The sequence below is a fragment of the Bos indicus genome, chromosome 22, assembly GCF_029378745.1.
Source record: "Bos indicus isolate NIAB-ARS_2022 breed Sahiwal x Tharparkar chromosome 22, NIAB-ARS_B.indTharparkar_mat_pri_1.0, whole genome shotgun sequence".
NCBI classification, from domain to species: Eukaryota; Metazoa; Chordata; class Mammalia; order Artiodactyla; family Bovidae; genus Bos; species Bos indicus.
In genome coordinates, this window is record NC_091781.1 from 32473978 (window position 1) to 32746562 (window position 272585).

A 272585-nucleotide genomic window follows, 5' to 3' on the forward strand; every position below is an offset into this window, starting at 1 on the left:
CCTTGTCTTCATGGCCCTTGTGTTCTGATGGAGGAGACAGATATTAACATAAATAAAGAAAATATACTGTGTGTTGGATGTTGATACAAGCATGGTATGGACAAAACTAAAACAGGAATGAGGGCTCTGGAGCTCTGGGGGGAGGTAGAGTCCAGCACGCTTAGGTAGAGGGTCAGGGAAGTCCTTGTTGAGGTCACCTTTGAGTCAGGACTTAGAGTACTTAAAGGAGGAAGCAATGTAGATAGCTGGCAAAGAGTATTCCAGGATGATGGAATAGCATGTGCAAAGGTCCTGAGGCAGGAGGGTACCCAGTATGTTTGAGGAACAGCCAGGAAGCCAGTGTGGGGGCAGAGGAGTAAGAGATAAGGTCAAAGAGGTAATGGGCCTGGTGTGTAAATGGCAAGGCTCTTGTCCTTTGAAAGTGATGAGATGGAAGTCATTGAAGGGATCTCAACAGGAGGAATGGCCTGACTTTGAAGAGGAGAACTGTAGCTATTATGCTGGAAAGAGACTCTGGAGAAATGTTTCAGGTCGTGTACCCTGGGGAACAGACTATGGGGTGTAAATTTGTATGCAGGTGGTTTGTTGGGGAAGATGCTCCTTGATGGACACCTGGAAGGAAGTAAAGGGACCAGACTGGGGTGGAGGGAGCCGTCTAGCTGCAACACAATTGCAAGTGAGGCCACAGGAGGGCACTGTAGAGCTGATTGTAAGCATTGGGGATCCTCATAGCAATGAATCCCTGAATACCGGCATTTCTCCAGAGGGTTGTATTCTGCAGCAGGGCAGCTCTCTTCAGCTGAAGGCAGTTCCTGGAGAGGAGCTTGGTGTGATCCATCAGTGGTCAGTATTCCCATTGCAGTGGTGGTGGGTGGATCTCCCAGGCCCTTTACAGCGTCCATAGAGCGATGTTCCCATTCAGCGTGTTCCATGCTCTCTTCTACTGCCTGCCAATAGAAAGTTATAGCTAAGGCTTCATTTGATTCAGATTTTATTTGTCTTAAAGACTCCTTGAAGACAGTTCTGTGTACTTCATATGGTAGAAGGTGAGAGTGGCTTTGTGGGCCATATGAGTTCTCTGTCCCATTTTATATTTTGTTGGTCCCACCTCTAATCTTTTAACAAACGTAAAAGACATTCTTTGGGATATTTAAACAGGTTAAGAAACTTTCCCAAAGCCACGCAGCTAATAAGTAATAGGTGGATTGGATATAGGGCTTTCTTTGTGAAGGAATTTAAACAGAGGTAATGTAGGAAGTAAAGGATGAAAGGAAGGAAAGGAAAGAGGGAAGGAGAGAGGGAAAGAAGGAAAGAGAAGAGAGAAGTTGGGTGGAAAAGAAAATAGAGAAAGTAGTCCTGGTGTTAGGCTATTCCTTGTAGTTACAATATAGTTTTCTCTGATACACACTCAATGGAGAGAGAATTTGAAAAACACTTGCTTTTTGAAACTAAGAGCAATAATCAGATCAGGTATGGTTGCCTTGGAGAAACCAGTCTTTCAGAATACTATATTCACAACCAAGGGCTATTGCCAGACACTTTAATATCGTCTTCCTCTGTTAGCTTATTGGGGCATGGCATAAGATGTCATAAGCACGCTTGTCATGGAAGAAGTGGCTTAGAGCTTGGCTGCGATTATGTGGGCCCTCTTTTTGGACGGTAATGCACATTTTAACCATGAGGTGGCAGTCAAGCCCTTCCAAATGGCCTCTCTGCACTCTGAAACCCTGGGTATAATAATCTCATTGTAGATTCCAGACACCTGAGTGCCAGGAGTAAGGCCATGCTTCTGTGTGTGATGTATTTTTTCCATCCCTGATTTGAGGTAAAGTGGGAAAAATTATCCTGGACAGTTTTCAGATTTAAGTGTGGAATTTCTTAGCTGCAGCCAATTCCTGAACCCTTTGTACCATCTCCTGATCGTCCCGTGGAAAGAGCATTTGGTCTTGTGAAGATGATTTCTAGTGACAGAAGCTGTTCAGTGGAATGCAGTCTCATTGACGCGAAGGAATTTTCTTGGGTAGAGAGCTCTATTGTAGGATCTCTAGATAGCCCATTAGTTCCTCAGTCCTTTTTAGGACCTAAATTCTTTGTTATGTTGGGCTTGACAGGTTACTGTATATGTAAGTGCTGTTACCATTGAGCAGAACCAGACTGTAAGTGGAAGAGTTCTCGTGCTTGTGTCTCCTTGCCCAGTCATGTCTGACTGTTGGCGACCCTTTGGGCTGTAACCCACCAGGCTCCTCTCTCCGTGGGATTTTTCAGGCAAGAATACTGGAGTGGGTGGCCATTTCCTTCTCCAGGGGATATTCCCACCCCAGCGTCTCTTATGTCTCCTGCATTGGCAGGCAGCTGCTTTACCCACTGAGCCAACGGGGAAGCCCAGTGTAAACGAAGGAGTTCATTGAGGTCTAAATGTCAAGAGTGGTACCGTGTTAATTAAAGAGGAATTTTTAGCACAAACAAAGGGGTATTAATATCGAGTCTTGATGTGAATCTGACCCATGCAGTTCTCCAGGTGTTTGCTATTATTTGTTTTTACAACCGTGCATTGCAGTATTTGGGGATGTCTTTGCTGAAAAGGACCTTGAGATCCTTTGTGGCTTTTGTTCATTTCACTGTGGTTTGTTGACTGCCCACCAGTAACAGAACTTTCAGACCAAGAGAGAAAGTTCCTGGGAGAAGCATGTTTTGTAGACTCAGGAATTCAGCTCTAGGAATCAGAGGGCTCTGACTCCTCAGCCTTGCACATCCCTTGCACCTGTGTGACCAGGGGTTTGTTGCTTAGCCTTATGAAGCTTCAATTTTCTCATAAATTGATGGCAATATCTGTTAGGCAGGGTAGATTCAAGGGTAAAAAAAATAAAGTCACACTCATTTAGGGCTTGGTGTATACTATCTGTTCAATAAATGCTATTATACTGTGGAACACATAGAATTGTTATTATTTAAAGCTCTAGTACCTGGAAAGCGGTTAAATTTTCAATCTCCAGACTTCTCCCCACACGAAATTATTTAGATTCTCAGGGGTACCATCAGCTGACTCTCTTTGGTCAAATGTCCCCAGGTGTCCCATTGCACAGGGATTGGGAGCTGCTGGTCTAGGACAGAGTGGCAGCTCTTGGCAGTAGATAGGTCAGGAGGTCTAAACCAGTATTTGTCGAAGTCTCTTCCACTGGGTATCCTTAAGATGTTGCATAATAAACAGTTTACCAGGGAAATACTGCCTCAAGTCGAGTTGTTTCTTGTAGGGTTTATCCCCACCTTTGACACACCAGTGCCCACTGTGAGTTTCTAAATAGGAAGAGGTCATATGCGCTGTTTCCAGATTCATTTGACCACTGGGTCTCTTTCTCAGGGAGCTTGACGATTGCTGTTACAAGAATCCCCCTCCAGGCAGGCTTCTCTCAGTACTGGCCACGGCTCTCTCCCCTCCTGGGGAATGGGTAACAGGCAGTGCTTTCAGCATGAAGCCGGTCCCGGTTTGTGAGTTCTGTCAGTAGTGCTACCCGATCACAACTGACTGGACCAGGCGTCAGTAGTTGAGCCGATTCTATCCAGTCGGGAGGTTGTAGGATAAAGGGTAAAGAAACGACCTTCGGCAGGGCCATTTGGATGGAAGACGTGAGGAGGATGCCAAGGTTTCTGGAACCAAGACACCAGATCTGAGCTATTGGTGCTTTTTTTGTATCAAGTACAATTATGAGCTGCTCTTCAGTTCTTCGTGAGGCCACTTGTACATTCAGGTCATGCATTGGGTGCCCTCTTCCAGCCTGAAAGAACCTAACCCACACAGCCATGCCTGACTCCAGGAGTGACTGTCCCACCCAACACCACGGTGATGGGAGGACATGGACCCAGACATTCTTATTCCAAATTTAATGCCACACTGCAGCCCCATCACACCATCGCCTCTCTAGCTGAGACTGATCAGCAGGACAAGCAGAGGTAAAAAATAATGGTAGTTTCCAGAAAAATCTGAGAAGTAAATGTGAAGGACGCACATGTAGAAGTCCTTAATGGTCTTAGGTAGAAATTGGAGCTGGGCAGAGGGTTAAATAATGGTGCTTGAGAAATCAGGCCAGTTTGCCATGAGGCAGCTGGATGAGGACTCAGCAAAGCGGAGATGAAGTTAAAGGTGAAGTTCCTAAGTCTCAGAAGAAAACCTTAAAGTGGATAGGCAGTAAATAAAGCCGAGGACAAGAGTGAAAGGAGGGAATTACTAGACACACGTTGTACAGGTCAAAGAAAAGGCAGGAAGAGGCCAAGATAACATTGAAAAGCTTGCGGAAGAGGGAGACTGAGGAGGACGATGCAAACACTGAGGAAGCCGGTATGTCTCTTACTGCAGCAACCCCTCCAGGCCCTGAGGGCGGCAGCAAATGGGGAGAAAAGCACGAAAGCGCCAATTCACAGTGAAAGCCATTCTGCACTGATAGAAAAATGTAAATCCTCCAGAGAAATATCTTTATCTACGCATCGTTTTTCAAAACGCAGGGAATATTCAGCAACCTTCTCAGGGAGAGAATTTACACAAGATGCTTTTAGAAGTGTTTATGGTTCACTTGGTGGAAACGGGCCCGGGAGTTTTTCCTCCTGCAGTTCACAAGGATGTCAATGCATCCTCTTGCCTGTGAAATTAAAAGTAAGATGTGATGGTGGCGCGTCCTTACTGCCATCACCACACTGAGACATGGAGCCCAGATGGGATTTCCATTCTGCCTGGCAGGTGTCTATGCAAATAAGCTGCTTTTCAGAAATTGCTGGGTAATACTATCATATTGACTTTGTACTAGATTATATGCTCTTGGATAGTCATACTTTTGCAATTCAAATAGCAGTCTGTTGAAAAGAGTTTTATGATGGCTGCTACTTGGTGCAGGCAATAAATCTGGGGGACCAGGAATAAAAGTAACAGGCAGAGAAAGGCGCCCATTCTTTTCCAGCTATGCTTGAGACTGGTGAGAAGGGCCAATAGCTGGGAAGCATCTTACAGTCTCCTTTTATCATTTTGCTGCTGCTTTTTTAGTTCTTTTTTCTTCTTCCTCATCTTTTTCCCCCTCTACCCCCCCTCCCACCCCAAATATTAGCATTTGTAAGTCTGCTTTTGGGGGTCTTCCCTGGTGGTCCAGTGGTTAAGAATCCGCCTTGCAATGCAGGGGACGCAGGTTCGCTCCCTGCTCCGGGAGCTGAGATCCCACCTGTCATAGAGCAACTACGTCTGCGTGCCCCACAATTATTGAGCCTGCGCAGTACAGCCCTAGCGCTGCAACTACTGAGCTTGCGCCCTGGAGCGAGGACCCACAACTGCTGAGCCTGCGCTCTGGAGCCGCAAACCACAACTACGGAGACTGCATGTGCAACTGCTTAAGAACACATGCCCTAGAGCCCGTGCTCCACCAGCAGGAGAAGCCACGCCAGAAGGCCGAGCACCACAACTAAGGACTAGCCCCTTTCGCCATAACTAGAGCAAAAGCCCACACACAGCAATGAAGAGCCTGTAGGTGCCAGGACCCAGTGCAGCCCCTGCTCCCCCACGAACGTCTGCGCTCTTGGTGAAAGTAAAGACCGCCGGTCCGGAACCCTACAGAAAGGTTTGGACTTGTTGGTTCCTAGTGACTGGCATGGTGATATGCATGGTCACCCTTGGTGCTAAGACATTGTAGCAGACTCAGTGCTGACTCTTCTGGGCTGTCCATTGGAAGTGGCCGCATAGGACCCGGGGATAACATCTACTTCCCCTACTCAGTTCAGACTTCCTGAGATTGCCACCCCCACCCCCCAACCCCCATCCTCTGCAGGGAAATGATGTCAGGCAAGTGCAAACACATGAAGTCTTAGGACATAAAGTAGCTTTGCAGAGCCATGATGAGGAGCAGGCTGGCAGAGCAGTGGAAGGGACGGACTCTGGCCTACCATTGACTACCCCAGAGACCTAGGGCAAGCCACTGACACTCAGGGAGCCTCAGTTTTCTCATCTGTGAATGGACACTACTCAGGGGACCAACCTGAAGGTTGTTGTGAGGCTGTATTTGGTCCTTGTATCTGCATGGCACCTCGTGGCACAAACAACTGTGAGGATAGAGGAGCCTGATCTCAATCAGGTAATCACGCAGGTGAGGGTGTGTAAGGATAAACAGTGGGGCTGCCTGGAAGGGGAGGATCTTGTAACCAAGAGATGCCGTGCCCTGGGGTGAGAGGGAAGGTTCCTCGCAGGCAAAAATAAGGTAGCACACCTGGGGTCTGGCAGCCAGGGAGGATTCCTAAGCTGTGAGAGGAGCTGGGAGGTGGAAGGAGGAGGATAGGAGGCAGATGACGAGGAGGAAGAAGACGCAGACCCACAGGAAGCCTGGGTCCTCGGCCCGTGAGCACCGGAGAAACCTCCAGGAGTTGACAACTTGAGCCTGAAAGACCCTGAGGACAGTGGCCGCTGGGGTCTGCTTGATTCAGTGATGGACTGACAGTCCTGTGAGGTGGAAAAACTCCTGGAGACCAAGCGGCCCCCAGACAGAAGTTGCAGAGGTTCCAGGGCTATCAGACTTGAACTTTGCTTCCCACTGAGTGGTTTCGTCAGCATCACCTGAGAACCTCACCAACGGCAAAGGCCTGCCAGCCAGCCTGCCTTCTCCTGGCCTCAGAATTCTCAGCTACCTACATCCGAACTTCGCTTCTGCCCCTTCAGTCTGAGATTAAAGGGCAGAAGGTATGTGATCTATGCAAATACATGCACATATTAATATGTAAGCCCAAGGATCAATTATGTAAGGTGGCCAAGGGGTCGCTCTGCCAGGAGAGAGGTTCTTCTGGGGAGGTGGAGAGGGGAAATCAAATGTTGTGGTCTGTGGGTGGGTTGGAAAAGAATTTCCAGACGTGAGGCGGAATGAGAGGAGACTAGAGTTTGTTAGAGTGGGAGATGGTGTTAGAGCAGTGGGCCAGCTCGTGGGAGAGCCGACCCCTTTTGTGGGCCAGTAGCCAATTTTTATAGCCTCAAGACAGAAGAAATTCCTACTGGAAGGGTGGCATTAGGTGATTGGTTAGGATGCTAGAGGGTGGTAATAGCGTGGATATTTGACCTAATATGGGTTCAGTGAAGTGACTGGTTTAAACCCAGAGGCTCATGGCAACAGTTGCTACGGGGCTCGCTCAGTTCTGAAGATTTTTGTCCTTTGACCTTGGTACAGGGCCCACACCAAAGCTGTGTTTATTTTATTTTTTTTAAAGAATTAAAGTGAATTGCTGTCTGTTGGAGGGAGAGGGGAACTTGAGGCAGGTGTTATCTATGATGTTATCGCTCAGGGGCACATGGTTGAGAAGGGCTCTGCCTGGACTAGGGTTTGTCTCAGTGATGCCCCAAGCCTGCTCCTCCCCCCACTGCTTTTTAAATTAAAGTACAGTTGCTGTATAATAATGTTTTCAGGTGTACAGCATAGGGATTCACAGTTTAAAAGTTATATTCCAAAAAAGGAGTTATATTCCGTTTACAGTTGTTACAAAATATTGACTATATTCCCCATGTTGTACAGAATATCCTGGCAGCTTGTTTATTTTATACATAGTAGTTTGTGCCTCTGAAATCCCTCCCCCTAGCTTACCCCTCCCCACCTCCTTCCCCCCACTGGTAATGGCTCTTTTGGTGCCTCATATCTGTGCGTCTATTTTGTTTTTGTTACATACATTAGCTTGTTCTTTTCTCTAGATGTCACATATAAGGGATATGATACAGTGTTTGTCTTTCTGTGTCTGACTTATTTCAGTAACTGTAATACCCTCCAGGTCCATCCATGTTGCTGCACATGGAAAACTTTCTTTTTTATGGTTGAGTGGTATTCTGCCTCTGCTTTAAACGTTCATCTGTCATTGGACAGTTAGGTGGCTTCCATGTCTTGGCTCTTCTAACTAATGCTGCTGTGAACATTGCAGTGTGTAGATCTTTTTGAATTAATGCTTTTATTTACTTTGGAGATATACTCAGGAGTGGAATTGCTGGGTCATATGGTAGTTCAAGTTTTAGTTTTATGGAAAAATCTCCATACTGTTTTGCACTGTGGCTGTATCAGTTGGCATTTGCACCAGTAATTGATGAGGGTTCCCTTTTCACCATGTTCTTGCCAACATTTGTTATTTTTGTTATTTTTAGTGACAGTCTTCGTGAGATGATAGCTCATTGTGGTTTTGATTTGCATTTCCCTGATGATGAGTGATGTGGAACATTTTCTCACGTGCTTGTTGGCCATCTGTATGTCATCTTTGGGAAAATGACTGTTCAGATCTCCTGCCCATCTTTTAATTGAGTTGTTTGTTTTTTTTGATGTCCAGTTGTATGAGCTCTTGATAAATTTTGGACGCATGTGTGTGTGCTAAGTCGCTTCAGTTGTGTCTGACTCTTGGCGACCCCATAGGCTGTAGCCCGCCAGGCTCCTCTGTCCATGGGATTCTCCCAGAAAGAATACTGGAGTGGGTTACCATGCCCTGCTCCAGGGAATCTTCCTGACCCATGGATTGAACCCATATCTCTTACATCTCCTGCATGGGCAGGCAGGTTCTTTACCACTAACTCATATCATTTGCAAATGATAGAGAAACTAGAGATTTGTCTCAGTGAAGATCCAAGCCTATCTTTTATACATAGAAAAAAGTTCTTGACGTGAATGAGAAGTACCTAGTGCATTACTGCCTATGTGGCTGGTGACTTTTGTCAATATTCAGCATTTTGTCCACCTGCCCCTTAACATCACCAGGAGCTCCCGTCAAGTCTGCTCAGTGGGTCTGCAGGCCTTCAGAAGGTGCTTCTTTGGCCAGGAAGTGGCAGTCTGAACATGGGTTGGAAAAGGTTCGATGCACTATACTGGGTGCTTGGGGCTGGTGCACTGGGACGACCCAGAGGGATGGTATGGGGAGGGAGTAGGGTTCAGGATGGGGAACACATGTATACCTGTGGCAGATTCATTTTGATATATGGCAAAACCAATACAATATTGTAAAGTTAAATAAAATAAAAAAAAGAGAATTTCCAAACACAGAATTGCAAAAAAGAATGAGATTATTAAGAACAAAGGGCAGAGATAATGTGGAAGCTGCAAGCACACCGGGCCGACCCCCTGACAGCCTTGGGAGAGCCAACAGTTTTCCTGGGTTAGTAGCCAATTTTTATAGCCTCGAGACAAAGAAGGTTCTTGCTGGAAGGGTAGGTGATTGATTGGGGCACTGTAGGTTGAGTAACGGGGTGCGCATTTTTGCCTAATTTGGGATTAGGAAGCTGACTGGTATGAATCAGGGGGGCTTTTGGCAATGGTTACAATGGGGCCCCATCAGTTCTGGAGCTGACCTTGGCTGTGGGCTCTGCTTCCGTGCCCTTGGGGCAGGACTTCACAGCAGGGTTTAGATTTGGCCCACCCCAGTGATACAGGGGTGTGTGATGATACTGCAGGAGCAGAGAGTAGCTTGGGAACATGCACTGAGCCTGTGCTGAGGACAGCACCCACATGCTTTTGATCTGGTTGCCTTCTGGTGGCCTTGCTTGTCTCTGAGTTAGAGAAATTGAGTTTCTGAGTTGCATGCAGTAGCAGAAAATAGTGATGAGGTCAGAAAAAAGAGAAAAAGAGAAAAAACAAAACCCTTTCCAAGCAAGAAAGCAAAATACTATTCAGAAGGGGCTGTTTTGCTGCAATCGTGTAAAATGTGGACTCATGTATGTTTTTAATTGAGAAATGTAAAACATGCCCCACCATCCTGACTGACAGGCTGACATTTCCCATGTCCTTGGTCCTCATCCCACCCTTCCCTCCACCCCTAAACCCTCATCCCCCTCTTCAGCCAGTCCCCACACCTGACCTTACCTTCCTAGTTTGAACCACCATGGAAAGAGTGGCAGTGTTATTCATCACCTTGAAAAATGCTACATGGAGCCCAAGGGTTGTGTGTGATGGTCATGTCAGTGGGAACAATTCATTATTCCATCAACCACTTGGCATGTCAGTCAATGAAAAAATATGTGCTTTAGAACTGACAGCTCAAAATAGTCTCTTCAGCAATTGGCATGCCAAGATCTTGATAGTATAATGAATTGTTCTTTAAACCTATCATTTCATGCCATCAATTTGGCCATGTAGACTTTACCTTTTTTGGCGGGGGAGGGGGGAGGCCAGGACTGAATTATAGAAGTTATCTAAAATAACAAGCTAAATAACTTTGTAACCTGGGAAGGAAAGATTGGAGTTTTGAGAAGTAGAATTAGAAAGAATGTTCCTTGGGGAAGATAGGTAAACACAATTACTACTAATAAACGTGTAAGAAAAGTTCCCTGAGGTTCTCTGAGTCTTGGGCATGAAAAAATAGTTCATTCTCATTGACCGCTGAAATTTTATCCTCGTTTTCCATAGTAAGGAACCGAGAAACTGAGATTATTTATTATTCTGTGTGCAGCTTGATATATGTCTGCTGAGCAGTGTATTTAGTTCCTGCTTATTTAGGCGATGTGACTGTCTTGGATTGAATTTTGAGTTCCGTTGGAAGGTCAGTTTTTCCCAGTTAATCTCCATACATAGATTTCTTTTCCCACACTTGATGTATGATTTTTCTTATACTCCTGGGGCTAATTAATTCCATTCCCATTCGCAAGTCTGAGCTCTTCAAAGATCCACACCCATCTCGTCCTCTGAGTATTTTGAAACCAGGACTGAGAACTTGCACAGCTTGCTGGCTTTTTGGAGAATGTTTAGGACCTTGGCATGTATTTTGGGTGACTTCTGAACGTGGCACACAGCATGTCGAGGTTTCAGCTGGTCAAATTGCTTTCATCCTAAAATGTCAGCTTTATTTCTAGGAGCAGCAGCTGCCACAGACCTTTTTTTTCCCCCCTCAGATATCTCCACTGAATTGCTTGGTGTGTCAATGCTTATTTTCCGTCCTGTTAAATAATGCCAGTTGCTCCAGTGATGGTCATTTTAATACCGTCACAAAATAACAAGCAGTGTCAATTTGTTTTCAAGATTGAGTCTTAATTGTTCACCATTGTTTGAAAATAGAGAACAGCCTCATTAATCCACTGCTGAATATTAAGCATTTCATTAAAATATTGCCTGGAAAGGAGAGTTACTTCAAATCCCCTTCACGTGTCCTTCACGGCCAGCAAAATGATCTATTCTGCATTTTTAACTCTCAACCCAGAGAAAAATTGGGGCATCTGTGACCTTTTAATTTGTGCTTCAAAGAAAACATTTCTTAACGTTATGTAATAAATCAATCATTACTTGCTTAATAATCTTAATGCATGTCTTTGAAGTCAGCAACCCACAAGAGAGGCTGGGATTTTTAAAAATTGACAACTCTCTGGTCATTTGATGTAAACCGTGTTTTATTGATCAGCTGTTATCAACTTCATGTAAAAAGCATGTGATCATGAGGGACAATGAAAAATGAAGACTATTTTATTTATGTGTATGTGTATATGTATACGCATATTTATAGTCTCTAAGTACATAGGAAATATAATTTGAAATTATACTAACTCCCTTTAAACCTTTCTTATCTTTGTACAAGTGCATCCTAACATAAACATGATCTGTATGTTTCTTGGTTTCTCTAATATTGAAATGAAAGTTTTTGCAACCATATTTTCTATGTATTCTAGAAAGCAGTTGTTTAAAATGCAAATTTACCCACGTTCCTTCAATCCTCTTTCGTCTATTTGCCTTGATTTCCCTTGTTATCTAAAGAATTTTTCAGTTCAGGCATTCCTATACTTTGAAATCATGTCCTTGTTACTTGTTATTAATGCTCTGTTTATCATACCAAAAAAGGAATCCCAACCTTGGATTTTTGTTTCATTTTGTAGATGAGCTTCAGATAACGCAGTTGTAGATCTGCCGCTTCTTTAATGACTAACTGCTGAATTATAGGTTTTCTGATTTGAAGTGTATTTAGAAAAAGCAACAAAATGCAATTAATCTGATAGTAATAGGAACAGAAGTTAATATTGGCCTGAAGCTAGACTGCTCATTGTAAACATCTAGCCTGCATAATTGACAGTCACAGAGGCTCACTTCTGGCTCCTAAAAACGGTCCTCTCATTACTGCCTGCACAGCCCAGCTTGACCCCATTCTTCTGCAGAGTTCTGCCCAGACATTTCCAAGCTCCTGCGTTGGTCACTGACACAACAGCAGCTGTGCCTCTCTCTGAGCTTTCATGGCTCTCTCATTGCTCTGGCCTGGTGAGCCCCTGAAGGGGAGTGGCAGAGGGCACACCTGGGTTCATGACCTTAACTCAAGGCTCCCAGCTTTGAACTTGGGTAAGACTTTGACCCCAGGGACCACCCTTGAGGCATGCTTACCTTGAGAGGTGGCTGTAAGGATGAGCAGATATTGTCTACTTATTATAGGAGCTCCGAAGAGCTCTGACACCCCCCACGGGGAGGGAAGATGCCCTGCAGTATTCACTGTTTTTTTTTTGGATGGGGCGGCACTTCCCACCCACAGCTCCCAGCCTTGAGTTGGGATGTTGTTACCAGTCACAGGGTACCTCTTCCCTGTTCTCTCTGCTCCTTTCCACATTACCTTTTCCATCATTTCTATTCAATAATTAATACTGCAAGGCTTTTCTTTATTGAAACAGTGCTCCCAAAGGTTTTTTAATCTTCTTTTATCTGAACTCTTGAAAGATGTTTAGACAGAATTTTTTTTTTTAATGTATTAACTGCTATTTTTGTTTCTTTTTTGTTTCTTATAAGGTTACTAAGATTGATTGCAGAAATCTGTGATATACAGATAGGGAAAAGTCACTAAAAGGAAACCATAGTATTTATCAATCCAGACCTAGGCTGTGCACATACCACCAAGGGGCACACACAATTCAGACACAGACACAAATTGTACACACACAGGTTTGCAGATAAAACTTTATTTGTGCTAAGCTACAAATATATACATATTCATGGTATGTATATTTTTGGATAACTTATTATTTGCTAACAATAGGAGTTAAAGGCCACCTCCTCAGTACCATAAAAATATTTACATCACCATTTTTAATGTCTGAAGGTAATTTCATTAAGCCAATCTCATGTCATTGAGCATGAGGTTTCTTTCTAGTAGCTTTCTAGCTACTGAATATTATCAAAGAAAAAAATTGCTGTGCCTTGAATATCCTTACACATACATCTTTATACATATATCCAACTGTTTTCGTAGGATAATTTCCAAGATATAGCACTGCTTAATGTCAGGACATGCACATTTTTAGAGATTTCATTTAGGCTGCCATTTCCTCCTCCCGGGGATCTTGCTGACCCAGGAATCGAACCAGAGTTTCCTGTGCCTCCTGCATTGGCAGGCAGGTTCTTGTACCACTGAGCCACCTGGGAAGCCCCCAGAGATTTGATTACATTCTGATACATTTTCATCCAGAAATGTGGCATTTTTCATAGACCCCTCAGCAGATATTTGAGTATGCCACTAGCCTACATATTCCCAACACTGGATATTATAAGTTGGCAGAAGGGTCTGTAGGTGGAGTTGCAGAAGAGCTTTTACAGGAAAATACTGAAAGAAGAAAACATATTGTATCAATCTGTGTTTAATATATTGAGACAATTCTGGGCACTGTGGTTAGGAAGATGAGTTGCAGTCCTGAGGCTGTGAGAAGGATCATGGCTGCAGAGACAGTTTCTCCAGCTCTGGAGAGCTGGACCACACACCAGGAACTATTCTTTTGATTGAATAGGCCCAACAAGGAGCAGTGACGAACATTATTTAGACAGCCCAAGAGGCTGTCACTTCTCAAACTAGGTTAACTTAAAAAAACAGGCTACACAGGTTAATTAAAAGATAACACTGTGCAGTTGGACGTAGCACCTGGGTAATTGTTTCTTCCACTGAGACAAGTATGTAATGAATATTACAGAGGTCTAGGGGAAAAAAACTAAACTTGTGTGACAAAGATGAGACTCTCTACCTAAAGCTCGAGTGCTTTCCCTGTATCCCCAGATTAGGTATTTATAAGCCTGGATGCATAATGGAGCAGTTTTAAATGACCTACAAATGCTGAATAGCTATCCTGGTCAGTAGGTTTGGGTTGTGTTTAATTGTATGAAATAGATGACAATTACAAAACCCTTTTTATTTGATAAGTTTCAAATACACACAGAAGTAGAGTTGAGCGATGAGCGCCCACATACTCGTGACCCACTTACAGTGATCATCAATTCATGGGCACTCTTGTATCATGTACACCCTACCTCCTTTGGCACTGAATTATTTTGAAGTAAATTGTGACATCATATCATTTTAGTCGTAAATATTTCAGCGTATAAAAAGGTGATCTGGGTGATGGGTCCTAATCAATTAAGTTTTCCGAGTTAGCATTATGAGAATATCTTTTTAAAATACTGATTAATTGTACAGCCTCCACAAAATGACTTCTCTGAACCTCAGATTCCTGTTCTGTAAAAGGGATACCAATAATACTCAGATATGGTGGTGGTATTGTGGGGATCATGGAAGATACTCAAGATAACATAACATCAAAGTGATGGAAAACTGTTAACTCATCATGATTGCCATTGTCATCACTGGAATTCAGATTTTATAGGTGGGTGACATATGGGAGCTTTGAAAAGCTGAGTGATGTAAGAGGCTGCCAGGAAAGGAGATGGTGGAAAATGTGGCAAGTATATCAGAAAAAAGTAAGGAAACCAGGAGATATATGAAGGAGATAAGCAGGAGGAGCCAGTAGCCCAGGCATGTGGGACAGTGAGGGTATGGGTCTTCTGACCTCTGTGGCCACAGGTTCCGTTTCTTGGAACCAGGATACAAACTTGGAAAAGTGAAATGTCAGTGGAAGTTGAGGAGGAGACAGAGAACTTGGGGTTTTAAAATGTTAAATTCTATTAAAGGTCATACCATATTATTAATAATAAATACTATTACAGTGTAGAAGTTGAGCTATACATATGGAAATAATTTTTTTAAGCCTTGCATAATGGGTCCCTACTTTCCAGAAATGATTGATATTGCAAATTTCTAAGTGAACAATGCATGCAAATCATCTCATGGAATTTATGTTGGGGGGATTTGATTGACTCTCTAGCAATGGAAGATACCCTGGAGGAGGGCATGGCAACTCACTCCAGTATTCTTGCCTGGAGAATTCCAGGCACAGAGGAGCCTGATTGGCTACAGTCCATAGGGTCGCAAAGAGTAGGACACGACTAAGCAACTAACACACATTTTCGCTAGCGATGGCTGTCTTATCAAATGAAGATGGTGGAATGATTCCCCAGATAATTTTGAAATTTTGGATCAAAGGTGACTGTCTCCATTCTTCTATTCCTTGAACATTTATTTTTTTGACTAATACTGATCACAATCTAATTTCTTCATCTGAAAAATAGCATACAGGATAATTTCACAATACGGTATCTCCAGATGATAGAATTTTTAAATGTATATTTGTAAGTTATTTTAATTGTTATGCTTTAGAAATGAATCCAGGCAAACTTTGACAACCCTTGCTTTTTTTTCAGAACTTACCTATCCTGTCTCTCATTCTCAAAGAACTGAATAGCCACAGAGATACATTGATGAATGAACCCCAATAAAGGAGTTAATGGCTGATATGGTGTTAACTGGGGCTACTCCTCTTAGAGACTATGTGCAATTGACAGTCTCCAGATGCCTTGACTGGAAGGAAGGGATAATGGAACCCTTTGTGGTTGCAGTGCCAGTGAGAGAAATATTTGGGGGCAGGATGACATTTGGTGTCTTCACATTGAATCACACAAGAGTAAAATTTGTAAATCACGTTAAAGAGTTTGGATTTTATCCTTAACCAGATGCCTCCCAATGAAAATGGAAAATGACATAATAGTAGTTGGATTTTAGAAAGGTCAGTCTGGGTTGTTCAGAAGCAAGCAGTGGGGGGCAGGGGAGGGGGGAAGTGGGGAGAGGGCAGGGAAAGTAGGAGAGAAGTATAGCTAGGATACTGCTTATACTGGCAGTGAGGGTGGAGGAAAGCGAGCATGAACTGGGAGAGTGGCAGTGAGGGTGGAGGCTACTGGGCTCTTAGTAAGTGTGAGAATCCGTAGACCTTGATTGTCAACTGAACGAAGAAAATGTGGGTGAAGAGGTCAAGGATGATACTCAGATTTGGAAAACAGGGTAGATGAGTGTATCCCTTGCTGCATCAGCTCTGGCAGGGAGAGAGGCAGGTTTTGGAGTAAAGGTGTGAGTTTCATTTTGGATGTGTGGAGTTTGAGGTGCCTGTGAGCTGGAGGTACCCTGTGGGTATTAGGATTTTGGTTTCTGGCAGGACAGATGCCTCTGGGGTAGACATAGTGGTTGAAGCCTTGGGAATGGATAGGATCAAATGGACAGCAGTCAGTCACAGAGAATATAGATACACAGATGCTGAGCCTGGCTTGTGTCAGCCCCCTCCGGGTGGTGAGTAAAGCAGCTGTGGATCCTCCATCCCCAGCCAATAGCTGAATTATTACAGAGTGAGCCCTGGGAGCCCATTGAGTGCCACGTGGAGTGGAATCACTTAGCCACGCTCCCCCCACCTCAGTCCTGTCCCACTAAATTTAAGGTGCTATGTGATGTTTGGGAGAAGGCAATGGCACCCCACTCCAGTACTCTTGCCTGGAGAATCCCATGGATGGAGGAGCCCGGTAGGCTGCAGTCCATGGGGTCGCTAAGAGTCAGACTGAGCGACTTCACTTTCACTTTTCACTTACATGCATTGGAGAAGGAAATGGCAACCCACTCCAGTGTTCTTGCCTGGAGAACCCCAGGGACGGGGGAGCCTGGTGGGCTGCCGTCTATGGGGTTGCACACAGTCGGACACGACTGAAGCGAATTAGCAGCAGCATTAAGCCACCGTGTGTTGGGGTTGTTTATTTGGCATTAGAAAACTAGAAGAGTTGTCTGTGCCACACTCCCTTGTAATCCAACTTTGAAACATGATATGCTCAACTGAGTGTTCTCTTAAGCCAAAGGGACCTACACACTGGATGAAAACCTGTGTTTTCATCTGTGTATGAAGGATGATAATACCTGCCATCCCTTCTTTTCAGAATTATTTTATGGCCCAAGTAAGATAATATATTTGAATACACTTCATACATTATAAAGCCCTCTACAAATATAGATGAATTTAAATAGAATTGGAAAGCACTCTATCAATATAGCTGATTTTTATTATGGAAAGAAAGTTTTAAACTGATATCACAAATGTTAAAAACAGTATTAAATATTCAATGCTACTGCCTGTACTTATAATTTGAAGTTACATAAGGATCATCAGAATGACTTTGACTTTTCCATAAATTGATCTAGAAGCTTTTTATCTAGTTCTCTTTGTCTGTTTAGTATTTTGGTTCTTTGTCAAAGGATGGGAGTTGATTTTCAGCTCTTCTTTCATCTAGTGTTGGTCTAAAAGGCCTTATTTACTTAAGGAAATTGAGCAGATCCATCTTGGTGGAGAACAGGGAATAGGATTGGATCCAAATTGATACCCAGGAGTAAGAGGCTTCCTTGGATGGCTTGCTACTAGCTACTGCCAACTTGCTTTTAAACTTTGTCACGTTACCTCTTCAGTAAATTGAATTACCGAATTATCATCAGTTGCTCAGCAATCTGGTGATCTGGTACCAGTTTTCTTCAGGGTAATTGAAACTATTTGTGTAATTTAAATTAACACCCATCTTGAAAATTTTCCATCACGATGACTTTGAGAAAGAGGGTGGACAGAGGGTTCTAATTGAATTGTGATCCTTAATAGATACAGAGGGAAGAATGCTTTCCCAGGTTTATTTTTTGTTCTTTGACACATGCCTGTAATAGCCAATTCAAAGTAAAAGCAAAAAAAAGTCAGATGTGAGGTGGGATCATCTGGGTCATTCCTGTAGACTACAGTGTCTTAATATTGGCACTACTGACCATCTGGGGCTGGATAATTATTTCCAGGATCGGGGGCGGGGGGAAGCTATGCTGTTTCTTGTAGGATGTTCAACAGCATCCCTGGCCACTGCCCATTTTGATGCTTTGGTCATTTCAACCCTCAACTCAGTCGTGAAAACCAAGAATGTATACAGATATTGCCAAAGTCTCCTAGGGGCCCAGTTACCCCCCTTTCTTTGAGAGCCATTGCTGTAGAGGATAGAGTGTGTTTCTGCTAGTAGGAAGCAAAAATATTTTGCCCCAAACTCTTCTCTACCACTCATCCCATCTCCCTAGCCCCAGCCCACAGCTTTGTGCATCACATACATTTCTTGTTGAATCAGCTCATCTCCAGGGGTGCTTTCCCTGGGCAGTGATCTCATGTTTATCTCCTTGATGTTTGACAGTGGACTGCTCTTCATCAGACCCACTTGGAGACTGACATCCACATTTGAAGGTGCTTTTTTTTTTTTAAAGAAATCCTTTAAAAGGTCATAAAACACTTGGCATTAGTTTCTTAGAGTGTGTGATGAATATTTCAATAGTTAAAAATGTAGTCAGGCAGCAAGGAGATGATTTAATGTTGTAAATAAATCTCTTTGTGGGATTTAATGTGCAAAAATGGACAGCAATGGCTTTAAAAAATCATTCCCCAAATGATGGGATCTATACAGTGGTGCTCTCTGTATGTTGAATCCATATCTGGAGACAGTGTTCATTGTATCTTTCTTAGATATTGGAGGAAGACACTAAGATTACTTTCTCTCTTGGGACCTCTATATCTTTTTCTCAAAAGGAGAAGCCTATAAGGTCAACTTTCTGGGAAACAGTACTGATATCAGATCCTTGCAGAATGTACTGTCCATTGCACTAATTGAATTCCAATAGATAATAGTCACAAATGATAACATAGAAGTAGTGATAATGATCAAAGAGTTGTGTATGTGTTAATATTCTAATAACCCTGTGAGTTGATTGTGGAGTTGATCAACTATGGTCCTCTTGGCCACATTTGTAATGAGAACTAAGAACATTATTTCTATTTTTTTAAGTGACTGAAACAAACAAAATCAAAGGATGAAGAATATTTCTTGACTCCTTAAAATTATGAAATTCATATTTCAGGGTCCATGAATAAAGTTTTATTGAGATGTAGCCATGCCCACTCATTTACATATTGTCTGGGGCTGCTTTGACAGAGCTGAGCAATTGCGATAGAGACCACACCGCCCACAAAGCCTGAAGGACTTAGTATCCAGCCCTGGATGGATAAAGCTGGCTGACCCTTGATGTAATTATGGCTTACTGCCCTCATTTTATAGAGGTGGAGGTAAAAGTACAGAAAATAAGTCATTTGTTTAAAGTCATGTGTCAATAATGTGACAGAGCCAGAAATCTGAAGTTAAATACTCTGGTCATGTGTGGTGACAGTAAAATTTGCCAGGACAGAACTCCTCTTTTTTTTTTTTTTCCTTTCTTTTTTAAATATTTATTTTATATTGGACTATAGTTGATTTACAATGTTGTATAGTTTCAGGTATACAGCGAAGTGATTCAGGTATACATATATCTATTCTTTTTCAAATTCTTTTCCCATTTAGGATATTACAGAATACTGAGCAGAGTTCCTGTGCTATACAGTCGGTCCTTATTGATTATCTATTTTAAATATAACAGAGTGTATATGAGCTTCTCTGGTGGCTCAGACAGTAAAGAATCTGCCTGCAGTACAGGAAACCTGGGTTCGATCCCTGGGTTGGGAAGACCCCCTGTAGGAGGGCATGGCAACCCACTCCAGCATTCTTGCCTGGAGAATCCCCATGGACAGAAGAGCCTGGTGGGCTGTAGTCCATGGGGTCACAAAGAGTTGGACCTGACTGAAGCGACTTGGCACACACAAAGTGCATACGTCAATCCCCAATTCCCAATCCCTCCCCCCACCAACCTTTCCCCTTTGGTAACCCAGAACTCATCATTTTAAACAAACTAGAAGAAACAACTTCCCATAATTCAGCTCTTTCTTATTATACTTTGCAGTCCATTCATACTTGATTTTTGTATGTAGGTCCCCAAGCAGCAATTCCTGAATGAAGTGAAGAACGTTTTGTACTCCTTAGGCTGTACTTGTACAATATTCTCTTCAGCCTTTCTAAGAACGGGTGTTTGTACATTTCCTTTCATGCAGCAGGATTCCTGCCATACAAGGAAGCATCCCTGAGGGGCAGAGTCCTGAGGTCTGGAAATCTAGGTGGGTAACTGATTTTCTGTTACACAGAAACTCTTGTGGAGGGAGGAAATGTCAAGGGCAGAAGGACGGTTTCTAGGTCTGCGGTAATTGAAGTTTAAATATCTATGTAGAATAGTTAGGAACTTAAAAAAAAAAAAAAAAAAGAATCTCATCTGTCTGGCCCAGAATTGGCCTTGCTTCATTCAATTTCTCCATTTCAAAAGATGAATGGCTGCATCGTCTGCCAGGATTTAGCTTCCAGTCCCAGGGCATCATTGTGTTTCTAATCTGATGTTTGGGCCATGACGCCATCCCCTCTGCTTGCCGGTCAAGATCCGTTCCTTTTTTTTTTTTTTTTGTTAGATTGTTAAAAGGCCCTAGACATGGATCAATTTCAGACAGCTTTTGGCTCTATAGGGAACCAGCTCACGGGTCTTTGGTTTTATTTTATTCCTTTCAGATTTTAGAGCAGAGTTCATTCGTAGTAGCAGAGGGCTATAATCATTCTCATTTTAAAAATACAGCCACACACTCACAAATTAAGAGTGGGGGATGTTCTAGATCTTGACTGAAGTGATGGTTCTGTGACTGAATATACTTATCAAAGTTCATCCAAATGTATACTAAAGATCTGAGCATCTTAACTTCAACTAAAAGGGCATTAGGAGTTCCCTGATGGCTCAGATGGTAAAAGAACCTGCCTACAATGCAGGAGACCCCGGTTTGATCCCAGGGTGGGAAAGATTATCTGGAGTAGTAAATGGCAACCCACTCCAGTATTCTTGCCTGGAGAATTCCATGGGCAGAGGAGCCTAGAGGGCTACACAGTCCTTGGGGTTGCAAAGAGTAGGATACAACTGAGCGACTAACACTTTGAAAAGGGCATTAGAGGGAAAATATAATACGGAAATCAGGTTTTTTTTTTTTTTTTAAGTGAGAATAGTTAATTAGAGCACCTGTGTGAGGCTGGGTAAACCCAGAATTACTCTTTAGTAATCACTTCTAATTCTTCAGATTTCTTGAATCCCAGATCAAGGTATGTCCTTGTGGGAGGCTTAAATTCATTCCCTCTAATTTGTGTTCTGCATTCCTTTGAAGGTAGTCATTCTAAGGCTACATAAGGATAACTAATATTTATCCCTATAAATAGTCAGTGTCAGAAAGGTAATCTTTATTTTTGAATCTCTTTATTATGCCACATTGGATTTACAATTAAATAAAGATACAAAATCTACCTGGGATGAAGGGCGGTGAGGGTATTTAGTGCTTATTTCCTCAAGCTTGCGAGAAAAGTGAAGTGTAAAGATAAGAAATATGACTTTAAAATAAAAAGTCTTTGGGTGGAATCATTTATCATGCCTCCGATACAGATATCCAGCCTTAGATATAAATATTTCAGGATCAAGATGCTTTCATCTCTCTCTGCCTTGCAAGAAGGGAAGATTGGAAACAATCTTCTTTAAAGTAAGCAGCTTTAATGATTGTTTCTAAATCAACTGAACTGTGTTGGAAAAAAAAAAAAAAAGAAGCTGTACGAATCCTATAATCCCTAGTTTAGTTGTAATGAAATTGTCCAGGCTAAGAAGGGAACAGATGGATTCTGATTAATTTCTACTAAAACCAGCAAGTATCAGCCTCAATATTCTTTATAAACTTATCAGGGTAAATGTTATATAGTCATAAGAGGATGGAGGAAAAAGAGATATATAAATGAACTTATAACTGGGTTATGAATAGTTAAGGGGGATATGCTTAAAAACACTATCTTTAGCAACATATCAAAGTGGAGATTCATTGAATCAGGGTTTTCAGAGACCTTTTCAGATTTAATTCCTTAAAAAATCGTTTTGTTGTTGTTGTTTGTTTTTCCCAAGAGAGGATTCATGGCTCTGAGTATCCAGCAAAGTGGCCCATTGCATATTATGGGCTTAACAGTAAGAAGAATGCAAAACAGGATTCAGAGAGCAGAGAAGTTGTGCCTCAGATTCGCCATTCATGATTCCAGGATGATAATTGAAAACAAAGATGAACTTTACCAAGACATAATTTGGAATGAACTTAGACAGTTCGGTTGCCACAGTTCATTAGTTTTATGGTTGATATTTAGGATACTGAGGGGTAGAATCTTAGCTTCCCCTGTCCTTTTTGGGACCTCCTCACTCCTCCAGTCTGTCAAAGGGGATACAGAGAGATCCAGAGGCTTAAGCTTTAAGTCTGGCATCCACTTGAAACTAGAACTGAAAATTAAAAAAAGGCAAAGCAAATCTGAGGGGGCATTGGTCCCACATTCCCATAAAGTATGAAGTATTTACCTCCAGCAGAAAAATCAATCACTTGGTCTTAGATTTAAAAATCCTTCTGCTGTCTAGCTTTGTCTCCTACCTGGCATCATTTTACATTGTCCACTTCTCTCCCTGCTGGGCTGTGAGGTGGCCATAGGCTGTGAGGCTTCTAAGGAAGTAGAATCCTAACTATAACTTTCAACATTATCAATACCTAACTAATGACCGATGATCAACAAAAGACAATACATATCATCCCCCAAACTTGGAGTTCTCATTTAAAGACAACACAAAACCAGCTCTAACTTTGCTCTGTAGTATTAGGAGCAGAATGGGATCTTTCTGAGAACATACAGAAAAAAAATCTCTCCTTCACAGCTACTGAGTGATATATTTACATACAGAAACATGAGGTTTGTTAATAAAGTCTCTGGTGGTTTTGTCATCGGCTGCTGGGATGTGGTGAGTAGTAAATGAATTTGGAATTAATTCAACACTAGATACTCCATTTGTTTCTGTTATTATCTTGTCATCATAGCTGTGACTTGGAAATAGGATCTGCTTAGGGACAAAGACGCTGGTTTACTGTAATAAAAGCAGGCTGTTTGGGAAATTTGACCCTAGAATCGTGATTTTAACTTGATAGTAGCCTATCTACCTGGGAGCTTCTGTCCATCTTCTGCCTGCTAGGTCTGTAAGTAGAAGAGACTCCGCCTTCAGAGTCCTGGCAGAAAATGACAGTGACCAACTTCCCAGTGAAATACGGCAAGCTCCACGCATGGGGCCTATGAAAATGGAGCCCATGAAAATGCTTTAATTTCTTTTAAAACCAAGAGGGAAAAAGTGGCTATAATCCAGCCAGATTATATTCATCTTTATATCAGTGCTGTCATAAACTAAAAAAATAACTGTAATAGTAATTGTAATAGTTTTTTTATGGAGGAAGGATTCACAAAGGTAGAAATGCCAGGGGCCCATAAATGTCATCGTGTGGACCTGGAAACTGATGACTCGCAAAGATTTTTCACTGAAGAGAACAAGATGAAGGGGGCTGCTTGCAAAGGTGTGGTTCGGATCAAGAAACTGGCCAGCGGGAGTGGAGCATTCAAGAACTAGTAACCTTGAGTTATTAGTAGCCATGAAAACCATCAAGGACAAGTAACCATCATCACCCTTGGGCCTGAATTGACACATTGGCAGGTGGTGACTATTGGCCAAACCCAGCTAGAAGCCAAGGGAAAAAGTAACCCAGAGGTCATTCCACATAGGTCAGCATCATTGGACACAGAGCAGGACAGGAAGAGCAGAAAATAGACCAGAGCTGGGGAGCTGGGGTTGTCAACCAAGAAGAACCAATACTAGGACTCGTATTCCAACCACTTTCTGTCTCAAGAATTTTTAAGTGGGTGTAACCTCTGCCTTTGTATAACATTGATAGGATCCATGTGTGAATTACAGAAAAAAGGAACTTATTTTCTGCTGCAGAAAGAAACAGATTTGAAAGGCTACTACCCCATCAAGTGACCCCAACCTTTCTTGCTCACTTGCTGTAACTGGAAGCACCTGTCTCTAGGGTTCTCCTCCCTTTGCAGTCAGGGCTCAATCTCCTTTTCCAGTCCAGCAAGGGGGCAGTTTGGAGAATTGGTCAAGGACAGACTTTTGAATCAGACTGTGCCTGGCCTAGTTTGGTGACTGAATAGCTATCTGACCTCCCTGTGCCTCAGTTTCTTTATCCGTAAAAATAGAACACTAGTGATACAGGCTTCATGGGGTGGTAGGGAAAACTAAATGAAGTGATAGTAGTATTATGAGCCAAACTCTATTCTGAGTGCTTTATGTATGTTAATTCATTCAACCACACAAAGAAAAGCAGAGATTAAACCACAAAGAGAGGCATTTGTGATGCTATTCTTTGGGTTTCAGGACATAGCTGTGCTTGAAACTCAGCTGCCACTGGACTTTTCATGTATGTGAATCAACAAATATTCTCTAAATTTGGGGGGGAGTTCTAAGTCGCTGAAATGAAATTTTTGTCAACTGCAACCAAAGCAGTTCCAACAAAGTAGATACTGTATACATATGTATGTGTATCCATAGGGGCTTCTCCCATGGCTCAGCAGGTAAAGGGTATGCCTGCACTGCAAGAGACATGGGAGACACGGGTTTGATCCCTCAGTTGGGAAGATCCCCTGGAGGAGGAAATGGCAACCCACTCCAGTATTCTTGCCTGGAAAATCCCATGGACAGAGGAGCCTGGCGGGTTACAGTCCAAAGTGTCACAAAGAGTCAAACATGACTGAGTGACTAAGCACACACACACACAAATCTATGTAATAGTGTGTTTATATATACATAAATATATATTTGTTAGCTGGATAAATCAAGGAAGAGAAATGATAGAGTTCATGTGCGTTGTCTCTGAACTTTGGCAGATGTTGCTCTCAATAATCTATAAGATAACTGATGAAAATGACCTCCTGCTTATTCAGTACCTATGGTGCCGGGCCATGGTGTGTACCTTATTTGAAATAGTTCTCATAGGTACTCTTTGAGGGCATTATTAAAACCATACCCATTTTATAGAGGAAAATACAAAGCACCAGAGAGCTGAAATAACTTCCTCAAAGTCAATTAGCTGATGGGTTGATTGAGCTAGGATTCAAACCTAGCCCTTGCTCTTTTCTCATAAAAGACTGCCTCCCCGATTTGCATTCAGCATGCAGGGAGGGATGGGTTTGAGCCAGGGTGGTTTTTGCCCATCTTCTCTTGTTGCATCAGAGAAGGCGGGGATAACCACAGCACAGGGTAAAGGATGATGGGGTGAGAATTGCGGTGAAGAACGGAGTTCATAATGATAAATGAACACTGTGCATCCGCTCTGAAAAGGCAGCTCTCTCTCCTACAGAATAACTGAACCAGTAGAGGCTTTCCCCTACCTGTTGCCCACCCTGTGTGTGCATTAACAGCAGAGCTCTCCGTTGTTTATTTCTGCGGCAAACCATCTTGCTGTGTTATGTGTTTTGGCAACAGTAGGAGAGTCTGAAGCGATACTCACTGGCCCAGATCCAGAAGCTAATTCCTTCCTAATGATTTCTATTTGTTAGCAATCTTCTGCTCTTACTGAAACAAAAAGCCCGTCCTAATGGTGGATGGAGATGAGTGGGTGGCAGGGGGGTGGTGGTGGACGGTAGTTCCCAGGCCTGTGGCCCCTTGGTTCCCCCAGAAGGGGCCCTGGGGTAGGGATTGGGGGGCTGATGAATCTTGAAGTCCACTCTGGCAGGCTTCAGCCTCTGAAGGATTCAGTCCTTCTCATGTCCTGCTAATCAGGAATGAAGAATGGAGAAACATCCTCAGATTCCTCCAAGCCCAAGAGATGAGAATCTTGGATTACAAAGGATTGCCTGTCAGACTTGCTCTGATTTTCCTCAGCATCAAATATTTTCTCCTCCTCCTGTACTTCATCACTTTAAGAGGGCACTCATTATATTTTTCTGTATTATTTTCTCCTAATAATTATTTCCCTCTCTATTCTAGAGCACTAAAAAAAGAAAATACTCCTAATTCCATCATCTGAAGAGAATGAATTTTAACATTGGTACTCTCTTCCTTTATTAAAAAATTTGTTTATTTTCTAGTTAAAAGCTTGTTAACTAAGAGGACAGTGTCCTTTAAGAGGACTCTTTATATTTGGGGTGGCTAGTGTATAGTAGATGCTGTGAAATGTTTGCTGAACCTAGCTGGTTGAGATGAACACAGGTCCAGCATTGATTTTATCTTGTTAAAATTTTTTTTCCAATTAATCACCTCAAAGTTGCCTGGAAAGCTCATCAGTCAACGTAGACCGATGAGGAAAGAAGTTTCTTTAGCAACTGAGGTTTCTGCATATCTCAGCCCCCTGGGTCTTTTCTTCTAACTCCTTTCTGTCTGCCTGCTTTTTTTTGTTGTTGTTTTTAGAACTTTATTGAGATAGAATTAATATACCATAAAATTCAACTATTTAAAGTGCTTTCAGCTTATTGACAAGAGTTATGCACATCACCACTACTTATTTGTAGAACATTTTCATTCCCTAAAAGGAAACTATCCATTTAGCAGTCACTTGCGATTTCCCATTCCCTCAGCCCCTGGCTACTGACCTACTTTTTCTTTCTATGATTTACCTGTTCTGAACACTTCAGACAAACAGAGTCATACAGTATGTAGACTTTTGTAACTGGCTGGTTTCATTTGATAATAAACTCAAGCAGTGTTCTAAAGATTCATCTGTGTTATAGCAGGTATCAGTATTTCATTCCTTTTTTGCTCTGCTTGCATTTTCCTGTCTACTGACTGCTCACTTTCTTTGAGAACTCTCTCCCTAATGGTATGTGTGTGTATACCATATGTGTATAGATGGTCTCTGCTACTTGATACTTGCTTTCTTTACCCAGGCAGTGTCGCATGTAATGTATCCCTTTGCTCCAGACTCCAAGGATCAAGTAACAACCATCTTAGAGTTTGCTAGACTGTAAGAAAGTCTGTTTATTCCAAGTTTATGTAACATACATTTACACACTTCCATGTTTAACTATTGCTGCTGTTGTTGAGTTGCTAAGTCTTGTCTGACTCTTTGTGACCTCATGGATTGCAGCATACCAGGCTTCCTATCCTCCACTATCTCCCACAGTTTGCTCAAGTTCATGGCCATTGAGTCAGTGATATCAATCTAGTCAGTGCTAGCTGGGCTATTAGAAAGCAAGTATGTTTGAAGGTAGCAGTCTGAGAAAGAGAGAGAGAGACTGGCACATACAGAACAGTTCCCTAGGACTAGATAGGCAATCAGGAAATGTAAAATAAAATTTATAGATGAATCCGTTGAATTTTGTTTTAAAAAAATTATGAACTTGCAAGAGTTTAATTAGCTGGAGGAAGGATTGGCATCAACCAAATTTTAGAAAATAGAAAAGTTATATGATGTTCTAAATTGTGCTCATTTTCTAGGTATTACTAGAACCAGAGAAATTGGTTCAAGGTTTACCTGAAGCTTTAAAGTCTAGCTGTCAAATCAGTGAGTGTCAATTACCTCAACAGATGCCACCAATTGGTATCACTTAATATTAATGGTATAGAATGGAAATAGCATTCTATACAGTCCATGGAATTCTCCAGGCCAGAATACTGGAGTGGTAGCCTTTCCCTTCTCCAGGGGATCTTCCCAACCCAGGAGTCGAACCCACGTTTCCCACATTGCAGGCAGATTCTTTACCAGTTGAGCCACCAGGGAAGCCCAAGAATACTGGAGTGGGTAGCCTATCCCTTCCCCAGTGGATCTTCCCAACCCAGGAATCGAACTGGGGTTTCCTACATTGCAGGCGGATTCTTTACCAACTGAGCTACTAGGGAAGCCCAATATTAATGGTAGTGAAGTGCATCTCTGTGATGGTGGGATAATTCTTCCTTAGGAGTTCTGTCTCTGAGTACAGTTGAGTTGTTTTCGTTTTGTATTTCAGAGGTCTCAGATATTTCTGTTATCTAATCAGCTCATCGCCTTTTTTCCTCTGCATATTATTAAGGCATTCATTAGCCTTCAGTGGCACTGCAGAAGTTGGCTTTGGTTTAAAATTGTGCCCATGGTAGAAGGAATGTTTCTACAAACCACTTAAAACATTATTAAGCTGTACTCTTTTCCCCCTCAGAATTTGTTTAATCTCATTAGACCTAAAAAATGGCTAAGCAGTAGGTAGCATTTTCATTTTTTTTGTGAATCAAAACATGAAAAAGAATGCAAGCATTAAGAAGTAATGAACATTGGATGCACTCTGTATTCTAACTGTTTCGAGTTATAGCAATATAAAATACTTAGATGTCATTATCTCAGATACTTATGATGGGGTTGTTTTTCCTCGATAAGAAATTAATCGGTCATAAATCTGTGTTAGAGTATAACAGAAAGTAAAAACAGACTGTACCAGCATAATTTGGCTTCAGGGATAAAAAGGAAGCAGATGTTGGAATTAGCATCTTTAAATATTATCCCTCTAAGTCGACACTGTGAGATGAGATTGGTTGTGAGATTTTGCGTGGAAAGTGGTAGATTCAGTCATCCGCAGTCTCATGGCCTTGACTATGTTTTGGGACCTCTGGAATCCACTGTACTCAGAGACAGAACTCATGATCAAGAATTATCCTAACGTCCTCGTGCTCACAAAATTGCACTTCATCCAGGAATGCGGGACATACTGATCTTCTCTGGATTATTTCAGTTTTGGCTGTATATGTGTTGCCACTGTGAGCAGTAATAAAATCCCAGGGCTCAGGTGATACAGTGTTGCTCAGTATTGCCTTGGGCAAGTCATTTAGCTTCCATGAATATTAGTTTTCATGTCAGTAAAAAGGAACAGTTGGAAGCTGCCTTGCATACTTGGCAAAGTGGAAAGCACTGTAGAAAGGTAACAGCACCAGTGGAATAAGGTGTATTTGACATCAGCAAATTATGACTTGAACCAGTGCAGAAGAACGTATTATAGATGTGGCCCTCCAATATCATTTTCCCTGTCCAGAACATTCCTTAGGAATTTATCCTAAGAAAACAAAGGAATATATGAAGATGTCCATCAGAGCGTTACCAGTGATGGTGAAATAGGGGTGATCTAAATGTCCAGAAATAGGGGGTGGCTAATTAGATTATATTATGAGCATATTAAGGATGCTATACCTCTAAGAAAATCCATGTTAAAAAAAGTGCCAATTCCAAAACATATGGTAATATGGCCTTACCTTTGGGGTATGTGAATATACATATACATGTATGAAACATTGTGTGTAGACAGAACATGAACAATAATGATTTCTGAGTGCATAGAGTATAGATAATTTTAGGGATTGGTGATTTTTTGTATTCTTACAATTTTCTGTATAAAGAACAAATGGCTTTTTTAATTAGAAAGATATGTATGTGTGTGTATGTGGAATCTCTGTCTCTTTCCCTCTTTCATTGGTTCTCAACCAGGAGCGATTTCTCTCCTCTTCCCTAGTAGAGTTTTGGCAATGTCTGGACTTATTTTTGGCAGTCAAAACTTGGAGGTACTACCTGCATCTAGTAGGTGGAGGCCAAGATTCCTGCTCAACATCCTGCAGTGGAGTAGCCCCCACAACAAAGAATTTTCCAGCCAAAATGACAACAGCAACAAGAGTGAGGAGCCCCGTGAATTTCTGTTCTAGGTCAGACGTCTGGTCAACCTCACACAACTCAGGGGCAGCTGTCCACAGTGGTCTCTCTCGGTAACACTCACCCTCATCTGACTTTCTTTTTAAACTATCTTCTCTTCCATCCAGCCTATGGAATCTGTACCTTATCTGAAAACCAGAGGGAAGGCTATTTTTTCCCCAGTCTATTGTTCAGAGTATGCTGTGGCTTTTTGATATTCAAAACCCTGGCTTTGGAGGCTCAGAAACCCTTTCAAAGCTATTATGTCTGGCATGGGTTTCAGTGGCATGTTTTGAAACTCATAAGCTATGGTTTTGTCTCTTTGTTCTCCAAGTTTTGCTTTGGTATGTTTTCCCCTAGGGTTGTAAGCATATTGTCTAGCTGCTTGAATTTGTTATGGGTGAGGATGGAGAGTCATAGAGTAAAAGGAAGCAAAGGGAATATTTTAAAAATCATCTCAGCACATTTATTTATTCCTCAAAATTTATGTCACAGTGTGCTAACAACCTTACAAAATAAAGCGCTGACATGACGAATCATAATTTATTTTGTGTCTCTTAAAAAAAACTTATTAAAATGCTAGAATAGCCCAAATTTACCAGGGGCAAAATCAACTTGGTGTGCAACCTTGTTTATCAAGATAGGGTGGAAGAATGGCCTTGGATGCCTCCATATGCAACCTGACACCCAGTCCTTGATATTCTGCGTCATTCTCTGCCATTCTGGCCCTTTAGGCCTGTGCTAATTTGCAAGGTTTCTTTAGAAATTCATGTGTAAAAGCGAGATTGTCTTGAATTTTTCAGACTGGACAAAATGTGAGGATGAAGCCACTTAAGCATGGCAGAAAAATGACCAAATCCTTAAAAACAAACTATTTGAAGTCCCTTTCATCTTATGGTGCCTAAAAGCAAGATCACTGCTATCTCCCCTAAATCTGCCTCAGTTTCTCTTTTTCTGATAAAGTATAGAACATGCAGAATGTTGAACACAAGGAGTACCCACAAGGTGAGCTGATGACTTACTCTCTACCTGTGAGCCTTCACTTGGTGGCCTCAATCCCTTCCATGGCTTTTATGAAATTGTAATTATCATTTTGGCTGTGCTGGGTCTTAGTTGCGGTGCATAGGCTTGTCATTGCAGCGGCTTCTCATTGTGGAGCATGGATCCTAGGGCACATGGGCTCAGTAGTTGTAGCTCCCAGGCTCTAGAGTACAGACTCAATCATTGTGACACTCGGGCTTAGTTGCCTCATGGCATGTGGGATCTTCCTGGACCAGGGATCAAAGCCATGTCCTCGCATTGGCAGGTGGATTCTTTACCACTGGACCCCTGGGGAAGTCCCCTTCTGTGGCTTTCATGAGTATCACTTGGAGTCCAAGTAGATGACCGCCAAATCCAGGTCTCCAGGCCAACTCTTTCCCTGCTGCTCAAGGTTCTGAAGCAGCTTGGAGCAGGGGTAAACATTCTCCACTCAGACTCTTTCTAGATTGACAAATCACATTTAAAAAAATCCAATAGTTTCTATGAACTTCAGGTTTTCATCTTTACAATGGAGAGAATAGAGACTTTCTAATGGAGTTGCTATAATGAGGAAATGAGATCGAGTGAGTAAAAGCACTCAGTGTGTTAGCCAGTTCTTATTTCATACCACAAAATTTTCAGGCACTGGCATTCACAGTAAACTGAGAAATGCAGCTCCCTGAACATCCTTTCTGAGGTGATGTGGTCTCAGAGTCAGTGTTTCTCCCTGATCTCCAGTTGCTGTAGGCTGGCTTCTTTATAACTTCAACTGCACGTTGCCTATAATTGTCTGTCACATCATTTAGTTCAACTGCCCCAGCTAAAGGCTCAGTCTGTTGGGCTTCCATTTTCAAATTTCAGGGAAACAGCCTGTAGGCCCATGCTCCTTTTCTAGCCAAGCCACACAAGTCAGATGGATGGCTAGTTCTTGGTTTAGGAGTCCAGACTAATCTATAACAATTAACTGTTGTTATATGGGTCAGTCCACCAAGGCATTGGATAGGGCAGATTCCTGTTTGGACGTTAGTTTATATTATCCTCTATTGGAGGAATTTATAATATGATTAAGGTGGGAGTGCTATCTTCTCTGCCCAAACCGGGCATATAGATGAGCTTATGAAACGAGTGGGACAAGATTTCTTTAATTAGAAGCCGAAAAAGAATTCTTGTTGCGTTTGGAGTCATTTGGCTGGAAAAATATGGTGAGAACTGTTGAAGGACTTTGTCCCTGCCTTTGGAAAGAAGCCTCCTTTTGGTTGGAAAAAATGATGTCAATTCATGCAAAAACAAACAAAGAACAAAGTGAAGAAATGGGGAAGACATAGGAACAAATGCATGCACTCTGTGAGCATGTGTGTGCTCAGTCCTGTTCCATCTGTTGTGACCACATGGACTGTAGCCCTCCATGTCCTCTGTCTGTGAATTTTATAGGCAAGAACACTGGAGTAGGTAGCCATGTCCTCCTGCAGGGAATCTTCCTGGCCCAGAGATTGAACCCCTGTCTCCTGTGTCTCCTGCACTGGCAGGGGGATTGGTTATCACTGTGCCCTTCCTTGAGTGCTAGTATCCAGTAACGCTTCTGCAGTGTCTTAGTTATGTAAAGAGGTAGTTCCCCCTTTCAGCTTATTGTCAGTTTGTGTTGAATTTCTGTCACTTACAATTAAGGGTTCTGGCTAGTATGGTTTCTCTGAAGGGGTTGTTTGGCAGGCAGGCAAATGTCCAGTCCTTTACTTTCTTGGGAAATCCATGGGATTTGAGGTCTGATAGATTAGGCTTCCCTGGTGGGTAAGTCCCTGATCAAGAGTCAAATGTCAGATGTCCAAGTGAAGCCCTTTAAATCCTGCTTTAACATTCATGACATTTTACTAAATAACATTCTTTTAAGGTAGAGGCAAAATCTCGTCCAAAATTAAAGTCAACTGGCATGTGGTTTTTGTTGCCTGTATTAAAATAGGGCAGATACAAAGAAAGTTGGAATAAAACCCAATACTTACTTTCCTGCCTTGCCCCAGACTTTGCACTAGAGCTCAAGGAGAGTAAAAGGGACAGATAAGGACTGGAAATGTAATCATTGTTTCCACTGTGAGTTTGCTACAGTAACAATTTGCATGATACAAACTCAGCATGCTTCCAACCTAAGCACCAGAGATACTTGACCACCTTTCATTCTTCACCACCATCCTCCTCTAGATTTAGTCTTTTCAGAAGAAGCTGAGTTGGTAAATGGGGAAGGAAGAGATTCTTAGAACATGTCATTGCTCGGTGTATTGTGGGATGGCTGCCTCTAAGAGTTTCAGAGTTAGAAAGGGAGAACATGAACTCGTGGTGGAACATAAAGGTGACTTCATTGTTGATCTGTCTCTCAGTTGTGTCCAGCTCTTTGCAAAACCATGGACTGCAGCATGCCAGGCTTCCCTGCCCTTCACCATCTCCTGGAACTTGGTCAAACTCATGTCCTTTGAGTCGATGATGTCATCCAACCATTTTGTCCTCTATTGTCCCCTTCTCCTCTTGCCTTCAATCTTCCCAGGCATCAGGATCTTTTCCAATGACTATAAAACCTGTGTTTCCTGATAATACCATTCTCATCAGCCTATCATTGATCAAGCATTTCTGCCAATAGAATCACTCCTATTTTTATAAACGTCACCTCTCGTCCTGGTTTTGTTGGGTCTCACCTTCTTGATTTTTACCAAATGCCTAAATTACTGTTATTATAATCTTTTCTTCAACTGGAATCACCTTTTAATTTAACTTCATTATAAATAACAATTTTCATGAAAATCACAGATTTGATACTATCATTTATCCATTTTCATAATATACATTAAAATAAATTACCAGATACTAAAAGAAATCTTCCATATTTTAGCTAAAATTATTGTGTACACCATCTTTGGAATGGAAGCCACATTTTAGAAGAAAACTGGATTACTATATTGTTTCTAATGTTATTGCCTATATATGTTACAAATATGGAAGGGATGACATAAGCTTTATACCTCGATATCATTAGCAGACTTCATAAAGACACTTGTTAGTGAGTCTAGCTGAGAGTCAGTGAATTCTGATGGAGCAGGGAAGTTGGAGGAACAATAATTTCTTGTTTGTTATGTTTCTCTTCTGCTAGACTGGCAGCTCTGTGAGAACTGAGTCTGTGTCTATTTTGTTCACTGATGTATCTGAGCAGGTAGCAGAGAGCCTATCATGTAGTAGAAACTTAGTAAGTATTTGTTGGGGAAAGAAAGTATAAACTGAATAACAGACTCCATCAGGTCAGCGTGGTATTCTTTTGTTAAGGTTTTTGAAGCCAGGGATTATGAATGTCCTTTTTTTTTTTTAAAGAAAAGCGAAAGTGAAGTCGCTCAGTCGTGTCTGACTCTTTGGGACCCCCGTGGACTGTAGCCTACTAGGCTTCTCTGTCCATGGGATTTTCCAGGCAAGAATACTGAAATGGGTTGCCATTGCCTTCTCCAGGGGATCTTCCTCACCCAGGGATTGAACCCGGGTCTCCTGCTTTACAGGCAGACTCTTTAACCCTGAGCCACCACCTTTTTTAAAAAATATATATATATTTATTTGGCTGCATAGCATTTATTTAGTTGTGTCATGCAGGATCTCTATTTGTGACATGGCAACTCTTAGCTGGCAGCATGTGGGGATAGAGTTCCCCAACCAGGGATCTGTCCTGGGCCCCTTGCATTGGGAGCATGGAGTCTTCATAGCGGGACCAGCAGATTAGTCCCATGGGTGTCTTTTAAACAGCATCTTGAGCGTCTGGTACAATGTCTAGCACACATGCAAAGATGAAAATAATTTTTTTTGTTGTTATGTGAAGGTGTGTTTAGTCTAAGTCTGTTAAGTTGTGATACAACAGAACTTAAATAGAATCACATATCTTAAATAGCATCACATATCACATTTTAAGCTTTTCATTGTTTCCATTTTTGGTTGATTTAGGAAAATTTTCAAATTAGATTTGAAAAATGTTTTAAATTGTGGTTAAATACACATAAAGTGAAATTTATTCACCACCATTTTTAAGGGCATAGTTGGGTGACATTAACTCCCTTCGCACTGGTGCACAGCCATCTCCACCATCTGTCCCCACACACTTCTCTTCTTGCAGAGCTGAAACTCTGTACCCATTAAACACTAACTCTCTGTTCTCCCCACCACCTCTCCACCCCATCCTACTTTCTGTTTCTATAAATTTGGCTGCTCTAGGTACCTCATGTACAAGACATGATACAGCTCTTGTCTTTTTGTTAGTGGTTTATGGCACCCTACTCCAGTACTCTTGCCTGGAAAATCCCATGGACAGAGGAGCCTGGTAGGCTGCAGTCCATGGGGTCGCGAAGAGTCGGACATGACTAAGCAACTTCAATTTCACTTTATGTCACTGAGCATAATGTCCTCAAGGTTCATCTTGTAGCACGTGTAGCGATTTCCTTCCCTTTAAAGGCTGAGTGACATTACATGGTATATCTGTGCTACGTTTTGTTTATTCATTCATGGACACTTACTTGGGTTGCTTCTCCCTGTTGTGCATAATGCTGATGTGAACATGGAGATACAAATACATCTTTGACAAACGCAGCTTTATATGAATTAATAAAAGAATCAATTAAAGAATGAATTAAGGAATGACAGCAGCGGTCTTCTACGTCACTAAGGAGGAGTATGACCCTACTGGGAGATGCTGGATGAAAGGGACAAGAAGAAAGGGTCCCAGAAGGAGCCTTATTTCTCTGGTGATTCTCCCTGAGGCTGGTCCTACTTGGAATGAGCTCATAGTGCTCCATGCACCAGCTCTTGTGCGATCTCTGAAAATGCCTTCCCACTGTGGTTTTATAAATCCTTCTTATGCTGATTTGCTCCGAAGTGCTGTGCTTTTCCAGGGCATAAATTATTGAAGCAGTTGTGCTCAGCAAAGGGAAAGATAGGGAGACCCACCTGAGCCTTCCAAAGTGAAGACCAGACACCTTGTCTGAGTTCCAGCAGTTCAGAGCAAGCCTGACCGCGCCATCCCAGGCAGGAAGTCATGTAACTGCCAGAACGGCTGCCCATTTCCTTAGTGTGGCAGGGGAATTGAGGATGCAGGGAGGCATACATCTCATCTCTTCACCTCTGCAAGTTCCCCAGGCTTTCTCACTGACCAGGACTGGGAATGGAAGGCGATTCACAAAGACCAGCTGAAGCCATTTTTAGGTCTTCACTCTCAGGCAAGAGGATCTGTTAGTATCTGTGCAAAGAGACTCAGAGCTAGCATCACACACAGCATTGGGTCTGGCAGGGGGCACGATGTTCCCTGTGAGTTGAGTGAGGGGAGGGACTCCCTTTGTGCACAGGATCTGTCAGCGTGTGTGATACGGATGTCTGTCAAAGTAGACTGATGTCTAAGAAGCTTGACTCCCATTTCCTCAGAGGATGCTGAAAAACAGACAGGCTGAAAACAAAAAGTGTATCTGTCGTTTCATTTATCAAAGTTCTTGCAGTTCCCGGTTTGAAGCAAGGGAAAGCAAAGCAAATATCTGGTTAGAAAAGTGAACTTGAAAGCTCGAGGGCTGGCGTGTAAAAAAAAAAAAAAGTTAGAAAACAGTGCTATGAAAATCTTAAAGACAAAAGCAAGAGAATAGACAAATGCTTTTTGCTTTCTGCTCACCCACCCTAGTGCAAGCCTTCTAGGGAAAGAGACCAGCTTGAGCTCTAAGTCTGCCATTTAATAGTGGTTTCAGCCCTGGGCCTACTACTTCATTTTTTTGAGCGCCAGTTTTCTCATTTGTGAAGAGGATGTCATAGAATTTCCCTTGTAGGGTGGTGGGGATAATAATCCATGAGATGCGCTTAGCAGAGTGAGCCACACACAGGCCTCTGATTAATATTAGCTGTTACTCTTATTAGTCTCCTAAGTAAAAATTGCCTTCAAAGCACATGAGCATTACAAAGCCTGAAAACTGAAGCTTCCCTTGATAATCAGAGGATTTTATAAATAGGCCTTGGAGAGTCGGAATGTTATTTTGAAGGCACAGTCACTCATCAGCGTATTGATTAAGCACTGGGACCTTCCCCAGTTGTATTCTGGATGTTATACAAATGAGGAAGATAAACACAGCATCCTAGTCATGTGATGTCACCACATCCTGGGATGTTTTGTGAGAGTGTGTGAGCATCTAAAACCCTGTTGGCATGACCTCTCCAGGTTTTTACAGAAGAAAATAAACACCTTGGCCCCATTTTTAAGAGAAAGACATTGATTTTGTACAACCTCAAAGGATGCAGCATGGGTAGCAAAGAGAGAAAGGAAGGGTGTTAAGAAATGGATGGCAAGGATATTTCCTTACAAGAGGAGTTGTGGACTTCCCTGGTGGTCACAGGTTAAGAGTCTGCCTGCCAGTGCAGGGGACATGGGTTTGATTCTTTTCCAGAAAGATCCCACATGCCCCAGAGCAACTAAGCCTGTGTCACAACTACCGAGCCAGTGCTCTAGAGCCTGTGCTCCACAACGAGAGAAATGAATGCAATGAGAAGCCCGTGCACTGCAACCAGAGAGTAGCCCTGCTTGCTGCAACTAGAGAAAGCCCAAGCCCAGTAATGAAGATCCATTGCAGCCAAAAATAAAAATAAATAAAATTCAAAAAGAGATGAGCAATTGTTATCTCCGCCTGGAACTGTTTTTGCCAGATCTTTGCTTCGATGGTCTTCTGTTATGGAAGTCTTTGTCTCAAGTGTCTTCCCCTCATAGGACCCTTCCCTGGGCAGCCATTGGAAATTAAACCCACCCCCTCATCCCTTTATTCCTCTACCCTTCCTGTCTTTTCTTTTAAGCATTCTGGTCTGAAATTAGCTTGTTTATATGTTTGTTGATTTGTTTACTATTTGACTCTCTCCATAATGATGTCACCTGAGAGCAGGGACCACATCTCTCTTATCTGTTACTGTATCTCACAGCCTGACATATACTAGGCATTTGATAAATAGATGAGAAATGGTTGAATAATTGGGACACCTTTGGCTTTTTTTAAAACATAATTTGTCTTTTCTTGTGGTGATTTGGTTGGTAAATCTCACCTCAGATCATTTTGGCTTCTTGCTATATTACACAAAAGGCATCATCGGTCATTAGAAATTTATGAGTCACTTAAACTTTATCATCGTACCTTAGAAACATACTTTTGTTAGTACTGCTGTAACAAAGTACTACATTGTGTAGCCTAAACAACACAAATTTATTATCTCACAGTTCTGAAGGTAGTCATTTGAGATCAAGAAGTTGGTCAAGTCGGTTCCCTCAGAGGGCTCAAAGCAAAATAATCTGTTCCACGCTTCTCTCTTCTGCTGGAGGTTTGTCCGCAATCTTTGGCTTGCTTGCCTTGTAAAATCATCATCCCATCTCTCTGTTCACCTTCACCTGGTGCTTTCTCTTTGTATTTGTCTCCAAATTTCCCCATTTTATAAGGACACTAGTCATATTGTATTATCTAATCATTTCATTTTAATTTGATTACTTTTGTAAAGAACTTTCTCCAAGTAAGGTCCTGGGTACCTGGGTACTTGCAAGGTACTGTGGGTTAAGACATTAGTGTATGAAACCCCTAACAATCCTGAGCATCCAGGATGGAAAAATATGATAGTGGGTTGAGCCACATAAAATTGCTTACATGTTTTTTCTACCAGGATGAGAAAATTTCAGTTCAGGGAAACTTGGACATATGAAATACAGGAGGGCTTAAATAAACACACAGACCCATGCCAGAACCGTGCTTAGCACACCTGGTTAGCTTAGTGCTCAGTCGATCAGATCAGTATTTTGTGATTGAATGGCTGTGGAGTTCTTCAAAATGACTTTCACCCTCAGCTCTTCTAAGTCTTTGTCCCCATATTACTGTCTCAGTGAAAACTAGCCTGATTCTTACATTTTAAATCATGACCTCTCTGTGCTCACTTCCCTTTCTGCACTTCATTTCTCTCTGTTGCACACCATACTCTGTACTTCACTTACGTATGGCATTTATTGCTGTCTCCCCTCACTAGAAGGTAAGCTGTATGAGGGCAGAAATTTTTACTGTTTCATTTACTTCTGTTATGTTTGTATATACCAGCACCAGACCCAGAGTATGCCATCAGTTTCATTGACTGGCTGACTGAATGAATGCCATCAGGAGCACTCTGGCATCTCTTGGCATGTAGTTTCAGGTTTTCCTTGGATCTGCCCTTGGCCTTCATAGAATCTCAGTGCTGAGGAACTCCTCAGAGATCAAGTTCCTGTCTCTGATACTTGAATTTGCTTTTAGACTGGTGACAACTTGGTAATAATCTTGGCTTACAGAGCCCCTAACTTCGAGAGTAAAAGGACAAAGGGTTGAAAAGGTTAAATGATACATAAAATAATATGGCATGATGGGTGTCTCGTAGAACAAAGGAATGGGGAGCAGAGGCAGGAAGCTTGTAGTGGCACAAGCAGCAGCTCAGAGAAGGGCAAATATAACCTGGTGTACATCTGGGGCAAAATGATGCATAATGATCACTGCAGGGTGAAAGGACCAGAGGATGATAAGGAAACCAATGACAGTGAACAGCGCAGTGATATACAACAGTGCTCCTCAAACTTTATGCAGATACCAGTCACCTGGGGATCTTGTTAAAATGAAGATGCTGTTTCAGGGTGGGGTCTGAAAGTCTTTGTTCTTAACAAGTTCTCAGGGGATGCATCTCCGGGATTGCACTTTGAATATCAAAGAACATGGATTCTGCAACCAGACTTCCAAGGTTCAGATTACACAGGGACCACTGATTAACTGTGTGATCTTCAGTAAGTTATGTAATGTCTCTGTTTTCTGGTGTATAAAATGAAGATCAGATGAGGTATTCTCTGTAAAATGAATACTATGTAAGTATTAAGTCACGGATTATGACTGTTACTTGGGGATGGGAGAAGGAAGAGGATTTGGTGAGGGGTTCCAGGCAAAGAAGCCTTAGCGGTACTTTCATGATTTTTAAAGTGTTCAGGTGATCACTGTGCAGATTTCCCTCCTTTTCCTTGCAAGCAAGTTACAAAAGAAGGTGGATTAATTAGGCATGTGCTATGCTCAGGGCAGTTAAGGAAAACTGTTTGCAAGCTGCCTTGGGTCCTCCGATGGAGAAACCATGTGAGGGGATTGTTTCAGCTGGGAGCTGAGTCCTAAATTCCTCTCTGATGCAGGGCTCCACGAGGCGCTCAGCTCTTCAGAAGGAAGACCTTTCCCTAGCACCTGCTGAGTGATGGCCACAGCGAGGCGCTAGGGAGAGGCGCGCGGAGTCCGATTCTGGGAGCACCCGGACAGAGCGAGGCTGCAGGCCGGGTAGAGGGCAGACCCACGTGGACCACCAGGCGGGGCGGGGGCGGGGGCAGCCAACCAGCCTGACCAATCACCGTGACCCGCGGTGGCCCTGCCCTCCCCGTGGGCTTGCTAGCCTGGCTCTGCTGCACTGCTGGCTGCGCGCCGCCCTGGACGGGGCGCACCGAGGCTGTTGCCAGACCCCAGGAGTGGAGTCGCAGCTGCTGCTTCCGCAGACGTTTGTTCTCCAGATGCAGTTTCGGACTTGTCTTCAGAGAGACTTGGGAGTTTCCTTTCAGAGCGAGCCTGCTGAGGTGATGGACCTCTGTGGGGATGTCTGCGGGGAGGCGGCACGGTGAGCGTCCTCTGGCTTGGGTGCGGAGGGAAATCGGTGTGTCGCTCTGCAAGCGCAGTTTCAGACTTGGCTGCCGGCTTTAGCTGAGTGAGGAAGGTTGAAAGGGCAAGGAGGAGGCAGGAAGATGGGGTTGGGGTGACTTGGGACCCTTTGCTCACGATCTGTCTCCTGGGCAGCATCTGCCTCTCAGGCGATACCGACTTGCCTCCTCCCGCTCATCCTTGCGCTCTGGACTGCGGGAGTGACCTCCTGTGGTGGAGACTGCCGTGCACCCCGAAGTTGGAAACCTCGCTAAGAAGCGGGGTGTGTGTGGCACGCTTCCAACTTCAGGGTTTGTGTCTGTCACTCAGAGATCCCGAGGGTGCTCCGTGAATGTCTGAGAGGTCACTTGATGGATTGATATGTAGAGGCAGAGGGCGAACTGGTCGCGAGTCCTTGTTTTGAAAAAGTGTAAGCCGGTATCTTTATAGGAGCCTGAAGGAGAGAGCTGGTTAGCCTACAGCTGATTTCCTGCTTGCCCGGCTCTTGCTGGGAGGACGTTGCGTGATCCGGGGTGCAACTTGCAGCTGTGAGCGCGAAGCTTCCCACGCAAGGGGAGAAGTGGAGCGGGTCTAGAAGTACCGTCCCTTCCCACATGAGGTATCTAGCATTTGTCCACCAAGCCGGCGTGCTTAGATTTCTTCCTGTCTTTTTCGGTTTCGTCCGCTGTTGCTTCCTTTGCTCTGTCAGTCAGCCCCTGGAAGGGAGGGCATCTTTAGCCTTAAGCCATGTTCTCTTCCTCGGGGACGATGTGGAAAGCCTGATAACCCGCACCTAGGGAGACAACCCAGGCCAGACACGGTGCTACTGGTGTGTTTTTCTCTTGAATCAGCGTCACTTAACGTTTGAGAGCTCCACAGACCCCCGTGAGAACCTTAGCTAAGCTATGAAGCAACTCCTCAGCCAGATGTGCATACACGAGTTCATGGTTACTCGCTGAAACCTACCCCTGTGCCCATCCCCCACACAGGATTTTAGGACCCCCTTGAGGAAGTGTCTGTATCCGTGTACTCGGTTCCTCTTTAACTTTCAACCGCTGTCCCTCCGAGACGGGCAAGCTTGATGTGATGTGACAAGTGACCCTGGAGCGTGGGAACAGAGACGTTCAAAGCCGTGGTCTGATTCTGTAATATCCGTGGTCTGGGGATTCAACAACCTGAAGCCCATACCTGCAGACCCATATGCCCAAATTGGTCTCCAATGATGGTTCAGTTTCCTGGTCAGACTTGCCCTCCTTCCAGGCCACTTGCTGAGGGACAATGAGTTTGTGTGTCTGAGTCCTGTTCAGGCAGGACCCGGGTTTCAAAGCAAACAGAAAAAGGCTAAAATAATTTAAGAACATCCATTTCCTCATATAATCTGTGTTTTGCACTCAGTCATTTGAGGACAGATGTGTGACTTGCAGAATTCAACAGCTCACTGTGGGTTTTACAATGAGGAGCATTTCTGCTGTTTGAGGTTGTGAATCAGTGTGTAAGCCCAGCACTGCCTTTGGATTGGAAATACAGATCTTAATAAGGCGGCGTGAGAGCAGTTTTCAGAATCATTACGACTAATGATGACTTATGTTCTCCCAAACTGACCGTGTGAGTGGACATTGCTCATTTGTGCAAAAAGCTTTCTTTATCTGTGTAGGCATTTCTTGATCAATATTCTCATGTCCAAAAAAATGGATTTCAAGATTTTCTTCCTCAGTTCTTTTCATTTTTCAGCTTTGGATGACTTTGTTCTCTTCCTTCTGTACCATCTTAACTCCCCTTTGACACTTTGAAATGTATTATAAGGTTGTAAGTCATGATTTGACGTGGCCAGTTTTCCCTGTTAAAAGATAAGAAAATTGCTCTTACCAGATAAGCAGTGGCTGCCAGTTCACTTATTTTTGAATGGCTAATTTGTTTTTTCTTCTCCCACAAACTTGCACACAAATATCTCAACTTGATTACTGAATAGTTTTTCATTTGAGGGAACTTTTCCATATATCTGGTTCTAGAATTTTCTGAGTCACTTAAATTTCAATATTCATTTTTTGACTCCTTTTAGAGATGTGTTTTGTTTGATGACCTAGTTCCATTTAGTCACACACAGACACAGATTCTTTGTCCCCTTACCTACTTTTCAGTGGCACATAGCCTTTCTCTAATAGCTGCTTTTATTATCTGCACAGTTCATTTGTTGGTACACTTAATATAATACTGTTATGTAAATGGTGTGTTGGTGTATATGGTATGTATATGGTATTAAAACTGCAGTCAATGGAGATTAACCCTTGGGTATGACATCATCACCAGCCAATCCTCTATCTGATTTGAACATGCATTGACAAAAGTCACATTATCGTATTCAGCAAGGGTTTCTATATTGCCTGTGATGAATCAGAGAAAGAGGGAAGTCCTTTGGTTCTTCCTAACTCTCAATTAGCTGCCCAGTTGGAGAGTTTTGGGGATTTCTACACTAAGAAGCTTAGCTTAATAATAAAATTCTCAGATTGCAGTTTTATAGATCTCTTTAGAATTTGCATAAGTACATTTTCCCCCTTTTGCTTTCTTCTTTGGAAAATTTTCACCCTGCATTTGGCTCTGTTTCTTTACTGATGGAGAGACATCATAGTAAATGGACTAACCTTTTGATTTTTTTTTTTCTTTGAAATAGGTGGAACATCTAGGTGATGGACTCACTTGTTTGCATACATGTGTACTTTTCATCAGGTGTTGGGTATGAATCTGCTAGGGTTACCAGTGTACCTATAAATCTCAAAGTCAGTCATAAATGACTGGGAGATCAAATAGTGTTCTTCATTCTAATTTGTCAAACAGATTCGGGATTGAGGGTAGGGGGACAGGCAATAGAAAAAGATGTCTACGAAGGGGTTGGTGAAACAATTTTGGCTACCTTAATGACTTCATAATTATTTGTTTTGAAAACACTATTAGAAAAAGCTCAGATCCTTCCTAGGCAGCCCTTACTTATATAGGCTTGAATGGGTGTGTGGAGTTTGGTTTTACAATAATAGCCAACTCATTTTGTGAACTCTGGCAACCCGCTGCTCACAGCGTAAAATTAACTTTGGCTTCCCATGTTTTTAATATCTATTGAAAAAAATTAAAGTAACTCTTTCTGTTTTGCAGTAGCCATTTAAGTTAAATCTACTTTCCTCCATAAAGTCAGTTAAGAGGGTTCTTGGGTTTTGTATTTAACATAAATTTAACTGTGCAGTGTGGTTTAAGGGGAGAGTCAAAGGCAAGCAGAAGTTTGAATCTGAAAAGTATCTCAGAGTTCCTTTTTCCAGAAGATCAGAAGTAGGAGATGTTGTGACTTGGATCCCCTGTGGGCTTAGAACCCCCGAATCCTTACTCCTAGCCCACTGTGCTTTCTGGTGAAAAGCTGCAGGGAATGGCTTTAGTAATGTGCTAGGACCCACATTTTGGCTCTCTCTGTGGAAGGAGGACCACATCCACTTCTTCCATTATTGAGTCTTAGTTAGAACATTATGTTCGTTGAACCCGACTCAGAGATTTGATAACTATATGCAGCAGTTAGCTTGGGTCACTTCCTGGTAGCTTAGTATTGTAATTGTAAAAGAGACATTTAACTGAGAGGTGATGGTGGAGGAGGAGTGGCTGAGGTGACTCAATTTGGACCTGAGCACAGGGAAAGACAGGGATGATAAAACGATGCTGAGGCATCACTTCAGGTCTAAGAACTCAGGACATTTATTTATTGTGTGATAATCTCTTCCTTCATACTTTGTGCTTTCTAGTTGCTGTGCAGCCAAACCAATAATTTGGAATAATACTCTTTTTTAAGTATGATCATGAATATTGATAATGGCATCTTACCTTTGTTGAACACTTAGTGTGTACCAGGTATAGGGTTAATAAATCCCTTTCTCTGTATGGATGAACTACTGATTTTCAAAGGTCATTCATGTAAAACCACATTGACTCTTTCTTTGGCATTCTTTTTAATTCAGAAGATGTCAGGATCAAACAGTAGCAAGTTATTAGCATGAGCATAAATAATTTTCATTCAGAAATACAGTAGCATCAGATATTAGGGGATTCTTGTTAATACAATGCCAAATAAGAGGAATATGGTGTATTTAGATAGGAAAGATGTGGCTAATTAGTTTTATTTTAAGAGATTGTTCGTAGTATTGTTAGTACAGAAGAGTAGCATAATCCCTTTTAGAAAGATAGGAAGATATGTTTATATTTCTTATAAAGAGAGAACAGTGGGATTCTTTTAGAATAAAAATATGCATTGCAGAAAAAATAGTCTATGTTGGCCTTGTTAGTACTGTAAGTTCATTCCAAACTAGATACCAGTCAAACATTTCTGCGGCATTTCAGTTGTCTTAACTAAAAGTGGAACTGTCAAAAACTAGCATTGCTTTTATGATTAGTTTTTTGACGACCATTAATTATGTCTGCTTGAATTCTCTTAGGTTTACATCTGTGTTGTGTATCCTAAAGTTTTCTCTGAAAATTTATGGTTTTATTCCTTTATGCAATTTCACATTATCCTGTGCTTTAAGGAATCATTAAAATATTGGCATGTCCTTGTTGTAACAAAGGTACTTCCTTGTCCATCAGCTAAAACCTCAGACTGTAGACACAGCTCCTGAGATAATCAAGGAAGGTTTCCAGCAAGAACCTGAAATCATCTAGGGCAGAGGTTCTCAGCTGGGGGGCAGCTTTGCCCCTCAGGGACATTTGGCTATGTCTGGAGTCACCTTTGGGGTTCCACCTGGGGTGGGTTATGTGGGTCTCTAGTAAGTAGAGGCTACGGATACTGCTCAACATCCTATAATGCACAACATGGCCTCTACAGCAGAGAACACTCTAGCCTGACATGTCAAGAGTGCTGAGGTTGAGAAACCCTGCTGAAGTACAATTTTCTGGGCCCAGCGTCTTGAAGTGGCTTATCCAGTGTCCCCAGCTCCCTGTTTCTGGCAGGGAACCTAGATCTCTAAATGCAAACCCAGGATTCTTTTAATCACTCTAGGCTTCCGTTTTGTACAGTTCTCTCTCTGTTTCTCTCTAATACATTTATAAAGATAATACACGTTTGGGGTAGAAAATTTACGTACTGTAGAAGGGTATAAAATGGAAAGAAAAAGGAACCCAATTCTGCCATTGAAATAGTTCCTTTTCATATTGCAGTAAATGTATTTCCAATTCCCTCCTTCTGCTTTTCTCCACATACAGACATTTAGACCAAATCACTTTAGATAAATGGGGTCATCCCTCATATAAACTATGTGCTGGTTTGTTTACTTGGCAAAGGTCTCCTGGAGGGCCCTTGGTGAATCCACTGCTGGGAAAGGAGGCTGATAGCCATGTGGTCGGGCAGAATTTCCCCAATAGGGGAGACCTCCTGTGCACTGTGCCTGTTTTACACACAATCTGTGCTTTGCAGCCATTCTTAGAAGGATGATGAATCAGTGAAAAGAGCTGATTTTGTATGTATGCCATTCTTTTTCATGGCTGTATCTTATTCTATTTAAAAATTCATTTTAAAATGCTTTCCTCTTTGCCAAAGGCAGCAAGTTTCATCATATTAATGTTATATTAAGTCCTTGAGTTCTACCTTTTTTTTTCTGATGTCTAGTTTGAGATTGAAAGTACCTTGAAAGCCAAAAAATATATATATCCATTGAGGTGTTTAACTGAGGCCATCTGAAGAAAATATTATTGGGGTGAATTCTCTGAATGTATCAGTGGGGGCAACAAGTCACTGGGGCCCAGTGATCTTGCCGTCTTCGTTACTATTTAAATCATTTGGCAGCTCTTCCAGAAGCAGCCAGATTGTAATGTAAACATCTGTTACCTTTTCTCTGCTTTCAGAACTGATTATGCAACCAGGCTTCACATCAGAGACCCACAGCTTTCTTCATCTGTATTCCTGGATTAATTCCTTTTCTCTCTCTCATGGACACATCCACAGACTCAAATCAAAAGAGCCATAAAATTGGTTACCATGAGCTCAGTCCTCCCAGGATAAAACTCCTATCTTCTTTGTGTTCTGTCCTGCTCTTTGCAGACTGTCGGGTCAGCTCAGGAGTGTAGAGCTCCATTAACCAAGCTGGAGGATGACTGAGTCTGTCCCCTGGTACCTCTCATTCTCCATGTGTACTGAATTCCTACCACCTCAAACCCTAGGGGCTGATGCTCAGCTAAGGAAGTTTGGGAAACTAACAGGTTAATATTTAAACATCCCCAATAAGGGCACATAGGGATAAGAGTGATGTGCAGGGGGTGTGCAAGGAGACATTTACATGGAGTTGAACATTTGATAGTAAATGTCTCTTTCACTAGTTTCCGCTGGTATTTGCCATATTTACATTAAGGGATGTTTGAAATATTTTGTTGACCTTTTAAAAAATGATAGTAGCAACAATGACTATCATTTGTTGAATAAGGATATTGCTGGCTAGTGCACCAAGCATTTACAAAAATTGTGTTAAAATACAAATAATAGAAGTTTACCTACTTAATACCATTGAACTGTATGCTTTAAAATTTGTAAGTCCGTTCACATTGTTGAGCAGTCATCACCACCATCCATCCTCAGAACTCTGTTCATGTTGGAAAACTGAAACTCTACTCAGTAAACAACATCTCTGCATTTCCCCTCCCTCCAGCCCCTGGCAGTTACCATTCTGTTTTGTATCTTTACAAATAGAGCTGCTCTAGGGTCCTACAATATTTATCCTTTTGCGACTGGCTCGGTTCACTTAGCATGATGTCTTCAAGGCTCATCCGTGTTGTAGTGTGTGTCAGAATTTCCCGACTTTTTAAGTTTGGATACTATTCTCCTGTGTGTATACACCATGTTTTGTTTACCCTTTCATCCTCCATGGACGCTCAGGTAGTGTCCACCTTTTGGTTATTGCGAATAAAGGTGTTATGTACACATATCCGTTGGAATCTTTGCTTTCATTTCTTTCAGGTAAATACTCGGAAGTGGAATGCCTAGGTCATATAGTAATTCTGTTTTAAATTTTTTGAAGACTTTCTGTCCTATTTTCCATAGAGAATGTATCCTTTTACTGCACTGAGAATTTTGATGCACTGTCTCATTCAATTCCCATACCCGCCTCCCCACCCCCCACCATACACACACACCAAGCCCTCCAAGATAGCCATAGTCATCGTCCCCATCCTGTGCATGAGAAAAGTAAGGCATGTTGGCAGGAAGCCACACAGGTAGCTTGTGAAAGAGCCATGATTTGAACCCAGGCAGGACAGTAGAGCCAATGCTCTCACTAGAGTATCCATTCTTCCAATTGAGGAAAGATTGACTGGACTACTCCTGCGTAGGGCACAGGGATGGGGGGTGGGGGCAGCTAAGAACTGAGTAACAAACACGCTGATTCCAGAGAGAAGCTGTGAAAGTCCTCGCCCTGCCACGTGGAGGAGTTTGATTGAGATGTGGGTCAGATGCTCATTGAGAAATTGATCTGTAATCAGAATAACCAGAGGGCAGTAAATACACACTGTGGTTATTTTGGCTGCAAATAATGGTGCTGCCTCCAGTCCTCTGGCAGTTAGTAACCATGCAGCCCATGTTTTTTAAAATGCCATGCCAGTTTCGTTCCTTGCTGGAGGTGGGGGGTGGTAGTGGGTTGAGACAGTACAAGGAAATGATCAAGACCAAGGTAAGCCTTAAGCTGGCTCTGAGTGATTACCGTAGTTTTACTTTACAGAGACAGTAGACAGAGGACTTGGGCATTTTTTTTTTCCCCACCAAAAGCACAGCTTAATGAAGTGACTGCAAAAGAAAGCACGTATAGTCACTTTAGAGAATTAACAATTGATCAGTTTTGTGGTGCCCGCATCCTTTATAAGCACCCATGTTTATTCATTATTGTGATCACACAGCGTAAGCGGCCTGGCTTGATGTGATGAGCCAAAGCAAGATGCGAAGACATTTAAATATACTTGAAATTAAAGTCTGCACAAATAGGTATCTGAAGGGATATTCTAATTTGATTCTAAAGACCTAGAAATAAGCCTCCATCTGGGGGTGGGGGTGGGGGTGGATCCTTCTGGAATCCTAAATCAGATGTGTGTAGTTCAAATATTTCTGAACCATAGCATGAATAGACATGAACTTACAAGCAGTTGACTACATCCATATATGAGTTGCACTGCCTTCATTTACTGAGAAGTAAGTGACAAGGGAATATGAATATTGGGTTCATGCTGATTATAGTTTTTAAATTTTTTGTCCTCTGCAAATCTTGGATTTTTAAAAAGTCTATTTCATATTATCACTGTTGCTTGGTGATGCCCCCCATTCTGGTATGATTGCAGTTCTTAATATTATTACTTGGACCAGTGCATAAGAATCACCTGGTATAGTTCAGTTCAGTTCAGTCACTCAGTCGGGTGCGACTCTGTGACCCCATGAACTGCAGCATGCCAGGCCTCCCTGTCCATCACCAACTCTCGGAATTTACCCAAACTCATGTCCATTGAGTCGGTGATGCCATCCAACCATCTCATCCTCTGTCGTCCCCTTCTCCTCCTGCCCTCAATCTTTCCCAGCATTAGGGTCTTTTCCAGTGAGTCAGCTCTTTGCATCAGGTGGCCATAGAATTACCTGGAGGATTTTGTTAAAATACCCGTGTCTTACCTCCAGGGCTCCTGGTTCAGGGAGTCTGGGCTGGAGCCTGATAATGTTCACTTCTGACAAGTCCCCATAGAGCCTCTCAGACCATACTTGACTTAACACTTCTTTTTACAGCTCATCTTTTGATTTAAAATTTTTAAAATGAAAAATTTTAGAAAAAGGACTATGTTATTAGGTGGTAGGTTTTATGTTTTGTAATACATTGATGTTTTTCTAAATAGAATGATTCTGGAGATGAATTTAAATTCCTGGGCCCAAAATACAAATTAAATGTTGGTTAGATAGGTGTTATGGGTGAGAAACCGATGTTGATTATGTCCATAAGTTTCCTTTAGAGCATAAGATACATTTTCTGTGGCTGAGAACTTTTCTTAAAATTAATTTACTTTAATTGAAGGATAGTTACTTTACAATATTGTGGTGGTTTTTGCCATGCATCGACATGAATCAGCCACCCATGCTAAACCCCTGAACCGCCCTCCCAAGAATCCATTGTTTAAATGGATGTTGAGGAAATTTTGTTGTGTGGAGCACGTAACATGCGTATTGCCTCTTTCTGTCGTTGGACTGATGTCTGTATTGACTAGGGAAAATGTGGCTTCTAAGTCCATATACTTTTGAGTCTAATTTAAATTGTAATCCTGTCGGCAGGCGACATACAATGATTTCGTCTCTGTATAGTTAAGACTCAGCAGATGTTAAAAGCTGATGTGGATTTAAGATTTCATCCATTCTGGGGATAATTGAAGGTTCAGTCAGGACCAGAAGATGGAGATGTAGATGGAGTTATGGTACTTGAGGGGATATGGAAAGTTTTTGCACAGATGCCTGGCTTCTTGTGTTCTCCTACCACTTGGAGGAATAAAGTATCTCCTGTGTTTGCTGAAGTGAAAAGCTTTTGGTGGATTTGACTTTTGTCTTGCACTGTTAAAAAAAAAATGTGAGGTTTGCAAACTGAAGCCTCTTCTGAATAAAAGACAAATGAGAGGAGGTTGATTTTTAATAAATCTTCAGTCTTTTTTTAAATTGGGGTTTTATGATTATTTTTCAGAGATAGCTCAACTTACAGAAACATGTGGCTGTTGGCAGGAAGGGAAGAACTGGTAACCACCAAGAAGAGAGGATGGGCTGGATCAAGGGCATTTAATCTCCTTTGTCTCCAGAGCTATGTTTTAATTGCATAGCTGGTTTGCGGTGATACTTTCCTGGAGGCTGTGGCACATTGCATGTGACTAGGTTTGTACTAACGTTTTCTTGGGACCCATCAGTCACTGTTGTCCCTTTGACGGGTTTTTACTTTGGTCATCTCTGCCCAACTGTCAAGATGCTGTGGCTCTCCTTCCCTGGCTGCCTGCCACTGTGCCCTTTGTCCCCTCCAGCACTCAACTCCAGACAGTTAGAAGATGAGGCTTCCAAGTTGAAAGGCAGCTGAGGGCATGACAGAAGATAGCTTACATGGAAGACTAAATGGCAGAAGCATCCAAACAACAAAATTACCTGATTTTTTTTTTTTTTTTTTTTAAGAACAAATATCCACTTAGGAAAGAAACATGGCATTTGGTTTACTGTAGAGCCTGGTGAATGTAGACTGTATTCTCTGCTGGCTGAGAATGGCTGTCAGTGTTATTACAACTGCTAGCGTTGAGTCTCATGGACAAGGGTGACATCAGTTGTAATACAGGATCATAGTGACCTTGTGGGAGCCCCGCTGGTTAACTCATGAGTTCTAAAACAGTAAAAGCAAAATTAGAATAACATGAAAGGTACAGTTCAGTTCAGTTGCTCAGTCATGTCTAACTCTTTGTGACTTCATGGACTGCAGCACGCCAGGCTTCCCTGTCCATCACCAACTCCCGGAGCTTGCTGAAACTCATGTCCATTGAGTCGGTAATGCCATCCAACCATCTCATCCTCTGTCATCCCCTTCTCCTCCCACCTTCAGTCTTTCCCAGTATCAGGGTCTTTTCAAATGAGTCAGTTTTTCACATCAGGTGGCCAAAGTATTGCAGTTTCAGCTTTAGCATCAGTCCTTCTAATGAACATTCAGGACTGATTTCCTTTAGGATGGATTGGTTGGATCTGCTTGCAGTCCAAGGGACTCTCAAGAGTTTTGTCTGACATCACAGTTCAGAAGCATCAATTCTTTGGTGCTCAGCTTTCTTTATAGTCCAACTCTCACATCCATACATGACTACTGGAAAAACCATAGTTTTGACTAGCCTGACCTTTGTTGGCAAAGTAATGTCTCTGCTTTCTAATATGCTGTCTAGGTTGGTTATAGCATTTCTTTCAAGGAGCAAATGTCTTTTAATTTCATGGCTTCAGTCACCATCTGCAGTGATTTTGAAGCCCAAGAAAATAAAGTCTGTCACTGTTTTCATTGTTTCTCTGTCTATTTGCCATGGAGTGATGGGACCAGATGCCATGATCTTAGTTTTTTTAATGTTGAGCCAGCTTTTTCACTTTGCTCTTTCACTTTGATCAAGAGGCTTTTTAGTTCTTTTTTGCTTTCTGCCATAAGGGTGGTGTCATCTGCGTTTCTGAGGTTATTGATATTTCTCCCAGCAATCTTGATTCCAGCTTGTGCTTCACAAGCCTGGCATTTCGCATGATGTACTCTGCATATAAGTTAAATAAGCAGTATAATATACAGCCTTGACAATATACAGCCTTGACGTACTTCTTTCCCAATATGGATGAAAGGTGCAGATCATGTTTAATTATCTCTCTACCCACTTCTGTTATTCACTCCCCAAATTTTATAGAGTTTGGCTTATATTTTTCTGCACATATTTATAATATTTAGTATGCTTTATCCAAATGTGAAGAGAAAGAATGTATTGATCACGTCTCAGAAGACTCTCTGTAACCATTTTAAGTTGATTTGTCAATGCTCACTGATCAACAGAAGTAGGAGGCCTATCTGGCATTTAATTTAAAGTTTAAAATGCAGAAACGTCAAAATATAGTAATTTGCTATATTTATGTTATTTACATTGTGTATGTTTTAAAAAATATATGTGTGTGATGTTTTATTTTTTATTTTGCTTAAATAGTAACATATAATTTGTGTTGTCTTCCAGGTCTACCTATGTTGATACATTAATAGCACTTGTCCATTTCTTAATTTGCTTCTTAAACTTTTATTTTTGGTGTTCTAGGTCTTCATTCATGTGCTCTAGCTGCAGCGAGCCACTGGAGAGTTGCAGCGCACAGGCTTCTCGTTGCAGTGGCTTCTCTTGTGGAGCACAGGCTCTAGGGGCTCAGTAGTTGTGGCTCATGGGCTTAGCTGCCCCATGGTATGTGGGATCTTCCTGGAACAGGGATCCAGTTGGCATTCCTTGGCATTGCAAGGTAGATTCTTAGTCACTGGACTACCAGGGAAGCCACTTGTCCACTTATTTAACTGCCATTAATGTTCACTTATGAATCTACTACATTTTAATTAGCCATTCTCGTACAGACAGGCATTCATATTTCCCCATTTTTTTCTATTACAGTGAGTATTATGAGAATATTGTTGAGCAAATTTGTACCTGACACTGAGACCCAGTGTTCACTGTTGAAAGCCCTCTCATAATTACACATCTCTTTGTAGCCATGTGTATGTGTTTTTCTGGAGTGGAAGTGGAATTGCTGGATCAGAGGATATGTTTTAGAGCATCAAGTTGCTTAAGAATGCATCTGGAAAATGTGGGGATGCAGAACGCCCCATTCATTATTGTGTTCTCTTGGAATCAAGATGTACAAACTCCAGAAGTCAGGCCCTGGGCTTTCTAGATGAACAGTCTTTTAATTTCCAATAGAACTTTCTGTGATGAGGAAGAGTGTTCTAAAATCCATGCTGTCAGCTCTCGTAGCCACTAAGTGACCACTGAGCACTTGAAATGTAGCTATTGTGACCAAGGATCTGAATTTTAAATTTTACTTCATTTTAATTAATTTAACTTTAAATTGAAATAGCCACATCTGTTTAGAGACTCACATTTTAGACAGTTATAAGTGGGAGGTACTCACCATCCAGGGAGTACATTTACTGTTTTACTTTTCAGTGCCAGAATGTTTTAGAAAGTGACTCATGCAGAGGTGGAAATGTAGTCTGTTTTGTTCAATAAGAGGCTTAAGATGTGTTAACTGAAAATAAAGAGATAAATAATCTAATGAAAGCAAGATGCTGCTGTTAAGATTTATTGGGCACTTTTCCCCCTCGTTGAGAGACTGTTGTCTGCTCTACATGGTTGGGCTGCCTGGTGGGAGCTGTGCAGTTCTACTGGGGCAGTTCTTTGTAAAGTGAATTGATGGCTATGTAAATACAGCCATTAACCTTAAGCACCTCGGACAGCTCCTTGGGCGCTGCCGCTCTCTTGCCCTTGAAAATGTCAGTTGATGGATGTCAAGATATAAAAAAAATTTTTTTTCCTTTTCCTCTAACTGGTTGAAGCAGTGATCCTTGCATGTCACAGCTAAAGGAACCAGTGAAATTGAGGGCCTACTAGATGTAAATACTGTAACAGGGGCTGGGAACTCTTTTCTTGCAGAAGGTTATTTTAAAGGCTTACTCTCAATATGAGAGATAGGACTGTGTATTTGTATGTACATCTTATTTTTTAAAAATACACCTTGTTTTAAGGAAATGATGTTTTATACTTCTGGAATTTTTATGTATTTTAAAATTAGACATACTTTGCCATCAAAACAATACCTTCTTTTCCTTCTCTTAGAAGAGTTTTTGAAGTAGATTGAGCGAGGGTGATGGAGACAGATTAGTAAGATTCCCACGTTGAACATGCGTTTGTTTGCAGGAAAAGCCAAAGTTGTATTAGAGGTAGTGGAGAAACATGGTGATTGCCAATGTCTTGATTTTCTGTCTGATCTCATCTGAGCCCTCGCCCCCTTGCTTGCTTTCTGGTGATGACACTGGCCATCCATCTTTCCCCTAGAACGCACTAAACTTATCACTTCTTCAGTGGCTCTGTACTTGCCTTGGAATGTGCATCCTCTGTTAGTTTTCCTCTTCTTTCCTGATTGGCTCCTTCTCATCCTTTAAGTCTCACATGTTCCCTTGAGTACTTATGTCTTTTACGTACTTGACCCAACAGTGATCTGCCCTGTATAAAGCAGTGGTGGGAGTTTCCAGTTGTTATGATGTGGAAATCCTTGAAAAGCTGCAGCTCAGAGTGTCAAGACGCATTGTCATTATTCCTGAAGTTCTGCCAGAGGCCACGTTCCTTCTGCCAAATTGTAGTGATCTTCCATAAGGCTGGGCATTGGAGTGAAAACTCAGAGGTATTGAATTCAGAGTTTAGGTTTCTGCCATCTCATTCCATGTTACGTAAATGCCATCGTTTCTCTGAACTCTTAAGTCTTTTCCACATTGATACACAGGGGTGTGTCAGCAATAGAGGACTTAATTCTACTCTTGGGTTCAATGAGATATATACACATATGGTTTTATCTATAAATATCACCAGAGGCAAAACCCTAAAAGTTTAAACCGTAAAATACTTTGGTCTCATGATAAGTGCAATTGAGGTACTATTTATGCCTGAAATCTTTTATTATGTTAACAGGATAAGGAAGTATGTGATACTGACCAGTTTGAGAAGAAATGTCAAACTGAGAGGAAATACAAATAACAGTGAATGTTGCCTTCTAGGGTGCTGAAATGCAGAGAGGTTCCCTGAAGTGACAAAAGACAGCATGTTGGACAATCGTCATTTCTTTCATTTATTTAATCCTTGATGGTCATCCATACAAAGTGTACATATACAATACAGGCTTATGGAAGAGATGCTACTTGCCTATATCTTTCCACCTCCCTTCATAATGGAACCCTGATTTCTAGCCAGGCACCTGCTGTGTGGAATCAAGACCAGATTTTAACAACCTCTCTCATGGTATGAAATGAATGTAGAAACACTGGGTGGTGTTTCTGGGGTGTCTTCCTAAAATCAAGATGGGAACCCTTCTTGGATATCTTAAATCCTAGAAGGTGAAGTAATGGTTGATACTGCAGCAGCCATCTTGGACTGTGAGGTGACCTTGGGAATGAAAGGCAGACGGCTGAAGAGAAAAATGGAAGTAGCCTGAGACCCTGCTGTGTGGAACTGAGCTACCTGCCCTGGCCTGCCTACCGTTTGACTAAATTTTTGTAAAGGAGCAAGCCTGTATTTTTTTATGTCATTGTCACATGCAGTGAGATGAAATGATACAAGTGTAATGCAGTGACAAGTAAGGTTACAACGTCCCTGAATGAGTTCATAATGTGGTAGAAGAGTTTACAGTCCAGAATATGGGCTTCCCTGGTGGCTCTGCGGTAAAGAATCCACCCGTCAGTGCAGGAGATGCAGGTTCGCTCCCAGATCCAGGGAGATCCCCTGGAGGAGGAAATGGCAACCCATTCCACTATTCCTGCCTGGAGAACCCCACGGACAGAGGAGCCTGGTGGGCTACAGTCCACGGGGTCACAAAGAATCGGACATGACTTAGCGACTGAACAACAACAGCAAATCCAGAACACCCTTTCAAGTTATGTGTAGACCTAGCTTTGGTTCTCAAAAACCCACTGGAGGGAAGGCTACATTGTACAACAGATTTTGAATCAAAGGAATGAATACTACATAGGTTGATCCTGAAAACCATTTCTGGGAGAGTCACTCAGAGATACTCTACGGTATGGGGACAAGAAGTGAAGAAAACAGCCAAGGCTATTAACGGCCATCAGAGACTTCTCCAAATTGCCCATATTGAAGTTAGTTACAACTCATTCTCAAATAAATTGAAGCCTTACCCTTTTGATGCATCTTGACAGGAAATGTGTATTTACTGCCTGAAACGAGTCTAGTTGCTGAGCCACAGTATTTCATAAATGATTAACATTAGACAGAGGCAGTAGAAACCTCATGCTTTTTCATAAATAGCATTCCACAAGAAAGAATTTTTCACAATCACAAGATATTTACCCTGTTTCCAAAAGGACAAATTCACCCTGGTAGATTTTTAACTTGTTTGTCATAAAATAGTTCCTGCTTTCACACATGGAGAGATAGTCACTTAAAATCTAAGGAGATGAGCAGATACATTCAGTGTATCTTGATCAATTCAATATTTATTGAGTGAGGATAGGACTTTATAAGTTTCTTCCTTTCTCCATGTATTTCTCACATGCTTATTTTGCATAAGGTGGTAAATGTGATTCTTGATTTTAATATGGATTTCATATTCAGTGAGCTTTCAGTGTAGTAAGGGAGATTGAGCTGCAGTGGAGATCAATGTGGAAGAAATAGGCCTTTTGAAAGTTCAGAGGTGGGAAAATTCATGTTCCATCACCCTTTCACAGTTGCTCTTTCTTATCAGCCAATTAGCACCTTAGTTATTTTCTATTGGTGCTTTTCCAACAACACCCTTAAATGTGTATACTTTGAAGATACACTAGTGGCTTGAAAACAAAAAAGGACTCTAGAATTGGTTGTTTTTTAAGCAAGAACTAACCTGAGGGCAGAGTAAACATTCTGGAAAAAAAATGGCCACTTACACAAGAAACTAACTTCTAATATTAGCTCCTGATACGTCGAGATTGCATTGTCTTTTGTGGCTAGGATCTTCTAATAATACTCAATGATAATAATAGGATAATAATAATTATTATCCTGTAATAATAATAGCATGATAATAATAATAGGATCTTCTAATAATACTCAATGACTTAGTTGTCATTGGATCAGACCTTAGAGTTCAGACACACACTCTGGGCTTTCTAAAGTCAGGATTTGGTGCCAAGAATCTTATCATATTGGGTGTTCGACGACAGCGTCTGAGTGAGGAGAGATTAGGAAAGTAGGTAACTTTATGGGCAACATCAGTGGCAAAGACAGAAATTAGCTGCTAGAGCCAGGATCCGCCAACTTTTTCTGTACACGGCCATATAGTAAATATTTTAGGCTTTGTGGGTCACGTGGTCTGTGGTACAACTTTTAAACTCTGCTGTTGCAGCGGGAACAGAGCCAGAGACATAATGTAAATGAGTGAGCAAGGCTATGTTCCAATAACATCCTATTTGTGAACATTGAAATTTGAATTCCATATGATTTTCACATGTCAAGAAATACTATCCTTTAGATTTCACTCAACCATTTAAAAATGTAAAAAACCATTCTTAGTTTTGGGGTTTTAAAAAACAGGCAGTGGGCTGGATTTGGTCCCTGGATTTGTTTTTTTTCATTCTGGGCTACAGTAAAGGTTCTTTTGACTTTCCTCTTTAGCTAAGGTGTGTGCTGTTCATAGTTTGGTGATTTCCAAATTTCAGTCTTTTGCATACTGCCTTTGAGCGGTTTGTTTTGTTTTACCATATTTTCCCATATTTTCATTGAAACAGACGTGTCCATTCTCATCTAAACAATTATATTAATGAAATACAGTCTAAATGCATCCGTGTTTGAATATTAATTACTAAAATGGAACATACTATCACGTCACATACCATACTGACTTAGTACTTTTTAATTTTTAAAAACTGAGGTATCACTTCTAATAAAGTACCCAAAGCTGAACCATTAGAACTTAGTGAATTTGCACAGATGTACTTCTGGGTGGCACCCCACAGGCCTGCAAGCCTTGTAGTTGCCCAGCCCCTGAGGAAAGAGCCCGGAGACAGTGACAGAGACATCAGTAGCTTATTGGACAAGGGATCTTTAGCAAAGGGTCCTGGAGTGACACTCCATCATTGACAGCAGACGGCAGGCAGGGCATGGCAGCAGTCTACTGAAGAGAGGAGGGGGCTACCATTTATAGAGGGAACTCACTAGTTACCAGGGAAACCAGCAGCTGGGGCAGGGACAAGCATGCAGGCAGTTACTGATTAAGCCCTATAATTCAGAGGGTTGGATTGTCATGTGAATGAAACAAGGCCTGGTTGAGCAGGGAATGTACAGAGAGCAAGACAACAGCCATCTTGAATGGCCTGACCATATTACATACACCCTCACAAAACCACTATTCAGAAAGACTACAAAATTCCAGCTCCCAGATGGGTCCCTGGTATCGCTTTCTACTCATACCCAGCCCATCTTAGGTGACCTCTACTCTACCTCTGCCAGCAGAGCTTAGTTTTCTCTCTGTTATAGCTTTGTGTGAATGGAAACGTACAGCCTGTGTTGCTTCCCATCTGAATTGTTTGGTGCGTTTCATGTCTGTTGCATGTAATGGTAGTTCTTTATTGCTGTGTAGTGTTTCATTGTATGAACAAATCACTCTACTCATCCATTCTATGTAGAACATACAGGCTTCTTCTAGCCTGTGCTTTAGGCTGCTGTGAACTCTCACCATGTTATTGGTTGACATACACACTTCTTTCTGTTGCATATACTCGTGTTTTTCAGACTGGTTGTTTGAACCAGGGCTATTTCCTGGCAGAATTGTTATAAAAGTAAAACACAGTTAACACTTAAATTAACAGAAATTTTCTTTAACTAATCTGTACCAAGTTTTTAAGTAGAGTTAATATATAATATTGCATTAGATTTAGTTGTACAACATAATGAATGGGTATTTGTATATGTTGTAAACTGATCCCCACAATTCTCCTTACCGTCCATGCATCCCTCACTACACAGGTACAGATACTTTCTTGTGATAAGATCTTTGAAGTTTGAATCTCTCAGCATTTCCAAAAATGCAACACAGTATAATTAACTCTAGTCACCATGTCGGACATCACATTCCCATGACTGACTGATTTTGGATGAGCCGAGCTTTCTTTTTCAGGCTTCACAGGTGGCTGTATTGGTAAATAATCTACCTGCCAATGCAAAAGACTTGGGTTCAATTCCTGGGTTGAAAAGATCCCCTGGAGAAGGAAATGGCAACTCATGAGGGCCTGGTAGTCTGTGGGGTCACAAAGAGTTGGACATGACTTAGTGACTGAGCACACACAATGCTTAAATAGCACTTATGCTGTGTGAAATGCTATTCTGAATCCATTGGATTTATCAGCTCTTCTTGCTGGGATGAGTAGGGTTATTGTCTGTGTTTTATAGGAAGCTAAGGAACAGAGTGATGAACATTTGGCCAGGGTCACCAGCTAGTAGCTTAGAGAGCTTGAATTTATTTCTGTCTCTCTTGGTCTTCCCATCTCAGTCTGTCTCTCAATGAGAAAGTCTTTCAAGCATTGATCAGATTAATTACACTGATTTTTTTCCCCCAAATGTAGGAACTACCGTGTGTAGGACCCTGTGCCAGAGACAGGGTAAGTGAGGAACAGCATTGCAAGCTGATCTCCAGCAGCTCATGATTTGAGCTGGAATTTGAACCCAGGTGTGGCTCCAAGGGCTCTGCCTGTAATTATTCTGCTAAGTAAAACAAGCTTCATTTTGGTCCGTTCTTGCCTGTCTCTTCCAGCACCTCTCTCCTTCTCTTTCTGGGCTCTTTGCTGCCCCCACTGGCCATGCTGTGTACTGCAGGCCCCTGGCTCTCTTCCTGGTTGGCCAGCTTTGTTTTGCAAACCCACCTAGCCACCACCTGCGACAGGGGCAGAACAGAAAACTGAATTCTGGTGTCACTTGCCTGGATTTAAACCTTGGCTTCAGTTATAACTATTTGTGCAACCCTTTCAGGTGTCCTTGTCCATAAAATGGAGAAAATATCACCTGAGCAGTGTGTGGGAAATGTGTATACAGCTCATAGCACAGTGTTTGACACACGGGAAGTTTTCATTAGATAGAATCAGCTATTGTTTTTATTGCTATTTATTTTGGTTGTTGTTATTCAACATATGTGTCATTAGGGCTGTTTCAATGAATAACTGGGCAGCTGAAAGCCTCCCCATATTAATTCCTCTAGGACAGACAATTCCTTAATAACCCCAAGAGTTGATCTGTAGTAGGATAGCCTGGCTGGGGAGATATTTGGGGGGCATGGTTCCCTCCCCCACTGCCTTCAGTCACACCTTTGCCAGCAGCCAGCCAGCCTGCATTAAGAACCTGGATAAATACCTTGAACCTGCAAAGTGAGCTCCACAAGTGGTTTAATATCCATTTTAACATCCTCACAGAGGAAAATACCTGAGTACTGTTTTCTTTCAATTTTGTTAATCTCTAGTGGTTTTCTGAAGCCCAGAGAGGGTTTCCGTAGGGCTTTCTGATTTTCAGGGTTTTAACAGAAGAACAGGTGAGTTTGAGCTCTTGGGTCTTAAAGGGACAGCCAGGAATCCCAGAGCACTTGAATGGGAGCCAGCAGCACCTTGGTCCTCCTGTTTTCAGCTCAGCCAGTTATTAATTCTCTCTGAATGCAGCGGCACACACACAGATGAGGAAGGTTGATTAACGGCTTCCTGCTTGCTCGCTCATCTGGTCCCAGACACTTTGAAAATGCAGTGGGAAGAGGGTGGGGGAAACTAGGGGTGTTCACTGGGCAGAAAAAAAGAAAAACCCAGTGTAGTGTTGGATGTCCCATTTTGCACTGGTGCTGCTGTTTTGCATTTAATTAGTGGCCAGTCCTTAAGCCAGGCATGTAACATTTTGGTTGTGTCCTTGAGCTGCTACAGTCTTTTAATCACAGGCCCCCTGCCCCACTTCTTTTGATGTACTATTCTACAGGCAAATAAAAGACCCAGATTTGATTCCACGGGACTGGTAAAAGTAGAAGCGGGGGGGTGGTTTGGGTTTGTAGGTCTTTCCTGATGTTTCATGATTAAAGGGGCCCTGGCAGGTGAAGAGAAAGAAATTGGCTTGTGTAACCCTTAAGGAGAGGGTTTCCCTTTAATGTCTCAAGAAGTGGAAAACAGACGATGGGGAAAATAATAGAATGGGATAATGGAATAAAGGTGCAGGAAATATTCTGTGAGCCTGGACCAAAAGAATGAAGGAGAAGGATCAGTGATTCACCCAAACGTAGCGGATGAAACATTGATCCAGGGGAGCTTACAGGAGGGGACTGAGGCCTCCGAGGTGAGGTGCAGAGAATTAAAATGATTTCACGGCGCTTGGGCTGATGAGTTGGGTGCTAGAGCCCTCCGTGTGGGTAAGGTAGCCCTGTCTGCTGACACACACATCCCAACATACAGACACCCTCTCCAGGAAGGTTTGCGGCATTTTATTTTTCTGTTTCAGCTTGTTAGATGTACTGTGTATACATCAAGCCATCTTCCTTCCCTGTCCCCAACTTGCTACCCCACCAAGATTACAGGTATTTCTGGGTCTCGCCTCTTTATTGGTCTTCTGGTTTATTTCCAAGTCATGCAGTGGCGGGTGGTGTCCAGCATATAGAAGACTTTCAAATATTTGTGGAGCAGATAATTTGTTTGGGGGATTCTCCTCTGTTGGAGACGTCTCCATTTTAGGGAATCCTCTTCTGAGCGTCTGGCTTCCAGTTGCTGTTTGGTGTATGTGTGTGTGTCTGCCCAACCTGTGTGACCTCTCTCACAGCTTGTTTCTCCCACTGTAAAACAGAGTTGATCATTTCCATCACCTAGGGTGAATGTGAGGGACACATGACCTCACATGGGGACCTCATCTGGCACTGTGTCCCACACATGATGCCTCCCCTGTCCTTTTTACTGTCTCAGTCCAAAATCCGCAGGGAATGTTCTTCTAAAAAAAAAAGAAGAGGAACATTTAGTTCTAAAGGACAGCAAGCTCTTAGTTGTTGATGTTTTGTCTTTATTTTATGAGAAGATGATAGAGGTGTGGGTGAAAGCAGCAAGAAATGTCCAAATGCAGGCTTCTGTAGAAAAAAGAAAAAGGATTGTAGAGGATTAATCTTTGCAGTTCATTGTATCGATTGGCTTGGCATAATTGCTCATCTCTCGAACATCATCTGCCTCTTTGCTCTCGGCAGCAAGCTGCTAGGAATGTGAACAGTGCCCTTACTGGGTTTTGAGGTTACCGTTATTGAATTGTAAATTGTGTAGGAGAGAGAGATACGGAGTTTGACCCTCTTTTTGGGAATGTGAGATTAAACTGAGCCAATATTTCAGGCCAAATCTATCATCGAATCTTTTTTGCATGCTTAGTAATTTAATGGGAGGTAAGAGGATGTTCACCAAACAATTAAGTACCAAGCATTAAGTTACCCTTTTAATGACATTTTATTAGGACAAACCTATGAGGTTTGGACAATGAAATCTGATTGCACGTGGGATTTGGTGCTTAATTAAATGTGTAAAGTAAAAATCATAGAATTGCTCTCTGAAAAATCCCTTAAGATATTTTTGTGTCAAGAGGAGTATCTCCATGGGGAAGTCTGGGCATTCACATTTATTGAATAAATGAATGTTGAGTGAATTCTGCTTAGAACTACCAAAGTTCTATAGATGGGTGATGGGTTGAGAAGTCTTAAGTATTTCTCTGGCTTAAAGGGTTGCCTTGCTTCTCTTTTAATCTTAAGCCTCTTTAACCTAAATCTATCCTGCTAGATTTGTTGTTGTGAGGTTTAAACAGTATCATGGAGGCAAATCTGACCTTGGTTACATTCTAAAGCGAGTTTGTGTATTACATGTGTCTGTAAGGACTCCACTGTACTCGTAGGGCCTCATTTTTATAGAGGACAAGCTGGTGTGTGCTGAGTGACCTGCCAAGGTCACTGTCACAGACATTAGGGTTGTCCCACAGGATCGCCACCTCCTAGTGTTCACACTGTTCTATAGTGGCCTCCTCTTGAGACTGGGCAGGACTTGATTCTAACCAGTGGAATCCAGCAGAGGTGATGGGGTGTCACCCATTGTGATTATGTTACATTATGTAAACTGTTTGCTAGCAGGCTTACTCTACACACTCTCTTTGATGGCTAGGATCTATAAATGGAATGTTGGGGAGGCAGTGTGGCAGAGAAATACATATGACCTTAAGGAGCTGAAGGCGCTCAGCCTGAAAGCCGGCAGACAGTCCCGAGGATGTCAGTCCTGTAACCACAAGGACGGAGGAATGAATGCTGCCAACAGCCATGCGAGTGGGAAGAAGGTTCTTCCCCAGTTGAACCTCCAGAGGAGAACCCAGCCCTGGTTGACATCTTAATTAAGCTTCATGAGACTCTAAGCAAAGCACCCAGCTAAACTGTGCCCATCACTTCATGGGAAATAGAGGGAAACAGTGGAAACAGTGTCAGACTTTATTTTTCTGGGCTCCAAAATCACTGCAGATGGTGGCTGCAGCCATGAAATTAAAAGACGCTTACTCCTTGGAAGGAAAGTTAGGACCAACCTAGATAGCATATTCAAAAGCAGAGACATTACTTTGCCAACAAAGGTTCGTCTAGTCAAGGCTATGGTTTTTCCTGTGGTCATGTATGGATGTGAGAGTTGGACTGTGAAGAAGGCTGAGCACTGAAGAATTGATGCTTTTGAACTGTGGTGTTGGAGAAGCCTCTTGAGAGTCCCTTGGACTGCAAGGAGATCCAACCAATCCATTCTGAAGGAGATCAGCCCTGGGATTTCTTTGGAAGGAATGATGCTAAAGCTGAAACTCCAGTACTTTGCCCACCTCATGCAAAGAGTTGACTCATTGGAAAAGACTCTGATGCTGGGAGGGATTGGGGGCAGGAAGAGAAGGGGACAACAGAGGATGAGATGGCTGGATGGCATCACTGACTCGATGGACGTGAGTGTGAGTGAACTCCGGGAGTTGGTGATGGACAGGGAGGCCTGGCGGGGGGAGGCCTGGCATGCTGCAATTCATGGGGTCGCAAAGAGTCAGACATGACTGAGCGACTGATCTAATCTGATCTGATCTGAACCTGTGCCCAGACTCATGGCTTGAAGAAACTATGAGATAAAAAGTATGTGCTGTTTGAAGTCACTAAGAAAACTCACATGTAGAAATCCATTATACAGCTATAGGTATCTGATTAGTCCCACAAATAGCGAGTGTCAGGACTTAACGCAGTGCCATCTGATGGTAGACGTGAGGCAAATAGCAGATCTGGAAGGACCTCATATGGTCCAGCTGCCTTTTGGTGGATGTCTGGCTCTTGCACCGTGTCCCTGGAGGTGGTCAGCCAGCTCCTGTGGGACTCCTCCTGAATGCGGGAATTAATTGTCTTTTGAGGCATCTGAATTCCATTTGGATTGCTTTCTATTTTGATTGATTGATTGGTTTACTTAAATGAAGTATTTCCTGAGCGCTTCCTTGGTGCCAGGCAGGGTGCTAGGCGCTGGAGGTGAGTTCAGTGGCCACAGGTTCTGATGTTGTCATCATTATTAAACACTTATTTCTATACAGCCATGAATTTTATCTTACTCTGATTTCTCTGTGTCCTAGTTTTGTCCAGTGGACTCCAAAGAATATTTCTAATCCTTTTTCCATGAGACTGCACTTCAGAGATTAAACACAGTTGTCATTTTGGCCCCCTGAGTATTTTTTTCAGGGTTGCTAACCTCCCAGTCAGTTCTACCATTTGGCATATGGCTCTGTTTAAAGTTCTGCAGCCTAATACGGTAGCCAGGGGCCATAAGTGCCTACATAAATTTGAATTAATTAGAATTAAGTAAAACTAAAAAAAAATTCAGTTCCTCAAGCTATATGAGCCACATATCAAGAGCTCAGTAAGCCACATATGACCGAACTGGAGAAAGTCAAAGTGTTAGTTGCTCAGTCATGTCTGATTCTTTGTGACCCTATGGACTGAAGCCCACCAGGCTTCTCTGTGCATGGGATTCTCCAGGCAAGAATACTGGAGTGGGTAGTCATTCCCTTCTCCAGGGGGTCTTTCTGGTCCACGGATTGAACCCGGGTCTCCTGTATTCCAGGCAGATTCTTTCCCATATGAGCCACCAGGGAAGTTCGAATAGAACATTTCTTCATGGCAGAAAGTGGTCTGGGTCACGGCTGGGCTACAATTCCATCATCCTGAGTGTAGATGCTGAATGAATCCTGGCATTCTTACACTGAACTGAGTACTATAATGTCTCTCGTTCTGGTACAACTAAGAGTATAACTGGACTATATGTTTTTCTGATTGTAAGTAATATACTTTTACTAATGAAACATAAGATCAAAGTAATAATTTTAGCAGCCATTTTGTAGTCCTCATTTTTAATTCAGAACCCATAAGACATTTATGAGCAATCTCTGTCCGGGTGATATGAGAGAGCAGTGTTTCTTTCTTTTTTTTTTTTCCCCTGTAATGTAGTTTGTCTACTTCTATTTTTAGATCCAAGCTTCATATTAAGCATTTACCTCTGGAGAATTTAATTTTGTCAGAGTCAACGAATTGTAATTTCAAATATATTGGAATTTTTTTTCCGTTTTGCTTAAAATGTTTCAGAATCGTTGTTACCCTTCCAAGCTTCAGTTCATCCCCAGATTTGACTGGAATGCCAGCAGCATTGGCATCCAAGTTATTGATAAGAAAGATGAACAGGATGGGACTTTGGATAGAGCCCAGTGGCATAACATTAGAGGCTGCAGTCTAATTGACATAGATATAATTAAGCAGAGGAAAACTCAGCTGTTCAACCCACTTACTTTCAGTATATCTAGCCTATAATTCTTTATTTTTACACTGGAATTTTATGAAAAACCTGGTCAGAGTATCTTGCAGATTTCTGAATTTTATGACCCTACCAGGCTCTTTTTGTTATAAATTAAAAAACAAAATTGAAGTATGGTTGATTTTCAGTGTTGTGTTAGTTTCAGCTATACAGCAAAGTGATTCAGTTACACATATATATTCTTTTTCAAATTCTTTACCATTTTAGGTAATTACAAGATAATGAATATACTTCCCTGTGCTATGTAGTAGGTCCTTATTGTTCACTTATTTTTTATAGTGTGTGTATGTTAATCCCCAACTCCTAATTTATCGCTCTTTCCCCTCCTTTCCCATTTGGTAAGTTTTGTAACAGTCTCTTGATTGTCAGTTTCTGTGAGGATGGCGAAGGGGAATGAGCATTGCCTGGTATTAATTATTCCTAGTGAATCCACGCACGTTCCAGGTAATCCTCACTGTTCCCTGTCTCCCCACTCCCCACCCCATGTTACTGATGGCATTTGAAGAATTTCAGTCGTGAGATTAGCAGATGCTTACTCAGTTATCATTGGCAGAACCTCTGTTTTCCTTCCCTTTCATTCGCTGATATGTTTCCTCTTCTCCAATGGTCTTCAGAGTTTGCCAGTGATATTTTTGCCACCTCCCATCTCATGCCGTCAGTGGCATGGAGTTTAATTCATCAGGGCCAGGAAGCTCGGACTCATCCGGGGAAGGGGCAGGCAGTGTGACAATCGCTGCACTTGCTTTGGACCTCAATTCCCTCTGACCAGTGTCCCTGTACTCTTTGTGGAAAGCATCTCATCCCTCTTGACAGAACACGGACGCAGAGCGGAGGCTGGGTAATTCCGCCTGTTGTCACGATGAGCATTGCAGCACCCCCTCCATGCGGGAGACCGATGTCTTAGTGTTGTTCTCCTTGCCCTGAGTGTAACAGAAATAGCCCTTTTGTTGTGCTGCACATTTTCTGCTGGGCTCAGCTCATTCCGGCCTTTTGCCTTCCTGACACTCATATCAGAGGCTGGAAGATTTTTCATTTGAGGATCGAGGCATTCTCCAGAGCAGATGACTTGAAAGGAGCCAGCTGGATAGAAAACTATTATATTGAGCATGGCAGTTGGTGCATATCTTTGCCTCCACCTTCTATTTGAATAATGGGCATTAATTTCTTGGACAACTTTGGGTATTAGTAGAGGATCAGTTTCTCTAAACTTTCTCTCCCTTCCCTCCCTTTTTTTTCCATCTCGTTAAATCACTGGGCTTGCCTGGTGGCTCAGACAATAAAAAGAATCTGCCTGCAGTGCGGGAAACCAAGGTTCGATCCCTGGGTGGGGAAGATTCCCTGGAGAAGGAAATGGTAACCCACACCAGTATTCTTGCCTGGATAATTCTATAGACAGAGGAACCTGGTGGGCTACAATCCTTGAGGTCACAGAGTCAGACATGACTGAGCAAGTAAGTTTCACTTTCAAATCACTTTATTGAGACCCTTTTCTGGTGGGTGTAATATACTGTGGGGAGTGGTTTTCAGATGGCTGTCAGTTCTCATGAGACACGAGGTTTTCGTTATAGGCAGGCTTCGATTGCCTTTGAAATGCTGCCACCATGGCAAGTCAGCTGTGAGGTGCCTACGGAGTTAACAAAGTCCTAGAACTTGTGATTAGGAGGTAGACTCCAGAGTCAAACCCTGGCTGTTCAAATCCCAGCTTCCCTAATAGTCTTTATGATCCTGGCCAAATGATTAACCTTGTTGCATTTGAATTCCCTGTAAGGAGGTCCCTACCTCAGAAGCCTGTTGTGAGACTCAAATGAATTCATGTATAGAACAAGTTTTCAGCACTATATTTGGCACATGAAAAAAAAGTGAAAGTCTACTCTGAGCCCATGGAGTGTAGCCCGCCAGGCTCCTCTGTCTATGGGATTTCCCAGGCAAGAATACTGGAGTGGGTTGTCATTCCCTTCTCCAGGGGGTCTTCCTGACTCAGGGATCGAACCCAGGTCTCCCCTGTATTTTAGGCAGATTCTTTACTGAGCCGCCAGGGAAGCCCATGGTTAATGCTAAATAAAAAGTCTAATGACAGCAGTTAGGATTTGCATACTGAATCTTTCAAGAGTAAAAGTCTCCAAATAATTGAAAGTAGAGGGCAGTCAGGTGGCATGATCTTGAATTCTAATGCCCAGAGAGGGACACATGAAATCAGTACCTGGTGTTTTATTATGTCCATCAATGTATCATCAGCCAGGACATGAGAAAGGAAAGGAGATGCAGAGCTGGCTTGGCCACTTTGAGGAAGGACAGTCTATCCTTTGAGATATATTGAGCCCGCATCCTGTTTCCTTATCTGGCCAACTGTGTGCACAGAAGGTTACTTCAGTTCAAGGTACTGAGCCCCGCTGCTCCTTATCCCCTTTTCCTACGATGGGAAAGTACTTGTTTATGGTTTACTTTTGTTCTTTTCTTTCCCAAATGCCCAGGGACCATAGGCCCTTGGGGACTTTCTCTTGGGTTCAAGCCTGGTTGATGCTGTGAAGCTCCAAGTTCAGTGATCTGTGGATGGAAAGGTGGAGAGGGAAAATAAAAAAAGGAAAAGAGAAAATAGTCATGAATGTACTAAGTGTTCTAATCCTGCTTCCGTTCACTTTGGCTGTGTCTACATGACAACACAGGTTTGACAGGGAATAAAGTTGTGCCCAGTGTCATGGGTGTTAGTGTGCCCCTCCCCCTCAGTTTTGGACCCCACCCTTCCTTGCTTTTTAAGTTTGGTGGGAGGGGGTACCACCTCAGCAGCAATCATCAACCAGCCAATGGGATCTATTTAGTGGTAAGCGGATTAACTGTTTAAATGCTAAGAGTCACTGGCCTGACCATACCATAGTATGGCCACTTGGGTTCCTGCAGACATGGCTTCATTTTCCACCTTTGCCCCAAATGTTTACTTCTTGCCTGATTGAGGAGGAGGGTCTCAAGACCTCAGATTGGAGGCCATTGAGCTCTTAACCCTGCCTCACCATGGAGAGAGATGCTATGAAGTGGTGGGACTTCCCTGGTGGTCCAGTGGTTACCAGTCCCTGCTTCCACTGCAGGGGGCACGGTTTCTATCCCTGGTCAGGGAACTAAGATCTCACATGCTATAGGGCCAAAAAAGAAGTGGGGCCCCTGGGCCAAGGGACTCTTAATGTCGTTCAGAGATACTTGTCTCTTGTAGATCAAGCCTTAATGTTTTTCTGACATCCTAGTGATAGCAGACCCTGTACAAAGTGGATATCAGAGTTAATACTGTGAGGAGACAAAATAATGAGAATAGTTTTACCAAAGATAATGAAACATTGCATACTGTCTGCATTTTACCATTGATTTGAGTGCACCCTTAGAAAACTGAATGTAACAAAAACCCAGGACATTTTTTGGAAATTGTATGCTTTCTAGCAACTGTGTGGATTTTTATACAAGCACTGTTTTATGAGTTATATAAAATGTTAAAAAAAAAAAAAAAAGAAACACTTTGGTGTGGTTGGAAGTCTTTCTAAAGAGAGGGTCCTGTGTGTTGTCTCGAGTTCATTACCATCTGAAAACAGGTTTGCTTTGCAAACAATTGGCTTCCTCTCGGATGGAGGAAATCTCAAGGCTGTAATAAATGCTCTCCTCCACCCACCCAGTGGAAGGATGCACTGGCTTGAGCTCTGACTGGCTTCTTTGCACCTCAGGGCCTTTGCTCTTGCTGTGCCCTCTGTTTGGAAGCTCTTCTTTGCCTGTCCCAAGGTAGATTCCTCATCTCTCAGGCTGTAAATCAGAATGACATTTCCTGGCTCCCCTTGCTGACTTATCCTCTCTGCCCTCTCCCCTCTCCTCCTCGTCCTTTCTCCTGTCATTTCTTTCTGTCAGTATCTGAGAGACTCATGTTTCAGATGGCTACGATCTGAATACAAGGTGAAGGAGGGCATAGACCTCACGTGCCCTGTTTATTGCTGGGCGTCCACATCTGGAGACAGTGCCTAGCACGTAGTTGGGGCTCAGAAATAGTTGGTGAGTGAATGGATTTTAAATTTTCATGCAGACATAGGCGAGTGAGATTAAAAGGTGCAAACTCTCAGTTACAAAATAAATGTCACAGGTACGAAATGTACAGTGTGGGGAATACAGTCAATAACTACATAATACTTTTGTACAGTGATGTACTGGAACTAGACTTGTGGTGATCATTTAAAATTGTGTGTTGCTATTGTTCAGTCACTCAGTCGTGTCTGACTCTTGGTGACCTCATAGGCTGCAGCATGTAAGTTTTCCCCGTCCTTCACTATCTCCCGGAGTTTGCTCAAATTCATGTCTGTTGAGTTGGTGATGCTATCTAACCATCTCATCCTCTGCCGCTCCCTTCTCCTGCCTTCAGTCTTTCCCAGCATCAAGGTCTATCAAAGTACCGTGTTGTATACCAGAAACTAACATAGTGTTGTAAGTCAGTTGTAATTCAGAAATATACAAACTCAGAGAAAAAGAGGACAGATTTGTGGTTACCAGAGGCAGGGATTAGGGAGGAGGGGGGGATTGGAGGAAGGTAGCCAAAAGTTACAGACTTCCAGTTGTAAGATAAATAAGTACTGTTGCTGCTGCTGCTAAGTCGCTTCAGTCGTGTCCGACTCTGTGCGACCCCATAGACGGCAGCCCACCAGGCTCCCCCGTCCCCGGGATTCTCCAGGCAAGAACTCTGGAGTGGGTTGCCATTTCCTTCTCCAATGCATGAAAGTGAAAAGTGAAAGTGAAGTCGCTCAGTTGTGTCCGACTCTTAGCAACCCCATGGACTGCAGCCTATCAAGCTCCTCTGTCCATGGGATTTTCCAGGCAAGAGTACTGGAGTGGGGTTCCAATAAGTGCTAGGGATGTATAATCCCATGAACAGAGGAGCCTGGTAGGCTACAGTCCATGGGGTTGCAAAGAGTTGGACACAACTGAGCGACTTCACTTTCACTTTCAGAGACGTAAGGTACAACATGATACATAGACTTTTCACTGCTGTACGTTATATCTGAAAGTTATTGAGAGAGCCAAGTTTTAATAGTTCTCATCTCAAGAAAATATATCAGTTTTTTTCTTTCTGTAATGTTGTATCTATATGAGATGATGTATGTTCACTAAACTGTGCTCACCATTTCATGATGTTTGTAAGTCAGATCATTGATGTCGTATGTCAATTCTATCTCAATAAAACTGGAGAAAAAAAAGTTAATGCAGGGGAAGCTACTCCAGGAGAAAAAAGCTGACATCCCACCTTCACTCTGGGTAGCAGGTAGCTCTGGGACCTTGTGTCCTAACACTCAGCTTCCCCAAGTTGCAAAGGACCGTCTGAGCAGGTGCAGAGGTGGCTCAGTGTGGAGATGAGGACACGAGGTACCAGCGAGAATGAGGAGCTCATGCTCTGTCCTGGCATTCGCTCAGCATCTTTTCCACCTTTGTCTTGGGGCCTTCTCTGATGTGATGATGTGTGAGCAAAAGTAGCCCAGGAGAACTGGGACATGGATGCCTCTGATGGAAACCTGAAGTGTCAGTGCCCCCACCCTCTGTATCTGGGTGGATGATTCTGGGAACAATTCCCTTGGCTTCTTGGGAGGCCCTGGGAAATCCAGCTGCCCTTACTCCTTCAGTAACCTCAGTCACGTGCTCTCACCTGATGTCCTTGTCTCAGGCTCTGCTTTGGAAAGAACGCACCTGAAGACCCCATTCACACTGATGGCTTCCCTTCCTTGTCGCTGCCCTCTGTCATAGCCTGCACAGATATTTACAACCTTGTATGAAAGTCTCGATGAATGTTTGCCTGGGAATGTGTTTTAGCTCTTTCAGGCTGACAGGGGTCTCTTGGACTTCTGAGACCTGTTATCCTAGAAACCTAGAACCTCAGTCTCCTTTTTCCTATAGTTGTTCACTCTGCTGGCCCCTCAACTCTCCCGGTTCCTTTCCTGAAGACACAGTCATGAGATCCAGCTCACTGTTGCTTTCCCATGCCTCTTTATAGCACTGGGTTTTAGATGGTGGGCCAACTTTTGAGTTGCTTGCTTTGAAATAGACTTTCTGAAGGACTTCTGGAAATAATGAGGCCATTTCTACACTGGCAAGTTGGAATACATTACAGATAGTGGTTGCAAGAAGTACTTGAAACGATGGTGCTGTCTATACAGGGCAAATCATTTTTTTTTTTTTTAACCTTCCCCAGATCATTCTGCAACTGTTACCTGGTGCTTTTGTGACTGGTTTATGTCCTATATGGAAGTCATTGCATCATCTGTCAGTTTTCTTCCAGACTTCTGAGGCAGTACCAGAAGAACTGATGGGTGAAAGGTTTGGTTTAGGTAGGGTGGCGGTGGGGGAAAGCGACAAGGCAAATTGATACTGCACATCGAACTTAAGAGTTTTGCCAGCTCCTGCGATGGAGAGCCTGTAACTCTTCTTTGCCGTGGGTTCCCTGGGAGGCAAAGAAGAGGTTAAGCCAGGGGATCCTGTCTCAAAACAATGTCTGAAAACACAGAAAACAAAGTTCAAAGGATCACAGAAGAAGTCAGTTCTACAGAAATGTAGCAATCGACACATTAAAATTGTTCATGACACAGAGCAGGCATGCTTCTGTAAGAATGCATGCAACAGCACGATCTCCAGGCAGATCCATTAACCCTAGAATTATGAGGTGTGATGGACATGTTTTGAGGTATTTGCAACAGACTGTCATGTGACTTGAAAATACCTGTGCTTTCTGCTTGTGATCAAGTCCTAGGAACTGCTAAATACCCCTCTGGTTGGTTGCAGACATTTATAATTGAAGGGAATAATGAGGCTCAGGTAGGAGTAAGTAAAAATGAAGATGTCATTTTTCCCCCTCATCCCAGGTCATAGATCCCAAATTCTCTCCAAGGACCCCTGATTCAGCAGCCCTGCTATCTGGATGGCAGGTGCTTTAAGGCCTGTGCCAAAGCTCTTGTTTGCTGGGTGAGTGGTGGTCTTTTGCTTCAGCATCTGCCTCATGTGTTGGCTGAAGGAAAACATCGCCCAGTACCATGCCTGCTGCTGTCACAGGTCAGGTGAATGTTAAGGACGAGAGTGATGATGCTGGCTTCTTAGCTCTCAGGATTCTGGTCTCTCTCTCTCTTTTTTTTTTGGTTCCTTTCATCTATTATAGAAATGGCCATTGATTGGGAGAACCAATGGTGTCTGAAATTACTTATTAGATGGAAAATACTTTAGAAACGGCTTTTACTAACTTGGTTTGTCAGGTTTTCTCTGCTGATTGCTGCTGTGCAGAATGTCGTGGAGTAAAGAGGCCAGCCTGCATCTTATTTTCCTCCCCCCACCCTTTTTATGGCTGCACTGCACAATTTGTGGGATCCTAGTTCCCCGACCAGGGATCAAACCCATAATCCCTGCAGTGGAAGTGCCAAGTCCGAACCACTGGACCTCTGGGGAATCCTCTACTTTTTGTTTTGAGGTTGTGTTTTTGTATCCAATAAACCTCTCCTTATTGTTGTTTAGTTGCTAAATTGTGTCGGACTCTTGCGACCCCATGGACTGTAGCCTCCCAGGCTTTTCTGTCCATGGGATTTCCCAAGCAACAGTACTTGAGTGGGTTGTCATTCCTTCTCCAGGGGATATTCCTGACCTAGGGATTGAACCTGCGTCTCCTGCATTGCAGGTGGATTCTTTACTGTTGAACCACGAGGGAAGCCCAAGCTTCTCATACTCATATATAGAAAAGGGAAGAATATTACAAGAGAAAGCCCCAAAGACAAGATTATAACTGGAATGTGCATACACAAAGTGAGCTGTATAGGTATTGACCGAAAGAAATGATGGTGGGGATAAAAGGGAGGGAGGGGTGAATGCCTGGTTTTAGACATTGGAAAGGTGTGCCTCACTTGAATCACCCAGTAACCTGAGAAGTTATTTTTAAATCAGTATTCAAGATGAAGAACCTGAGGTTAGGAAAGGTTGAATGATTTGCCCATTGAAAGGCTATGAAGGGGTGTAGATGGGAACCCAAGGTTTGGGATGGTGAGATATCTGTCCACTTTCCAGTGGGTCCCACTGCTTTTAGTAGAGTGGCTGAAGTGAGCTTTTGCAGTTTCAGATTTTACATATGAAGAACATTGTTCCTGGAACTTCCCTGGCAGTCCAGTGGTTAAAGAGTTCGCCTTCCAGCCCAGGGGATGTGAGTTCCATCCCTGGTTGGGGAGCTAAGATCTCACATGTCTGATGGCCAAAAAAACAAAACATGAAACAGAAGCAATATTGTAACAGATTCAATAAAGACTTTAAAAAATCAAAATCTTAAAAAAAGAAAAACATTGTACCTTCAGGAACCCAGCCCCATCCCATGACACTTTCTGCTGTGGTGGGAATGTTCTGTAAATTTTCCTTCACTTAAGTTCATTTAAACTTTAGTGACCACACACGGCTAGCAGTTACCAAATGGATAGTGCAGACAGAGTGGCTCTTGGTTAGAAGGCTTGGGTGGGGAGCCCAGCTCTATCACTGGTTAGGTTTGCCACCTGGGGAAGATAATTCCTAGACGCTCAGTTTCCCTGTCTATGAAGTGGGACAGTTCTCTTTGGATTCAATTAAAAATTCATTCCAGCAAGGTCAAACAAAGATGAAAACTGTTACTGTTTTTTGAAAAGTTATAGCCATTCTTGAGAAACCCAGAAGAAGGGATGAAGGCAAGCTAAGGAAAGGCTAAAAACAGAATGACTTTCAGGGTCATGATCATGCTCTCCTGGGTCATGTCTGCTCTTGGCACATCTGTGCCGATCTCACAGGCTTTCTTTGTCCCCACTGCACGTGATGAGAGCAGCCTGACAACCCTCAACCCCCAAATGTGTACCTGCCTCCTTTAGCAGCCTGTTCTAGAATGATCAGCTGTCTCTCAGCCTCCATTCTAAGTTCCAGGACAGGAAAGTTCTCTCGGCTCATGTTAGAATTCTATTGTTTCTGCTCCCTTGGCCCCAGTTACCAAAAATACTTCGACATTGACTATAATTGATGGGTTTTCAGGGAACTCTGTCATTTTAATTAAAGGATGAAGGTCCTATAGGTCACAAAGATAGATCTGCAGCTTTGTGCATTTTTATGTTAAGCAGCAGATGATGGTAATCTTTATTTTCACCCACATTTCTCCCTTCTGAGGGTGAAGAGTGCATTTGATACCTAAAGGGCCTAAATTCGTCCCTGGAAAGAGAAATCATTCTTGCTCACTTCCCGTGTTTTTCTGCTTTAAAAGTCTCCTAAAGTGTGTGTTGTGTCTCTTGTGCATTGGAATTATGGCATCATGACCTAATATTTCATTATATGGGTGTCCTTGCTGCCAGAATGTTTCCCTGATGCCCAAAGGAAGCATGATTAGTGAATTCTTACATGGAAATGTGAATGCAACATAGAAATGTCTTAGAACGCAGATTCTGACTACGGTGCATCGCATCTGGCTCCTTGTGGGCTGTGTCTTTTTTTAGAGCCAGAATAAGAGGAATGGCCTCATAGACCTTTTCTAAGGCAGTGATGTCAAACCATAGGAGGAGTTGAAGATAGCTGCTGTGAAAACCAAAAGATTTTTCCAAATGAGGAAAACAAATAATCCAGAATCTATTGTCTGTAGATAACAACTTGTGGTGACACCTAGAAGCCTGAATTTTGCTTTTAAATTTCATGATATATTTTATTTAACCCACCATATCTAAAATACTATCAATTCAACAAGTAATTGATACTAAAACTTACTAACGAGGGGGTTCTTTTTTGGTTTCAAATGTTTATGACTCTTGGTGTTTTTTTGTACTTAAAGTGCACATTAAGTCAGATGGTAAATTTTCACTGGAAATGTTTGCTAGGCATTCCATGTATTCTGTAGTGTTTACATAATAAAAAGTGGATATGTGACTGAAATTATGTGACCTTCCTCCAATATGGCCAGTTGTTAGGAGGAATCTGTCTTAACAGCTCCAGTATTGAAATGGGAGACATTCTGGGTTGGACTTTCTGTACTGTGAAAATTCCAGTCTTGAAACAGCCTTGGCTAACAACTTTCCACTCCCAGCCCTGTCTCTAGCTTTCCCAGACCTCTTTCTATTCTCCCTTCCCTTTTCCTCCCATATGGGGACTCTCCCAGTTTCATTTGGAGCCCTGGGTCTACTACTTACTTGCTTTGTGCTCTTGGGTAACTAGAATTACTTATATTGTCCCATGTTGGAGATTTAAAACAAAATGAAGTAAAACTGCCCTGTGGGTTGTTCTGAGGGTTCTATGAGATGAGAAGTGATGGTGTCTCTTCTAATGTTAGGCTCGGTGTATCCAGCTGCTAAATTATTATCTCTATGTCAGATTCCTTGATTCTCTTTTTTAGACTTAAGATACAAAATAGATAAGACTTTCTAGTGTTTTATAGCTCCTGTGAATACTTTTCTGGATTCTTAGATTATATATTATATATGTGTTAGTCTCTCAGCCGTGCCTTACTCTTTGCGACCCTATGGACTAAATAGCCCACCAAGGCTTCTCTGTCCATGGAATTTTCCATGCAAGAATACTGGAGTGGGTAGCCATTCCCTTCTCCAGGGGATCTTCCCAACCCAGGGATCGAATCCAGGTCTCCTGCATCGCAGGCAGATTCTTTACCATTTGAACTACCTGGGAAGCCCATGATCTTAATAAGGGAAGGAGTGATTGGTTACGAGTCACTGCTGGCTAGGACTGATCTTTGTTAAACATGTGTTCTTGGGTCCCTTCCCATCCCATCCTTTTTCACCTTGTCTTCTTTTGGGTCCCTTGACTGCATTCACTTCTCTGACCTGCAGGCACTAAACCTTGTTTCTCACATTCTTACTCACCTTAAACCAAACCTTGTATCCTTTGTCCTATTTGCTCAGACCCTGCAATCTACCAGGAAATTCATCAGTGAATCCCAAAGTGATTTACCTCCTGTTAGTTTCTATGCTATGTAAGTCTAGGTAACATTTTTCATTTTATTATTTGGAAATAATGCTTTTCCCTGAGGTAACCATGCCATGGTGGACATTTTGACTTTTGGTCTGGCAAGTAGAATGGGTTGAAAAAAGGGAATTATAGGAAGAGACAGAACATGCTGGACCTGTTAAAGCATATGGTGTCTTGTTTACATATTCATGTATTTGTATCTGTCTCCATCAAAGCAGATTTGAGAAAACTTTTAAAAATATTTTATGAAATTGGACATAAAGGGATGGTAAGGACAACAAAGCAGAAGGTTAGCCTATGATATGCTTGGTGAGCGGTCCTCTTCACTTACTAAAGGTGGACTCTAAATTTGACTCTGAGCTTCCTAGTAGCCAAAGTGAAGAGTAAAAACAATGGATTATAGGATGTACAATTGCATAGATAAAAACTAGTATTCTTGGTACCGAGACCTGAGACCTGAACCTTGGATGTTAATTCAGTAGTTTGACTGCACATGGAGTGTCTAAGATATCCAGGATTGTATGTGAGCAAAACTGTTCCTCAAGAGGCCTGACTTCATTATTGCTCTGCTCTCCAGACATCTGGTCAGATTCATTCTCTTGTACTTCTAGGTTGAGACCTTAGTCTGCAGTAGTCTCGCATTTTTCTGCTTTTGCCTCCCAGAGGGCCTTCTGCACCAGTAGCTTTAGAGCTCTTGTGCAAACCTAAACCATCTCCCGTTTCCCTTGTTGCTTACAGCTCTCACATTCCATTTGGAGCCAAATCCCAACTCCACGCTGTTACTGGCAAGCTCCCTTGTGATCTGCTCCTGGGATCTCCCTGACGTCACCCCCTACCGCTCTTTGCCCTGCTCACTGTCCTGCAGCCCCTCTGCTTCTGACCATATCCAGCTTGTTTGGACTTTAGACTCCTACAGGGCAGAGCTGTTTCTCTTCCTGTTTCTCTTCTTCCCCAAGAAGTCACATTCTATCATTTGTCATCATGTCAAGATGACCTTCTCAGAGAGGCCTTCCCTAAGCACCCAGTCCAAGAGCCTCTCTTCCTCCAAACCCAGCCGGTTTCTGTTACACTACTGACTATTGTTTTCTCTATCATACTTAATCTGAACCCACAGTTACCTTCCAATGAAGATTCATTGGAAGGACTGATGCTGAAGCTGAAGCTCCAATACTTTGGCCACTTGATGCAAAGAGAAGACTCATTGGAAAAGACCCTGATGCTGGAAAAGATTGATGGCAGGAAGGAGAAGGGGACGACAGAGGATGAGATGGTTGGATGGCATCCTTAACTCAATGGACTTGAGTTTGAGCAAGTTCTGGGAGATGGTGAAGGACAGGGAAGCCTGGTGTGCTGCAGTCCGTGGGGTTGCAAAGAATCAGACACAACTGAGTGACTCAACAACAACAGTTCCGTTATTCACACTTGTTTACCTGTCTGTCTGTCTTCCCACACTATAGTGCAAACCCCAGGGTACCCGGGACTTTATCCATCATCCATGCCTGGCACCCAACACAAGACCTGGTTCAAGAACTGATCAAAAACTACTTGTTTAAGGAGTCATGAAGAGGTGACCCACTGAGTGTGGATAGGACCTGGGAGACTGCTCACCTGTTCTGTATGACTTCCGCATGGGGTCAGCCCACCATACCTACCTCCTCTCCCTTCCCCCTTTCTCTGTGTGGTTTCCTTTAGTGGCCCTTTCTTCTCCGCCACCAGATCAAATCAGGACAAGACAAAACAAACTCACACACATGTGCAGATCTTTTCCCCTCATCAATGACCAACCAACCAAACCAAATTTTTTAAATTCCTGAACACCTCTTTACTCTTTTCCCCAAACATTCCTTTTTTACTCCTGTGTGTTGTTGTCTCTTCCAGGAAGTTTTCCTGGATTGCAGCAGTCCTGAGTGATCTTATTCTTCTATTTTCATTATTCAAAAAGACAATAGTAAATTTTTTTAAACTTTTAATTTTGATGGAGTATAGCTGATTAACAATGTGATAGTTTCAGGTGAATAGCAAAGGGACTCAGCCATACATATACATGTATCCCTTCTCCCCCAAACTCCCGTCCCATCCAGGCTGCCTCATAACATTGAGCACAATTTGCTATGCTATACAGTAGGGCCCTGTTGGTTATCCATTTAAAATATAGCAGTGTGTACATGTCCATCCCAAACTCCTTGTCCTTTTCCCTCATCCTTCTCCCTTGGCAACCATAAGTTCATTCTATAAATCTATGTATCTGTTTCTGTTTTGTAAATAAGTTCATTTGTATAATTTCTTTTTAGATTCCACATGTAAGGGTTGTCATACAATGTTTTCTCTTTCTCTCTCTTACTTCACTCAGTACGGACAGTCTCTAGGTCCATCAAAAGACAATGGCAAATATTACTGACCTGCTCTCTTGGTTGCCCCATGTATGTCTATTGCAGTTGGTTTGTCATTTTTGGATAGACAGGAATTAGTCTTATTCTTGATTTCCCTAAGCACGTCCTAGTATTAAGCCAGAACTCAGTAGGCTTTTGTATATATAAGCTGAATGTTTACAGGATCTTTAAGTAGCTTGGAGAGCTTTGATAGATGATATCATGGATTTGTGTTATAAAAGCAACAGGGAGAACCAATAAATATTGAATCTCATTAGGCTTGTGTTTATTATGTGTAGTTTTCTGTATAAATAATTACCATTTCATTTAGAAGCTTTTTACCATATTTTGATTTGACTTTTTTTGTGATACAATTTAAATTGCTGTTTAATTTATTTCATATCTTATGCTTCTTTAAGGATGGTTTGCATACTGTTTTAAAATGACTTTATTAAAAAAATGAAAACTGCACTTATAATAAAAATATCCATTATAAATCAAGTAACATGTTAGCACTTTCAGAAGACTTCCCTTTTTGCCACAAGAGGGCACTGTTGTCAAACAAAAGATGAATTTTTAAGGTTGGAAATGTAATAATGGTTCTGATACAGCTTTTAAGAAGCATTTATCTCACTAATGGATTAAAATGGTCAATATTGCCTGTGATGGGCATTGTCTTGCTGTGCAATCCTGTCGCAGTTGAATTTACTGTGTATATATATCCATGACCTGTATGTTATCAATAGCTGAAACTTCCCGTGTTTTCCCTAAAATGCTCTGTGAGTCATTGTCATAGCTGGTGGTTGAACATACATTGGTAATTGTGTCGTTTAACTATATTAGTTTACAGGTAAGGAATTAGGGAAGCATAGAAGTGAAATGACCATTCATTTGGGAGTAAAACTAGAGACTTTATTCATTTATTTAACAAACTGTATTTAACACCCTTGGTGTGCAGAGCATTATGTTAGAGGTTAGCATAGAAGTGAAGTAAGATACCATCCCCTCCCCTCAAGAGGGTAACGTTCTGTTTGTAAATGGCCAGCCCCTACCCGAGCAATGTAACTGTTGAATAGTCACAGAATTCTACTTTTGCATTCTATTATATACAGCTTAGCGCTTCCCTGACAGCTCAGCTGGTAAAGAATCTGCCTATTATGGGTTCAATCCCTGGGTTGGGAAGATCCCCTGGAGAAGGGAAAGGCTCCCACTCCAGTATTCTGGCCTGGAGAATTCCGTGGACTGTATAGTCCATGGGGTCGCAAAGAGTTGGACGTGACTGAGCAACTTTGACTTTCATTATGTTTAGCTTGCTTTATTTTTTATAATATAACGTATAAGTTAGATCATATCACACAAAAACTTTTAAAATAAAAGTTCAGGTACTTGGCAACTTGTGAGTAGCCTTCAAAATATTATGTTGGTTATTTATTATGCTAAATAAAATCCTTAGACACTGTTTTGATGCTTTGAAAAATGAGAAATGGGAGGAAAATGTCCAATTAAAAACTGGTCCAATTAAAAGAAACCCTTAGACGTGAGGATAATTGGGCCTTGAGAGATTTATGGCTAAATTGCCATTACCGCTCACATTAGTTCAGCCCCAGACCTGGGCAGTTTCACTTGGACAACAAGCTGTGGAATCGTGTTGAGTGTCCCTGAATTTGGTGAGTGCGTTTTGTATTTTATGTCACTCACGGGTTTGTTTTCTGTGTTTTGTGTAGACTGACTCAGTGAACCATCGTCACTTAGTGATGAGTGCTTTGGACAGTTCATAGTCACTTGTAGGCTAGAGTTTTTCTTCACTAACAGAAGGCACTGGCCATACTTCCATTAGAAAGGACCATGTCACTGCATGGAAATAAAGATGCTGCATGGTTGTAAGGAGTTTCTCGGTTCTTACAGTGACAGAATGTGAACCTTTTGAGATCACAGTGTGTCTGTTTAATTTGTTTAAATCATCTCTGACCAAGAGGGCCCTTTTGAAGAACTCTACAACCTAATTTAAGTAAGATGGTATTGGCAACACATAAAATTAAAATGCCACGTGTAAAATTTTATACAATTCTGTACCAGACACAGCTATTGTCTTTAATGACTCACTTAGAACCTTTTAAGTTCTAAACATATTTACAGCATGTTGTAAGATGAATGAGTAAGTTCCTCATTGATATTTTTAGGCAGCAATAGAAAAGCAACTTAATGGCATGAATATACTGCATTTTGGCAGAGAAACCTGTCCTTTTGAACGTGTGACAGTAAGCATGCTCTAAATTACAAAGTAATTCTATGCATCATGTGACAGTTATAAGTGAGAGCTCAGCTGAGGCTTTAGCTGAGTATCAGGGCTTGAAATACATTCATAAAAGTGTCAATAACCTATTAAGTACATTTACTTTCATCAGAAGCCTTTTAAATATAAAATGTTCATTAATACTTGTCTTGTTCCTGCGTAAATTTGTCAAGAGAGAGGTTGCGCTTGGTTTGCATACTTTTGTGGAAAAGCGGTTTGAGAATTTCTAGAAGACAAATCAGTGTGGTTGTATTATATAAACACAACATGAAATGGAAACCTATTTCCTCCTCTCTGTCTAAAGAAATGATGAATTATTTCATGGAGACAACTTCTCTTTCAAAATTTCCATTGGTTATAAGACACAATTCTTGCTTAATGGAACCATCTTTTCACCCCTTTTCCACTCATAAAACTCTGTTTTATACATCCAAATCTCAGGTTGCTAGTTTCACCTCTGGAGGATAGAGGTGAACTTTCTCAGCTGTATCATCTTCTACCTTGACTGATTTGAAATTAGTGTGAAAAAATGATTTAACGCGATGTTTAAACTTGTTTAAGGATGTCACCTGTTACATCATTAGCTGGAAAAATTAGTCCTACTTGTGCCCTGATACCCGAGGGGCTGAGAACCACAGTTACCAGGTCATCCCAGTAGATCCCACTCCAGGAGGTCAGCTGCACTAATGGTGAATCTGAAAATAGCTCATTATTCAAGCATCGCTACTCTGCTGGTAAAGCAAGACGGGGCTTGGAAACCTCCTAGGTGAGTGGGCAGGCAGGAAATGGCAATGGTGCAAGCGTGTCTATTTGGTTTTTAAGTGAGAATCTACCTTGCTGTACCGTCACAGAATTGCTCCTGGATTTCTTGGCAGGAAATGAGTCTGCGTGGATGCACCGACAGAATTCTGCTTTGTTTTGTGTCAGTGCTGAATTCCTTCATGGAAATTGACAGAAGTCATATAGGCTTATGTTCCGGCTCTGCTGTATTTTCATCCAAGTGTCTTTGAGGCGTTCTGATCTAAAGTGTGGTTGTTTTTCCATCTGTTTGAAAAATGGCAGCTTAAGTGCTCAAGGTCTTCAGAATTCTTGTATGTTTGGTCTTAATTTGGAAAGTGACCTTAAGCCTTGAATAAACCTGTAGTAAGGCAGAACCCTGTAGCAAGTCAGAATCACTTTTATTCACCAGCTTTTCAGAGATGAGGCAAAAATTATTTAGGGGTTAATAAAAAATAACAAAGAGTCGGACACGACTGAGCGACTGAACTGAACTGAACTGAAAAAATAACAGAGGCTCCAAGCCAGGATCTGGTCCTTATTCAGTCCAGTGGTCTACTCATGTGGGTCCACAGACAAAATTTTTACTTTTATCTTGATGACCATTGCCTTGAATTCCTGAAGAAGGAGTTATTTTCAGTCTATTTAAAAAAGCATGAAAAGGACTAATACTCTTTGAAAATATTTTGATAAGAATTGAAACAGTAGATTCCTTGGTACTAGATGACTTGCATTTGAATCACGGCTTAGCCACTTGCTAGCTGAGCGACCTCGGGCAAACCCCTTGACCTATCTGTGTCTCACTGTCTTCATCTGCATAGCACGATAGAAATAAATCCTGCTTTTAAGTGAGTTATTATTTTAAAGTACTTGCACAATCACTGAACCATAGTAGACACTATGAAAGTGCTATTTTTTCTCATCGAATACATTTTTAATTAATAAGAGAGATTAGGAGCACATAGTATCAATCTCCTATACTTCTTATACAACTGATAGACTTTTGACCAAAGGAAAACATTGAATAGCAACAGTTTTTCAATGTTATTGAATGGTATATTCTATTAAATGTCCTTGAAGATATTTTAATTACATGAGAATATTGTATGAACTAACAGCTTGAGAAATGGTAAACCAGTATGACATTTTTAAAGGAATAGCAAAAAAACACCCAAATGTGTTTACAGAAGGTGTTCCTATGAAAGTGCTTTTTAAATAAAAGTAGATGAACTTCCTCTGGGGTCTTCAGTGAGAAGAAAGTCTGATGAGCCAGAACATTTCAACTATCAACTCCTCTTATGGTTTAAGAATGGTAATAAGTTCTGAATCATTTTAGTATATGTGATAAACCATTCTTTTTAGTGAACATCTATTGTCTTATTTTGATATAATTTCTGATGTAATGAAAAGTTGGAGGAATCATACAAAGAATTCCTAGATTCATCAGTTGCTTACATTTTGTTCATTTGTTTTTCTGGTCATTCATTCATTCGGTTTTCCTTCCTTTCCTCTTCCCTTTTTCCTCTCAGAATCATTTGACAGTAAATTCAAGACAGTTGCCCTTTTTTCCTTAAATATTTCAGGGTATATTTTAATAACAGGGACATTCTCTTAACTAATTTAATATTGATATGACACTGTAATCTATAGGCTATATTCAGAAATTGTTATTTGTCCCAGTAGTGTCCTTTATAGATAAATGTGTGTGTATATATGTGTGTGTGTGTGTGATTGTGCATGTGGTTCATTTGAGAATGACTATGCGTGTGTTTTTTTTCTGATCTGAGATGCAGCATAGGATCACCATTTCATTTGGTTGCCATGTATCATTCCTTCATTTGGAACAATTCCTCAGATTATTTTGGTCTTTCATAACCTTGACAGTTTTTAAGGAGCAATTACTTTGCAGAAAGTCTCTTACATTTAAATTAGTCAAACGTTTGGCATTTTTCCTCGTGATTAGGTCCAGGTTTAAGGTCATTGTGAATTGTGGTTTTAAAAGGAATGTGGTATTTCATCACTGTAGGGTTTTAGAATGAAAAGATAAGAACGTCATGCTGCATAAATTGACATCTGTGGAGTGAGGTGGGTGTAGCAAAAGTGATATAAGAGATACTCTGAGGGTGCTTATCTACAGCAAGCCAATAGCTGTATTTCCCAAAATAATCCTTTCAAGGAATTCACTCTGCTAATAGTGAAGGCAAGTAGATCAAGAGAAAAGAAAGGCGGAACCTCACTATTTCCTTGATAAGAAATCGGGTGTAGGCTGACTTCTTTCTTGGGTACAACAGAAATAAATTAAACATCTGAAGAATGGTCTCCTCTGCCTGGGAAGCTCAGAGTTTCTTGGTACCAGGGAACATGAACAGGCATCCTGCTCTTTTGTAGAAAAGTGACTGTCAAAAAAAAAAAAAAAAAAAAGAGAAGAAAAGTGACTGTCTCCACATAAGACCAGTGTATAAGGTGAAAGATGAAAAATGTAACCCAGCACGCAAATGCTGTTTTTTTTTCTCATTCCAACAGTTGGAATTGGACCAGACACATTTAAAATTGTTCTTAGTCTAGATATGGCAATGTCATTCATCATTGTAAACACCCAGACTCTTTAAAAATGAATGACTATTTTTTTAGTTTAAATATTTTTATTTTAGTATTATATAATATAATAATATTGTATTAATAAGTAATAATATCTTATTGAAGTATTGTTGATTTACAATGTTGTGTTAATTTCTGCTGTATAACAAAGTGATTCAATTATGTGTGTGTATGTATTTACACACACACAGAATATATATTCTTTTTTTTAGATTCTTTTCCATTATGGTTTATCACAGGATATTGGATATAGTTCTCTGTGCTGTACAGTAGGGCTTCCCTGGTGGCTCAGATGGTCAAGAATCCGCCTGCAATTCAGGAGACCCGGGTTCAGTCCCTGGTTGGAAAGATCCCCTGGAGAAGGGATGGACTGCCCACTCCAATGTTCTTGCCTGGAGAATCCGAGGGATGGAGGAGCATGGTGGGCTGCCATCTATGGGGTTGCACAGAGTCGGACACGACTGAAGCGACTTAGCAGCAGCAGCAGCAGAAAAAGGAAGGACTTTTAAAGTAGAATGATAGAAAAGACTGTGCCACCATTGGAAAACAACCTGGAGGGAAGTAGAGTGACTGGAAACACATGCTTTTCACATTGTACACAAAAGCACTGATGGTCTTGAATGTACTAAAGTTCAGACATGACAGGAAAAAGTTAATCCTTTTAAGCAAGTGCCTAGGGTACACTCGGGGAAAATCTGACTGAATGAGTTACTGCTCAGCCTAAAATTAAACTCCTGGCTTTTTGTCTAGCATGTGAACTATTGGATCACATTTGTTTTCGCTGATGAATCCTTTTTTTTTTTAACGAATTGAAAAGAGAATCCCCAGTGGTTCCCTTTATGCGAAGAAAACAAGATAAATATTAGCTAGGAAAGGTCATTTTGGTTTCCAGTATGTGGGGAGTTCATTAGGATGGGTTCTGGTAAATTATACTGTGTATTTCTTTCCGATAACAGAAGGTCATGTTGTGCCCTTGGGTGGATATCAGGACAAATATACTTAATAAAGTTGGAGGATCTGGGAGACGAACATTATCCAGTGATTTCTTTTCCAAGTATCGTACATTTATACAGTTACTCAAAGCTGCTTCTCTCTCGTAGAGCTAATCACTCATGGCCTCCTCTGTGTCTCCTGTGGCCCCAGAAGGATGGATCTCAAGCCTGTCACCTAAAGAGGGCTCTAGACAAACATCTGTAATTCCCTCCAGAGCATCCAAAGAAGAGAAAACTATCAGTTGTACTTTGTGGTGCATTTGCAGTGGGTTCAACAGGATTCGATAATGATTAGACTGTGGAGCAAGGATCTTTTGTAAAAATAATTTTATTTATTTTTGGCTATGCTAGGTCTTCATTGCTTTGCAGGCTTTTCTCTAGTTGCAGCTAGTTGGGGCTATTACACGTTAGTGGTGATGCACAGGCTTCTCATTCCAGTGGCTTCTCTTGTTGGGGAGCACAGGCTCTAGGAAGCACAGACTTCACTAATGCTTGGACTCTGGAGCACAGGCTCAATAGTTGTGGCACATGGGCATAGTTGCTCCATGGCACGTGGGAATCTTCCCTGACCTGGGATCGAACACGTGTCTCCTGCATTGGCAGATGTTTTCTTTATCACTGAAACACCTGGGAAGCCCGCAAGGATCATTTGTATGTCACATTTGCAGCTTAAATATTTATTGTTGCCCATCATTATTTCTCTTTGATCTCCATCCCTTGGAGGAATGTACTTAACTCGGTAACATTAAAAACGGGTAATTTCATGTTCCTTTGTTTTTGAAATGTCTTTTGTTTTGGCATTATCTGAATCCTTCTTGAAAAATGTTTTCATTAAGAATAAAAGTCTTTTTAGGTGTGTGCATTAAAGGAGTATGTTGAATCTCAGTTATGGTGTTAAAAAGTGTTTTTTGTATTTTCGTGTGTTTTATGTTGGAAAAATTTTTGCCTTCTGTGTCCCATCAGCACTTTTCAAAAAGCATCCTTGCAAATTGTTTTATATCTGTATTAGTGAATGAATGAAAGTTGCTTAGTTGTGTCTGACTCTTTGTGACCCCATGGACTGTAGCCCACTTGGCTTCTCTATCTGTGTGGAATTATCCAGGCAAGAATACTGGGGTAGGAACCCATTCCTTTCTCCAGGGGATCTTCTCAACCTGGGGATCAAACCCGGGTCTCCTGCATTATAGGTGGATTCTTTACCATCTGAGCTACTAGGGAAGCCTGTATATATAAAGCCCATTCATTAAAAAGTAATTTATTTATTTTAATTGGAGGATAATTACTTTACAATATTGTGGTTGTTTTGCCATACATCAACATGAGTCAGCCATGGGTGCACATATGTCCCCCCTTATAGATTATTATATAATATTGGGTCTACTTCCCTGTACTATACACTAGGTTCTTCTTGGTTATCTATTTTATACACAGTGGTGTGTTTTGCAAATTGTTTATCATCATCACAGAACATTGAAACTTAGGTCTGCATGCTGGCTTTTCCACTGCTCTGTGAACTTGGGCAGGTTGTGGAACTCTTGGGATTGGAGAATCTCCAATTTCATTTTCATCCCATGGTTGATGAGAGAGTGGAATTTTGCATCATGAGTGGTTTGGTACCCTCTGTCAACCTGGTCATGCCTTTGCTGCAGAGGAAACTTCTGCTTTAAGATTGTATTCTGTTAACTACTGTGTGGCTAATTAATAAGTGCAGAATTCTGTATTTCCCGCCCTCCCTCCATCCCCATCTGTTAGGACCCTTTACAAATGTGGGTGTGTTTGACTGTCTACCACTTGCCTGAAAACACAGTTGTTGTAAAAAAAAAAAAAAAATTTGCTTCTGAAAACCTGTATCATCTCAACATTAAAATGCTAATGGCTTCCTGTCTTTTTTGTATTTTAAATAGGTCTATGAAGTTAAGATAATTTTTTGGAACTGTTGAAATGGTTGGTCCTTGCTACCAATGGGAACTTGGAGTCACTCTGAAATCCATCCTGGAATAACTGTGTTTGACTGGAACCAAATTTTATGAAGTCTCCAAGGTAAAATGATTTTAGCACATACCTAGAGATGGTATCTTTATGAAGCATAAAGAATTTAGGCAGATGGAATATCTTAGAATTGATGACCCTTTATAAAAGCTTTATGTTGAATTTTTGGAAATATGGAGAATTTTAAAAAAATTAGCTCTGATCTTTGAAATTATTTCAGTTGATAAAGCAGTACTTTGGCTATTCCACAGGGCCAAAGGTGATATGTTTAAGATAAACTAATTTTGTTTTACATTTGGACAAAAATGTTCAATGTAGGAGAAATTGAAGTATCACAGTAGGTATGAAAGTGAAAAGTGAAAGTGTTAGTCACTCATTTGTGTCCTATTTGTGACCCCATGGACTGTAGCCCACCAGGCTCCTCTGTCTGTGGAATTCTCCAGGCAAGAAATGCTGGAATGGGTTGCCATACCCTTCTCAAGGGAATCTTCCCAACCCAGGGGTCAAACCTGGGTCTCCTGCATTGCAGGCAGATTCTTTACTGTCTGAGGCACCACAGTAAGTGTAGTAGGTGAGATATCTTTTTACTTGGGCTCTGGATTATGGAATGAAATGAAGAATCATTGCTAAATAGCTGCCCGCCTAGCCATAGGCATTTCTCCAGGGAATCATAGCTGTTGTTAAAGTAGATACTTGTTCTAGGCAATACTTGTTCTCAAACTCACCCCAGACCCTGATACATAGAATTTTCCATGAAGAAGTCAGATCAGGGATGATCTCCCAAGATTTGGAATAGGGGCTCATGAGACTTTTGATTTGGGGTTTGTTGTTGGAATCCAACCAGGAGAACAGAAGCCATCCAGGAGCAGAAGGACAGGAAATTGAATTCAGGAAACTGATTACATGTGTGATGGGAGAGTCAGAGAGGTCAAGCAGAAGACACAAAGGCAGCCCATAGATGAGCAACAGCAGGCAACAGCTCCTGCCATCAGATGAGCAACAGCTCCTGCCATCCTGAGGCTGGTGGGACAGAGGAAGGCAGTCCTGCTGGCCAGTGGCCTTGGTGGGGAAGGGCCTTCCGTGGGAGCTGGAGCCATAGTGGGAAATTGACACCATGGAGGAGAAATGGCCACTCCGTTGACCCTGCCAAGACAGAGAAGGTGGGGAAAAATACCATGGCCTTTCCCTTCCACTCTGCAGGCTCTAACCAATGTCTCCTATTGGTGAAAGCCAGGTAGGAGCCAGATCATTCAGGAGCCTGGGGAATGCAGTACAGAGGTGTCACCCAGTAGAAGTGAAAAGAATGGTGCTGAGGGCAGAGCAGGCCCAGGCTGGGCTAGGGTTTATATTTGAAGTCTCTTCCCATCACATTTTAATGAGCGTGCTGCCCTACCCAGCATCCCCTTCAGGAATGAAGGATTCATGCCCTCAACTGTCGGAAGCATTGCAGAAGATGGCCTGCAGCATCTTTAAATTGTCCGCAATCCAAAGAGCCTCCTTGCCTGAGATGATTTTCCCTGATGTTCAGGTGTAAAGGCCTGACCTCTCACCACAGTTTGGGACCATGGAGAAGGGGCATCTCAGCTGTGTAGTTTGTTCAGTCACTCGTGTCTGACTCTTTGCAACCTCATGGACTGCAGCACGCCAGGCTTCCCTGTCTTCACCATTTCCCGGAATTTGCTCAAACTCATGTTCATTAAGTCCGTGATGCCGTCAAACCATCTCATCCTCTGTCGTCCCCTTCTCCTCCTGCCTTCAGTCTCACCCAGCATCAAGGTCTTTTCCAGTGAGTCAGTTCTTTGCATCAGGTGACCAGAGTATTCTGGAGCTTCAGCATCAGTCCTTCCATTGAATATTCAGGGTTGATTTCCTTTAGGATTGACTGGTTTGATCTGAGCTTTGGAACTTTCCAGAGGGTTATCTGAGGCCTTTTCCTCTTTCTGTCTTTCCTTCTTCTTGTCCCTCCCCTTTCACAGGTGATACTCCCTAGAGCACTCCTTAAGTCATCCGCTGATTATTAATTTCTATCTTAGAGTTGACTTCCTAGGGTACCCAGCATTTGGGACTCAGATCATCTCAGACATACTCTCCCAGTTTTGTTAACTCCATCCAGACAGGTTTAGGACTTGAGGTGACTGATAAACACATGGAAACTGAACTTCACTGGTAAATTAGGTGGGACAGATTATAGCTCATCTGATAGACTTCATCTGAATTTGGAGACTCTAAATCAGGTGGAACACTGTGGTTAGAGGCAGAGGAGCCAACCCACGAAGCAGGAAAAAGTGGAGGATAGAAGAGTGAAGAGGCCTTTGGAGACCTATTGTTTTAAACTGTTCAATTTGGCAGTGTTTATTACATGGCAGTAGAAAGCTAGTACTCCATTCATCTGATTCCTTAAAATTTTCCTTTTTTGGGCCACTGATTGCTACAAACCAGAAGTTAGGGTACCCGATCCAGTTTGCAAATGTGTTTTGTTTGATCTGCACTCTGTTTTTAAAACAAAACAAGTGGAACCCCTTGCTGACTCGAAGTGTGCAGACGGTGTATCAGAAAGCAGCTTCTCTTGAAAAGTCATTCCTGGTGTTCCCTTGGAGCAGCTGCCCCTAGACAGGACTCTACCTTCCTTACTACTCTCCAGTGCCTTGGGCCCAGCCAGCCTACACTTTTATTGGGAGATATTTGAAATTTTACCCCTAGGTAAGAGGGATAAGACTTTGTAACAGTTAGATTAATAATGGATACTGGAGTTAACAACTGGAATTTTAAAATATGGGAGGGGGGACAGAGGACCTCATTCAAAAACTCAGTATATATAGAATTCTGAACCTCCATGCTTTCCCTGTTGAGTAATAAATTAATAATCAATTTTCTGAAGTGAAAATGTAATTACATACTAGCACCTCAAGCTCACATAGACTCGCACATATTCTTTGCCACCTTTTGAGCTGATTCCAAGGTTTCTACCCACTGTGCATGGAGGCTGAGGTGGGGGAGACGGAGGACATGCTTTGCAAAATTAAGGTGCACGCAGGTCTTTCAAAGCAGAGACACCTAGTGTTCCTGTCAGTTTCAAGTGCTTGGAATTTCCAAGGCCAAGGGCAAAATGATGTCAAGCTTTGAAGCTTGACATCAAAAGAGACTTGTCTCAAGTCCCTTTTGCCACCATGGTCTTCAAAGATAATCTTAGAATCTTGTATTACTGTGGTTGTTTCAGAGTCATACTGAATCTCAAACCAGGGGCAGTACAAGATCTTTCAACAAGATCTGTGTGACTACTTTGTGAGAGGCCAGTGCCTGCTCCTGGGAGTGTGGTGTGGCCACCGGCTCCCCAAGGCTGCACTTCCTCTTGAGCACAGAGTCAGGGTTCTGGTTGAGACCCCATGGGGTTGGCAGTCATGGGCTTGTTAGGCCCTTTCTTCAGGATTTCCTCAGAAGCTTTGCCTGTAGTGTTACTCAAACAGGAATCCACGGGCCATGTCTTTATCATCTGCCCATGGGTGTTTATACATCTTGTATATGAAAAGGGAGTTCCTTTGATCCTCTGTGGTGGATCTATTATCCCTGAAGCCAGGCAGAACCCAGTGTTACTGGAGTTTCAAATGCCCAGAGCTTGGACTTCCATTTGAAAAAGTTAATTAAAAAAAGAGCAAACTAAAGTTAATCTAGTGCTGCTGCTGCTGCTAAGTCGCTTCAGTCGTGTCCGACTCTGTGCGACCCCATAGACGGCAGCCCACCAGGCTCCCCCATCCCTGGGATTCTCCAGGCAAGAACACTGGAGTGGGTTGCCATTTCCTTCTCCAGTGCATGAAAGAGAAAAGTGAAAGGGAAGTCGCTCAGTCGTGTCTGACTCTTCGCGACCCCATGGACTGCAGCCTACCAGGCTCAGAAAGTTAGGGAAGAAAGTAGAATGCATATTAGCTATTTTCTTTTTATTTACTTTTTTTTTGGAAAGGGAAGTGTTTTAGAATAGACCACACAGCCGCATTTGTAAACTGAATTGTCTTTGAGCAGCTGTTTGGATACTGTCCATTCATATGAAGTGAGGTATATTTTCCCAGTTTTTATTGAGATGTAATTGATTCATAACACTGTGTATGTTTGAGGTGTGCATTGTATTGATCCAATATGTTTATCAGCTGCAAAATGATTCCCACCATAGTATCAGCTACCACCTTCTTACTGTCGCAGTTACTGTTTCTTTCTTGTGATGAGAACATTTAAGATCTACCCTCTTAGAACGTTCAAGTATATGGGACAGTGTTATTAGATGAGCTGTAATCACCATGCTGAACATTAGATCCCCAAACTTGTTAATCACGTCACTGGGAGATTTGACCGTTGACTAAATTTCCCTCACCCTCAACCCTTGCTGACCACTGTGCTACGTAATCTGTTTCTCAGAATTTGTCTTTTTTAGATTCTACATAAAAGTGAGATTATGTAGTATTTGTGTTGATCTGACTTATTTCACTTAGCAGCAATGCCCTCAAGGTCCATATGAAATTTTGTTTATGGCAAGATTTCCTTCATTCTCATTGCTGAATAATATTTCATCTTTATCCATGTATCTATTGATATCTGTATGACGTTGTTTATACATTTATCTCTAGTTGCCCATGTTCGCATCAGACTCTGAGATTGGATTAATCCACTATTCAGCCAGTATTCTAGGCCAAAGGGCATTAATATGCAGTCAGAGAAACCAGGGGAAAGTTCTCAGGCCTGGTGTGTGAATTTCTGTGGTTTCTTTCACATGCAGAAACCACATATCTTTTATTTGAATCCTGCTTAAAGTATGTTGCTTTTTAAATTTTGTGCTATAAAATAGTATATAACCCCCATGTTCTATCAGGGCCACTCAGGCTATGCTCTAGGGGTTCATAAATAGACTTCTCACTGAGGCATGTAGCTAACTTGAGAAACTTTTAATTATAAAAGGTGTGTATTGGAAACTGAGTGAATGCACAGTGCATGTAAGGTTCGCTTGGCCTCTGGTCTCTTTAGTGAGGTAGGGGTAGAGGTGCATCGCCCAGCATCTTCCTCTGCTCTCCCCACTTTCTAAGGACGGTGTTTGCTCAGAGTCTCTCACCACCCATCCATCGCTGACCTGCATCCTGCTTTCTCTCCAGGATGAGAGCCTGTGCCAGATCCGTCTTGCTGTCTCACTGGCTCTTTCTGGCCTATGTGTTGATGGTGTGCTGTAAGCTCATGTCTGCCTCCAGCCAGCACCTCCGGGGACACACAGGTAAGCCCTTTAAACTCGTCATGCGCCACTGAGATCAACTAATAAAACTCTTTCAAACGTCAAAGCCCACATTTTAGGCACAGGTAATTGACAGGAACCTTGACTGGTGTGTAAATAACCAGAGGAAGCATGAAATACAACAGGGTGAAGCATTTTGATGCTTAAAGAGATTTGTTCTAGATATCTTTTTAAGATTTCTCCAGGTTTTCCTTTTCCTTTTCCTGGGTACACGTCCATTCTTTGGAAGTGATTTTTCTCAAAGAATCCTGGAAACCCAGCAGTATTTTGTGCTTATATATTCCAGCTTCCTTTGAAGGCAGAACATCTTTATTGATAAACTTGAATGAACACTGAAGGCAGTTTGCACATAATAGGGTTCTTTTGGGAAAAGATGGTGAATGATTTAAAAAGAAAAAAGAAAGGGAAAAAAAATGTCGTGGTAGCTTTTGCCCCAGGACCTAAAATAGAACGTGTTTGAAGTCTTAGAGAAGCACTCTGATACTTTCTAGTGAGACCCATGTCTGTCCTTCACTTATTTCTAAAGATAGATCAAAATAATCAGTTAAGTATCTCTGTGTGTATTGTGTATTTGTCTTCACCTTTCCCTTTTACATCTACATTTAAAGTGATACAGATTTGAAAACTCCCCAGTGAATTGTGTTTTCCTGAATAATTGATATTTGTCAGCAAACTCGTTACTAAACAATTAATTTACTGTCTATGCTTCAGTAATCAGAGGTGTGGCAGTGCCAGGTATGCTCTGAGTTTTTAGTGAAAGAGTGAAGCTTGAACCCTAAACCGTGTATGTGTCAGAATTGTAAAGTCTGTGTCTAAGAAAGTGTGCTGGTCACATAGCCTTATTCTCAGATATACAGCAGGTCAAGGTTTCTCGTTAGTTATTCTGATAATTTAGGACTAAGACTTAACTTTAAGCTGAAGTTTTGAAACTCTCTCAGAATTCAATTTTCCTTAAGTGACAGTTTCGAGAAGACAAGAAAAATAATGATTGCAATTTTAATAAATCAGTGTAAAATCGATACCATTTGACTGCTGTGAAAGTGCCCAGGGCTAGTTGGTTATTGTGCTGTGTATCTTTGGGTGAGCTCACTCTCAGGCATAGGGTATTTGAAGTCATCAGTCTAACCTGTTTAATACACATCTCTTTTCTTGGGTTGCAGGTAGAGAGTCAGTGTAGTTCAGAAGCAGAACATTTCAGTGGGGCAGGTTAGCACCAGCACATTCCAGACTTCTCAAAACTGGGTTTGAGATTGTGATCAATAGTGATTAAACCTGAGGGAAACAGGGGCCATGACTAACCCTGTTAGACTAACCCTTCAATTCTTCATCTTTGTTGGCAATCCTCATTCCATACCATAACCTTTTAAATTTGGAAAAGGTGAGACCATAGGGTGTCTGTGTGAAAGTGAAGGTGCAGTTCGATAATAAAATGTGTTATACATGAGCAAAAAGAAAAAAAAAATCTGAATTAAATCTAAATTAAGATTAGAATTGTGAACACACGAGATGCAGTATCTTCCCTATAAGCCAAGACTCAACTGTAACAGGGACGGTAAGAAGTCTGAGCAAAGCCTTTGAAAGTTTTGCTCAAGAAATGAAATTTTCATCATGGATTTCTTTCAGTGATTTTATTTGGATTCTTGATTTTTGGTTTCTTTTTGACTTTCGGGGGATTCTTCCTAATTTTGTTTTTGGAATTTAAGTACCTATCATCCCTCATCTTTTTAAATTAATTAATTTATTTTTAATTGGAGGATAATTGCTTTGCAGTGTTGTATTGGTTTCTACCACACATCAACACGAATCAGCCATAGGTATACATACATCCCTTCCTTCTTGAACCTCCCTCCTACCTTCCACTCCATCCCACCCCTCTAGCTTGTCACAAAGCATCGAGTTGAGCTTCTTGTGTCGTACAACAAATGACCACTGGCTATCTACTTTACATATGGTAGTGTATCTTTCCATGCTACACTCTCAATTCATGCACCTTCTCCTCCCCTCACCGTGCCACAAGTCTCCATGTCTGTGTCGCCTTGGCTGCCCTGCAATTAGGTTCATCGGTGCCGTCTTTCTAGATTCCATATGTACGTCTCACCCCTCATCTCAGTAGCCGTCAAAGCAGTCAGGATGGCTCCTGCCCACGGGGAGCTCTGTTCTCTCCCTGGGGCCTCAGGCTGTATATGAAGAACCATCTTTGCAGAAGTACAGGCGTGCTTTGTTTTTTTGCTCTTGGCTTCTGGCTTGCACTTTACTGCCTTTTTTTTTTTTTGAACAAATCAAATGTTTGTGGCAACCCTTTATCCAGTAGGTCTATCGGCTCCGTTTCTTCCCAACTGCGTTTGCTCTCTTTGTGGGTCTGTGTCCTAGTTTGGTAATCCTTACCCTATTTCAAGCTTTTCCATTATTTATTTGTTATGGTCTGTCTGACCTGTGATCTTTGATGTGACCATTGCAAAAAGATTATGACTTGATGAAGGCTCAGATGATGGTTAGCGTTTGTAGCGATGAAGTATTTTTAAAATTAAGGGATGTGAATTCTATTTTAGACATAATGCTTTTGCACACTTACTAGACTACAGTAACGTAACTTTTATATGCAGAACCGAAAAACTCACGTGTCTTGAGTTATCACGATATTCACTTTATTGAGGTGGTCTGGAAGCACACTGGCAAAGTCCCTGTGATCTGCCCATACCCTTTGTTTAACTGCAGTTGAAGGCTCCTGAACCCTACTGTGAAGTCTTATTCCCTCATGGGTTTCTTAAGCTGTGTCCTTGATGCCTGGAATATAATGGGTGCTAAATGAATATTTATTAATAGGCTGGTTTTGCCTATTTGTCACCATGGAATCAGTTATGTAATTTTCTGCTGGTGCTAAAATTCCAGACGGTAACAGGCAGGTGTGAAAAGATATCCTGTTAACTTTTTGTTGATTATTAGGGTTCTCCAGATAAACAGAACCAATAAGATATATATACACACACACATTGTTGTTTAGTTGCTCAGTTGTGTCTGACTCTTTTGTGACCGCATGGACTGTAGCCTGCCAGGCTCCTCTGCCCATGGGATTTCCCAGGCAGGAATTCTGGAGTGGGTTGCCATTGCATTCTCCAGGGGATCTTCCCCACTCAGGGATCAAACCCACATCTCCTGTTTGGCAGCCAGATTCTTTTAGCACTGAATCACCAGGGAAACCCTGCATATGCATGGTGTACATTGCAGCCTTCCAAAGGCCTGCGGTCCAGGAGCACAGAGGGCAGGAGATAGTCAGTGTCCCAGCTCAGCAGTCAGGGAAAGAACAAATTCCACCTTCTGCTTTTTTCTTCTTTTCCTCAAGCGCTTGGATGAGGCCCACCACAGTGGGCCATCAGCTTCACTCAGCGCCCCAGTTCAAATGCTAACCTCTTCCAGGAACACCTTCACAGACATATTCGGGGGTCATGTTTTGGCAGATATCTAGGTGTCCCCTGGCCCACTCAAGTTGACAATTTCATGTATCTTTCTAGATAGTGTTTTATATAGTCATCTATATTTTCTATATTATTTTACAGATTTATGTATGTACGCACCTATCCTTCCAGAAAAAGGAATGTGTATACTAGTACGTGTGTATGCACAGATATCTCACCCTATACTTTGTTTTGTACCTTGATTTTTTTCCCATTTAACAATAGAGTTTAAGGGGGCTTTGTTTGAGTGCATGCAGATTTATATCCCACTCTGTTGTACAGATGTGCTCTCATTTATTTGATCACTCCCAGTTTTGGTGGACATTTACCTTGTTGTCTGTCGTATTTTCCAAATACATGTCCTGACTGCAGGTGAATCTCTAGTAGTGGAATTGTTGAATTAAAGTGTACGTAAATGTATTAGTGGGGCTTCCCAGGTGGCGTTGTTGGTAAAAGAATCCACCTGCCAGTGCAGGAGATGCAGAAGACGCAGGTTTGATCGCTGGGTCAGGAAGATCCCTTGGAGGAAGGCATGGCAACCCACTCTAGTATTCTTACCTGGAGAATCCCACAGACAGAGGAGCCTGTCAAGATACATTCCATGGGGTTGCAAAGAGTTGGACACAACTAAACTTCTGAGCACACATACAGCAAATGTATTAGTGAGAGTGGGTTAATTCCTGTTACACATAGACCAAAGAAATATACATAATGGTTTAAACAAAAGAAGCTGTATTTCTTGCTCGTGAGTGCTGTGTAGGTAACATGTCAACTGGCTGTCCTCTCCTGTGGCCTTTTTGGAACCACAGGGCATGGAAGCTATACTGTTCTCAGCCTGTGTCCTCGAAGGCTGTCCTGGAGCCATCTTCATTCCGGCCAGCTAGAAGGGGAATGGGTGGGGAGGGTACACCTCGGAGGTGATGATGAACTGGGTTAGAAGCTGGCAGTATCCCTTGACCTGTCTTCTCTTGCTATTGGCTACAGCTGAGTGCCCACGGCCACACCTTGCTGCAGGGGCTGCTGGGAAACATACCCTAGCTGGGGATCCAGGTCCGAGAGGAGATGATGGTTTTTGGTGAGTGTCCTGCATCCTCTGACAACCGTATTAAGATTTCAATAGTGCAGGGAGTTTCCTGGTGGTCCAGCAGTTGAGTCTGAGCTTCCTCTGTAGGGGACACGGGGTCTATCCCTAGTCTGGGAACTAAGATCCCACATACTGTGCAACGCAGCCAAAGAGAAAGAAAGATTTTAGTAGTGCCAAGCAGGCTCCAAAACTTCTGAACTTAAACTTACAGCAGCAGTAGTAGTAGTATAACTCCCTTTCCCTCACACCCTCATCAGCTCTGGGTGCTATCAGGTCTTACTGATGTGTGAAAATGGTAATGAAAACTACTGTCAGATTGTTTTGACTTGCAGCTCTTTGACTACAGACTCTGTGCTGCGGGACTACTTGTTTTCCTTGGGCTATCCTATCCGTTATCTGTTTTTGTCTTGGCTGTATTGTTTACTTGTCGATTTGTGAGAGTTCTTTATAAATTGAGGACACCAAGTACCTGGACTATCATTTCCTTGTTTCTTTCTGCCTTTTCTTTGCCCATGGTTCTCGCGAGGCTGTGTGTTCTAGTTGGCTGTGTGTGTTTATGTGTATGAGAGAGAGAGATGAGGAGGGAAATGGCGAAGGGAGGCAGGTGTTGTAAATGTCTCTAATGACCTCACAGCGGCCACGTGGATTTTCTTCCCAGAATTGTGCTCACCTGATGACAAAGTCAAGGGTCAGACTTGAGAAACTCTGGTCAGGTCTTTGTATCTGAAACAGCCTGAGAGTGGGAGCAAGCTGTAGAGAGTTAACTGTAGAAGACAGTGTACTGTGTCCAAAAGGACTCCTGACACCGTCCCAAGAGCTTTGTGGTTTGTGCTGGCCAATTAAAGAAACTGTGGCCCTAGGAAACCCTAGTTGGAAGCTTACTGGATGCTTTTAATGGCTCAGGTTAGAACCACTTGTAAAATAAACAAGGAGATATTTTCCAATCCCATCTTCACTCATCCGTCTAAGACAGAGCCAGAGGGGAAAAAGGTGGGACCCCATCCCTGATTTGGGCTGATCAGATCAGGTGTTAGGTGTGGGCTGAAGTTCACTTTAGTTCAAGTGTTAGAAAACAAAAATGCACCCAATTTTCGCAGAACAGGGAGTGGGAAACTTTCTTTAAGGCATTGATCATCTTCCACTAGAGTACAGAGATAGTACCTTTAAGGAATTAGAAAACACAAACGGCCACCTTTGTTGTTTTTTAAAATTCCACCTGACACAGTGATTGAGTAGGAGACCTTGGGGTGGCGAAGAGGCTGACACGACTTAACTGAACAACAACAAAGGAGACCGTGTGGGCGTCTGTAGCCCCGAACCACAGAAGAGGTGCCTGGGGCCAATTGGTAGGTTACATTCTTTTAAAAGGAAGCCAGAGTTAACTCTCTTATTTCTTCAAGGAGCAGTTTGTCCTTTCGTTCCCTGTCCCCCGACCTTTCCCCGCCACTGTACGTAGCATCATTTCCCCACAAGAGGGCAGCACGTGTAATGCTGTGGAAAGATGCTGACGATTTCACAGACTTCAGAGTCATTTGAAATTAACCATTTAGGGATGTTTGTGACAGTTTCATTCAAGGTTCACGTGATGAGTTTGGGACACAAAACATCCTACATCCTGGAGATTTATCCCTGGGTATATTTTGTTGTTGTTCAGTCGCTCAGTCGTGTCTGTCTCTTTGCGACCCCTTGGACTGTAGCATGCTAGGCTTCCCTGTCCTTTACGAACAAGCCTAAGAATGAATATTTAGACACTTTAAATTTCCCCTTTGAAGACAGAATCATAGCTGCTTTTCCCATATAGCTGAGAGAGTTGGAAACTTGGGTGCTGCTGGTTTACAGGTTCATTTTAATAGTCCCATTTCTCCAGACAGCTTTAAATATGAATGACTTTGGTCACATTTAATTCCTGCAGATGCCATGGTGCCTAGCTGCTGTTTAATATACTCCGTTTTGGTGTAAAGTCTCCTGTTTAATACATTGTGCCCAGGTGTTAAGGCCCCGAGAAACGAGCACAACTGAGAATGAGGCAGCAGAGCACAAGCAGATCTTCAGGAAAGCATAATCCTGGTTCTGCCACTTCCCAGCTGTGTGACCTTGTCCAAGTCACTTAACCTCTCTGAACTTGCTTCATTATCTGTAAAAATAGAATGATGTACTTGCCTACCTTACGGGATTATTGGACCTACTCAATAAAAAAGTAGGTGAAAGGATTAGTACATAGTAAACACTCAGTAAATGGTAGCTGTCTTCATGTTTAGAGGCATTTAGAATGAGCAGGAGTCTGGAAACTTTCAAGGAATAATTGGGGGCTCCGTATGGGTGGGAGATATAATCAGTGACATAACGTTTGAAGCTTTATCATGTACAAGAGAAAATGCTTGTTTTTCATTGTTCTAAAGAGCTGACTGTAATGAAGAGAATGTCTTTATGAAGACTGGTGTTTCACTCAACCTTAAGGAAAGAGGAAAGGAATTTCTAACAAGCAGGATTTCACCATGCTGGGGACAGAGCAACCCCAGGGCGTGCTGAGAATCCTTTTACTTTCTAGGCTTCAGTCAGGTCTTCCGTAGAGGGAGGCACCTCACTGATGGGGAGCTGTGTCAAGAATTGTGACGGTTCTGAGGCTTAACCTTCCTTGCGAGGTCACAGGGCAGCCTGTCGGTTTCCTGGATGCTGGTGGAAGACAAGAGATCCTAGGCCAGAGGCAAGGGGTTTCTTCTTACTGCACAGCAAGTAGCAGGGGTTCAGGTTAGCTCCTGCTCTCCTTTCATATTTGAGCTGGTTACAAAATCTCTTTGGGACTCAGTCTCTTCTGGAAAGTGGAGATAATAAACAGTAAAAGTCATCCTTAAGGAGTTGTAAAGAGGAGTCAGTTCCCGTCTGGAAAGTGCTAAGAATTGTGTTTGTGTTTTGAATGTTCAATAAATGTTGGTCACCTTTATTGAAAACTGCCTTCTCCTTATGAGGGCATTCCATTTTATAGAGGTTCTGTCATGTTTACATTTATGGAAGTTTAGATTTTCTGGTTTCTCTGTGATACAGGATGATCGCAGAGTGTGAATGTTGGACTTGGGTGCCTTGTATTGCTTTCAGCTTTGGTTAAATTGTTCGAAAAGTAACTACATCTAAATTTGGGCTCCTGTTTCTGTCCCCTATAACAGCTGAAATCTTATAGGAACCCTGCTGATGATTTTGATTGGAATGACTACTTTAGCCCTCATTTACTGTAAGATATTTCTTTCCAAGATAATACAGATAGTTTTGAAAAATAATTAGTCTGCATTGTCAGAGTTCTGACACGAGGGGGCAGGCAGGGCTTAGAAGAGCTAACAGCAAGAAGCAGTATTGTAGCCTGATGCAGATGTTGTCTAGCAGAAATAGGAGAGCCACGTATGTAATTTTAAATGTTCTATATGACCACATTTAAAAAGTAAAAAGAAACACGTGAAGCAGTAATATATTTTATTTAACCTAATACATCCAAATATGATTATTTCAACCTGTGGCCCAAGCCACATTCTAAGCACTCAGTAGCTACACGCAGCCAGAGGCCAGTGTAATCTGCTTAGTGCAGGGGAATGAACTGAGTCTTAGCATTACTTTCTGAAAGATTAGAGTTATGAGTTATTTGTATTTTCATGGGTCAATCCTAGGGCACAGTGTTTTATCTCCTTTTTGTTCACTTAACTTCTTTTTAAGTTTTTAGTTTTAGGTCTTTATTTTTTTCTTGAATGACTGCTTCTAAATTTAGGTTAAGTACCAGGTAAGTGGGGTGTGTAGCCTTCATAAAGTGTGGAAAAGATGGCTGCATTTCCTGATGAACTGCCTATATGATCATTCCTTGCAAGAGGGTATATTTTTTTAGGAAAAGAAAAATGGCAGGATAGAGTGTGTGTGTGTGTGTGTGAGTGTGTGTGAGTGTGAGTGAGTGAGTGAGTGAGTGAGTGATGGCTTCAGCCATTAAGTCTTAAAGTTAGTCCCTGGAAGTTAATTTTGACCAATAATGGGTATTTATCCACTGGAGTGAAGTCCAACAATATAGATTTAATATAGTTTCTTCTGTAACTGTTTTCATCTTCCTGCCCTGCCCCCAGCGAATGGTTACTTCTTTAACTGTATGGGTATATTTCTATGTAGACAACTCCACAGGAATATCCTCTATTTTATAAGCCAGAAAAGGACTCCGCAATGGCCCCAAAGCCCACGTTTTGGTAGTAAAGAGGGTATCCATGTGATGATGCTTACTTGATTTCTCTGGGGAGCTTTTACTTGAAAAAAAAAAAAAAAAAAAAACAGAGAGGCTCCACCACAGCTATGTTATATCTGAATCTTGGACGGTGGAGCCCAGGCAACTATATTAGTTAATAATTTCCTGGTGAGTATCAGAACCACTCATTCAGAAGAAAAAAAATCGGAAGTTTGACTCAAGCTCTTGTCATGCTACAGTTTGATCCCAGTGGTGATGAGTCTCCATTTCAGGCTCACTACACACAATCGGGCTTGAAGAGAGGTCTGTTTGCTCCCTGTAGCAATGACCTCCATCTCCACTTCTTTGGAAGGACTGTGAGAATATTTGGTCATTTTGTACTGGCATGACTGTTCCTGGATGCCAAGAGCTCGTAGCGTGAGGGATTCCGCTGACCTCCCTTGGACCCTTCATTATTTTTGTCCAGTGCCATTTGATGGGCTCATCTTAATCTCGGTGTTCATAAGAAAAAGGAACCAATTATGTGAGGTGTTAATATGTGACTTCTCATCTCAGCTGCAAGTTCAAGTCCCAGTGCCACAGACGAGGTCAGCTTGGCAAAATATCTGACAAATGAGCATGCTTCACATTGGTTTTTGTGGGGAGGAAGGGGTGTTTCACAGAGAGGGGAGTAAAGAATTTCAGGTCCTTAAATAAGCTTGTGAGCCCCCGCAGGTGGCAGAGCAGGCTTTTTTTTCCTGATGCATTTTTGTGCCTTTGAGGCAGAAGAGGCAACCCAAGGCCTTTGAAGAGTTCTCTGGGTAGTTAGGCAAAAGATTCTCTTTACCCTTGAGAAGAAAGCTCCTTTTTCTTTCTTCAAGCCATACCTTTGAACTTACCTAAACAAAGCCTACACTTTGGGGTTTAAAAAGCCCAAGATCTCATCTGAATGTTGGCTTTATCCAAGGAAACCAGAATCTTTTGTATAAAGAAAACAAAATCATTTGGTAAGAAGAATCAGGAGGGTAGAGATGGAAAGGGAAGAACAATGAGGTTTTATGTTTTTCTAGGTGTAACTTGAATGCTGGAAATAACTTGGCCCATATGGTGATAGTCATATTATTAAAAGGATGTTCAGAAACCTATTAAAACTTTAATTCACTCTGAGAAGAGAGTGTGTACAATAGTTAAAAACTTTCCCACTCCTTATGCTGTGGGCTGTCAGTGCATATGTCTTGGGGAAAGTCTGAAATCAGACAAAAACTACAGTCAATTTAAACTGGGCTGGGAGGGCCTGACCGGGTGGCTCAGTGCTTAAGAATCTGCCTGCAATGCAGGAGACGTGGGTTCAACCCACGTCAGGAAAATCCCCTGGAGGAGGAAATGGCACCCCACTCCAGTATTCTGGCCTGGAAAATCCCACAGAGGAGCCTGGAGAGCTATACTCCATGAGGTCACAAATAGTGGGACACGACTGAGCACACTCTCAGTGTGTTGTGGAACAGGTAGTGAGGGATTCAGAAAGGGAAAGAGTAGATAACTTTGTTTCAGGGAAAAGTAATACGGGCATGAAATAAAATGAAAGAATGACTCTACCAGTGGGGCATCTTTCTATAGTTTGTTACTGACTCTTGCGTAACTACTCGCTAAAAGGCTAGGGGTAAATACCAGCAATCCAGGCAATGTGTATGGCAGGGGAACGTGAACAGTTTGAACTTGGCACAAAGTTAAAGGTGTGTGCCTTCTGCCCTCAAGCCAAACGTAGTTTTAAGCTTTGCTGTTGGGAAAGCATTTGCAAGGCATGGTGGTCCAGGAAGTCATTTCTTTCAAGAGAACCATTGAAAGGCCTGGTTGGATTTGAGATACAGGCATGGATTTATTGCTGTTTGCTCTACCCGACCTTCCCCAGATGTCCTGTAGTCATCTAGCCGATTTCCAAAGTGCCAACCAGTGGAGACCAGTGACTTCAATTTGGAGAGATTCTATGTGTTTGAGCTATTACTAGTCAATCCTATTCAATAGGAAATATTGACTGTATATAAAGCAAGATAGTGGCAAGTAACACTGAATATTTTTCTAGTTAGTGGACGTCTAGAAATTTGAAACATCCACACAGTGGCTAGCTCAGCATTTTAGTTGCCAGGTCTGTGTGTGTGTTTATGCTCCAGAAGAAAAATTACAGTGTTTGATCTCTCCAGGTGGGAGCCTGTCTCTTCTACTTGTGCTGATCTTGAGTTTGTTTCCGATGAGCCTGACTTGGTGACTCTTGGCTGTGTGACACGTCAGAACCTGGATTGTTTCTCTAAGTCACGGAAACCTTCAATTGAACCCTATTAATTTTAGAATTTGTGATGATCCTGAAATGATGGGGTTGACATTTACCCATGCTCTGTCTATGAAAGGAGATTTGCTAAGCAAATAAATAGTGTAAACAGTGGGAGCTGTTGAAGTTACCTTTAAAAAATATCAAGTGATTTGAAAGCATTTATTTAACAGGAAATCAAAATGCTTGTGCTTTGGCTCTGTGAAGCCCTAGCTGTGTGAGTTATTGAAAAACAGTTATTCAGTCTCTCTGGCAATGGGACTGCACCCTCTATCTCAATGTTTTTTCATGAGGTTTAAATTAAATAGTGCAGAGTTGGGTATTACATTGAGAACTTAATGTATTTTTAAACAGCTTTATTGAGATATAATTGACATGCAGTAAACTTTGTATAAGTGTGCAATTTGGTAACTTGTAGCATATATAATGTATAGGTATATATATGTACACACACACACCCACACACACACACCCATGAAAACAATCTTGATGATCAAAATAATGAATATACCCATTACCCCTGAAAGTTTTCTTGTGCCCCTTTGTAACCAATCCCTCTTGCCCCTACCTGTACCATTGCCAGGCAACCACTGATCTGTTTTGCCATTATAGATGAGTTTTCATTGCCTGAAATCGTGTTGAAGTAAAACCATACAGGATCTATTCTTTTTTTGCTTGATTTCTTCTTCATAGTTGCTGTGTGGTTTATCTGGGGTGTCATATGCATCAGTAGCTCATTTCTTTTCTTCATTTTTATTGGAGTATAGTTGCTTTACAATACTGTGTTTCTTCCTGCTGTACAGCAAAGTGAATCACCTATACATACATACATACATACATACATACATACATACATAAATATATATATATATATATATATATCCCCTCTATTTTGGATTTCCTTTCCATGTAGGTCACTACAGAGCATTAAAAAAATCATTTTGTTTATTTATTTTTGGCTGTGCTGGGTCTTGCTCTGCAGGCTTTTGTCTAGCTGCAGTGAGTGGGGTTTTTTCTCTAGTTGCAGTGCAGGGTTTCTCACTGTGGTGGCTTCTCTTGTTAGGGAGCAAGGGCTGTAGGGCACATGGGCTTCAGCAGTTGGGGCTCCCGGGCTCTAGCACAGAGGCTCAATAGTTATGGCACATGGGCTTAGTTGCTTCATGGCACGTGGGATCTTCTGGGATCGGGGATCGAACCTGTGTCTCCTGCATTGGCAGGTGGATTCTTTACCACTGAGCCACCAGGGAAGCCCACTGTAGAGCTGAGTAGAGTTCCCTGAGCTATACAGTAGGTTCTCATTAGTTATCTATTTCATACATAGGAGTGTATTTACGTCAATCCTCATCTCCCAATTCATCGCATCTCTGTTTCCCCTGTTGGTGTCCATACGTTTGTCCTTGAATAGCTCATCTTATTGCTGAATAGTAGCCCATCCTGTGTCACACACTGTTTATCCATTCACCTGTTGGTGGACATTTGAGGGTGTTCCCAGTTTTGACTATTACAAGTAGGGGTGTTAGGAACATTTCTTACAAGTGCTTACATGAACATATGCTTTTATTTCTCCTAAGGAAGTTCCTAGGGAACAGAATGGCTGGTTCATATGGTAGATGTATGATTGACTTTTCAAGAAACTGTCAAACTGTTCTCCGGTGTGGTTGTACCAGCTCACACTCCTCCCAGCAGAGTAAGAGAGTCTTAGTTCCTTCACATTCTTGTCAGCACTTGGCATGGTCTGTATTTTTAATTTTAGCCCATTTACTAGGTGAGTAGTGATATCACATGATGGTTTTAATTTGCATTTCCCTTATGACCAGTGACATTGTGCATCTTTTTGTTTGCTTTTCTGTATATCTGTGAAGTGTATATTCAAATCATTTGCCCATTTTTTAGAAAGTTGGGTTATTTTCTTAATATTGAATTTTGAGAACTCTTTACATATTCTCAATACAATTCCTTCATCAGATAAGTGAATTGCAAATATTTCCCTTGAGTCTGTTCATTCTCATAACAGTGCCTTTTGAAAAGCAGTTTTTTGTTTTGATGAGATTCCGTTTACCAGTTTGTTCTTTTAGCTACCATGCTTTTGATATCTTTTGCTTCTAACTCAAGGTCGCAAAGCTTGCTTTCTATGAAATGGTTTAATTTTAGTCTTGATGTTTAGGTCTGTGATTCATTTCTGTAGATGATGTACTTGAATGCATTTTGAGTAGGTAAGAAAATACTGCTCATTATAAATTCTCCTCCTGTTACCTAGGTGAAGTTGCTGAGAGTACTTGAACATAATCATAGATTTCTTTTCAAAAGACTTAGGCATTTTAGTAAGCCAGACTGATAGTCCCACACTAGTTAGTCTGAATTAGTTAAAATAACGATGTCCAATAATGTAAACAGTACAGCTCTACAGAAAAGGATATTTTAAACAGCTCTTCTTCCAGACTTGGGCAGTAACCAGTTGTATAGACCGTGACAAGTTTAATCTCTTGGCCTCAGCTTCTGCAGCTGTTAAACACAGAAGTTAGATGATCTTTGCTGTTCACAGTATGTAGCTCTGTTTACTAGAGGTGGGTCGGATTCTTATGGGTCTTTATGTTCATCCTAGTACCAGTAACTGACTAGGTTGAATAGATGTCCCTCAACTGTGTGCAGCTCATTTTTCAAGCATGCATTGATAGCCTCTGATGGAAAAAAATAGAAATTGACTTAAAAGGGCTTTGACTTCCTATTAATGCTATGTCAGGTCTACATTTTCATAATCAAAGACTTATCAGCAGTGCAACCACTGTCTGATTGGAAATACATTGTAAACTTTATTCTTACTAGGAGAATGTACTGGCTCAGCTAGTAAGAATCCTCCTGCATTGTGGGAGAGCTGGGTTCGATCCCTGGGTTGGGCAGATCCCCTGGAGAAGGGAAAGGCTACCCACTCCAGTATTCTGGCCTGGAGAATACCATGGACTGTATGGTCCACGGGGTTGCAAAGACTTGGATATGACTGAGTGACTTTCACTTTTCAGAATAGTCTTACTCATTTTAGCTGGGAAACCTGTGTCTAAATGATCTTCTGCTAAGGATTTTTCAAACTTGGAGGTGTAATGAAACTGTGGGGTACTACTCGTTCATCATTTGTGGCTAGTGGGTTTCAGCTGAGATGCCGGTTTGTTCTGGTGGTTCCAGGTGGGTAAACGTCTCGACTCTCCTGCCTGGCCCGTGACAGTGTTCCTCACCTGCTCCATCCACACCACTGCTGGCTCAGAAAGTGGCCTGTGTGGTAGCTACAGTGATATATGTATCTTCATAGCTCAGACTCAAGAGTGGAGTTAGAACTTCTCTCTGTGGGCATCCTATAACATGTGCCAGCTTGGAAGCCCCCAGGAACATGTTAATAAACAGGTCAGTTAGGGTGAAATGAAGCATCCTTGTAGGGACTGTTGTGTGAACTGTATGTTGCTTTCTGCTTATTTTTAGTAATTGTTTCATGTCTATGGCCTTTCCTGGTGGCTCAGTGGTAAAGAACTCACCTGCCAATGTAGGAGACACAGGTTTGATCCCTGAGTCGGGAAGATCCCTTGGAGAAGGAAATGACAACTCACTGCAGTATTCTTGCCTGGAGAATTCCATGGACAGAGGAGCCTGGCGGGCCACAGTCCAAGGGGTGACAAAGAGTCAGGTGCAACTGAGCAGCAGCAGCACGTGTCTGTACACGCATACACGTCATACTTGGTATTTGCAAACCACGTGGGCTCTTAACTTAGAGTATTTTGATATAACTGATTTCTTTGCCCTCTTGTGAGTTATATTTCACGCATTAACAATATTCTGAGAGGAAGTTTGTAGAGTCACCATGACACAAAAAAGATGAGGGATTTCTGTGAGCATTGGGAACTGCATCTTAGCCTCCTCGCCCTTCACAAGCCCGCTAAGTGGGTAAGGGCGGCAGGGAGCACAGGCATCTCGCAGCCTCCTCAGAGAACTCTTCCCCCCACCAGGGAAGTGACTCGCTGGTCACGTGGGAAGCTGCTCTATCATGATGTCGGGTGTCCAGAGAGGTGAGTTTCCCCTCGGGCCAGTGGGGAGAGGAAACAGCAGCAGGCGGAAGTGAAATCAGTTGCACCATCTGGCAGAGTTGGGACATGGAGCTTATGTGTGACTAGTTCTGGGGGAGCATCAGTAAAGTTGTCATCGTACCAGTCCCCTCCCTATATCCCCGCATCAGGTATCCAGTATTGAATCTCCATTCCTGATATCTGTCATGTCGGTCTGCATTTCTAGAGGGGGGGAGATCAGATGACAGGTCATAGATGGCTTAGTTTGCTGATGAGTCCTCGTGACCCTTTTCAAACCATTTGGTAGCATTTCAACGGGCTCTGAAAATCTCCCATCCTTTATGTCTCAGCACAGAAAGAATTTAGCGAGAGACAAAGTGATAGATAAGAAGTGATTTATTAGAATAGGATGCTTGGGATGCTTACAAGCCAGGAAGGTGAGAAGGTGCCATGCCCCACGAGCTTAGTGGGCTACAGTTTTACAATCAAAGGGAAAGTGGGGAGGAGGGAAAGACTGCCTTCTTCCTCATTGTTGAATGGACGTCACACTTCCATCATCAGTTCTTTGACCGGTTTGGGCAGGAGAGTTTTCCTGTGTTTATATGGTCTAGCCAGGACTGTCATGACACTTTGGAAAAATTAATTCAGGTCTCTCTGTTCAGTGAGGGCATTTCACTTTGAAATGTCGCCTTTCCATAAAGCATTCCTTCTCAAGTGCAGAAAGCATGTCCTAGGAATCAACTTACTGAGCTCACTGGGCAGGACGTGGGTCCCATGCTACCATTGGTTTGTTATTTAGGGGTGTGTCTCATGCTTTTGCTTATGAATTTTGTTGCTAAGTAAGCCTGCCTGGTTTTGTGGTTACGGGAACGTGAACGTGAAGTCGCTCAGTTGTGTCCGACTCTTTGCGACCCCATGGACTGTAGCCTACCAGGCTCTTCTGTCCATGGGATTTTCCAGGCAATAGTACTGGAGTGGATTGCCATTTCCTTCTCCAAGGGATCTTCCCAACCCAGGGAGCGAACCCGGGTCTCCCGCATCGTAGACAGACGCTTTAACGTGTTTCCTTGAGTAATCATTAACTTATTAACTATTGTTAACCATTAAGATGTTAAATGGTTAACATCTTAACTATTTAAGATAACATACCTTTTTATAATTTATAGTGCCCTCATGGGATGAAGTATTTAACCCTTTGTCCCTTTACTCCTTTCCTGTCCCTTTCTCTTAGTGGAGAGAGGAGGAAGTGAGTGCTGGAACATCTCTAGGGCTGTGGGGTCCCCTCTGAGTCAGTGGAGCTGGGCTGAGGGGAGGTGGGCGCCCTCTCCTCCTTGGTGAGTTCCAGCACGTGCCCTGCACAGGTGTACATGACTTTGCGGCCTTTATCGTTGTGTATGAGCATGATTTGTGTGTGTCTCCCTTTCTAGGCAAGAGTTCCAGCAGGGTAGACACAGGGGTCTTACTTTTGTTTCACAAGGTACCTGACGCACTGATTAAAATCTTAACAGCGTGAGTGAATATTGAATGCAACAGGATACTTTCTATCCGAAAGTAAAATTTCGCAAGGCCCATCATCCTAGCTTTCTGGGATTCAAGTGGGAGAGATTTTTCATGAGTTAGTTCCTGAGACTGAATGAAGAACACACCAAGATTCCAAGTGCTGTGGGATATTTCATCGTGAATGCCCATCACAGGTGAATTCTTCATTCGCTTAGTCAGACAGTTAGATTGTTCTTGCTCTCCACCATCCCCCAAACAGAAACAAAACAAACAACAATGAAATTCAGTGCACTGGTGATAATCCATGTGAATGTCCCTGTCTGGAGCTGTTCTAGAATTTTGGGGATATACAGATGGGTGGGAGGAATTACTGGATAGCCAGGGAAGAGGGTGCATACATAATATGACAGAATACTCACAGATGGGCTGGCCACAGCAGCCACTCTCCTTTGCAGTCCCTGAAGCTGCGTTTGAGATATATTCTTTGAAAGGAAGGAATTTGAAGGCAAAGATTGTAGACAATAATATCTGTGCCTCGCTTGATGAGTTTCAGGGTTTTAGCCCATTGATTAGTATATATGATTAAAATTTTGGGTCAGGGACCTAAGTGCTACGTAAGTACTCTAGGACTTAAAGTATTCTTTCCAATCATAGGATTCAAGTGTTCTACATAAATATTTGTTGTTGTTGCTAAGTTGTGACTCTTTGAGACCCCATGAACTGTAGCCCACCAGTCTTGTCTGTCCATGGGATTTCCCAGGCAAGAATACTGGAGCAGATTACTATTTCCTCTTCCAGGGAATCCTTCCCACCCAGGGATCTAAAACCCATGTGTGCTGCATTCGCTGGTGGATTCTTTACCACTGAGCCACCAGGGATGCCCAGATACATATTAGGCATTCGATTTTAATTATGTAGTATTGTAAGAAAATCTGGTGCTAGGAATACTTGAAAGGTAGTTTTTGGCCACTGGTGATTGAAATAGTTGAGTCGCTCAGTCGTGTCCGACTCCTTGTAACCCCGTGGACTGCAGCATGCCAGGCCCCCTGTCCATCACCAACTGCCAGAACTTACTCAAACTCATGTCCATTGAGTCAGTGATACCATCCAACCATCTCATCCTCTGTCGTCCCCTTCTCCTCTCACTTTCAACCTTTCCCAGCTCAGAGTCTTTTCAAATGAGTTAGTTCTTCGCATCAGGTGGCCAAAATATTAGAGTTTCAGCTTCAACATCAGTCCTTCCAATGAATATTCAGGACTGATTTCCCTTAGGATGGACTGATTGGATCTCCTTGCAGTCCAAGGGACTCTGAAGAGTCTTCTCCAACACCACAGTTCAAAAGCATCAATTCTTGGGCACTCAGCTTTCTTTATAGTCCAATTCTCACATCTATACATGACTACTGGAATAACCATAGTTTTGACTAGATAGACCTTTGTCGGCAAAGTAATGTCTCTGCTTTTTAATATGCTGTCTAGATTGGCCAAAACTTTTCTTCCAAGGAGCAAGCATCTTTTAATTTCATGGCTGCAGTCACCATCTGCAGTGATTTTGGAGCTCCCCAAAATAAAGTCTGTCACTACTTGCATTGTTTCCCCATCTATTTGCCCTGAAGCGATGGGACCGGATGTGTTGATCTTAGTTTTCTGAATGTTGAGTTTTAAGGCCACTTTTTCACTGTCCTCTTTCACTTTCATCAAGAGGCTCGTTAGTTCTTCTTCATTTTCTGCCATAGGGTGGTGTCATCTGTATATCTGAGGTTATTGATATTTCTCCTGGCAATCTTGATTCCAGCTTGTGTTTCTTCAAGTCCAGCGTTTCTCATGATGTACTCTGCATATAAGTTACATAAGCAGGGTGACAATATACAGCCTTGACCTACTCCTTTCCCAATTTGGAACCAGTCTGTTGTCCCAAGTTCAGTTCTAACTGTTCCTTCTTGACCTGCATACAGATTTCTCAGGAGGCAGGTCAGGTGGTCTGGTATTCCTGTCTCTCTAAGAATTTTCCACACTCTGTTGTGATCCACACAGTCAAAGGCTTTGGTGTAGTCAGTAAAGCAGAAATAGATGTTTTTTCTGGAACTCTCTTGCTTTTTCCATGATCCAGCAGATGTTGGCAATTTGGTCCCTGGTTCCTCTGCCTTTTCTAAACCCAGCTTGAACATCTGGAAGTTCATGGTTCACATACTGTTGAAGCCTGGCTTGGAGAATTTTGAGCATTACTTTGCTAGCGTATGAGATGAGTAGAATTGTGTGGTAGTTTGAACATTCTTTGGCATTGCCTTTCTTTGAGGTTGGAATGAAAACTGACCTTTTCCACTCCTGTGGCATATTGAGTGCAGCACTTTCACAGCATCATCTTTTAGGATTTAAAATAGCTCAACTGGAATTCCATCACCTCCACTAGCTTTGTTCATAGTGATACTTCCTAAGGCCCACTTGACTTCACATTTCAGGATGTCTGGCTCTAGATGAGTGATCACAGCATTGTGGTTATCTTGGTCATGATCTTTTTTGTATAGTTCTTTTGTGTAATCTTGCTGCTGCTTCTTAATATCTTCTGCTTCTGTTAGGTCCATACCATTTCTGTCCTTTATTGTGCTCATCTTTGCATGAAATGTTCCCTTGATTTCTCTAATTTTCTTGAAGAGATCTCTAGTCTTTCCCATTCTACCTTTTGTTAGAGTCGTAAGAGTCCTCGCTGTTGGTTAAGCTCTTGGCAAAGCCATGTGCTGGGCTGACTTGGTGTATGTAGCTTTCACTGTATGGATGCAGCGTGATGCAGGGTTGATGCATGGTTGGGAAGTTCTCTGCCTAAATCGTTCCCATTATTTCCCAAGTCTCAGTCCATTAACTAACTTGCTCAAAAGGCCAGGAAGAGAAATGGCATTCTCGAAATATTGTTAGTATTTGCGGTGAATGCTAACTACTGTACATTTACAGCCGATTAAGTTTTGCTCTCTGTTTTATTATACAGTATGACAGGGATTTTGAGACTGAATTCTGTTAAATAATAAATAGAACCAGCAAGGTCACTTTCTACCTCACCAAAGGTAAACTTTGCAGCAGGAAGACATGAATGAAGAAACAGGTCGAGCTAAACATCTCAGGGGGATGGGGTGGGGTAGGCAGGGATTCGAGATTTTCAGAATCAAAGAGAATCCAACAGATGCTGGGGACTTCCCAGTGGTCCAGTGGCTAAGACTCTGTACTCCAAAGGCACAGGGCCAAGGTTTGATCCCTGATCAGGGAACTAGATCCCAAATGCTGCAACTCATACCTGGCATAGTCAAATAAATATTTAAACATAAAAGAATTTTCTGTAACTGGGAAGAATACAAAAGAACAAGAAAAAAATCGATCAAATGGATGCCAAATAAACACCTGCGATGAAATGTGAATATTGCCATTATTTATTGCCAGTGATTTGATGGATTTTTTTTTCTTACCAAAATTGTTAGGGCTTGAAACAAGGGTCTCCAAGTGACAGCCCACAGGTAAATTAGGCCCATGGATGTGTTTTGTTTGGCCCAGATGATGTTTAAAAAGCATCTGTAAAATCAGTTGTATTGTTTGAAAATCACAGGGTTGCACACATAAATCCAGATTTTGGGCAACACTAGGTTTTCCCCTCTGCTTTGTAGCAGTTTGCTGTAGCTGACTGCTCTCAGCAGATGGGCCATTTTTCATCCTCTTTGTCACCTGCTTCCCTCATTTATGTTGACCCCCCTTGACTCTGAAGTATAAGCAATTGAGTTTGAGAGCCTTGACTCCCATGTTTCAAAATGAAGACAAAAATAACTAGAAGATTGTGTTTCAGGTTTCAAGCCTCTTTGTTATTTTATAGGATAGTGGTTAAGAGTTGGGTTTTGGGATCAAAATTGCATGGAAACATGTGCTGGTTTCTTCCAGTTTAGCTGTGTGACCTTAAGAGGGTTATTTAACCTCTCTGAATACTAGTTTTCTTGTTTAAATTGGACCGCAGTTTTCTCTGCCTCCTAAGATTGCTGCACGGATTCCATTTGCGTCTGTGTGGATGTGAATCCATTCAACACTACCACACAGATAAACACACACGCTACTTAGAGTAGTATCTCGTTCATGCTAACTCATCTTATATTTTTAAGTAAAGTTTGGTTGAAAAAGAAAATTTAATTAATAAATAAAAGGGTAATTTCTATTACTCATCAGTTGAAAAAGGCAAAAAGTGATATTTTTCAGACTTCATGTGATTTTTCTTAAAATGCAGGTATGCTAGGTTGATGGTATTATTAACTCCATTCTAACTTGACTACAAAAAAGAAATTGTCAAAGCTGATGGACATTATCCTGCTCTTGATATTCTGCCAAGCAGTGAGACTTGAGAAGATGGTGCATTATATAAAGGATGCCAAGCATTTCCACAAAGCGTTTTTGTTATGTATGTGAGCCTTGTTCCTTATACATGAATCAGATGGCTCTAAGTGACAGCTTCCATGATCCACCTGAGGAGGTGGAGATGATTCCAGGCTGGTGGATAAATTGAGCAGGATCTGACAGTCCACAGAGGGCAGAAAAGCAGGATCAGTCTCAGAGACAGTGTCTCATGCTGATGGTGTTTGATACGCAGATGGGGCATCAGAAATCAGATTTAAATTACTCGGTGATGGAAGGAGATGGAGACAAATTGGCCTGGTTTAATCATTATGTCCTCTCTTGACTAGAATCAGAGCTTAATATATTGTTTTTCTTCAGACGCTTCTTATTTTAAAAGATGATGTTATTGTTTTTCTCCACCCGCTTATTTTAAAAGATGATGTTGGCTTCCAAAGCTATTTAGTGCTAAAACTAACTGCTATTTCTGAGTGTTTTTCCCCTCTCTGGAACTCTTAACACTCAAGAAAATTAGTAACACATAACTATAGTACATGTATGTGTGTGTGTATCTATATACTACATATATGTATATGAATTTACATTTCACTTCTATATAATGTATTTTAGGTAATGATAAATTAGTAAAGCAATCATAGCATGTAAGGTGAAGTGAAATGAAAGTTGCTCAGTTGTTTCTGACTCTTTGCATCCCCATGGACTATAGAGTCCATGGAATTCTCCAGGCCAGAATACTGGAGTGGGTAGCCTTTCCCTTCTCCAGGGGATCTTCCCAACCCAGGGATTGAACCCATGTCTCCTGCATCTGCAGGCGGATTCTTTACCAGTTGAGCTACCAGGGAAGCCCTAGTAGTCTGTAAAAGTCATTTTTAATTTCAGTGATTTGATGATAATTAAGAGCATTATTTGGGTGATAAAAGATTTCCATCTGTGGGTTCTAATTAGCTAATGCCTGCCATTATTTCTTGTTGATCCTTTTATACTGTGGAGTACAGGTATTGTGTTTCCGTCCTTCTAACACTGTATAAGCATACAGTGCTTAACAAATCAACAGGTTATGATATTTCTTTATTAAGAGGGACTTTGTCCTTTAGCTGTGCTGTGTTATTTAACACTTGTGCCACCAATTTATCTATGAGTTTTCAGAACTGGTTATGTTACTATATTTTGACAATTTGCATAAAACGGAGTATCATTGAATGCCATAGTGAAAGGGAATCTGATTGTCACACTTAGTACATACAACAGGTACATGGAAGCTGATAATAAGAATGCTCAGGAATTTAAGCTTAATTCAGAAAGAATGTCATTACATACTAATGAGTTTAATTAATATTAATACCTGCAATATTATTAATTAATTATTATACCAGGCCAAATGCTCTACCCCGTGTGCATCCCACTTGACTTACTCTCAATCGTGGAGGTCTGTGTTGTTACCTCCTCACATGTGCACTGAGGCTCAGACCTCTTCAGTGAGTGGCCCAACGTCACACAGCCAACAGATGGTGGAGCTGGGGCTGGAATGGTACTGGTTTTCCTCCTTCCCTCCGTGTCCCAGTGCTTCACCAATGATAGGTTTGGTTTCTGGGTTGTGGTTCTCACCTGCATCTCCCTGAGAAAGGGTGAGGTGGAATTATCATTTATTCCATCCATAGGAATGCTGACTTTCTCAGTACTGATGTGTGCTAGGGTGAGAGCGGAACCGTGTCTTGTTTTCCAGCTTAAGCTTCCTACTATTCTTAGGAGTTAATTTGAAAATCACATGAGGTTTACTGCTCCATAGCCAGTAAAGTCTGGTACCCCAAGAGGTTGCCTAATGGGTTGAAGCCACAGGTCAACAGAAGTTTGCATAGACGCTGGGAGAATGTTCTGAGAGGAGTGAGACAAGTTAGGCGTGCTTGGGACCATCTCAGACTCTGGAGATGGATGCTGTATGAGGCAACTGTAAGAGGCTGCCTTATTCCTCTGTGCCTCTTTACACATAGGCTCTCAGAATGATCCTCTATTTTATTGTTATTTACTTTTATTGAAAAATGATGGCTTACAATGCTATATTAGTTTCAGATATACAACAGTGATTCCATATTTTTATACATTAAGAAGTGATCACTATGCTAAGTCTAGTCACCATCTGGCATCTGTTTTTGAATTAAGTATGACATAAATAACGATGCTGTTGCTGCTTAGTCGCTGTCATGTCCAACTCTTTGTGACCCTGTGGACTGTAGCCGACCAGGCTCCTCTGTCCATGGCATTTCCCAGGAAGAATACTGGAGTGGGTTGCCATGCCTTTCTCCAGGGGATCTTTCCGACCCAGGGATCAGACCCTAGTCTCCTGCTTGCCAAGCAGATTGTTTACCACTGAGCCACCTGGGAAGCCCTGACATAAATAATACAGATTGTTATTTTAAAACCTTTAAAAAGATAAAGCTGCCTTACATCTCCCAGTCCTCTTCTCCCATTGTAGCCTTACCTGTTTTCTCCTCAGGGTAACCACTTTTGTAAGCGTGGTGTATGAGTCATTTAGGATTGTGTCATCTACATGTAATCAACTAAACATAATAAATCAGTCTATTGCTCCCTCTTAACAAGGAATCTAGCGGTGCACAGTCCAGAGAGGCACAACTGTTCAAAGATCCAGACTCCTCCCTTTCTGCCTCACCATCCTTAGTTTGTAACTTTTGTTTTCATGGTGGCAGGATGGCTGCTCTAGCTGTGGAGAGCCTGTGTGCCTTTGGGGCAGGAAAAACAGGAAAGGGCAAACAGAAACAGGGACATGGCAGCTGATTCTGGTCCTTTTTCTAGGAAAACAGTAACTTTTCCGGAGACCAGGGACATCTTCTTATATTTAATGGTCAGAATGTTGTCACAAACCACTTGGGGAAAAAAATGATGTTTCTCATAGTAAGAAAAATGGGATAAAGGGATGTTGAGTTGGTATTTATCAGTGTCTGCTTAGTCATTCATTCTTTTTTCAACAAATTTATGTATCTGTTTAAGTATGTATATATAGAGTCCCTCTCTCTTTTTTTATTCTGATGTATACTCTCAATATTGTTCTGCAACTTATTTTCCCTACTTGTTAGTTTGTTATGGTAGTAATTTATTTGGCTTCATTACAGAAATAAAATTTTCTTCCCATTATGAGTAAAATACAAGAGTAAATCAAGCTGTTTCTATCATACAGCAAAACTTTGCTGATTTTAACCATTTTGCATAGAACTCCATCTAGATGATAATTTACTGTTTACTTTCTTGTAAATGAAAAGATACAAAACATAATTGAAATCTTTGGTGTCAGCCACTTTAGAAATAACTAGTTTGGAGTTTGGGGAGAGCACCCAGCATAGTTCTGTTGTAATTTAGATTTTCTTTCTTACTGAACTTTTTTTCCTTTTAATTTTGTGTATTTTTGACTGCACTGGGTCTTTGTTGCTGCACGGGCTTTTCTCTAGTTGCAGTGAGCGGAGGTTACTCTCTAGTCGGGGTGTATGGGCTTCTCATTGTGGTGGTTGCTCTTACTGGGGAGCGTGGGCTCCAGTAGTTGTGGGTCCTGGGCTCTAGAGCATAGGCTCAGTAGCTGTGGTGCACGGGCTTAGTTGCTCTGAGGCATGTGGTATCTTCCCAGATCGGGGATCAAACCTGTGTCTCCTGCATTGGCAGATAGATTCCTTACCACTGAGCCACTGGGGAAAGCCTTTACTTAGGTTTTATAGAATCACCTTTTACTTAGCATTGTCAGTTTTCTGGCCCCTAAGGACTCCACTGTTCCGTGTTACGATTTTTATTCTGTTGGGAGTTTGGGACCAGAGGTATTGGAATTCTGTGTCAACCAAGAGTGAGTGGAGTGTGTCCAGATGGTTACAAGTAAAATACAGACATAGTGTGTTGGGAAATTATGATTGATTCTTGGAGAGCTCAGTAGACTGTTTCTTGTTTTTCAAGACTGTTCGAGAAGCTTGAGGTTGTTGAGAAATGGACTTCAGTGAAGGTGAAATCGTCGTTCAACTGTCTTTGAAAGTTGGTTAGGAAAGGAGGCAATCCGCGCCTCCCCCACCACCCCCGCCGGCCCCCCTGCTCCACACATACACACAAAAACAGAACAGAGAAAAAACATACTCGAAGATGCTTGGTGACTTTTTTTTTTAAACTGTGTCAACTGAGAGGCAAAGATCATTATTTCAATCAAATAAGGCTTTTATCATGAATCTGTTCTGCCCCATGTGAACTGTATAAGAGTCTAAGAATTCTAAGACTTGATGCCTGCCAACAAGCAATTCAGAGCTCACAAGAGCAACTAGCGAACATATATAATTGTTTTGACAGTGAAAATGTAGGTGATTCTAGCATGTTCTCCACATAGCAGATGATGCACATCCCTCCCCCCACCCCCTCCCCACCCCCGGCTTGTAACCCTTGAGCAGCTTCCTGCAATTCTTAGAATAAAGCCGTCATCCTTCCTGTCACCTCTAAGGCTGTCTTCAGTTTGGGCCCTGGCTACACCCTTGGCATCATCTCCTGTCTTTTTCTTTCTTACTCACTTTTTCTAACTACGCTGGGCCCCTTGCCCTTCCTCACAGAACATTCTCATCGTGGGCTTGAGCTCCCTCTGCCTTGAACCCTCTTTCCTGTTCACTGTCCCATTTCATTGAGAACCTTGCTTAAATGTCATCTCTTCTGGGATTACCGCTCCTGCTCCATCTCTCTCCCCGCTTTCTCTGCTTTGTCATTCTTTATGGAACGCATTGTTATCTGATATCCCGGTATGTCTTCATTCATTTTTCTCCTGGTTCTTGTTTTTCTCTCTCATTGAAAAAGAGAATTTTCACACTCACATCCCCTGAATAGTGTCGGGCACATAGTAGGTGCTCAGTAAATCTTTGCTAAATCAGTGATTGAGTTCTAAAATATGAAACAGACACCTTGCCCTATTTATTTGTGTACTTCCTAAGCCCAGGGATATGATTAGGAGTAGTGATAACAGTAACAGCTAACGTTTACTGAAGCTTTCTACACTCCAAGCCCTGTTCCACGTGCTTTGCAAGTGTTAATTTGTTTGAGGACTCTTTGAGGTAGGTCAGACTGTTAGCTCTCTTTGTAGAGAGGAGGAAGCCAAGGCACAGAGGTTGACCAGTTAGCCTGAAGTCAAGCCGGTAGTAAGTGGAGGATCCTTGTACATGGGTGTTCTGTGATCTCTTAACCACTTCACTGCAGTGTCTTTGCCTCCAGAAGACCTTCAGTAAATAGTTACTGCATTGAAATGAATAGTAAAGGGCCATATTATGGGAAATGGATGACAAGAGACTAAAGGAGTGTGTAGAGAGGCGGTAATTGTCTGTATAAATTAGTAGAGTAGGATTTAGCCAGGGTAGGATCAGGGAAGGAAGGGTTGTGGCCCAACCCCTCCCTCGAAGGAGGGATGGGGCTTATCTGGATTTTAAGAATAAGTCTCTTTTAAGTAGGCAGAGAGGGGTGAGGTGGTTTTCTAGGGGAAATGAATAGAAACAGTAAATCATGCATTTAAAACATCACTTAAAATAGACTTGAAGGTAATAGAAAGAATATGGGTGTTTCAGAGTCACACTTTCCCATATTAAAAACACAACTGAGTCATATCTATTAACAACTCAAGGTTTATTTTTAGAACACTGGCAAGGGAAAAATTTTTTTTTCCCTTTAACTCTGTGGTAGATAATGATAATAATTAAGACTATTAGATGTATAAACATTGTGACACTCCAACGTTATTTCTATTTGACATTGTAAATTAAAGTATAATTTACTTATACAGCAATCACATTGCTTCATACGCTCTTACCATGTTCTTGCAAAAGACTCAGGGGAATCACAGCTGAACCTTTGCATTTCTGTGGAATCTAAGAAGTACAACAGAATTCTATAGTGACTATAACAAAAAACAATCACAGATATACAGTGCGGGGGTGGGGGTGCAGTAAAGGAGTGAGGGGATGGGAGGTACAAATGATTGGGTGTTGGATAGGCTCAAAGGTATATTGTGCAACATGGGGAATATAGCCAATATTTTGTAATAACCATAAGTGGATTGTAACCTTTGAAATTGTATATCAAATTAAAAATTAGATTTTAAAAATCAGACAAAAATCACAGAGAAAGGAAAAAAAACCCCTCAGTTTTTCTTTAAAGGGAGAAGAGTTTATTAAGGAGGAGTTATTTCAGAACACTTTTGGGAAACATGTAAGGTTGTTAGATTCAAAAGGATTATGTAATCTGATCATGAATATGAGATGAGGGGATTTTTTTTGTCTTGTTTTATACCTCCCCCGACAACCCTGGGCCCTCAAGAACCAAGGAGCTCAGTCTTGCTAGTTAGCTTTCTTTTTGGATGATGACACTGCTAAGTTGAGGGTGCCCTAATGGTGTTTGGGACCTTTGTTAATGACTTTCAGTGACTAAGGATCCAAGCTTAATAAATCTGAAAGAAAATTGATGACCGTTGTGTACTGACTTTTCTGTAGAAGCTGGAGCTTGACCAAATCATTTTGAAACTTGTGATTGGATTTTGGAGGCCTGGGAACTTGCACCCCCTACTTTGGGTCTAGACTGGTTGAGAGAGAGCTACGAAGTCAGGCAAGTGGAGATGAGCACATTGCCTTGGGCATTGTTCAGGCTGGTTGGAGAATGTGCCTTCATGTCTGTAGCCAGGGGAGCTTGCTGATGCTTCTGCCTGTAATTAGATGGACTTCTCTACCCTGTTGCTGGCAGGCTTGGACAAGCACAAGCCCCTGACACAGGAATAACTCTCAGATGACGCAGAACTGACCAAAAGCAAATGTCCTGAAGGAATGCAAGTCCCAAAGTAGGAAAGGGAAGGAACTGGGTTCAGTTTATCCTTCAAAACTTAGTATTTCAGTTAGTTGCTCCTCTTCAGATGCCTGATCCCTCCTAATTGTGTCTGGCATGAAACAGTCATCTCCCTCGAAACCAGCCCCTCCTCATCTCCCTACTTCTGTCTTAGCTGTTTTAAAGCTTGAGACTTAAGAGTCACTGATTCATCTTTTCTTTTCATCTTTGTCACCCATCAGGGGATTAGATCTCAAGTAGGGATTTTCAGAGTGGTCTGTGGCCACTGTATCAGAATCACCAGGAAAGCTGTCAAAACACACATTCCTAGGATCCCACTCAGAAGCAATGAATCAAAGTCTCTTGGTCTGAGCCTGGGAGTTGGAATTTTTAAGGTGGTCATCTGCTCCTTCTGATGCATGCTGAAGTTTGCTCACCCTGGTTTGACCTTAATACTGCCTCCTGAAATGCTTTCTTTCCATTTCTGCTAATATCGCCCCAGAATCCAGGCTCATTTATCTCTACCTAGGTTGTTTCCCCCTCACGTCTTGCCAGACTTGCTCCTTTCCTTTGATTTTCCTGCACCTACTATGACTATATAGTGAGTTTTGAAATCAGATAACCCAATTTCTGGGCTTCCCTGGTGGTACTAGTGGTAACGAACCCACCTGCCAGTACAGGAGATGTAAGAGATACAGGTTTGATCCCTGGGTCAGGAAGATCCCCTGGAGGAGGGCCTGGCAACCCACTCCAGTATTCTTGCCCAGAGAATTCCATGGACAGAAAAGCCTGGCAGGCTACAGTCCATGGGGTCACACAAAAAATTGGACATGACTGAAGCAACTTAGCACACACACACAACCCAGTTGCTAAAGCCTACCTGCTCAGTGTTTGGTAGTAATGAGTTGCATTTATGTAAAGGTATAAGAGCCCTTAGCAGATCAGATGAGATTTGAAAAGGACCTCCCAGTTCTGGTTGTTTCCCCGTGAAAGAGACAACTTTGGACCATGGTGGTAAATGACAACCAGCACTCACAACACCCTCTGGAAAGGCAGAGAGGAGTGGGAGAGGGAAGGAACCTGGTGGGGGCTGGTGAGTGAGCTGTTCAGTAGCAGAGGAAGAGGCAAGTGAGGCAACATGAATGAAAGTTGGTGTTTTGTGGAAGGACTGGTGTTCCACTTGTTTAATGCAACCTAAGAAATGACTCCCAAAATTGTGACTTAAAGCAATGTGTTATCTTAGATCGTGATTTCAGATTAGGACTTCTGGACACTTGGTTAAGGGTGGTTCTCCACAGGCACTGGGTTGCTTGGTGATATTCAGATGACATCTGGACTAGTTTGAAGGATTTAGATACCTTCAGTCACGTTGGGAGGTTGGAGGCACTGGTCTCTCTGCATGAGTCTCAGGGCCTCTCCGTGTTGTCTTCTGGGAGGTGGTGGTTATTGTACTTGTCAGCAGTGGCTCAGGGCTCAAGAACAAACTTTCCAAAAACCAAGGAATGGGAGCTACCAGTCTCTTAAGGTCCAGACCCAGAAACTAGTACAGTGTCATTTCTGCCACATTCTATTATTCAGAGTGGTCACAGAGCACATCATCTTCAAAGAGGGGACTGAGACCCCTCCCCTCCCACAGAGGAACATCAAAGCCTTTGCAGCCATCTTTCATGTGTCACAGTGACTTGCTGTCTCTTTCTGATGCATCTCTTGGCCTGAAGAAAGTTAAGAGAGATGAGAAGAAGAAAATAGGGGTTGGAATGCAAGAATCCTACTAGAATAGTCAAGAAAAGATACATGTAGAAAAACTATACATGCATTATATTCATCAGCTGTATATTGCACCTGTTTTTCTGGAAGGATAACTTGTCCCAGTGATCATGTACGGTTGTGAGAGCTGGACCATAAAGAAGGCAGAATGCCAAAGAATTGATGCTTTCGAACTGTGGTGCTAGAGAAGACTTCTGAAAGTCCCTTGGACAGCAAGGAGATCAAACCAGTCAATCTTCAGGGAAATCAACCCTGAATATTCACTGGAAGGGCTGGTACTGAAGCTGAAGCTCCAGTACTTTTGCCATTTGATGTGAAGAGCTGAATCTTTGGAAAAGACTCTCATGCTGGGAAAGATTCAGGGCAGTAGGAGAAGAGGGTGTCAGAGGGTGAGATGGCTGGACACTGTATCACTGTATCACTGATGCAACGAACATGAACTTGGGCAAACTCCGGGAGATGGTGAGGGACAGGGAGGCCTGGCGTGCTGCAGTCCACGGGGTCACAAAGAGTCAGACATGGCTAAGTGACTGAACAACAACAGCAGCTGATGCTAAAGGTGGGAAATCTATTGCAGAGAGAGTTAGGAGTGTTTTTATTTTTCTTCCTAGGTGTTTTTCTGTTTGTAAGTTGGCATTCTCCTTGGCAAACCCTTCCAATGAGTCGAGATGATGTTTATGTGGTGCGCTAATGAGGTGGAAAGGAGACAGTCTACCACATTCCATGTACTATGAACTGTGTGTGTTCCATCCTAAAACAGTCATGCCTGAGAAAGTGGCAAAGGGGCAAGGGACGCTGGAGTTGGGACTGGGAGTGGTGTAGAGTAGACTTTGTTTCCTCTGGAGGTGGCCATAGAAAATGATTGTCTGAGCCCCCAGCACTGGGTGTAGGTGATGTTCAAAGGGCATGGAAGAAGCAGTGCAATTAAGTACGTGTGTCCATTTTTACCTTTCATCCAAGTTCGTGGTATGTACCATTCCACCAAGTCATTGGTCTCCCATGGTCTGTGGAAAGGCTGAACAGTAGGGTGAATGGGCTATTGAAAGTTTCCACCTTATTGATTTAGGCTGCGTACTTCCTGGAGAAAAGGTATATGGTTCATAGGAAAGGCCAGTTACATCTTGTGCCCAAAATAACAGTCCTAATGAGGTGGATGAAACTGGAGCCTATTATACAGAGTGAAGTAAGCCAGAAAGAAAAACACCAATACAGTATACTAATGCATATATATGGAATTTAGAAAGATGGTAACAATAACCCTGTATATGAGACAGCAAAAGAGACACTGATGTATAGAATAGTCTTTTGGACTCTGTGGGAGAGGGAGAGGGTGGGATGATTTGGGAGAATGGCATTGAAATATATATAATATCATATATGAAACGCATCGCCAGTCCAGGTTCGATGCACGATACTGGATGCTTGGGGCTGGTGCACTGGGACGACCCAGAGGGATGGTATGGGGAGGGAGGAGGGAGGAGGGTTCAGGATGGGGAACACATGTATGCCTGTGGCGGATTCATTTCGATATATGGCAGAACCAATACAATATTGTAAAGTTTAAAAATAAAATAAAATAAAAAAAAGGAAAGTAGAGCCTAAAAAAAAAAAAACACAACTAAACAGTACAAGTGGAGACCATTATTTATATTTGCTGATACATGGCTGAGAGTAGGGAGAGGATAGTGTCCTATTCATTGTCTCTAGTCTCACGTCTAGAAATAGAGTTGTATAGAGCCTCAGAAAATCCTGGACTGGTTAATTTTGTGTCTTTTCCACTGAAATACGGAGAAGACAAATTTCCACAGATGTGACGAGCTGGTATAGGGGGCAGCACTTAGTGCTGATATGGTGGGGGAAGCGCTCAGTAGCATAAGCCCTGTGGTCATATTTCTTGATCTGATCATGGTGCTGCTGTGCAGTAGCTGTAGACACTAAGATTGTTATTTAATCTTTCTTTCCTCGGTTTCCCCACCAAGAAGTGAGGCTAACAGTAGCATTTCCTTTTTGGTAGAAGTGTGAAAATTAAAATACATGACTGTATATAAAGTGGACAGAGAGCTATAAAAATGATAGCTCTTAGCAGTAGTGGTGGTTATCTTTTCTAGAGCAATTCCTGACATCAATTCTTGGCAAAAAGTAGGGTGAGTGAATTCTGCATGTGTTTCACTTGGCCTTTGGAGGACATGTTCAAAGCAGGAAGTACAGGAAAAGTTAGTAAATATTTCCAAAACATGCTGTACACCTGGGAAATTAATGTGCATTTCATGACCAAGTGCTTTCGTACTTTACTGTGCTCAAATCTACCAGTCTGGAACTTGTGACCTTTGAGAAGTTCAGTTCCTCTGAAACCCCTCCAGTAAATCAGTTGGAGGTGACATCACATGAATTGTGGAGGGTCATAGTCGCGCCTTGCTATTTAGCTCAGGGCCTGGGGGCCTTGTGCTGTCAGGGAAGAAAGGCAAGAACTCTGGCAGTCAGTTGTGGAACCACCGAGATTTAATGCAAAGTAAACGGTTTTTTTTTTTTTTTTTTTTTTTTCGCATGTGCGTATGTATTTTTAAGATCACCTTCAATTTAGACTTGTGAAGAAAGGATGAACGCCTTGGAGTGTTGTAAAGTTTCACACTGCAGTGTTTATCTAGACAATAGACGTGGGGAGTGGGTGACAGGGAAAGTCCAGCATTAGGAAGATGCTCCACTTAGTTCAGTATTTCAGGAAGTAACAGTGACTGAAGCAAGGGTCATTCTCACCACAGTGGGGGCAAGTGGTGTTTGGCAGGCATGGTGGCACCTAGGGACAGACTATGAAAGGCTTGTCATATAGGCAGAGTGTTTGCTGCTAAACCAACTGTGAAACTATGATTTTTTACCCGTGGGGAAGGGCTGGGGCTCTTATTTTCCCTTCTCTGTCACCGTATTGGGTACATGTAATAGTCACCTGCCCACTTCTCAGGTTCTGTCTTTGTGTGTTGAAGAAAACAAAGTTTTAATTTTGAAAAGTCATGTGTATTATATCTCTCCAGCATTTCTTAGAGAGACTACTAACCTAGCCTGACAATTGCTCTTTCTTATTCTTGGCGGTTCAATTTTTTAAAAAATTTTATTAAAAAAATTAAAAAATATTTTATATTGGAGTATAGTTGATTCACAATGATATCTTAGTTATAGGTGTACCACAAAGTGATTCATTTATACCCCTACAAGCATCCATTCTTTTTCAGATTCTTTTCCCATTTAGGTTATTATAGAATATTGAGCCAGGTTCCCTGTGCTGTGCAGTAGGTCCTTGTTCATCTGTTTTAAATATAATAGTATATACATGTCAATTCCAAATTCCAAATCTATTCTTCCCCCCACCCTTTCCTCCGGGTAACCATAAGTTTGTTCTCTAAGTCTGTGAATGTTTCTGTTTTGTATATAAGTTCATTTGTACCAAACAAATGGTATTCATAAAGTTACTAAGTGTTGAGACCTGGATTCTAGTCAGGGAAGGTTTACTGATGTAGCCCATGCTTGCCATGGGGTCTTTTGTCCTACAGTCTGCATCTTTTCTTGAGATTTTAGCTTCAGGGGACAAAGCTTCTTTTTTGGAGGAAAGACAATTGTATCACAGCTTCTACCTGAAAGCGGAAGGACGTGATGAGACTCTAAGAAAGCTTGCTGCTGCTGCTAAGTCGCTTCAGTCCTGTCCGACTCTGTGCGACCCCATAGACGGCAGCCCACCAGGCTCCACTGTCCCTGGGATTCTCCAGGCAAGAACACTGGAGTGGGTTGCCATTTCCTTCTCCAATGAATGAAAGTGAAAAGTGAAAGTGAAGTCGCCCAGTCATGTCCGGCTCTTCAAGACCCCATGGCTGCAGCCCATCAGGCTCCTCCATCCATTGGATTCTCCAGGCAAGAGTACTGGAGTGGGGCGCCATTGCTAAAGCTTTCTGACTGTGTATTAAATCTGTGGCCAGTGCTACATGTTCATGGGGGCCCATCAGTGGTCTTTTACACTTTCTCCTTCCATCTCAGCCCAGTGCCTCTGTGACTGTGGTTGATGGTCTGTCTGACCTCTGAAACTTGCAACCAGCTTAAGGAGTTGCTCTCTCTAGATTTTCCCCCCTTAACTGTACCTTCCCAAGGTACCTCCTTTACAACAAACTGCTTTGGTGAGGACCCACAGACCTCAAAGTTAATACTTCTAATGGATTACTGTGAGGCTGGAAAGCAGAACAGCAGGCCATGTGTCAGGGAAAGGAGGAATTAGAATGGTTTTCTAAGAGGCAGGGGAACATTTCTCAATATGAAAAGGTTGTGAATTGCATCTGGGCGTTAATGAAGCTTGGTTGGTACCAACTTTTCCAGGGCCCATTTGAAGCATTTGCTTTCACAGCATGTGGTAAAACTTTCACATTCCACCTTGATGGTGTGTGTTTGTGTCCTGAGGCCTATTTCATAGTGCATGACTTCTGTGTGTTTCTTTTGGACATTGTTTCTACCATTCCCCAACGGTGTTAATGTCATTCTCCACGATGAGAATTTTTTTTAAAGCTTTTTATTTTTATTTATTTATTTTTTTTCTGTCCTGGGTCCTCATTGCTATGAGGACTTTAGTTGCAGCAAGTCTGGGCTACCCTTGAGTTGTGATCACGGACTTCTCACTGCAGCAGCTTCTCCTGTTGCGGAGCACAATCTTCAGAAGTTGTCGCTCCCTGGGCTCTAGAGCACAGGCTCAGTAGTTGTGGCACACAGGCTCAATTGCCCTGCAACATGTAGAATCTTCGAAGATCAGGGATCGAACCTGTGTCTCCTGAATTAGCATTTGGATTCTTTGCCTCTGAGTCACCGGGAAAGCCCCTCATTATAATAATTTAATGTGCTTGAATGTCACCTTCCTTGGCCACCTCCTATGAACGTCCTCTTCTGCTGTCATTCTTTAATCCCTTTAGTATTTTTTTCTTCATAGAGCTTAATTGCTATCATCATTTTACTGTCTTTGTTTATTATGCATGTCCTTCTGCTAGAGCACACTCTCCATAAGGGCAGGGACTTTTGTTCACTCCTGTATTCATTCCTATCACCTAGACTAGGGATTGAAAAATGACAGCCCACAGACTACATCTGGCTCATTGCTTGTTTTTGTGGATTGCTTGAGAATCAAGAATGATTTTTGCATTTTTTAAAAGGGCTTTTAAATGATTTTGTTTTAAAGGGTTGCAGAAAGGATAACAAAGAAACAGAGGAATAATATAAGACAGAGACTATATGTGGCCACAAAGCCTAAAATACTGACAATCTACCCTTTGGAGAAAACATCTGCTGACCCTTAACATAGAACATTGCCTGGCTGTTGAGCCAACCCTCATCAAATATTTGAGGAGTGAAAGAATGTCATTTGGGTCTCCCAATTTTGTTCTCTCCATCTTCCTAGAATGATGTCTCACTGACATCTGGTGTTGAATAAAGTGTCTTGAATATGGCCCTGAAGACTTAAACCTGGACTCCTGTCATTGAAAACAGTAACTGTAGTAAAATATTTTTTTATAGCTCTTAGAGTTGCAGCACCTGACTCCTAGGTAGCCACAGAGGCACCGTGAGCCTTTACAATAAACTGTAGCTCTCAGGTCTCCTGGTGGTATTTTAAGTGTCCAAAAGTAAAACTCTGATAGTGATGGACACAAATGATGCTTCTTGATTTTGGCCCCAACTGTGATGGAGGTGGTTTAGTCTCTTGGGCTTTCCTGGTGACTCTGTCAGTAAAGAATCAATTACTGCCAATTCAGGAGACCTGGGTTCAATCCCTGGGTCAGGAAGATCCCCTGGAGAAGAAAATGGCAACCCACTCCAATATTCTTGCCTGGGAAATCCCATGGGCAGAGGAGCCTGGCGGGCTACAGATTCAAAAGTCTACTCTTTTAAAGCAGTGTTTCCAGAGTGATGTCCCAGGCTTACTTGTCTCTGAATCTCCTCAGGGGTACTTGTTTAAAAATTCTGGAGTCTTTGATTCCATCTCAGGTACACTGAATCAGAAGCACTGGAGGGAGGTCCCAGGACTTTATATTTCTTACAAGCTCCGTATGTGATTCTGATTTTACTAAGGTGGAAAGCCATTGTTTTGAATTCCGGTATTGGTAGGAAGGGGTAGGGTGAAATTTACATCAGTGTAGGGCATGGGTATTTCTATCATCATGAAACACTCCATGGCAGTGTTTCCCAGGCTTCCATGTCATGGAATCCCACTTGGGGATCTTGTTACAATGTAGATTCTGATTCAGTTTTGGAGTGGAACCTCAGATTCTGCATTTCAAGTAAGCTACCAGGTTGGTGGTATCTGTTCTTGAACCTCATTCAGTATAACAGGGGATTAGAGCAGGTGCTGTCAAATTTTTTTTTCCCTAAAGGATGAGGAAATAAAAATACTAGGCTTTGGGGGTCGTAAAGCCTCTGTCTCAACTACTCAACTCTGCCTGTAGCACCAAAGCAGCCATAGATTATACATAAATGAATGGTGGTTTGGCTGTGTCCCAATAAAACTTTATTTGCAAAAACAGGTGGCCAGTCAGATTTGGTCTGAGGGCTATGATTTGCCAATGCTGTGTTAAGAAAATCATACCAATTAATATCACTGTTCTTCAGAATTATTGAGCATCTTCCATATGACAAGTCATTTGGTGGGTGGTTTCATTCGTTTCCTGGTAGCATACACAAAAATAGTTCTGAAAGGTTAATTAAGGGAACATTCACAGCTACCACATGGGAGAGTTGAGACTTGAGCTCCTCCGACTTCTGGGCTCCCATGTGAGTGTTTCTTACACTGTACAAGGCGGGTTCTACATTAGCAATGAAACTTGCTTTTAAAATAACTTCTTTTGAAGGACAAATAGAATGGAGACTTCATGAGGGCAGGAATTTATACCTTTGCTTCTCTCTATATCCTCATTGCCTGGAAGAGGGCTTGGAACACAGTAAGTAGTTCACAGTTCAGTGAACATTTATTGAATGAATGGCTATTTCATGATTTCCCACTTCTAATAATAGTGTTTTATGGGAAGGGGTTTTTTATGTAAAGTGACGCAACCCATTATACAGTTAGTGACCCTGAGTGCAAGTCCTAGGAACCAGGTTGTTCTATACTCAGGCTCTTTCATTCTGAGCAGTGCACTAAAGTTAGATAAAAATCGATTTGCAGGGACTGAAATTGTGACCTTGTAGCTTCCAGCAGATACTACCCGCCTCTTAATTTTAAGTCTTCAGTCCCTTTTCAACATTGTGAATAAAATTGTGTTTTGACAAACCTCCTGGTGAATGGAGGAGTCAAGGACTATTTTTGGGGCAAGTGATCTGCCCCAAGATCACTTGGGATCTTTTGTCTGGGATCTTCTTGTTGTAGGGAGTTCCTCCAAAATGTCAATAGTCATGTCACCAATCAGAAGAAAAAGGGGCCTGACAAGAGGGACCCTCTTCTTTGTTCTTCTTTGGAGTTTCTCATTTTAGGACACTTAATAAGATTTTTGCAATGAAATCTATAGATCTTGCTAGAATGAGTTTCTTGGTAATAGTATTGCATATTGTTAGAAAAAAACACTGTAATTGGCACAAGGTGCTTCTGACTCAAGGAAGGGCAGTTGGCAGGTGTGTTGAAAGCATCACAAATAATTTTTGAAGAAGGATATGAGAAGAAGACTAAATGACTGCTTGAGGTAGAATTTACTAGAGGTGCTGCTGCAAGGCTGGGAGTCAGGGTTTTGATCCTAAGGCAGCAAGAGGGGAAGGTACACCTGCTAAAGCTACAGAGAGACTGACTTGAGAAGTTGTATCGAGCTCTTTATCGTTTCTAAGCCTTCTTGCTTCAGGTGACCTAATGGTGTCACCTCTGAGCTAACTTTGTGCCCATGCAAGACTGCCCCCTGATGTCTAAGCTTCACAATGAGATTTCTCACAAAAGTGTTGCCTTTGTACTGCACTTGAACAACTGACTTGACTAGTTTACCTTGGATGGAGAAATTGAAACTGTACAATCTTGGTATTTATTTATTCATGATATTATCATCAGGCCTTGCGGGAGCCAGCCAGCAAGGAAGAAATATATTTGTTCCTATCATATACCTTGACTTCATTTGTTCATTCCACAAATATTTGCATACTGACTGTGTGTCAGATAGCATTCTCATTCTAGGCAAAGTGTGCCTTCAAGTTGTTTTTAATGCTAGTGCATTAAGAGACATAGTCAATGGACAGAAAAAGTAAACATCAGATGGTTACCAGTTCTAAGGAGAAAAACACCAGATTCAAGGGATCTGGGGAGCAGGGTGGGTGTAGGGTAGGTAGTTATTTCATATAGGGCCATTGGGAGGCTTTGATGGGGGTACCCCTTAGATAAAGACCTGAGGATACATGGGAGCCAGTGTTCCAGGTGGGGCGCACAGCAAATGTGAAGGCTGTGAGAGAGGAGGTGGAGGAATAGAGGGTTCAGTGGAGTGAGTACGACACTTGCCACCCCTGGATGGAGATGCAGACAGTTTTGGGCCTCATGGGCCATTGTGAAGACTTTGGCTTCTCCCCTGAATGAGATGCAAGATTTTGGAGGTTTTTTTTTTTTAGTTGGAGTATAGTTCCTTCACAGTGTTGTGTTAGTGTCTGCTGTACAGCAAAGTGAATCAGCTATTTGTTTATGTGAAAGTGTTAGTCGCTCAGTTGTATCTCACTCTTTGAGACCCTATGGACTGTAGCCCACCAGGCTCCTCTGTTCATGTAATTCTTCAGGCCAGAACACTGGAATAGGTTGCCATTCACTTCTCCAGGGGATCTTCCCAACCCAGGGATCAAACCCAGGTCTGCTGCATTGCAGGCAGGTTCTTTACCATCTGAGCCACCAGGGGAACCAATGTGTTTAAGTATGCCCTTTCCTTTTTGGAATTCCTTCCCATTTAGGTCACCTCAGAGCATTGGGTAGGGCTCCCTGTGCTATACAGTAGGTTCTTATTATCTGTTTTATGCATAGTATCAATAATGTATATATGTCAATCCCAATCTCTCAATCTTTTCCACCCCCTCACCTTGGTATCCATGTTTGTTCTCTATGTCTTCGTTTCTGCTTTGCAAATAAGATCTATACCATTTTTCTAGATTCCACATGTATGTGTTAATGTATGATATTTGTTTTTCTCTTTCTGACTTGACTTTGCTCTCTGTGACAGTTTATCACATAGACGTAGATCTATCCACATCTCTGCAAATGGCACAATTTGATTCCTTTTTATGGCTGGGTAACATTCCATTGTATAAATGTACCATATCTTCTTTATCCTTTCTTCTGTTGATGGACATTCAGGTTATTTCATGTCCTGGCTATTATAAATAGTCCTGCAGTGAACACTGAAGTGCGTGTCTCTTTTGAATTGTGGTTTTCTCTGGCTATATGCCCAGGAGTGGAATTGCTGGATTATGTGCTAGCTCTATTTTCGTTTTTTAAGGAACCTCCAGGCTGTTCTAATGTTGGAGGGTTTTGAGCAGGGCGACAGGGTCTGACTAGCACTTGAAAAGCACCACTCTTGTGCTATGTTGGTAAGTAGAAGAGCAAGAACCAGAACAGGGTGACCACTTAGGGGGCTATTGAAATAAATTCCGGCAAGAAATGTGGGTAGCTTGGATGAGGGTGGTGGTAGTAGAGATTTAATAAACTCTGAAAATGTTGTGCAGTGGAGCCAACGCAGTTTTGCTGACAGGTGGAATGTAGATGGTGAGAGAGAAGGATCAAGGATGAGGCAAATATTTTGGGCTTGAGCAACCAGAAGGGAGGTAATGCTGCTTCTAAGATGAGGGAGTGTATGGGAGGAACAGGGGTTGGGGTGGATGTGGAAATCAGGAGTTTGACTTGGGGCATATTGAGTGGAAATGCTGATGACCTCAGATGAAGAGGTCAGAAAGGCACCCAGGTGTGTGGTGGCGAAGATCGTAGGGAGGGTTTGGAAGACGCTATGATGCTGGTAAGAGTCATTAGGATTGAGTGCCTTTTATTTGAATATATGAAAACAGTAAAGAACCTTCTTTTTCACGCATGTCTGCATTCAGAACCAAGTGATACATGAAAACAAAAGCTATGTAGTTACAGAGTTGAAATTTCAACTTTATTGCTCATAACGGCAGGATTAGAGAATGTGGCTTTGAGTCTATGGCAAAGTGGACTTGCCTATACTTGACTTTTGAATCACATGGACTTTTCCACCAGGCATGGTCAAGATGGACATGTTCAGGGATGGGTCCCTTCTTGTGTGGAGGTACCGAGCAGATCAGAATGTTAGCTTGTGCTCAGGTAAGCTGATTCTAAATGAACACTTACCACAGACAGACTTTTGAATGTCCACTTCCTTCTTGAACTTGCCAGTTAGTCAACTGCCTAAGTCATTCTTCTTCCTCCAGAGAGGGGCTCCAGAGGTTTGGAGAGAGAAGCCAGGGTGTGCATTAACTTAGGTAACAGAGTATCAGGAGTTGGGAACACATATCTAACTGAATGTTAGATTCTTTACACTTACTGTTTCATGTGATCTTCACATCTTTATTACCATTTTACAGATGAGGCAGCACTTGCTTAAAGATGTTGCTTTACCTAATATCATGTAGCTTGGAATGGGAAGACCTCTCTGTACACTTGACACTATTCTAATTCCTCTGCTATGTCTTCCAAAGAAATGAACTATCAAAGGGGTGATCATTTTATTTTTTAAACTATAGACATGAAAACATTTGTTTTTGTTATTGTTGATGGGGTGTTCAGAATATATGTCATTTAAGAGAAACTTGTATTCACGTCACAAAAGAATTAAGAAAAAAACCACATTGAATATTTACATGCAATTTAAACATAAAAGACTGTGACTGTTCATTATCATTGGATTTATTTTTAGGAAAACTTTTTACTCTCACTTTTATTCCCAAGTGCCTGAATGCTTCAAAGATTCAAAATCATCTTGACATTGGCATTTTTATTGGGACTTCTTAGAGAGACATGCAGCCGTAAGTCTGGGTGATGTATTTCATACAAAGTCAGGTCTCAGTTGTGGAAAATTCTAGACTCTGATCTCTACGTTCATCGGCTGGATCTGTGGTTATTCTATGGTCTTTTGAGAAATAAAGTCCTTTAAAATGGAAATCTTCTGAAGTAATAAGGACCTGTTACTTCTTCTCATACCTTGTTGCTCTCATATTACTGAGTAAGAAAGAGTTTGCAGTAAAAAGTATTGAGTCTTCAGAAGAAACATGGGTTTTCCTGACTCTTGAGCTTCTTCAGAGCAGACTGAGTCTCCTTGCCTCCCAGTGAGACTTTTCTGAGGGGGTTCTGCCCTCAAATTCAGGTCAACATCTACACAGGCTTAGTTATTTTATTTTTGCAAGCCACCTCCCTGAATAGCCTTTCTTTTATCCCTTGTTGTGGGTGACAGAACTTGAGATGATGGAGTGTTTGTGGTTCCACAGGTAGTGGCAGAACTGGTCCTCAAACGTCAGCCTTCCAATTCCAAGTCCAGTGTTCTATTCCTAACTCACCGCCTTGCTTCAGCCCCAACAAAACTTCTCTCTGAACTACACCATCATTTCTGTCCCACAGCCTTCACTCAGCTGCAAAACCCTCTTCATTCTGCAGAGCTCCCTGCCTGTTCTAAAGGTCCTACTGGTTTGATCTGTTTGCTTATTAAAAGCCCCTTCGTGATGCTGACCTAAAGCCTGGGTCACTGACTAAATCCCCCCTCTATTGAATAGTCATGTTTGCACTGGTTGATTTCTACTTATTCCCTCTCCCATCCCTTATGTTATAAACAGGGTGTGAGCAGGGACAAGTGCCTTTCTGTGTCCCCAGTAGATTCCAAGACAAAGCCTTGCACCAGTGAGTGGAGACGGTCATTGTCGGCCTGAGAGTCCCTGTAAAAGGCCTGAGATATTGAAAGTCATTGCCTTCGAAGGTTGCATTTTCATTCTTATGAATTATGGGGGCCACATTCATTGAATGATAAAGAAGCTGCTAAGTCTCTGCTCTTGTTTGCCCCCCACGCTGAAGTTTGTACAGTAATACAAGTTAATAATGGATGAATAAACATAAAATTCAGGGACATAACAATGAAAGTACCAGGCATTCGAGAGCCATGAAGGAAGCATTAAACTTTGCATCCAGGTGTAACTGGGAGTTGGTCTGGAGAGCATGGGACGGCAAGTCTGGAGGGTAAAGTACAAGGGAATCTGGATATAAAGCTTCTGGATATAAGGCAGGGCTTCCCTGCCTTCCCAGGTAAAGAAACCGCCTGCAATGCAGGAGACCAGGGTTCGATCCCTGGGTCAGGAAGATCCCCTGGAGAAGAGAATGGCTACCCACTCCAGTATTCTTACTTGGGAAATCCTGTGGACAGAGGAGCCTGACAGGATACAGTCCTTGAGGTTGCAGAGTCAGATATGACCGAGCAGCTAAGCACACACGCACATATCAGCACGCACACACACATCAGCACGTGCGCACACATATCAGCACGCACACACATATCAGCACGCACACACACATCAGCACGCGTGCACACATCAGCACGCACACACACATCAGCACGCACACACACACATCAGCACGCGCACACACATCAGCACGCGCACACATCAGCACGCGCACACACATCAGCACGCGCACACATCAGCACGCACACACACATCAGCACGCACACACACACATCAGCACGCATGCACACACCAGCACGCGCACACACACATCAGCACGCACACACACATCAGCACGCGCGCACACATCAGCACGCACACACACATCAGCACGTGCGCACACATCAGCACGCGCACACATCAGCACGCGCACACAGACACATGAGCACACGGGCAGCTCTTACAAGCTGGAGAAGGCAGGGAGACAGCTTCACCCCTCGAGCTTTCAGAACAAACACAAGTGCCGCTGACATTTCGATTTTGACCCATTAGACCCATTTTGGATTTCTGAGAGACCCAGCGCAGAAAGATAATGCTTGTGTTGTTTTAAGCCACTGAATTTGAGATGATTTGTGGTACAGCAGTAATAGGAAACCAATTCAGTAAGCATTCTCTGTATTGTGGTTGCTGTTGTTGTTACTATTATTTCTGGAGTAATTTACAGTAACTTAAAGCTTAGAGTTGCTAAAGTAAGTTACCCTCTCCAAGCTTTGGGTGCTCACCCATACTCAGATACCGTCACTGTACTGCACTTCGTTTGGTTCTTTTTCTGAACCATGCACCCCTTTGGCAGCACATTATGTGAAGCCTGTGGACGATTCTCATAATTATTTTTTTAATTCATAAAGTCAGTACTGCAACCCAGAAAACCCAGTATAGTGAATCATGCTTATCAAATATATATATATATATAAAACTCAAGTGTTGTGTTAAATTAATGCTTGAACCTTAGTAACACATCAAAAAAGATCTTGTGTAAGGCCTTAAATCTACTGTACTTTTGAAATAGTAATGAGCATAAATGGTATTTCAGCATATCTGCAAAAACTGAAATGTGAGATGAAAATATTCATGATTTCTTTTGGTGATAAAACCTCAGGTACCTCTGATACTATTACATTTCATTGCCTTATCATTGGGGGAACTGCTAGATTGCAGTTCAAGATTAGTGGAGTGAAAATGTAACTTTCCCCCTGCCCCCATCCTGGTTCACTTGCCAAGTCTCCCAAGCTCCATTTCTCTCTGTGGACCTCCTTGGGTCCCTCCTTGGGACCTCCTGAGGTCCTCAGGTGAGAATCCGTGGGAAGGACAGTGTTGTAAGACCACAGGACAGTATAGTGAAACTTCAAGATCTTAGTACTTCTAGCAAGACTCAGTGTGTGTATTCTGTAAATGCTTGAGGATAGAGGGGTGATAGGTCTGTTAGAATGAGGGAATGACTGCTCTGTTTCATTTGGGAAAGGCCGAAACCATTATTGTAAACCCAACTGAATTTATTTGGGCTTCACTGTTTGAAACATTTTTTTTGTAAAGCTGACTTACCAGGAGAGAAGACCTATCAATAAACAGTAGGATAGGGTGATGAGAGTGAAATTAATTCCGTATTAGCAAAGCATGAAACACAATGAAAGGAATGAGTAGTGTTGCAAGAATTTCAGTAAAGTTGCCTCTTAGAGGAAATTCTGGGTATATAACAGTGGTCAGGGAACTATTCTTGACCAAGAATGAGCAGGATGGTCTGGAAATGGTACTGACCATTGTCACGGAGCAGTATCCACAGGTGAGCTTCAACCAGAGTTGAAGGAGAGAGCTCTAACCAGAGAGGAGCTCATGGGATAGCACATCCAATAGCTTGTTTGGTGAGCGTTTTAGGCTTAAATCTGGCACATGGCTTTGCACATAGTAGGCATGCTCATGGTTGTCAAATTGGCTTGACTCAAGAACATGTTTACCCCCCAAAGTGTAAACCATTTGGATTACACTTTTGGAAAAGTCAGTATTCTCACTGGATAATTTAGAAAGACAGCTGTATAAACATGTAGCTTTTCAAAGCTGTCCACACCTGCCATATAACAAGAGCGAGCATAATACATTTTTATTTTGTTAACAAGAGGCTCAACAGGATTTCAAAGTTAATAACAGTAGAGCTTTTCTGCAGGCAGTTTCCATTGCAGATTGACTGGAGGACTGGCAAGTAACTTTTTAAGTGATGGACTTGACAGCCATGTCTTGAAATAGAAGACAGAGAGCTGTTAGGTACTTAGCATGGTTTAAACAGCCAATATTTTCTCATTTGTATTTCAGATAAAAAGTTACATAGGGGCAAAACACCCCAATGAAGCATAGTTATTGGGAATATGGCTTCATGGATTCATCTTTATGACAAAGTTTAAAATTCAGAGTGGCAGTGGGGTTTTTTGTGAGGAGTGGTACCTAAAGAAATCATATAATTCACGATGCACAATGCATCCGAGCCTTATTTTCTTCTGGAAAAAAAAAATCAAATGGGGTTGCCTTCATGGACCATAAATCTACAGCCATCGTGTCTTACACTTTCGATGCTATGAGTATTTCCTTAGTATTATTTCTAATGGCTCAGAGTTTGTTCTTAAATTAACAGTATGGTATATGTTGGCAGTGGTTCAAAAGCTATTGATTTTTTGCTGTGTTTTTTCAGCATCAGTGAATGTATGGGTGACATTATTATAGATTTAAAAAAAATTTTAAACTGTAAGTATTGACTGTTAAAAACAACAGCCAAAATAGTCAGTAAAATAATTGGCAGAATTGGTTTCCACAATGTTAACAAAGTCTGTATTGGCAACTTTATATGGTGCAGTGCAAACTGTTGATAGTTTCCATAGCTCACCAACTTTGAAATGAAATCCTTTACCTTTAATTGTGAAGGGTTTATGTTGTTTCTAACTTTGTACATATAGTGAGATTTAATAATATTTTATATCTTACCATATCAAAATTGTATATTTCAGAACTGCCTAAAAGAAGCAACCAAATTATGTTGGCAACAAATTATATTTCTAGATAAATAACTCTAAATGCCATGCTGTTAATAGTTTTAAAATAGAACTTTATTTAAAGTTGGATTTTAATGGATTTAAAATAGAACTTTAAATCCATGTCCAAATTATTTTGTTGTACTAGAATTTCATTGCATTGGTTAACTGAGTTCACAAACTGGCAATCCAAAAGAGATGTTATTGGTTGTTATTCATTCGGATCAACTGTGTTTTGGGGGTTTCAGTTTATACTTTAAAATATACAAATCTACTGCTATCATCATACCAGAACAGAATACAGGCAAAGCTCAAAGATCATATAGGTTTAGTTCCAGACCACTTCAATAAGGATTGCAAATACGAGAGTCACACAAATCTTTTGGTTTTCCAACACATATAAAAGTTTTGTTTACACTGTACTGTAGTCTGTTAAGTGTACAGTAGATAGCATTGTCTAAAAAGAATAATGCACATACCTTAAGTTAAAAGTACATACTTGCTAAAAAAAAACGCTAACCATTCTCTGAGCCCTCATCGAGTCATCATCATTTTGCAATGGTCACAGCAAAGATCACTGTCCACAGATCACCATAACAAAAACAATAATAATGAAAAAGTGTCAAATATTGCAAAAATTACCAAAATGCGACAAAGATACAAAGTCAGCAGACATTGTTGGAAAAATGGTGCCTATAGATCTGCTTGATACACAATTGCCACAAAGCTTCAGTCTGTAGAAAACACAGTGCCTGCAAAATGCAATAAAGTGCGGTCTGCCTCACGGAAACGGCTTGTTGCTGACCATGGGACTTGTGCAGTCCTCTGGAGATTTGAGAGTATGCCTTGGAAGTGATCACGAGCTATGCAAGTCTATTCAGTCGCTATTGATTTTAATTTTATTTGAAAATATTTGTTGCCCCTCTTTTTCCTGTCTCATTGACATAATGTTTGGTCATGTGCTTTTCTTTGGCCAGTGAAATCTGAGTGGAAATGATTTCTGAACTTTCTGGGCAAAAGCTTAAAATTTACTGAGGCTTCCCGTGTTCTCTTTTTTTGATGAGCAGAAACCTTCCAGATCAAAGCTGGTTCCCTTTCTCATCCCCAGCTCCCAGAACAGTTTTTGATACACCTTAGCACTCAGTGAGCAACTACTGAATGAATATTGGTGACATTTGTATATCTTCAGAGTGTTTTATGGCAGAAAGTGAAGAGGAACTAAAAAGCCTCTTGATGAAAGTGAAAGTGGAGAGTGAAAAAGTTGGCTTAAAGCTCCACATTCAGAAAACGAAGATCATGGCATCCGGTCCCATCACTTTATGGGAAATAGATGGGGAAACAGTGGAAACAGTGTCAGACTTTATTTTTCTGGGCTCCAAAATCACTGCAGATGGTGACTGCAGCCATGAAATTAAAAGACGCTTACTCCTTGGAAGGAAAGTTATGACCAACCTAGATAGCATATTCAAAGGCAGAGACATTACTTTGCCAACAAAGGTCCGTCTAGTCAAGGCTATGGTTTTTCCTGTGGTCATGTATGGATGTGAGAGTTGGACTGTGAAGAAAGCTGAGCACCAAAGAATTGATGCTTTTGAACTGTGGTGTTGGAGAAGCCTCTTCAGAGTCCCTTGGACTGCAAGGAGATCCAGCCAGTCTATTCTAAAGGAGATCAGTCCTGGGTGTTCTTTGGAAGGAATGATGCTAAAGCTGAAACTCCAGTACTTTGGCCATCTCATGTGAAGAGTTGACTCATTGGAAAAGACTCTGATGCTGGGAGGAATTGGGGACAGGAGGAGAAAGGGACAACAGAGGATGAGATAGCTGGATGGCATCACCGATTCAATGGACAGGAGTTTGGGTTAACTCTGGGAGTTGGTGATGGACAGAGAGGCCTGGCGTGCTGCAATTCATGGGGTCGCAAGAGTCGGAAATGACTGAGCGACTGAACTAAACTGAACTGAGAGTGTTATATACTCTTGGCCAAGTCCTGGATGGTAAGCTTTTTGTAACAATAACAAAAACTTAACCACAGAATATATAATGTGAGGTTTTAGATATGTAACCTGGAATGACAAACAAAATCAGGAGGGATTGTTTCTTCTTTAGAAAAGTCACTTGAATTAAAACAGTTTTTTCTCATTTGTTGCTTTTGACACTTTTTTAAAGTTTTTAATTTTTTAAAAAATTGAAATATTGTTGATTTACACTGCAGTATTAATTTCAAGAGTAGAACAAAGTGATTCAATATATGCTGCTAAGTCACATCAGTCGTGTCCGACTCTGTGTGACAGCATAGACGGCAGCCCGCCAGGCTCCCCCATCCCTGGGATTCTCCAGGCGAGAATACTGGAGTGGGTTGCCATTTCCCTCTCCAGTGCGTGAAAGTGAAAAGTGAAAGTGAAGTCGCTCAGTCATGTCCGACTCTTCGAGACCCCATGGATTGTAGCCTACTAGGCTCCTCCGTCCATGGGACTTCCCAGGCAAGAGTACTGGAGTGGGTTGCCATTGCCTTCTCCAGATTCAATATATATACATATGTATATGATTGTGTGTGGGTGTGCTCAGTCGTGTCTGACTCTTTGTGACCCCAAGGACTGTATCCTGCCAGGGTCTCCTGTCCATGGGATTTCCCAGGCAAGAATCTTGGAGTAGGCTGCCATTTCCTTTTCTAGAAGATCTTCCCAATTCAAGGATTGGACCCACGTCTCTTGCATCTCCTGCATTGGCATCTGGATTCTTTACCACTGTTACTACTGTGCCACGTGGAAAGCCCATATATGTGATTATGCATATGCTTTTTTAAACATTATTTTCCATTATAGATTATTATAAGATATCAAGCATATCTTATGTAGAATATATACATATATTCTTTTTCAGATTTGTTTCCCTTATAGGTTATTACAGAATGTTACGTATAGTTCCTTGTGCTATAAAATAGGTCCTTTGCTGTTTGTTTCATATACAGCAGTGTATATCTGTTAATCCAAAGCTCCTAATATAACCCTCCTCCCCTTTTCCCTTTGGTAACTACAAGTTTGTTTCCTGTGTCTGTGGGTCTGGTTTTTTTTTTTTTGTCTTTGTCTTTTCTATATTGAAGTATAGTTGATACCTAATACTATGTAAGTTACAGGTGTAAAATATAGAGATTCACAATTTTTAAAGGTTATACTCCAGTCATAGTTACTGCAAAATATTGGCTGTATTCCCTGTGTAGTACAATATATCCTTATAGCTTATATTTTTATTGATTTTATAAAAAAATTATATATATTTGGATGTGTTAGGTTTTCATTGCTGTGCATGAGCTTTCCCTAGTTGGGGAGAGCGGGGGCTGCTCTCTATTGTGCTGTGTGGGCTTCTCGTTGCAGTGGCTTCCGTCATGGGGCATGGGCTGTATGGTGCATGAGCTTCTGTACTTGCGGCATGCGGGATCTTCCTGGACCAGGGCTCGAACTGGTGTTCCCTGCATTGCAAAGCAGATTCTTAGCCATTGGACCACCAGGGAAACCTCAATCATACAGTTTTTATTCTTCAATTTGTTAATGTGGTATATCACATAGATTGATTTGCATGTATTGAAGAATCCTTGGATCCCTGGGATAAATTCCCCTTGATCTAGGTGTATCATCCTTTCAATGTGTTGTTGTATTTGGTTTGCTAGTATTTTGTTGAGGATTTTTGCATCTGTGTTCATCAGTGGTGAAAGTGAAAGTGAAGTCGCTCAGTCGTGTCCAATCTTTGCGACCCCATGGACTGCAGCCTACCAGGCTCCTCTCTCCATGGGATTCTCCAGGCAAGAGTACTGGAGTGGATTGCCATTTCCTTCTCCAGGGGTTCTTCCCAACCAAGGGATCGAACCCGTCTCCTGCATTGCAGGCAGATGCTTTAACCTCAGTGATATAGACCTGTAATTTTGTGTGTGTCTGTGATATCTTTGTTTGGTTTTGGTATCATGGTGATGATGGTCTCATAGAATGACTTTGGTAGTATTCCTTCCTCTGCAATTTTTGAAACAGTTTTAGAATTGTAGGTGTTACCTTTTCTCTAAATGTTTGATAGATTTTGTCTGTGAAGTCACCTGCCTGGATTTTTGTTTGTTGGAAGATTTTTAGTCAGAGTTTCAATTTCAGTACTTGTGATTGGTCTGTTCATACTTCCTATTTCTTCTGGTTCAGTCTTGGAAGGTTATATCTTTCTAAGAATTTGTCCGTTTTCTAGGTTGTCTGTTTTTCTTGGTGTATAGTTGCTTGTAGCAAGCTCTTATGATTCTTTGTATTTCTGAGGTGTCTGTTGTAACTTCTCCTTTTCATTTATAATTTTATTGATTTGAATCCTCTCCTTTCTTTTCTTGATGAGTCTGGCTAAGGGCTTATTAATTTTCTTTATTTCTGTTTTGTATATGTTCATTTGTATAATTATTTTAGATTCCATATGTAAGTGATAATATTTGCTTTTCTCTATCTTTGATAATTTTTAAAGTAGACAATTATGTGTGGAAACCAGTAGAAAAGTGTCTTGTACCGACTAGTCGAATTTGAGCAAAACACTTTTTCTCCTTACTTGGAAAGCACAACATTCCTGGTGAAAGTCTTTTTTTCTCTGCCCTCTGATTACCAGCTCATAGACTCTATAATAACTACTGCTCAGGTCACTGGCATATGAGTTTTTTTTTTTTTTTTTTTTACAGTGTTTAGATTGTTACCAAATACTTAAGGCCACCTAAATCCAAGACACCAGGTACTCAATTTTCTGTTTTTAGTTTCTTATATAATATTTTATATGTAACTAATGCTGTTTGTGTATTGACTTAATTGGAGACTGTGTTCTTAAATGTCTGTAGGTATAAAGACTGGTAGTTCCTTTAAAGGGTTTAATTGAATTCATGTTTCTTGGAAAAGTGGGCTAGATTTTCTTTTCTACTCATGGTTTAATTATATTATATATAGTGTATATGAAAAAAAAAATCAGAAGTAAAGATCCTGGAAGGCTCTGAGCTTCTTGAGGGCAGGAATCTTATTTGTTGGGGCTTGAGAGCTGGAAGGAGTCAGAGCCATCTTTTTTTTTTGACTTAATGAACCTTCTGAAAAGCAGACACAGGCAGAGAAAAATCAAAATATCAATTTTACGTCTAATGTTAACAGAGTAAAACAGAGTTGAAGAATGAGGCTGAGACCTCTAACCCAGGCGGACTTTTTCAGCTCTCTGTTAATTACTTGGCCGCACTGCACAGCATGAGGAATCTTAGATCCCCGCCAGGGACTGAATCTGCGTCCCCTGCAATGGAAGCATGAGTCTTAACTACTGGATTGCCAGAAAATTCCCACATGGACTTCTTGATTCCTCCCTCCTGACCCTGAGTTTCCTCCGTGGGACTCACATATGGGAGAACAGTCATCCAGTAACCCAAGTGCAGCATCTTGGTGGATCATGGCCTTCGTCAGCGCAGCGACTATGAATCAGTCAGCCTTGCCCAGGACCAAACGGTGGACCAGGATTTGGGATTCTCGTTATTTCTCCAATCAAATCAGTTCCTCCTTTTCCCATTTGGGGGACTGAGTGTGAGAAGGCCACAGTTTCTAAACCAATTCTGTAGGAACACAGGGAGAGGACTATTGTTCTCTGTAAATTTTTCATCCCTGTATTTCTTGTTATCTCGCACAGCACATAATAGGCATTAACAAATAGATGGATGGATCTCACATGTGTTTATTTATTGAAGCCTGGTAACTACAAAATACTCTGGCTGTAGCTGCTGCAGATATAAAGTGAGCTACTTTCGTAATTCATCAGTGAAGGGAATTTTCAATAAAGATCTCTTTGGGTGGCATCTCAGGTACTCATTTAGGCTGATGGGAACAAGGGGGAAAAATCACAGTACCTAGAGAAGGGTGGAAAGTCACTCTTAAGCAGAAGCATACCATCCTATTAGAGTTCTCCTTTGCAATGTACAGCTCTTCATCTTACTAGTAAGCTGCGATTTTGACAGCAAGTTTCCAAAGAAGAAAGCACTTGAAATTCTATTTCAAGTTCTTTGTTGCAAAAATGTGGTAATTTAATTGAAAGAAAGGCTAACTTCCTTGCCATGGAAGCTTTTAAAAATGGGGCTGCTCTATGCTTTACTGCTGTGTGGGAAAGCTAGGTGACATCTCAGAAGCTCTGCTTAGAAACTGTACTGTCTGGGGGCAGGATTCGCCTTCTTCTATAGGTGTCAGACGCTTCTCTCTGTGCTGTGTGTTGTTCAAGAGTTGTGTTTTGGCTGCTCTTCAGAGCACTTCTGGGGCTTCCATATTTATGATAACTTCAGGCCATCTGCTGCTCGACTGCTATCAGAATGAAGAAGAATCTTCAACTTAAACAGAGCCATACTCCTCATGCCAAAGCACTTTCCATAGTATTTATCTTCCAGCGCAGTAGATTTTGTTGTTGTAAACTCCCATTGAGTTCACATTGAGTGATGATTTGCAGCCTTTTTTTTTTGGAATTATCTTTCATGCCATCAAAAAAATAAAAAATAAAAAACAAAAACAGAACCAACATGCTGCCTTCTATTTCTGGGCCTATGTATGGGGCTCTAAATATGACAAAGATTCATTCTGACCTTCTGATTCAGCATGTAAATTAGGATACTTGAAGCAGAAGGCTCCGCATTTTCTTCCAGTTCATGTGTAATGCCAGCAGATTGGTATGAATCAAAATGGAACACTTAGAAGCAGCTACCATTTATAAAATGTCAATTAGAGAAGGCTAAACTGCATATAAAAGTTAGCTAACTGGTAATATCAATTAGGAGAGCTTTCTTTCCGTGTTGCTTAAACTGCTATCATTGTTTTGCAGTTGAGTAAAAATATAATGTAATCCCCACCCCGTTTTTTTGAGAAAAACATCATGGATATAAGTGTGCATCAATATCGCTTAATTATATTTACCTGCAGCAAATCCTGAAGCTCCCATTGGCTGCTTTGCATCTAATACACCCTATTGATTTCTGGGCTCCAGGAAAACACTCGCACACACAAACTACAGGGATTTAATGTAAAGAATTTGAATGATTAAAGGAAACAGTTCAGAATTCAAATTCCAGGATTCCCACCCCTCAACCTGTGAATAGACTTTCTAAATTATCTAGATTTTTGTTGTTGTTGTTGTTCGGTTGCTACGTCCTGTCCAACTTTTTGTGACCCCGTGGGACTGCAGCACACCAGGCTTGCCTGTGCTTTACTATCTCCTGGAGTTTGCTCAAACTCATGTCTATTGAGTCGGTGATGCCACCCAACCATCTCATCCTCTGTCGTCCCCTTCTCCTCCTGCCCTCAATCTTTCCCAGCATCAGGTCTTTTCCAGTGAGTCAGCTCTTTGCATCAGGTGACTGAAGTATTAGAGCTTCAGCTTCAGTCCTTCCAATGAATATTGATGGTTGACTTCCTTTAGCTAGGTGGGAGGTTGGCAAAGTACGGCCCTTGGCTAATGCTGGCCCACTACCTCTTTGTGGAGGCTCTATGAGCAAGAATGTTCTTTCCATTTTTAAATGATTATGTTTCAAATGATTGTTTAGGCATGGGTATAATAGCCTTAATTCTGCCTCTTGGCCCTCAAAGCCTAATGTATTTACTACTTGGTCTTTTAAGAAAAAGTCTGCCAACCTCCGGTCTAGATTACGGCGATAGGACTTTGCCTAATTGCGTTGCTGTGATAGGTAGATAGTAGGTAAAAAAATAGGTGAAAGCAGAAGAAAGTGTTAGTTGCTCAGTCATGTCCAACTCTTTTCGACCCCATGGACTATACTCCGCCTGGCTCCTCTGTCCATGGAATTCTCCAGGCAAGAATACTGGAGTGGGTAGCCATTTCCTTCTCCTCTGTAGTAACTTAAAAAAAAAAAAAGCCTTTCTGAGCTGCATTCATGTTGTGGTCACCAGAGCACTGTCGGAAGCAAAGCAGCGGTGCAGTTGGTGCTGTGAGTGGAGAACCTTTGTAAACTAAGAAGGTTCTTAATCCCAACTTTTCACATAGGCCACTGAACAGCCATCAGTGGAAAAGAGATGAGAGTGATTCCTAACCTGGATCCGATAATCCCCCCGAAGCCTGCCACAAAATCCATGGGATTCTGGAGCTGATTCAGAGCTGTAAGGGGATGGTCGATGAGGCAGAGACAGAATTCAACCCAGGGATACATCAGCAAAATGGCAGTGCTTCGTAGTATTTCAGCCAGTGAGGGTATGGTGTGAGTTTTCACTTAGAAATCTACATGCCGATAGCAGTAACTGAATATCGTATATATTGAATTTACTATTTCCATAAAACTCATGACCTTAGGGGTTGGGGGGTGGGGGAGTTACCTTTCTTGGAATGTAAATCCAAAACAGATCTGGCTGTTAGACTTTGGGGCCTTGAGGGGTCGGTCCTGCAAGTTAATAGGGGGCTCTTTTGTACTAGGCAGGTGTGGCCATTTGACACTTGCAAGCCCAATTAGCGTTGCGGCTGTGCAAGGGGTGCCATCTGCTCTCTTTGCCTCGATGCTTGGCACACACCCGTGGCTTTGCTAACAAAGCTGGTGTCCCATCACTTTGATCTGACTTTGACCCATCCTGAGCCTTATTTTCAATTCCACATCTTGGTAGTAATGATACCAACTTATTTCTTCACGTGCTTCAGTTCTCATTAAGTTTGTGGAATATACACCTGGCAGAAGAGCTTGCTTTTCTTTCTCCCTTTAAGTGGTGGCAAGTCTTTCAAACATACCTTAATGACACTCTTCAAAAACAGGCTTTGTGTTCTGGTGCCAGGCTCAGAGAGCTTGAAGAAAGTGTGGAGCGAACCTGTTCAGAGATAAAGGTGAGCTGGGAGTCCAAGAACTCATGCATTATGAGTTTGGCAGGTTGCCTGGAGGCACCACGGTTTACTTTTTTTCATATAAGTCACATTGTGGAGTTGAACAAGAGCCACTGCATGTTTCCATCTGTTTTGAAAAGTTTGACTTTAGGACAGAGTATCTGTATGAAAATGGGCTTTCTGCCACACACTTGATTTCCTAAAACAACATAAATTTATTATAGTTCCAGAGGTGAGAACTCCTAAAACCAGACTTCCATGGGGCTGTGGATATTTGAATTTGCATGAAGGAAACAGAGAAAGTGTTAGTCGCTCAGTCACGTCCGATTCTTTGTGACCCAATGGACTGTAGCCCACCAGGCTCCTCTGTCCATGGGATTCTCCAGGCAAGAGCAGTGGAGTGGGCTGCCATTTCCTTCTCCATGAATTTACATACTTTACTATTTTCCTGGGTTCTATTTTATTTTGTATAAGTTAGTTTTCCTAGTTCTGCTTTCCTGGAAAAGCAGTTGATGATTTTTTAATTTTTTGGTAAATGGAAAACTCACTTTTCTCTCTCTCTGTCTAGGGGAAACCCACCTCTTTCCTGTTTTATGTCTTTCTTCCCCGTGTGTTTCCTTTCATTCAGGAGAATGCCTCACTTCGACACTGCTGCTCATCTAATGTGTGGAGGTATTTACACCACATCAAGCAATTCTCTGACACCAGCTGGCTGTCCTACAATGTAATGGAATTCTTGTTAAATTTTATTTTGTACTGGAGTTTAGGTGATTTACAATGCTGTGTTCGTTGTGGCCGTACACCAAAGTACACCTGAGTAGTTTTCTCTGAGTGTACCCCTTGGACTGCAATTTATAGATCATATGGTAGTTTGTTTTTTAGTTTATTAAGAAACCTCCATACTGTTCTCCATTGTGGCTATTACCAGTTTACATCCCCCCAAATACTGTAGGAGGCTTCTGTTTCCTCCATGCCCTCTCCGACATCTGCTGTTGGTCTTTTTTGCTAACGGTCATTCTGACTGTTGCAGTGTGATACCTCCTTATAGGTGTGATTTTCAGTTCTCTGATGTGACCCATGTGGAGCATCTTTTCATGTGCTTAAAAAAACCCAACACACACAGTGCGTTAAATGGACCTCTTGCGATTGGCTTCTTGAAGGTCTGCCCTGTTTGGAATTGTTTTTCCATTACCTACCCCAGAACATTTGTTGAGAACAGGCGTCCTTTACAGCCCCTCAGGCCCTGTGAATTTGAAGTGCTCCTAGCTGTGCTGTGCTCAGTCATGTCTGACTCTTTGCAACCCCATGGACTGTAGCCTGCCAGGGTCCTCTGTCCACGGGATTTCCCAGGTAAGAATACTGGTGTGGGTTGCCATTTCCTTCTCCAGGGGCTCTCCCGACCTACGGATCAAACCCACATCTCTTGTGTCTCCTGCATTGGCAGATGGATTCTTTTCCAGTAGTGGCACCTGGGGGGTCGCAGAGTGCCCCATGCACTGGCTGTGAAGTTGTTGTTATGGGAAATGTCCACAAGGTGGCAGCACTCCCCTATGCCCTTCTCGGGTTCCTCCGGCAACTGGAACCCTAGAGAAAGGCGTGTTCCTGGGTTGTGGATCAGAGTGGACTGTGCCAGGGCTCTTGTCTCATGACTTCTTCCCCCTCTCCCTGAGCCCCACAGACAAATCCCAGATCCTGCCAAAATTGAGGCTGAAGCTGCTGTCCTAGTTAGGTGGCGGGACTCTGAGGAAGGAGGCTGCTGCTGGGAACCCCACACGGAGACTTGGAGACCTGGTAACATTTCAAAGCTCTTTCAGTGCAGAGGGTCCATTGTTTTCAGTTGCGCTAGGCTTGGTTGAGCTGTATGAGGGCCTGCCTGGATCTGGAGGTCAGGGTCCCTCCACAGGGAACCAGGCACTCCAGTTCCAAGAGGGGCTCATTTGCTGCTGCATCCTCCTCAGTTCCCACAGCTCCACCAGAGTCCAGCCTTGGGATCCAGGGCTGTCAGACTTTAGGGATGTGAGAGCAGCCGAGGCATTTCTTTGCTTTTCTTTTGCATTTAATTTTTATTTTATATTGGAGTCTAGTTGACTTAAAAAAAGGTTGTGTTTGTTTTGGGTGTACAGCAACCTGATTCAATTATATATATATATTTTATTCTTCCTCGGATTGTTTTTACATATAGGTTATTAAAGAAGACTCAGTAGCGTTCCCTGTGCTCTACAATAGTTGCTTGTTGATTGACTTTTTTACATATGTTACTGAATTTATGTTAATCAAAGCCTCCTAATTTATTCTTTGCGCTGCCTCTTGTGTTTTGTAACCATAAGCTTGTTTGCAAAATTGTTGAGTCTGTATTTGTTTGGTAAATAAGGTCATGTACCTCGATTTTTAGATTCTCCAAGTGATATCATAGGTTATTTGTCTTTCTATGTCCAACTTCCTTCACTTGGTATGTCATCCCCAGTTCCATTCATGTTGCTAGAAAAGGCATTATTTCATTCTTCTTAATGGCTGAGGAATATTTCATTGTATGTATATACCACATTTTCTTTATCCATCCTTCTGACGATGGATATGTTGCTTGCTTCCATTAAGGTTGGAGCGCGTGTGTCTTTTTGAATTATGGTTTTTCTCAGCATATAGGCCCAGAAGTGGCCTTTCCAGATCATGTGGCTGCTCTAATTTTAGTTTTCTAAGGAACCTTCATACTGTTCTCCCCTGTGGCTGTTACCAACTTACATTCCCCCAAATGGCACAGCATGTTTCCTTCTGCTCCACGCTCTCCCCTGCATTTTTTGTTTGTGGACTTTATGATGATGGCCATTGTGACCAGTGGGAGGTGACACCTCGTTGTACTTTTGATTGGCATTCCTGTAATAGTTAGGGATGCTGACAGAGGATGAGATGGTTGGATGGCATCACCGACTCAATGGACATGAGTTTGAGCAAGCTCTGGGAGTTGGTGATGGACAGGGAGACCTGGTGTGCTGCAGTTCATGGGGTCACAAAGAGTCAAACACGACTGAGCGACTGAACCATTGTGTTGTGATGGTTTTGTGTATTTTGCTCTTTTTTTCTCTTCAAGAATGTGAGGAAAATTTACCTGTTGCGATTGGCTTCTTGAAAATTGGTTGTGTTTGGAACTGATTTCTGAAATAACCATCCCAGGAAACTTCCTGAGGGCAGCTGTTATTAACAGTCCCCCAGGCCTTGTGAATTGGAGGTGCCAGTAAGCAGCAGTGGTCAAGCTGTAGTTACAGGAAATGTCCACAAGGCGGCAGCACTTTCTCATGCCCAACCGGTTCCTCAGGCCACCAGAGCCTTAAGGAAAGCCGGCTGCCTGGGCTGTGAATTAGAGTGAAATATACCTGAGAAAACACCCAGGGGCTTGTGTCTCACTGCTTATTCCCCCTAAAGATTCACCACCCCGCCAACTCCAGGCTCATCCCAACCTGAGCCACAGCACCCTGCTGAGGGTTCCTAGGTGCCTAGAAGACTGTACTCTCAGGAAGGAGGCTTGAGCTGAGAAACCCAGGGCAAGGTGACTTTTCCAAGGTCTTCAAGGCCACAGGGTCAGGCCAGCATCATTTGGGTGCACTAGGGACTCTGGTTCCAGCCAGAGCAAATCAGACACTTAAGGTTTAAGAGGGGGCTCAATAAAGGGCACCCTCTTGGCTGTCTCGACCACAGCACAGTCCAGCCACGGGACCCAAACCTTCTGAGGCTCTAGGGATGTGATAGCAGCCCAAGTCAAGGAAGTCGGAGAGTAGAAACCATGCATTGCTTTTCATTTCATTTTTTTTTTCAACTTCATTATGATGCCATGTTGGAGTATAGTCAATTTGCGATGTTTAGCTTGTCGTCTATTTCAGTTATGACATGTACATACCTATGTCTGTTCTTTTTAGGACTCATTTGCCATAGAGGTTATTGCAGAAGGTTGAGCAAAGTCCCTGTGCTGAAGATCAGTCCCTTGCTTATGGCTTATTTAGTACAGTTGCAGATTTCTTTGTATATGTTAATTCCAACCTCCTAACTGATCCCTAGCCCTTCAATATTTTTTTTCCTTTTTCTGTAACCTGTGTTTGAATTCTGAGAGTCTCTCTTTGTTTTCTAAATCAGCTCCTTTGTATTTCTTTCTTCATTTTGCCTAGAAGGGACATTTTACGCTATTATCTTCCTCTCTCTGCCTGACTTCACTTAGTGTGTGATCCTCCAAGGTCCATTCCTGTGGCTTGTAGGCAAAATTTCATTTATTTTTTTATGGCTGAGTAATAGTCCATTTTATGTATGTACTACATCTTTTTAAGCCTGAATCTGTTGGTGGACATTTTGCTGGTTCAGTCCTGGCTATTATAAGTGGTGCTGCAGTGAACATTGGGGTGCATGTCTTTTTAAATTATGATTTTCTCAGGATATAGACCCAGGTGTGGGCATGTCAGAGCCGAGGCTTAGCTCTCTTGGTAGCTTTTTTCTGGCATTTGGTGATTGTCCTTTGGCTGTTGCTGATGTACATTCCCACCAGCAGTGTAGATGGGTTCCCTTTCCTGCAGGCTCTCTCCTGCATTTATTGTTTGTAGACTTATGAGGATGGCCATTCTGACCAGTGGAATTTGATTTCTTGTTGTAGTTTTGATGGGCATTCCTGTAATCAGAGAGATAAGGTCACACCTCACAGGTTGAGGGCTCAGTTACACAAGACGACCCCCTGGCTGCCCCAGCACAACCTCAGGTATCAGCTGCAAGCCTGGCTTATCACCTGTGCGTGTGACTAACTGGCAGCAGGCTGGATGTTCCCAAAGCCTTCTCACCGGGTTCAGTTCACTTGCTGTAGCAGATCACGGAACTCAGAAGCACTTACCTACTTCTACTAGTTTGTTAAAAGGTACAAAAGAGGACACACATAAATGTCCCAGTGCGAGATTGTGGAGCTGAGTATGCTTTAAGGGCCAGAACTTCCTTGCCCTCTCTCAGCCGCCTCTCTCCCAGCCCCTCCAAGGGTTCAGCAACCAGGAAGCTCTGTGAACCTCATCATTCTGGGTCTTTATGGTGGGTTCATTCCACAGGCAAGATAGAGTGAATCATCAGCCACTGATACTTGAACTCAATCTCCAGCCCCTCTCCCCTCCCCCGAGGTTAGGGGCTGCGACTGGCAAGTCCAACCCTCTAATCACAGGGTTGGCTCCACTGGCATCCAGCCCTCATCTTGGGTCCTGTCCAAAAGTGATGTCAGTAACATAACAAAAGACATCTTTATCACTCTCTTCACTTAGGAAATTCCAAAGGTTTGGGAGCTCTGTGCCAGAAATCAGGAATGAAGATCAAACATATATTTACTATAAATCACTGTATCACCATTCTGTATATAGATTTCAAAAATATTGAGAGGTACCCCTGTATTCTTTGTTGAAGGAGTATGGTATATGAACCTTGCAATCAGACCTTTGCTCCTCTATAATTGACCAAAAAATATTTTTCATAAGCTCCATCCCCTAGTCACCAACCTATAGACCTCCTGCAACCAACATGTAGTTTATTGAGGGCCTGGATCTTTGGTAAGTTTCTGGATCTTTCATAAGAATAATTCCTTATTCTACTTAGGTCTCTTTCCAAGTGTCAGAAACACATCCACTTCGTCTCAAGCAGAGGGCAAATATGGTGGCTCTTGTGAGGGCAGAATTTGTTCTAATTATAGCTTGAATAGCACCGAGATGCAGTTTTCCTCTGTCTTTTGCCTCTGCTTTCGTCCAGATTTTATTTTTGTTTTTGGGGTCCCTGTGGTAGCAAAATAGGAGCAGTAGTTCCACCCTTCGAGTTTCAGTGTCATGGGATAGAGTGATATATTTGTTAGTAGTGTATAAGACCAGGCTAGCTTTATCTAGGTAGACTTGAACTCATCCCTAAAGCAATAATTTGTTGAAGTATAGCTGATTTACAGTGCTGTGTTAATTTCTATTATATAGCCCAGTAACTCAGTTATGCATATATATGTGTTCTTTTTCATAGTCTTTTCCACTATGGTTTATCGTAGGATATATATTACACTTTCCTGTGCTATACAGTAGGATCTTACTGTTTACTAAACCAGTTATTGTGACTTGCGGGAAATACGAGGTGCTGAAATTTAGGTCTGGGTCATAAGGTCTGTAGGTGGAGCTGGAAGAATCATGAGATTGAAAATGGGAAAGGCTTTTACTGAAGTCAGATCAGGCTCTTACTAGCACTGAAGGAAGTGGATGGTGCTGAGGGGCCTCAAATTAACAGCTGTTGGAACTCTCCTCTCCTGAATGCTTTCTGCTCTCCCTATTATTATTAGTGTCTGCCTCTCTTCTTTAACATCTAGCTAAAACTTTACCTCTTCTTGGAGTCCTTCCTGTAAGGTTCCCAGAGCAAAGTGATCTCGAACTTGCCTGATTATTTATGGAATCTGTCCGTTTACTTAATAAATACCTGAAGTATGTTCATCTTTCAGCATCTGTGTTCTAAGTATTTGAAAGGTTGATTATTTCCCCTGAGGGGTTTGGTATGTAGTGGAGGTGATGGGCATTTCACAGGTAATTGTAGGTGCAGTGAAAATTACAAGAGGAAAAGGGGGTGAGAGAATTTAACAGGAACAGTTAGTCCGTGGGATCAGAGAGCCCTTCCACAAGGAGGTGGTGTTTAACTTGAGTCCTGAAATCACGGAGACGCAGATGAGGGTGGTTTGGGGTGAATGGAATGCTGTAGATGGAAGGAGGTAGACAGGCCCAGAAACTGTCATACATCAAGGATTTCAAACTCCTCTGGGGGGAGGATGAATAATTGAAAGAAGTCCACTGTCATTAAGACAATGGAGGTTGGCAGGGTTGTGAGTCAAAGGGCTATTTTAAATAGCTTTGTCCTCTCAGCTCTAGTCCAGGTTGCCAGATCTTCTGATGTTTGAAGAATTTTTATTTTGCTTTTGCCAATTCAAAAATTTTGGCAGTGGATTAAAATTTTCAAAACTCTGTATGGGAAAAATAAAATTTTGCTGGCTGAAGTGATCCTTTGTCTGGTTTGCAGTGTCTGCTAATCCTGAATCTGTTTAGGTAGATACAACTTGTAGTCTCTGGATTCTTTTTTTTTTTTTTTATTTAAATTTATTTATTTTAATTGGAGGCAAATTACTTTACAGTATTGTATTGGTTTTGCCATATGTCAACATGAATCCACCACCTGTGTACATGTGTTCCCAATCCTGAACCCCCCTCCCACCTCCCTCCCCGTACCATCCCTCTGGGTCATCCCAGTGCACCAGCCCCAAGCATCCTGTATCCTGCATCAAACCTGGACTGGCGATTCGTTTCTTATATGATATTATACATGTTTCAGTGCCATTCTCCCAAATCATCCCACCCTCTCCCTTTCCCACAGAGTCCCAAAGATGTCTATCTGTGTCTCAATTGTTCTCTCCTATACAGGGTTATCATTACCGTCTCTAAATTCCATATATATGCGTTAGTATGCTGTATTGGTGTTTTTCTTTCTGGCTTACTTCACTCTGTATAATAGGCTCCAGTTTCATCCACCTCATTAGAACTGATTCAAATGTATTCTTGTTAATGGCTGAGTAATACTCCATTGTGTATATGTACTCTCTGGATTCCTTGCCTAAGAAGTTCTAATTTGAGATTGCTAGGATGATGCTTTGTTATCCCAATTTTTTAAACCAATCTTTTATGTATTATTATTAGCCATGCTGCACAGCGTGTGGGATCTTAGTTTCCCAACCAAGGGTCAAACCCACCCCCTGGATTGCTGCCGTGGAATCTTAACCTCCGGACAACCAGGGAAGTCCCATTTGTTATTCCAATTTTTAACTAGTGTTCTTCCCATGAGATTGTTTTAAAAGGATCAGATTATAGAGTTTGAGAGGAAAGAGAAGCAGAATCTGGTCCTACAAACCTAGGATTTGACACATAAAGTTTGGGTTTTATTCTGAGTTTAATGGGGAACCATTGAAAGTTTTAAGGAGAGAAGTGTCTTGTACTAGGGTGAGTTTCAAACTGGTCCATGAGAGCTGGTTGTTGTTCTTTCAAAATTTGGGCAAGCAAGTGGTTAAACAATTGGTAGCTTGATAATAATTGGTAGCCATGAGGGGCTGTTTACACCATGGAAATTGGCAGATGCTGCAAATGACTGTTGCTGCCCGTGTGAGGATCAGTAAATATTTATCACACATCATTGAGTACAGTTATCAAATGTATGTATGTTCATATGTATATAAATCTGCACATTATATATTTAATGTACAACATATATTTATAGTATATACATAATATTTATGTACATATACATGTACACACATACAGGTATAATTTCAAAGATCCATCTGGATGCATTGTGGAGAGTGGGCGGGAAGATGTAATAGTCTGGGTGAGAAATTATGATAGCAGAGGACAGAGATGAGGAAGTTGATGTGTGAGCTTTTGCCTCAAAACTTAAGGCTTAAAACAATAGCATTTATTCGGCTCACAGGGCTTCTGGACAGTTCTCTTGGTTTGTGACAGGCTGTTGCTTTGACTAGGTTTGCTTGTCTGTGGTCACTTAGCAGGTCAGCAGGGGGCTGACTGGTCAGAATGGTTCCACTTACGTGTTTGAGGAGGGCTGCCTGCTGGCTGGGGTGATGGCACCCTGTCTCTCGTCATGCAGAATTACCAAGGGCTTGTTCACGGGGCAGCCAGTTATAAAGAGCAGCAAGGAGGCAAGTCTCCACATCGAGGGCTTTCCAAATGTTTGCTGGGGTTGTACTGGCCAAAGCAGGTCTCAAGTCCAACCCTGGTTCAGGTGTAGAAAAAGTGTGTGTTTGTTTTTTTTAAAACTGAAGGCTATACTTTATTCAGATTCCTTAGTTTCTACCCAGTGTTCTTTTTCTGTTCCAGAAATCCCATCCAATATGCCACGTTCCATTTAGTCTTTATGTCTCCATAGGCTCCTCTTGGCTGTGACAGTTTCTCAGGCTTTCCTTGTTTTTAATGACCTTGACCGTTTTGTTTCTGTTTATCTGTTTGATTTTTGGCTGTGCCTTGTGACTTGTGGGATCTTACTTCCCCACCCAGGAACCAAACCCCTGCCCCTGCAATGGAAGACTCCACCTCTTGACGGGAGAAGGTACCAGATTACACCGCATAGAGGAAAGAGGGAAGGAGTCTGTGGCCAGTCTGGCATTTCACCATGATTGATTTATGAGATAGGACAGTGTTATCAGGACATAGGTCACTGAATGCAGAGGTGAGGGAGAAGTAACCGAGGCATCATTGGTTAACCTGGTGTGTGTGTGTGTGTGTGTGTGTGTCTGTGTGTGTCTGTGTGTGTCTGTGTGTGGTGTGTGTGTCTGTGTGTGTGTGTGTGTCTGTGTGAGTGAGTGAGTGAGTGAGATCTGCTGCCAACCAGAATTTAAATACAGGACAGAGAGCATTAAAACGTGTAAGGAACTATTGCCCGACACCTTGAGCAGCGATCTCTGCCTCTAGGCACATATTTGTTGTCTAGTGAAGTGGAATCATCTTCCTCTCAATTTTGTCACCTGTCTGAATTTGACCAAGTCACAGCACCGGTTTTGCTACATATGGACTATTAGTCCATGTTCTTAATTTCCTTACAGATAAATCTTCCTCCAAACTTCCCTGTTCCAAAAAGTCCTCCCTGAAGAATAACATCTACACATTCCGGTTCTTCCTGACGTCATGCGTTTGATAGTCATGTGTATTGAGACCTGGCTCTTCAGCCTCGGTCCTCTGTGTGTGTATGTACAGGTACAGTGTTGTAATGTCTATTGTTACTCTCAGATTCATCCGGTGAGCAAAGCAGAGAAGCTTGTATGCTTCATGGGGGTGCGATCCTTCCTGTTCAGAGCTGCAGCCCTAATGCTCACATGGTGTGTGAAACAGGCAAGTATTAGAGAAGGAAATGGGCGCCCACTCCAGTATTCTTGCCCGGAGGATCCATGGACAGAGGAACCTGGCAGGCTGCATACAGTCCATGGGGTCACAAAGAGCCAGACATGGCTTAGCAACTGAACAACAGCAAATTGATAGAGGAAGCCTTTGGAATCTTTCTTGTAGCTCATGGACTCATGTACCTGACCTTCTCTAAACAAGACGTGTGAAGGCACATCAGACACCCAGCTTCCACTCAAAAGTCTACTTCCTTTGCTCTTTGCTCTGATTCCTCAGGAAATTCCACATCCAGAGAATCGCTTCTGCAACCAAAGTGTGTTTTATGCTCATTCTTTATGTAACATGCTATTCTGATCCAGGTCGCAATAAAAATCCAGGTATGTTTTTAAGTGCTAGTAAAGTACTTATAGCACTCTGAAATTAATTTTTCAAAATTGTGATATCCCTGCTGCTGCTGCTAAGTCGCTTCAGTTGTGTCCGACTCTGTGCTACCCCATAGACAGCAGCCCACCAGGCTCCCCCGTCCCTGGAATTCTCCAGGCAAGAACACTGGAGTGGGTTGCCATTTCCTTCTCCAATGCATGAAAGTGAAAAAATAAAGTGAAGTTGCTCAGTCGTGTCCAACTCCTAGCGACCCCATGGACTGCAGCCCACCAGGCCCCTCCATCTATGGGATTTTCCAGGCAAGAGTACTGGAGTGGGGTGCCATTGTGATATCCCTATTGAAGCATAAATGTGAGTCAAAAGCACACACTTAGTTTAGACTTTATAATAACTCTTGGTAACATATGTTTTTTCATCTGTATCAATACTTGGTTCTGCTGAGGTAAAAATCATTGCTCAAGTAGCTATATATTTTTTTCTCTTTGTTTTTGATGGGGTCAATTCCTGTTAGTCTTTGCCTTAGTGGAGTTAAGTGGGTGATCCTTAAAAATAGTAGTAAAAAGAATCAGAATCGTTGGGCCACAATCAATAAAGGGGTGATATATAAACACCCCATATTGATTCCTCGTGGTTAGCAAAGGCATCTTTCTGGCCTTCAGTTACTCTTATAACTGCAGGGAGGCCTAAGCTGTTCACCAAAATCAGTATGTGGTGTGGAATTTTGAAAGAAATGTGAAGAAAGGAGGGCACCATGGAAAACGGGAAGAAGTGATAAGGAAACGTAAGGAGATGTAAAAGCAGACCAGTGACCAACTAGGGGAAGAGGAAAAAGTCATCTGCAGGCCAGAGCTGTCCCTGTTGTTTTTAGTTCGTTGAGAGTGAGGTCTTTAAAGTTACCACATGTTACTTGATGGTAGTCCAACATGTATTTAACACAAGTCAAATAGGAAAATCCTTATAGACATTATAGCTTCTCAAAGTACAAGGAAAGAAAGGAACACAGCCAGGGTAGAAAACAGACCTCCCTGTGTTAGTAATGAGTTCTCCAGAAAGGGGTAAGTGGAGGAGAAAAAAACAGCACAAATGAACTGGTGCCATCTCCTTAGCTTGTATTCACAGATAGCCACTCCTCGTAGCGTGAAGTCTATATTTTCATCAATGGCAAAATAAATTGGCATATTCCTACCAGGATTCGTTAAGATCTTGAATTTTGAAGAACACCTTTTATTCCAAAGAGAGGATTGTGAGAAAATAATAAATAAGGGGTTGCACCGGTCAGGATCCTAGCAGATCCTCAGGGAATGAGAGGTGTTTATATTTCACTGGTTGTGACAACCTGCCCGCTTTTGAATGAGTCACTGGGGACAGGTTGGAAGTGGAGCAGCTTTGCTAGTCCAGTGTCTTGACTTTTTGTTATTACTTTTCCATTAAACACAGAGAGACCGCATCTTGGGTGATTAAATAGATGGGCAGGTAAGATGGCATTTTCTGAATTTCACTTTATCTGATTTGGAATCCCTCGTTATGTGTCTACATTTGATTCATTATTACAGAGTGAATTAAACATGCATCCGAGATGCAGCTTTCTAAAATCCATAACTCGAGCACAGCAATAAAAATGGCAGCTCCCCTTAAAACAAAAAAAAACAAAAACTGGCTCTGAGTTTTGTTCATTGCTTTTGCGCAAAAGATCGTAATTGTTACTCTCTGAAGTTCAGCTAACTGTTACAGGAGGAGATTGCTTCATGCTCAGTGTTTTTAATGTTCTCTTGCTCTAATGTAAGCTCAAAATTAAAATGCCATTTTTGCCATTTAGCTTTATGACTAATCATTATCTAAGTGGCAGTTGGATTTCCAAGCTGGGCTGTCTAGCTCTGAACCGCCAAATAGGATTGCTTATCTGAAACAGTTTGCTGCAAAACCAAACCCTGCAACGAATTACAAGCAAGCAATTAAAACAGCGGGTGTTCTTCAGTAGAGCACTGATCATCTTAAAGTACTTATTGGGCCTATATTCTCTTAATAATGAAACCTGTTTGTGTCTGCTAAGTCACTTCAGTTGCATTCTACTCTTTGCAACCCTATGAACCATAGCCTTCCAGGCTCCTCTGTCCATGGGGATTCTCCAGGCAAAAATACTGGAGTGGGTTGCCATTTCCTCCTCCAGGGCATCTTCCCGATTTGGGGATCGAACCCACATCTCTTAAGTTTCCTACATTGGCAGGTAGGTTCTTTACCACTAGTGCCAGCAAAAGTCCAGTTTCTTTTTCTGTTTAGTAAATTCTGGGGTTGTGTTTATGGACCATCTTCTTTTTTCTGAATTTTTCAAAGTTCCTCATTTGAAAATCTGTGTCCCAGAGGGAGATTTGGATAAGTCGGCTTCTACTTCCCTGACCCCACAGAGCGATTAACTGTCTGTGTTTGCTTGCCAAAGTTGAGATGCTTTGCGAAGTTAAAAATAATGAAAGCAGAAACACAGGAAAAACATAATCCCACTATTAAGAGACAATATAACCCGTTGATCTCACAGAAGCAGTAGCACAGCTGTACAAGGATGATGTAGAGAATGAGGAGGCTTTTTACCGGTGTGTAGATGGCCATCAATTTGATAGAAATATAAAAGTATCAAACTCATTTTAGTGTTTGAAATTCTGCTTGAATTTAAGATGAAAGGTCTGAGTTTCATTAGAAATGGAAGCACAGTTGTATCTGTCTTCAGAACACATTTTGTTCATAATAAGTGGCATTTCTTTTAATCTAGTTAATTTGAAAACATTTTAGATGAAAATTACTGCTGCATGAAGAACAATGATGATAAAATGACATGGGCAACTTTAGAGAATTTGAAGAAACTAGAAGATTTTCATTAACCAAAAATCAGAGCAAGAGATGGCATAAATCAATCTTTTTTTTCTCCCTGAAACTTTGAAAGCTTTGAAGGGATTATCTTCGGGGTATGAGTGCTATCATATTTTGAATTTTAAATAGAGAATGTTATCTCAGTGTTAGAAATGCCCTTCATTCTACTGTCTGTTGTAGAGGTTTGCAAACTTTGCTGCACGCTAAAATTGTCAGGGAAACTTAAAAATCCTGATACCTAGGCCATATCCCAGACCATGAATTGAAGATGTGTGTCCCCGAATTTGAAATTTTATTTCTGTCTCTTCCAAAAAATTTCCTTGACTTGTAGAGGAATACAATTATTGTAAATGGATTAGTCCACATGTGTAGTTGTAGCTAATGTTCCCAACCAAACATAGGAATAAGATTATATTTGTATTTTCCCTCCACTAATGATGATGAGTTAAGGGTTATTTTTTGTGCATTAAGCTCTGTCTTTAATAAGTACTGTGTAAGTACTGTTTAATAATGTATCAGCCCAACATTTCATTTTCTGAAAAAGTAGAAGGAGCTTGCTGGGACCGCTCTGGTGGTCTAGTGTTCAGGGCTTCACCTTCCAATGTAGGGGCTGTGGGTTCCATCCCTGCTCATGGAGCCCGGAGCCATGTGCCTCGCAGCCAACGAGCCAAAACACACATGCACACACAAAATAGAAGCAGTATCGTAACAAACCCAATAAAGATGAAAAAAAAAAAAGCAGGCAGGGATGGATGATGAAGGTATTTTTCTAAGAACATCTAAGAGTATTTAATACTTGGGAAACTCTAGACATCTCATAAAATCCATCGGTAGATGGTGAAATTTTGTAGGTGAGTGACTTTTCTGCTGATGTTGTGAATCTCTGCCTTGAGGTGCAGGGATGTGATTATAAGGAGGTATTATCAGCTGGTGGCTTGTGGGACATGTTCAGCCAAAATACGAGGTGTGTTCAGTCTGCAGTGTTTCAGTGTGGGAATATCAAAATCCTAATCTCTAGTTGTGAACAAAATATTAGCATATCTTGGTTACACTAGGTAGACTTAACAGATATATACAAAATATTCCAAAGGAAACAATGGGGCAGATGGAACATTGTCCAGGATAGCTCATACGTTAGGCCACCGAACAAGTCATAATACATTTAAGATTGAAATCATATCAAGCATCTTTGGCAACCACAGTGATACAAGACCGGAAATCAATTTCAAAAGAAAACTAGAAAATTCAGAAGCATGTGGAGACTAAACCACATGCTACCGAGCAACCAATGAATCAAAGAAGAAATCAAAAAAGAAGTTACAAAATATACTTGAAATAAATGGAAATGGGCCTACCATTTTGTACTTTGTTTTCTGTTTGTAACTTCTGTTTTTTGTTTCATGTTCCCCTTCTTGCCTTCTTTTGGGTCATTTGAATAATTTTTAATGTTTTGTATTACTTTGTCTATTGGCCTTTTGGCTATAGCTCTTTCTTTCTTTTTTTTTTTTTGGTTAGAGCTTGCTTTCAGGCTTAGAAGGTACATACTAATCTTGCCCAGTCACTTCAGAGTTAACATTGCGACACCCTGAGCAAAATGTAAAAAAGCCTTACGTGCATATAGATCCATTTATCTTCTTTACTTTATGTATTCATGATACATTGAAAACCCTACCAGATTGTTATAATTTTTGCTTTCAATAGTCCTCCATATTTTTAAGAATTGAAGAGGGGAAAAATAAACCCTGTTTACCTATATGTTTACCATTTACCTGTTGCTTTGCCATCATTGATGAAAGTCCAAGTTTCCCCCTAAAATGATTTCCCTTCAGCCTGAAGAGTATTATTTAGTGTTTGTTTTAGGGAAAAATCATCCCTAATAAATGGTATTCTTCTTTTAGAAGTATGCGACCAATATTGTTTAACTGATGTATGTGGGTATTTGTTGAATGTGTGATTTTCTTTTGTTTTCTGCTGAGAAGCAAAGTTAATTTGTCCAATGAGATTTTTTTTCCCCCATTCCTCTTCTGTACCCAGTACTGATATTCATCAGAAAAATGATGACAGAGAGGTGAACAAAACAGAGAAATACCTTTGCTTTCTTGAGGCTTATTACATCATGTGTGAAGGGAGATTGACAACAAATGTGGAAGAACAGACCGTGTATCATATGTCATGAGTTCTAGGGAAAAAATAAAACCAGGGTCAGAGATGGAATTTTATTTATTTGCTTTTAATTTTCTTTTCTTTTTTTTTTCTGTGTTGGGTCTTAGTTGCAGCTCACAGGATCTTTAGTTGTGGCATGCAAACTTTTAGTTGCGGAATGCAGGACCTAGTTTCCTGACCAGGGGTTGAACCTGACCCCCCTGCGTTGGGAGTGCGGCGTCTTCGCCACTGAACCACCAGGGAAGTCCCCAGAGATGGACTTTTTAAAAGGGTGGTCAAAAAGACGACCTCTCTGAGAAGGAAATCTGAGCACAAAGACTCACATGAGGGAACCAGCCCTGATGATCCCTGGGGGAAGAATGTTCCAGGTGAGGGAACAGCAAGTGGAGATGGCCTGAGATGGAGGGTGACCAGCAAGGGCGATGAGGCAGAGGAGTAGGGCAAGATGGGGGAAGATGTGGTCATAGAGATGGTGCTGCACAGAAGTAAGAAGACCAGCCATCTGCTATACCACGTGAGACTGATATATGGAAAACTGTTATTTTTGTTTTATTTTTTAGTCCAAGCTTTATTAATCTCAGTTTATTCTTGCAACAACATAAAGTTAGAACAAAGCTCATATACTTAATTTAAATACATTTATCACTAAACTATTATGCAGTCACGTGTAAGTACACCTCCGGTCTGCCCCAGCTTGTTATGCATTGTACATAAAATAGACTGTTGGTGTTAATCACCTTAGTAAAAATAACATTTATGCTAGTAATGGCTCATTACGTGCCAAGTACTGTGTTGGAGGATGTTAAAAACCATTTCTCCTCTGGAGAGAGACAGCTGGAGTAGTGTCTGTTATTTATAATAATTTACTCTTCTGGGGCCATAAAAAGGGTAAAAGAAGCTCAAATACCTAAGACTAGTCTTATCTCCTCTTGAAACAGGCAAGTGTGGGTCTAGCATTGCAATCTTCCAGTTTTGCCAAACAAGCTAGCAGTAGACGGTTCAGGGACTTCTCTTAACTTTTAAGTATTGACAACTGAAAAATGAGAGAATTTTTGGAGCTTTGAGCCAACATAACACCCATGGATTAGAATGAGGCTGCCAATTGCTTTATATAAGTGCTGGTCTGGAAGCTTGATCAGTCAACAAGCAGCTCCTTTCCATCCCTCTTTAAGGAAAACAGTGGTTTGTGCTCAGCTAGTTTTGAGGCTTGATTTGCAGCCTATGTCCTCTTTTGTTTACTGTTGTGTGCGCATGCTCAGTCCCTTCAGTTGTGTCCAACTCTTTGCGACCCCATGGACTGTAGCCCGCCAGGCTACTCTGTCCATGGGATTCTCCAGGTGAGAAGGCTAGAGTGGTTGCCATTTCCTCCTCCAGGGAGTCTTCCTGACCTAGGGATCAAACTCATCTCCTCCTTTGGCAGGTTGATTCTTTACCCACTGAGCCACCTGGGTAGCCCAGGGACTGTGTACCACAGTGACTAACTTGGTGAAATACCTATTTCCTTGCGGGGAAATGGAAGGAAGGCTGCTTGTGGCATAGATTAGACGTGACCCAGTGGGGTGGTTGATGGGGCTCTGATGTGTAAGTGGCGCAAGGACGAGTCCCCGATGTTACTGGGCGTCCACTCTGCCCTTCGGTCCTCCTGACTCGGCAGGTTGTGGACATTCATCTGACTTTATTGCCCGAGAGGTTCATTATACTTAGCACAGCTTTCTCCACAGCCTGGTGATATAATTATGATTGTTATCTTCTCCATATCTTTCCCCTCTCTCCCTTTTATGAGATGAAAACCTCTGGTATAAATATTGGCAGTGAGGGCATGCATTTTCCCTTCCTCTCCGCCTAATGGATGAACAGCTGGGAGTTAATGAGCTTTTAATAGGAAGTGTAGGGGGTGAGTTTGTTGCAGTTTCAGTCTCCGCAGAATACTCTGAGGTCTCGTTGTTTTTCTGTTTCTCTTTAACGTTAGCTTTATTGATACCTGCAAACACCTGTTTAAAATGCACTCAGCATGGAGGGAACATATTTCTCTTTCGATCACCTTGGCCTCCACTGACTCTCCTTTAATTACAAGGCTCCTGTGCAACCTCACACAAGGTTTTTATCTTCATTTTTAAGGACCTTGAAAATGTTCTATAGGCCTGAGTTTTTATTTAACAATTTTTTAAAGTTTACATGAGCATTTGTATATATTTTTTGCCCCTTTTTATTTTTCTTTTCTGACCTTAAAGGCAAACAAGACCAAAGCCTTTTTCCACTCATAATTTGTAGCAGGGTTCTTAGCCTTTCTCATTCATCCTTTTCCCTAAAAATTTTCCTCATACCTAGCCATTGTAAATCCTGGGTTATAAAATGATTTCCTGTAGCTAAAAAAATCATCATTAGCAGTAACACCTAACTTCTATGCATTACAGGTTTCCCTAGCAGCTCAGCTAGTAAAGAATCCTCCTGCAGTGCTGGAGACCTTGGTTCAATTCCTGAGTCAGGAAGATCCGCTGGAGAAGGGATAGGCTACCCACCCCAGTATTCTTGGGTTTCCCTGGTGGCTCAGCTGATAAAGAATCCGCTGGCAATGCGGGAGACCTGGGTTTGATCCCTGGGTTGGGAAGATCCCTCGGAGTAGGGAAAGGCTACCCACTTCAGCATTCTGGCCTGGAGAATTCCATGGACTTTACAGTCCATGGTGTCACAAAGAGCTGGACACGACTGAGCACTTTTACTTTCTATGTATTACTATGTAAAGATGATAAATCTTTTTCAATGTACCTGCATTTTCTCTTTCGGTATTTGAAATACCATCTAAAGTTAACAAGACAAGTATTATTACCAGTTTACAAAGTAGAAAACCAAGATCGTTGGTCAAGGTTAAATGCTTTTAAAAGCTAATACAGATAACGGTAAAATTTGAAACAGCACAGAACATGCACAGAAGTTTCCCTACCAAGAGATAACTATACTTAATCATTTTCTTGTGTTTCTTCCTGTAGTTTTCCAGTTTTCCATGTATGTTCAAAGTCGTGTCTGCTTTCTTTTTTAAACACAGAGAGGATAATATTCTCCATAGTTTTGCAACTTGCTTTATTTCCTTGTGTGGATGAAAAGTGAATATATATGATCACAGGTCCTGCAGCTAGCCCTGTGACATTGTGGGGACTTAGCAGAGTTTATTCAACCAGTCCCCTGTGGGTGACATCTAGGTTGCTTCCACTTCTTTAGGACCATGCAAGCTATATAGCAGATGCCTGTTCCTAGACAAATGGGCAAATTTTTGGGAATAGAATTTTTTTTTTTAGAAGTTAGATTTATTAAGACATAATTTACATATATACAGTTACCCTTTCCAGTGTACAGTTTGATAGACATATATATGTGTGTGTGTATATATTATATATATATAGTAAGTTTAATCATCATAGTCACAGATACTGAAAATTTCCACCACCCCCAAAAGTATCCTCAGACACTTATGCACTCTCCCCTCTCCTTGACATCCAGCTCTGATTTCTGTCTCTATAATTTTCCTATTTTTAGGTTGATATATAGATAGAATCATTGGAGAAGGCAGACTGACACGGACACGACTGACGTGACTTAGCAACATAGATAGAATCATACAGTATATAGACTTCTGATTTGGCTTCTTTCACTCACATAACACACCTAGGATTCATCCATGTTGTTGAGTGTCAGTGATTCATTCATTTTTATTGTTCAGTAATAGTATTGAGTTCTATGGATATACCACAGTTTGCTTATCTATTCACCAGGTAATGGACATTTGGGATATTTAGACTTGTTGACTATTATGAAAGAAAGCTGCTATTGCCATTCATATATAAGTCTTTGTATAAAAATATTATTTCATTCCTCTACTGAGGAATTAGATTGCTGCTGCTGCTGCTGCTGCTGAGTCACTTCAGTCGTGTCCGACTCTGTGCGACCCCATAGACGGCAGCCCACCAGGCTCCCCCATCCCTGGGATTCTCCAGGCAAGAACACTGGAGTGGGTTGCTATTTCCTTCTCCAATGCATGAAGGTGAAAAGTGAAAGTGAAGCCTCTCAGTCGTGTCCTACTCTTAGTGACCCCATGGACTGCAGCCTACCAGGCTCCTCTGTCCATGGGATTTTCCAGGCAAGAGTACTGGAGTGGGGTGCCATCGCCTTCTCCGATTCGATTGCTGAGTTGTATGGTAATTGCATGCTTACCTTTGTGATCAACTGTGAACTTGCTTCCCATAGTGACTATACCATTTTGCATTCCCACCAATAATGTATGAGATTTCTAGTTGGTCCTCATTCTTACCAGAGTTGGTTTTGTCACTTTGATGATTTTAGCCGTTTTAGTAGATATTTAGCAGTATCTTACTGTAGTGTTAGTTTGTGAAAGCTTCTCTGTTGGTGTTGTGAGTACTTTCATATGCTACATTGTCTATTCATAAATTGTCTTTGATGAAATATCTCTTTAATGCTATGCCTGTTTTTTGGTGAGAGAAGGTGTTTATTTTCTTATTGAGTTGGAAGAGTTCTTTTTATATTCTAGATTAAAGACATTTATTAGATATGTTTTCAAAATTATATTTCCCAGTGTGTGTCTTATAATTTAATTCTTAAATGTCTTTTGATGAATTAATATGTTTTTAATTTTCATGAAGTTCATTTTATCTTTTTGTGATTTCTGGCTTGTTATTTTGGTGTCAAATATGTATCTAAGAATCCACTGCTAAGTCCAAGCTTATGAAGGTTTACTCCTCTGTTATCTTATAAAAGTTTTGGTTTTAGCTCCTCTTGATTTATTTGATTTTAAATGCTGTGAAAGTGCTGCACTCAATATGTCAGCAAATTTGGAAAACTCAGCAGTGGCCACAGGACTGGAAAAGGTCAGTTTTCATTCCTATCCCAAAGAAAGGCAATGCCAAAGAATGCTCAAACTACCGCACAATTGCACTCATCTCACATGCTAGTAAAATAATGCTCAAAATTCTCCAAGCCAGGCTTCAACAGTATGTGAACTATGAACTTCCAGATGTTCAAGCTGGTTTTAGAAAAGGCAGAAGAACCAGAGATCAAATTGCCAACATCCGCTGGATCATTGAAAAAGCAAGAGAGTTCCAGAAGAACATCTATTTCTGCTTTTTGACTATACCGAAGCCTTTGACTCTGTGGATCACAATAAACTGTGGAAAATTCTTCAAGACATGGGAATACCAGACCACCTGACCTGCCTCTTGAGAAACCTATATTCAGGTCAGGAAGCAACAGTTAGAACTGGAACGACAGACTGGTTCCAAATTGGGAAAGGAGTACGTCAAGGCTGTATATTGTCACCCTGCTTATTTAACTTCTATGCAGAGTACATCATGAGAAACGCTGGGCTGGAAGAAGTACAAGCTGGAATCAAGATTTCTGGGAGAAATATCAATAACCTCAGATATGCAGATGACACCACCCTTATGGTAGAAAGCAAAGAAGAGCTAAAGAGCCTCTTGATGAAACTGAAAGAGGAGAGTGAAAAAGTTGGCTTAAAGCTCAACATTCAGAAAACTAAGATCATGGCATCCAGCCCCATCACTTCATGGCCAATAGAAGGCGAAACAGTGGAAACGGTGGCTGACTTTATTTTCTTGGGCTCCAAAATCACTGCAGATGGTGACTGCGGCCATGAAATTAAAAGATACTTATTCCTTGGAAGAAAAGTTACGACCATCCAGCATATTAAAAAGCAGAGCCATTACTTTGCCAACAAAGTTCTGTTTAGTCAAGGCTATGGTTTTTCCAGTAGTCATGTATGGATGTGAGAGTTGGATTATAAAGAAAACTGAGCATCAAAGAATTGATGCTTTTGAACTGTGGTGTTGGAGAAGACTCTTGAGAGTCCCTTGGACTGCAAGGAGATTCAACCAGTCCATCCTAAAGGAAATAAGTCCTGAATATTCATTGGAAGAATTGATACTAAAGCTGAAACTCCAAATCTTTGGCCACCTGATGCTATGAACTGACTCATTTGAAAAGACCCTGATGCTGGGAAAGGTTGAGGGCAGGAGAAGAAGGGGATGACAGAGGATGAGATGGTTGGATGGCATTACTGACTCAATGGATATGACTTTGAGTAATCCGGGAGTTGGTGATGGACAAGGAGGCCTGGCGTGCTGAAGTCCATGGGGTCACAAAGAGTTGGACACAACAGAGTGACTGAACTGAACTGAATAGTTCTAAATTAATTGAGACATATTATATGGCACATAGTATGGTCTTTTCTGATTAACTTAGCATATGTGTAAAAAATAATGTATTTTCTGTCATCGAGTTAGAGTGTTCTTTAAATCTTGTCAAATTGGTTGATAGTGCTGTTTTGATTTTCTGTGTCGGTGTTGATTTCATCTTGTTATTGTAATAGTTGCTGAGAGAAGGGGACGAAAATCCCCCCCTTCCTCCTCTCTCTTTTCTTTGGAGTCATGCTACTACTGTTAGTACTCTCAGGTCTTTGTCCCTTGAGCTAAGTCTTTGTTCCTTGAGCTAAGTCTTTGTCTGTTCCTTGTGTTAAATCTTTGTCCCCTGGTTTTATTTTTCTATTTGTTTATTTTGCTCATTTTCTTGTTGGAGACTTTCTGGCAGTGTGTGCCTCCTTATAGGAGAGTGGAATCTCTGAGTATATAGGACTTGGCGATCAGTGGACTTTGGTTCTGAGTGTATGGGCGATCAGTCAGGCCTCCTCCTCTGAGCGCCATGCCTTGAAGGACCTATTGAGATCCTTGCAAGTGAGGTGGTTGCATCCTCTTACTTCTCTTGTCCCAATCAGCTACTTCTAATCTACCTGCTTTCCATCTCCCAAAACACAATGAAATGTTTCTCCCTTGTTTGGTGTGTTAACTTTTATTTTTTGTTCTTGTGAGTTTGACTCTTTTGTCTTCCTCAACTATAGTGTGGGGTGCATCTCTGGAAGGAGAAAACACTGACCTAAAGTGGTTAATTTACCATCTTCAACTGGAATTTAAAAACTTAAAACTGGTTCTGCTAAGTTGCTGTTCAGAAAAGGTTCATGGTGACATGTCAGGTTCAGAATGCTATTTAATTCTGGGCTTAGATACTTAGTGACATGTATAATGTGACAACAAAAATAATGCTTATAAGAGAGTTTAACAACTAAAAATTGTTTAGGTTTTTTTTAAAAAAATCATTATGCAGTATTTCTGTTCTAGTCTATTTTAGCTAGAAGTAAAATGGAACAAAATTTTCTACGAGAAAATGTGAAAAAATCATATATTTTTTATGTTTGAAATGTACAAGTGGAAGCTAATCGCCAGTTTGTACATGCATATAGATTTATTCATTTTTGTCTACTGAGATGGTTCTGCATATAAATTTAGTAGAAGAACGATTAAGAAATCTATCCAACTGTGCAAGAAATGTTGAAATCACAGATACAGATATTGAGGGGACTTGCAGGGACTAAAACAAGTCCTTTTGTTTATTTTTATCTTTTAACTCTCTGTTTGGCTTTATTCTGACATTAGCATACACACACACACACACACTAGCTGTGTAACGGGTTCTTTGAAATTGAAGTCAGCAGTTATCCTTCTTTTTTTTCTTTCTTGCACTTAGTGCTGATTTGTGGGAGTGTTAGGAATGGGGAGGAGTGTGTCTGGGGCTGGGAGGGAAGGTGCCAGTAAAGCCTAATGTCAGTTCTCTACTTCATCAGCTACCGCTATGGGAGAGGCGTTTTGTAGTCTTTTCCATGTCTCTGCAATCATGTTCCTCTTTCAGAAGAAAACGGCTCAATCTGATCATCTGAGCACGGGGAGCCACTTTATTTGATTTCCCGTCCTCCAGTGGGCCTGCTGAATTTAAAACCTTTGAAGGTACTAGGCAGTGATGAAACCAGGAACCAGAGACACGGAAACTGGAGCGCCCAGTATATAGTCCAGTGCAGTGGGGATAGGAGTCACGACTCTCGCGCTTGAAGATGCCCTAAATTTGGCAGCAGCTGGCTTCTAATGGGAGAGTTAAGGGTTTAAGGAAGTACTGAAGGAATATTTCTTAGGAAATAAAGGAATTAACGTACCAGGTGAGGGCTTCCCTGTGGCTCAGCTGATAAAGAATCTGCCTGCAATGCTGGAGGCCTGGGTTTTATCCCTGGGTTGGGAAGATCCCCTGGAGAAGGAAATGGCGACCCATTCCAGTATTCTTGCTTGGGAAATCCCATGGACATAGGAGCCTGGCGGGCTACAGTCCATGGACTCGCAAGAGTCAGACATGGACTGAGCGGCAAAACCACCACCACACACCAGGTGGGAAAAAATTAAAACAGAGGTTGCTTGCTATTTCAAATCTTTAATAAATATCAGTTGAGTGAGGGGAGTGTTATTAGGGGGATGTTTTGCTAATAGAAGGCATTTACTTTTTCTTTATTCTGAGAAGTATAATTTTAAAAAAATGATTTGAATTCAGTTCTTTGCATTTCTTCCTAGATCTTCCCAGTTTAACAGTTATTTAAGTAGTCCATCATAATTACAGCAGTAATGTTACTGTCGCGCGCGTGTGTGGGTGTGTGAGTCGCTCGGTCGTGTCTGACTCTTTGCGACCCCACGCACTGTAGCCCGCCAGGCTCCTCTGTCTGTGGGATTCTCCAGGCAAGGTTGCTATCATACTTCCTGTTATTAGCAGTAAAAGTTTTATTGAAGTTGAACATTGAACAATGTTGCGTTAGTTTCTGCTGTATAGAAAAGCGACTCAGCTATCCATATACATATTCTTTTTCCTATTCCTTCCCATGTAATTTATCAGAGGATATTGAATATGGTTCCCTGTGCCATACAGCAGGACCTTATTGTCATATCCAGCCTGATATACTAGTTTGCATCTCATACTTCCATATGTATTGAGCACTTACCACTTCACCTGTGTTACTGTTTGTCCTCAACCCACCCTCTGAAGGTTTATTGTTTTGCAGACATGGAAACAGAGGCAAACAGGAATGAAGTCACTTGTTGAAAACCTCCCAGAAGTAGAGAGATGGCAAGCTAGCCATTGAAACAGAGGTACCTGGAGTCTTTATAAGACTGGAATGACTTTGAGTTCTTTCTTTCAATGTTAGCTTCTCCCGCCCCCAACTTATTATTTGGAAACTTCTCAAATCTAGAGACGGAGAAGACAATGGCACCCCACTCCAGTACTCTTGCCTGGAAAATCCCATGGACGGAGGAGCCTGGTGGGCTGCAGTCCATGGGGTCGTGAAGAGTCGGGCACGACTAAGCGACTTCACTTTCACTTTTCACTTTCATGCATTGGAGAAGGAAATGGCAACCCACTCCAGTGTTCTTGCCTGGAGAATCCCAGGGACAGAGGAGCCTGGTAGGAGGCCGTCTATGGGGTCACGCAGAGTTGGACAGGACTGAAGCGACTTAGCAGCAGCAAATCTAGAGAAAGGTTGAATGAAAAGTATATCTTAATATCCCTTATGAGGCATTGCAGGCAGATTGTTCATCATCTGAGCCACCACGGAAGACCCCTATCATATTAGAACTGCCAATTATACACTCCTATGCCTGTGTAGCTATTCCTTTTTTTTTTAATTGTTTGAAAATAAGTGGCAAACTGCATATATTTTCCGAGAATAAGACCATTTTCCAAAAGAATTTACTACTGTAACAAATTATGTCACTATAAACTAAAGCAGATAATGAATTGGGCATAAAAATCCAATTTACCACACAGACACACAGACACACACACACACTTTTTCAGAAACACAAATGATCCCAAACGATGTATTTTGCCCAGTCGTGTTAGTGCTGTGATACTCCTGATGTGAAGCTCATCACCTTCTTGCAGTCCATGAAGTGAGAATGAGTAAGTGACAATGTATGAGTCATCTCAGGCTGCCATAACATATTAGCACAGACTGGGTGGTTTAAACAACAGAAATTTATTTTCTCATAGTTCTTGAAGTTAGAAGTCCAAGATCAAGGTATCAGCACATTCATCGTCCGGTGTGATCTCTTCCTGGGTTGCAGACTCCCCTCTTCTCACTGTGTCCTCACATGGCCTGTTCTGTGTGAGTGTGCAGAGGGGGCCAGGTCTCTGGTGTCTCTTCCTTTTCTTATAAGAACACCAGTCCTCTTGGGTTGGAGTTCTGCCCTTAAGACCTCATTTAACCTGAATACCTGCCTAAAGGCTCTATCTCCAAATACTGTCATATGGGGATTAGAGATTCAGCATACAAATTTTTGTGGGAAGAAGGCATAATTCAATCTATGACAGATGCCTTGAAGGAATACTTCTGAAATATAGGAAGATTCAGTTCACTTGAGTTCAGTTGCTCAGTTGTGTCTGACTCTTTGCAGTCCCATGGACTACAGCACACCAGGCCTCCCTGTCCTTCACCAACTCCTGGAGTTCACCCAAACCCATGTCCATTGAGTCGGTGATGTCATCCAACCATCTCATCCTCTGTCATCCCTTTCTTCTCCTCCTTCAATCTTTCCCACCATCTTTTCCAGTGAGTCAGCTCTTCACATCAGGTGGCCAAAGTATTGGAGTTTCAGGTTCACCATCAGTCCTTCCAATGAACACCCAGGACTAATCTTTTTTAGGTTGGACTGGTTGGATCTCCTTGCAGTTCAAGGGACTCTCAAGAGTCTTCTCTAACACCACAGTTCAAAAACATTAATTTCTCGGTGCTCAGCTTTCTTTATAGTCCAACTCTCATGTCCATTCATGACTACTGGAAAAGGTGCATCTCAGTGTAACATGTGAAAGTATATGTTACTAATTAAAGAAGCTTTTATATTGTGTAATAATTAATCTTGGAGCTTTTAGTTTGTATATATAAATAATCAGAAATACTACATGTGAAATATATATTAATCTAATATTGAGATCCTCTCAGAGCGCTTATTCTGTGCTGCTTATCGCCTTCTCTGTATATGTGTCTTCTAGGTGATGGTATTCTTAACAAAGAATGACAAAGACATAATAGCCTTGATTAAGTGTAATGGGAAAGTCTTTAGAATATGTGTATTGTTGAGTAGTGAAAGAAGAAAATTTTTGGTAAGATGAATTAAAATTGCTGAGTATGGGAAGTTTGTAGATACTCTAAAAATTAAGGAAAGCAACTGAGTTGTGTTGAGTTAGAACATATTATTCTTTTGACTTTTAATCTGTTATTAAAAATTATATTTATAATATCTATTATAATAGGATAGTAATAGTTTTCTCCCCAAAAATGGTATTGCATTTTTTGAGTACAGGAAGAAGGTCTTGAGGGGGGAAAGAACAAGTAGGTGAGAAATAATTCTTTGACTGGAGTAGATACGACTTCATACAGAGAAAAATTGTTACATAGTGTAATGTGTAATTTTTTATTTTATTATTGCCTTCTGCTGTATAATGATAAATGTCTATGAAACCATTCAGGAGCTTCCCTCATTTCTCTATGAGCTTCTCTTTGGTCCTTTGACACTTAAGTCAATCTCTCTCTTTTTTAAAAATATATTTATTTGTTTGTGCCGGGTCTTAGCTGTGGCACACGGATCTTTAGTTGCAGCATGCGAACTCTTAGTTGTGGGATCTAGTTCTCTGTGGGAACTTACATGTGGGATCTAGTTCCCTGATGAGGGACTGAGGATCGAACCCTGGCCCCCTGCATTGGGAGCAGAGTCTTAACCACTGGGCCGCCAGGGAAGTCCCAGCTACTCCCTTCTGAGAAGTCTTTCCAGGTGACTTTCTCCTCTTGACCTAAATCTGCCGTATTCTCAGTAAAGTGGCTTTGAGTAGTATTCAGGCAGCTATACTGTGCCCCTGGCAATGGCTTTATGAAATTCTTCAGCATTTGTAATACTCGCGTCATGGGATGTTTTGGACCATCACCAAGGAGCTGCTCTGAGGCTTGACGGTACAGTCCCTGGTGTTGAGTGGGGACTAGATTTGTGTGACCAGGCATAATTTTTTAACTGATGATGTCAGTGAATAGTCATACAGCAGTGAACACAGGTTCCATATAGAACATCCGGCACAATGGTGACACCCAGAAAACTGGGATAAGGAAGGTTATAAGTGAGCTGTGTGTGCTTCTATCAAATGCCCACCTCTTCACATAGGTTGCGTCCATGACCTCCTACCTGCTCAGACGTCTCTATAGCAGTTTTCTGTATCCAATTTTCTCCAATAGAACCTAGGCAGCATATTACAAAACAGAGACATTACGTTGCCAGCAAAGGTCCATCTAGTCAAGGCTGTGATTTTTCCAGTAGTCATGTATGGATGTGAGAGTTGAACTATAAAGAAAGCTGAGCATTGAAGAATTGATGCTTTTGAACTGTGGTGGTGGAGAACTCGAGAGTCCCTTGGACTGCAAGAAGATCCAACCAGTCCATCCTAAAGGAGATCAGTCCTGAGTATTCATTGGAAGGACTGATGTTGAAGCTGAAACTCCAATACTTTGGCCACCTGATGCGAAGAGCTGATTTATTTGAAAAGACCCCGATGTGGGAAAAGATTGAAGGCGGGAGAAGGGGATGACAGAGGATGAATTTGCATCACCGATTCAGTGGAAACAAGTTTGAGTAAACTCCGGGAGTTGGTGATGGACAGGGAGGCCTGGCGTGCTGCAGCCCATGGGGTCACAAGGAGTTGGACACGACTGAGCAACTGAACTGAACTGATACATTTTTGTTGTAAACTCTCCTACCTAAAGATTGCTAATGAGTGTATACCGTATACATTCTTATTTTTCTTCTGCCTTTCACAGCACAATTTCTAGCTGTAATTATTGTTTCCAATTTCTCACTTTACGTGTTTTCTTGAAGCCTGTTCCAATCATGATTTGCCGCCACTGTTCTTCTGATACTTTTCTTGTGCAGGCCACCAGTGGCTTTAATCCTGTTATGTCCAGGGGTCCTCATCTTACTTCAGTTCACAGCTGCATTTAACACGATCAGTCCCTTATCCTTGAAATCTTTGTCCCCTGGGCTGCCAGAATACCCCTCATTCATCCTTGGTTCTCGTTTTAGGCTGCTGGTCACCCCTTTTCTTCCAAATTTGTGCCATTAAAGTGATCCTTAAAAAAAATTCTTGAGGTCCAATTACTTCCTTGGGGATTTGACCCAGTCTGATGGCTTTAAATACCATCCACATATTCTAATGATGGACAGACTTAAACCAACCTTCTCTCTTAATCTTCAGACTCAAGTCTCACACCTAACCACCTAGTTGATGTTCCTCAGTTAGGTATCTAACCAGCACCTAAAACCAAGTAAGCTCCTGGTTTGCCCTCATTTCTTGGAGGATCATCCCTACCCTTCTCGTTCATGGCAGCAGCCTCAGCGTCTGCTTTGAGTCCTCTCTTCCGCTCACACCGCACGTGTAACCCCTCAGCACATCCCATCGCCTCTACCTTCTAACTGTATCCAGAACCCCACCTTTCCTTATGTCACCACTACCGCCACCTGCTCCAAGCCATCGCCACCTCTCCCTGGACTGTGGTGACAGGAGCTGCGTCCCTGCTCCCAGCCTGTTCCTCTTCAGTCTGCGCTCATCACAGTAGATCCTTTACAGAGGTTTGTCATAGCAGGTCACTCCAAGTTCACACTTCCCAGGGGCTCTGAGTCATATTGTAACTAAAGCCCAAGCCCCCACCATGACCCACGAGGTGCTGGGGAAGCTGCCCACTCAGTCTGCATTATCTTTCGGCATCACTGCCTATGAATCTACCCTTCTCTCACACAGCACCAGGTGTCAGGGCCTCTTGCCCTCAGATAATCTGCAAGTGTTCGTCTCTCCTCTACTTCAATGTCACACTGACATGTTAGGTTCTTGGGTGCTCCCTATTTTAAATTCCATCTCTGTTGCTTTGTGTTTCTTTCATCACCAGAATCTGAGAGGTCCTTTGTCCTGTCTTGGTCACTGTTATGTTTCCATGTGTCTGGCACAGAGCAAGTGTTCAACAAATAGTTATTGAATAAATATGTAAACAAAAACCCAAAGTCATTTATTCAACATCTATGGTGTTTGAAGTAGCTCATGATACCATTAAGCACTTTAATTGAAACTTCAGAACCATCTTGTGTGATAGATAACAGACTAGCTGTGTATTCAGAAAAATGAGGTTGAATTACTGAGTTGAATTCCCCAAGTCTGGAAGTTGGCATTCCAGTTCAGTAATTCTGACTCCAAGTCCAGCGCTCTCTCCTTGGTTACCTTCAGGGAAGAAATCTGTTTCCGCCTTGGGAGAATCGTCAGATACTGCCATTCGTTATCTCTACTTGCTGAGGCCAGAAGCATCTCTCTTCTTTACTACTGTCTGCTCAACCCCAGCAGAGGCCTGGAGCATAGCAGGAGCCCAGGGGATACTTGTCTGCACAACGAAATTATGACTTTTGTCCAGCTGATGGTCGCATGGCTACCATAGGCTTAATGTCCATAGTCTCAGGGATCTCGTTTGGACAGAGAGTGATGTTGGGGCCAGCACTGGGGAAGAAAGTTGAGAGTTTAGATGGGAAGCACAACTAGGCGTAGTGAGCTTGTTTCCCGAAGGCAAGTGGCGCGCCACGGCCTCGTTCTCTGCTTTCATTTCATGAAGTCTTGTTTTCGGCCTTCTGTTTGCTGTGTTCTGGTCCCATGGAGGGGGAGGCTGAGAATACTGTAGAGAAAACCCTGCTCAAATCAAAGCAACACTTGCTAAGATCACTGGAGTGTGATGCTCCCCTCTGAGGGTGTATTTTCCTGTGCTGGGCTGGAGGAGGAAGCGGGGAAAGGATTTAAACAAAACCAAAAGGATGCGAGGGAAATAAGAGCATCAAGAAACTCACCCTAATCGGACGCCTTCTGTCTCTCCATCAGCTTTCAGTTAGCTTCAGCCAATCAAAGTAGAACTTTTATTGCAAATGAGGTTTTGTATTTTATCCCTTTTATCCTGGGAAGACCCTGCACTGGGACAAATATGTATTTATTTACCCTGCTGTCAACTTTTCTTAAAAACATATTTAATAAGAAAAACAGATACGTATTTAAGCAGATAACGTTAATCTATCCTCTGTAGCAATCCCAAAGCAATGAATTTTTCTCGTAAGGATTGTCATAACTCTTTTAATGGTATATACATAAATTATTCAGGTGAGTGAGAAGCCAGGCATATTAGATTTTACAATTCTGCCAGTATGTTATGTCACCTTTTTGGAAAAGAGCATATACAACCTGATTGCAAATTCAGAAGTGTGGAAAGGAATAAGAAGGTGAGATGATTTGAGAGAGTAGCACTGAAATGTATATATTACCATATGTAAAATACATAGCCCATGGGAATTTGCTGTATAACACAGGGAGCCCAAAGCCTGTGCTCTGTCACAACCTAGGGGGCGGGAGGGGGTGGGAGGTTTTAGAAGGAGGGGACATATGTATACCTATGGCTGATTCATGTTTGTATGTGGCAGAAGCTATCACAATATTGCACAGTAATTATCCTCCAATTAAAAAAAAAGTAAAAACAAATAATGTTTCAAGTTTCCCCAGTTTAAATATATGCCTCTAAGCGCACTGAGAATAGTGTCTGGTACATAGTACACTGTATGAAAGTGTTGGTTAAATAAATAGAAATAATACACTTCCATCCACCTATCAGAGAAGAAGCTTGGAAGGGAAATGGCTCAGAAACTGACAAGGATTAATGGCATTAAAAGGATAGTGATTTTCTTTTCTTCCCCCTTCTTTGGCCAGTTTCTGTCCAGTGAACCTGGCTCCACTTCTGGATAACTCATCCGTCCATCCTCCACTCCGCACCTTGAAGCTCTAAAGTAAACCTCACATGAGAAATTTCAGCACAACTTCTCACTTACTGCATAGCCCTTATGTTGTCATATGTATGTAGCTGTGGTTTTCAAGACAGTTCCCCGACCAAAATGTTCCTTGCTGTTTAAGAGAGAAGATGCATGTTTGTTTTAAGTGAATTTATCTGAAGTGGCCAATTCCTGGTACTAAGCTTATTGAACAAGGCATCCCTCTTCTATGTCTTTATAGAGAGCTAAGCCACTCGTTTCTTGTCTGCTTTCTACTCTCATTGTTTTCCTGTCTAACAACACTATACTTCATAGATAGATGTATGATGTTTATGATGGTTACATTTATATGTCAGCTTGACTGGTGGGGTGCCTGGCCAAGCATTATTCTGGGTGTTTCTGGGAGGGTGTTTTGGATAAGATGATCATTTGAATTTATAGGTTAATCTTTAGACTCAGTTGACCTCCCCAGAATGAGTGGGCCCCATCCAATCAGTTGAAGGCCTAAATAGAGCAAAAAGCTGTACGTTCCTCTTGAGTAAGAGAGATTTCTTCCAACCGTTCCTCTTTTTAGACGCTGACTGAAACATACGCATTTCCTGGGTCTTGAGTTTGTCCACCTTTGGACTAGAATGACACCGTGGCTCTCCCGCTTCTCCAGCTTGCCGACTCTCTCTTTAGATCTTGGGAATCGCCAGCTTCCATAATCACTTGAGTCAGTTCCTTAGGATAAATCTCTTTCTGTGTATATACAACCCGCTGCAGGTTCTTGCCTGGAAAATCTCATGGACAGAGGAGCCTGGCCAGCTACAGTCCATGGGGTCACAAAAAGTCACACACGACTGAGCAGCTGAGCATACACACAGTAAAATATTAGCTACCATAGCTACTGCATTTTCCACCATCCTGTGACATCATAGACACTGTGTAGCTTTGGATCTCTCCTCTTTCCATTCTCTAGTTGTGTTAATGTGGGCAAATTAATTTCTGGACATTTTGTTAAATGTAAAATAGAAATGAAAATAGTACCTACATCATAGCATTTTTAAAGACCACATGGGACAATATTTATAGGAAGTTTAGAACAGTGCTTGCAACCTGACATAGTTTATCAAGTCAGAAATGCTGTCAGTTGTGAAATACCTTGCTATTTTGTGTATTTCAAAGTAGAGAAAGCAATGCCAATTATAATGGTAAGATGCTATCAGTTGTGACATCTCCTGACATGTTAAAAGATGAAAAAAAAATGTTTCTTAAAATCAATAAAGTACCAGAGTTGGTGCTATATAAATGAATAAAACCTACACCAGGCAAGCTGATTATTTAGAGACAAGACTGAATAGAAAAAAAATCTATCTGCGTTTGTGGATGGTTATCTAAATAGCAACAAAACTCTTAGCAAACTATAATATTAATGAATGTTCACCTCACTTCTTGGCTAGTCTAGGAAGTTACTAAAGCATATTTCTTTTATTTTCTTAATGGGGTATAGAGCTGCTTTCATTATAGACTCTCTATGGCCATTTAATAAGGCATGATGGCTGGTCTAGACTTCCCCCACCAAATTCATATGTTGAAGCCCTGGGCCCCAAATGTGACTGTGTTTGGAGACAGGGTCTGTGAGGAGGCGATAAAAGTTAAATGAAGTCATAGGGTGGACCCTAATTTAATAAGGCTGGTGTCCTTAGAGAAAAGAGGAAGCAATGCTAGAGCATGCTATCTCTGCCACGCGAGGACACAGTAAGAAGGAGGGGGACTTCCCTGCGGTCCATTGGCTATGACTCTAACCTTCCAGTTCAGGGGGTGCAGGTTCCGTCCCTGGTCAGGTGAACTAAGAGCCTGCCCACATACTGTGCAGCCAAAACACTAAAGTAAGTAAATTAGTTTTTTTTTTTTTTTTAAAAAACAGGCTGTCTAAAGCCAGGGAAAGAACTCTCACCAGGAATTGAATTGGCCAGCACCTTGATCTTGGGTGTCTAGCTTTCAGAACTCTGAGACACAAAGCCTGTTTTGAGGCCACCCAGTCTGGGTTAGTGTGTCATGGCAGCTGACGGGGAGGGTGGTCACTGAGAGAGGACTGGCCACCCTTCTCCCCCCGGCCCTCAGTCGTTGCCTGTCTGGGATTGTTTGACCCGAAGGTGCTTATGTGCAATTGGAAACCAGAGAAAGACTCTTCCCGTGAGCTCTCCCCGTCCTCACTTCTCCGCTCACGTCGTGCTGAAGTTCCATGCTACTTTACCGACACTGTAATTACTCTCTATTTTTTATTTATGTACTTTCTTACAGTCACACACAACTACCTATGGGAAATAAACACTCTTCTTGTGAACATTTAATTAGGTTTATCATTTTAATTATGTCTTTCATATTGCTGTGTTCTTGTGCTGTGGATTGAAAGCTGTCTCTCATGTTGGCGGTCTGACTCTCTGGGTACTGGTTCCACTTTTACGTATTTTACAAATCAAACTTTGCCTTAGTGTTTGTTCTCACCGTTATTTGGATTTTGTTTTTCCCCGTTTAAGATGGTATGATAGGGAAGGGCCAGAAAATCATTCAGCATGATGCAGAGATTATTTTGTAGGAGGCCTGTCTTTATGGACTGAAAATCTGAAATACAGAATTTTTTGAATGAGTTTTGTTATTCGAAGCACATGCACCAAACAACAGAGACCAAGCAACACATTAACCCATGGGACTCCTTGGGGAAACCTGTTTTAATGAGTAGATGAGATTTCTTATAATTCACAGAACAATTTATATGTAAATGGAATCTGTGAAAACCTTGAGGTGGGTGCTCTGAGGGTGCTCAAAAGCTTGCCTTTCGTTAATAATTTCTGAACACTGCCTCTGTAATCTTGTTTATATTGCTTTTTTAAAATTAGAGTGAAGCTAAGTCTTTCCATCCTAGTTATAACCAGAGTTAGTGTATTAGTTATCTATTCAGTTCAGTTCAGTTCAGTCGCTCAGTCATGTCCGACTCTTTGCAACCCCATAAATGGCAGCACACCAGGCCTCCCTGTTCATCACCAACTCCCGGAGTTCACCCAGACTCACGCCCATTGAGTCAGTGATGCCATCCAGCCATTTCATCCTCTGTCGTCCCCTTCTTCTCTTGCCCCCAATCCCTCCCAGCATCCGAGTCTTTTCCAACGAGTCAACGCTTCGCATGAGGTGGCCAAAGTACTGGAGTTTCAGCTTTAGCATCATTCCTTCCAAAGAAATCCCAGGGCTGATCTCCTTCAGAATGGACTAGTTGGATCTCCTTGCAGTCCAAGGGACTCTCAAGAGTCTTCTCCAACACCACAGTTCAAAAGCATCAATTCTTCAGTGCTCAGCCTTCTTCATGGTCCAACTCTCACATCCATACATGACCATAGGAAAAACCATAGCCTTGACTAGACGGACCTTTGTTGGCAAAGTAATGTCTCTGCTTTTGAATATGCTATCTAGGTTGGTCATAACTTTCCTTCCAAGGAGTAAGCGTCTTTTAATTTCATGGCTGCAGTCACCATCTGCAGTGATTTTGGAGCCCAGAAAAATAAAATTATCTATTACTGTGTAACAAATTAGCCCTGATCTTAGATGCTTGAAACAATGTACAGTTGACCCTTGAACAACACAGGCTTGAAGTGTGCAGGTCCACTGTCCTCTGATTTTCTTTAATAAATATGCACCATGGTGCCACATGACCTGTGGTTGGTTGAATTTGTGGATGTGTAACTGTAGGTAAGGAGCGCCAACCGTAAGTTATACTCAGATTTTCGATTGTCTGTGGGAGTTGGCGCTTCTAACTCCTGCGTTGTTCACAGGTCAACTGGATATTATTTTACTCACTCCTGTGACTGCTGGCAGCAGACTCTAACTCCTGGCCACAAGACGCTCAGAGCTGCATGCAGCACGGCTTCCTCAAACCACTGCTCCTGGTGTTTGCTGTTGGTATTGGCACCCAGACCAGTGCTGGTGCAGCATCAGAGGAAATATAGCTAGAAGCTCACTTACAGGGTTTCGTGGCAAGAGACTTCAGTTTCTTTATAAGAGCCGCTTATGCCATGGTTTCCCGAGAGTGAGTGATCCAAAGGGCACAGGAAGAGTGGCCACCTGCTTGTGGAAGTGCCATATTATGACAGCAGGCTATTGGTCACGCAGACCCACCCTGGTACCATGTGGGAAGGGACTGCACAAACGTGTGGACTGGAGGAGGCAGGGCTGACTGGGGATCACCGTAGATGGTGGTTGCCACAGCTGACATGACCTTGAACAGAATGACAGAGTCATTGAGTAGAATCATTCCCTCAGGGTCACTCATGAGAATAGGTTCAGCTACTATTAACCTCGGCTTCCCTGGTGGCTCAGATGGTAAAGAATCCGCCTGCAATGCAGGAGACCTGGGTTCAATCCCTGGATTGGGAAGATCCCCTGGAGGAGGGCATGGCAACCTGCTCCAGTATTCTTGGCCTGGGGGAAATCCCATGGACAGAGAAGCCTGGTGGGCCACAGTCCACGGGGTCGCAAAGAGTCGGACACGACTGAGTGACTGAGCGCACACACATTATTAACCTAAGTTCTCTCTTTGCTCTCCTCGCTCCTGATACTCTTCCAGTAAATCCTCTTTGAATTAAGTGAGCTCAGATCAGTTTCCGTTGTTAAAACAGAAGAGTTCTAACTGATAAAATGAACTCCAAAGTAAATTAAACTGCTTTTTGTTTGTTACAGGACTATGGAAGTCAGGTTTCTCATTATTGGTGTCAGGAGATACAAATAGAGAATTGTGGACAGAGTAGTGAGAACCTGTGGTGCTAGGTTGGAATTGGAGATATTGGTGTGAACTTACGCTGTACACACACACGGGCACACACACTCCTAGATCGATCTATCCTCTCAGCCCCAAATCACTCCCTGGTAGCAATGAATAAACCTTTGTGCCAAGACCTTGGTTTCTAAATCTGATGCCCCACTAAAAACAATCAGGTCTCCTTTGAGAAAAATGATGACGGCAGGGAAAATAAAGGGTGAGTCTGGCACATCTTTGAGTCTCCATTTGCGCCAGAAAGTTAGAAAGAACTCAAAGAGTAATGGGGATGTGTCAAAAATGACAGAGCTGCCAGTGTGAAGGGTCTCCTCCTGTCTAGATCTGAGAGAATTTGAACATTAACATAGAATCAATTTTGCAACCATCATGTTAATAACTGGTTCAGATGGAAACCATCGATGGATGCTAAAAATAGGCGGTGAAAGTCTGATGAAGAATGGGGTGTTGCCATCGTTTCAATACATGTCCCCTTAAAATGCATATCAATTACAAAGGGCAAAATAATACCTTTAGAGATGGAGAAACATGGTAGACACCACCTTAGGCATGTAATTAACAGGCACCGCACCAGTAGTGGAGTAAATGGATAATCTGCCAAAGTGCATTGCCTGACTCTCATCGGGAGGAAACACCAGACAAATCCAAAGTGAGGAACGTTCTACACAGTAACTGACATGTATTCTTTAAAAATGTCAAAGTTGTGGAAGATAAAGCCTGAGCAATAGTTCTGACAAAAGAAGACTAAAGAAAAGTGAACTGAATATAATGCGGGATCCAGCATTAGATCCTGAGGGAGAAGGAAAACTGCTCTGAAGGATAGTCTTTGGGAAATTACTTCAGCCACCTGATGTGGAGAGCTGACTCATTTGAAAAGATCCTGATGCTGGGAATGATTGAAGGCTGGGAGGAGAAGTGACGACAGAGGATGAGATGGCTGGATGGCATCACCGACTCAATGGACATGAGTTTCAGTAAGCTCTGGGAGTTGGTGATGGACAGGGAGGCCTGGCGTGCTGCAGCCCATGAGTCGCAAAGAGTTGGACACGACTGAGCAACTGAACTGAACTGAGGATTGTCAATTATGTAATAGCTTTATGTTAACGTTCATTGTCCTGAATTTGTTAATTATGTCAGAGAGTTAATTAATTATTCTTGGGAAATACACAGTATTTAGGGGTGAAGGAATGTCATGTCTTCGACTTACTCTTAAATGGCTCAGAAAAAATATATGAAAGAAAGTGAATGATGAAGCAAATGGGGTCACATGTTAATGATTAGGGTATCTTGGTGAAAGATCTTCTATCGGTTTGCTATTGCTCCTCTGACAAATGACCATAAATTTAGTGGCTTGTTTCTATGAGAAGACTGGCACAGTTTGGCTGGTTTCTCTGGGTTAAATTCAAGGTGTCAACAGGAGAGCATTCCTTTATGGGGTCCCTAAGGAAGAATCTGTTTCCAAGCACATCCATGTTTTTGGCAGAATTCAGCTCCTTGTAGTTGTAGGTCTGAGGTCTCCATTTCCTTGACTCTTGGCCCCTCTGCCTTCAAGCCACCAAGACGTGCTTCGGAGCCCGTCTCATATTTTCAACCTGACTTCCCCTTCTGATTCTCTCTCTCTGCTTTGAAGGGCTCACATGATGACATTAGCTCTACATAGGTAACCGAGGATAATCTCCCTCTCTGAAACTCAACCAATTAATAATCTTAATTACAGCTGCAAAATCTCGCTGCCATGTAAATAACATAACATAGCCATGGGTGTCAGAGAAGGCAATGGCAACCCACTCCAGTACTCTTGCCTGGAAAATCCCATGGATGGAGGAGCCTGGTGGGCTGCAGTCCATGGTGTTGCTAGGAATCAGACATGACTGAGCGACTTCACTTTCACTTTTCACTTTCATGCATTGGAGAAGGAAATGGCAACCCACTCCAGTGTTCTTGCCTGGAGAATCCTGGGGATTGGGGAGCCTGGTGGGCTGCAGTCCATGGGGTTGCTAGGAATCAGACATGACTGAGTGACTTCACGTTCACTTTTCACTTTCATGCACTGGAGAAGGAAATGGCAACCCACTCCAGTGTTCTTGCCTGGAGAATCCCAGGGACAGCGGAGCCTGGTGGGCTGCTGTCTATGGGGTCGCACAGAGTCAGACACGACTGAAGTGACTTAGCAGCAGCAGCAGCAGCAGCCATGGGTGTGATACCAGGGGACTAAAGGTCCCAGAAGCCAAATTTCTGTCTGCTGCAAGTTCATAGGAGTTCATGCCACTATTCTTGTTACCTTTATCTAAGTTTAAGGTTACATCAAAACAAAAAACTTATATAGATTCATGGATACAGTACATAGAATTGGAAAGCTGTAGTCGTGGCGTCATTGATCCTCTTGGTAGTTCCGTTTCTTCCTAACAGTACTGGGTCTGTTTTGTTCCCCTCTTACCCACCAGGTCACCACCAAATCAAGCAAGGGACCTGTGAGGTGGTTGCAGTGCACAGGTGCTGTAACAAGAACCGCATAGAGGAGCGATCCCAGACGGTCAAGTGTTCTTGCTTCCCAGGACAGGTTGCTGGCACGACTCGGGCTCAGCCCTCTTGTGTTGAAGGTAAGACCGTTACAGTCAGTTTCCCTAATGTTGCCCAAGGACCTAACACTGTAAGAACCTTCTTGCTTTATTGTCTTTGCAACTCCAAAGAAAAGTAGGTCAACTATGTCCGTGTCACTTTAAAAATGAACATAAAGGGACTTCCCTGGTGGTACAGTGGTTAAGAATCTGCCTGCCAGTGCAGGGGTCACAGGTTTGATTCCTGGCCTGGGAGGATTCCCTAGGATCCCCCAACTAAGCCCATATGCCACCAGCTACTGAGCCTGTGCTCTAGAGCGCATGCCCCACAGCAAGAAGCCGGTGTGCATTGCAACTAGAGGAGGCCTGTGGGTAGCAGTGAAGATATAGTGTGGCGAAAAATAAAATTAAATAAAAGTGAGCATAAATGTAACCCTACAAATTTCTTGATGAGTAAGGCATTAATGATGTCTCTCAAAAGGTACCAATGAGGACTTCTCTTACTAGACAACTAGGAAGATATGCTTTGATTTCTTCTTGCCTGGCTGTCTCTTCAAATATCATCCAATGGAGCAGTCACCTCCCCAGACATGCTCTTCCTGCTCTCAAACGCTGCTCAAAAAATTTAGCAACCTGGTTTTCTCAGCTCCTCTTTAATGTTACAGATGAATACTCTATTTTTTTTTTCTAGTTTACTATTTGTGAGACATCTTTGGAGCAGGTTCCCTGAGAATAGTCTGGGATCATGTATCATTTATTTGTTGTTTCCACATCCCCCAGCTGAGTACTGTGCCAGTAGTTTAGAAAAATGAATGAGGATTGATGGTTGTAGATGGAGGCCTGGGACTGATTCCTTTTGATGCCCCTGGCTCCTTCCAGCAGACACCTTGTTAGACACAAGTGTCAGTCCCCAGGGGAACACACACAGGAGGTAAGTCTTGTAGCTGTTTCTCTACAGCGGCGTGGAACCTGTGAAAATGAACACTTCCCGTCTTACCGGATGCATCTCTAAAGGTAAGTGGTTAAAACACACACACCCATTCTTATCTCTGAAATTATACAGTTGACAACAATAGCTGACTTACATGTGCCAACTCCCCTACCAAAGGCAGACACAGATATATAGGTTGTATAGCGTACTTGTGTGGTATGCATGCCTGTGGTCTATGTCAGCACGATCTTAGCCACCTTTCAAGCTGGAAGGTGAACGTGAAATGTTTCCTGACTATAATTCCTCACCAGAAACCCTGGATGTCAGGTGAGTCGCCAAATGCAGATTTCATCAGATTTTCTCAAGATAAAAAAGTACATATACCATCAGCTAACAGTCCTGAAGTCTTCTTCAGTTGTACCCCATAATCACAGATACTAATATTTATGCAGCGAAATATATGAATATTTATGCAGGATGGGATGAGACAAGATGAAGAGCCTCATGTTAATTCAAGTCAGGTATTGCTACCATCATAAAGAAATTCTTGCCATTTTCAGAGCTTTTTGGATTTGGGGATTAAAGATAAAGAATTGTAGACCTAAGTTAAAAAAAAGAATGAGGAGCTTTAACATTTTAAAAAAAATGGCTAATTTTGGCTCTCCAGCGGGAACAGTTTGTTGTTGTCGTCGTTGCTATTCTTCAGTCACTCAGTCGTGTCCGACTCTTTGCGACCCCATGGACTGCAGCACCCCGGGCTTCCCTGTCCTTTGCCATCTCCTGGAGCTTGCTCAAACTCATGGCCATCGAGTTGGTGATGCCATCCAACCATCTCATTCTCTGTCATCCCTTTCTCCTCCTGACTTCAATCTTTCCCAGCATCAGGGTATCTTCTAATGAGTCAGCCCTTCTCATCAGGTGGCCAAAGTATTGTAACTTTAGCTTTAGCATCAGTCCTTCCAGTGAATATTCAGGACTGATTTCCTTTAGGATTGACGGGTTTGATCGCCTTGCAGTCCAAGAAACTCTCAAGAGACTTCTCCAACACCATAGTTGAAAAGCATCAATTCTTCTGTGCCCAGTCTTCTTTATGGCTCAACTTTCTCCTCCATACATGACTACTGGAAAAAGCATAGCTTTGACCATATGGACCTTTGTCAGCAAAGTAATATCTCTGCTTTTTAATACACTGTTTAGGTTGGTTAAAGCTTTTCTTCCAAGGAGCAAGCATATTTTAATTTCATGGTTGTAGTTGCCATGTGCAATGATTTTGGAGCCCAAGAAAATAAAGTCTGTCACTGTTTCCATTGTTTCCTCATCTATTTGCCATGAAGTGATGGGACTGGATCCCATGATCTTTGTTTTTTGAATGTTGAGTTTTAAACCAGCTTTTTCAGTCTCCTCTTTTACCTTCAAGAGGCTCTTTTGTTCTTCACTTTCTGCCATTAGGGTGGTGTCATCTGCATATCTGAGGTTACTGATATTTCTCCCAGCAATCTTGATTCCAGCTGTGCTTCATCCAGTCTGGCATTTCACATGATGTATTCTACATATAAGTTAAATAAGCAGGGTGACAGTATACAGCCTTGACATGCTCCTTTCCTGATTTAGAACCAGTTCGTTGTTCCATGTCCAGTCCAGTTCTGACTGTTGCTTCTTGACCTGCATACAGGCTTCTCAGGAGGCAGGTAAGGTGGTCTGGCATTCCCATCACTGTAACAATTTTCCACGGTTTGTTGTGATCCACACAGTCAAAGGCTTTAGCATAGCCAATGAAGTAGAAGTAGATGTTTTTCTGGAATTCTCTTGGTTTTTCTATGATCCAATGGATGTTAGCAATTTGATCTCTGGTTCCTCTGCCTTTTCTAAATCCGGCTTGAACATCTGAAAATTCTCATTTCATGTGCTGTTGAAACGTAGCTTAGAGAATTTTGAGCATTACTTTGCTAGCTTGTGAGATGAGTGCAATTGTGCGGTAGTTTGAACGTTCTCTGGCATTACCTTTCTTTGGGATTGGAATGAAAACTGACCTTTTCCAGTCCTGTGGCCACTGCTGAGTTTTCCAAATTTGCTGGCATATTGAGTCCAGCAGTTCTGCCCAGCACCTCCTGTACAGTGTTAAGAACAGTTTAATATATGTATTTTCTCCATTATTGAGCCCAAATCATACTCTGTCTCCTTGTCCTCAGATCAGTTTGCTTTTCTGTATTCGGCTGTCCCCTCCACAGTCTAAGGGCCTTGTCATATTTTGCGGAGCTTACCATCTTAGTGTTCCAACATTCACCCAGTAGCCAGAATGATCTTTCTATGGAAATAGGGCTTGTCACGTCCCTCTCATATTTATCAATAAAACCTGACTTCAGCAACTTTCTGCCATCTTTAAAATGAAATCTAAAGTCCTTACCCTGTTGGTGTGGCTGATGAAACCCTGCATAATCTGGTTTTGTCTTTTTTTCTTTTTTTCTTCTTTCAACTCCTGTACCCTAGCCACACTGCAGTCTTCTCTGTTCCCTTTCATCTCTGCACTTCACCATCTGTATCCATACTTGAATCTTTGCGTTTGTCTCCTCAAAACACATTTGTCCAGTTGATGCCTGTTCTTTCAAATCTATATGTTCTGTATCTCACCATACTTCCAGTTCCTGACATGGATATCATTTTGTTGTAAAAACTTGCTGAATGTTTGTCTTCACATTAGTCTACAAGTTGCTTGAAGATGGGAACGGGATCTTTTATTTATATCTTTCCGCATTGGCTGATGCTTGGTGAGTGTTAGCATAGCAGAGAATTATTTCATCTTCACTAATCACAGATTCATTTGGAAAAGTAACAGCAGTGTTTGCTTGCCTCTGTAGATTTTTAATTTTTTAATAAAAGTCATGTAGATTTTTATCATTTTTGTTGAATTATTATGATAGTAATAATAGTTGAGAGTATTGTGATAGTTTTAAATGATCAACATAGTGATTCAACACTGATATACATTACACAGTGATCACCATGGTAAGTCTAGTAACTATCTGTTGCCATACAAAATTATTAAAGTATTACTGATTGTACCCCCCATGCTGTATATTATATCCCCATGGCTTAATTTATAACTGGAAGTTTGTACCTCCTAATTCTCTTCACCTGTTTTGTCCAGCCTCCCATACTTCTCCCCTCTGGAGACCACCAGTTTTTTGTTTTTTTTTCCTGTATCTTTGAAATTTTTTCTGTTTTGTTTGTTCGTTTATTTTGTTTTATAGATTCCACATACAAGTGAAATTGTATGTTGTTTTTTCTTTATCTGACTTATTTCACTTCACATAATACCCTTTACATACATTCATGTTGTTGCAAATGACAGAGTTTCATTCTTTTTATGGCTGAGTAATATTCCGTTGTGTGTATAGGGACTTCCCTCATGGCTCAGTGGTAAAGAATCCACCTGCCAATGCAGGAGACGTGGGTTCAATCCCCGGCTCAGGAAGATCCCCTGGAGGAGGGCATGGCAGTCCACTCCAGTATTCCTGCCAGGATAATCCCACAGACAGAGGAGCATGGTGGGCTGCAGTCCATGGCATTGTAAAGAGCTGGACACAACTGAGCGTGCGTGCATGTGTACACACACACACATACACACACACATCTATATCTCACATCTTCTTTATCCATACATTGGCTATTGTAAATAATACTGCAATGAACATAGGGGTGCATATTTCTTTTCCAATTAGTTTTTTTTATTCTTTGGATGAATAGCCAGAAATGGGATAGCTGGATCATATGGTAGTTCTAATATTAGTATTTTGAGGAATCTCAATATTTTCCACAGTGGCTGCACCAGATTAAATTCCCACCAGTGGTATATGAGGTTGACTTATCCCATGTGGGATCATTTTCTGAACTTTTCTTTCTGATAGTTTATTACTAGTTTATAGAAATACAATATACTTATGTATATTGATTTTTGTATCCTGCAACTTTACTGAATCCCTTGATCAGTTTTAAGTTTTTTGGTGGTGTCTTTAAGGTTTTTTAAAAATATGTACTATTGTAACATCTGCAAACAGTGACAGTTTTGCTTCTTTCTTTCTAATCTGGATAACTTTTATTTCTTTTTCGTAGGAGTGAGACTTCAATACTGCATTGAATAGAAGTGGTGATAGGGATCCTTGTCTTGTTCCTGATCTTGGAGGAAAAGCTCTCAGCTTTTCACCTTTGAGTGTGATGCTGCCTGTGGTCTCTTGTCTGTGGCTTTTATTACATGAGGTGCCTTCCTCTATACTCACTTTGTTGTGAGCTTTTAAGCAACTGGATGTTGAATTTTGTCAAGTGCTTTTTCTTTATCTGTTGGGATGATCGTGCAGTGTTCTCCTTTATTTTGTAAATGTGGTATATCACGTTGATTGATTTGCAGACATTGAATCACCCTAAAGTTCCTGGAATAAGTCCCACTTAACCATGGCATGTGGTCCTTTTAGGGTTTCTCTGGTGCTCAGTTGGTAAAGAATCTGCCTGCCAATGCAGGAGACCCACGTTTGATCCCCAGGTCAGGAAGATCCCCTGGAAAAGGAAATGGCAGCCCACTCCAGTATTCTCTGGAGAATCCCATGGACAGGGGAGCCTAGCAGGCTACAGTCCATAGGGTTGCAGGGAGTTGGACATGACTGAGTGACTGAACCGCTACCATGGTCCTTTTAATGTATATTGTTGAATTAGGCTGGCTAATATTTTGTTGAGATTTTTTGCATCTATGTTCACTACGTACACTGGTCAGTAATTTTCTTTTTTTTTTTGGTAGAGTCTTGGTCTTAACTTTTGGTCTGTAGTTTTAGTATAAGGATAATGAGTTTGGAAACATTCTTTCCTCTTTAAATGTTTGGAATAATATGAAAAGAATTAACTCTTCTTTAAGTGTTTTATAGAATTCATCTGTGAAGCCATCTGATCCTGGACTTTGTTGTGAGTTTTTTGATTACTGATTCCATTTCAATACTAGTAATCAATTTATCCACATTTTCTATTTCTTCTTGATTGTCTTGGAAGGACATGTTTCTAGATTTCTTTGAGGCTGTTCAGTTTGCTGGGATATAATTATCTGTACTAATCGCTTACTATTCTTTGTGCTTCTGTGGTGTCGGTTGTAACTTCTCTTTCATTTCTGATTTTATTTATTTGGGCCCTTTCTCTTTTTTTGCTTGATGAGTCTGGCTAAAGGTTAATCAATTTTGTTTATCTTTTCAGAGAACCAGCTCTTAGTTTTATTGATCTTGTCTATTTTCTCTTTAGTCTCTGTTTCATTTGTTTCTGCTCTAATATTTCTTTCTTATGCTGACTTTGGGCTGTGTTTGTTGTTCTTCTAATTTCTTTAGATGGTAAGTTAGGTTGTTTCAGATTTTTCTTGTTTCTTGAGATAGGCCTATATCACTATGACTTCCGCCTTAGAACTACATTTCCTGTATCCTATAGATTTTGGAAAATTGTATTTTATTTTTATTTTTGAGATATTTTCTGATTTCCTCTTTGATTTCTTCATTGACTCATTGGTGGTTTTTTTTGTTTGTTTTTGTTTTTTTAGTAACATGTTATTCAGTCGCCTCATCTTTGTTTTCTCCAGGTTTCTTCTTGCGATTTGATTTCTTGTTTCATACTTGTGTGGTTGGTAAAGATGCTTGGTTTCAGTCATCTTAAATTTATTGAGACTTGTTTTATGGCAATAATGTGATCTATCCTAGAAAATGTTCCATGACACTTGAAATGTATGTGCTTTTTCTGTTGTTTTTAAAATGATTTTTATTGGAGTGTAGTTAACAGCATTGTGTTTCAGGTGTACAGCAAAGTGATTCAGTTACACATATGCATGTATCTTTTCTTTTCCAAAGTCTTTTCCTATTTAGATTATTACAGAATACTGAGCAGAGTTCCAGGCCGCTGTATAATAGGTCCTTGTTGGTTATCTATTTTAATACAGCAGTGTGTAATTTTCAGTTTTACCTCAATAAAAAAGTTCTGAACTTATATATATAACATGTCATTATATATTAAATATGACACACATATGTATATATATTTAATCATTTTAAAATGACCTCATGGTTTGGGATATATGCTTGTAACAAATACATTTACAGATAAAAGAAAAATATAGCGTGTGTACATGCGAATCCCAGACTCCCAATCTATAGGTTCACCCCTGGGAACCATTAAGTTCTTTCTCTAATAAGTTAATAAATACATTAATTATCATTTTTAAAAAAGATTCCATATAGAGGTGATATTATATGATACTTGTCTTTCTCTTTCTGACTTTATTTGATAATCTCCAGTACCATCTAGTTCAGTTCAGTTCAATCGCTCAGTCATGTCCGACTCTGCGACCCCATGAATTGCAGCACACCAGGCCTCCCTGTCCATCACCAGCTCCTGGAGTTCACTCAAACTCACGTCCATCGAGTCAGTGATGCCATCCAGCCATCTCATCCTCTGTCATCCCCTTCTCCTCCTGCCCCCAATCGCTCCCAGCATCAGGGTCTTTTCCAGTGAGTCAACTCTTCACATGAGGTAGCCAAAGTATTGGAGTTTCAGCTTCAGCATCAGTCCCTCCAATGAACACCCAGGACTGATCTCCTTTAGAATGGACTGGTTGTATCGCCTTGCAGTCCAAGGGACTCTCAAGAGTCTTCTCCAACACCACAGTTCAAAAGCATCAATTCATCAGTGCTCAGCTTTCTTTATAGTCCAACTCTCACATCCATACATGACCACTGGAAAAACCATAGCCTTGACTAGATGGACCTTTGTTGGCAAAGTAATATCTCTGCTTTTCAATATGCCATATTGTCCACCCTGCTTATTTAACTTCTATGCAGAGTACATCATGAGAAATGCTGGGCTGGAAGAAGCACAAGCTGGAATCAAGATTGCTGGGAGAAATATCAATAACCTCAGATATGCAGATGACACCACCCTTATGGCAGAAAGTGAAGAGGAACTAAAAAGCCTCTTGATGAAAGTGAAAGAGGAGAGTGAAAAAGTTGGCTTAAAGCTCCACATTCAGAAAACTAAGATCATGGCATCTGGTCCTATCAGTTCATGGCAAATAGATGGAGAAATAGTGGAAACAGTGGCTGACTTTATTTTTCTGGGCTCCAAAATCACTGCAGATGGTGATTGCAGCCATGAAATTAAAAGACACTTACTCCTTGGAAGGAAAGTTGTGACCAACCTAGATAGCATATTGAAAAGCAGAGATATTACTTTGCCAGTACCATCCATGTTGCTGTAAATAGCATTGTTTTTCTGTAAATGTTGCTGTAAATAGCATTGTTTTTCTTTTTAATGGCTGAGTCATATTCCATTGTGTATATATACAGCATCTTCATTATCCATTCATCTATCGATAGCCATTTAGATTGCTTCCCTGTCTTGGCTGATGTAAACAGTGCTGGAGTGAAACTTGGAGTGCATTTATATTTGTGAATTACTGTTTTCTGTGGATATATGCCCAGGAGTGGGAGTGCTAGATCATATGCTAGCTCAATTCTTAGTTTTTAAGGAAACTTTATACTGTTCTCCGTAGTGGCTATACCAATTTACATCGTCACTAAGAGTGTAGGAAGAGGATCCTCTTTCTTCCACAACCTCCCCAGCATTTATTCTTTGTGGGCTTTTCGATGATGACCACTCTGACCAGTGCAAGGTGACACCTTGTGTAGATTTTCAGATGGTTGATAATGAGCCATGTGGAGCATCTTGTGCTTTAAAATAAGCGTATGTTAAACTGGCCTCTTCAGATTGGCTTCCTTATGGTCTGACCTGTTTTGAATTCATGATTTCAATTACCTACCTACTCCAGGACATTTCTTGAGGAGATAAATGGCCTCATTTCTTGAGGCCTTGTGTATATGCTGCTGCTGCTGCTGCTAAGTCGCTTTAGTCGTGTCCGACTCTGTGCGACCCCATAGACGGCAGCCCACTAGGCTCCTCTGTCTCTGGGATTCTCCAGGCAAGAATACTGGAGTGGGTTGCCATTTCCTTCTCCAATGCATGAAAGTGAAAAGTGAAAGTGAAGTCGCTAAGTCGTGCCCAACTCTTAGTGCCCATAAGACGCGATTTTAAAGTTGTTGTTATGGAAAATGTCCACAAGGCGGCAGCACTTTTTATTATTAATTTAGTTTGGCTGTGCCCGGTCTTTGTCACTGCATTGGCTTTTCTCTAGTTGCAGAGAGCGGGGACTACTCTCGTTTGTGGTGCTTGGATTTCTCACTGTGGTGGTTTTTCTTGTTGCAGACCACAGGCTCTAGAGTGCAGGCTTGGTAGCCGTGGCGCTCGGGCCCAGTTGCTCCACGGCATGTGGTATCTTCCCAGACCAGGGATCAGACTTGTGTCCCCTATATTGGCGGGCAGATTCCTATCTACTGTACCCCCAGGAAAATTCTTGGCAGCACTTCCTGATGCTCCAGTCGGGTTCCTTGGGCAAACAGAACTCTAGAGAAAGTCATGTTCCTGGCTTGTTATAGAGTACGCTGTGCCAGGGCTCCTGTCTCACGACTTCTTCCCCCGCTACCCTCCACCACCCAGACAGATCCTAAGCCCTGTCAGAACTGTGATGCTGAGGGTGCTGTAGGTGGGGGGACTCTGAGGAAGGAGATAGCTGGTGGGAACCCCAGCTCCGGGAGACTTGGAGACCAGGTGACTTTTTAGAGCTCTTCTGGCCCAGAGGGTCCACTGTTCTTTGGGTGTACTGCGTTTGGTTGAGCTGTAGGAGGGCCTGCCTGGATCTGGAGAAGGGGTTCCCATCCACAGGGCTTCCCTGGTGGCTAAGATGGTAAAGAATTTGCCTGCAGTGCTGGAGACCCGGGTTCGATCCCTGGGTTTGGAAGATCCCCTGGAGGAGGGCATGGCAACCCACTCCAGTATTCTTGCCTGGAAAATCCCATGGTCAGAGGAGCCTGGTGGGCTACAGTCCATGGGGTGGCAAAGAGTCAGACACGACTGAGCACCTAACACTTTCCCTTTCCACAGGGGACCAGGCATGCCAGGTTTAAGGGGGCTCATTTGCTGGCACATCCCTCCCCAGGCCCCTCAGCTCCACCCCAGTCCAGCCTTGGGACCCAAGGCAGCTCAGGCTTCAGGGATGTGACACCAGGCCAGGTACCCGAGGCCTGAGGGGAATACTGATGGCATTTAAAAAATCTTTTTAATGTCTATTGGAATATAGTTGATTTATAATCTTGTGTTTGAGTGTACAGCAACTTGATTCAGTGATACATAGACGTCTATCTATTCTTCTTTGTTTTCCTGTTTAGGTTATTACAGTGTTCTGTCGAGTTGCCTGTGCTACACAGTAGGTCCTCGTTGATTAACTTGTTTATACATATTAATGGATATATGTTCATCCCAGCCTCCTCATTTATCCCTCCCTCTGCTCCACCTTTTCTGTTTGGTAACACTAAGTTTGTTTTTAAGGTGTGGGTCACTGTTTTTCCTTTGCAAATGCTTTTTTCATTTGCATTGATTTTTAGATGTTACCCGTAAGTGATCTTGTAGGCTATTTGTCGTTCTCTGACTTCCTTCACTTAGTACGGTCATCTCTAGATCCATCTATGTTGCTGGCAGTGGCCCTATTTCTTCCTTTTTTTAATGGCTGAGTCATATTCCATTGTAACTGTACCGCATCTTCTTTGTCATCCATCTGTCCATGGACATACTGGCTGCTTCCCCATCGTGGCTATTGTAACTAGTGCTGCAGTGAATGTTGGCACGCAAGCATCTTTTCCAGTTTTTCTCTGCCTTTAGGCCCAAGGGTAGAATGACTAGATCGTGTGATAGCTCTGTTTTTATTTTTTTAAGGAACCTCCATACTGTTCTCCATTGTGACTCGTACCAATTCACACTCCAAAAAAACAGAATGGGAAGGCTCCCTTGCTCCATGTGCTCTCTGGCATTTACTGTTTGTAGACTTTATGATGATGGCCATTGTGACTGGTAAGGGGGATACCTCATTGTGGTTTTGATTTGCAGTTCTCTAATGATGAGCCACATGGAGCATCTTTCCGTGTGCTTAAAAAAAAAAAAGGTATGTCAAATTGACCTCTTGAAATTGGCTTCTTGAAGGTCTGCCTTGTGAATTCTTTTTCAGTTATCTACTTCAGGACATTACTTGAGGGCAGGTGTCCTTTACATCTGCGAATAGTGAATTTGAAGTGTCCTAAGTCCTGGTTTTCAATTTGTTGTTTCAGGAGAAGTCCATAAGACGGCAGCCCTTTCTCTGGCCCCACTTAGGTTCCTCAGGCAACCAGAGCCCCAGAGAAAATCTGTTCCAGAGTTGTCTCATGACTTCTTCCCCCTTAACCTGCACTCCCCACAGAAATCCCAAGCCCTCCCCTAACTGTGATGCTGAGTGTGCTATGGTACTTAGGTGGGAGGACTGCCAGGAAGGAGGCTGCTGGTGGGAAGCCCACCACTGGGGTTGTTGGAGGACAGGAGACTTCTTTAAGATCCCAGCCCAAAGGGTCAGCATCGTTTGAAAGCTCTAGGTTTGCTTGAGCGGTAGGAGGGCACATCTGGATATGGAGATCAGGGTCCCATCCACAGGGACCAGGCACTTCAGGTTTAAGGGGGCTTATTTACTGGCACATCCTCCCCAGCTCCAACCCAGTCCAGCCTTGGGACTCAGGGTGGCTCAGGCTCCAAGGATGTGACTCCAGGCCAGGGGTCCAAGGCCTGTGTCGTTGGCATTTATCTTTTTAATTTTTGTTTCATATCGGAGTAACATTGACACACAATGTTGTGTTTCTTTTCAGTTTGCATCAACCTGGTTCAGTTATACATATGCATGTATCAATTCTTCTTCAGATTCTTTGCCCATACATCTTACTGCAGTGTGTTAAGTGGAGTTCCGTCTGCTATACAATAGGTCCTGGTTGATTTTCTAGTTGAAATATATTACTGTGTTTATGTTAATTTCAATCTCCTAATTTGTTTTCCTGCCACCCCATCTTGCCCCTTTGGCAACCGTTCGTTTTTTATGTCTGTGATTCTGTTTCTGTTTTGCAAATGAGTGCATGTGTATCGATTTTGAGGTTGCAGGCATCAGTGATACCATGGCCATTTTGTCATTCTCGGTCTGACTTCCTTCACTAAGGATGATTATACCCAGATCTACCCATGTTGCTGGAATAGGCATCGTTTTCATTCAGTTTTATTCCTGAGGAATATTCCCCTGTATATATGTCCCACCTCTTCTTTATCTGTTCATCTCTGGATGGAGATTCTCATTGTTTCCACCCCTTGGCTTTTGCCAGCAGTGCTGCAGTGAACATTTACGTGTGTGTGCCAATTCCAGTTGTGGTTTTTGTTTCCATATGGGCCTAGGAGTGGTCATGTGGTGCTTCTTTGCTTAGTTTATTAAGGACCCTCCATACTGTTCTCCATCGTGGCTGTTATCAATTTTCATTCCCAAAACGAGTGCATAGGAGGGTTCCCTTTTCTCCATGCTTTCTCTGGCGTTTATTATTTGTAGATTTTTGATGTTGGTCATCCTGACTAGTGGCAGATGATACCTCGTTGTAGTTTTGATTTCAGTTCTGTAATAATGAGCCATGTGGAGCATCTTTTCATGTGCTTAAAAGAAAAAAAGCTGTGTTAAATTTATCTCTTGAAATTGCCTTCGTGAAAGTCCTCCATGTTTTGAATTCTTTTTCGATTACCTACCCCAGGACATTTCTTGAGAGCAGGCGTGCTTTACAGCCCCATAAACCTTGTAAATATGAAGTGCCAGAAACACTGGGTTTAAAGTTGTTAATACAGGAAATGTCCACAAGGCGGGCAGCACTTCTCCATGCCCCACCCCGGTTCTTCTGGCAACCAGAGCCCTGGAGAAGTGTTCCTGGCTTGCAGATTAGAGAGGAGTGTGCCAGGGCTCAGGTCCCATATGTCTTCCGCCTTACCCTGCACCCCCCAGACACCGGAATCACCGGCGTGGGCCGCGTGCACCTTCCTTTTAGGGCTGAGTCTCTGCTGCTGCAGACACAATGGGGGCAGGGCTGATGCCCTGGCTGGCTGGTTGTGTGGCTTGGCCAGGACTGTTTATGGCACGTCCTGGGTATGAAACTGGTCTCTGGGACAACCGGCTGTGAGGCTTGATCATGACTCTTGTGAGAGTGCGGTTGTGCAGAGTTCCCCTTATGGGAGCTGGTTTGCAGGGGCACCTGGGCGCTGAGGTGGCCCACCAGGGAAGGGTGGCTCTCCTTGGGAGGGACTGACCCCAGCGGGGCGGGGCACAGTGTTAGCGCGGTAGATGGGGCTGCAGAAATGCCGCACAGCGGCACTGGGCCAGCTAGGTAAAAAGAGGGTTCAAGAAAATAGCCCCTGTCAGCACTTCTGTCCCTGGAGGTGATACCAGAGGCTTGCCTCTCTGGTACTCGTCCTAAACGTAGTCCCTGAATTTCCTTCCCGTGTGACAGGGGCACTTTCCAAGCTGCTGCCTGTGTTCTGGGACTTGGAATAAGTGAGTTTGTGTGTGAATCCTTCAAGAGCGGAGTGTCAGTTGTCTGCGTTCCCCCAGCTCTCCTCGCCCTGAGTCCCGCTGGTTTTCAAGGCCGTTCTAAGAGCTCACCTTGCTGGTGCAGGACCCCTGGGCTGGGCCACCCGACGTGGGGCCCGTCCGCCCGCTCCTGGGCTGGGGGCTTCCCGGTCGTGACGTCCCTCCCCACCCCGGGTCCCGCACCAGGGGTGTGGGTTCTGACTGCACTGCGCCCCTGCCCCTCCTACCTGTTTGGACGTGACGTTTTCTTTATAGACTTACTTGCAGAAAGCCTGTTCTCCCAGCCTTCAGGTCATTCTCAGAAACAGTTGCTCTGTATCTGTTTGTGGTTTTGGTGTCTCCAGGGTAGGAGATGAACTCATGCTCTTCCTACTCTGCCATTTTATCCAGACCAAACATGACCTCTGTAGACTTTGCACGTCTACAGGAAGTCATGAATCATTACATAAACTGTGTTCATACTCTGTCTGGTTTGGGAAATTTGAATATAAAAATCTTGTATGTCTAAATCATGTGTTACAATTCAGAAAGCACTTTTATTGGGGAACTACAAAGTACAGTAGTTCCCATTAGCATCTGTCTCTTAGTAAAGGAAATGCTAATCCCTTACCATACACTAGCTTGTTTTACATTTGATATGTGGGAAAATCCTTTTTGGCCTCTACTCTCTGGGTAACTACATTTCTCTGTTCGGTCAATATATATACTTGTGTATTTAAAACAGGTCTGCAGAAAATGTGGTCGATCTTGGTATGAATGTGTATTACACAAACGGATAGGATATCCCAGTGGCTATTTCTTAACTCAGTGTGCATTATTCCTGTTAGTACTATGTTGTGGAGATCTTTGTGTCCTAGTACGTGTTGACCTGTTTCCTTTTTAATTGCTCTACAGCATTCCTTCATATGGGCAGGTTGTAATTATTTAGCTGTTCTTCTACTGAAAGGCATTTTGGTTCCGTCTGTGGCAAAGGAAACATGCTCACAGGCTACTTGAGTGCCTTGGTGGGTAGGATCAGTGAGTGGTGGAGACCGAGTGTCTGGTCTCAGAGCGGAATCTGCACAGTAGAGCTTTCTGTGATGATGCAAGTGTTCTTTCTGTATATCTCCATCTCTGAGTGGCATCATGTCCGTGTGTCCAGTGTGAATGGGAGCCGCTAAGCATGTGCACCTCCAGAGCACTCCAGATGCGCGAGTGTATTTAAGTGGGAACGTGGGACTTGAAGCTTCTGTGTTGCAGGATAAGCTTTATGCCATTGTGTAAGCTTGGTGTAACATCTGGTGGCCAGGGCATCCCAAAACCCTGAGAGAGAGAGGATTGTGAGTCTTCATATCTGTGTCCCCTGCACGAGCACTGCCTGGCAAATAGTCGGTGTTGGGCTCAAATAGTCAGCGTTCATGGGCTCAAAGTCACGGAGGCGGTGTTAGAAGTTGTACTTTAGACTCTAGTTAGGATGTATGTCTGTTCTCATATGTCTCTGATCTTCTGTTCCTTATTTGAATATGTTTTGAATCGGGCTTTTTAGCTTTACCTGCTTAATCTTTATCCCATAATAATTATGCAATATCATGCTGCTAACTGGCATGTGGGGAGACCTAGTGTCTGCTGATACCTTCCTTTTATCTTATTTGTCAATAAGGATAGGATCTAAAATATAAAATTTACTTGAATTTACATTTAAATTAAAGGCAAGAAGAGGGGCATTAATTTTGGTACAGACATTGGACTATCTTTATGCGTTTTTGTTAATCCATACCACAGATACTTATCTAGTGTTTTTTGTGCTTTTCTGGGAAATTACAGCTTTTAGTAGTTAAAAATAGCTCTTTTTTCCTCCCATCCAGCTTTTTTAAAAATTATAATTAACTTATGAAATCCCCCTGAATTATTGAAATGTGTCTGTAATACACATTTGGGATTTGGGAGAAGGAATGAAGAATTATTTGATTGAAGCTGTGATTACTTGGATCCTGAAACAGAAACTATTTAGCTGTTAAGCATTCTTCCTTTTGCATCTTCTTCGGGCATAGACAAGGCTGTTTTGTGGTAGGAACTGTATTCTACACATTTATCAAAATATAGCCCTATAGAGATAATGCTGGATTGGTTTATGATAAAATGAGATAAACGTGTAGTACAATGAAGCTTAATTTATTTTGTCAAACTGAATGCTCTCTAAACATCAGGTTGATAAAAGCTTAATAAGACAAAAGCCTAGGACTAGAAGACAGTTACTTTTCAAAGGTTTTTTTTTTTTCTCCTTTCTTTCAGTGATGTCCCAATGCCTTTTCTGAGATGTCAGACTTCACTAAGGATAAGAGTTACTTTGTGTCCTGAAGACATCTTTTGTGAATTGTGGGTTGTGTGGTCAGATGTGGGGTCTGTCTTTAAGATGTGAGTTCACAAGGTTTTGTTACTAGCTGTTTTCTCTGTGCTACCTGAGCGATGAAGCAGTTTTCTGAGTTTTTCTCGGTGTTGGTCAGCTAAGTGACAATGAAGTATCCTTTACTGAAACACTTTGAAAGTTGGAAGGATATGTGTGTGCATTTATCTAGTTTTAATTTAGCTCTTTTGTACCTGGCAAGTCCTAGATGCTGGAGGTCCTGTTTTCAACCCAGAGTTTGCTAATAATAAGCAAGATAGATAATTAAAGTCTAGTAAATGAAGGACTCTTAGAGAAAGGGGTACCCATGAGGAGCCATGAGTCTGACTTTACTATGTAGGAGGGAGAGGCGTGTAGAGCACCTGAGAATGAGCGGGGCAGCCTTGGGAAGTGGAAGCAGCTCGTCTGGCTCAGAAATGGCAGAAGACAAATCTGGAGGTATACACAGGGCCTTGATAGTAAAGGTCTGAGAGCAAATCACATTTTTGGACTTCCTGCCTGCTGTCTGGGAATTTGTATTCAAGGAGAGTGGATGAAGCAGATTCTGCCAATAAGAAAGGTAGGAAATGCTGTGAGCGAAGTTCATATCAAATATTTCTCAGAAGGAAAAATGTGCTCCCTGAATTTGACAGGTCAGATGGATTGTCAGCATAGGTGTCATGGTGAGCCCAGGATTTGTGTGTCTGTAGGGGACAGAGAAACATGTAGATGTTAGACTTGTGGAATTACCTTCAGTGGGGGGAAGAAGGGAGACAAGGACTAGAGCTGACATGTTTACTTAGAGTGAGTTGTATTTTCACCCAGCAAAGCTTTGATGAGGTTTGATGAACCAACAAATCCTCTCATTCTGGGCTGAGGACATTTGGATCATGACTGTAGGTGACCGGAGACCATTGTTGCTCCACTGCGGGAGGTTTTCTCCAGCTTGGAAACATGTCATAATGCCTGGAGATGCTTTTGGTCTTTATGCTGGGGGAGAGGGTCGTGCTGCTGAATATCTTAACATGCGTAGGCTGTACCCCTGAAGTGAAGAATTAGATGGCTCCAAATGTCAGGAGTGTCAAGGTTGAGAAGCCCCGCCTTTGAGGTTTCTGCTGTGTGTGGATGTGCTTGTGTGAGGTGGCATTTAGAAGCATCTTAGATCACAGAGGAGGAGTGTGTATGTCTTCATCCACAGCCTCACTTTGTACTCTGTGGAAATAACAATACTGGGTCATAGGTGAAATGTGTGAACAAGTAAAAGATTCCTTAAAAAATCACAGTCCTCCCACTACCGCTTTTATGCATGTTACCTGGGTCAGCTTCTAATGGCTTCCTTTCTTGAATACCAAGCATGTCTATTGGCAAGGTTTTCCACATACCTTTCTTAAAAGTTAATCAGTGGCTTAATATTTAAGGAACATGTCAGGTGTCTTGAAATAACGCAGGTAAGAGCAAAAGAGCTAAAGATGAAATACATCAGAACCTCTTCTTGTTTTGATGTTCTTGTGACGGTTTCCATTTTCCAGAGGACACATATCCTGGGGAAGATGTTTCTTAAACATCTTCTGTCCGTAGTGTCAGTGTAGAAACACTTTTCTTTAGAAAAGCCTTAACTGTTTGTAAAAGCAATCAAAATAAATCAAGAAGGGAGAGACCAGCTATAGAGAAGTGAGCCTCTTAATCTTATTTGAAGGTGGGCTTATCTAAATAATTATGTATTAAAGAAAACAGAGTATGTATTTAGAGTAATATTTATTTGGAACACGGGCAAGAAACCAAAAACATCCATCTATTTTATACAACAGAGAGATAAAGACAGTGCATCAGCTTTCCTTAGCTACTTAGCCGCCTCGCCACACGGTCCCCCAAAGAGAACGTATAGGAAGTACTAGCCGCTCCCATAAAACGGGAGCATCACTGTCTTTTTAAAATTTCCTTTCCTGCATAAAACCAGAAATTTGTTACAGCTCGGCAGCTTGAAGATAGGGATATTTTGTGTTTTCCTAAGTCAGGAAGGCATGGGGCTTTTTAAAGAATTTCATTTTAAAAATAGAAGTGACAAGATAACTTTCTCATTTAAAATATATTATGGTACTTGGTAACAGGAAAAAAAAAATGTATTCCTCCTACAAACTTATTTTCCTGCGGAGACAAGACTCAGTTAAGTGGGCAGATGTTCTCAAGAGTTATTTTAATAGAATCCTATTTCTGAGTCCTTTGTCTCAGCTTACAGCCCTGCTCCGTGTGCGCTCCGGGCTGACACTCGCAGGCTGTTAATCACTCTCTTCTCTGTTAGGTCAATCCCCCGCTTGGTTTTCACCTTCACTGTGCGTTCCTTCCTCAATCCTTAACTCCTAAAGGAATGTGAAACTTGTATTTTGGCTACCTGGGCGGCTCTTACTATGTCTCTCTCTCCTGAAAGAACATTGGGGATTAAGTGTTTCACAAAAACCTTTATCCTGGATACAGTATGTGCTTATGGAAGCCCCTCCCTCTTTGCGTTCTATCAGCTATGAGCAGTTTCTTTTTTACCAGTAGCAGTGCTTTACAGTCCAGGACAGCTTTGCTAGTTTTAGGAGTCAGTGGTGAATCTGTCTTTAGAAATACGCTCTGTGTTTTCCAATTAAATGACAGGATTGTGGTAAATGATTCCATAAGGCAGCAATACATGCTTATTTATTAAAATACACTTCAATCTTTAAACAAAACTAGGCAATTCAGTTAGGAATTGGCCTATTTGTCTGTGATGAATGCCTGAATCCATCATCTTTCCCCCAAGATCCGTTTCTAGATTTCTCACAGCATTGTCTTGGGTCCCCATGGTCCAGTGAGGAGATATCAGCACTTCTCTGCTCTGAAGGTGAGATAATTGGATTTCATCCATTTCCTCGGCAGGGAGTTTATTCCCAGACTTCTCACCTCACTCCACCTCAGCTGGTCTTTTCTCTCAGACTCCTTTTTGTTCTACATTCTCTCATCTTCTGGGGACACAGGTTTCCTGGCTGAGGGCACTACCTTGGTCACAAGCTTCCTAGAGCTGAGAGAACCAAGTGTTCACTTGCCCCTGAATGTCCATTGCTTCCTGCTGACCCCTCACTTCAGCCACATGTCTCCTGCTCGCCCTTCGCTGTCCCTCTTACCTTCTCTTGGATCTCTAGGCACCTGTCAGAGCTGCTTTCGAGTCCTCCGTGTAGCTCTGATACCTGCCAGGAGCACACAGGTCCCCACTGCTGAGTGGAAGGAAGTTTGTCATTGGAACACTTGTAAAGATTTTTCTGGACAGTATTTCATGTTCAATTTTAACTCTGTGTAAATACAATGAAGTCTGTCAACATTTATGTAACTTTTCTGTCCTGGAGACGGTATTTTAAATTGAAGGTTCCTCATCTTTGTACCTACTTGGGACCAGACTAAGGCATTCAGAAAATAAGGAGTGACTAGTCAGCACTATGCATATGGTCAACTCTGCATAGCACTTACTCGTCTAAACTATTACTTAAACTCTGGTGTAAGCAGAAAGATTGATGGATGCAGTCTAGATTCAGATACTGCTCGTGGTGTGGAAAGCTCTGGTGTTTGGTCTGGAACCATCTGCCTCCTTTTCTGGGGAGGTTCTGGGGACAATTCACAAGAAGGACAGTACATAAATGTGCTTTCAAAATGACACCACTCTGTACAATTTTAAGGTGAAACTGTGGTGATATTGGGGGCTGAAAAAAATACAACTTGCATAGACTTGACCCCAGTGCGTCCATCCATCGAGTGCAGTCTCTGACACAGTAAATAACCCATTTAGCGCTATGCCTTTCTCAGTGTTGGCACCTTCTGATTTCAGTAGCAGCTGGTTATTCTAGATCACAGATCTGCCTTACTCGGGCACTGCTCTTGGTTTGGAGGGGACTCACTGGGTAACACCTCAGTGTTGGGTCAGAACCTGGAATGGTGGCTGCACTCAGAGAAGGTACCGTAAGCCGTCACTTCCGCCGGTAATGGAACCATTCTGTCCCCTTGTCATGCTGCGTCGCGTTTGCTGCCTCCAGTAGGGGCCTCTGCTGGGGAGGAGGTAGGTACTCAGCATTGCGCTCGGGCACCTGTGTTCAAATGCCATTTGGCTATTTGCAAAAACTGTGACTTTGGGCAGGTTGCTTAATACCACCGGACCTCAGTTTTCTCTCCTGTATAAACCACAGGAAAAAAATAACCACTGTTAACCTTAGAGTTGTAATGAATTTGAAATTACTAGGTGTCTTCCCTTCATTTTTAAGGTGTCCTGCATTCACGAGAAAGTAACTGTTAGAATTTAGTCATGCCTCATTTTATTGTACTTCACAGATACTGCGTTTTGACAAATTGAAGGTTTGAGGCAACCCCGCACTGAGTGAGTCTATCAGCACGATTTTTCCAACCGCCTTTGCTCACTTTGTGTATTTGTGTCACAGTTTGGCAATTTTTGCAATACTTCAAATCCTCTATCAGTGAAAAGAATATGACTCACTAAAGGCTCAGATGATAGCAATTTTGAGCAGTAAAATATTTTTTTAATCACGGTATATATACATTGAGGGTTTGCTTTTTTAAAATAGATACAGTGCCATTGCACCCTTAATAGACTATAGGGTAGTGTAAACCTGACTTTTATATGCACTGGGAAGTTGTGTCACTTACTTTATGGTGGTGGTCTGGATTCCTCCAAGGTAGGCTTGTGTAACGCCTACTTTTTCTTGAACTTGACTTTCAGAGTTCTGAGGCAGTTTTAGAATCCATTGGGGTATTTAAAAAAAAAAGCAACCTGTTACTATTTAAACAACAACGAAAGGTTAATCTACTTCCACCCCTAATCCACACACACTACCCGCAGCTTTGGAGCTTGGTCCTCTACCAGCCCACTGCGTGGGGTCCCCTTAAAAAACCTATCACAGTCTTTTTTGTCCTTTGACATCTGTGGGAATAACTAGTCATGCTGATGGTTTTTTCCCTTAATTTCTCATCTTTACCTGCAAACTCAGAGAACTGGGGTGCTCGTTTCTGATTCATGGGCTTGCAGCATGAATCACTGTATTGGCAGATGGCTGTGGGGACCGTGAGGTGAAGGGCAGTCGCAGGTAAGCCAGCGAACTGGTCGAGAATGAGGGCTTGCGAAGGGGCGCCAGTGCTCCCCCTCCTAACTTGGCGCCCAGTTGACTCAGGCGGTTACTCACCTAGCTGGGACGGCATGGAGAGACGAGCACCTTCTGGGATGAAAATGTTGTCTGTTCTGTCTTGACACTCTTGTCAGCAGCACTCACACCTGCGGTATCAGCATCCACCACTGTTACCTGCAGCCAGAGACACAGTAACAGCTAGTATTTCCTGACAACACAGTGACTGGTGCAAAGTCAGCCAGGGCTTTTACATGGATCAGCTGTATCCCCTTGCCATCCTTTGGGCGGGGGGGAGCTCTATTTTTCCCCCCATTGTACAGGTGAAGAAACCGAAGCTGAGAGTAAAACAGCTCGTCCAAGCTCCTTTAAAGAAGGCCGCACAGTCTGAGGTCTTACTACCTACATCATAATGTTAGCCAACTGCATAAAAAAGAAATGGTGTTTTTCCGTTAAGTATATGGGTGGTTGGATTCCTTCCTCATGGTGACACCTATACGCAGTCTTGGAAGCCAGTGTACTAACCTGCATTGAGCTTTATGTTGCCTGGATTTGGAGGGAAGAAACCGCGTCACAAGTGTTACGTGCCTTTGTCTTCCAGCTTCCATTGTGATTCAGAAATGGTGGTGTCACATGGATCCTTGTTTGGAAGGAGAGGACTGCCGAGTGCTGCCCGATTACTCAGGTTGGTCCTGTAGCAGTGGCAACAAAGTCAAAACTACCAAGGCAAGTATAGACAGAGCACAGCTGTACTTGGCAGCTTCCGCTTCCTGTAACCTGCCCCCTCCATTTCATCCTGCCGCCAAGAGGGAGGGTAATGTTACGTTGGTAAAGTTCCGTGGGCAATGCCCCTCTACCACTCGGGCCCTGTGAAAAGCGCGTTTCTCAGCATCACCCTCCATTTCAGATTTATGGAGTTAGGACTGGTGGAGGGATGCCTTATCTGAAGCAGGGCTGCTGAATTCATTTCAGCTCCTTCACGGGCCGATTTAAAGTAAAGGTTTCGGAGTTGACAGTCCCGTGCATCAAACCAGCGTGGCCAGACCCCACATCCTGGTGACTCACTGAAATAGAATACCTGCCACCTCGGAGGAGATTTAGTCTGGCTGAATTGGCTGAAGACTCCAATTCAAGCCTTGTAAGTCGTGTTTCCTGCCCATTCATCCTCGTTCTAGTTGCGTCTCTGAAACACACCATTTTCTACCCAGTTCTCGAGCCAGAAACTGAACTTCTTTCTCCTCTCCTGCTGTCCACACTCTTGTTTTGTCTTAGGGACTGGTACTCCCACACCCCGCCCCCTCTCTGCATCACCATAGTTACCATCCCCGGGTGGTCTCCGCTGTGTCTGGATGACCAACGTTGCTTCCTCATATCCACTCTTGCTTCCCTTCCTGCCTGTTCTCCATAGAATGGAGTCATTTTTGTGAGTTGCAGATCTGCTAAGCTAGTCCACCCCCAAATCTCTGAGTGGCTTCTCTGTGCTCCTTAGCTCACCTCTGCTTGTGTGGCCCTCACTAGATAACTGCAGAGCACCTACCTTCGTTCTTTCTGCTCCAACCGTCTCAGCCTCGGTTAGTCCTCCTTCTATGGTGCTTTGCCAGCTGCAAAGGAATGCGCTTTCTGCCATTCTTCTCTAGAAAGAAACCATTATTCAGGGAATCCTTCACGGATAGGATGCACATCCCTTGTATCTCTGAGTGCATCATGTAAAACACACTCAGTTCACATGCAGTGCTCCACTTACTTGCTTCATTCTGTCAGCTTCCTGTCTGGGAGCAGAGCGGTGATGTTAGGGCCCCTTGCTGGGTTGCTCACCCAATAGTCCCAGAGCTGGCTGAATATCTCCACACTGTTTCTTGTACAAAAATTAATAAAACAGGTCAGTCTAGGATTCTAATGAGCTACACACACTGGAATGGAATGACTGCTTAGTCCTGGTTGCTGTGTCAGCTTTGGCCCCCCGAGGAGGAAAAATATCCCTTGAATGGTTTCTCACCTTGCTTACATTTCCCTCTTTATGAGTGTTTTGAATTACTCAAGTTCTCAGTCATCTTCAGCCACTGAGGACAAGAACAGGTGAGTTCTCCTATGTATGCACATGAGGTATTATAATAAACAAGATCTTATAAATATTTAAACAAGTCATTAATAAAAGATTAAGTCTAAAACATACTATTGTAAAACAAGATTTAAAAATAAACTTTACATGTAAATTTTAGCTGATATTTATTACATCTCAGATTAATAGTCTAGTATGTTGTCTGATTTATTCTTTAAAATAATTCCAAAATCAAGACCATTTTAACATTAATTACAATTATCAACTAAGCTGTCCTTGTTAGTGATATCATGATCACTAGGTTAAATAACCTGATCTATGCTTCTTTATCCAGGGCAGGAGAAGTTCATGGAGGTTATTGGTAGAGGAAGGAAGTTAATACTGCCACCATTTTAAAAAATTGGAGTATAATTGCTTTTCAGTGTTATGGCTGATTCACTTAATTGTGAACAGCAAAAAATATGGATGCATCTGTCACCTCTCTCCCGTCCCCCACCCATGTAGGTCATCACAGAGCACCAAGCTGAGCTCCCTGTGTCATACAGCAGCTTTCTACTAGCTGTCTATTTTACACATGGAAGTGAATATATTGGAGAAGGCAATGGCACCCCACTCCAGTGTTCTTGCCTGGAGAGTCCCAGGGACGGGGGAGCCTGGTGGGCTGCTGTCTATGGGGTCGCACAGAGTTGGACACGACTGAAGCGACTTAGCAGCAGTGAATATATGTTATACCCTAAGGAAACCCTAATTCTAAAAGACACACGCACCCACTGGTCACTGCAGCACTGTTTCCAACACTGCCATCATTTTCATCTGCTCCGCTTCTAACCCGCTCCCACAATCTTTCGATCTGGGTAAACCCAAGTGTGCCTGTTAAGCAAATCCTGCCTTAAGATAATCCCACTGTCCTTTCCCATGGGCCCCCATCAGCCTCTCTTCCCTTACCTCTTCCGAAATCCAAATCTGGCAGTGGCCAAAGAGCTAGGGTCTTAAATCTGTCAACCATAAATCTTTCCTTTTTTCATGTTTCTTGTAGACTAAGAAATAATAGAAGCATAATCTTGCAAAACGTTGACTCTTACACAGAAATATAAAATAAGATACTGAGCACCAGTCAGCTGTGTTCTGGGACAGAATGCATCTGAGGAGCCCCTTGCTTGCGCAGCTCCCTGCTGTTTCCATACAGTTCACGAGGGTATTTGCAGGAAGTGGGCCTGGAGGGGTGTTGTAGCTCTATGTGCTGGGATTAGGAGTTTGCTCTAGCGAATCCTCAACGGCAGTGACATTTCATTTAGCGCTGTGAAAAGCTGCAGAAGCATGATACAGTTCCCCCAGCCCTCATGCTACATAGCTACTTTTCTTTTTTCTTTTTTGTGATACAGCACTGGAGAATAATCTTGGAGTCATAAAACTTTGTTTCCTTTAGTAATCCAAGTCGGTGTGACTTGAACTATATAAAACATTTTATGTCTTTTATGGAGCTTATGCACATAGAGTAAATTCATTTGTGGAATGGTGACTGGCATCGAGCTCACAAAAGCTGTGTCTTAAAATTGACCCTGGACCTCACACCCTAGGTGAGACCACAGTCACATAAAGGTAGAACGCTTACCGCTCTCAAGGGGGTATTATTAACTATATAGCAAAATAGTTTCCATTTGCGTTAACAGTCCATGCATGGCAGCATCACAACGCAGAAAGGCGAAAAGAAAAAGATTAGCTACTGTCAGGCATCTAGGTCCAAATTTTCTTTTCCACTGAAATGCGAATGTAACAAAGTTAGCAGTCAACCTGAGATATGAATAGTCTTAGATGAAGATAGGAACATGAGCGTGGACAGCTCCCTAACCAGCAAGGCAGACACTGAGTTGATTCTGCTTGTATTGTTTTCAATATCCCCAGAGAGGAGGCGGGTACTGCTTTGTTGGGGGAAATCTAACTTCTCTGACATCCTGCCTTGATTTTCCTTACTTAAATTCTGAGTTTTATTACCTGAAAGTGAAAAGTGTAAGTTGCTCAGTTGTGTCCAACTCTTTGCAACCCCCTGGACTATACAGGCCATGGAATTCTCCAGGCCAGAATACTGGAGTGGGTAGCCATTCCCTTCTCCAGGGGATCTTGCCAACCCAGGGATCAAACCCAGGTCTCCCACATTGCAGGTGGATTCTTTAGCCACAAGGGAAGCCCAAGAATACTAGAGTGGGTAGCCTATCCCTTCTCCAGTGGAACTTCCTGACCCAGGAATCAAACCAGGGTCTTCTGCAGTTGCTAAATGTGCTAAGTCATTTCTCCCTATTTGAGTTGTCAGTATTAAGACTCCTTACAAGTGTGCAGTGTCTTCTTAGCACTACAGGCAATGGTTTGAAGGGTGTTTTTGTCGCTTGCAAATACAAGCAAATCACACGTTGAAGTTTGAGAAGCTTTAGATTTTTACATGTTCCTAATTTCAAGACCTCTAAGAGTAAAGAAGTATGCGTTGTGAGTGGTTATTCCCACCGAGGGACAGTTTTGCCCTCAGGGAGATGTTTGGCAATGTCCGAGGATGTTTTTAGTTGTCACACACTGGGGAGGGGGTTGCTGTGGGCTTCTGTGGTTAGAGGCCAGAGATGCGGCTCAACATCCTGAAATGCACAGGGCCGTCCCCGCGACAGAGTTACATAGCCCCACATAGCAGTAGTGCTAAAGCTGGAAAAAAGACTACTTCATCCAATAGGGTAGTTCTTTCGGTAACTGTGTGTGTAAGCATCCTACCTGATCCCATTGCTTCCTTTTGTTCTTCAGAGTTTCTATTAAGTGTCCAAGCGTTTGCAGTATTTCCTACTGGAAAAGCTAGAGGGAGGAGGTAAGACACTCTCTTCCACACCTCCCTCTCCCTCAGGATCTAAGGTGACCGATTCCTCTGGTTCCTTCCTCACTGGTCCGTAATCGATACCCTTCCCTCTGGCTCTTGGTCTACTGCAATGGGTCATCCTCATCCTCTCTACCACCATGTTATAACTGTTTAATGATACCAGTGGCTGTAGAACAACCATCATGGGAACTTGTTAAAAACACAACTATTTTGAGCCTCATTCTAGGATGTTCTGGGATGGGGTTTAGAAATCCATACTTTAAGAACAAGTGTTCTTAGGGAGATTCTGATCAGCAAACAGTATACCCTCAGTTTTTGAGCTCCCCGAGCTCCCTACCTGCTCTTGGTTCCCACCTTTGTCTTGGCTTTCTGTGCCACGAGGGTGAGGTCCCTGCCCAGGTTCCTTCCTGGAACCATCCGATGGATGCCCCTTGGTAACTGCTAGAAAATGTAGGATATAAGCATCTTGGGATGGGCCTCTGTGTCCACACCTTCCTCTTCATACCCTCCCACTTCTCAAGTCTACTTGTCTTTCAAGGTTGCACCGAGGTGACTCTTTTATCCTGAAGTCTTAGCTTCTCTGATCCCTAGAGTCAGAGCCTGAACTTTTTGGGGCACTGTGTCACATGAGAGTGGAGCTGAGAGTGACACAATAACAGCCTTTTATCCACCAAAATGCAATGCACCTTCCGCCTACAATCAACGAGACAAAAATTTTCAAATCAACCAAATCTGAAAGTACCTCTTCCCATTGTCAGTGCAGAAAGGGTCCCAAACGGGTTGGATGTGGAGAATGAGCTTCCTCAGATAAGATGCTTTTGAGAATTACATCCTAGATGTAGACTGCTACTTGGCTGACTATAAAGATGGTTGGGTTTGAAACAGATGCATGAAAGAAAGATCCAGGAAGAGCTACCATGACAACAGTCACTGTTCCTTGAGCACTAACCCTATGACAGGCAGTGAGCACACCCTTCGTGCAGTTTCATTCCCTTCTCGCAACAACTTAAGGAGGGTAGATGCTACTGGTTTTCATTTAGCAGACGAGGAACCTGAGGCTGAGAGAGAGTCCTCCCTGCTCAGAAAGTGACCAGCTTCCTCCTCCTGCTGCACAAGCCTAAGACCCGAGAGTTGTCCTTGACGCCTCTCTCACACATCCTGTATTTGTCACGAGTCCTGGTGGCTCCCCTCTTACCAAGTGGTCTCTCTGAGTTGTTGACAGCCTGGAACCACATTGCTTGTCTCATCTCTGTGCCTCCCTCAGAAAAAGGCCGAAATCCTTGCGTTTCCCTCTCCCTGGACAGTTCTTGGCTCAAGTAGTCAGGGCGCCATTCTGTCAAGTTTCCCTGTAGGCACCTCCTCCCCCGACAAGCCTCTGTGAAATAGCGGCCGTCTCCCCTCCCTGCCCCAGTCCTGGGCTCCACACACTATGTCACCTTTGATATACTTTTCTTTTACCTGTTTGTCCAGCCCTTTTCCTCTAGACTAGCAAGAAGCAAGCTATGTCCTTTGAGCCAAATCTGGCCCTTAGCTTACAGGTCATTGAAACAGCAGAGAAAGAATGAGTTGTACTTTTTTTAATGGTTGGGGAAAAAACCAAAAGGACTATGTATTTCTTAACACGAAAATTTTGTGAATTTCAATTTGAACATCCCAAAATCAAGATTATTGGGACCTAGCAATGCCCACTGGTTTATGTATTGCCTACAGCTGCTTTTGTGGTATAAAGGCAGAGTGCAGTAGATACAACGGTGACTGGCCTGCAAAACTGAAAATATCCTACTGTTTGGTGTTTCACAGAAAAACTTTATCTACCCCTATTTTAGCTAAGTTCCACGAGGAAAGAGTTTTAATACTATGTGCTGAGAATACTATATAGCAAACAAAAGAGCAGTTGTAGAATACATACATAAAGGACTGTGTCAGTTAAAAGCATATCTGAAGTTTGAATACATACCTGATTGGATGATGACTATCACTGAGTAGTCGTGATGACTATGTGATCAGAGAATATAATTTACTTAAAAGTATACTGATGGTGTAGATGGGTTAACGTATTATGCTTCTATTTATTCCTAGTTGGTGTATTATCTAACCTGTACAATTTATTACATGATGAAATCTAACTATAGAAACTGCAGACCTGTTTTCTTAGATCCCAAGTAATGGTTAGCCTGGGTGCTTAAAAGTGGAAGAAACCACACATTTTTTAATGGATGTACGTTTTCAGAAAGGGCTTCCCTCATAGCTCAGATGGTAAAGAATCTGCCTGCAATGAGGGAGACCTGGATTCGATTCCTGGGTTGGGAAGATCTCCTGGAGGAGGGCATGGCAACCCACTCCAGTATTCTTGCCTGGAGAATCCCATGGACAGAGGAGCCTGGCAGGCTGTAGTCCATGGGGCTGCAAAAAGTCAGACACGACTTAGCATCTAAACCACCACATTTTCAGAAAATATTGTAGTTTTATAAAATAATCTATTTTTGAAAACAAAAGTTAACTACCTTGTGCTTAGTGGCTCCTTAAAAATATAACGAAGGCAGTATGCTGATCCTGACATACACTGATTTAAATCAGCACTCATCTGACAAAAGTTTAGTCCCATTAATAAAAGCATGTCTTAGCATACGTGAGTTACCTTGATGAGCAGTCAATGTACCTAATCTACTGGGATTTTTTATAAACCCCACAAGATACAGAACTAGGGCCTATAACCATGTTGTGGAATGTTCTGGGTGTGTTTTCCTCTGCAACCTAAAAGGAAGACAAATATAAAGAAGAATTTGATGTCAACAGCTGATTGGGAGAGGTTGGTTACAGACCAAGAGGCCCGACTATTAAATTGTACACATCTGATGCAGACAGGGACTTCTGGGTCTGTTAAGAGGAAGGAATACCTGTGGTGGGTCTAGGGTGCTGAATGCTAACTTTTAAAATTCATTTCAGGTAACACGGTAGCAGAGAGAGAGGTGCCTCCACGCTGGAGGAGGGACGGGCGGCAGCGCTCTCCTGTCGGGCCTGCGGTCCTGGACTCTGCGGGAAATTGTCTTAGATTTTACCCACGCCACGTGGGCATACCTGTGCTATGAATGGCGGTGTTTACTTAACTGTTCCAGCTCTCACTGCCTCGTGACTTGACTACAGTGGGTTATAACCATGGGCTGCCACACACCCAGCGGACAGCCTACCTGTATTCCTAAGGAACATACCTCCAAGAGACTCTGGACCAACAAACTGGAAGCTGGAAAAGTGGATCATCACTGAATGAAGAAGACTATTTCTGCAGCTTCTTTCTGCATTTACACAGGAGCACGGACCGGTTTCTGAGGATCCTCATCCTCTTCCTCCTGTGAACTTTTCCTTCAGCCCTGGGTTGGTCATTTGAAAGGGTCCAAATAACAAAACATTTTGGCAGAACATTTTTTTTTTTTTTTGATGTAGATTGATGAACTCTGATTAACTGGTGATGAAAATTTATTTTATAAACCTTGAGGAATAGAAGGACTCATGTTGGGGTTACTGTGTGTGCATTTGTTTCAGTTTTAAAGTCTCTGCATTGTAAGGTCCTTTGGCAGGTCAGCAGAAATAAAATGCTCCCATGTAACTTCTGTGCCATTTCACCCAGTGCTAAGGAAGTGTATCAACCCCAATAGTTTATAACCAAAGTCCTCTCGTGACAGATACACAACAGAAAGGAGACCCGCTGGGATTTCTATGGCTTAAGTGTAGGCAGAGAGGTAAATCATTGAAAATATAGAACACTTTCTGTTTAGATCAAGGGTGATTTCTTAGATCCAGTTTATGTCAATCAAACTGTTTTGCTAACTCTGAGACAAAAAAGTCATTAACGGCAGAATTTTTAGACTCTGAGTTAGCCCTACGCCTTCCCTCCTTATTTATTAGTTATTTTTTAAATGTGAGTAAAATCTGAGTCATTTTTTTTCTTGGTTAAATGACTTTGCAGCAGCTGTGTCTCCACATATTCTCAGATGCTGTCATGCAGAAATTTATTACAGATAACAAGTGACCCAGATTTGAAATGCATAATGTTATTAAATAGATACCACTATAATAATATGGAATAAATTTTATATGTTAAGACATGCCAAAAACATACTTTCTGCACTGGTTATGCCTGTCCTGTCACAATTATGGGAGAAAATATTATTATTGTATTGTTTGTAACAATAACAGTTACGTCTCTTCCATTTTATTCTTGCAGAAGGAATGGAGAAAGGCGATAGCTACTTGTTTGCTAAATTTTGTTTGAATCTGATTGACTAGATGCTTACCAGAATTGTTACTCTCATATTAGTAAGTAAAAAATTAGTTTCACTGATGGTGTTTGGTGTACACACTTTTGTGACTGTTTTATTCCATAAGACTTGGTGTTAACATTCTTAGGCTTGCAAATTTTTTTTATCAGTGTGAAAACTTTACATAAACTTTAATGTTACTATATGGCAATTTATATAGAGATCACTACTTTGTTTCTTCTCCCAAACCTATGTTGCACTAAGGAGAATTTAAAATGTAGGAAGATTTAATTAAGTTGAGGCACATTCATAATGTTTTACATGCATTCTGCTGCCTTTAGTATAAGATGTTCCATTGTAAAAAAGCGAGTTAAAATGAAATTGTGTGGAACATGAGACAGTGTCTTAGTTTTTCAGCCACACATCTGATATTTTACCCCAAACAAGATCAAGTAAAAATGACATCGCTTCACCTTGAGGTTCATTCCAGGATAAACTACTTCCAGGGAGTAAATAGTCCATTTGGGAAAGTGGCAGGTATGGAAGCTGCCATTTCATCCATTACTGCTTCACAGTGTTCTTTATACCTAGTTCGCAAGTTAGCTCTGAAATGGGTATTTGAGAGGCACTTTAGTGTTATCATTCCTATTTTTCTCCGGTAGGGAAGTAGATAGGAGTCTTTGCTTTAAATTCTGTAAAAACACAGAAAAGATACCAAAGGAGGTATCGGTCACATCAACCCCTGGCTCTCTGATGGTGGCGCAAGTGGTCTCAACACCGGAGAGACATTCGATTCTCACATCTTAGGACTTTCGGCTGCCCTGCGAGGCCTGTGGACTCAGACAGGGCCTCTCCTAAGGCAGCAGCAACCTCCTCAATTTTAGAGCGCTCCCTCAGGTTCCAGGGTGCTGCTCGGAATTACAGAGACCCCTGTAGCTTGAGGCCTTGGAGAGGTGGAATTCTGCCGACTCAGTAAATTCACACTTAGCCTTCCCAAGACCCCTTGGAGTTCTGGGGGAGAGTTTTCATCCTTTTACACACAAATACATCTATCTAACCCTTTGTCAATGCACTCTTTGCCACTGGATACACACATGAAAAATGTCACACTTCCAACATTAAAAAAATTGGAAAAATATTCAGTATTGAACTTCAACATGAGTTTACAAGAAAAACTGTATTCTTTATGTATTAAAAAAAAAACAAACGGAAACTCACAGTTAGCATCATTCTTGACAGTGAAGAGCTGAAAGCATTCCCTCTCGTATCAGGAAAAAGACCTGAGTGTCCACTGTCACCACTTCTACTCAACACAGTTTTAGAAGGCCTAACCAAGGTAGTCAGAGATGAAAGGGATCCAAATTGGAAAAGAAGTAAAACTGTCCCTGTTTGCAGGTAACATGATACTACACATAGAAAATCATAACGATGCTACCAGGAAATTACGAGAGCTCATCAATGAATTCAGTAAAGATGGAAGATACAAAACTAATACACAGATGACACCAGCATTCCTATACACTAACAGGAAAAGATCAGAAAGAAAAATAAAGGAAACGATCCCATTTACCACTGCAACCAGACAAGTAAAATACCCAGGAATAAACCTACCCAAGCAGGCAATGGCACCCCACTCCAGTACTCTTGCCTGGAAAATCCCATGGGCGGAGGAGCCTGGTGGGCTGCAGTCCATGGGGTCGCTAGGAGTTGGATACGACTGAGTGACTTCACTTTCACTTTTCCCTTTCATGCACTGGAGAAGGAAATGGCGACCCACTCCAGTGTTGTTGCCTGGAGAATCCCAGGGACAGGGGAGCCTGGTGGGCTGCCGTCTCTGGGGTTGCACAGAGTCGGACACGACTGAAGTGACTTAGCAGCAGTAAGAAGACAAGAGTACTCTGAAAACTATAAGACACTGATTAGTTGTATTGGAAAAGCTGGACGGCTCTCAGTTCAGAATGGCCATCACCAAAAACTAAACACAACAACTGCTGGACAGAGTGTACAGAGAAAGGAATACCTCCTGTTGGTTGGAATATAAGTTGGTATAGCCATTATGGAAAACACGTTGGAAGTTTCTTAAAAAACTAAAACTACAAGTACCATATTATCCAGCAATCCCATTGCTGAGCAGTAGTCGGAACACACAAGAATTTGAAAGGATACATACACCCCAGTGGTCACTGCACCGCTACTGACAACAGCTGAAAGATAAAAGCAAGCTAAACTCAGAGGAAGGGGCACAGAAGACAGTGCATATACACAGGAATTAAGAAAATGAATGCAATACTGCCATGGGCAGAAAAATGAATGGCCCTGCAGCTTATCATACAACTGTAATAAGACAAAGAATGACGGATAAGCAATGATATCACTGATGCCTGCAATCCCAAAATGGACACAAATGAACTCTTTACAAAACACAGAGAGACGCGCAGAGTTGAAAAAGAAACTTATTAAAAAAGAAAGGTAAGAAGACATGGATAAACTAGCAAGTTGGGATTAACCTGTATACAGTAATATATGTAAACTGGATAATCAAAATGGACCTACTGCACAGCACGGGGAAGCCCATTCTGTATACTATGGTAATATGCATGGGAAAGAACATGAAAAAATATATGCAGACATGTAACCAAATCAGGTTGGTATACACCGAAAAAGAAACATACGGAAAATCTTCTGTGTTCCCATAGAAAATAAAAAAAATGAGAAAATGCCAATGATATTTCCCTCAGGTCTCAGGCACCTGGCGAGGTGACACATTTCTGGAGCTTGAACAGCCTTGTGTCCCAGGGCTGGACAGGGTGGAGCAGAGGCGGTGCCAGCACGTAAGCCCACTGCAAACCGAGCGCCTGGTTCCCCGTGAGGATCTCACATCTCCAGACCCACACGGGCCCTCCTACAGCTCAGCCAAGCCCAGTGCATTGCAGTGACGCAGGCCCTTTGGGCTGGAAAACCTTTGAAAAGACCCCTGCTCTCTGAGTCTCCTGTTGGGGGAGGGTGTCCAGGTGTAACCTCCTTTCTAGAGTCGCCTCTCCTACATGTGACTGCTTCCTCTGCTTGGTGGTGTAGGCAGAGCTTGGGACTTGTTTGGAGCTTGAATTGTAAGGTGCAAGATGTAATGAGACAGGAGATCTGGACTCTTACTTCTTGCACTGCTGCTGCTGCTAAGTCGCTTCAGTTGTGTCTGACTCTGTGCGACCCCATAGACGGCAGCCCACCAGGCTCCCCCGTCCCTGGGATTCTCCAGGCAAGAACACTGGAGTGGGTTGCCATTTCCTTCTCCAATGCATGAAAGTGAAAAATGAAAGTGAAGTCGCTCAGTCATGTCTGACTCTAGCGACCCCATGGCCTGCAGCCCACCAGGCTCCTCCGTCCATGGGATTTTCCAGGCAAAAGTACTGGAGTGGGGTGCCATTGCCTTCTCCAACTTCTTGCACATTCCATTCTAATCTACAAGTGTGTTGCTTAGTCGTGTCCAACTCTTTGCGACCCCATAGACCTTAGCCCTGGAGAAGGAAATGGCCACCCACTCCAGTGTTCTTGCCTGGAGAATCCCAGGGACGGGGGAGCCTGGTGGGCTGCCGTCTATGGGGTTGCACAGAGTTGGACATGACTGAAGCGACTAACAGCAGCAGCAGCAGCAGACCTTAGCCTGCCAGGCTCCTCTGTCCATGCAATTTCCCAGGCCAGAATACTGGAGTGGGTAGCTGTTCCCTTCTCAATTCACAAGGCCTGCAGGGTTATTAAAAAAAAACACTTTGCCTTAAGGAATGTCTTGGGGCGGTAACTGAAAAAGAATTCAAAACAGGGTAGGTCTTGAAGAAGCCAATCTCAAGCGTACATTTAAAGCACAACACGGGTGTTTTGTTTTTAAAATTTTTAAACTCCCTAAAAGATGCTCCAGCATGGCTCATTTTCAGGGAAAGGAAGTGAAAACTACAAAGATGTATCCTGTCCCACCAAACAGAATGGCCATCACCAAAAACTGATAAACAGTAAATGCAGGGGAAGGCATGGAGAAAAGGGAACCCTCCTCTGCCCTTTTTGCGGGGTATGAAAATTGATAACAGCCATCGTGGAAAGCAGTATGGAGATTCCTTACTAGATGAACAAAAGAGGTACCACATGATCCAGCCATCTCATTCTTGGACCCAGATGCAAAGACAAATCACAGCCAAGAGATGGAAGAAAAGAAAATGTCTATCCAGACATGGTTTCAATTAAGATGATGTGGTACACACACACATATATATACACATACAATGGAATACACCTCAGTCATAAAAAAAGAATAAAATAATGCCTTTTCCAGCAACACCAGTGGACCTAAACATAACACTGAGTGACGGAAGTCGGACAGAAAAACAACAGACTCCCACTGATACCGCTTATGCTTACAACCTCAAAATAGATAGAAATGAATTCATTAATAAGACAGATAGATACCCACAGATCAAAAAGGAATGTACTGTTACCAGAAAACAAAGGTCAGAAAGCAAGGATAAACTAGGAAGTTAACATATACACAGTCACATATTTAAATGAGATAATCAACAAGCACAGAATGTATAACACTGTTATAACATGTATGGGAAAAGCATCTGAAAAGCAATGGATATATGCATATGTATAAAGGAATCAGGTTGGTCTATACTGAAAAGTTCACATGGAAAATCATCTATATTCCCATAGAAAGGAAAAAATAAATTTAAAAGAAAAAACAAAATGCCAACGTTATTTCCATCAGGTCTTGGGCACCCGGCCTGGTGACACTTTTCTGGAGCTTGAACAGCCCTGATGCCAACGCTGGACAGGGTGGAGTGGAGGCAGTGGGGGAGGTGGTGTCAGCATGTAAACCCCACTGCAAAACTCCCTGTGGAGGATCCACATCTCCAGACCCATGCCGGCCCTCCCACAGCTCAGCCAAGCCCAGTGCACTGCAGTGCGTGGACCCTCTCAGCTGGAAAACCTTTGAAAAGACCCCTGCTCTCTGAGTCTCCTGTTGGTGGGGAATTCAGGGGCAGCCTCTTTCCTGGAGTCGCCTCTCCTACATATGACAGCACCCTTAGCATAGTGGTGTTGGCCTGGCTCGGGATTTGTCTGGGGGTTGAAATGTAAGGCAGATGAAGTAATGGGACAGGAGCTCTGGACTGTGTCTTTTGGCACATTCCATTCTAATCTATAACCCAGGAACAGAACTTTCTCTTTAGCTCTCCTTGCCCCAGCAACCGAGTGGGGCATTAAAAAATATTGCCACCTTGTGGACATTCCCTCTAACAACAACTTGGAACCTGGTGTTTTGGGCACCACATACTAATAGAGCTTGAGGGGCTTAAAAAAAGCACTTGCCCTTAAAGAATGTCTCAGGGAAGAAATTGACGAAGAAAACACAGTGGATCTTGAAGAAGCCAATCTCAGGGTACATTTAAAGTACACTGTGGGTGGTTTTTTCATTTATTTTTAAACTCATGAAAAGATGCTCCACATGGCTTATTTTTAGGGAACTGAATGAAAAGTACAATGAGGTATCATCTCCCACCCAACAGAAGGGCTGTCACCAAAAATCTACAATTAGTGAATGCAGGAAAGAGTATAGAGAAAAGAGAACCCTCTATGCCCCTTTTTGGAAGAATGAAAATTGGTAACAGCCACGGTGGAGAACAGTAGGGACATTCCTTAGTAAATGGACAAAAGAGGTACCACGTGATTCATACTCAAACTCTTGGGTCAGATACAAATAAAAAGCAGAATCGGAACAGACACATGCGCCCGAATGTTCAGCAGCACCTCTGACAACAGGCAAGAGATGAAGCAAGGAAGAAGACCATCGAGACTTACATGGTTAAAGAAGTCATGGTACATAAACACAATGGACTGTTCCTCAGCCATTCAAAAGAATAAAATAACGCCTTTTTGAGCAACATGGGTGGAACTAACGTGATAACACTAAGTGATGGAGCTCAGACCGAGGACAAAATGACACTGATAACACTCGTGCCTGCAACCTCAAAATAGATAGAAATTAACTCATTTACAAAAGACAGACACCCACAGTTCAAAAACGACTGTGTCATTCCCAAAAAAGAAAGTAGGAAGGGAGGGACAAACTAGGAGGTTGGGATTAACATATACACAGTAATATATTTAAACTAAAGAATCAATAAACACTGACTGTATAGCACAGGGAACTCCACTCAACACACAGTAACACCATGTATGATTAGAGAATTGAAAAAGAAATGATGTATGCATAGGTGTAACTGAATCAGGTTGGTGTACACCGAAAAGGAAATGCATGGAAAATCATCTATGTTCCCATAGAAAATAAAAATTAATTTAGAAAGGAAAGAAAAATGGCAACGATATTTCCCTCAGGTCTGGGGCACCTGGCCCGGTGACACACTTCTGGAACTTGAACAGCCGTGCGTCCCAGGGCTGGACAGGGTGGAGCGGAGGCAGTGGGGAGGGGTCGGGGGGCGGGGGGGGGGGGGGGGCGGTGCCAGCACGTAAGCCCCACTGCAAACCGAGCACCTGGTTCCCTGTGAGGATCCCACATCTCCAGACCCACACGGGCCCTCCTACGGCTCAGCCAAGCCCAGTGCACTGCAGTGACGTGGACCCTGTCAGCTGGAAAACCTTTGAAAAGACCCCTGCTCTCTGAGTCTCCTGTTGGGGGGTTCCCCAGAGGCAGCCCCCTTCTTGGAGGCGCTTCTCCTCCCTGTGGCCGCTCCCTTTGCATAGTGGTGTAGACAGGGCTTGGGACTTGTCTGGAGCTTGAACTGTAAGTTGGAAGAAGTAATGAGACAGGAGCTCTGGATGGCTTCTTCTGGGATATTCCATTCTAATCTAGGACTCAGTAACAGGAATTCTCTTTAGCTTTCCTTGCCTGAGCCACCTGAGTGGGGGGTGGTGGAAATCAGAAAATGCTGCCGCCTTGTGGCCATTCCCCGGAACAACAGCTGTAAACCTGGTGCTTCTGGGTACCACATACTCAAAAGGCCTGAGGTGTAAAAACCCCACTTGCCCTTAAGGATGTCCCATGTAGCGAATTGAATAACAATGGAAAACACAGTGGACCTTTAAGAAGCCAATCTCAAGGATATATTTAAAGCATACCGTAGGTTTGTATTTTTTTGAAGCACGTGAATATATGCTCCACGTGCCTTATTATTAGGGAACTGAAATCCGAAGGAGAATGAAGGATCACGTCTGTCTGGTGGTCCAGTGGTTGAGTCTGCCTGCCAGTGCAAGGGACGTGGGTTTGATCACTGCCTTGGGGAGATTCCACATGCTGCGGAGTTGTTAAACCTGTGCGTTGTATCTACTGAGCCCACACCCTACCGCCCGCCAGTGCCAACTACTGAAGCCGGTGCGTCCTAGAGCCCACGCTGTATAGTAAGGCAAGCCACCACAATGAGAAGCCCGTACGCTGCAACGAAGAGCAGCCCCCGCTCGCCACGACTAGAGAGAGACCGCACAGCAACAAAGACCCAGGGTAGCCAAATATAAATAATAAATAAATGAACCTTAAAGAAAAAAAAAACCCACAATGAGGTATCGTGTCACACAGGTCACAGTGGCCATCATCATGAAGTCTATAAACAATAAATGCTGAAGCGGTTGTGGAGAGAAGTGAACTGTTTGTGGGAACGTAAGTTGGTACAGTCAGTATACAGAACCGTATGGATTTTCATTAAGAAAAAGAAAAGTAAAATAGGTACTTTACTGGTGGTTCAGTTTCAAGACTTGGTGCTCCCAATTCAGGGGCCAGTTTCCGTCCCCAGTCAGGGAATGAGATCCCAGATATCACAAGTAAGAGTTTTCAGGCCATGATGAAATATCCCACACGCATCACTGAAGTTCCTGCGTGCCTCTGCTAATTACAAATAAAGAAATAAATAAAGAGGATCGCACATTCCGAAAGTAAAGATTGCTGCATGCCACATGATGACTGAAGAAGGTGCATACAGCAAGTAGGACCAAGCACAGACAGATAATTATTAAAAAAAAAAGAAACAAAAAACTAACCATAGTGCTCCCATATGATCCAGCAATCCCATTCCTGGGCATAAATCCAGAGGAAACCATACTTTGAAAAGACACATGTACCCCAGTGTTAACTCCAGTACTGTTTACAATAGCCAAGACACAGTTGTAGCCTAAATGTCTATTGAGAGACGATTGGATAAAGAAGTCATATGTGTATATGTATACACACACACACACACACACAATGGAATACTACTCAGGCATAAAGAAAATAAAATGATGTCATTTGCAGCAACACAGATGGGCCTAAATATTACCATACTAAATGACATACTTCAGAAATTCCATATGCTAACACTTACATGTGAAATTTTTTAAAAAATGAGACAAATGAACTTGTTTACAAAACAGAAAGAGACTGACAGTTACCGAAAGCAATCTCATAGTTACCAAAGAGGAAGGATGTGGGGAAGGAATAAACCAAGAGCTTGGGACGAACATATATACACTACTATGCATAAGACAGATAAGGTCCAGCAAGGGCCTTATTATACAGCACAGGAAATTCTACTCAATACTCTGTGATAACCTATTTGAGAGAAAAATCTAAAGAGAATGAATATATTTCCATTAGAACTAAATCATACCCAAAACTAAGACAGTATTTTAAATCCACTATATTCCAATAAAATTTTAAATAGAAACAAGAAATCGACCCCAAAGAATAATTTTTAAAAAAATACTATTGGTCTGGTATAATATGAAAAATTAATTGAGCTGCTGTTAGTATGACTTATATACTATGAGCATGTTAAAGTTCTCTATCCCACTGTATACCCTGGCAGTAAACCAGCCCTTCTCTACGAAAGTTTCAGTTAGAGGCTGTGTAAATGCTGATGGATCTCAAGTATATATTCCATGGATTTCTAAGGCCTTTTGAAGATGCAGTGATACTGAGCCCATATTCTTCCATGCCAGTGTCATCAGCTGGAGTGGAGACAGCAGCCCCTTCAATTCACAATACCACCCCCTACCCATCCCAGCCTAATGCCCTGCCCACTCGGCCGGCAACCCTCACTTGAATATTCAATATCTGCTCAGAGTATGGTATCTTGGAAAGAACTGGTTAGTGCACAAAATCAGGAGTTGACATCTGTCAATGTCTGTGGAAACAACCTCATCGAGATGCCTGCATCATTCAGCTCAGTTCAGTCGCTCAGTTGTGTCCGACTCTTTGCGACCCCATGGACTGCAGCATGCCAGGCTTCCCTGTCCATCATGCTTGTGTCATATTAATAGGTAATTTCTCCAGGACTGGAGCATGCTTCTGCACAAAATTCTTAGTGATGGGCAATTAGGGACTCACTGACCAAGGATTAAGCCACTGCTGAGCTGGTCCCTCTGAATGAGGCAAAGCGTTATTAAGAATTGTACCTAAAATTAAAGTTCCACCTGGGCTCTCCTATACTGTATGCTTAGTCACTCAGTTGTCTCCAACGCTTTGTGACCCCGTGGAATGTGGCTCACCAGGCTCCTCTGTCCATGGGGATTCTCCAGAATCCTGGAAGAATTCTCCAAGAATACTTGGGTGGGTAGCCATGCCTCCTCCAGGGGATCTTCCCAATCCAGGGAAGAACTCAGGTCTCTCGCACTGCAGGTGGATTCTTTTACCAGCTGAGCTACAAGGGAAGCCCTTGGAAAGCCCTTGGAAGCCTAGGGAAAATTGGCAAAGTGTGGTCAAATTCACCCAACCCGGGTTTGTTAGTAAAGCTGTATTAGAACACAGCCATGCTGAGTGTTTGTGGAGCACCTCAAGCTTTGCACGACAGCAGAGCAGACGGTGACAGAGCCCTCATGTTCCACAAACTCTACAGTATTTAATCTGCAGAGGAGTTGGCCAATTCATGCTCTATTCAATGGAAGAACATAAAATTCTTTTTTGAGTTCACTGAAACACTGCAACACTGGCAGAGAGCTGAAGAAAATTCAAAGTTTGAATGTAGGTTCTGCTACTCATTTCTCAAAGGTTTCTACTCCATCAACTGCAGTTTCTGTATAAAACGGGGATAAGGGGATGATGATATATATGGCCTGAAGGAGTTTTTTTTATAAGAATTTTATATCAACAAACTCTTAGCATGGTGGTGAGCAAATAATAAACCCTTGTAAAAGCTGTGCCTCTGTTATGAGCAACCCATAATCCAGTAGTCACCTCATACAAAAAAAGCAAAGGACTGCCCTGCCGCTCCAGTGGATAGGAATCTGCCTGCTAAAGCAGGGGACATGGGTTCAATCCCTGGTCTAGGAAGACCCCACATGCCCTGGGACAATGAAGCCCATGTGCCACAACTACTGAGCCCACCTGCCCTAGAGCCTGTGCCCTGCAACAAGAGAAGCTGCCACAGTGAGAAGTCTGTGCGGCGTGACTAGAGAGTAGCCCCTGCTCACCACGACTAGAGAAGAACTTGCACAGTAATGAAGACCCAGTGCAGGGGGAAGAAAAAAAAAGCAAACAGCAGACCCTGGGCTCAAAAGTGGGGTGTGAGTTTTTCAAGCAGACACAACTGATGGGAATTGGGGTCCGCTAAGATTAGACCCGCCCCTTCATGGGTCACTGCATTGTTTGGTGAAGGGGCTTGTGTAACTCAGTGAAGCCATGAGCCATGCCATGCAGGCCCAGCCAAGATGCATGGGTCACGGTGAAGAGTTCTGGCAAAATGTGGTCCACTGGAGGAGGGAATGGCGAACCACTCCAGCATTCTTGCCGTGGGAACCCACGAACAGTATGAAAAGGCAAAAAGCCATGACACTGGAATATGAGCCCCAGGCTGGAAGGTGTCCAGTCTGCTGCTGGGGAAGAGCGGAGGACCGCTAGTCGTAGGTCCAGAAAGAACGAAGCAGCTGGGCCAAAGCAGAAACCATGCTCAGTTGTGGATGCTGCTGGTGGTGAAAGTAAAATCCAATTCTGTAAAGAACAGTATCACGTAGGAACCTGGGATGTTAGGTCCATAAATTAAGGTAAATTAGACATGGTCAAGCAGGAGACGGCAAGCATGAACATCAGCGTCTTAGGGATCCGTGAACTAAACTGGATCGAATGGGCAAATTTAATTCAGATGGCTGTTTTCTACCTACTACTGTGGGCAAGAATCTCTTAGAAGAAATGGAGACGCCCTCATAGTCAACAAGAGTCCAGAAGGCAGTACTTGGGTGCAAACTCAAAAACGACAGAAAAATGGTTTCTAAGGCAAACCATTCAACTCACAGGAATCCAAGTCTGTGCCCCAACCACCGATGCTGAAGAAGCTGAAGTTTATCAGTTCTGTGAAGACCTATAAGACCTTATATAACTAAAAAAACAAACTATAAAACAACAACAAAAAAAGATGTGCTATTCATTGTAGGGGACTGGAATGCAAAAGTGGGAAGTCAAGAGATACCTGGCTTAATAGGTAAGTTTGGCCTTGGAGTACAAAATGAAGCAGGCAAAGGCTAACAGAATTCTGCCAAGAGAACACACTGGTCATAGCAAACACAGTTTTCCAACAACATAAGAGACGACTCTACACATGGACATTACTAGATGGTCAATACCGAAATCAGACTGGTTACGTTCTTTGCAGCCAAAGATGGAGAAGCTCTATACAGTTAGCAAAAACAAGACCAGGAGCTGACTGTGGCTCAGATCATCACCTCCTTATAGCAAAATTCATATAGCAAAAACCTAACATTATAGGCTTAAACTAAAGAAAGTGGAGAAAACCACTGGTCATTCAGGTATGACCTAAATCAACTCACTTATGATTATACAGTGGAGGTGATGAACAGATTCAAGGGATTAGATCTAGCAAACACAGTGCCTGAAAAACTATGGATTCAGGTTCATAATTCTGTACAGGAGGCAGTGACCAAAACCATCCCCACGAAAAAGAAATGCAGGAAGGCCAAATGGTTGTCTCAGGAGGCTTTCGAAGTAGCTGAAGAAAGAAGGGAAGTGAAAGATACTGGAGAAAGGGAAAGATGTACCCAACTGAATGCAGAGTTCCAAAGAATAGCAAGGAGAGATAAGAAAGCCTTCTTGAATGAACAGTGGGAAAAAATACAGGAAAGCAATAGAATGGGAAAGACTAGAGATCTCTTCAAGAAAACTGGAGATATCAAAGGAACATTTCATGCAAGGATGGGGATGATAAATGACAGAAAAACTAAAGACCTAACAGAGGCAGAAGAGGTTAAGAAGAGCTGGCATGAGTACACAGAACTGTACAAAAAAGTCTTACTGACCAGGATAACCACGACGGTGTGGCCATTCACCTAGAGCCAGACATTCTGGAGTGTGAAGTCAAGAGGATCTTAGGAAGTGTTGCGCCAAATAAAACTAATGCAGGTGGTGGAATTCCAGCTGAGCTATTTCAAATCCTAAAAGATGATGCTGTTCAAGTGCTGCACTCAGTATGTCAGTGAATTTGGAAAACTCAGCAGTGGCCACAGGACTGGAAAACGTCAGTCTTCACCCAAATTCTGAAGAAGGGCAGTGCTAAATAATGTTCAAACTATCAGACAATTTTGCTAACTTCCCATGCTAGTAAGGTTATACCCCAATTCCTTTAAGCTAGGTTTCAACAGTAGTTGAATCGAGAACTTCCAGATGTACAACCTGGATTTAGAAAAGGCAGAGGAACCAGAGGTCAGATTCCAACAGTCGTTCACTTATAGAGATAGCGTGGGAATTCCAAAAAAAAAAAAAAAACAACCCATCTACTTCTGCTTCACTGACTATGCTAAACCATTTGACTGTATGGATCACAACAAACTGTGGAAAATTCTGAAACAAATGAGGATAACAAGCCATCTTACCTCTCTCTTCAGAAACCTGTATGCAGGTCAAGAAGCAACAGTTAGAACCAGACACAGAACAATGGATGGTTAAAAATTGGGAAAAGAGTACGATGACAAGGCTGTATATCATCACCCTGTTTATTTAACTTATATGCAAAGTACATCATGTGAAATGCCAGCTTGGATGACTGACAAGCTGGAATCAAGATTACTGGGAGAAATGTCAACAACCTCAGATATGCAGATGATACCACTAGAATGGCAGAAAGTGAAGAGGAACTAGAGAACCTCTTGATGAGGGTGAAAGAGGAGAGTGAAAAAGCTGGTTTAAACTCAATATTAAAAAAAAACTAAGATCATGGCATCTGGTCCCATCACTTCATGGCAAATAGATGGGGGAAAAGTGGAAACAGTGGCAGCTTTTCTCTTCTTGGGCTCTAAAATCACAGTGGACAGTGACTGCAGCCATGAAATTAGAAGAGGCTTGGTCCTTGGAAGGAAAGCATTGACAAACCTAGACAGGGTATTAAAAAGCAGAGACATCACTTTGCTGATGAAGGTTCATGTAGTCAGAACTATGGTTTTTCCAGCAGTCATGTACAGATGTGAGAGTTGGACCATAAGGAAGACTGAGTGCCAAAGAATCAATGCTTTTAAATTATGGTGTTGGAGAAGACTCTTAAGAGTCCACTGGATTTCAAGGAGATCAAATCAGCCAATCCTAAAGGAAATCAACCCTGAATACTCACTGGAAGGACTGATGCTGAAGCTGAAGCTCCAATACTTTGGCCACCTGATGTGAAGAGTTGACTCACTGGAAAAGACCCTGATGCTGGGGAAGATTGAGCAGGAGGAGAAGGGGACGACAGAGGATGAGATGGTTGGGTGGCATCACTGACTCAATGGACTTGAGTTTGAGCAAATTCTGGGAGATAGTGAGGGACAGGGAAGCCTGGCATGTTGCAGTCCATGGGGTCACAGAGTCAGACAGGACTTAGCAGCTGAACAACAATAAAACTAGACCTTAATGTATTTTCTCCTGGTTTTTTTAGTCAGTTAAATCTCTTGAGAAAGCTGGGCAAGGACAAATTCTGCAAATGACTCAAGAGGCATGGCTTCCCCCTGACTTTCGCTGTCCTTTGGCAGATACTGAAAATGCTTACGCTTTTCTACATGGAGAGGTCAGTCTTGAGTCTGTAATACCTACCTGGGGGAATCCTGAGCACCAGTGGAAAGATGTACTACACAGTGATGCTGATTTGAATCTGCAGTCTGAGTTGGGGGATGTAGGACATACACACAAATACCACTCTTTCAGGCTCATCTTGTAAAAGACTCAAGCCCCCAGCCAGCAGCCGCATGAAAGGAAACAACCATTTCTAGTAACAAAGTAATCTTGTAAACAGAAACTCTGAACAAAAGAGCCCGGTAAATAATTGATGACTGGTTACTGAAGCACGTTGGGCAGTCTTTGTACTATTGATCTGGGGCTGTGAACAAAGCAGGGCACTGTGAGCTCGTGCTTGAGTTTTTTCCTCTTCTCTTTGGCGCTATATCCATATTCATCGTCGGTTCCCATGAGAGGAATGCACAATGGTATTGCTTTCATATTGTTCAATGGTAAAGCTTTCAAATTGCTCACCTGGGCCTTTGCTCTCTGTAGATAGGGTCTGTGACCCATCCTTTAATGATCAGCTTTGATTCTCTTAATGAGGAGTTATCAAAATAGTTCAGGACACTGAATTATTAATTGAAAACTGTAATTAACAACCAAGGGATGGAAGCAAGCCGATGAACTTGGGTCCTCTATTCCAAATCTCAAATCCTACTATCAGGAGTTCAGTTTGCATCTCTGAACTGGCCTGCCCTCTTTTTGAATTGCCTCGTCACCCTTGCTTTTTGTTACATATATTAAGTTCAACATTCAGTGCTTTATCGCCTGTTCACAGACATCATAGAAAATTTAATCATGCCCTTATTATTTTAGCACTGCAATAACTGAAAAGAAAACATAAAAAAAAATCCATACAGTCTCTCTTCATACACAAATCGATAGGGTGGACTGCTGAGGTCAGCTAGGTGGAGGCATGGGTTGAAACAGGAATCAGGACAACACTTTGAAACATTTAAATATGTATGAGCTCTGCATATCTGACCGAGGACTGAAACAGATCCTTAATGCCACAGTGAAGAGGGAAGGAAAGCCACTAAACCTCAGCTGGAGAAAAAAGTCAGCGACAACTCTTAAAACTGTCAGAGTCAGAAAAACCACTATCTGATGATGCCATATGCTGTTTCAATCATTGTCTCTCCTGATTCACTGCTAGAGCCCAGATGATGACCGGCGATAGGGGAGGGGAATCTTTACAAGACACCATGTCTAATGCTCTCACGGGAAAAGGTCTTTCCTGTAGAAAATCAGTTCCGATGGCTCTGATGTGGTGATGTAGGCACCTGGGCTGTGGTCAGAGGGAGTCAAGCAGAAAATGGGTTTGAGTGTGGTTCTGAACAGCTCTTATTTCATTTCTGATTAGACAGAAACCTACTGGAGAAGGTCTTCCCATTTGTCACTCCACTCGTCTTCCTGCACTTTAAAGAGAGCTGTATCACTTTCTCTTCCCTACCCTGACATTTCAAATGTAAAAAGGGGTCAAAAGGGGGAAGGCGATCTCTTCAGGCTCAGAGTAGGACCTGGAAGGCCAATCTCCTCAGCAAGAAAAGATTTATACAAAGTGATAGATCTGACTCCATAAAAAGCAAAATCTTGGGCGGCCAAACCACAGAAACTCAACTAAGAGTCACACTGGGACAAGTATTTGCAGCTTATATAGGCAAACAGAATATTTATATCCATATATGCAAAACTTACACAAACCAGTAAGCGGAAGACGAGCACCTCAATACAAAAGCAAATAAAAGGTGTAATAATTCACAAAAGAAGAAATACACGAAGGCCAAATGGTTTGCAATCTTTGACGAGAAGTTGATGTTGAAGAATAGTCTCTCATGTCAGTTTGGCTGATATTAAAAAGAAAGAATACTTAACAGGAGCTGCAAGGGCTGTGACACTACCCAGTACATATGGCACCAGGAGTCTTAGCAGTCAACCTTCTTGTCTCAAGGTTTCTACTTATAGAAATGTGAGGAAGTAAGAGGCCACGTGGCATAGGCAAGACTATGAATCCCAGAACTGTTCAGAAGCGCTAGCAATCAGAAATCCTATATTACCATCAATCCTATGTACGTCAAGGCTGTATATTGTCACCCTGCTTATTTAACTTCTATGCAGAGTACATCATGAGAAATGCTGGGCTGGAAGAAACACAAGCTGGAATCAAGATTGCCGGGAGAAATATCAATAACCTCAGATATGCAGATGACACCACCCTTATGGCACAAAGTGAAGAGGAACTAAAGAGCCTCTTGATGAAAGTGAAAAAGGAGAGTGAAAAAGTTGGCTTAAAGTGCAACATTCAGAAAACGAAGATCATGGCATCTGGTCCCATCACTTCATGGCCAATAGATGGGGAAACAGTGGTAACAATGTTGGACTTTATTTTTTTGGGCTCCAAAATCACTGCAGATGGTGACTGCAGCCATGAAATTAAAAGACGCTTACTCCTTGGAAGGAAAGTTATGACCAACCTAGATAGCATATTCAAAAGCAGAGACATTACTTTGCCAACAAAGGTTTGTCTAGTCAAGGCTATGGTTTTTCCTGTGGTCATGTATGCATGTGAGAGTTGGACCGTGAAGAAGGCTGAGCACCGAAGAATGGATGCTTTTGAACTGTGGTGTTGGAGAAGACTCTTGAGAGTCCCTTGGACTGCAAGGAGATCCAACCAGTCCATTCTGAAGGAGATCAGCCCTGGGATTTCTTTGGAAGGAATGATGCTAAAGCTGAAACTCCAGTACTTTGGCCACCTCATGCGAAGAGTTGACTCATTGGAAAAGACTCTGATGCTGGGAGGGATTGGGGGCAGGAGGAAAAGGGGACGACAGAGGATGAGATGGCTGGATGGCATCACTGACTTGATGGATGTGAGTCTGAGTGAACTCCGGGAGTTGGTGATGGACAGGGAGGCCTGGCGTGCTGCGATTCATGGGGTTGCAAAGAGTCGGACACGACTGAGTGACTGAACTGAACTGAACTGAACTATATTGCCATCTGGTTCTGAGGACAGTGCATTCCGTTTTACTCCTGCTGATCTCAACAGAAATCCCTGGACAAAACCCATTAAAAACCTGGCAGGGTCAAAGATGGATGACAGAGACAAGTTGGAATTTTGGGACTCAGGGGTCAACTGAAAATGGTCACTTGCCATCTGGTTATGCAAGCATGAAGTCACTGGCCACTGTAGCCTTCAACACACCCTGATGGGAGTCCATAATGCAGATGAGGAAGGAGGTACTCTGTACTATAGGAAAAAAAGGCAGAAGAGGGCTTCAGATAGAAAATTTCAGGAAAAGATGGTATGAGCCCAATTTCTTGCATCTTCTCATATTTAGAAAAGCACAAAATTCATTTACAGAGACATATGCTCCTCATGAAGACCTGCAAGACCTTCTAGAACTGATTACAAAAAAAGATGTCCTCTTCATCATCAGTTCAGTTCAGTTGCTCAGTCGTGTCTGACTCTTTGTGACCCCATGGACTGCAGCACGCCAGGCCTCCCTGTCCATCACCAACTCCCAGAGCTTACTCAAACTCATGTCCATTGAGTCGGTGATGCCATCCAACCAACTTATCCTCCCGCCTTCAATCTTTCCCAGCATCAGGGTCTTTTCAAATGAGTCAGTTCTTCACATCAGATAGCCAAAGTATTGAAGTTTCCGCTTCAGCATCAGTCCTTCCAATGAATATTAATGACTGATTTCCTTTAGGATGGATTGGTTGGATCTCCTTGCAGTCCAAGGGACTTTCAAGAGTCTTCTCCAACACCATGATTCAAAAGCATCAATTCTTCAGTGCTCAGCTTTCTTTATAGTCCAACTCTCACATCCAGACATGGACACTGGAATAACCATGGCTTTAACTAGACAGACCCTTGCAGGCAAAGCACTGTCTCTGCTTTTTAATATGCTGTATAGGTTGGTGATAGCCTTTCTTCCAAGGAGCAAGCGTCTTTTAATTTCATGGCTGCAGTCACCATCTGCAGTGATTTTGGAGCCCAAAATTAAAGTCTCTCACTGTTTCCATTGTTTCCCCATATATTTGCTATGAAGTGATGGGTCCAGATGCCATGATCTTAGTTTTCTGAGTGTTGAGCGTTAAGCCAACTTTTTCACTCTCCTCTTTCACTTTCATCAAGAGGCTTTTTAGTTCCTCTTCACTTTCTGTCATAAAGGTGGTGTCATCTGCATATCTGCGGTTACTGATATTTCTCCTGGCAATCTTGATTCCAGCTTGTGCTTCATCCAGCCTGGCATTTTGCAAAATGTATACTGCATATAAGTTAAATAAGCCAGGTAACAGTATACAGCCTTGCCATACTCCTTTACTGATTTTGAACCAGTCTGTTGTTTCATGTCCAGTTCTAACTGTTGCTTCTTGACCTGCATATCGACTTCTCAGGAGGCAGGTAAGATGGTCTGCTGTTCCCATCTCTTGAAGAAATTTCCACAGTTTGTTGTGATCCACACAGTCAAAGGCTTTGGCATATTCAATAAAGCAGAAGTAGACGTTTTTCTTGAACTCTGTTGCTTTTTCAATGATCCAACAGATGTTGGCAATTTGATCTCTGGTTCCTCTGGTTCTTCATCATAGAGGACTGGAATGCAAAAGTAGGAAGTCAAGGGATACCTGCAGTAACAGGCAAGTTTGGCCTTGGAGTACAAAATGAAGCTGGGCAAAGGCTAGCAGAGTTTTTGTCAAGAGAACACACTGATCATAGCAAACCCCCTCTTCCAACAACACAAGAGGCAGCTCTACACATGGACATCACCAGATGGTCAACACAGAAATCAGATTGATTATATTCTTTGCAGCCAAAGATGGAGAAGCTCTATACAGTTAGCAAAAAGAAGACCTGGAGCTGACTGTGGCTCAGATCTTGAGCTCTTTATTGCAAATTGAGACTTAAATTGAAGAAAGTAGGGAAAAACCACTAGGCCATTCAGGTATGACCTAAATCAAATCTCTTATGATTATACAGTGGAAGTGACAAATAGATTCAAGGGATTAGATCTGATAGACAGAGTGCCTGAAGAACTATGGACATAAGTTTGTAACACAGTACAGAAAGTGGTGACCAAAATCATCTCAAAGAAAAAGAAATGCAAGAAGGCAAAATGGGTGTCTGAGGAGGCCTTACAAATAGCTGAGAAAAGAAGTGAAAGGCAGAGGAGCAAGAGAAATATATATCCAACTGAATTCAGTGCTCCAAAAAATAGGAAAGAGAGAGAAGAAAGCCTTCTTAAGTGAACAATGCTAAGAAATACAGTAAAATGTCCAGGTTCGATGCACGATACTGGACGCTTGGGGCTAGTGCCCTGGGACGACCCAGAGGGATGGTATGGGGAGGGAGGAGGGAGGAGGGTTCAGGATGGGGAACACATGTATACCTGTGGTGGATTCATTTTGATATTTGGCAAAACTAATACAATTATGTAAAGTTTAAAAATTAAATAAAATTAAAAAAAAATGATACAATGGGAAAGACTAGAGACCTCTTCAAGAAAACCAGAGATACCAAGGGAATATTTCATGCAAAAATGGGCTCAATAATGGATAGAAATGGTAAGAACCTAACAGAAGCAGAAGAGATTAAGAAGAGATGGCAAGAATACACAGAAGAACTGTATAAAAAAGTTCTTAATGACCCAATATCCATGATAGAGCGATCACTCACCTAGAGTCAGACATCATGGAGTGTGAACTCCGGTGGACCTTAGAAAGAATTACTACAAACAAAGCTACTGGAAGTGATGGAATTCCAGCTGAGCTATTTTAAATCTGAAAAGATGATGCTGTTAAAGTGCTGCACTCAATATGCCAGCAAATTTGGAAAACTCAGCAGTGGCCACAGCACTGGAAAAAGGTCAGTTTTCATCACAATCCCAAAGAACAGCAATGCCGAAGAATGTTCTAACTACCACACAATTGCACTCATTTCACATGCCAGCAAGGTAATGCTCAAAATTCTTCAAGCTAGGCTTCAACAGTACATGAACCAAGAACTTTCAGATGTACAAGCTGGATTTAGAAAAGGCAGAGGAACCAGAGATCAAAATGTCAACATCCGTTGGATCACAGAGAAAGCAAAGGAATTTCAGAAAAAAACATCTACTTCTGCTTCATTGACTACGCTAAAACCTTTAACTGTGTGAATCACAACAAACTGTGGAAAATTCTTAAAGACATGGGAATACCAGACCACCTTATCTGCCTCCTGAGAAACCTGTATGCAGGACAAGAAGCAACAGTTAGAACCAGATATGGAACAACGGACTGGTTCAAAATTGGGAAAGGAGTATGACAAGGCTGTATATTGTTACCCTGCTTATTTAACTCATATGCAGAGTACATCATGCCAAATGCTGGGCTGGATGAATCACATGCTGGAATGAAGATTGTGGGGAGAAATATCATCAACCTCAGATATGTAGATGATGCAAATATAATGACAGAAAGTGAAGAGGGACTAAAGAGCTTCTTGGTGAGGGTGAAAGAGGAGAGTGGAAAAGCTGGCTAAAACTCAACACTCAAAAAACCAAGATTATGGCACCCAGTCCCATCATTTCATGGCAAACAGATGGGGAAAAAAATGGCAACAGTGGCAGATTTTATTTTCTTGGGCTCCAAAATCACTGTGGACAGTGACCGCAGCCATGAAATTAGAAGACACTTGCTTCTTGGAAGAAAAGCTATGACAAACCTAGAGAGCATATTAAAAAAAACCAGATAAATCACTTAGCTGACAAAGGTCTGTAGAGTCAAAGCGATGGTTTTCTCAGTAGTCATGAATGGATGTTAGAGTTGGACAATAAGGAAGGCTGAACACCGAAGAATTGATGCTCTTGTATTGTGGTGTTGGAGAAGACTCATGAGAGTCTTGCTTGGACAGCAAGGAGATCAAACCAGTCAATCCTAAAGAAAATCAACCCTGAATACTCATTGCAAGGACTGATGCTGAAGCTCCAATACTTTGGCCACCTGATGCAAAGAGCCAACCCATAGGAAAAGACCCTGATGCCGGGAAAGACTGAAGGCTAGAGAAGGGAGGGACAGAGGATGAGATGGTTGGGTGGCATTGATGACTCAGTGGACATGAGTTTGAGCCAACTCTGGGAGTTGGTGATGGACAGGAAAGCCTGGGTGCTGCAGTTCATGGGGTCACAAAGTGTCAGACATGACTTAGTGACAGAACAACAAAATGGTCCTCATGCCTAGCAACAAACTTCTTATGATTAGCAGTAACTTTCTGCCAAAATCTGAGCTTGACTGCCTGTGTTCCCCTTCACTAAAATCACATATATACTACCTTTCCCCTCACCACTTCAGAGCCGTTCTTCAGAGCTATCCGAGAGGCTGGTTCTTAGACTGTAGTCCTCATTTTGCACCCCCAAAATGTAACTGACAACTCAAATTGCACATTTTTTTTTTTCCAGCAATGCAAGAACAATCCAGAAGTGATGTCTGATTTGTATTTTCTTTTCCCCTTGTACTCTGTGTGATTCAGCTGGGTTTGGAGAAGCCTGAAACCCAGAAATGCCAAAGGGTACAGACAAAACATAGCCCCCCCCAAAACCCACTTTATTTTACACAAAGGACTGAGAAAAGGGCAGTCCAACAGAATAGAAACTTTTGGCTATATCTGCCCGTTCTTGATATTAGATAGCGCTTCCCTGATAGTTCAGTTGGTAAAGAATCAGCCTGCAATTCAGGAGACCCTCGTTTGATTCCTCGGTTGGGAAGATCCCCTGGAGGAGGGATAGGCTATGCACTTCAATAATCTTGGGATTCCCTGGTGGCTCAGTCAGTAAAGAATCCAACTGTAATGCAGGAGACCTCAGTTCGATCCCTGGGTTGGTAAGATCCTCTGGAGGAGGGCTTGGCAACCCATTCCAGTATTCTTGCCTGGAGAATCCCCATGGACAGAGGAGCCTGGCAGGCTGCAGTCCATGGGGTTGCAAAGAGTTGGACACTGGCCACCTTGAAAACCCTCTGTAGCCACCCCTCCCACAGTGCACAGTGCAGCTGGGGGTCTGCAGGAGGAACTCTGTCCTTCATCTCTGTCTCCAAAAGTGCATGTCCCTCCCCTGCAGGGATAGGGGATGAACTAAGACTTCCTCCACGTTCTTGCGGGGGCAAGGAGGTGTGTCCCCTTCCTGTGCAGGCTTTGGTCAGACCCCTGCCTGCCACATCCCTGTAATCAGATAGCTCTCCTTTCCTACTAGGCCTGCTGCAAAAACCTGAATTCCATGATTTCCATTCTGAATGGTAAGGCAACTTTCCTCTCCTGCGGGCAGAACTCTGACATGTACCCCCACTCCACCACCATGATGATGAGGGGACACCCTGGCTCTGTGGAGCCTGTGGGCAAGATGTTGATTCAGCCTTCTCTGCAGAAACACGGTGGCCCCTCCTCCCCTAGGTCTGTCACTGCAGAAGACTCCGCCCTCTTTCCCATCCTGCAGAGATGAGGTGTCTCTCCCCTTCCCACCTCCAGCCACCACTGAAGACATTCTAGAGTCAACTCCTATCATCTAAGTAACACGCAAGTTGGGGGAAGAAAAGAAAACAGCATTGTGGAGGCTTTATAAACTAAACTGATATTTGAACCATGAACCACAGGAGTGAACTAGGATATGTATTTAGAACAGGTTGATTAGAAGATTTAAATAGGAACCAAACCCTAATAGTGTAATATTCAAAGCCTAGGACGCAGTCCAAAATTACTCATCATATCAAGTCAAAGGAAAAATCTCAACTCAAGTGAGAAAATGTGAGCAACAGATTCCAACACTGAAAAGACACAGATTTTGCAATTTTCTAACAATGTTTTTCAAGCAGCTGTCACAAAAATGCTGCAGCAGGCAATTATGAACACTCCTGAGCAAATTTAAAAACAGCCTATCTCAACAATAAAACAGAAGACACAAAGAAGAAACAAATTCAACTTTTAGAATTGAAAAATACGACAACATTTTTTGAAAATTTCACTGGGTGGGTTTCATTGCAGAACTGAAATAATGAAAGACTCAGTGAATTTGAAGATCGGCTAATAGAAATCATCTAATCTAAAAAACAGAGAGGAAATTGATTGAAATAAAATAAAATGAGCCTTAGAGGCACATTATACGATAACAAGAGATCTAACATTCAGGTCCTAGGAGACCCACAAGGAGAGGAGAAAGAATATGGAGTTCAAAAAATGTTTTTAAAAAATGGCTGAACATGTCCCAAATTTGACAAAAGACATAAGCTTACAAATTCCAATGTGCATGTATGAATGTAAGGTTTTGTTTCTCTGGGATCAATACCCAGGAGGTACAATTACTAGGCTGCATGGTAAATGTATGTTTAACTTTATAAGCTTCCAGACTTTTACAGAGCTGTGGTACCACCCTACATTTCCACCAGCAGTGTGCAAGAGACAGATCTACTTACTCCACTGCCTCACCAGCTTTGTACAGGTGATTCTGATTATTCATGGTGGGTATGGTCTACAGCATCACTAGGAATACTGAATGAATGAATCCTGAATCATTGCTCCTATGGGAAACACAAGGCTGTGTTTCTATGGGCTTCCAGGGACATTTCATCGACTTATTAATATCAGTGCATTACCTTTTTCAGTGTATGTTTCTGATTAAAGACACCATATGTAATGTACTAATGTTGAGTGATTAACATTGGACTCATGACCAACAGAACTGTAACTTCTGTTGGAATGAAGTTTTTTTAATACACACATTTTCTCCATAAGGCACATGGCAGCCTTCCTGTACGAAGCACTAGCCAGGAGGCCATCTTAACAGCGAATTTGCTGACAGAAAGCATAAAAGTGCACGAAAACAGGGTGCTAAATAGACTGTATAAAAGGCGCTTATTTATAGTATGAGAGCTGAAGCAAGAAGGCAGCGTGTCTCCACGCTCAGCCTCCGCTGTGAACATTTACATTGAGCAACTAAAATTTTTCATCGCTCTGTGCAGACACGTGTCCAAATGACTGTGGAAGGACTGAGGTTGTTGATTTTGGTTTTACAAATAAATTCTGGCCAGTAGACAAGTTCACAAATTTGAGCACCTCATTATTCAGGATCCATGAATAACAAGGACTGATTATACTGCCATCATTTTTCTGGTTTGACATGGTATTATAGTTATGTAAGATATTATTATCAGGAGAATCTGGTTAGAAGGTACACATAAATCCTACTATATATTTTTTTTTTGGTAACTTTCTGTGAGTCAAACGAAGGTTTCAAAATAAAGTTATTATAAAGAAGAGGTGGCTAAATATGTTACAGTATTTCCAACCAATAAATATTATAGAACCGTTAAAATAGTATTGATTTATACTGAACTATCTAGTATAATCCCATTTTATTAAAATACAGGCAGAGATCTCGTATATAAAGTATTAAGGGGAAGGAGGATGGGTGGTTTTAGATTCCTTCTTTACACAATCTTTTTTTGAGACAGATTCACTAATATATTTAATCTCTAATTGATCTCCCTTTAGATATTCTCCGGGTTTACCAAGTCATTCTAACTTAAACTGAGTTATTATTCCATGTCAGGGAGGACAACTTCCAGATAGCTAGAAATAACATTCTATTGACTATTGAAACTCCCCAAGAAGATCACTCTTTCAACTTGATCTCTCAAATGCGAGTCTCACCAATCCAGAGATGTCACGTGTCAGAATGTTTGGAGAGAGATTTGTATAGCCATCAGAATTCATCTATCACCTGTCCATCCAATCCCTCACATTTTAGATTTTGATGCAAGCCTAAAACATCTTTGGCTCCAGTGTACAAAAATCACTAGAGAGAAAAAGAGAATGGATTTTTACCAGACACCAAGGATATGTAAGGTGCAACATCTTAGCTCTCCAGTAGTTTGCAGATGAAAAGACTGAAAGAGAACGAGAAGCCGCCCTGAACACAGGAAGTGTTTGAGCTAAGATGCACGCCTTCTGTCATCTTCCTACCTGGTCTTTCTCGTCTTTCTTCAAAGTGCAAGTGTTAGTGTCTCAGTCATGTCCAGCTCTTTGAGACCCCATGGACTGTAGCCCTCCAGGCTCCTCTGTTCATGGGATTCTCCAGGCAAGAATACTGGAGTGGGTTGCCATGCCTTTCTCCAGGGGATCTTCCCAACCCAGGAATCTAACCCAGGTCTCCCACATTGTAGGCAGATTCTTTACCATCTGAAGCCCCTAGTCTTTCATAGAAGTTTGCAATTTGACAGTAAATGTTAGTAAATAGTAACATCAGGACCTCAAGTCATTTTCAGTGCCTTAAGGCTTCAGCAAATCCAACTCCCCTCAGAGAAGGCATTGTAAAAACAAAGCCACACCAGGGTGGTGATAATAGAAGTCAAAAGGAGAGAGATTTGGAGCCTAATGCTATAATTAATTTTGTAATTACATAAAAGACTATCCAGAATTGGGAATGTGAGCTCTTAGAAAGTAAGTAAATTTAAATGAGAACTGCTTAACTAAAAATTTGATAAGACACTAATTGATTTTAGTAAAGAGACATTATGTGAAGTATTGTCAGCAAGACTGCTGAAATGAGAAAGTACGTGCCTATGAGTTTAATGGAACATCATCCCAATTGCTGAGACCCTGTCTCAGCAGAAAATAGGAGCCAACAGCGTGTAATTAGCTAGAAGGAGGTTGTTTTTCAAGGCTCAGAGGAGGAGCAAGCAGGCCCCAGAGAAAAAAAGTCTCTTCTGATTTTGCAGCTATGCAAGTACTGACCACCTACTTTGCGCTCTGAACATCAAACTCAAGATTTCCTTTGTCAGTCGAACATTACTTTCAGTTAGAGAAAGATATCCCTTCTAGCTGGGCCACTACAATGAAAGTGTTGTTCGCTCAGTCGTATCTGACTCTCTGTGACCCCGTGGACTGTAGCCCACCAGGCTCCTCTGTCCATGGAATTTTCCAGCAAGAATACTGGAGTGGGTTGCCACTCCCTTCTCCAGGGGATTTTCTCAGGGATCGAACCAGGGTCTCCTGCACTGCCAGGCAGGTTCTTACCATCTGAGCCACCAGGGAAGCCAGAGAAACAGTGACAAAATAAAACCATGAAAAAAAAGAGGCGTATTTTCTTTTTTTCTCCCATGAAGCCATAATTATTTTTTAATAAACATCCTCATTCTACTTTCTCATAATCTTTGCCTAACAAAAGGAGAATTTCTTTCATCTTTTTATCTGAAAAGATCTTCTCAAAAAGATACTTTTTTATCATGGCTGATATCAAGTCAGTTCTAATGACTGCATTTGAAAAGAAATACAGGTATTCAAAAGGACAAATTACAAAACCAAGCTCTGTTTTACAGTATGCCCAGGGAGGACCCCTAGAGAAGGTTGATTTAATGAATCAGAGTAAAGCCTTTGTAGGTAAAAGTGCCTAATGATATATTTAGGCATTTGATCACATGTCATGTTTGAACTCTGTTTTAGTATTTCAACAGACACGGGGAAGCAATAGTAATTCCCTGGTTTCACAGTTAAAAAGCAGGAAGAGTCAATAAACAAAGAAAAGTTTCCTTTTGTTTTCTTCTGATCTCTGGAACATCTGTGCTGTGGTACACATCAATTGCTAGAGATTCCTCTCTCTGACATGCATTCAACAGGTACATTGATTTAATCATTCAGAATAAGTCTGTGCTCCCTAGGAGAGGTTAAGATCCTAGAGTACTTCAGCTTCAGTGTTCCTGAAGTTATCATCTTCCACTTGTATGTGAAATGTAGTTGTCCAGACACCAAGACATTGTAAGGACACGTGTACTCAATTTGCCCATCAGGATCTGAGAGGTTTTGAAAGGTCGGCAGATTAATCTCAGTGAACTTGACACTTTTAACAATGGAGACAGTTGTTAGGAAAATAGCAGGTTAACAGTCTTGCCCCTCCAGTGTGAATGGTTTTCCTTCGGGTTTGTCAAGTTTTTATTTTGAAATAATTACAGAAGTTACAGAGAGAGCAGAGATGTGGGTCCCTTGTACCTTTCTCCCAGATCATCCACCAGCTCCATATTACATAATCCTAGCACAGTGCCAAAAGCAGGAATTTCACATGGATACAATGTTTGTGTGTGTGCCACTCAATGTTAGATATGCTGCTGCTGTTGCTAACTCCCTTCAGTCGTGTCCGACTCTGTGCAACTCCATAGACGGCGGCCCACCAGGCTCCCCTGTCCCTGGGATTCTCCAGGCAAGAACACTGGAGTGGGTTGCCATCTCCTTCCACAATGCATGAAAGTGAAAAGTGAAAGTGAAGTTGCTCAGTCATATCCAACTCTTTTCGACCGCATGGACTGCAGCCTTCCAGGTTCCTCCGTCCATGGGATTTTCCAGGCAAGAGTACTGGAGTGGGGTGCTATTGCCTTGTCTGATGTTAGATATTAACCTATTCAATTACCCTAGATCTCACTCACAGCTCCCTTTTTAGTTACACTCCTCTGTGACCCATCTTTCCTGATCCTTGATAACTACTACTGTCGAATTCTATCTCTATAAAAATTCAGCCTGATGCCCTTGAAATTTACCTTATGTCAATAGTTTTTTTCAAGTGCTGAGTAGTACTCCATGGTGGGGATAAACCACAGTTTGTTTAGTCTACTCTCCAGTAGACTAAAGGCATATATTGATTGTATCCAGTTTCTAGCTATTATAAATACGTTTTCTATGGACAACTACGTGTCAGTTTTGGGGTGAACATTAGATTTTCATGTCTCTGGGAAAAATGCCCAGGAGTGCAATTGCTGGGTCAAAGGGTAATTGTATGTGTAATTTTTTTTTAACAAGTGACAGATTTTTTCACAAATGACAGATTTTTTTTTCATCATTTTACATGTTGAGTTTTAAGTGTTCTTTACACATTATAGGTATGAATCCTTTGACAGGAATGTAGTTTGAAAATATTTTCTCATACTCTTTAGCTTGTCTTTTAATTGAGTCTTACAGAGTAAAACTTTAAAATTTTGATGAAGTAGAATTTATCAATTTTTCTCTTTGATCATGCTTTTTGTGTCATGTTTAACAACATTTTCACAAACCCTGGTAGGTCCTTAAGATTTTCTTCCATGCTGTCTTCTAAAGTTTTATTGTTTTATATTTTATATTTAAATCTATAATCCAGTTTGAGCTAATTTTTCTATAATACGTGAAATTTAAGGCAAGAGTCATTTTTTGCCTATGGATGTTCAATTGTTCCAGCATGTGCTAAAAAGGCAAAACTACTCCATTGAGTTGCTTTTGCACCACCGTCAAAAATCAACTGGCCAAGAAGGAAGCAGTACAACTTATCTGAAGTGATGAAAGGTAAAACCTATAAGGAAGAATACTCTACCCAGTGAGGCTCTCTTTCAGATTTAATGGAGAATCAAAAGCTTTACAAACAAGCAGAAGCTAAGAAAATTCAGCACCACCAAATCAGCTTTACAAAAAATGCAAAAGGAAATTCTCTAGGTGGAAAAGGAAAAGTTACAAACAGAAACAAGAAAATTACAAATGGGAAAGCTCACCAGTGAAGGCAAGCATACAGTAAAGGAAGGAAATCATCCACACGCAGACATGGTATCAAAACCAGCATTCATGAGGAGAGGAGAGTAAAAATGCAGGACACTGAACATGTGTATGAAATTAAGTGACCAGCAACTTAAAACAATCTTGTGTATATACAAACTGCTACGTCAAAACCTCAAGGTAACCCCAAACCAAAAATCTACAACAGATACACACACCAAAAAGAAGAAGCAATCCAACTACAACACAAACAACAGTCAACAAGTCACAAGAGAACAAAGGAGGAAGGGAAGAAAAAGAACCTACAAAACTGAATCCAAAATAATGAACAAAATGGCAATAAGAACATACATGTCAATAATTACCTTAAATGGAAATAGATTAAATGCTCCAACCAAAAGACAGACTGACTGGATACAAAAACAAGATCTATATATATGCTGTCTAAGAAACCTACTTTAGATGTAGGGACCCATACAGACAGAAAGGGAGGGGACCGAAAAAGGTACTCCATGCAAATGGAAATCAAAACACAGCTGGAGTAGCAATACTTATATTGAACAAAATAGACTTTAGAGACCGTTGCAAGAGACAGAAGGATACTACATAATGATCAAGGGAGCAATCCCAGAAGTATAACAAGTGTAAATATATACAAACCTGACACGGGGCACCTCATATATAAGGTGAATGCTGACAGTCATAAATGTGACACCAACACGATAATACTGGCAGACTTTCACACCCCACTTTCATCAATGAACAGATCATCCAGAGAGAAGGTCAATAAGGAAACACAGGCCTTAAGTGACACATTAGACCAGGTGAACAGTCTGGAGGTTCCTTAGAAAATGAAAAAATAGAGCTACCATATGATCCAGCAATCCCACTCCTGGGCCTATGTCCTCGGAAAACTAATTCAAAAAGATACAAGCATCTTGTGGCTCAATGTACCACTATGTACAGTAGCCAAGACGCCGAAACAAGCAGAAGGTCCATCGACAGAGGAATAGATAAAGAATATGTTATATATATACACACACACACACACACACACACACACACACACACAGTGGGAATATTACTAAGCCATAAAAAAGAATGAAATGATGCCACTTGCAGCAACACGGATGGACCTAATGACGATAATATGAAGTCAGACAGAGAACAAATGTCATATGATTATCACTTAAATGTGGAATCTAAAAATGGATATGCATGAACTAATTTACAAAACAGCAACAGACTCACAGGCTTAGAAAACAAACTTATGGTTCCCAGAGGGGAAAATGGGGAGAGGGATATATTAGGAGGATGGCATTCACATGTATACATAACATAGATACAACAGATAATCCACAAGGACCTACTGCAGAGCACAGGAATGCTACTCAACACTGGCAGGTCCTATATGGGAAAGGAACCTCAAAAAAATACGTGTGTATGTATGTGTATATATATATATGTGTGTGTATGTGTGTGTGCATGTATATATATGTGTGTGTATGTATATGTATAGGTATATATATACATGGGCTGGTGTTACAACCCTGGAGCCTGAGCAGCCTTGGGTCAAGCTGAGGGAGCTGGGGACGATGGGCCAGCAAAGGAGTCCCTTTGGATGCAGAGTGTCTGGTCCCCTGTGGATGGGACTCCATTCTCCAGATCCAGGTGGGTCCTCTTCCAGATGAACCAAGCTTACTGCACGCAAAAGGAGGAGGACCCTCCAGGCTGGAAGAGCTTTGAAAATCCCCCTGGTCTCCCAGTCTCCTGGTGCTGGAGTTCTTACCTTTAACCTCATGCCTCAGAATCGTCCCACCCATACAAGTGCAATGGAACTGTCAGCACTGCTTTATTGCAGGGCCTGAGATTAGTCTATGGGGATGCAGGGTAAGAGGGAAGAAGTATGAGACACAAACCCTTGGGTGTCTGTTCTGGCACATTCTACTCTAAGTTACAACCCAGTATCACTATTTTCATAAGGCGCTGGTTGCCCCAGTAACCCTGGTGGGGCATGAAGAAATGCTGTCACCTTGTGGCCATTCATATAACTACAACTTGAAAACCAGTGCTTATATGAGATGGTTGGATGGCATCACCTACTCAATGGACATGAGTTTGAGTAAACTCCGGGAGTTGGTGATGGACAGGGGGGCCTCGTGTGCTGCAGTCCATGTGGTCGCAAAGAGTCAGACACGACTGAGCAACTGAGCTGAATAGACACTTCATATTCACAAGATCTGAGGGACTGTAAAACATAACTGCCCTCAAGAAATGTCCTGGGGTATGTCATCGAAAAAGAAATCCAAACAGGGCAGACCTTCAAGAAGTCAATTTAGACAGGCACATTTTTTTGCACACAATTGAAAAACCTGCTCAATGTGGCTATTTATTAGAGAAAGGCAAATCAAAACTACAACAAGGTATCACCTCACACCACTCACAACGGCCATAATCAAAAAGTCTACCAGTAATAAATGCTGAAAAGAACGTGGAAAAAAGGGAACCTTTCTACATGCTTGAGGGGAATGTAAACTGGCACAGCTACTATGCAGAATTGTATGGAGATTCCTTTAAAAATGAAAAATAGAGCTACCACTGTTCAGTTGCTCAGTCATGTCTTTGCAACCCCATGGACTGCAGCATGCCAGGCTTCTGATTTCCGCTATCTCCCAGAGTTTGCTCAAAATCATGTCCATTAAGTCAGTGATGCTATCTAACCATTTCAACCTCTGCCTCCCCCATATGATCCAACAATCCCACTCCTGGGTGTATATTCTCAGAAAACCATAATTAGAAAAGATACGTGCATCTTGTGATTCACAACATGTGTGCTAAGTTGCTTTAGTCCTGTCTGACTCTGTGTGACTCTATGGACTGTAGTCCACCAGGCTCCTCTGTCCATGGGATTCTCCAAACAATAGTACTGGAGTGGGTTGCCATACCCTTCTCCAGAGGATCTTCCTGACCCAGGGATCAAACTCGCGTCTCTCACATCTCTTGCATTGACAGGCAGGATCTTTACTGCTAGCACTACCTGGGTGACTCACCATACCACTATTTAAATAGCTAAGACACAGAAGTAACCAAAATGTCTGTCAACAGAGGAATGGATAAAGAGGATATGGTACATACACACAATGGAGTATTACTCAGCCATAAAAAAGAATTGAATACAGCCATTTGCAGCAGCCTGGATGGACCTAGTGATGATCACACAAAGTGAAGTAAGTCAGACAGAGGACAAATATCATACGATATCACTTATATGTGGAATCTAAAAATGGATATAAATGAACTAATTCATAAAACGGATACAGACTCACAGACTACAAAACAAACTTATTTTTACCAAAGGGGAAAGATGGGGAGGATAAATTAGGGAGTTGGGATTAATATAGAGACACTAGTATATATAAAATAGATAATCAACAAGGACCTACTATATAGCACAGGGAAATCTACTCAATATTCTGTAGTAACCTATATGGGAAAAGAATCTAAAAAAGGAATGGATATCTAGATTCAGTGAAAGTCATTCAGTCGTATCCAACTCTTTGCAACCCATGGACTCTAGCCTCTGAGGCTCCTCTGTCCATGGAATTTTCTAGGCATGAATACTGGAGTGGGTAGCCATTCCTGTCTCCAGGGGATCTTTCCAATCCCAGGGATCAAACCTGGGTTTTCTGCACTGCAGGCAGGTTCTTTAGCATTTGAATCACCTGAATGTGTAAACTGAATCACTTGGCTGTATGCCTGACACTAATACAACACTGTGAATCAGCTATATTCAATATAAAACTAAAATTAAATAAAACAGAGGAAAAATCAGTTGGCCACACTTAGTGACTCTACCTCTGGATTTTCTATTCAGTTCCATTTATCTGTGTGTCTGTCCCTCCAAACATAAATCAAGATTACTACATACTCTGCAAAGTGATGGAGCCCTTCCTTCCATTTTATTCTTATTTTTCAGAATTATTTTCAGTTATTCTAGTTCTGCTGCCTTTCCATATAAATTTTAGAGTAGTATTTTCTATATCTACAAAAAATGACTGTGTTAAAATCTGTATATTAATTTTGGAGAACTAGTTTTTACTAATGGGAGCCTTCCAGTTCATGAACATGGAACCTCTCTTCATTTATTTAGATTCTCTTTGATTTCTTTTGTGGCATGGTCAAGCTTTCAGCATACAACTCCTATACAGATTTTGATAGATTTATACAGAAGCCATTTCATATTTTTGGAGCAATTATAAGTCATATTGTATTTTGAATTTCATTTTCTATGTGTCCTTTGGTAATATATAGAAATACAATTGATATTTGTATATGAATTATGTTTCCTGACACCTCACTGAACTCATTATTCTAGGAGACTTTTTTTTTGTACTTTCTTTGGAATATTTCTATTAAATAGCACACCATCTACAAAAAAAAAAAAAAAAGCAGTTTTACTTCTTCCTTTTGGTATGGGTGACTTTTCTTTTCTTTCCTTATCACCTGGGATAAAACTTGTGGTACCACAGAGAAAAAGAGTGGTGAAATCAATCATCCTTGCTTGGTTTACAATTTTAGGAGGCAAGCATTCAGTCTTTTACCGTAAAGTATAATATTAACCATATTATTTTTTTGTGTGGATTCTCTTTATCAATGTGAGGGCTTTCAACTCTATTCCTATTTCTCTGAGAGATTTTTACAATCACCAATAGGTACAGAATGTTGTCAAACGCTCCCCCCCCACTTCCTCCCTCGCATTGACTGACATGATCTTATCCTGTTTATTCTTTTGTATATTAATGGGGTGAGCTAAGGCAATGCCAAAGAATGCTCAAACTACTGCACAATTGCACTCATCTCACACGCTAGTAAAGGGATGCTCAAAATTCTCCAAGCCAGGCTTCAGCAATACGTGAACCGTGAACTTCCAGATGTCCAAGCTGGTTTTAGAAAAGGCAGAGAAACCAGAGATTAAATTGCCAACATCCACTGGATCATAGAAAAAGGAAGAGAGTTCCAGATAAACATCTATTTCTGCTTTATTGACTATGCCAAAGCCTTTGACTGTGTGGATCACAACAAAAGGTGGACAATTCTGAAAGAGATGGGAATACCAGACCACCTGACCTGCCTCTTGAGAAACCTGTATGCAGGTCAGGAAGCAACAGTTAGAACTGGACATGGAACAACAGACTGGTTCCAAATAGGAAAAGGAGTACGTCAAGGCTGTATATTGTCACCCTGCTTATTTAACTTCTATGCAGAGTACGTCATGAGAAATGCTGGGCTGGAAGAAGCACAAGCTGGAATCAAGATTGCCGGGAGAAATATCAATAACCTCAGATATGCAGATGACACCCTTATGGCAGAAAGTGAAGAGGAACTAAAGAGCCTCTTGATGAAAGTGAAAGAGGAGAGTTAAAAAGTTGGCTTAAAACTCAACATTCAGAAAACTAAGATCATGGCATCTGGTCCCATCCCTTCATGGCAAATAGATGGGGAAACAGTGGAAGCAGTGTCAGACTTTATTTTTTTGGGCTCCAAAATCACTGCAGATGGTGACTGCGGCCATTAAATTAAAAGATGCTAACTCCTTGGAAGGTAAGTTATGACCAACCTAGATAGCACATATTGAAAGGCAGAGACATTACTTTGCCAACAAAAGTCCATCTAGTCAAGGCTATGGTTTTTCCAGTGGTCATGTATGGATGTGAGAGTTGGACTGTGAAGAAAGCTGAGCACTGAAGAATTGATGCTTTTGAATTTGTAAATATTTTGTTAAGGATTATTATGTCTATGTCCATGAGAGATGCTGGTGTGTAGTTTCCCATTTTCTTTGTATTGCCTTTGGCTGGTCTGGATTTAGAACAATACTAGTTGCATAGAAGAAATTGACAAGTGTTCCCTTCTCTTTTCCATCAGAGACTTTTTAAAGTTGGTTTAATCCTTCAAAAATTTGGTAGACTTGTCTAGTGAAACCATGTGGGTCTTGAGATTCCCCGGGTGTTCCGAGGTTGCTGGTTTCACTCAGCAGCCAGCCTGAGATACACCTGAAGCAGAGAGAGGAAGCAGGGGACTCACTGCCATGTTCCCTGGATCCCAAACTCCTTAGATCGTCTGTCTTCTTCTTTCCACTTTTTAGACGACTGTTATATTTTCCCAGAGTTTTTATTTGTACTTATTGGGAGAAATAAAGATCTCCTTCCAGAAGTGGAAGTTTCCCACAGGATTTTAACCTGATGGATATCTACAAAGAAGTCTGTTTAGGAGAGAGGGAAAATAATGGGAAATTCTACAGAACCATTCTGTCTTAGACATAAATGAATGTGAGGCTTTGCATCTAGTGATAAACCACCTACTCCATCTGCCTTGCGTTTTTTTTTTTTTTTTTGCTTTTTCTACTGACATATAATTCATATACCATAAAATTCATTATTTTAAAGTATGTAATTCAGTGAATTTTTAGTATATCCAGAATTCTATAGCCACCACCACAATCTAATTCAGAACATTTTTTTTTTTGGAGAAATATCAACTCAAATACTTCACATATTTAAAAAGATTTTAATTTTTAATTGAACTACAGTGGCTATATAATATTTTATAACTTATAGGTGTACAGTATGCTGCTGCTGCTGCTGCTAAGTTGCTTCATTCGTGTCCGACTCTGTGCGAACTCATAGACGGCAGCCCACCAGGCTCCCCCATCCCTGGGATTCTCCAGGCAAGAGCACTGGAGTAGATTGCCATTTCCTTCTCCAATGCATGAAAGTGAAAAGTGAAAGTGAAGTTGCTCAGTCATGTCCAACTCTTCGCGACCCCATGGACTGCAGCCCACCAGGCTCCTCCATCCATGGGATTGTCCAGGCAAGAGTACTGGAGTGGGGTGCCATTGCCTTCTCTGGGTGTACAGTATAGGGACTCACAATTTTTAAAGTTTATACTCCATTTACAGTTATTATAAGATACTGGCTATATCCCCTGTGTTCTCCAATATATACCTGTACTTCATTTTATATTATACATAATAGCTTGTGCCTCTTAATTCCTTGCCCCTTCCCCCATTTCCCTCTCCCCACTGGTAACCAAGAGTTTGTTCTGTATCTGTGAGTCTGTTTCTCTGCTGTTATGTTCACTAGTTTGTTCTATTTTTAGATTCTCTATATAAGTGACATCATACATTTTTATCTTTATCTAACTTATTTCACTTACTGTAATACCCTCCAAGTTCATTCATGTTGTTACAAATGGCAAAATTTCATTTTCATGGCTGAGTAGTATTCCACTGTGTGTGTGTGTGTGTGTGTGTGTGTGTGTGTGTGTGTCCATGCATATAAACACATACACTCATACACACATCACCTCTTACCCATTCATCTGTTGATGGACACTGAGGTTGCTTCCATAACTTGACAATTGTAAATAATGCTGCCATGAACACTGGGGTGCAAGTAAGTTTTCAAATTAGTGGATTTTTTTTAGATATATACCCAGGATTAGGTTGCTGGGTCATATGGCAGGTCCAGTTTTAGTTTTTGAGAGAGCTCCATACTGTTTTCCCCAGTGACTAGATGAATTTATATTCCTGCCAAAAGTTCCCTTTTTCTCCATATCCTCATGTAAGGTTATGCTATTGACTGGAGATTTTTCTTTTCTAACACAGGTGTTTACAGCGATACATTTCCCTCCAAACACTGTATGAGTCACATCCCCTAAGTTCTGGCACACTGTGCTTTTGTTTTCATTCATCCCAAAGTATATCCATGTATTTATGAAGTCTCTGATTTCCCTTCTGTTAATGATTCCCAATTTCATTCCACTGTGGTTGAAGAATATACTTTGTATGATTTCAATTCTTTAAAAACATTTTAAGGCTTACTTTATTGCCAAACATATGGTTTATACCATGGAAGTTTTCATCTGCACTTCAGAAAGAGAAGTAAGCTAGTGTTGGAGAAAGTGTTCCATAGCTGTCTCTTAGCTTATTTGGTTCAAAGTGTTGTTCCAGTCTTCTATTTCCTTATTCATCTTTTGTGTAGTTGTTCTATCCATCATTGAAGGTATAGAATACTGAAGTCTCTAACTATCATTATTGAAAATATGGCATACTTCTTTGTCAGTTTTTGCTTCGCATATTTTGGGAATACATTGTCAGGTGTACTGTTTTCTCTTGACACACTTGCTATCATAACGGACTCTGTTGTGGGTTAAATGGACACAGAAATAGTCTAAATGAATTTTGTATGTAACGGTCTTTACAAAGAGAATTTAATAACCAGTGTTCTAGACCAGGGGCCTCAAAAACTTTCTCAGTAAAGGACAAAGTAATATTTTAGGTTCTGCAGCCATATGGCCTCTGTCACAACTCCTCTACAGTTGCAGTGACAAAACAGCTGTAGATAACAGGAAAGCAAGTAAGTGTGATTATGTTACAGCAAAACTTTATTTATAAACACAGGCAGAGGGCTGGACCATATTTACCACTTCCTGGTCTGATAAATGGTTTTTGGCAGTGTGATTTATTAACCATGTTCTTTTATCAGTATCTTTCTCTGTGTTCTTTGGGAATATTTCCTCTGCATAATTCCAACAAGTAATTTGATTTTGTAAACTTTACTGAATTACAGAGATTCTAATCTACCAATTCGTGATGAGTTTATTTCCAAGAACAACGCTTCTTTGTACAGGGTTTCCAGCTCTGAAACAGGAATGTGAAAATACATTTCCATTTTCGTTACCAGCCATGTCTACATTACTGGAAACTCACATATTGACATTTGACACATAATGAGTCTGAGAAAACATAATATTCTTATTTCGAACCAAGACATCCTTATGTGTGGATTTGAATGAGTCGCATCTGCTTTCACAACAGATGCCTGCAAATCAATTACAAAAGAGCATCCTAAGAAGCATCATATTTAGCTGAGAATGCATGAAACTATGTGTCAGAAAAGAGCTGGCTAGTATTGAGTCTTCAAGACTCCAAGAATACTCCTGAGGTCTCAGAGGTGCCCATTCCAACATACAGGTGTGACAACAGAAAACTGAGCGCTAATTGATTACGTGCTGTTCAGCAGTATGCAGCAGTCTGTAGCAGAGTCCAAATGACTAAATAATCAAATTCCAGCTATAAAGTAATGGGATGATAGATTGCCCAGGAAGGTTCTGTTACCCAGCCATGTTAGTCAGAGCTGCAAGAATACCTTTCTACTCTGGGGAGGAAACAAGAGACCTGGAAGCAAGGTATTTATCACCATATAATTATCCCATGACATGTTTCTTCTACAAACGTCGATCAGCTGCCACATACCTCCTTAACCAAAGGAGGAGGAGGGAGAGGTTATCTCAGCTTGACAGACTTGGAAATGATGGCCCAGAGTGGCTCAGTGACACACGGATAAGCTTGTTCATTTCAGTTCTATAGCTCCTCCTGGGACAAAACCTGGCAGCTTCCCAGACTGCCTGCCTTCCCCTGTGTTATGGCAACAGGTATTTGTCTTTCTTTGGCTGTGCCTGGTGACAAGGATAAGGAGGACAACAGCAGCTGCCAGCTATTGCTCCTCTGGTACTAGGCCCTGGGTTAAGGGTTTGATGCATATTATCTCATTGTTTTCTCACAGGTAATACTGTATTGCGATTAAAATGACCCCCATTTTAAAGATGAAGAATCAGGCTATGGACTGTAAAAGGACTTGAAGACTGTTGCATCTTCTCTCTGATTCCAAAACTTTTGAAAACACTTTCTGCGGTTTTCCTGGCCGGCACAGTTGTCTTAGTTTTCCTGGTGGTGTTATTTTGTGCCAAAAGACAGTGATGTCATTCCTTGAAATTAGAACATTCTCTAACACTGTACACAAAAATAAACTCAAAATGGATTAAAGACCTAAATGTAAGACCGGATACTATAAAACCCTTAGAGGAAAATATAAGCAGAACACTCTCTGACATAAACTGCAGCAAGATTCCTTTTTGATCCACCTCTGAGAGTAATGAAAATAAAAACAAACAAATGTGACCTAATTAAACTTAAAAGCTTTTGCACAGCAAAGGAAGCCATCAGCAAAATAAAAAGAAAACCCACAGAATTGGAGAAAATATTTGCATATGAAGTGACTGACAAGAGATTAATCTCTGAAGTATGCAAACAGCTCATGCAGCTCAGTATCAAAAACCCAACAATCCCATCAAAAAATGGGCATAAGATCTAAATAGACATTTCCCCAAAGAAGACATACAGATGGCCAAGAGGCACATGAAAAGATGCTCAACATCTCTAATAATTAGAGAAATGCAAATCAAAGATACACTGAGGAATCACCTCACACCAGTTGTAATGGCCATCATCAAAAAGTCTCCAAAAAATAAATGCTGGAGAGGGTATGGACAAAAGGGAGCCCTCCTACAATGTTGGTGGTAATGTAAATTGGTACAGCAACTCTGGAGAACAATATGGAGATTTCTTTTTTTTTTTAACTTTTATTTTGTATTGGGGTATAGCCAATTAACAATGTTGTGATGGTTTCAGGTGAACATTGAAGGGACTTGGCCCTGCATATACAGGTGTACACTCTCCCCTAAACCGCCCTCCCACCCAGGCTGGGCTCCAAGTGCTATTCAGTAGGTCCTTGTTGGTTATCCATTTTAAATAGAGAAGTGTAAGGTATCGCGATTTCTTAAACTGAAAACAGAGCTACCATATAACCCACCAAAGCCACTCCTGGGCATATATCCAGAGGAAACCATCATTTGAAACAATATACACATCGCTATGGATGGAGGAGCCTGGAAGGCTGCAGTCCGTGGGGTCTCTAAGAATTGGACACGACTGAGCGACTTCCCTTTCACTTTTCACTTTCATGCATTGGAGAAGGAAATGGCAACCCACTCCAGTGTTCTTGCCTGGAGAATCTCAGGGACGGGGGAGCCTGGTGGGCTGCCATCTGTGGGGTCACACAGAGTCAGACACGACTGAAGTGACTTAGCATAGCATGTTCACTGCAGCACTATTGACAATAGCCAGGACATGGAAGCAAGCTCAATGTCCACTGAAAGAGGGATGTATAAAGAAGATGTGGTACATATATGCAATGGAATATTGCTCAGCCATAAAAAGAATGAAATAATGCCATCTGCAGTGACATGGATGGACCTAGAGATTGTCATACTGAGTGAAGTAAGTCAGGAAGAGAAAGACAAATATCATATGATACTGCTTATATGTGGAATACAAAAAAAAAAAGGCACAAATAAACCTATTTACAAGACAGAGGTTGAGTCACAGATGTAGAAAACAAATTTGTGGTTTCCAGAGGGGAAATGATGGGGGAGGGATAAACTGGGAGACTGGGGTTGATATATACACACTACTATATATAGAATTTTGCCAAGAGAAGGCACTGGTCATAGCAAACACCTCTTCCAACAACACAAGAGAAGACTCTACACATGGACATCACCAGGTGGTCAATACTGAAATCAGATTGATTATACTCTTTGCAGCCAAAGATGGAGAAGCTCTATACAGTCAGCAAAAACAAGACCAGGAGCTGACTGTGGCTCAGATCATGAACTCCTTATTGCCAAATTCAGACTTAAATTGAAGAAAGTAGGGAAAACCACTAGACCATTCAGGTATGAACGAAGTCAAATCCTTTACAATTGAACAGTGGAAGTGACAAATAGTTTCAAGGGATTAGATCTGATAGACAGAGTGCCTGAAGAACTATGGACGGAGGTTCTGACATTGTACAGGAGGCAGTAATCAAGACCATCTCCAAGAAAAAGAAATGCAAAAAGGCAAAATGGTTGTCTGAGGAGGCCTTACAAATAGCTGTGAAAAGAAGAGAAGTGAAAGGCAAAGGAAAAAAGAAAGATATACCCATTTGAATGCAGGGTTCCAACAGACTACCCCACAATTGCATTCATCTCACATGCTAGCAAAGTCATGCTCCAAATTCTCCAAATCAGGCTTCAACAGTATATGAACGATGAAGTTCACAGATGTTGCAGATGTTCAAGCTGGATTTAGAAAAGGACCAGAGATCAAATTGCCAAATCCACTGGATCATCTAAAAAGCAAGAGAGTTCCAGAAAACATCTGCTTCTGCTTTACTGACTATGCCAAAGCCTTTGGCTGTGTGGATCACAACAAACTGTGGAAAATTCTTAAAGAGATGGGAATACCAGACAACCTGACCTGCCTCCTGAGAAATCTGTATGCAGGTCAAGAAGCAACAGTTAGAACTGGACATGGAACAACAGACTGGTTCCAAATTGGGAAATGAGTATGTCAAGGCTGTATATTGTCACCCTGCTTATTTAACTTATATGCAGAGTACATCATGAGAAATGCTGGGCTGGATGAAGCACAAGCTGGAATCAAGATTGCCAAGAAAAATATCAATAACCTCAGATATGCAGATGACATCACACTTATGGCAGAAAGCAAAGAACTAAAAAGTCTCTTGATGAAAGTGAAAGAGGAGAGTTAAAAAGTTGGCTTAAAACTCAACATTCAGAAAACTAAGATCATGGCATCCAGTCCCATCCCTTCATGGCAAATAGATGGGGAAACAGTGGCAGACTTTATCTGGCGGGGGGTGGGGGGGGAGCTCCAAAATCACTGCAGGTAGTAACTGCAGCCATGAAATTAAAAGACACTTACTCCTTGGAAGGAAAGTTATGGCCAACCTAGACAGCATATTAAAAAGCAGAGACATTACTTTGTCAATAAAGGTCCATCTATTCAAAGCTATGGTTTTTCCAGTAGTCATTTATGAATGTGAGAATTGGACTGTAAAGAAGCTGAGCACCGAAGAATTGGTGCTTTTGAACTGTGGTGTTGGAGAAGACTCTTGAGAGTCCCTTGGACTGCAAGGAGATCCAACCAGTCCATCCTCAAGGAAATCAGTCCTGAATATTCATTGGAAGGACTGATATGTTGGAGCTGAAACTCCAATATTTTGGCCACCTGATGCAAAGAACTGACTTCTTAGGGAAGACCCTGCTGCTGGGTAAGACTGAAGGTGGGAGGAGAAGGGGACGACAGAGGATGAGATGGTACTGGCATCACTGACAAAATAGACATGAGCCTGAGTAAACTCCAGGAGTTGGTGATTGGCAGGGAGGCCTGGCGTGCAAGGCCTGTAGGTTACTGTGGGTAGTATAGTCATTTTCACAATACTGATTCTTCCAATCCAAGAACATGGTATATCTCTCTATCTGTTTATGTTGTCTTTGATTTCTTTCGTCAGTGCCTTGTTTTCTGTACACAGCTCTCTTGTCTCCTTAGATAGGTTTATTCCTAGGTATTTTATTCTTTTTGTTGCAATGGTGAATGGGATTAATGCTTTTTCTTTCTTATTTTTCACTGTTAGTGTATAGGAATGCAAGAGATTTCTATGTATTGATTTTGTATTCTGCAACTTCACTAAGGTCACTGATTAGCTCTAGTAATTTTCTGATAGTACCTAGAGAGGCTACCCACTCCAGTATTCTGGCCTAGATAATTTCATGGACTGTATAGTCCATGGGGTCGCAGAGTTGGACACAATTGAATGACTTTCGCCTTTAGGGTTTTCTATATATAGTATCATATCATCTGTAAGCAGTGACAGTTTTCATTCTTTTCCAATCTGGATTCCAAGGCATTTTGCACAGAACTAGAAAAAAAAGTTTCATGATTCATACAGAAACACAGAAGACCCCACACAGCCAAAGAAATCTTGAGAAAGAAGAATGGAGCTGGAAGAACCAACCTTTCTGATTTCAGACTATACTACAAAGCAACAGTCATCAAGACAGTATGGTGCCTGCACAAAAATAGAAATGCAGATCAATGGAACAAGACAGAAAGCCCAGAAATAAACCCACACACCTATGGGCACCTTATCTTTGACAAAGGAGGCAAAACTATATAATGGAGAAAAGACAGTCTCTTCAGTAAGTGGTGCTGGGAAAATTGGACAGCTACAACTAAAAGAATGAAATTAGAACACTTTCTAATATCATACAGAAAGGTAAACTCGAAATGGATAAAAGACCTAAATTTAAGACCAGAAAGTGGGAGCTAAGATGGTGGAGGAGTAGGACGGGGAGAACACTTTCTCCCCCACAAATTCATCAAAAGAACATTTAAACGCCAAGTAAATTCCACAAAACAACTTCTGAATGCTTGCAGAGGACATCAGGCACCCAGAAAAGCAACCCAAGTCTTCGAAAGGAGGTAGGAAAAAATATAAAAGACAAAAAAAGAGACAAAAGAGGGAGGGATGGAGTTCTGTCCCGGGAAGGGAGTCTTAAAAAGAGAGAAGTTTCCAAACACCAGGAAACCTTCTCACTACTGAATCTGTGCCGAGCCTTGGAAGCACAGAGGGCAACATAACAGGGAGGAAAAATAAATAAACAATTAAAACCCACATATTGCCAGCCCTACGGTAACTCCCCCAGTGGAGAAGCAGCACAGACGCCTGCACATGCCATTGGCAAGCGGGGGCTGGGCAGGGAGGCGTGGTGCAGGCTGCATCGCTTAGAGTAAGGATCTGGCCTGAATACCCTGAGCGCTATCTGAGCGAAATAATTTGGTCTAGCAAACCAGACTGTGGGATATCTACCACACGAAAAGCCAGTCCTAACCTAAGACACCACCAGACCCGCGCATGGAAAAAATTACTGAACAGAGATAGCCAGTTGCAGACCATCCCCCTCCGGTGACAGGCAGCCAGAGCCGGAAGGGGGCAATCACAGCCCCAGAGAGACATTATCTATAAAACTGTAAGCAGGCTTCTTTGCTAACTAAAACTTCTTGGGGGTCTGGATGGTCAACATCTGCCTGAGAAGGTGCGCTGGTTGTACACCTAGATAACCGAGCGGCAGGGAGGCGATAAACAAACACCTCATCACCTGAGCTGCTCGGACCTGGGAAGGGCACAAAACGCAGGCCGAACTGAGTCTGCGCCTCTGAGGACTATCCGAGTGCTTGAACCTGAGCGGCTTAGACCTGGGAGGTGCAAGCAGCCCAGGCCAGCCACGGATTCTTCCCAGCGGAGCAACCTAGAGCCTGAGCAGTGTGGGCAGGGAGGCTACATGCACCGTGAGCGGGGGCAGACCCAGTGTGGCTGAGGCACTGCAAGCACAGGCCAGTGTTATTTGTTTGCAGCGTCCCTCCCTCCCCACAGCGCGACTGAACAAGTGAGCCTAAAAAAAAAAAAAAAAGTGTCCACCACTGTCCCCTTTGTGTCAGGGCAGAAACCAGACACTGAAGAGACCAGCAAACAGAAGAAGCTATAACAGAGGGAACCGCCTTGGAAGCTACAGGCAATAGATTAAAACCCTGTGGTTAGTACCAAATACATAGGAAGGGGCCTATAGATCTTGAGAAATATAAGGCGGACCAAGGAACTAGCCAAAAATGAACTGACCCCACAATACCCACAACAAAACCAGAGAAAGTCCTAGATATATTTTTACTATTTTTATGATCATTCTTTTTTTTTTTAAATTAAAAAAAAAAATTAAGTCCTCTATTATTCCTTTAATTTTCACTTTTATAACCTACTATTGCTTTGCAAAAAAAAAAGACCCTATTTTTTTTAAAGCAAACTTCATATATATATTTTTTATAATTTTTGTGACCTTGTTTTTTTTTTTTTTTTCTTCTTTTCTTTAACATTGTATTTTTGAAATTCCAATCTCTACTCTAGATGTTTAATTTCAGCATTTTGGTATTTGTTATCAATTTTGTGCCTATATATATATTTTTTTAAAATAATTTTTGTGACTTTTTTTCTCTTTCTTTCTCTTCTTCTTTTATATAACATTGTATATCTGAAGTTCCAAACTCTACCCTAGATTTTTAATTTATGCTTTTTGGTATGTGTTATCAATTTTGTACCTATATTTTCTTTATAATTTTTGCGACTTTGTTTTTGTTTGTTTGTTTGTTTTCTCTCTTTCTTTTTCTTCTTCTTTTTTTTAACATTTTATTTTTGAAATTCACAACTCTACTCTAGATTTTTAACTTTTGCTTTTTGGTATGTTTTATCAATTTTGTACCTATATTTTCTTTATAATTTTTGCTACTTTGTTTTTGTTTGTTTGTTTTTCTCTCTTTCTTTTCCTTCTTCTTTTCTTTAACATTGTATTTTTGAAAATCCAAACTCTACTCCAGATTTTTAATTTTTGCTTTTATGTATTTGTTACCAATATTGTACCTTTAAGAACCCAATCTTCAGTACCCATTTTTCACTAGGGCACGAGATTACTGGCTTGATTGCTCTCTCTCCTTTTGGACTCTCCTTTTTCTCTACCAGATTGCCTGTGTCTCCTCCCTAACCCCTCTCTACTCTACCCAATTCTGTGAATTTCTTTGTGTTCCAGATGGTGGAGAACACTTAGGGAACAGATTACTGGCTGGATCTGTCTCTCTCCATTTCATTCCCCCCTTTTATTCTCCTGGCCACCTCTGTCTCCTTCCTCCTTCTTCCCTTTCCTGTATAACTCTGTGAACATCTCTGAGAGGTCCAGTTGTGGAGTGCACATAAGGAAGTGATTACTGGCTACCCCACTCTCTCCGCTATTGATTCCACCTCATCTCCTTCGGGTCACCTCTAACTCCCTCCTCCCTCTTCTCTTCTCCATGTAACGCTGTGAACCTCTCTGGGTGACCCTCATGGTGGAGAAACTTTTCATCTTTAATGTAGATGTTTTATCAATGGTGCTGTATCGAAGGAGAAGTTTTGAAACTACTGTAAAAATAAGACTGATAACTGGAAGCAGGAGGCTTAAGTCCAAACCCTGACTCCAGGGAACTCCTGACTCCAGGGAACATTAATTGACAGGAGCTCATCAAATGCCTCCATACCTACATTGAAACCAAGTACCACACAAGGGCCAACAAGTTCCAGGGCAAGACATATCAGGCAAATTCTCCAGCAACACAAGAACACAGCCCTGAGCTCCAAGATACAGGCTGCCCAAAGTCACCCCAAAACCATAGACATCTCATAACTCATTACTGGACACTTCATTGCACTCCAGAGAGAAGAAATACAGCTCCACCCACCAGAACACTGACACAAGCTTCCCTAACCAAGAAACCTTGACAAGCCACCTGTACAAACCCACACACAGCGAGGAAATGCCACAATAAAGAGAACTCCACAAACTGCCAGAATACAGAAAGGACACCCCAAACTTAGCAATTTAAACAAGATGAAGAGATAGAGGAATACCCAGCAGATAAAGGAACAGGATAAACGCCCACCAAACCAAACAAAAGAGGAAGAGATAGGGAATCTACCTGATAAAGAATTCTGAATAATGATAGTGAAATTGATCCAAAATCTTGAAATCAAAATGGAATCACAGATAAATAGCCTGGATACAAGGATTGAGAAGATGCAAGAAAGGTTTAACAAGGACCTAGAAGAAATAAAAAAGAGTCAATATATAATGAATAATGCAATAAATGAAATAAAAAACACTCTGGAGGCAACAAATAGTAGAATAACAGAGGCAGAAGATAGGATTAGTGAATTAGAAGATAGAATGGTAGAAATAAATGAATCATAGAGGAAAAAAGAAAAACGAATTAAAAGAAGTGAGGACAATCTCAGAGACCTCCAGGACAATATTAAACGCTACAACATTCGAATCATAGAGGTCCCAGAAGAAGAAGACAAAAAGAAAGACCATGAGAAAATACTTGAGGAGATAAAGTTGAAAACTTCCCTAAAATGGGGAAGGAAATAATCACCCAAGTCCAAGAAACCCAGAGAGTCCCAAACAGGATAAACCCAAGGAGAAACACCCCAAGACACATATTAATCAAATTAACAAAGATCAAACACAAAGAACAAATATTAAAAGCAGCAAGGGAAAAACAACAAATAACACACAAGGGAATTCCCATAAGGATAACAGCTGATCTTTCAATAGAAATTCTTCAAGCCAGGAGGGAATGGCAAGACATACTTAAAGTGATGAAAGAAAATAACCTACAGCCCAGATGATTGTACCCAGCAAGGATCTCATTCAAATATGAAGGAGAAATCAAAAGCTTTACAGACAAGCAAAAGCTGAGAGAATTCAGCACCACCAAACCAACTCTCCAACAAATACTAAAGGATATTCTCTAGACAGGAAACACAAAAATGGTGTATAAATTCGAACCCAAAACAATAAAGTAAATGGCAACGGGATCACACTTATCAATAATTACCTTAAATGTAAATGGGTTGAATGCCCCAACCAAAAGACAAAGACTGGCTGAATGGATACAAAAACAAGACACCTACATATGCTGTCTACAAGAGACCCACTTCAAAACAGGGGACACATACAGACTGAAAGTGAAGGGCTGGAAAAAGATTTTCCATGCAAATAGGGACCAAAAGAAAGCAGGAGTAGCAATACTCATATCAGATAAAATAGACTTTAAAACAAAGGCTGTGAAAAGAGACAAAGACAGTCACTACATAATGATCAAAGGATCAATCCAAGAAGAAGATATAACAATTATAAATATATATGCACCCAACACGGGAGCACCGCCATATGTAAGACAAATGCTAACGAGTATGAAAGGAGAAATTAACAATAACACAATAATAGTGGGAGACTGTAATACCCCACTCACACCTATGGATAGATCAACTAAACAAAAACAAAGAAACACAAACTTTAAACGATACAATAGACCAGTTAGACCTAATTGATATCTATAGGACATTTCATCCAAAAACAATGAATTTCACCTTTTTCTCAAGCTCATACGGAACCTTCTCCAGGATAGATCACATCCTGGGCCATAAAACTAGCCTTGGTAAATTCAAAAAAAATTGAAATCATTCCAAGCATCTTTTCTGACCACAATGCAGTAAGAGTAGATCTCAATTACAGGAGAAAAACTATTAAAAATTCCAACATATGGAGGCTGAACAACATGCTGCTGAATAACCAATAAATCACAGAAGAAATCAAAAAAGAAATCAAAATTTGCATAGAAATGAATGAAAATGAAAACACAACAACCCAAAACCTGTGGGACACTGTAAAAGCAGTCCTAAGGGGAAAGTTCATAGCAATACAGGCATACCTCAAGAAACAAGAAAAAAGTCAAATAAATAACCTAACTCTACACCTAAAGCAACTAGAGAAGGAAGAAATGAAGAACCCCAGGGTTAGTAGAAGGAAAGAAATCTTAAAAATTAGGGCAGAAATAAATGCAAAAGAAACAAAAGAGACCACAGCAAAAATCAACAAAGCCAAAAGCTGGTTCTTTGAAAGGATAAATAAAATTGACAAACCATTAGCCAGACTCATCAAGAAACAAAGGGAGAAAAATCAAATCAATAAAATTAGAAATGAAAATGGAGAGATCACAACAGACAACACAGAAATACAAAGGATCATAAGAGACTACTATCAACAATTACATGCCAATAAAATGGACAACGTGGAAGAAATGGACAAATTCTTAGAAAAGTACAACTTTCCAAAACTCGACCAGGAAGAAATAGAAAATCTTAACAGACCCATCACAAGCATGGAAATTGAAACTGTAATCAAAAATCTTCCAGCAAACAAAAGCCCAGGTCCAGACAGCTTCACAGCTGAATTCTACCAAAAATTTAGAGAAGAGCTAACACCTGTCCTACTCAAACTCTTCCAGAAAATTGCAGAGGAAGGTAAACTTCCAAACTCATTCTATGAGGCCACCATCACCCTAATACCAAAACCTGACAAAGATCCCACAAAAAATGAAAACTACAGGCCAATATCACTGATGAACATAGATGCAAAAATCCTTAACAAAATTCAAGCAATCAGAATCCAACAACACATTAAAAAGATCATACACCATGACCAAGTGGGCTTTATCCCAGGGATGCAAGGCTTCTTCAATATCTGCAAATCAATCAATGTAATACACCACATTAACAAATTGAAAAATGAAAACCATATGATTATCTCAATAGATGCAGAGAAAGCCTTTGACAAAATTCAACATCCATTTATGATAAAAACTCTCCAGAAAGCAGGAATAGAAGGAACATACCTCAACAAAATAAAAGCTATATATGACAAATCCACAGCAAACATTATGCTCAATGGTGAAAAATTGAAAGCATTTCCTCTAATCAGGAACAAGACAAGGGTGCCCACTTTCACCATTACTATTCAACACAGTTTTGGAAGTTTTGGCCACAGCAATCAGAGCAGAAAAAGAAATAAAGGGAATCCAAATTGGAAAAGAAGAAGTAAAACTCTCACTGTTTGCAGATGACATGATCCTCTACATAGAAAACCCTAAAGACTCCACCAGAGAATTACTAGAACTAATCAATGAATATAGTAAAGTTGCAGGATATAAAATCAACACACAGAAATCCCTTGCATTCCTATACACTAATAATGAGAAAACAGAAAGAGAAATTAAGGAAACAATTCCATTCACCATTGCAACGGAAAGAATAAAATACTTAGGAATATATCTACCTAAAGAAACTAAAGACCTATATATAGAAAACTATAAAACACTGGTGAAAGAAATCAAAAAGGACACTAATAGATGGAGAAATATACCATGTCCATGGATTGGAAGAATCAATATAGTGAAAATGAGTATACTACCCAAAGCAATTTATAGATTCAATGCAATCCCTATCAAGCTACCAATGGTATTCTTCACAGAGCTAGAACAAATAATTTCACAATTTGTATGGAAATACAAAAAACCTTGAATAGCCAAAGCTATCTTGAGAAAGAAGAATGGAACTGGAGGAATCAACCTACGTGACTTCAGGCTCTACTACAAAGCCACAGTCATCAAGACAGTATGGTACTGGCACAAAGACAGAAATATAGATCAATGGAACAACACAGAAAGGCCAGAGATAAATCCACACACATATGGACACCTTATCTTTGACAAAGGAAGCAAGAATATACAATGGATTAAAAACAATCTCTTTAACAAGTGGTGCTGGGAAATCTGGTCAACCACTTATAAAAGAATGAAACTAGAGCACTTTCTAACACCATACACAAAAATAAACTCAAAATCGATTAAAGATCTAAACGTAAGACCAGAAACTATAAAACTCCTAGAGGAGAACATAGGCAAAACACTCTCCGACATACATCACAACAGGATCCTCTATGACCCACCTCCCAGAATATTGGAAATAAAAGCAAAAATAAATAAATGGGACCTAATTAAACTTAAAAGCTTCTGCACAACAAAGGAAACTATAAGCAAGGTGAAAAGACAGCCTTCAGAATGGGAGAAAATAATAGCAAATGAAGCAACTGACAAACAACTAATCTCAAAAATATACAAGCAACCCCTACAGCTCAAGTCCAGAAGAATAAATGACCCAATCAAAAAATGGACCAAAGAACTAAATAGACATTTCTCCAAAGAAGACATACAGATGGCTAACAAACACATGAAAAGATGCTCAACATCACTCTTTATCAGAGAAATGCAAATCGAAACAACTATGAGGTACCATTTCATGCCAGTCAGAATGGCTGCGATCCAAAAGTGTACAAGCAGTAAGTGCTGGAGAGGGTGTGGAGAAAAGGAAACCCTCTTACACTGTTGGTGGGAATGCAAACTAGTACAGCGACTATGGAGAACAGTATGGAGATTCCTTACAAAACTGGAAATAGAACTGCCTTATGATCCAGCAATCCCACTGCTGGGCATACACACTGAGGAAACCAGAAGGGAAAGAGACACGTGTACCCCAATGTTCATCGCAGCACTGTTTATAATAGCCAGGACATGGAAGCAACCTAGATGCCCATCAGCAGATGAATGGATAAGAAAGCTGTGGTACATATACACAATGAAGTATTACTCAGCCATTAAAAAGAATACATTTGAATCAGTTCTAATGAGGTGGATGAAACTGGAGCCTATTATACAGAGTGAAGTAAGCCAGAAAGAAAAACACCAATACAGTATACTAATGCATATATATGGAATTTAGAAAGATGGTAACAATAACCCTGTATATGAGACAGCAAAAGAGACACTGATGTATAGAACAGTCTTTTGGACTCTGTGGGAGGGGGAGAGGGTGGGATGATTTGGGAGAATGGCATTGAAATATGTATATCATATATGAAACGAGTTGCCAGTCCAGGTTCAATGCATGATACTGGATGCTTGGGGCTGGTGCACTTGGACGACCCAGAGGGATGGCATGGGGAGGGAGGAAGGAGGAGGGTTCAGGATGGGGAACACATGTATACCTGTGGCAGATTCATTTCCGTATTTGGCAAAACCAATACAATATTGTAAAGTTTAAAAAAAAAAAAAAAAGACCAGAAAGTATACAACTTTTAGAGGAAAACTTAGGAAGAACACTTTTTGATGTAAATCATAGCAAAATCCTTTACTACCCATCTCCTAGAGTAATGGAAATAAAAGGAAAAATAAACAAGTGGGACCTAATTAAAACTGAAAGCCTTTGAACAGCAAAATAAACCATAAACAAGATGAAAAGACAACCCTCGGAATGGGAGAGGATAATTGCAAATGAAGCAACTGACAAAAGATTCATCTCCAAAATATAAAAGCAGCTCATCATCAGAAAAACAAACAACCCAATCAAAAATTGTGCAAAAGACCTAAACAGACATTTCTCCAAAGAAGACATCCAGATGGATATCAAACATGTGAAAAAAATGCTCAACATTGCTTATTATTAAAGAAATGCAAATCAAAACTACCACCTCACACCAGTCAGAATGGCCATCATTAGAAAAATCTACAAACAATAAATGCTGGAGAAGATGTGGAGAAAAGGGAACACTCTTGCACTACTGGTAGGAATGTAAATTGATACCACTATGGAGAACAGTGTGGCGATTTCTTAAAAATCTAGAAATAAAACTACCATATGATCCATCCGTTCCACTACTGGGCATATACCCTGAGAAAACAAGAACTGAAAAAGAGACATGTACCTCAGTGTTCACTGCAGCACTATTTACAGTAGCCAGGACATGGAAGCAAACCTAGATGTCCACTGGCAGATGAATGGATAAGAAAGTTTGTGGTACATATATACAATGGCATGTTGCTGCTGCTACTGCTGCTAAGTCACTTCAGTCGTGTCCGACTGTGCGACCCCATAGACGGCAGCCCATCAGGCTCCCCCATCCCTGGGATTCTCCAGGCAAGATCACTGGAGTGGGTTGCCATTTCCTTCTCCGATGCATGAAAGTAAAAATTGAAAGTGAAGTCGCTCAGTCATGTCCGACTCTTAGCGACCCCATGGACTGCAGCCTGCCAGGCTCCTCCATCCATGGGATTTTCCAGGCAAGAGTACTGGAGTGGGGTGCCATTGCCTTCTCCCACAATGGCATGTTACTCAGCTGTAAAAGGAACAAATCTGAGTCAGTTCTAGTGAGGTGGATGAATCTAGGATCTTTATACAGACTTATGACTTATACAGACTTAAGTCAGAAAGAGAAAAACAAATATGGTATATTAATGCATATATATGGAGTTTAGAAGAAATGGTACTAATGAACCTATTTGCAGGGCAGTAGTAGAAACTCACTCTCATGCATTGGAGAAGGAAATGGCCACCCACTCCAGTGTTCTTGCCTGGAGAATCCCAGGGACGGGGGAGCCTGGTGGGCTGCCGTCTATGGGGTCGCACAGAGTCAGACACGACTGAAGCGACTTAGCAGCAGCAGCAGCAGCAGCATAGAAACTCAGACATAGAGAAAGACTTATGGACACAGTCGGGAAGGAGAGGGTGGGATGAACTGAGAGAGTAGCTTTGAAACATATACACTACCATATGTAAAACGGATAGCAAACGGGAATTTGCGTACGGTGCAAGGATCTCAGCCTGGTGCTCTGTGACAACCTAGATGGGTGGCATGGGGAGGGAGGTGGGGGGAGGGGTCCTGTGTATACCCTATAGCTGATTCATGTTGATGTATGGCAGAAACCAACACAACATTGTAAAGCAATTATCCTCAATTACAAATAAACAAATTTAAAAAATTAACGTAAAAAAGATAGTAATGTCTTTCTTGCTTATTTATTGGTCTCTCATGAGCCTGGGTAGCCTACATTAGGTTGTTAGAGCTAAAGAGATGAGTAAATTAAGCTGCCAAAAAATGGCAGATTGTGGCTTCTTACAACTCACACGAGTGAACTAGTTTTTAGTGGTAAAGAGCTGGCTACTTTTGGTTCTCTTTTCCCTCAAATACAGATAATAACTTCTGTGGGAGGTTCTCAGAGGCTAAACACTGTGTGAGCTCAAAAGACCACAAAAGTCATGGTGAGCAGAATTCTGAGATGGCACCACAGGTCCCAGCTGAGATTCTTGTCTCTGGTACACAGACCCTATGTAATCTCCTCCCTTTGCCTATGAACAGGACCTGTGAAAATAATGAGACATCATTCCTGTTATTAGATTATGTGTCAAAGTGAAGAGATTTTACAGATATAATTAAGGCCCCAATTCCATTGGTTTTAAGTTAAACAAAAGGGAGATTATCCTAGGTGGGCCTCACTTAATCAGGTGAAAGACTTTAAAAGAGATGCTGGCCTGTTCTGAAAAGATGGATTTTCCAGCTGGACTTGAAGAAGCATGCTGGCATGTTGTGAGAAGGCCAACACAGCAAGGAACTGCATGACTGAGAACGAAGCCCAGCTGACATCTATTAAAAGAATAGGGTAGGGACCTCAGTCTTAAAATCACAAGGTACTGAATTTTGGTAACAATCAAATCAACCCAGAAGAATATCATGAATTCCAGAAAAGAATGTAGCTCTGCCAACACCTGAATTACATCTTGGTGAGATGCTAAGCAGAAGACTCAGATAAGACATACGGGGACTCCTGAGCCATGTGTGTGCTTAGTGGCCAAGTTGTGTCCGACTTTGCGACACCATGGACTGTAACCTGTTGGCTCCTCTGTCCATGGAATTTCCCAGGCAGGAATACTGGAGATCTTCCCAACCCTGGGATTGAACTCCCATATCCTGCATTGGTGAGTGGATTCTTTACCACTTGGGCCACCCAGGAAGCCCTTAGCCATACAAACTGTAAAATCATAAATGAGGGTTGTTTACAATCACTATATTTACATCCTTTTTGTTATGCAGCAACAGATAACAAGTAGAGGGGTGTATTAACCAAGAGGCCCCAGAGAAAGTCCGACAATCTGTGTCATACAAGTTGGATAACCAGGCAAGTTGATGGTATAATGCAGTCTGGATCTAAGGTCTCAAGAACCAGGAAGGCTGAAGTCCTAGGGCAGGAAGAGATAAATGTTTCAACTGGAACAGAGAGGAAGTTTGCTCTTCCTCTACCTTTTGGTTCTGTTCATGTCCTCATATGGGTTGGATAATGCCTACCCACATGACTGACAGTCATCCTTATCCAGTCTACTGGCTCAAGTGTTAATCTGTTCTGGAAACATCCTCACAGAGGGCACCTGGAAAGAATATTTTACCAGCTGGGCATCTCTTAGCCTCGTCATGTTGACACATAAAATCAACTACCACAAATAGCTTTCTCCCTTCTCTAATCCCTCTTCAAATCCATTGTCCAAGCAACAGCCAGAATAATCTTTCAAAACTGTATAGGAAATCACATCTCTCCTTACTTAAAACTCTTAAATGGCCTCCCCTTGATGAGAGTCAAGTCTCAACTCCCACCACAGCTTACAGCATTGTGTATGACATGGACCTTACAGGGCCCTTCCCCCTGGGCCTCTGCTCCAACCTGTCAGGCCTTCCTTCACTTCCTAAAAGGCACCACCATATACTCTCCAAATCCAGAGACTTCACACTGGCTCTTCCCTTCGTCTGAAACACTCTTTATCTCATTGTGAACCACTTCATACTTTCCTACCACACTAGCTAAATTATAAGCCTTTATTTAGAAGCTACTTGTTCTGTCCCAAAGATGTGTAATCATGTACTTTGTGGGTGCATTTTTATTTTTATTAATTGTTTTGTACTCAGGGGAAAAAACTGGTTTGTTACATAAAGGTAAATCTTATCCATAAATTTATATTTATATAGAAACATGGACACAGAATCATATAGTCTGAATCAAAAATAATTGTTGGAAAGCTTATAAATATAATACAATTTCATTGAATGTAATCACTCCCATTTTAATAAGACCAAAGCAGGCTTTGGACTTAAGTGTGTCTGCCTCAAGAGCCCAGTATCTCACTGGTATTTGAAGCTTGGTTAAGGAGGGTGTGTATTTTAAATGATCACTTCATTCTCCTTCCTATATTAAACTCTAAGCTCCATGAGGGCCAGGAACACAACTATTTCATTTCACACCGAATTTTCAGAACACAGATCAGTGGTGGTGTCAGAACAATCAGAACATTCATCAGTGTCCCTCATTGATACTTTTTTTCTCCTCCAAGGACAAGATGAGATAGCTGTATCTCACCCCCAGAAGCTCTAGGTGGACATGGGACTTTAGTGCATTAAATGGCAGAGTGTATGGCGATCGTTACTTCCAAGTAGAAGCTTTTAAGGACTGGTGTGTAAGCATCCATGTTTTTGCTCTCCCCTAAATGGCAACCCACTCCAGTGTTCTTGCCTGGAGAATCCCAGGGACGGGGGAGCCTGGTGGGCTGCCGTCTATGGGGTCACGCAGAGTCGGACATGACTGAAGTGACTTAGCAGCAGCAGCAGCATCTATGAAATCAAGACTCAAATGCTTCCTGAGGAACCTATTCCATATGATAATCACTGAAAGAGATCTCTCAGTAAATTTAGCAGTGATTTATTTTCTTGGGATAGACTATTTGTACAGCATAATTTACCTGAAATCTGTTTTACTTTGCTGCCCAGGATTCTAAATATGGTCAATTTTCCAGCCTCTGAAATAACATAGAAAGCACTTTTCATCCATAGGAATCAAATAAAGGAATTTCTTTCAAGGATTAAAATTGTATATAATTCAGTTCAAATTCTAATAATTTTCTAATTCCCATCATTGGTTTTGGGAGGATTTATTTTTCACCAAGCTCTGATATGATTATCCACTGCATACAGCCAAAATATATACTAATACAATTTCTAAGTTTCATCACAAGGTTTTAATAATGGTTTTGTAAAAACACTGAACTGATCTTACAGGCACATTCAAAAGTTCTACGAAAAATAAGTCCCATTATATCTAAGCATTTAATGTCAATAAAGCTCCTTTATAACCCTGTATCTCTACTTTAAAATAATCTTACTATACATTCTAGAATCACAAGAAGCATAGAGCATGAAGAAATTTATTTTAGGTTATCCATTCCAAAACTTCCATGTGCAGATGTGGTCCAGAGACTTAAAATGACATGCCCAGGGCCACACAGATGGGTAGTGGCAAAGTTACAAAGTCTAATCTGCAGTCAACTGACTTCTTCACATATGGCTAAGACTGTAACACTTTTCCTTGTATGGTTTCTGGATAGGCTTTCTTCTTTGGAAAATAAAAACATCATTAATGAAGGAAAAAAAAAAAAAAGAATGTGCAGATGAAGTCAGGTATTTCAGCACCATCCCAGGCAATCGCAGAGCTGTTGGGAGATGCTGCTTGTGGAGCTTTTCTTTGTCACTGCTAACACACACACTGGCACAGTTTGCAGTACTCTGTGGGTCCTTCTGATATTTGGAAGTCAGCCACCCTTATTGTTACGTGGGTTTATTCTGTCAACAGAACAGCTACCTTACCAAGTCTAATTATACACATAAAAAAAAAAAGGAAAATGTGCACATATCAAGCTGGGAATAGAAGTCAAAGTATAACAGAAAAGAGAAACTTTTAATTCAGTAATGTCAGTTATCTTTTGCTGTCAGCTCGTGGTTTAATTCAAGCACTCTTATGCAGAAGCACTGGGTCAAGAATCCTCCTTCTGGAGTCTTGGGGAATACAGTCATTCTTGTCCAGCTGCAGCCAGACTGTGTTTGGAGGCCATTCCCACCGCTTTAATTAGGGGGAAAATTTAATGTTGTAAATTCATAGCATGTCACTCCTAATTCCTATACAATCCATCACACTCAGAGCCTGAGTGTGGCAGCTCTTTTTAATAAAGGATTGTGCTGAGCACCTGCTGGGGCTAAAACACTTTATCATCTTTGCTAGCTCCAGGAGTCCTAGCATTATGTCATATTTGACTCCAAAAAAATATTATTATAAGCCCTGGAATTAGAAACCCAACAATGGAACTAGCTGATTTCAATTGCCTGTGAACTTATCATATTTTGAGGAATAAAACTTGGTAAGTTTTCATTTTAATCAAAACCTATAACAGTACTTGGGGTATTTGTCTGAAACGAATGGTCTCCATCTTTCTGGATGCTATCGGATAATGACTCTCTCATCCATGAATTAATTGTAAAGCTAGAAATACACTAAGAATGTCAAATTGTATCCCTCACATAACTTTTTGTTTCATCAACTCAGAGCTTAAAGGATGGGAGTGAAAAGCCATCGAGAGACAATTTTTAAAGCATCTTTCCAACTGCAGCACGTGGGGAGGTCATCGGTGCTTGCCGTATCTCAAGCATCGTCCAAGGATAAAGGGGCTTATTGAAGAGTCACATGTTGTCGGGGTAACTTTCAGGGAAAAACTAATTTTCTAACAGTAGTGTCCAAGGCGGAGAAGGCAATGACACCCCACTCCAGTACTCTCTCGACTGGAAAATCCCATGGATGGAGGAGCCTGGTGGGCTGCAGTCCATGAGGTCGCTAAGAGTCGGACACGACTGAGCGACTTCACTTTAAATTTTCACTTTCATGCATTGGAGAAGGAAATGGCAACCCACTCCAGTGTTCTTGCCTGGAGAATCCCAGGGACGGGGGAGCCTGGT

At 41.9% G+C, this 272585-nt stretch overlaps 1 protein-coding gene across 1 annotated transcript; it reads left to right on the plus strand.

The window, feature by feature from the left end:
• The first annotated feature begins 40092 nt into the window (after nucleotides 1-40092).
• Nucleotides 40093-215249, plus strand: TAFA4 (TAFA chemokine like family member 4). The gene is made up of 6 exons (XM_070776335.1): nucleotides 40093-40318; nucleotides 87364-87499; nucleotides 92581-92696; nucleotides 184921-185076; nucleotides 206602-206726; nucleotides 213857-215249. Exons 2-6 carry the CDS (start codon nucleotides 87486-87488, stop codon nucleotides 213866-213868), a joined length of 423 nt encoding a protein of 140 aa, XP_070632436.1. The 5' UTR covers nucleotides 40093-40318; nucleotides 87364-87485; the 3' UTR covers nucleotides 213869-215249.
• Nucleotides 215250-272585: the final 57336 nt, after the last annotated feature.

Bases quoted from the DNA above. Each gene is read 5' to 3' on its own strand.
- TAFA4 (XM_070776335.1), top strand. The intron at 92,697-184,920 runs GTAAGCCCTTTA...CTTACCCACCAG, and splicing joins GCACCTCCGGGGACACACAG to GTCACCACCAAATCAAGCAA. The intron at 185,077-206,601 runs GTAAGACCGTTA...TTTGTCTTCCAG, and splicing joins TCAGCCCTCTTGTGTTGAAG to CTTCCATTGTGATTCAGAAA.